The sequence below is a fragment of the Periplaneta americana genome, chromosome 15 (assembly GCF_040183065.1).
Source record: "Periplaneta americana isolate PAMFEO1 chromosome 15, P.americana_PAMFEO1_priV1, whole genome shotgun sequence".
NCBI classification, from domain to species: Eukaryota; Metazoa; Arthropoda; class Insecta; order Blattodea; family Blattidae; genus Periplaneta; species Periplaneta americana.
In genome coordinates, this window is record NC_091131.1 from 176,072,484 (window position 1) to 176,360,841 (window position 288,358).

At 35.5% G+C, this 288,358-nt stretch overlaps 1 protein-coding gene and 4 long non-coding RNA genes across 8 annotated transcripts; 1 reads left to right on the plus strand and 4 right to left on the minus strand.

Annotated features, from left to right (window-relative positions):
- Nucleotides 1-94,164: 94,164 nt before the first annotated feature.
- LOC138715556 (uncharacterized) lies at nucleotides 94,165-98,596 on the minus strand. Its single transcript, XR_011336444.1, has 3 exons — nucleotides 98,476-98,596; nucleotides 97,692-98,233; nucleotides 94,165-94,292 (listed from the first exon to the last, which is right to left on the minus strand). It is a non-coding gene; the product is annotated as an uncharacterized lncRNA (long non-coding RNA).
- A 3,343-nt stretch (nucleotides 98,597-101,939) lies between these two features.
- On the plus strand, nucleotides 101,940-195,170 carry LOC138715554 (uncharacterized). Of its 3 annotated transcripts, none has more exons than XR_011336441.1 (6): nucleotides 101,940-102,050; nucleotides 104,402-104,656; nucleotides 119,516-119,693; nucleotides 131,899-132,031; nucleotides 136,451-136,618; nucleotides 150,869-152,181. It is a non-coding gene; the product is annotated as an uncharacterized lncRNA (long non-coding RNA). The 3 variants fall into 3 exon arrangements; XR_011336440.1 differs by lacking the exon at nucleotides 150,869-152,181 and adding an exon at nucleotides 194,564-195,170 and having other exon boundaries at nucleotides 101,941-102,050; XR_011336442.1 differs by lacking the exons at nucleotides 119,516-119,693; nucleotides 150,869-152,181 and adding an exon at nucleotides 194,564-195,170 and having other exon boundaries at nucleotides 101,942-102,050.
- LOC138715553 (uncharacterized) lies at nucleotides 144,183-194,566 on the minus strand. Of its 2 annotated transcripts, XM_069848620.1 has the most exons (6): nucleotides 194,209-194,566; nucleotides 193,946-194,104; nucleotides 193,644-193,813; nucleotides 191,981-192,182; nucleotides 181,015-181,283; nucleotides 144,183-144,775 (listed from the first exon to the last, which is right to left on the minus strand). In XM_069848620.1, the coding sequence occupies exons 3-5, from the start codon at nucleotides 193,705-193,707 to the stop codon at nucleotides 181,262-181,264; spliced, it is 288 nt and encodes a 95-aa protein (XP_069704721.1). In that variant the 5' UTR covers nucleotides 193,708-193,813; nucleotides 193,946-194,104; nucleotides 194,209-194,566; the 3' UTR covers nucleotides 144,183-144,775; nucleotides 181,015-181,261. The 2 variants fall into 2 exon arrangements, with proteins under 2 accessions (XP_069704721.1, XP_069704720.1); XM_069848619.1 differs by lacking the exons at nucleotides 144,183-144,775; nucleotides 181,015-181,283; nucleotides 194,209-194,566 and having other exon boundaries at nucleotides 189,069-192,182.
- On the minus strand, nucleotides 173,475-178,300 carry LOC138715552 (uncharacterized). Its single transcript, XR_011336439.1, has 4 exons — nucleotides 178,057-178,300; nucleotides 177,511-177,612; nucleotides 176,925-177,054; nucleotides 173,475-175,827 (listed from the first exon to the last, which is right to left on the minus strand). It is a non-coding gene; the product is annotated as an uncharacterized lncRNA (long non-coding RNA).
- Nucleotides 195,171-200,840: 5,670 nt separating the features above from the next.
- On the minus strand, nucleotides 200,841-207,852 carry LOC138715555 (uncharacterized). The gene is made up of 2 exons (XR_011336443.1): nucleotides 206,852-207,852; nucleotides 200,841-204,966 (listed from the first exon to the last, which is right to left on the minus strand). It is a non-coding gene; the product is annotated as an uncharacterized lncRNA (long non-coding RNA).
- Nucleotides 207,853-288,358: the final 80,506 nt, after the last annotated feature.

The following is a 288,358-nucleotide window of genomic DNA, read 5'->3' on the forward strand; positions in this document are numbered from 1 at the left end:
TGCAGTTGCTTGAGAAAAGGAAGGAATATAATGTGCCAATTTTTATAGCATTTATAGATTATGTTAAAGCCTTCGATAAAGTAAAAAGAAATATAATATGGGATATAATGAACCTACGAGGCTTTCCAAGTCACATAATAAGAGCAATTCAAAGCTTGTACGCTGGAACAGTGATAAAAATAAAAAAATGGAAACAGTCAACTAACAATATAGAGATAAATCAAGGTGTGAGACAAGGATGCCCTTTAGCACCCGCTCTGTTTAACCTTTATATTGACGATGTCATGAGGAAATGGCAATATATTTTACCAGAAAAGTTTAGAGTAGATAATAGAAAATTACATACACTCCTCTTTGCAGATGATCAGGCAGAGATAGCAACTGACGAGGACAGCTTGCAGAGAGCCATTTTTCAATTAGAAAGAGTTGCTGCTGAATATATCCTACAGATATCGCCAAGTAAAACCAAAGTAATGGCGTTCCATGGGAAGAATATAGTAAGAGCCAAAATAGTAGTGAATAATATTTTAATATAACAGGTAACTGATTTTAACTATTTAGGGGTCTTCCTAGGAAATGATAGGACAAAGGATATTAACAGAAAATTAAATCTGTTCCGACATATTTGTGGTACAATTAAGAGAACACTAGGAAGGAAAACCAGAAGAGAAACTCTACTAAAGTTTTATATCGTTTTAGCTTTGCCTGTATTGATGTATGGCTCGGAATGCTAGGCCCTTAATAAAAGAATGATAAGAAGAGTGGAAGCAGCAGAAATGAGATTTCTTCGATATGTAGCAGGATATACTGTTTTAGACAAGAAAAGGAATGAAGACATCCGCAAAGAACTACAAATAGTCAGCATAGTAACAAAAATAGAAGAATATAGAAATAAATGGTTTGAACACGTCAGCAGAATGAATGAAGAAAGACTGATCCTAAATTATAAGCTCAAGGTCACAGAAGTCGAGGACGACCAACCAAAAGATGGAGTGATCAACTATACTTTGGAGCCGGAACAAATCAATAATGATCTAATCCATGAAGGAGATGATGATGAATATTTCATTTAGCTATACCATAAGTTTCAAATAAGTAAAATGTGTTAATTGAATTTCAAGGAGATGCACTATAACCTTTACTTTTTAACTTTGCTCTAGAGCAAAACACTGCACGCTCGGGCTAGCGTCGCTTACCCGCGGACAAGACACAGCCCTAGCTTGCAATCGTCTCTGCTGGCGGGTATGCTGTCTCTCTATCCCTTCTGCATGACGGAGCAGAGTTCCTTACCCTCCATGCACTCTACCCACTTCAGCGAGTGCTAACGACCATTGCTCTAGAGTATGCCATTAGGAAAGTCCAGGATAACAGAGAGGGTTTGGAATTGAACGAGTTACATCAGCTGCTTGTCTATGCGGATGACATGAATATGTTAGGGGAAATACGGAATTTTACTTCAAGCAAGTAAAGAGATAGGTTTGCAAGTAAATTCCGAAAAGACAAAGTAGGCTATACGGTGATGTCTCGTGACGAGAATATTGTACGAAATGGAAATATAAAAATTGGAAATTTATCCTTTGAATAGGTGGAAAATTCAAATTCCTGGGAGCAACAGTAACAAATATAAATTATACTCGGGAAGAAATTAAACACAGAATAAATATGGGAAATGCCTGTTATTATTCGGTTGAGAAGCTTTTATCATCTAGTCTGCTGTCAAAAATCTGAAAGTTAGTATTTATAAAACAGTTATATTACCGGTTGTTCTTTATGGTTGTGAAACTTGGACTCTCACTTTGAGAGAGGAACATAGGTTAAGGGTGTTTGAGAATAAGGTTCTTAGGAAAATATTTGGGGCTAAGAGGGATGAAGTTACAGGAGAATGGAGAAAGTTACACAACACAGAACTGCACGCATTGTATTCTTCACCTGACATAATTAGGAACATTAAATCCAGACGTTTGAGATGGGCAGGGCATGTAGACATATGAGGGAATCCAGAAATGCATATAGAGTGTTAGTTGGGAGGCCGGAGGGAAAAAGACCTTTGAGGAGGCCGAGACGTAGATGGGAGGATAATATTAAAAGGATTTGAAGGAGATGGGATATTATGATAGAGACTGGATTAATCTTGCTCAGGATAGGGACCGATGGCGGGCTTATGTGAGGACGGCAATAAACCTGCGGGTTACTTAAAATCCAGTAAGTAAGTAAGTAAGTAAGTAAGTAAAATCATTGTATTTAGATACTGCTTCCCTACTTTGAAATATTACTACGCGGCACTGATATGAACAATAGACTAACTTAACTTACCTTTAGGAGCAGTAGTTGGTATTGTCTGCGTCCCGGGTTTGGTTGTCATCATCACTTCGGGCACCTGTGTTGATGCGTCCCTTTTCTCCTTCTTCTTCACTGCTGTTTCTATCAAAAAAAGTAACAGGCCCTTGATTATTCTAATTTCCAGATACAATAAACTGCGCATGCTCAGAGACATAGAGCATAGATACACAAGCTATCGCTAAGGGACTTATTGAAATTCGTTCTGTTTCGAGTGTTGTCATTACTGTTCTGAAATGCACTAGAGAAAATACAAACAAAGTGGATTTGTTGTATAAATGATATAAACGACCTATTTGAGAAAGAAACGACTGAAAATTTAAAGTTTTCAGGAAACTACATTTTAAAGCAATATGTTGCTGTGAGACACCAAAGGATCGTTGAAATTACTCCAGAATTCTGTTAATAATGTACAATGGATGAAATACTCAAACAAATAGAAGCTGAAGCAATCAAAGCCGGTCTGGAAATTAACAATGATAAAACTAAATACATGTATAATATGAATAATGACAATACTAATAAGATTAATTTAAATGATACTAATTTTGATAGAGTTTCCTGTTTTAAGTATCTGGGTTCCGCGGTGAAAGACAATAATGATGTTATGACTGATATAAAAGAGAAGATTGCAGCTGGGAATCGAGGTCTTTGGGCATTGAATAAAACTATGAAGTCCAAGTGTATCTCAAGAAAAGCTAAAATAAGAATATATAAAAGTATTATTGAACAAATAGTAGTTTATGGAAGTGAACTCTATCTGAAAGGGCAATAAAGATCTTAAATGCCTGGGAAAGGAAAGTATTACGGAAAATCTTTGGGCCTACTTATGAGCAAGGGTTTTGGCGAATCAGAACAAATGCTGAGTTATATGAATTATATAAAGATATTAACATTGTTGTTGGCATAAAACTCAGAGTGGCTGGGACACATAGCCAGGATGGAGAACAATCGCACACCCAAAGCTCTACTAGATGCATTGCCAGTAGGAAGAAGGAAAGTCGGACGACCTAAATTGAGATGGCTGGATGATGTTCAGACTGACCTAACAAAAGTTGGAATTAGAAGATGGAGAACACGAGCATTAGACAGGAGTGATTGGTCGGATGTTCTGAGGGAGGCTAAGGTTAAACTACAAGGGTCGTAATGCCAATGATGATGAGGAGGAGGAATGTTTCATTTAGTTATATTATATGTTTCAATTAAGTAAAATGTGTTAATTGGATTTTTCACAGCAACATGAAGCTTAAAATTTCAGGTTTATCATAAGTAAAAACGAACCATTACTTGGGAGATATTTTGTCTTCTTTAAACAAAATAAAAAATGATGCAAAAGACGGTTATGAAAAAAAAATGTTCTCTAAAACATAATCTTAATGTTATTATGCTCGTAAACTAATATGACCAGCGTACTTGCTAATAACATTTCCTGAAAAATGTCCATTAAATAATACAAGACAAAAAATGCAAATAAATGCAAAATAAAAGTAGACGTAGACTATAATGGTTTGTATCAAAATGAAACGAGTTTATATTGCGTATTCTGCATTGTCTGTGATCTCAGAAAAAATTATATTTTATCAACTTCCAGTCCTATTCATCACTCATCAACTCTCCGCTATTTCCTACGTCCCTTCTGATATTCCCATCACATCCACTCTGTTTCTCATTGCTTCAAGTTTTCCATCTTACCTCGTAGCCCAGAAGTACTGGGATTCGTCGTCGATCTTCTTTCTTGCTGGTCTTTGTTGTACGTCATGACGTGTTCTTCCTCAGTATCCTCCACCCGGACATCCGATTGGGGGGATAGTTTACGTCCGGAATTCTTTACTGAAGAAAGACTCATCATGCAATTTTGTACGATACATTCTTCTTGGGATAGATGGATGAATGCGGAAGCCTCCCATTGCTTTCCGCACACCACTCTCTCTTTCGCATCTTAAAAGATCCCAGGGGGCCCCGGCGTGGAGGTGAGGAGAGTGGATTTGACTAATTAGACCCTCCGGACTTCACCGAAATTCACCGCAAGGGTTAAATATCAGTTCCATTAGGGTTTTTGACCCGATCAGAGACCGGGAAATCCCAATTAGCCTTTGCCCCCCTAAGTCTAAAGCACTACAAAGATGTTAAATGTTATGTTTTATTTAACGACGCTCGCAAATGCAGAGGTTATATCAGCGTCGCCGGATGTACCGGAATTTTGTCTCGCAGGAGTTCTTTTACATGCCAGTAAATCTACTGACATGAGCCTGTCGCATTTAGGCACACTTAAATGCCATCGACCTGGCTCGCGATCGAACCCGCAGCCTTGGGCATAGAAGGCCAGCGCTATACCAACTCGCCAACCAGGTCGACCATTGCATTGTTAAAATGACCAACTAAGATCCTTATCGAAGATGACACCAAGAAAGTTAGTCTTCAAGGATGATTTAAGGTTAAAGTTAATGTCATTGAAATACTTATTTACTTACAAATGACTTTTAAGGAACCCGAAGATTCATTGCCGCCGTCACATAAGCCCGCCATTGGTCCCTATCCTGTGCAAGATTAATCCACTCTCAATCATGTCATTGAAATACTCGACATTTAAAATTAACATTATTACTAAGAAATAAACATGAAGCTTTGTCTACATTAATAATAAAGTTATTAGAACGATACCATTTTTAAATAAAAAATATCATTAATTAATTTTCAGTTTGCTGAATACATAGATGCTATACAGGAAAAAGCTGAAGTGATTTTTTTTTTTTTTTTTTTTGCGTTTCTGTATATACTTGTAGATCTGTGGTTGATACTTTTGTACGCAGTATGGAACTGCTATGTTGCCTAAACCCCAAAAGACGCAAAACCCTACATACTGTTTTATCGTCGTTAAAATCTACATATTTTCACACATTGGACCACACAAGCTGTAAGAAAATCGATACAAACTAAATTCAAGAATTAAGGAGAATTGCCATTATATCCCGAAATAAAATATTTTTGAATTTTTGTACTAAATTTGAGTTCTAGTATGCCCTTAGATCACTTATCACATATAATGGTTTTATTTTGAGAATAATGTAAGTTACATGTCTTTTTAAGCCGTATGAAAAATCATACGCTGGGCATTGGTGTGTAGTACAAATAAATTTTCTGTTCATATGAGTAAACATTTGCTGCACGTGATGTTTTATGTGTTTTACACTACATATGCACTAATAACAATATAAGTCGATACATTTTGTAAACAATGGCACTGTTTCGTGTCAGCAAATATATTGTTATCGCAAATGGCATTGCAAGGAACTGTTCCTTGGATGTAAACCAACATTACATCTCACACATCGAAACTTAGAACACTTTCCACACTTCTTTTGATTTTTACTCCCTCGAGAACATTTTCCTAGTCCTAGGACATTGTCATTGCATATGTTGGTAGCTACAGTAACTACACTGTTGCCATGCCACTTGATAAGTGTTATCCAATTTCTGTCATCTTGTAGTGCGTGGTATGAACCTCTGGGATCTCTCTTCATATCGTGTAATGGAACTTTCTCCAATCTATCATTACGTGTAGTTCCTATGCAGTTGATACCATTTTCTGACAAGGTTTTGAGAAGAGGAAGAGAATTGAAGTAATTTCAATATAAACTGTACATTTCTGAGGAAGGAATTCAATATATAGTCTTTCGGTAATAGCAGTTCCAAGTTTTTGCCTTCTTCTCTATCACTTGCACCAGTATAAGGTTGAAAACTAACGAGGTAACCCGTGGATAAACAAGATACCAACTTGTATCCATACCGAATGGACTTTCCACGAATAAATTGTTTCATGGAGTGATGCCCATAGTATGGTTCCATTGGTCCGTCCGGAGAGAATTTATTTCCTAGTGGGACAATGAGGCTTCCAAATTTATCATTGAAATGTGTAATAAGTGGCCGGATCTTCTTATATATTTTGTCTTCTGGTATTGTTATCGTTCAAGTGAAAAAAATCTATATATCTGATCGAAGGAATTTCTATACATTGCGTTGCTCGCAAGAGCATTGTTGGTGTCAGGTCGTCTCTACCAGTAGATACATACGACGATGCATAATTTTCAGTATCCAGATAAAAGTAAAATCGCTTTATATTTGTATACATCTTCTGAGGGCAATTGGATCATGAAACTCTTTTTTGATGCATATTTTACACTTTCTCTAACAATGTGTTCAACAATTGCATCAATTATATGTCTGAATATATCAATAGATGCGGCCTTATTGTGTAAACTACTTATATACAGTATGTAGGAATGGAATCAGGTATTTTTGCAATACTATTATCAGAATCCAAATTTTTTTTCAGTATATTTTCTCTCAACTTCATCTATTTTTACTTTCTTAGGTCTTTTGTGTACACTACTCTTGCTTTTTGTTCCTTATGTTTCGTTATGACCTGAAAGTGAATCTTCTTTATCTGTACAAAATTTCAGTACCTTGGAAAAATTATCAAATACAGATTGCACTTCCATTTCCTGACTCAGATCACCTCTCCATAAATCTATAAAATGTGCTTCCTCCCCTCCTGGTCATTTCCAGCATCATCTTGGTCGCTATCTATACAATCTCATGGTGGTACAAGAACCAATTACTCTGATTTTACTTTTTTTATGTCTTGCGCTACTTCATCATTCCCATCCAAATTCTTCTAATACACTAAATATCTCTTCACTGGTGTCCACACCTGTGGAGTAACCGTTAGAGCGTCTAGCCGTGAAACCAGGTGACCCGGGTTCGATTCCCGGTCGGGGAAAGTTACCTGGTTGAGGTATTGTCCGGGGTTTTCCCTCAATCCATATGAGCAAATGCTGGATAACTTTCGGTGCTGGATCCCGGACTCATTTCACTGGCATTATCACCTTCATCTCATTCAGACGCTAAATAACCAGAGATGTTGATAAAGCGTCTTAAAATAACCTACTAAAATTTAAAAAAAATCTTCACTGGTTTCCAGAACCCTAAATCAATACGAAACTCGTTACTTTCCAACGTATGATTTATCATACACAACAATTCAACTTGTCCTACTACAATAATGTAATGGAGCTATCTGTCAATAATGGAATTATAGAAGCAATAAGGATTATTCTTTATATTATTACATACGAAAGCAAGAAAATTGTAGTATTATATAAAATAAAGCCAAAATTGTTACCTTGGTGCAATTTTGCTTCCATTGATAGACATCTTGATGTTGGCTACTGTACTAAAGAACAAAAGATAGTTTCACAAACGGTGAAACTTTCTGTGTGGTAAATTCAAACATCCTTGTATAGGCCTAATAACAACAGACAAAACCCTCATAACAAACAATATTTACAATGTTAATTGAATAAAGAAAATTACGTATTTCTCGTATGATATTTCATACGCTGGGATATACTGGGTTAAGACTTTATGAAAATACAATATTTAACATGAATATTCTCAAAGCAAAAGTCTTATATTTCTAGGTAAATGATCTCAAACCCTCAGTTTCTTACTACTGCAATGCGGACTAGGAATACTGCTGGAGTAATAGTTCATGCTAACCTAAAAAAAGAAAATGAAGCCGCAAGATCTTACCTTGTTGGCGAAACGTTTAACACACCACCATTAAATTCCGTTGGGTATCCGATTCGTTTGTCTGGTATCCTGATATAGCCAGATGTTCGGCTGGGTTAGTTGCAGGGTCCCACTCGATGGGCTGCATGAAACATTTTAGAGTTCTTTCTTTGAAAATTCTCTCTGTCGCAGGTGCAGGAGATGTCTCTGTAGACCTACAATAATGCAAGAAACTTCGATGATCCAATCAATGAATTACATGTAGATTCCTGGAATTGTTTCGGAAGTTCTGAAAGAATTACAAAGCCGCGTAAAATTTGCAGAACCCTTGGAATGTAATTTAACGCAGCTAGTGATAACCGGCGTAGATAGAGTAGGGAAAGGGACTAGTGTGCTGTGGATGTGAGTTTGATTACACTCCGGCTGTAATTATATAAAATCCAGTACTTAATTATTCTGCTCGGTGGGATGAATATGTTCCTTTTTAATTGCTACAAATTTTTTATAATCATCTGGTTTTAGAACGGAATTCCGTAGCCTCTTTTCTGCTTCTGCATTTAGCCTATTTCGATAATTTATGGATAAATACGCAGATAATTCAGATATGAAAGTGATTAAGATTATGAAATAGAATAGAATGTTTTATTTTCGCTGGCAGAGTTAAGGCAATAAGGCATTCTCTTCCACTCAACCAGCTTTAATCAATACAATACATATTTAAATTACGAATATTTACACTACACTTAAAATATTCTCCAGCAATATTCTTCAGTTAAGTTTTAACGACTAGTACACGTTTATTTAAATGTAGATGAACCTATAAGATAAAGTAGTACCGGTAACTTAATTTATGAGCTAATTTAATTCAATCAATTATAATTAATTTGAGATAGCTAATAAAATGGTGAGAATTAATTTAACATAAGTTTACTAGAAGTATGTTATAGGGAGAAAAAAATATATGTAAAATATATTTATATAATGAGAATATTAATGTAATGAAATTTTGCCATTAGATGTGTTGTAATTTATTTAGATAAATTAATGATAGTAATAATAAGAATGGACAGATGTTAGTTTCATTATAACTAACAAATATTAATCAGTCATTAATCTGTTAAGTAAGAATTTGTGTAATTTTGACCCAAATGAAGTTATTGTCCAACAATCCCTTATATCACTCGGAAACGAGTTCCAATGTCTAGCAACTGAAACTGTATAAGATGAAGAATATAAAGATGTCTTGTGGTAAGGTATAATGAGTAAATTGTTATGTTGAGACCTGGAATTTAGCTGATGATATGCGGATAAATATATATTATATTCTTTTCTAGATCTTTAATAGTATTAATAATAATGAAATATGATTTTTAATATTCATTTTATAATATTATGATTACATTATAATAATTATTATTTGTGATGTTTCATATTTTTAGTGATTCGTATTTTCATGACTTTGTATACATTTTTCAATAGGCCTAATCTCCAAATTTAAAATAATATTTAAATATAATTTACGATTCACCGAATTCCACACTTTCACAAGCCCTGCATTATACGACTTATTTTGTTCGTATTTATTGATAAGGAAGAATGGTCATAAAACAATGTAATGTATTAAAAACATAAAACCTCATTGTCCTCAGTAATTTTTAAATAGTGTCGCGATTTCGGTAGTTTTTTAAACGTGCTTGTCCAATCGAGGCTTAATTATCAGTCTCCAATATACATATATTTTATTTCTAAAATCGCTATTGACGCTACAAAACGTAAATGCTTTTATTCCCTACTTATTGTTGCAGTTTTCAAACAGGAATTGTAATATAACTTAGAAAACTTACCTCAATGGGAAGAAGTTCATCCTGGTTGTCCCGTGGAAATCGAACCCAGCTCCTCAATTCACATTACGCTCCATAAAACGTCATCTTTGCTTGCTTTAATTGAAATCAAAACTCAAAATGGCGATTCAATATGTCATTTGCATTGTTGAAGATGACATTGTTCCGCGTTCACAGATGAACGCCAATTCCATAGAGAATGAAAAAATGGAACTAGTGTCAGCGAGTAGGAGATATCGACAAGAAAATCGATAGTAGGCTACCTGTGTTGTAAGAGTAGTCATACGGCCGCAAAGGAGTTTAAATAGTCTCGTTTTCATATTTTATGTTTAAAACGTATTTTTAAGTTTTCTAATGTAATTGATATAACAACGTAGCTACAGTATTTATGATACAGTTACGTATTGTATTAATGTTACTTGATTTTTATCAACAGTAATCTCACGAGAGGTTTTGATTTATCTAGAGAAAATCAAAACTCGAGTGGGATTTAATTGACTATTACACGATTAGAAGAAAGTATATAAAGATTATAAGTAACAAAGTACTCCAATACAATAAAATATTAATTGACTTACGAAAATAAACCTATCTTCAAATGTGTTATTGCACCATTACGCTAGATGGCAGTTGTGCCAACTATGAAATCTTCATTGAACTCTGTAGACGGTTACTAGTCAAGAAAGCTTTGTTGATTCAGTTTCATTTTTATTAAGACAGTTGCATTCCACTTCAATTATCCGAATCCCAGTAATCGTCACTTGACAGATGATTTTCAATAAATCTTAATATTAAACAATCTCTGATACGTGACTATCCATAATATCATATAGCAGAAGCTATAACATAACCTAACTAATATACTGTACACAAGTGTTAGAAAAGTTTTAATTAACGACGACGACATAAAAAATAACATGAATAATTTTAAAAGGAATAATTATTGAATGTACAATTTTCAAATTTGAATGTGGTTGGTGGTTCAATTGATATTATATTGGACGTGTGCGTAATAGAAGTGGAACTCGTTGATTTAGGCCTACATGGTGTATTCAACTTATTCAGGATTTCAGAATGAATAATTTTAAAAGGAATAATTAAATGTACAATTTTCAAATTTGAATGTGGTTGGTGGTTCAATTGATGTTATATTGGACGTGTGCGTAATAGAAGTGGAACTCGTTGATTTAGGCCTACATGGTGAATTCAACCTATTCAGGATTTCCGAATGGTGCTCTTCATTTATTTGTAAATCGGATTTCAGAAGATGGATAGGTATGATCAGTGATTTTTATTAATTCTTGTTCTTGAATGCCAATGCGAGTCATATTTGAAACTGCTGTGCATCGACTGGAGTGGTTTGTAATTGTATATATATTTTTGACGTCCAGACCAGCGCAGTTTCAAATGTTGTCAAACAAAGAAACAAATGCTAGGGACGCGATAAAATTAAACAAATGCTAGGGACGCGATAAAATTGTGCGATAAGCAGCCATGATTGGTCGAAATACGTCCTTTCGTACCGTTTTATTGGTCAAAAGTAGTATGACGTAGTAAGAGTGTAATAGTCAGTATAAAAATCACAAATCTTTACTTTTTGCGAGAATATTAATTTCAGAACTCTGTGGCTTAGAGATCTTCTTCCTCTTCTTTTATTAATTCTGTAGCTGAAACTTCATTCTATACCTGCTATGTTGGCTGCGTTTGGAATAGGATTTGAACTTCAATGTTGCGACTGTGTTCTTCCCACGTGTTCGTCTGTGAATTCGGTTTTCAAAAAATTAAATTTCTTTGCTTGTTTTCCCATTTTCTCAGGAACAATTGAAAGTAGACAGTTTAAATTTCACAGTTTTTTATTATGCTACTTGATATCAGTAATGTGGTAATTAACGTACTGATAGAAAATATAGATCAGTAACTTCTGTAGGAGTCAAAAGTTTTTCAAATACAAGGGAAATAGGTTAATTCGATATTTGATAATTGAATAAATGTCTATTTCCCTAGTAATTACTTTTGAAACTAATGTTGATAATTGGCATTGCACTCCAATTTACGAATCTTAGGCCTACATTTTTGGAAAACTCAATAAATCCTTCGTAAATGTCGGTCAAAGCGTGTAGATTTGTACAAAAAAAAAATACATACACAAATTCTCTGTATTAAGATTTTTTGTATTACTTCCATTTTTGTCTAACAATTTTTTTTAGGGATGGGAAGGTAGTTAGAAATCACTCTCTCCATTTCGTATTGATTTTTATATCATTTTGTTGTAAAGTTTCGTTTTATTTTTCGACAATCTTATACAAATATCATAATAATTGCTCCTTTCCAGTGCTTAATATTTTCATTACTCATGACACTAACCTTCCTTTGTTGGTTATAGTGATCACATAAGTTAACTAAAAATATGGTAAGGGAAGATTTTACATGGAAATAGAGTTGAATGCGACCTATTACTATTTTTCAGCTCTCGGCCCACAAGCGCGTAAGAAGTCCGCTACTTAAAATTTATTTGCGTGGGGGACGGCAAGAAACAAAAAAAGTAATGAGTAATAATTTAAATATATATATATCTTTATCATATCGAATCAAAATTATCTATAATAAAAATCTGAATAATAGAAATTTTTATGTATTACATATTGTGTGGTAATAATAGTTATGTTGTACATGCTTTTATCCAGTGCAGTTGCATTCAAAAGTAAACAATTATTGAAGCCATCAATGACGTTATGTTTTATCAAACTCTGAACTGTACCATTCTACAGTTTAAGATAGTCCTAAAGTGGGATTTATTTTTCTTCATGCGTGCCATGACCACCACGTCCCATAAGAAGAAATAGAAACTGGTATAATACGTTTTGTTATTTTCGTTGTTTAAACATCATGTTATTCTGTGTTGCAATACATCCATATTAAATTTGTATTAATTGAGAATCTTTTTAATACGAGAAAACAGAAAAAAGGGAGTAATATTAATTTCTTTTAAGAACCATCCCCTCTGGTGTTTATTATTTGCCCATATACAGTCCCTTGTTTTGATTTATTAACTTTATTTACAATTTAGGGAATTTTAAAGTAAATGTAAGATATTTTTGGTCTTTTTCTCAGTCATTTCTAGGTCGTCAACATCCGTCCCTTCCTTATTACTAGGGTTCGGGTTTCTATGACGTGTCACATTTTATTCTGATCTCTTTTTACAAACCCAAGTTACATTAAACACATTTCTAGCATTTCTGAACAGGGTTATTATTGGTTATATAAATGTATTTTTTACCATTTTATCATTGTCATAAATGTCCGCCATTTTAGCTCTGTGGTCGCGTGTCTGCCTTCAGACTATCCGGCCTGGGTTTGATTCCCGGCGAGATCAGAAATTTTCATGTAAAATTTCTATCTCGGGACTAGAAGAAATGGTGGTGCACAACTTCCAATCACTAAATTGTGCGCCAATATGCCTGGCTTGCATCCCAAATCTCTCCGCAGTGTATTTGAAGAGAAGGCATATGTCACTGATGATAGTGATTCGTCCGTCGGATGGGAACGTTAAGCCTGGCGGCCCCCTTGGTGCTATTCGACAGGAATACGCTACGTGCCGGCAAGGGGTTTCCCCTTCTCCCTTCCTCACCCATTCCCTACACTACACTTACACATACACTCACTCTAGTACACCACGTAACTCTTCACAAATACTTATCATGAACACTGTGGCCCGCCGAAGTGGCGTGCAAATTGAACATGGGTCATAGTGCTGCCATCTATCCGCAACATGCGGATCCCGAACCACGTAAGTGAAGTCGATAGGTATTAGACACACACACGCATCATTGTCATGATTAATCAAAAATGGTAGACAAGAATGTGTTTGGTCGTATTACGATAATTCGAATAACTCTTCCAAGATTATTAACATGTTTTGAGGCAATAATCGCAAAAAGTTTTGTTTTCGTTTTGTTATTTATTTTTTAGCCGATCGTGTTTTTAACAACCTTATGATGTTGTTGGTAGGCCTTGTAAGTTAAACTTACAACCAACGAGTTAGAGATTAGGCTATAGCATAGACTTACTAATTAACCGCTAGACCGCTCACTGGTGCTAGTGTTATGCTCCCAAATTGAATAGCCGACGGGCGGCTATTTGTTTGGTTAAGCTGAAAAAGTATGGTTCGTTTATGTGCTGTTTTTAATTGCAGCAATGCATACGGATGTAAAGATAAAGAAGAAAGGAATGTTACATTTAATTTATTAGTTAATCTTTAATTTCTGTAATGATTTTTGCTCCGTATTATGTTACAGAAGACAAACTATTGCACAAACTGTTTATGCTTCAGGTTCCCTCTGAGTAAAGATTCCCATAACTGAAAATGGATAGGTGCAATCCGCAGAGAGAATTTCTACCCTACAATGAATCATTCAGTGTGTTCAACTCATTTCGAAGATAGTTATTATCAAAGCTCGGAACTTGGGGACTTGTGTCCTCGCACGCGGCTAAACGACCGGACTTCAATGTCAACAAACTCCCGCTTCTCGCACGGAGGTACTGTCAGGTCTGCTAGAAAAGTGGTTACTGGCTGGAACAATATATTGATAGTATTATGGTAGGTCGAAACACGTAATTTTATAGCATGTATAATAAAAATAAACATCAGCAATATATCAAATTTACTGTTCTGCTCTGTATATTTTATTACAGTGTATGGCTACGGACATTCGAAGATTTTCGAACCCATAACTTCTTCGCCTTTTAGTTAAACATGATTTGAAACGAGAAAAACTTATTTCCACGTCACATGAAATGATGGGAGCAAACTTAAAATAAATGTTTTAACTGTCACTGTTTCTTGTTCGATTTTCAGCAGTTGCTAGCTGATCTCATATCTGAGAAAGATAAGTATATCCTAAATTTTTCTCGAAAATAGTTTTCAATTTGTGTGTCACTACTAAGGCAGGTCCCTCGATGATTTGATCCATGGCTATGGACAAATTTTCCACCAATTTAAGGGACTGCAATGTCTTTCAATGAATGCCGTTTCCAGCCTTTAGTTTGTGTGTGGCACAACTTACAAGATATAAGCTCTCCATTCGAAGAAAATAATGTATCTCCTCCGAATTCCTCCACGAAATTCAGTACCTAAAATTTAAAAAATATATTTTCAAACTTCTATAATACCCATTCGAATAACACGTATTTTCTAATTCCTCTAACAGACCATTTATTTGTAATTCTCTGATTGTCATTGGCTTCAACATGACACAGTTTCCTCGTCCGTATATGTGACCACTTTCTTAGTACATAGACTGTCCTTGAGCGCTTGCAGCGTGAGCTTTGTGTACGTGGTACCTGTAACCTTACCATGTACACGACACACAAGTCCCCAAGTTCCGAGCTTTGGTTATTACCTTTCAAACTGCGTTATTATCAGGCTTCGAGACTTTGGACCCGATACAATAAGTTTACTGTGCATGCACTATAGGTTGTTGACTCGCTGCAGGTAGATAGAGATGTGTTGAGGAAACAACGTTGCTATTTAGAGCAGAGTACAGTAGTATGGGGAAACACACATATGTACATTCTGAAAGTAAATATACATAACACAATGATAATGTCAAAAGAATGTGAAAAGCATTTATTCTCCTGTCTTTTATAAGCATTTGTGTTTAATTATACACAGTGTTAACGGTGGAAATAAGCATGTAGCAATTTTAATTTCTTCATTTATCCTATTGGTCGTCTTTAGAAAGTGCAGTTACAGTACCGAATTGCAATGCACCTACTACATGATACATTCCCAGTGACTCAAACGTAAATAATTTTCGGTTATCTGCCAAATTTTATACTGTAGAAAGCTGCGCTCTACGTTGCATGACGTGATAGAAGCAAAACGAAAAAACCTAACATCATTGCAGTCTCTAAGGGCCGTATTCATAGACATTCTTAGCGCGGGCTTCCGGTGGATGATCAGAGAACTAACGGTTTTTTCGTATTCATAAACCAGTGTTATCGATAAGATATGATATGAATCCTGTACAAGTAACCAGTCGATAGCCCGGGCTAGTTTAGCGCCCTCGTAGAGCGGGCTAGCGAAATGTCTATGAATAGACAGTACTTTATTCTCGGGTGACTCTATGTCCACTAATTTGCTATTTATAACACACAATGTTCCAAATCCGTTATGTTTACATAAAATTGATTTCCACTTCTGTTTTACACTTTCAGTAACCGTGTGCTTGATGTCTAATTAATTCTCTGCATCATTTTCTAAATTAATTTGAGGGCTTCCGGCATCTCTTGCTCTGACTTTTCTAACCGTGTAATACTTTCAGACACAGTTTGTATGAAAACCAAATTATTCGTCAGAACCTTCAAATCCAGAGCGTTTTCCTTTGCGTATTTGTTGGTATTCATTCTACAGTACCCACACCCACTGTACGCTTCACCACTATACTCAGTACGCCGTTATGCGGATTTCCCACTGAACTGCTCTATTGGGTCCGAAGTCTCGAAGCCTATTTATTATACATTGTTATTGTTCTTCATCCACTCCATATCCCTAATTTTTTTCAAACAGCTGTTGTTTCAATGCACACATGAATAATTATTCGCCGAATTTGAAGATACAAAAACTGTATAAATTATAAAATGTCAATTCTTTAATATGACTGGTTGGAAGTAACTCTTGTCTTAGTTACGGATTAATGAAACAGGAGGCGAATATTACATTAAAAGCACGCGAACACTACTTTGCAGAAAACAAATATAAATCTTAATCTATCATGCATCACTGATGATGATAAAGACAACAAAATCTCAAAATTTCTAAAAATTGCTGGAACCGTCAACAGTGTATTCAAACCTTCCCAAGTACAAAGACATACGAGGTTGAAAATCTATCAAACTCTAGCACGACCAGTTTCGGTTTATGGCAGTGAAGCATGGACACTAAGAAAATGCGACGAAAGACGTCTAACAACTGCCGAAATGAGATTCATACGGAAAACTGCTGGATACTCCCTTCTCGACCATCATCGGAACGTAGATATTCTGAAGGAATTAAAAATTGACTCTGTTGTCCATTACCTGCAGCAATACAGGCTTCAGTGGCAGACACATGTCAAACTAAGTTCAGCTTGTTTTGCCATTGGCTCTATGCAAAAGATAGTAAATACCAATACCTTGAAAACCATATACTTTGCATACTTTCACTCAGTAATGAGTTTTGGAATAATATTCTGGGAAAATTCCACAGATAGTAACAGTATATTCCTATTACAAAAAAGAGTAATTAGAATAATAGTAGGTGCCAAATCTAGGGAATCTTGTAGGACTATTTTAAAAAAACTACAAATATGCCCATGTCTTGTCAGTATATTTTTTCATTAATAATCTTCCTCTTATGTAATCGTGAAAACTTTGTAACTAATTCAACAGTTCATAGCATAAATACAGTCAAAAAATGACTTTCATACTCCATTGGCAAGCCTATCATGCTATCAAAAAGGAGTGCGTTATATGGCAGTCAAATTTTTAATAGCCTCCCTATCGATATAAAAAATGAAACTCAAAACATAAGATTATTTAGGGCCAAATTAAAGAAATACCTAATTTATCACGCCTTCTGTTCTGTAGGTGAATTCATGACATTCAATAACGCTTCATGAAATTGATGCTGAAACTTTGTGTTGTACTAGTAGACTATATTGTAAATCCCTTCTGTATATATTTCATCTAGACTGTGACTATAAATTAAGACTTTATAATAGTATTAAGTTTTTTGACTTGTTCCATATTCTAGCTGTGAAGCAATGTATGAATACCATGGAATGTTAATAAATACAATACAATACAATACAATACAATATAAGAGGATGCATTGCTTTCGATGGCCCAGGCAGATTTTGTCGTATGTCCCAAAAGGTCGAAGAAATTTAGGAAGACCTAGGAAACGCTGGCAAGAGACCGTAACAGATCCACTGGGGTCTAACACTTGAAGGCTGATGATGATGATGATGATGATGATGATGATGATGATGATGATGATGATGATGATGATGAAATATAAATCTTATGATAAAGTGTTGATAAGTCTAATGTCTTAATTAGCTTCTGATATCGCGATTTCCCTCGCAGAAAACCTAGCAATTCTGCTGACAGCAGAAACACGTTATTAAAGGTATATTACTAGTATTGTTCCTTCAAATAAAAACATTTAGCTTTCGGATACGCAGTACAACGAGTATTCAAATAGCGGTTTCGAAATCACCTGAAAGCAGTGCTGTAGTTGGGCCGGTACGGGACGGTACGCCGTACCGTTTAAAACAAAAACTCGCTGTTACAGTACCGGAAAAAATATAGACTCTAAATTTATATTAATTACGTTTAAATGGTCTTTCAATATAGTTTGAAATGGAAGATATTAGCTGTTTGAAAAACATCTTGATTTTCATATCTGGCATAAAAGTAGCGGCTGACATCTCATATCCTTTGCTTAAACGCTTGTTCATTCGTTGTTTTATCCAAAACACTTCAGGAGTAGGCTAGTTGTGATTTGTTAATTTCAAACTTGCATGCCGCCGTCTATTTCTATAGGTAATTAACACTAACTTTATGGCATGGAGCCTCAAGAAATCTGCTATACTTATTCGCTAATTTCAAAACTTGCGTAGATGCCTTCGCATAACACTAATTTTATTATGTGGCGCCTCAAGAATTCTGCTGCACTGATTCGCTAATTTTAAAACTCGCTCAGATGTAATGCTAGCACTTTGCTAGAGGAGGGAAATATTGTTACTTCTCGTGTGTTCATGAATCTTGAGTCCAGTTACATGTTATAGATTATATTCCAATTTCAACTGAAGAATGTGAATGAGCATTACTGTAATGAACGATATCTGCACTAAGAAAAGGAATAATCTTCTAGTAAAAGATTTCCTAGACTTTTGTTCCTAAAAAGTGTTGGCCACCAGAGTCAGCGTTTAATTTCTTGCCTCATGTACAAATGTGGCTGCGATCTGAAAGGAGGTCTGCATGATGAAGAAGTAACCTTGGAAAAGAAGTGCAGTACGAGTCCATACAGAGTCTAATTTGACCAAGGAGATTTCATCAGTACCCTCTAAAATTTGTTTCCAACTACAGCACTGCCTGAAAGAGTTTCAGTGCTGTCTGTAGTAACATCTCCCGGAGGTGCTTTATGTAGCTCATTGCTCCCAGTGCGGCATTCACTCTATCTTCAATATGTGTTGTGAATGTCATCCCTGACGTCTGCAGCGTTACTCCTAGCTATTTGAACTGCTTTATTGATGTCAAGTTTTTTTCCTTTGTATGCTAGATGTGCCTCTCTTCCACAGGAATTAATGTAGATAAGACATAAGCGTCTGACGACTTCCGGTTGTTGCTCTGAGCGCCACTCGTGGGGTCGTGGCTAAATGCGAAAACATCCATGGAGTAAAATCAACCCTGGGCCATAAGCTTGAATCGGTGGAACCAAAAAGGTGTACTAGTATGGTCGTCAAATTACCCATAGTTCATCTCTTTTTCCGGTGTGTTTATCAACTGTTTGGTCGTATTATTACGATTACAAATTGTTTCGTGTTGTTGTGAATATTTCAAAAGAGTGGTCGAGTTCAGCAGGTGTTATTTTTTTTTATAAATAAGCTAATATTCTGTTCGGCTCAACTGTAGAATATGTCCGTTGATATGTCCCCCTATGCTTTAACATATGAAGGAATGCCAACATCCTTCTTGATAAGAGAAAGAATGTGGAAATGAAGTGTTCAGTCCATGTCACAACCATACCACTTTTAATAAATATATAGTGAAACATACATTGATATAAGCTTAATAATCTGCTAGTAGTCCTGTTACCTCCAGATTCATTCTAATCCGTTTACATATGACCAAAACCAATAGTAGCAATTTAATATTTGGCAATTGACGGTGTCTACCATAGACTTCAAACAAGCCTACGACAGCATAAATCGGAAGCAAATTTACAGGATTATGCAAGAATTTGATATTCCATGTAAACTTATAAAAGTAGTACAAACAGCGATGAAAGGAACAATAGTTCAGGTCAAAATTCAAACTCAATTAACAGACCCCTTTAACATAGAGCAGGGACTCAAACAAGGTGATGGGCTGGCCCCATGCCTGTTCAACTTAGTACTGGAATATGCAATAAGAAAGCTGTCTATCGATATGAAAAGTACTCTGGACTACCAGACCACTCAAGTAATCGGCTATGCGGATGAGGGTATATGCATATTAAGTAGAAATATCAAGGCAATAAACGAAACCTACAGTGAATTGAAAGAGGCCACTAAGGACATAGGTCTTAATATTAATCTGACTAAAACACAGGCAATGATTCAAGTAAGTTCTAAAATTACAAATAGCCGGCAACTTATGATCGGCGAACCAGAGACAACCGTGGTTGATAGTTTTGAACACTTAGGCTCAAAGATCACCAATAATAATGTCCTTTTTAATGAGATCCAAAAGCGCATAAGATCGGCCAATAAAACTTATTATTCCCTACACCAGGTTATGAGTAATCGGGACGTCCACACGACAACTAAAGTAAGACTTTACAAAGCACTTATAAGAACTGTTCTCATGTATGGCTGCGAAACATGGTGCCTTACCAGAAGGGCTGAGAAAGCTATTGGTAGCTTTGAAAGGGAAATACTTAGGAAAATATTTGGACCTGTAAACATAAATCAGGAATACAGGATACGAAATAATAAAGAACTGTATGAATTATATAGAGAAGCGATATAATCACCTATATAAAAATTAAAAAACGCCAATGGGCATATCACGTACAAAGATTACCTCTGGATCGTCTACCAAAAAAAGCCCTTAGAACTAGTTTTCATGGAACTCGCCGTCCTGGAAGACCCATGAAGAGATGGGGAGATAATATCAGGGAGGATGCGGCTAGTCTACTACATTGCAGAGATTGGAAACTGGCAGCGCAAAATAGAGATTTATGGAGGCAAAAATTCGGCAGGTCAAGGCTCAAACATGAGCTGTAGAACCATTGGATGGATGGAATTGGCGGTATTTTGCGGTGGATTATGAGGCGTAAAAGGTATAGTTTGACGTCATATCCGTCGCACTAATTTCAAGCATATTTGGCTTGAAGTACTCCCTCCTTTCTTTTTATCCTCTCAGAGTAAAATACATATTCAAGCATTAACCTATACCAATATGCAATTTATTTACACTGCTGTACAATTAATGTCTCACCTACAATCATTTTCTATATGCTATTTATTAATACTGATGTATGATTAATGTGTCACCTATCTACTTCTTTGAAGACAAAATTAAACTGTCTATAATTTATTTTATTACAGTATTTTCTTAATCATCGAATAATAACAAATGAATGTCACCTATAATAAATCAATGAAACCCATTGGCGGCTGATTGACTGAGAAAGGTGAGGCCAGATCTCAGTCACTTGCCTTAATTGAAATCAAGTTTTGTGTTTTGATCTAATATATTAGTCATTTGTATCGCTGTAGAAGTATTTGAAAACTTTGTGATGAATATAGACCTGTTTTGCAGTAAAATTTGTTCCTGAGGGCAGGATCGCTCGTGTCGGGTCTGATTTCTGCATTTCGTATGTTTTCGCGGGCTTTGAGGTTGTACTTGAAACGGTGTAGACACAATTCGTCTGGCCTCGTGGCCTGGTCAGCTTTCACTCCTCCCTTTCAAGGACCGGCCTCAAGGGTAGAATAAGGAGGGTATAGCAGTGGTGACTTGTCTTCCTAAATAGGCCATAAATAACATAAAAATTCCCGCTCTTTAGCAGGCAGACACCACACTGTTCTCTCCCCTTATGTCTTAGTTTATGACTTAAGCGAGGGTGTGTGGTGTAAGGTAGAGTTGACCACACTTCGTAAAGTTACAGGAATTGAGTATAGGGTTCTTGAGAATAAGAAGTCGTCAAACTGTGGTATAACTGTTATATTGGAGAATAGGTAGTAATACAGTTGAATGTGTTGTAGACTACATGACAACTAACGAGTAAAAGTCCTGAAGTTAGTGGTGACTCGTATTATATAGTCCAGGTTTGGGGCGTTGTCAGGACGCGAATCCATGTCTAAACATGACCATACATGGTAATGTTTAGGGGTTGTAATCACGTGCACTACGATAGATGTTATAGTTTCACATGATCATATTTTAGGGAGCGCAGTCCTACAGAGTCCAAAATTAACTCAAAGGGGTGAGAGGGTAACGCGTGGGTGAAAGGGAGATAGCTTTCTATGCAGTCACCAACATCCTTAGGAGTAACTTATACATTTTCAATGATGCAATTACACAGAATATAGTAACATATAGAGTGGACTCTCCTAAGTTCGACAAAACAGAATTGAAAGTTCAGTCCAATAAGGATAGTGGGAGTGGTAGGTGAAATGAATACAAATTCTTATTGGTTATCCATCAGTACTGTACTTGCATTTCCTGCCTGCCCCCAGACTTGTGTATGCGCTTCTAGTACTACAGTGGGTTTCGACAGTTCCGTCTCACAAACGGCACAATTCTCAAATAGAGAAAGAAGAGTTCATTAATTTAAAAACAGTGATCAATATGGATGTCCTAATCAATAAAATATTCTGTTTTCCTTTCACAAAAGTATCACTACAAGACACAGAACCAATTCCCATTCAAATGGCAAACCCAATTCTTAGTGTCCGTATAGGGGCGTATCTAATTCTCCTACGTAAGCAGTCGAACTATAGGATGTCGAACTTGATTTCTGTCGAACTTAAGAGCTTCCATTGTAATTTACATACATGGTTCATAATTATTAATTCACACTACAAGGGTTACAATATTATTCCACACTTCCCTTCCTATTAAAAGGTTGACCAACTTCTAATGCTAGCTCCACACTCTCGCCGAGTCAACCCGAGCCGAGGCGAGCGCGAGAGTGCGGACGGTGAGCTCGCCTCGCCATGCCTCGCACTCGCCTGCGCTCCGCTCCGCTCCGTGTCGGTTTTTGGTGTCCGAGTCAAAGGAAGCGAATGGTGAACCCGAGCCTCACCCCAGATACAATAACAGAAAGTGTAGACCAGTGGTTCTCCCTACGCGGCCCGCGGACCGCATGCGGCTCTTAAAGTGATTTATTGCGGCTATTGAATTAATATTAGGCCTGCTATTACTATTTTTTTTACCTTTTCTTTTTAATTTCTGTAATAATGTGCAACTGGGGAAATCTTTGGTTACTCTGCATCCTTACTGCCAGTGAAGGCGTTCAACAACGACGCGCATTTGTTTTCATTTTTAAAAAGGTACAGCAGTGTCATGTCTCATGTCTTATTACGTCTTGATATAATACTGGATTATAAATGTTTTTATCTTAATAGACATAGCGTGCATTCAAATTTTTGTAACAGGTACTCAGAAGATTCTCAAGCAAAGATAAACTGAAAATGTTAAAAATTCCGTAATATCTGCACAGGAAGTAATGTATTCCCTGTACATAAAAATGAATTAACGACAAAAGCATCGTGCCACGTAGCAGACATTAAGCTATTTATAGATTCGGAGATTGTTAAGGAGTGTCTTCTAGCTGTATCTGACACTTTATTTTCTAAATTTCCAAACTCATTCAAAACAGATTACAGGTGAAATAAAACAACAAATCAACCTGCTCGTATCGTATGAGTTGCATAAGGATAGCAGAGTCTGCCCTTTAACTTCAAAATACTAGTAATATATACATATTAGATAATGATCACGATGCTGATGATAATAATAACAATAACAATAATACACCAAATTATATAATAATTAAAAATCCGCGCATTTTGTTGAGCTTCAATACTGTAAAATGCAATGTGGCTCTCGGCAAGTTCCTATTTTCCACTTTCGGCTCTCCTTTAATTTCTAGTGAATACCACTGGTGTAGACTCTTGTACTCACTTAATTACTTACTTACAAATGACTTTTAGGGAATCCGGAAGTTCATTTCCGCCCTCACGTAAGCCCGCCATCGGTCCCTATCCTGAACAAAATTAATCCAGTCCTTAGCGTAATATTCTACCTGCCTCAAATCCATTTTAATATTATCCTCCCATCTACACCTTGGACTCCCCAAAGATCTTTTCCCTTCAGGTCTTCCAACTAACACTCTATATGCTTTTCTGGATTCATCCATACGTGCTACATGTCCTGCCCATCTCAAACGTCTGGATTTAGTATTCCTAATTATGTTAGGTGAAGAATACAATGCGTGCAATTCTGCGTTGTTTAACTTTCTCCATTCTCCTGTAACTTCATCCCTCTTAGCCCCAAATATTTTACTAAGCATCTTATTCTCGAAGACCCTTAACCTCTGTTCCTCTCTCAAAGTGAGAGTCCAAGTTTCACAACCATACAGAACAACCGGTAATATAGTACCGGTAACAGTTTTTTTAATTCTAACTTTCAGCATTTTCGGGAGCAGACTGGATGACAAAAGCTTCTCACCTATTAATAATAACAGGCATTTCCCATATTTATTCTGCGTTTAATTTCTCCTCGAATGTCATTTATATTTGATACTGTTGCTCCAACGTACTTGAATTTTTCCACTTTTTCAAAAGATAAATTTTATATTGAGGTTTCGCAACAAGCTCTTTTTTACGGTGATGGGTTGTTAGTCCTTCGCCCAAACCCCAAGCTGGAGGATCACCACTTATCAAATTTCCTCGACTGTCTGTTCAATATATTTCAGTTATTCTAGATGCCAATATGGCGAGCCGCAATTTGTCTGGTATCGCTTTTCTCAGTTGTGTCTTTCTTTGAAATAATTGGCGATACAGAAGTTATCAAATTCTCCTGATGGTTCACAAAAATTGCTCGTTAAAGATATTTTCTATCACGTCCCTGCAATATAAATTAATATGTCGTTTTAAATGGATTTAATTATCTTGGCACACAAATGAATAATAACATTTTTATTAATCATTTATAAATTCCTATTAAGATATTGTGATAACATTAGAGTCGATATATTGTGTAATAATAAAATCGTTGCCACGTTGGAGACAAGTTACATTATACTAAATGAGAAATAATGTAATATCGGCAAATTCATCTCGTCCGATTTTTGTGTATAGCTTCATCCACCATCTTTTTTTTTCGAGGCTTCCGACTTTTTTGGTGTGATATGTTACCAATAGTTGTAATAACTAAGAGCACACAGAGCTGATGCAGCTGCAATTTCGGTAGCTTCCATCGTGTACACGTCACAACTGAACGCCGCCTCGCCTCGGCGAGAGTGTGGACGGGTACATCGCTCGCAACAACACGGTTTGTGCTCGCCGAGTGGCACTCGGGTCGACTCGGCGAGAGTGTGGAGGTAGCATAAGAGGTCAAATTTTCACTTTATCCCATTCCTTCTGTCTTCTGGATGATAAGGGAGATTTTGAGACGACTGCAGGGATGGATTTATGGGATTTTGCCTTTATTTGTTGAAGGGCTTGGGAGACATCAGCTATTGTGACATTAGGATCAGGTTGGTACCTACTAGGATTCATAGAAAATATTTGCATTTCATTGTCACTATCTGAGTCTTCTCCCTCCCTTGCTCTTTCCTTTGATCTCTGATTGTATTGGCTATTCTTAATAACAGGCGCGGCCCTTTAAGGTTGTAGCAAGTTTGTGCTACACCTAAAAATATTTACGGATATATTGGTTTAAAATACAAGTTAAATATTTACTATATGTCATGGGTTAAGACGCAACTTCACCTTAACCCATTACATATAGTAAATATTGTAACCATGCTGTTGTAAAATTGAAAATTAATATGTAATGTATTTATTATTATTATTATTATTATTATTATTATTATTATTATTATTATTATTATTATTATTATTGTCAGTTATCAATATCATCATTGCTATCTCTGTTTTCTTTCTTTTCGTTGTATTAGCTCGATGAGAGCACTATAATGTACTTTTGACTCTGTTGACGCTCTATAGGGCTTTAACTTAATTTGTACCATTTTCATCAGTGTTTGTATTTCTTTTTTGTATTTATATGTGCTATCTGGTAGGATGGAAGAGAAGGCCTTATGGCCTTAATCCTCTCAGATTAAATAAATTATTATTATTATTATTATTATTATTATTATTATTATTATTATTATTATTATTATTATTATTATTATTATTATTAAATTATTGTGGTCTATGTACACGATTGGTATGATCAACTGTAGTAAGTTTCTCATCCAACTATAATCGTTTGTAGGAGCCTCATCGTTGACTTGCCAAAGTAAACGACCGTACTTCTTATGGAGACTGGCTTGATCTATGGTATCTCTTCGGGGCGAGGGGATGAGAGGGGTGTTGTCCAGCATGGATTTTAAGTTGTTGATAAACGAACAGGGAGGTAGACGAGCTTCGAAAATGGAAACAGATGGCAGCAGCTCATGAGTGACAATGAATGAGTCGGACAGAACATGCCCGCCCTGCGACTGCAGTTAGGCGCGAAAACAAGTTTTTTTTAGGGTAGAGAGTGAGAGGGTGTTTTCGCTTTCCGTTTCACTGCAGTTACTTGAGTCGAGTTGGTTGAGAGCACGTGGTGGCGCGAAAGAAGCTGTTTTAATAAATTGTGTTGTTTGTGTTATTCTACTATATTAAATAGACTCGTTAAGATGAATACAATTCAGTCTTTAATAGAACATCCATTTTCATCGCGCAGCTTAGAAGAGAAGTGTGAGATTAAGCGTCTTGGTAGATCGACCCCGAACCTTGAAATTACGCAGTGCGTTAAAACCAAAACCAGGTCGTTTAACAGAAAATTCAATTCTGACGCATACGAGAAGTTTCAGTGGTTATGTGGTTGTGAAGTAAGAAAATCGTTGTTCTGTTTTCCTTGTGTGTTGTTCGGAGGAGAAGAGGCATATTCAGGCATTTGAAAGAGAAGTTAGAAAAATTCGAGAGAATATCTGTACAGAAAGTTACGGTGAAGAGATGACAAAAAGAAGAAGAGTCGAGTCTCTTGTTGAGAGAGAGAGAAACATATGAAATTTGTGATGTAATCCTCAGGGAAATAAAGGACAGGTTTAGTTTCAAAGGGCATCTAGGAGCATCAACTTTGTTTAGGCCAGATAAATTTGAAGATTTCCACAATGTTTTCCCAGAAGAGTCTCTTCGTAGTGTCATTAGAGCGTATGCGTTCATAAATGAAAGGAATATTCGCACTGAACTTTCAGTTATTTATGGCACTGACGAGTTCAGAAACATTTCAGGCTGTGTGTCTCTAATGGAATTTTTCAGAGACAACAATTTATGTTCAACTTTCGGAGAGTGTACAAAATTACTAGAAATCCTATTAACAATCCCTATGACGACTTCAGAGGCTGAAAGGTGTTTTTCTACTCTCAAAAGAGTAAAAACATTTTTGAGGAGCACAATGTCTGAAAATCGATTGTCGGCCCTTGCAATGCTGTCAATAGAATGTCACTTCATCTTGAGCATTGTTGACTTCAATCAGCGGGTCATCGAGAAGTTCGCAAGGAATAAGGAGAGACGAGCCAGTTTTCTATATAAATAGGTGAGTTTTTGCAAATTTTTACGACTGTAGCATGGTAGGCCTAATATTTTGTAGTGAGAAAGTAAACGAACAAAATTTTGAAGCACCAGCCGCCACTGCTTAATAATATTATTATTGAATTTCCAAGGTTATAGAACCGTATTTTACCCGAAGGTATTAGGGCTGTAGTTAAATCGTACATATTATAGCCCTGTACAAATACATAAAATATATACATAATTATGACATAAAATACACATATTACATTAAATGTGTATGACATAATAAAAATCATAGTTATATTATATACAAATACGTAGATATAAGATAAAATAGATACATAGAAATAGATACACAAAATATGAAACACAGACATATTACATACAATACTTTCCCAGGACACATCACACACAAACTTGTTACATAAAAAAGTAAGCATTTCGTAGAAACGTACATATTACTTTTAAGGACGTATATGACATAAAAATGACATGAAATAGACACATGACATACAAATGCATATACAACACATAAGGCAAAAACATAGTATATAAAATACACAGACAAGACTTAAAAAAATACATGAAAACTTATATATGATATGAAAGAGTGATATTATAGCTATTATTATTGTGATTCTTAGTATTATTATTAATAGTAGTAGTGTCTCCTTTTATTGCAGCCTGTTTTACCCTGTGGCATGTTAGATTAATGATAAAAACCTAAAAATATATCACCATGTGAATGCAAGAACTAGGAACTAGGTAACTCGAAGTTTGCGTTTTTTAGTTATCTCTGTTAGAACAAAGCAAAAATCGCACAGAATGTAATCCAAGAACTAGGTAACTGATCTAACGATACCAGCGACATCTGTTTTCCAATGTAACAAATAGGTAAAAGAAAACAAGACATATTCCTTAGTGCAATAAATAAGTAAATAGGCAATATCGCAAAATAAGAAAAAGTGAGTTACCTAGTTCTTCCATTCAGGTGACGATATATACACAAAAAATTAACACAGTCATATAGCCTTACTAATTACATTAACTACAACTTCTCTTACTATGGCAGAAACACAAACTAGCTATTTATAGTGAACTGTGAATCTGTGATATGAATTTCTGAAATGCTCTTGAACAGCATTTCTTTTTAAACATAAAACACAGGGGTTTTTCAAATTGCCCAAACATGAGATGACATGCGACAGTAATAACAGGCGAGCTCTTTCGAAAAGTGGGCAATCAAATGAGTAGCTTAATATCAAAGACGGACATCTGTCTTCTCCATAGTTTTGATCTAGAGGCAATTTTTTAATTCACAGTGTTCTTTGTAATATTTAAGGCAATTTATTTTATAAATATAATGCTAGAGTTTGCATATGGTTTCACTATAACTGGCAACAGCATGAAAATTTGTATAAAAAACCACAGCTATCTAAATTTCGATTGAAGTCAGATGTCCGTCTTTGATATTAAGCTACTCAAATAGCAGGTTATGAACAGTCTTGGCGCTTTCCTCGCATTTACATGGATTCATTTACATTATTGATTTTGAACCGTTTAAAATATGTTTTAAATTTTTCGTGGCCTGAAATGAATTGCGTACAGTTTAACTTAGAGGTTATTGTAGGAAAGAATAAGTCTCTAGTTAGAGAGCCGTTATTACTTCCTTGCCATCGTACATCCCAGCGTGCTAACATATGTTCCCTTAACTTATGTTTTATGAAACTGACAGGAATTTTAAGGTAATTATCAACGACATTCATGGAACAAGCAAGCTTGGCTAGCTGGTCTGTCCTTTCATTCCCTAGAGCCGACGGCAATTCGGAAGGCTGTAGTCTGCTAGCGTTTGCGTCGAGAGAGACAGATAGAGAGAGCAAGGCAGCGTACAACATTGCCACATCGTACTTCACGAGCACGTGCAATACAAATAGCGCAGGAAAGAACTTAAATTATCAAAAGACAATAATGACCTTAGCCGTTGGTTACTATAAACATGACATCAAACATAAACTCTTTCCTTCACTAACAAAATTCTTTGCACGGTTCTCAATCCCACACCACATGCTTCTGCAGTCGTTTCTTGCACGTTGGCAACGTTGCAGCCAGCATCAAGATGGCCGGCAGCGTTCTGCTCGTCAACGTTTTTAAAATAATTATACACCTCAAACAATGTTTTCCGCGCCTGCCTGTGATATACTTGTATTTTTACAGTCTCTTCTTCCATTTATTTATCTTGCATACACACAGTAAATGTTAGTTTTACTTATTCAATGTATTGAAACACTCACACGTGAACAAACGAACTCGGGAAGTACTTGTTACAGACTGATTCTGATTGGTTCTACTGTACAAGCTTGTGACGTCACATACTAGAAATGCAACGCGCGCATATAGCAGCCGACCGCCTTCCGAACTGCCGTCTAATCTAATATAACCGAGTGCCCTCGAACCCAGTTTAAACAAATATGTTGGCTGGAGTTAGCAATATTACGTCTGACATTTACGCCATTCATATGCATATTATATTATTGTCCTTAATACAGTTCAAATTTGCCTTATTCTTAATAATAATAGAACGACAACAAGCACTACATCCCTTCCTGTAATCTGAACACGTCTCTCTCTAGTTACATTGTTTCAACATCCACAGTCGACACTTTCTACAACTGCTACAGCAACAGTAACAAAAGAGCAACATTACTCCGATTACTGAACTAATACTGTACTCCAACCAGGAGAATGAGATGCAGCGGGTTAATGCTGTGAATGAATGTTGATGTCATAAGGTCCCACACGTGGGTACACGCATCTCCATTGGCTAACTCTCAAAGCACAACCGATAACACAGATACACACATACACTATCATAGTTACAAAATTAGATCACGGTTAATCTCCTGGGGCCATATTCATAGACATTCTTAGCGTGGGCTTCCGGTGGATGATCAGCGAACTAACGTTTTTCGTATTCATAAACCAGTGTTAGCGATATGATATGATATGATATGAATCCTGTACAAGTAACCAGTCGACAGCCGGGGCTAGTTTAGCACGCTCGTAGCGTGGGCTAGCGAAATGTCTACGCATAGCACCCCTGGTCTTTTAATCCCTCCATACAGGAAATAACATATGCAGGAGAGCGCATGTTTTTAAACTGACGTTATAACGGTAATATTATCTATCTACTTCACTCCTATAGATGACGCAATACTAGGCACATTCCTTTCACTGTTAATCTCCTGGTTGGAGAAGTACAGATCCAAGCAGAATAGTGACGCCAATCTTTCATATTGAATTTTGGATTGTTCTTCTGATATCTGTCTTTGAAGATCATCAATTCTTACTCCCATTTATTTAAAATCATGAGTCGTAGATAGAATATTTGTAAATGGCAATTGCATATTAGTTTTTGTCATTATTTCTTCCTGTCCCTGTGAAACACAACAGTCAATATGCATGGGAGCTATAGGATGATATCGGTAGTAGTTTGATTAATTTCAGTATGCTGTAGTGGATATAACCCTAGATCATATATAAAACAGATTGATCAAGCTTATATTAAATTCAGACGCAACTGGAAAATAACGGACACTATGCGTCGCTAGTGTCGAGAAATGAGCTTGCAATAACAAACACTAGATGGCAGAGTACCTGAACAGTACATAGAGTAATACGACTGTGGGATGACTTTTTTACGTCATGCCACCTCCAAATTTCTTTCTCATTGTAATGTGAGGTTATGTTACAATAAGACTTTGATGTGTCGCTAAATTGTAGTATACAGAAGCTTGTTTTACCCAAATTCATCAACACACATAGATGACATTTTGGTACATGGCTGATATAATGTTATTTGCGTTCAATATATAATCTGTCATCATTTGATGTACGAAATCTAATTGTTTTTAATTTTCAGTATACAATACCTCCCTAGCAACAATTATCACAAAATACTAAAAAGATCAGATTTGTCTGCGTTTGTTGAATGCACATCATGATGCTCACGAAAAGGCACTAATTTATTTTGTGTGAACAAGATTACAATTTTTGAATATGAAGGAAAAGCAGGCATCCCTCTTCTGAAATTTATCCGAAAGTGGAAGAATTACAACTCCCTCCCCCCAAACTTGTTTCCTCTTTTTCTAGGCCTATATGTTTTCATTTTACAGGTGTATTATATGATGCGATATGGAAGCAGATAAATAATAACTGTACGTTTCTCGTCCACATTAAATTCAACGTGTTCATAACGTAGACCTGATATATTGCTTCATGTAGGCTACACAGCTGGCAGTGTTCTTTTTACGAATAAGCGGTCGTACTAATCATTTTCTTTTCAGCTGAACTATTGCTAGAATATGCGTTTGTGTTTTTATTTGCTCTTTATGTTGTTAAATAACTACTGAACATCGTCTTTGGTTAACAAATTGTTCTAGTATTCGTTTCATATCAGTCTTACGGTATTGAATTATGTCCATAACGTGGGCGAGATATTATCAGGCTGGAAAATTCGCTCTGAATGCATTTTTTACACAATTTTCTAATTTTCAGCAGATTTACGATACCCTGTGCGGTTTCTCTGCCAATGCAGAGTTAATTGCAATATACGGTAATTCTATTATTTTCCTGACACTTTTATATCCGTTCTCAAACGTACTGATTTAGATTCTTTACCCTACTGTAGGTATTTTGCTCTCTACAAATCATCGTTAGTCAAATGAAATAGACTATAATAGTTGTTTGCAACGAATTAGTAGACAATCTCAATCCCTCCTGACCGCCTCCCTTACGAATTTCTTTCTCACTTTAATTAAATTTACTTTACACTGGTCCTTAAATTACTGAAACTAGTGCTGAGGTAGTTACGGTGATTTCTGAAGTGAAAATCGTTCAATTTATAAGGGTGAAATCAAAAATAACTTTTGTAGCCTTTCCTTGTCCTTAATTGGAAATTTGAGTAACTTCATATGACGACAATATTTCTTCCTTCTTCTACAGTTAACATAATCGCAGATGGGCATTTCTAAATGAAGTTTGTTACACAGAAACCTTTGAGACAATATTGACATTTGAAGTTCTTTATATAGTTCATCTATAAGAGTTAAATTAGCGCTGAGGTAGTTTCCTTCATACTCAGCTTATTCACCTTACATACATGAGTCTGTAACAGGTTAGGTTTGGTCAGTGGTCATGGTAATTTTTTTCTTGGCCATACACCCCACCCCTTGTTTTCTCCCTTGAAATATATTTTACTCTCCTCTCTCTATTTCTCCAATTGTCATTTAATTTTTTTTTTAATACTAAAGAAGAAGTAAAGAAATTGTTTTGCTTTACAATTTAATTGTACAAGTTTGATTTAAAGAATACACCATGTAGCACCACCATAGATGCACACTTGTCTCGATGAATCTTGGAGTGTACATTTGCAGCACTTCTTGTTTTTCAACCATTATTTTATATAATTCTGGATTCCAGTGCTGAAGAGGTGGATAATTTTTGTTTATGAACATCAAACAAAATAGGCGGTAGGTAGAGTAGGAACAGGAAGAGATGATCTAAGATCTGTATAGATCTGCACGTACAAAACTTAGGCACCCATATGCCGTATGGCTCCTTACAGACAAAATTTTCATTTCCCCATACGATTAATTAAAAAAAATTGTAGGTTCCATACGATATATGGCCTCGTGTGGCCTCCATGACAGCACTGGGGTCAGTTAGTTTAGGCACTTTTACACCTTGCATGTACAATCAAATGCATCTCCACAAAAAGATTCCTTATAAATTGAACGGTTTTCACTTCAGAAATCACAGGAACCGCTTCACCCAGGTAAGTAGTTAGCAGTTAATCATTTCAAAGCTCTTGTTATATTATGAAATAGCATCACACAATGCTGCCAAAATAAATGTTCCCAGTGTTAAAATTACAGAGTGTAAATTTCGCTTAGGACAGTTTTTGCTCTGGAAAATTAAAGGAAACAAACAGTATATCAAACCAGCAGCTGAGACACAAAGCACCTGAAATTCGAAAGTGGTTAAAAATTTTTATATTTCGTTGTTTCTTATTTACCAGCAACAGAAGTACCGATATCAGATTTTTTGCAGAGCTAATATCAGAGGCCCCTCCTATTAGAGAATGTTTTGAATATTATTATATTCTGGAAAACTACATTGGCACATCAACCTCCCCTCCCCCGCCTGAATTCTGGGCTGAAGCACGAAAATTTCGAAATGTACAAACTACAGATGCGGCAGAATATTACCACAATGGTCTTCAGCAAGAATTTTGTAAGACATATCCAAATATTGAAATAAAACATATACTACATGTGAAGTACCTACTAAAAATGAGAGAAATAGAAATGGGAAGGACAATAAAAAAAGTGGAATGGACAAACACTAAGAAACTATTCATCTTGAATCAGTATGAACAATAGGACACTTTTTTTTGGTGTTAGTGGTATAGAATATGAAATTAAGTTGCATCAATAAATTTTTCGAGTTTAGCATTACTTTAAGTATTTATTGTCCCCCTGTTGGAAAGATGGAATTACTTTGTTTGAAACTTGATGAAATTTTATTGTGCCTTAACTCAATTTATTAAGGGACAATAAAATTCAAAATAATAACTGCAGGCCATTTTAAAATAAATCTGTTGGATGTAAATTATTTCTTAATTTATTAGGACCATAAAGGTATTGTTACAAGCGATAGATTGAATCATTTTTATCTTAATAATTTAATGTAGGATGATTATTTCGGGAATTGTTATGCTCTAAATTGTGAGGATATTTTAATACTTTTTTAAAATATAAATTTTGAATATGTTTCCAGTTAGTAAAGAGTAATTCAGAGAGACAGAGGTCTCAAGCATATTTATTGACACATGCCAGAATTATTAAATATGAAAAAAAGAATTCTTGCACTAACATACTGTTTATAAAGTAACCAAATCTTAAGAAATACAGTATATGTACTGGTATTCTATATAAAGGCATAGGAGTGAATATAACTCTGTTTTAAGGAATTCCTATTTAATATTCCTGCTATAGGAACATGACAAAATAAATACAACGCAGCATGGAAGCTAATTCAACTCTTATCGAGTATTGTTGATGAGATGTGTTATGAAGGTAGACCGAATCATTCAATATAAATGTATAAATAGGACGAATAATAATAGATTAATTTCAGTGTGTGTAGTATCAAAACTGAAAGCGGTAACTAGTCTATGAATGATGTCTTAACAAGTATAAATAAAATGGACTCTTGACAAGAGACACACATTTGGCTTCAGTAATAACTAGGACTTCAAGGAATTTATGGTAGCTCACCTGTCAGGCAAAACTTTGAATAGTCAGCATTGTCGAACTATAGAAGCGCGATTAAAAAGTATTTTTTTCCCCACCCATTACATATGATTGCTTTTTTCAAGTCCCGGTAATAACATTATTAAATTAATTATCCCACATATTTGGGTGGTGCCTTTCTTTGTTTCTGACATAATTTATGAGAGTTTCTCTTTTACACTTCAATAGAGAAATACAACTTTCAGTGGACAATGATCGTGTAACTCTAATGGAACTCTAAGAACCACAGCATTAATGTTTTCTTCTTTTCTTTCATGCCTTTTAGTTTTTGTTGCAGATAATATCATGCTATTGGATAATTATACATGCACCTTTCTAATAAAATTGGCATATATTTCACTGGTCTCAGAAGTAAAATTAAATGTATAATAGCTTCTCGGTGCAAAATATTTACTGAAAATTATTGTAGGATTTGACTAGAAATGTCACTTCTCAGGCAAGGTTATTCGTGGATGACTGTATAATATACAGAAAAAATTAGTGATAAATCTTATATCACCGCCTTGCAAAACTAGCTTGACGTTATTGAAAACTGGACTACAACAAATAAAATTAAAATCAATGTGAGCAAAAGTAAATCAATATGTATCCTTCTGTAAAACACAAAATTAAATTCGTCTCATATTCCAATTAAATGGATCACCAGTGTCACAAGTAAACACTTAGGTACTGTATATATTTTAGTAATAAACTGGTTGAAATAAGTGACTAATATTACAAGGATAGCCTGGAAAACACTACATTACTCTACGGCTAAGGTTTCCAGTTTCAAGGAGTGAATTTAATTTACTTTTACGGAAGAGTTCCGAGAGATAATCTATGTTTATGTCACTACAGATCACAAATTCCATATGAGATTTCTAAAGTCTTTTCTTCACAAATTAAATGTTGGCTATAAATATTAATAAGTAATCTAAGAAATATGAATGATTGTAGTTAGAAGTCTGATTTACATTATAAAAAACAAAAAGTTACATTCCTCCGCAAACTCGAACTTTCGGTGATGGTTTTGTCGTCCAACGCACAACCACGGACCTATTCGATGCTTATGTTAATAACCTACAATTTAGCTGTAGCAATGTGATGTCATAACTTGGGGTTTGTTTACTTAATGTAATTAGATTTAATTTGATTATTTTCGCAACAATTGGACTTCCTATTATTTAGTTATTTAATTTAGGGTTGATTTATTAACTCTTACTATGCAAGATGCCTGTTATTTCAATAATTCTATATCACGTTAAATAGTCATTGTCTACACTAAAGTATTATCGTCATCTCTCATTTCTCATCGTAATGGCGAACCGACGTGACGTGAGACAGCGAGTTATAGCTCTAGTTGAGGCTGGATATGGGGCTAGATCTGCTGGCCGCTTGGTCGGTATTCCTGGAAGTACAGCCGCGAGGTGGGTTCATCGTTACCAAAATTTAGGGGAGGTCGAAAATCGCCCTATTCCTGGGCGTTCGCGGATTTCTTCATTGGAAGAGGATGCTCTCTTATTCGAGACAGTTCGACAGGACCCCTTTCTGACTGCTAACGAAATAAGAGCAGCATCTAACTTTCCCGGCTCTTCACAGACTGTGATCAGCAGGTTGAGGAACAGCAGTATTAGGAGCCGGAGGGCTGCGCAAATGGAAATATTGGGGGAAGCACAAGCTGTCGACCATCTTGCCTTCGCTACCAATCGAGTGGATTTCGATTGGAGAAATGTAATTTTCTCCGACGAAACAACCATCTCGAGTGATTACGAAGGTTCTGTCCGTGTCTATTGTGAGGATGGTCTCCGACATGATCAGCGCTATGTGCACCGACGTGAAAGATCGGGGCGCTTTAGCATATCGTGTTGGGGGTGGATGTCTTACGATGGACCTGGCGTTATAGAACGCATCGGTGGCCGGTTTAATGCGGAAACTTACGAGCACATTCTGGAAAATATATTCCTTCCCTCCGCCCGAGAACGTTTTCCCGAAGGAACATTGCTGTTCCAGCAGGATAACCATCCCGTGCACTATGCTGCAAGCATTCAAAGATGGTTTCAAAGGAGACCCGAGATCGAAATCATTAATTGGCCTCCGAAGTCACCTGATTTGAATGTCATCGAAAATTTATGGGCGGAATTGCAAAAGAGAAGGATAGCCACCTATGCCCACCGACACCCTCGAAATCGAGACGAATTGTGGGATCAAGTTGTTGACACCTGGGAAGATCTCGCCGGGGATCAGAACTTATTCCACAATCTCGTGACATCCATGCCGGATCGACTTAGAGCTGTAATAGAAGCTGATGGCATGTGGACAAGATTTTAAGTTAACAGGTCTCTTTTTGTTTCTTATGATTTTTGTTTGAGGAAGAATACTCTTAACTTCCAAGTAAGATTTTTTTTTTTGACGAGGTTCAGCCCACTTGTAAGACCCAGAAATTGGGCATAAATTATTCCATATTTTTCGACAAATTAGACAGTCGAGGAATTCTGAACAAATTAATTATACCTCAATAAAAAAAAAAGTTTTACCCGGGATCGAACACGAGACGTTTCTGTTATATAGTGTAACCGACACGCTACTATGTGAGCTAACGAGACAAGACAGTGACAGCAGCAGTCCAGAATGTAGATCCCTTAGCAGGCATTTGCCATTCGGTACAGTGAAGCAATGATATTTTGTGACTCGAGCTATGTTGTGAAATCCTGGCCTTAAATGGCAGTCTTCTTCGTGGTCCTTATTCTGGTCCTTGTCCTTGTTGTGGTCCTTGTAACAATTCTTGTACTATTTGTCATGTTATGTATCGTTACGTCGATATCGAGTGAACCGCGCTGTAGAACTTCAACTTCCGACGACCAAGAATCGTCTCATTCTTTTTCAGGGTAACTGTACATAACCCATGTTCGGTCCACTGCTGTGGAGTAATGGTAGGCACATCTGACCATGAAATGAGTGGGCCTGGGTTCAAATCCTGATTGGGGCAAGTTACCTGGTTGAGGTTTTTCCGAGGTTTTCCCCAATTGTAAGGCGAATGTCATGTAATCTATGGCGAATCCTCAACCTCATCTCGCCAAATATCATTTCACTATCATCAATTCCATCGAGGCTAAATAACCTAGTAGTTGATACAACATCGTTAAATAATCAATTTAAAAAAAGACGTCAGATAAGCAGAGGAAGTTACAAAAGCTTGTAGTGGCGAAGAATTTAAAGCGTCTGTGTTGTTAAAAAAAGGGAAGTACTACAAATGGCAGAAAAAGTGGATAGCTTATATTGATGTATTTGTTACGTGACATTACACGGGAGATATCACCACATATAGTTGTAAACAACCGTGGATATTTTAAATCTGAAAGTGTACTTTAGTGTAATTTTTTTTATTGGGTTATTTTACGACGCTGTATCAACATCTAAATTATTTAGCGTCTGAATGATATGAAGGTGATAATGCCGGTGAAATGAGTCCGGGGTCCAGCACCGAAAGTTACCCAGCATTTGCTCGTATTGGGTTGAGGGAAAACCCCGGAAAAAACCTCAACCAGGTAACTTGCCCTGATTGGGATTCGAACCCGGGCCACCTGGTTTCGCAGTCAGGTGTGGACACTTTAGTGTAATCAAGTGTTGCTTTGTATAATAAGAACTGTAGGCACAGTGTATACGGTAAATCTCTATATGCATTTGAAAAGATTAGTAATCAACTTGACAGAAATGTTCGTGTGTCACAATATAATTTGTAATATTTTATTTGTTAATGGCACTGTTATTTTTATTAAAGTATGCGATTTAGCAGTTACATGTACTTCACAAATGTCTTAATTGTTTCAAAAACAACTAAATGCATTTATGACATTTGGCACAGTAATATGAACATTTTCCATTTTGGTAATAAATTAAGTGGCAAGAAAATGTTCATGTGTCACACCATATACTATTTAATATTTTTTACATTATTAATTATTCCTTTTCATTATGATTTTCTATTTATATTTTGGAATGCTTACGTTAAAAAACAGTGATGTGTCTTTCATGAACTCCTAAGTATTTGATTAAGTATCCTGTGAAGATCATAGTTACTTCGAAAATGTTACGTGTGTGACTATGGAATGACCCATCAGTATTGTTAGTATTGTTACAAATTACAAAACCTGAAACTGTTAGAATGGGATCAGGAGTAGTGACAAAAAATGTAATGTTGTAGGCCTACATCAACATGACTATTTTAATCCAGTTTCTAATAGTTTTTAAGGTTTGAAAGCCTTTTGAGGTAAACAGTATTGAACATGTGAGGGAAGGGCTATTTCTTGGTAATGGATTAGGCCTGTATATTTTATAATATTATTAACTATATATTGTTAAAGTACCTAGTAAATATCGTAATATGTATATTATATAATACTGTAAACGAGACAATATCACAGGCTGCAAACTAGATTATTCTTGTTTTTGTATAATTATACGAACATGTCTGAAATAAACAAGACTACCATTGGTTAGGTTAGGATAGGATTAGTTATATATTGTAATCAGGCTATATGCACAAATTTTCCAATATACTACTATCATAACTAAATAGGTAATGTTAACATTAATTTTCATAAGTTTTTGTGGTGCAAATTAAAATAATTCAAAGTAAAGTATAACAAAACCCCGACAACATTATAATTATGAACGTCAAATTCTCTTATTTTATTTATTTTTCAGTGTTTAGTCCCTTATTTCCCATTGTTCTTTGGATTTATCATTAGTGAAATATCAATTAACGGATAAATTATGTTATACACTCAGTTGATAATATAAATAATATTCACGACAAATATATAAAAACAGAAGAGATAACGAATCATAATTTAGCCCACCGATAACTTTATAACATGGTCTAAAAATTCTAGGTAGATTGGCTTTGCGCGAGACTCTGCATTGTATTCTATTCAATACAAAGGCGTGCTTTATCTTATCTCTCCGCTTCGCCCACGTGACAACTGTAATTAGAACTCCCTCGTTCCGAACTTGCCTAGGTCATATAGGCCAGTAATATTTATCCATGATCATCAATTGTCGACAGTACCGTTGCTTACGAGAATATCTCGTAAGCAAGAAATAATCGATTTAGACCGACCAGACCGGTTCAGAGTTCGTGTCTCGTGATGGTGTTGGTCATTGTGCCATCTGTTGACGATTATTGAACTACATCAAGCCGGCCTCGACTGCAAACCCTAAAGCCTATATAAAAGAGCTATCTGTTAGTATATATGATCTAGGATATAACACATCTACTGAGGTCAACCCTTTACAATTAACAGCTAACACAAGTTTCCCTCTATTGAATAATTTTACTTTTTCCTTTATTTCATTCTCACATACTACAGTTATTTCATCCTTTTAATGATTTATATACAGCCATTCATTACTATGTGTTAACGGTATCCACATGGTATCTATTATCGGTTTTACTAATAAAAACTCTATATACAGACGTTTAACTGTCTTATGCAATGAGTAGCTCGTTTATACGTCTTGCGTAAATTCCTTACCAATAATCACTACATACGTCGTGTATAACAGTATAACTGTTACACAGCTACGTCATAGTTTCGTCATTACTTCGTTACGAAAGGTAATAGAATATCTGAGGTTCACTATTGCATCCGATAGAGTGGTCTAGTGTGGCGTGTTAAGTATCGATAGTACAACTGACGCTAATCGATTACCGCACTACTGGGTGTTCATTTCAAAGTGTGTCATGACGTCACTGTTGTTGGGTCACCGATTTGAAGCGAGTTTCAGCTTATATGTTAGAGAAGTTGCCTATTATTTAAGGCGTTCTTCAATCTGAACTTGAGAACGTGTACGGTATAACTTGAACGTCGTAGCAACAGATGGCGGTCTGTACGGTCTGTGTGCTACCATAACCTCTTTCAAAATGTGTTTTGATCCGGCAAGTCGTACGCAGGGTATTTGTTATCATCGGTTGCGTAGGTAACATTCCACAACACAAATCAAATGCTCCGTGTCGATGTTGCCCGTCGAAGTTAATGTCAACAAATATGTAAGTAATCGTCTTAACCCTCTCCCCATATCCCGACAGTACGTATTTCCAAACAGTTCACATTCCTGCCAGTACCGGCGTTACAGTACGTATCGGTACGTACTCTTCAGAATGAACGCCGTACTTGCTAGGCAACTTCTCTACCTCATAGGTTATACATCTCTGCGGAAGTGTAGGAAGATTGAATTCTCTAGGCCAGTATTGTCAGAGTTGTAAGCTCCGAAACCGGTTGTGGAGCTAGTGACGTCCAGTCGGAGCGTGAACTTGCTTATGTCTGTGGAAGCACCGGAGCACGCAACGAGTTATAGTGGAGCGCTCCGCTCCGTTTAGGCTCTGTCTGACAACGCTGCTCTAGGCTCATCGGCTAGCCACATGACGGCATACAGCGAGCCATGACACACTTTGAACTGAACACCCAGTATATTTCGGTCAAAGCGTAAAAGATACAGCAATATTATTCTAATAATTCTATGCTCTTTGGTTTGTTCTTCTGTGGTTACAAGGCAACCAAGATTATTACATTCAGGTTGTCCACATTAAGGAGTTTTGTATTCGGCAGTTTCCGGCTACATTCGGATTATGACGTCACAGGGATACCGCGTTTGGTCAGTCGTCTGCTACTCTGCTATACAAACAATAAGAATACTGCAAATCTAGTCTTTCAGGTGAAGCTCCCTGTAAAGCAGATTTGAATAATTTCAAGGGAAAAATTGTTCCAAGGCCGGGTATCGATCCCGGGACCTCTGGTTGAACGTACCAGCGCTCTCCCAACTGAGCTACCCGGGAACTCCACCCGACCCCGTCTCAACTTTTCCCTTTATATCCACACAACTCGCGTGGGCTGACGAAACGCCAGAGACTCACATCGAGTGCACACAAACTCTGTGTGACTTGGAATTGCGGTTTTCTGTTAACGTACACAGTGACGTATATATTATGCAAATCTAATCTTTCAGGTGAAGCTCCCTGTAAAGCAGATTTGAATAATTTCAAGTCACACAGAGTTTGTGTGCACTCGATGTGGGTGTCTGGCGTTTCGTCAGCCCACGCGAGTTGTGTGGATATAAAGGGAAAAGTTGAGACGGGGTCGGGTGGAGTTCCCGGGTAGCTCAGTTGGGAGAGCGCTGGTACGTTCAACCAGAGGTCCCGGGATCGATACCCGGCCCCGGAACAATTTTTCCCTTGAAATTATTCAATAAGAATACTATTAAGTTTAAAGTGGTTGTATTAATTTTAATAGGCATATACTGTTTTATTAGTGAGTGTGTTGTATTAGTCAGTGAATAGTTACTTCGTTATTATTCTGCTTAAGTTGTGTGAACTATCGTAGCTGCTGACAAGGGAAGTATCACACCCCACATGCCGAAACTTACCTCGAAACTTTGGTGACATAACCGATGTACTATGAGAAGGCCACGTGAAAAATATTAGTTGCCTGTTTCCACTGCAAGGCCCCGGAATTTTGCATGTAAGTAATAGGGAAGTGGATACTATTCACTACTAGTTGGAATGGACAGCCTTTCCTGTGTGCAAGCCAGCGGAGCAATCAGCAGCGAACAGACGTACGTGAGTCAAGGTCAGTAATACAAGCGGACGACTACAGGGTTATAGGTCTCGCAAGTATGGAATACCGACGGAAGGAATGCGAATCAAACACTGCGATAAGGAAGAGCGGGCGACAGGAAAGGTCACGAGATAACTTTAATGATATTAAAGATCAGTGTGACAATGAAATGTTCATTCGTTGTGCATGGTGCTGAAAAGAATTGTGTTTTAAACATTCAATCGTTGCCAGTCACTTCTGTCTCTTGTTTGTACTTCATTGAGAAGATGGGACGCGACAGAGTTTACTCCATTTCACACACACACGCACTCCACTCTGCTCGCCAGTGAGGCAGGGATGTCCAGCTGCGCCGCGTTATCGTCTGGCCACAGAAGGATTCCAGCTTCGATTTCGGGGCCTTGCAGTGGAAACAGGCAGCTAATGTTTTGCACGTGATCTTCTCGTAGCACATCGGTTATGTCACCAAAGTTTCGAGGTAAGTTTCGGCATGTCGGGTGTGATACTTCCCTGTGAGTTACTGTCATGTTTCGCGTGTTTGTGTAGGCCTATAACGCAATACACTACAGCGAGTAACCATGCCGGGTATGAGGTGTACTGTTGCAGTGTGCAATAACAGCTGGGCGAAAACAAAGGAAGACAATTCCAGAAGTCACATAAAATACTTCACTTTTCCGAAAAATGAGGAATTAAGAAAAAAGTGGATTCAGAGATGTAGGCGTGACGGAAAATGGAATCCGGATTCGTGTAGAGTGTGTTCCGAACATTTTCATGCCAGCGATTTTGATCGAGACCTAAAGAGCGAATTATTAGGACTTCCTACCACACGCATACTTAAGAAAGATGCCATCCCTTCTCTAAATTTGGGTGTTGATCGCGACACATATAAAGAAGAATTATCGTATGATCGAGAAATTAGGAAGGAAAAGAAGATCATAAGAAAGTTGTTACAGAAATGTTGCAAGATTCGGATATTTGTATGTCTAATTCTACATTAAGTTCACCATCTCCTTCAGTCACTCCACCTCCCCAGACCTGTGATGAGAATGCAGTGGCTCTGATCGAAGAAATTGAAAGATTGAAAAAGGAGTTGGATGAAGAGAGAAAAACTACTCTTGTTCTGAATTTCAAATTGGAGGCAGCTGAAAGGAAGTTACAGCAACACCGTACAAAAATAAATAATTTATGGAAGGAACTAATAGCATGTAACAAGAAAGAACGTTGTGCTCATAATATTCATAACAAATTGGTCGATGGTCTTTCGGACATTTTTACTAAAACTCAGATAAAAGTACTGACAAACAAACAAAAACGTGTGAATTGGACTGACAAAGACATATCTGCAGCTTTTACTCTAAGATATCTGGGGAAGAAAATGTACATTTATATGAGGCAAAAATTGCATTACCCACTACCTGCACTTTCGACGTTGGAAAAATGAGCTTCGAAAATTGACATGCGAAACGGAACTCGTATCCTCGAAGATATGTTGGGAATGATGAAGATAGCTGCTATCACATATGGACAATCAGATAAAATTGCAGTCCTTCAGTTTGACGAAGTGCATGTCAAACGTGCATACGAGTACGACTCTCTAAAGGATGAAATCGTGGGTCCCCATTCAAGATTGCAGGCAGTGATGGTGAGAGGTCTCTTCAAGAACTGGAAACAATTTATGTTGATTTTGATAAAAATATGACAAAAATTATATTAGATAATCTAGTATCACGTCTTGCAGAGACAGGATGCAGAGTAGCAGCTTGTGTTTGTGATATGGGTGCAGCGAATCAAGGTTTGTGGAAAGGATATGAAGTTAATCCAACAAAAACATGGTTCTATAACCCAAGAACATCAGAAAGAATATATTTCTTTGCTGATGCCCCTCACCTTTTGAAATTAGTCAGAAACTGGCTCCTCGATACAGACTTAATATTTTCTAATGGAAAAATTGTCTCGAAAGAACCTTTGGAATCTCTCATTAAGGATGACAACCATGAAATTAAAGCATGCCATAAAATCGATTCCAGTCACTTGAATTGCAGAGGAACTGAAAGAATGAACGTAAGGAAGGCAGCAGAATTAATGTCACATAGTGTTGCAACTGCTTTACGTCATTTTAAACTTGGTGGCGATTCATCTATCACAGAAAACACGAGTGAGTTCATTGAAATTGTAAATAATTGATTTGATCTCATGAATTCTTATAGTCCAGCTCATTCTAAAGTTCCTAGCAAAAATGCATATGGACTTAAATTAGAAGAACAAGATAAAATTTTGAAGAATATGTGTGACACTATTAACAGCATGACATGCAGGGGTAAACGAGTAAAACAGATATTTCAGACAGCCATTCTTGTATCTATATCTTCCTTGAAATATCTTCTTCTCGATGTACAAAAGCTAGGAATGACATATATTTTAACACATCGTCTGAACCAAGATTCACTTGAGAATTTATTTTCCGAGATCCGTTCTCGAGGTGGTTTATACGACCACCCTACCCCATTAAACTCTCTATACCGCCTGCGAATGATAATTCTTGGCAATAATGCCGGAAATATAGAAAAACACAAGAATACACATACTGAATCTAGTGAGGAATACCTTTCATCCCAATTACTTCATACATGTGGTGTAAAGTGTACAGAGTTAGTACAAAATTCTATTCCTAATATCTTCATTCAAGAAGAAGACGACACATCTGGTTCAGGTTCAACAATTGTAGGTGAAAAGGAAACTGAAATGGAGGTTGAAGGTTTGAGATACATTGCTGGTTGGATAGCAAACAAACATAGTGAAACTCATCCCAACTTAGGTCACCGAACAGATACAGAAGAAACAGATCATAGTTCTTACTGTCTAGTCTCCTGGATTCGTAGTTTGTCATATGGTGGACTTACAGAGCCGACATCCAAATGGTTAGATATCGCTTTTGTTCTTGTCATGGACCTGAGGTTCGAAGAGGAGTCGGAGTTATGAAGAACTTGGTTTCTTTAATATGTTCAAGTGATCCTAGTGTGAGTAGTGACTTGGTGAAAACTTTCGTCAAAGTAAGGACATTTGCTCGTATAAAGTTTTTAAATAAATATGGCGAAAAAATAATCAGTGGCCAGAAAAGAATTAAAAGATCGGATTCTACAGTGAAGAAGAAAATGAAGAAGTTTACAAATTAAGGTGAAATTTATTCCTTCATATATTAACTCATGGCTTGCTTAATTCTAGGTGACTACTGGGTATATCGATTAATTATTTGTTGCAGTTGTTTTAAGTATTAGGCTACATCAGCAAATGCAACGTAGGCCTATATCATAAGCTAAAAGTTAGAAAGAAAGTAGTAGCATATAGTAGGAATCCGTCCTGGTATGTGAAGCAGACGACATAGGGGGTATCTGTGCGACGTCACCCATCCTGAGCCAATACTAGTGACTCGTGCATTGTGGATAACCTGAATGTAATAATCTTGCAAGGCAACCATCATCATAAAATTGATCTAATATGGGAAAAATTATCAAAGACGGATCTGCAAAGGATAGAAAAAGTGAAGGCGAAATTTCTCAAAAGAGTGCTAGGAGTCGGAACAACAGCTCCAAGTCGACTGGTATACGTCCTAGCGAGAGAGAACTACTGCGTCGAAGACTTGAGAGTGACACTACCAAACACCAAAGCTTGCGGAAGGAGCTAGAAAGGAAACGAGCCAAGATAGACCTGGAATTCTATGGAGTCGACGCAATGATAGAAAGAAACTGGACCAAAGAAAACCAACAGCAGAGACATACAATCACCAGATACGCGATCCATGGATTCCACCACAAGATCTGTGCAACGACAAGATTCCACAGCCCAGAGGAGAACTGTGTATTTAGTTTGTGCAACGACAAATGTGGCAGATTTCATCTCCTGAAGTGCAAGAACAGGGAAAAAACACTATCTGAATACAGCAAAGAGTGAACAATTTGAAACACAAATACTCAATCGAGTGAACCTTATTATTATTATTATAAAATGACAGTCGATACAAACAGGTGTTAGAGGGGCGGCCATTTTTTCTCTATATGCAACGCTTAAACAAGGAGTTTCGTGTATGTAGTTACTGCAAAGCAATTCCCATTGTATAGTTACAGCCTGTTTATACATCCATTGCTTATGCATGGTTTATTAGTAAAGTTTTCTGTCTCAACTCTGCAAAAGTCTCGTATAAAAACTATACACGGTTTATTAGTAAGACTGTATATGTATACAGAATGTCCCATTTATCTTGTGCACTTATTATAACCTTTTTTTTTTTTTTGGATAGGAATTGGAATTTTTGTTTTTGAGCGTTATGTTAGAACGAGGGGCTAACATGAGTGCATGTAACTACATTATGGTACAAGATACACGTGACGTCATCAATTTTTCAAATAGCACTGCATACTTTAATCATGTTACATTGATTACACATATTAAGACCAGTTAAAAAATGTATCACAATGTCACTTTCCTAATCAATAACGACAACAAAACGAAACAAAAACGTACTTTCAATGTTATAATGTTATGCTTTGAGAGTCACAGAAGATGTTCCAAATGGTGACCATTCACATTAATGCACATTCGAAGGCGTTCCCCGATAGACCGCATGACTGACCGGCATGTTGCTGGCTGAATGAACACACAAGCTTGTCGAATGCGTTACTGCATGTCATCTGGTGTTGTCAGAATGTTCTGGTACACACTGTCCTTTACAGTTCCTCACAGGAAGAAATCAAGTGGCGACAGGTCCGGAGAACGTGCAGGCCACTGTACGTGGATTGTAGCGTGGACAGTTATTGTGGTTTGTTTACATGCTAAATAGCCAACACACAATACACGACGTGTACGGACGTCAGTCGTCTTTCATTTTGTGTAGGCCTAAGTTAATGCACCACAACAAATGACACATTCTGATGGCATTCATTTTGCATTTTGTTGTTGTTTTGATTGGGAAAGTGACATTGTGATACATTTTTTAATTCGTCTTAATGTGTGCATTCAATGTAACATGATTAAAGTATGTAGTGCTATTTGAAAAATTGATGGCATCACGTGTATCTTGTACCATAATGTAGTTACATGCACCAAATCTCTACACTCATGTTAGCACCTCGTTCTAACATAACTCTCAAAAACAAAAATTCCAATACCTGTCCAAACAAAAAAGTTATAATAGGTACACAAGATAAATGGGACATCTTGTATATTGTTCAAATGCTTTACATACTTCTGAATATTCAGTCGTAGTAGGATGTATCAGATAGGTGAGGCAATCCTCTTTCACTATATGATTTATTGGTACATTCTCCATACAAATCACATTAGCAATTATCTTTTTGTATTGTCTCACATGCTGTTGAGATAAAAATGCTGTTTTCGTTCTCAACGTATTGGTTGCTATGTGAGGGTATTGGGGTTGTATAAATTTAGCAGCTCTATTATTATTCATAATTACCGGAAAAGGAACAATTTCATATAAATTGAATTTTTCGCGTGCCAGTAAAGGTACTCTCGCAATATATATCAACGTAGATGACGTTTTATAAATAGTTGCGGTTATCACCTGGTCCACTTGGTGTGATGGAAAAGATGGTAATTGCAGATCGATAGGAATTGTTTCACATAACACACAGTCTAGTATATACAGTCACGAAATTTGAGTTGTGAGGGTGCTAGGAACAATAGACTGTGCAGGTACTATTTCGCATTGTATGTAATGAGGCGATATAGCGATCCTAGTGGTTAGCATATCCTATGGATGCATAATTACCTCGTATTGAGCTTCGTGACTGTATATACTAGACTGTGGTAACACTTTCTTAATTTTTTCGTAAGTTATAACCTAAGGTTAAATAATTCCAATTCGCGCATTTGTTGTCATTGTGATCAACAAATCGTAATATTCATAACAGTCTTGGTATCCTAACTCAACATGTTGAATCTTTAGATTTGCTGTAATCATATTGTCTTCATGCGCCTTACCTTCCCACTGATTTTGGTAATGTGAAAGAGAAGTATTGAAACTTTCTTTTATTGCTTTTTGATTTAACAATAATTCCGTAATTGTTTCATTGACTGTTACCAAACTTGACTTTAAATGTGTTAACTATTCCGAACTAATATGCAAGAAGTTAAGTTATTCTTGCTGAATTTTATCCATTCTTTCCTTATACATTTCTATCTCAGCTTCAGTTGCAGTGCCGAATAGAATTTTAGAAATTTCGCCTACAAAACATGTTGTTGTTATTATTATTGACCATTGGTCCAATAATTTCTTCAAGAGTTTCTCTTAGCCTTTGTACACTAGTTCTTTCAGCCAGGATGTCAGCTAATCCTTGCTCACAAACCGTTTTGTGATACCATGCGTATACTAACAAATTTTTACATTCATTCTGTATAGTTGCAATCCCTTGTTTGAGCGTATCATACAGGTGTTGTACCAGTCCTATGTCTACGTAAGTAATGACATCCCAGAGATGCGGAGTGAACCACACGTTTGCTACAAAATCAAAATATATATGCCTGCCTGTCCTTTGATTTCTTCATTTTGAGTTGCTGAAAAGCATTCAACCTTAACAGTAGTCATACCAATGAGTAGTGCTAACCACTTACATAAAATCATCTTGGTTTGCTTCTGAAAAGAAAAGAAACACAATTATTCTTTGTATTCCTTTACTCTATTAATGTGTACAGTGAATCTCTTATTTCCCGTAGGGTAAAGTTGTCTATTTCCGTGATACTATTTTAAAATTGAATGTCAGTCAAAGCTTTGTTGTTCGAACATAGTGCCAGACATCTTTCTCAAAAGATTGCACCTTTCGCCTACTTTTGAGACATTGGTGAACTTCCTAGCAAGATACCCAATCCCATGACATTCAGTGAAAAAAAGTATCACGGAATTAGGAGTATGACGGAATTAGGCAACTTTACCCTACCCTCAATTCTGCACAACTCGAAGTTAACTTTATTAACCCGAGTAACCTCAAATGGACCTTCTCACAGAAGGTCCAACTTTTTCCAATTCTCCTTTCGAAACAAGACCTTGGCTCCCAGAGCTATGTCATAGTTCCCTAATTTTCTTTCTGTGCTACCCGAGCTACGTCATTAGTGATCTCATGCTGACCTACCCACAATAGGTCAAGCTTTTCCTTTTTTTCCTTTCTTTGCTCCCCGAGCTTCGTCATTAGGCCTATGACTTTTCTTATCTTTATTCCTATTATCATCAAATACTCGCTTTTCCTTACTTTGTTTGAGGAACTCCCTCGCTTCCTGCCAAGTGAGCCTCATCCTTTTCTTAACTGTGCCACATAATCATCATAGGTATATATTACCTTCACTTCCTGCCTTAAAGTTCCACGAATATTTGCTATTCGACCAAACATAAGTTCATAAGGTGTGAATTTCATACTACAGTGAGGAGTTGTGTTATAAGTAAAGATACCAAAGGGTAACCATCTATCCCATTCATCCTGTTTAGTGGAACTGAAACATCTTAAATATCACTGGACAACAGTCATTTTGCGGCAGACATGAAACTAACAAATTCTTACCAATTTCGATTTATTAAAAAAAATCACCGTATTTCGTCTGTAATTATTTTGTTTTACAAATGTGACGACCCATTATGTGAAAACAATATTAGTGTAAGTAGGCCACCTTGCTAGAAGCACTTGTAGAAACGGAAATTATTTTATTGCCCTTTTATGAGTCTATTAGGAGGGAGTGAAACAGGTTCGCGATATGAATTCACTTGAGTTTACCCGATTTTACTTGAGACGTGTATTTCTTTCATGTGATCTTTAATTACATTACTGTAGTTTATATTTTGCAATAGACCACCCTGTTAAAATCACTTCTAGATGCGGAAATTGTTTTATTGTCCTTTTCGGTTCCATTTGGAGAGAGAGAAACAGGTTCGCCAAATGAAATCACTTCAGTTTACCAGGAGATTTCTGTGGTGTTAGTATTCTGTGTCAGACGTGTATTTCTTTAAAGTGTGCTTTAATGATAATATTTAAAGCACGAAAGGTTTATTATCTGCGGATTTGAAGGTTGTAGCATTGCTTCTTGGAATGCAATTACGCTACACAAAATTTTGCTGCTTTATGTGCGAATGGGACAGTCGTGCTCGAGCATTATAAAACAAAACGAAAATCACTAGAGCCAGGGAAAAAAAGTATTATACATCAATCCTTTGTACCTGAAAGTAAAGTAATTTTACCCCCTTTACACATTAAGTTAGAGTTAATGAAGATTTTTGTTGAAGAGATGAATCATAAAATTGAAGCATTTAAACATATCCAGGAAAAATTTCCTGCAAAAATAAAAGAGGGAGTTTTCAGTGGACCACAAATCATAAAAAATAATGAAGGACAATCACTTCGAATCTTTGTTGAGAGGAAAAAAGAGAGCCACCTGAATTGCATTCAAAGAGGTTGTATTAAATTTTCTGGGTAACCGTAGAAGTGAGAACTATGAAGAACTAGTACAAAATTTACTGTTGGCGTATGAAACTATGGGTTGTAACATGCCCTTGAAAATTCACTTCCTTCACTCCTATCTTGACTTTTTTCCCCGAGAAATGTGAAGATTTTAGTGATGAGCATGGTGAGTGCTTCCATCAAGAAATTTCAACTATGGAAAAAAGATACCACGGACAGTGGAGTACCAATTTGCCAGCAGACTATTGTTGGACTTTAGCTCGTGATGTACCAGAAGCCCAGTATAAAAGAGAATGCAGAAAAGAAAGCTGTAATCTTCTGAACAGTGAATATTTAACTTTATTGTCATTATATAAAGAAACATTTTGAATGGATATAAATTCGAAAATTTCTCAAAAAACGTAACCAACAACGGTTTTTATTGTCATATTCGTATTCAGATGGCTAAAATGATATAGAAAACATGTATCACATGCCCAGCGCAAAAAGAAAGTTACAATTTGTGAATACTGCAGTGTATTCCACTATAACTTTGTGGGACCTTTCTAAGCTACCATTAGACTCTGGGTGGTATGCACGGGTATGAATGTTATTTATTTTGAGTAACTTACAAATTTCTTGAAAGAGTTTACTCATAAATTGACTACCTTGATCTGTAAGAATTACATCACATATTCCATAAGTTAAAATAATATATTCTACAAAACATCTGGCTACAATCTCTGTAGTCATTTCTGGCATTGGAACAGGTATTAGATATTTACTTAAGAGATCCTGACATCTCAAAATATATTTATTTCCTTCCAATGATAAGGTAAGAGGGCCTACAATATGAAGTGATAACTTTTCCCATATAGTCTGGGGTGTGTCTGTTATTTGTAACGGTGCTTTTGGAATAGCCTGTTGACTTTTATTAATTTGGAAAATTTTACATTTCCTAATGTACTGTGTAATGTCTTCCAACATATTGGGCCATTTGCAATGCAATTTAATCCTTTCATAGGTTCTTTGTATTCCTTGGTGACCTCCAATAGGACAATCGTACGATTCTTTCAATAATCAGATTTTCTCTGTTCTGAAATTTCATGAGTTCCGTCTTTCACAAAGAGGGTGATTCTACTTAAGCAATCGGCATTCACGTTTCTTTTTCCCGCCTTATGGGCAACGTCAAAATCGTATTCTTTAACAGCAACCTCCATCTCAGTTTTGTGAACCGGGGTCTTTTACATTCATCATCCATTTCAGGGACTGATGATCAGTTACAATGGTAAATTTTGTACCTAGTAAATATGGATGGAAATGCTTACATGCCCAGATAATGGCCAAGAGTTCCTTTCAGTCGTGCCATAATTTAATTCTTCTCCATTAAGAGTACGTGAAGCGTACGCTATGGGCTTATCTTCTCCTATTTTACCTCGACTAAGGATGGTTCCTATCGCAAGATTACTAGCATCGGTTATCAAAATAAAAGCATTCGTAAAATCAGGAAATTGCAATATACTGGGTATTCCATTAATTTCTGCTTTAAAGTCTGAAAACTTTCTTTTTGTTTTTCTGACCATTTCCATTGCATTTCTTTCTTTAATAAATCATTTAGTGGCTTTGCTATTTGACTGAATTTATTAATAAATTTTCGGTAATACCCTGCAAGTCCTAGGAATGATTTTACATCTTTAGCATTTTGCAGAGTTGGAAATTGTTTAACAGCACGAATTTTCTCTTCGTCAGGGATAATACCACATTCTAGTATAGTCACGAAGCTCAGTACGTAGTAAATATGCATCCATTGATAGTTGCTAACCACTAGGATCACTAATATCGCCTCATTACAGACAATGCGAAATAGTATCTGCACAGTGTATTGTTTCTAGCACCCTCACAACTCAAGCTTCGTGAATGTATATACTAGACTGTGGTAATACCTGTTGTGTGTCCTAAGTATTTTAACTCTTTCTTAAAAAAAAACTCGCACTTATCCGATTCAATTTCAACTTGCTTTTGTCGAAATGTTTCAAATACATATCTTAATTTCTCGTTATGTTCTTTCGATTTTCCTGAAATATAAGCAAATCATCTAAATAAACACGAGAGCGAATTCCTATCAATGAAAATAAGATAGTATTCATAAATCTTTGGAAAGTTGCCTGAGCTGACTTTAATTCAAATCGCATTCGTTTGAATTCAAAATGACCTAACTGCGTACTAAATGCGGTCTTACACCTATCTTCAGGACTAAGCTGTATCTGCTAACACAATCTAGGGCTGAGAAATAATGAGCTCCACCAAATTTATCCAAAATGTCCTGAATATTTGGCAAAGGGAAATTGTCTCCTACTGTTTCTGCATTCAACTGACGGAAATCTATACAGATTCGCCACTTCTTTTTCCCAGAGGCATTCGTCTTTTTAGGAACTACAATTAGAGGAAAATTCCATGGGCTACTACTTGGTTGAATTATATCTTCTTCAAGCATTGCTTTCACCTATTTTTCTACTTCCTCCTAATGTTGTTTAGGTAATCTGTAAATTTTTTAAGTTATGGGTTTATAGGCATCTATTCTCGGTGTTGGGATTGAATGGACTACATCTTTAACTTCAGTTAACTGATCTCCTGGTAAAAGAAAAATATCATTGTACTCACAGCACAACTGAACAATTTCATCTCTGCCTTCATTAATATGACTTAGTCGTAATGACTACAACAATTTCCACAATTTGGGACATCTGGCCGAAATCTACGGCTGACCACTAGGATCCAGAATACAAGCAAAGGTTAAATGAAAAATACAATATGATTGCGGAGAGAATACGGAACAATGATAAATTTAAAAATAAAGTACAATTTGAGTTCGGAGAGACATGAGATGAAAAGACATTGAAGAGTAATGAGATGAAGCGATTATTTATTCTTTCTGTTCCTTCCAATTTTTTAATTGATTATTACTCATGAGTTTATCCAAAAGAGGAATTTCATGTATAGTTGCATCACTCTTAGAGATATTTATTTTATTTATTTATTTAACCTGGTAGAGATAAGGCCATCAGGCCTTCTCTTCCCCTCTACCAGGGGATTACAACTATGGCACATATGTAAAATTTATTATCAACACAGTTTACTATACATTCAGCTATATAATAATTTGGTGCTACTTCTTGTTTAGGACAATACCTTGGTCCAATTTCATTAGTAGGAAAACAACAAATACTTTCACTTAATTTAGGGATCATTAACGAGGATTGTAATCATAAGCATGATGACTGTGTTATCCAGTCCCTCCCCAATATCATATACAAATTAGAATTGGGTAGTTGAGCCATGGCATACACTTTTAACGCAGTACCTGCTATATTCAATTCTATCCATCCCTCGATATGCAATTTTCCTGCTATACCAGAAATCTGTATCTTTTCCTTTTGGATAGGTATATTTGATCGTATTCTATCTTTAATAATTAGAGATACACTTGATCCTGTATCTATTAATGCAGTTCATATCCCCTGAATCTTAAGCTTTCTCAATATGTATTAAGAATTTTTTATTTTTTCACAGCAGTCCGTGTTAGTGCAGCAACGCAGCCTCGACTGCGTAGGTGTGTCCTGCTCTAGTTTTCCTGCGTGGTTGCTGTCTGAAAGCCACCACCTCGAACTCCTCTACCTGCAGATTTATCTCTTACACTACTCCTCTCTCCCTACTATTATGGCCTATTCTTTTACATTTATCACACTCAGGCACTTGGCAATCTCTTACAAAGAGACCTGTCTGATTGCATCTGTAACATTTGATGGGTTCTATTACGTGCACGTTTTCTCTTTTTACTTTTACTTGGTTTTGTAGGAACCTTTTGGGTACCGTTGTACTGCTTACTTCCTTACTACATCTTACGCTAGACCTTCTGCCAGAACCTTATATTACTGCTCTGCCTGTCACTTCTTTTAAGGGAACCAGGTAGTGATTAGAGGTCAAAAGTCCGATTTTATAGTTTGTGTTTTAAAAATTAAGTACAAAACTTACTCTTTAAAACAATATAAATATTGTGTGTGGGGGGGGGGGGGTATTTCTGCAGATAAGCCCCCTAAATAACCTCTTTAAATTTGGTGGTGCATGTAATTCATACATCCTTTTTTTTTTCTTAATGCAGTTTTCCGTAAGTTGGCATTTTTCATACTTAAGTGCATTTTTTCTGAAAATACTGAATAAATTTACCTCAAATTTTTACAGTGTTTTCTGCAGCCTGTGTTCTACATAGTAAACCTGCGGGTTTAAGAATATCACACACATAACAAGAGAAAGAAATATATATACAGTATATATATATATATAGATTGAAAAAATTTCAAGAAATGTTAAACAAAGTTCATTGTTTTTTTCTGTTTCACTGGGGGTGAAATATTTAACTAAACTTTGCTTTAGAATTTACAATATACATTACTAGATAACTTAAAAAATTCAAGATAGGGTAGTTCACCCTATTGTCAGCCATCTCCCAGTAGTCAGCCATCTTGGTATAATTATGAAAAAAATAAGTACATCAAAGAATATGTACATATTCTGTTGGCTCACCAGTACTCTGTCATTCTTTGTCCTGCCCTCGAACCTCTAGTAACCTCTGATGTGAGAAATATAAAGCAATAGTTAGCCTCTAAACATGTTGTGGAGAGCACCATGTTGTTGTTGTGTGATACTCTTGTGCGTTGAACAACGTGCAGTGTCATTTTTATAAGGTCAGGTGGCTGACTACTGGAACTATGGCTCACACTGAGTTTAAAGACCATTTTCTGTCATCTGTAAGCTTAAAGCCTGGCCTTTAATGTCAGACCATGGTATTTTAGTTTAAATGCATAAAACCCAGTAGTCAGCCTAGTAAGACACATAGGCTGACTATTGGTATCTTGATTAACCTACAGTCAGCCACCATCTCAAATATTAAAATCTAAATAAAATAATGTAATAATAATAGTGTAGAACTCATGAGAAGTTCCCTACAACTTGCTTCCTAAATATATATTTTACAGATAGGCCTATAAATAAAAATTTTTTCGACTAAAAAGGTGAAATGACCGATTCACCAATATGAAGAGAGGGCGTTAGTGGAAGCTTTGCTTGAGATTCAGCAATAGTAATATACGTTACAAGAGCGGTATGTTGACGTTTTCATGTTCGAGGAAAAGATTGAAAAAGCGAAACGTAGTTGAGCTTTTTTAATTTCCGAGAACATGAAATCAAACATACCGCTCGTGTATCGTAAATTATTTTGTGCGAAGATCATTTATTACATACGTGAAAGACGAATTTCTAATTAGTTGCAATGAAATCTCCATCTTGGTTTCTGTTTAATGACGGCAACTTTAGAAAACAAAAATATCTATACTCCAGCAGGCCGTGATATACATCTGTCTTTTTTTTCCCCCAGTCTATAAATGCGAACTTAAAACAAACGGTAAGGTTATGTAAAAAGGTAAAGGTATCCCCGTAACTTGCCATGAAGGCACTTGGGGGGCATGGAGGTAGAGCCCCATGCTTTCCATGACCTCGGCACTAGAATGAGGTGGTGTGGTCGGCACCACGCTCTGACCGCCTTTTACCTCCGGGAAAGACCCGGTACTCAATTTTATAGGAGGCTGAGTGAACCTCGGGGCCGTTCTGAAAGTTTGGCAACGAGAAAAAATCCTGTCACCATCTGGGATCGAACCCCGGACCTTCCAGTCCGTAGCCAGCTGCTCTACCAACTGAGCGGTAAGGTTATGTAATGATTTATTTTTCATTTTAATATTTTAACAATATTATTTATATAACATATTGCAGTAATAACATCGGCATCTGGAGTCTTGTTGATTTTTTCATGGCTTCCGTAATGTTACTTGTATCAGGAATACAATAGCTTTCGTGGAGTAGTAGACTTTACCTAATTTTTGCAAATATTTAAAAGCAATAATTAACAGTGCAATTTAGGTGAAATTGCAGTGGTAAGTTTCCAATTTATAATTATTACTATGTTAAACGTCTCTAAAAATAATATGTTAAAAGCCTAAAGCAGCAAAATGAATGTCGCGCTTAAGCGGTAAGAAGAGGGAAATTGTTATGTGTGTTACGTTGGGAATACTGAATGTGGTATTTCACACTTACCGCGTATTGGTTCTGTGCGGAAAACAAGTAAATACGCACGATCTCGCACAAAATAATTTAAACATTAGTATGGGACATTGCAAGAGGGACAAAATTTTGAAGAGCATCTGTTCTGGCCAGGTCCCTTATCAAATACAAAAAAAGGAAAGACATGTTAAAGAGAGAGTTCCATGTACTATTTCATCAGCAATATGACATGAGTTCTTCCATAAAAAGAACTTGACCAAAATCGAGGAAACAAAATTAAAACAACAGAGAAAAGGGGAGAGGGAGAATCGAAAATCTCTTATGAAAAATAGCAAAGACAAAGAAAGGAAATCTACATTCATATCAGATGCAAATGCTGATCCAGATGATGAATCTCAGGAAGAGGACAATTATTTAAGACAACTGTGTACTGCTTGTAATGATGAACTTATTAGTGACGTTGAAGATGAAGATTTGAAAAATATTGGGTGTGATAATTGTTCAAACTGGTTTCATTTGAAATGTACTGAGCTTAATGCATTGCCATATGATATTGTAGAGTGTAAATAATTTCACTGTCAACTGGGCCTAACACACAGCATTGTGAAGGAAATAGCCATTAGTGTCCTCAAAGGATCGGTTCAGACATTGAGAAATCATTTGTATGGGAGTGATAATGGAAATTTCAAGTTATCTTAACCGATGGCTGTTCATTGGTTTAGATATCAATGCCAATAAATCCGTACTATTATTTTTCTCGTGGTATATGGCATTCCAATCATTCTAACCTATCTGATGTTTCCCCCCCCCCCCCTTTCTTAACTGTAAATGAGCACAAACGCTACTTAGGTGTAAATTTTTCTGACATTTTGTATATTCGATTCCCTAAGCGTTTCAAATGTATATCATGTTACCTTTTAGGTGTGTTTCCAAATTATATGTAATACACTTTGTCAAATCTGGAAACCTTTTCTTAAGGGGAGCTAAATTTATATTACATTTTGCTGATTTTTTTTTTTAAAGGAATATTGTTTCAACAGTGTCTACCTCAGAAATGCCTTCTGTCATTCCTTCTAAATTTTTTTTTTGTAATACTGTATAATGAAAGTACATGTATAATGTTTATTTTATCATATTCTAACAGTAAAATTGAATTTAAACTAAATTTGGTTTAGAGGCTGAGTACTGGTTTCAAACTGGCTGGACACTGGATTTATGTGGCCGAATACTGGAGAATTTGTTACTACTAGGAAAATGTATTATTTTTAGTCCAAAAAGTGTAGTTATAATGTTATGTCATGTGAAATTTCAAAACTAGACTATTTGTTTGTAATGGTGATTAATAAAGGAAATAATGTTAAATGGTTTTCTTATCAGAAACTACTCTAGTGTATTACAGTACTGTTAACAGGCTGACTAATGGTGCAGTCACCCTATATGAGTGCAGCATGTAGCAAGTAATGTGCACCAGAAGAATGAGATACACTTAGCAAAGCGGGAAAACAGGTTATCATTTAGAACCTTTCTTTTACACCTGGATACGAAACTGATTAGTTGTCTTTTATACCATTGAATTCAGAATGACTGATTGTATGATCATGAAAATTCTTATACAAATCTGAGCAATAAAAGCCTATAAATATTGAACTAAACTTTTGTACTGAAATTTTTTTAATCACACAGGCATCACTGCCCAGTCCCTTTAAGAATTTCTAATCCGCAACTGCTTCTCTCACAGAATCAACGAAAATTCCATTTAGAAAAACTTTTTTTCCTAATTTAATTATTACCTTTTGTCCACCCTTTTTCTCGTCCTCTGACCAAGAGTTAGTGAAGCGATTAGTACTGTCTAAAGTAGATTGAATCAATTGTTCGACTCTTGCCTCCCCCCCCCCCCCCAATGAGTAATACTTTCGTTGGGTTTCTGTTTTACCTGACAGACTTGGATCTATTGTACATAAATGTTCGTCGTACAGCAAAATGTGTCTCTAGTTTTTCCTTTATATCCCCCCATTTTGTTTCACCTGTTGGATGGATGTTTAAAGTTCTCCTAGCATTACCTGTAATCTTCGCTAAAATATGTTTGATCAATATATTCTCCTGATTTGAGTTTATTAATGACCTAGCTGACTCAACATTAAAAATAAATTCATTTAGCGTGGATGGTTCGCCTGAAAAACCATTTTCAAACAATTTAGCAGCAGGTGTAACGGATAATTCAGCACTTATTCTTTGTTGTCTTAGAAAAGTGTTCAGTTGGTCTTCTAGAATTGAATTCGTTGATCTTGATCTGCTTGTGCCATGGTCTAACGGGCTTTCACTCTAATTATTAACATTCACAAATATTTTAGGAAATTATAACAAGGATTATAGCTATCCTACAAGCAAAACTCAGCTCGAACACCTCGCGGTGTGCATGCTATACCCCTCTTACCCCCCTGCAGTAGACGTGAGAGCATGCTGGGAACGGGAGCATACGTCATCTGCGTGAGACAGTCATGCCCGCTGGTCTCTGCGCACTGAGTTTTCCTTGTTGGATGCCTGTAACAAAGTCTCTCGAGACTAGTAATACACTCACCCAGATGAAGGATCTCTTGACTAGTTGGCCGTCGATCCTCGGACCTCATCACCAGCAACTGGTCAGTGAGCTTCTACGTGAGTTGCTAACAGCTGGAGATACCAGAGACCTTCAGGTAACGGGCACCCCGAAGAGGAAGAGCCACGCTGGAACAACCAGGCAACTAGGGTCGATGTTGATTCCACCTCATGAAACAATCATGGCAGTAGATGACGACTGTGGATACACTGGCCCCTTCTCATCTGTCTTCAACCTCTAAGACACCAGAATCTGCAGTAGAAAGTGTTGCTGTCAGTAAACATCATAAATATAAACATTTTACAGATAATTATATTTTTATCCTTAAAGTATTGGAATTGGTATGGTGAGATTTGCCTAAAGATGTCCCCACCCGGAGATCCGATTGGGGGACAGTTTTAACTCCGGAATATTTATCTTTAGGACTCATACTCATGTATGTTGTGGCTTTCATGTAACTGTTTTCTTAACGGTCACCAGTTTGTACAATGTGGCAGCTACTTAAACCCCCATTATGCACCTGCCGTTGGTCAACGGGTCCTTCGGACCTAGCCGGGAGGACTAAATAGATGTTATTTAGATCCACCGACCTTTCCCTCATGTGCCGCTGAGGGATGCTGTTGTGCTGTGATAGGCCAGCACATATGTTAATGGCATTTCCTCCATTTTAGATGAAACAGTTATACCGCTGTGACTCGGTCCCCAGATCCTCATCTGTTAAAAGCAGGGTGTACCACGGGCAGGTTGAGGTTGGGAATTGGGTAGGAGAGGCTATAGGAGGCGCATCACTACCTTACATCAGTTTGGAATTAACAGCGGAAATAAGTAAATCAGACACACCAAAAGAAATACAAAAACTTCTAGCACTGGAAACGATCAATATTAGATACCCTACAGAAGAATGGCTACACATATATACCGATGGATCCACCACAGAAAACCTTACTGGAGCTGGAGTTACATGTACACATTTTTCCTTTTATCATTCTGTTGGCAGAGACACAACAAATTATGATGGTGAAATAGAGGCTATACACATTGCTCTCCGACAATTATTAAATCTTCCCTTAAATAAATATAACAAGACAGTAATTCTTTCAGATTCTAAAGCTGCAATTCGGGGAATATGTTCCAATACTACAAAGAAGTCAACAAAAATAAGAGAATGCTACAAAATGTTAACACAACTTCAAAAAGTTAATAAGATTGTCCATCTCCAATGGATTCCAGCACACTGTGGAGTCATGGGGAATGAAACCGCAGACACACTTGCAAAGAAAGGCACAACAATAAAACAAAAGCCTAAATTTAATTTCTCATATTCCTCAATAAAACGCTTGATCACTACAAAATTTTCTCATTCATACCTACAAGAAATAGAATCAACTGCTAAAGACAAAAAATGGATTACACTACTTTCCAATCCAGATATAATCCCCCAGAGACCAAGGAAAACAGCAGTTGCAGCCTTCAGACTATTGACAAATCATGACTGTCTAGCAAGTCATCTCTACAGAATAGGTATCTCAGCTTCACCCATATGTGTCCTGTGTAATGATCCAGCAGAAATGAATGAAGACCACTTGAAGACCTGTGAAGCATTAAGATCAGAAGAAACTACAGTTCAAAAGTATTGGAAAGCACGACTGCTAATGGCTTCATTGCCAGATGCAAGGCACTAGACAACAACAACAACAACAATATATTTTTATCCTTTTGCGGTTGAAACGTTTGGATCATGGTGTAGTGAAGCTCTTATCTCCACCATAGGCAGACGTTTAGTGCAGCTTTCTGGGGACCCTCAAAGCAGTCAATATCTACGTCAGCGCATTGGTACCGCCATTCAGCACAGTAATGCAAGTAGAGTAAAGTTGCCTAATTCCGTGACATTTTTAATAAAGTTTATATTTGTGCCAAAATTGTAATAAAAATTTCAAATACCACCTAAACGACGTTATTTGGACCTTTAGCTACAGTTTTTACAACATTCAGTGTCAACAGTTTCACAAGTTTGGTATATAATATATGATTCTTCATTGTTGTACAGTGGCTCCTAAATCCGTGACAGGGATCCAAATTCTGTGATAGTGGTTTCCTAATTCCTGGTACTAAAATAATCCTCATTAACTGCTCAGAAAACAAACAAGTATTTGGAAAAACACATTAAAGTCATGGTATATTGTTTTAATATGGATTAAGCAAGAAATTACAACATAGAAGAAGGGCCTAAGTAACCAGTTTCATAGAAAATACTTGTGTAACTACAGGAATACATATTACATATTAATATATGTATTATAAACAAAATAAACTGAAAGTTAAATTCAATACAAAATTAAATTGGAATAAATTGAATTATAACACAATTATTTCTCATTATTTATATTCCTAACAACAACAGTAACTGCTAATGGCTTCATTGCCAGATGCAAGGCACTAGACAACAACAACAACAACAGTAATTAAGTTAAATATATGCCCTATTATTATATTATAATTATAATTGGTTTTCTATAACTTATTTCTATTATTATTTCCAAGAACTATTTTCTTTCGTAGACATTAATTTTCACAATTTAGCGTTGGCATCACTGGTCGAGTGAGCCAGGAAGAAGAAATATGAAAATAAATCCGAAAATGAGAAAGCTCCTGTAGCATTGTTATTGTCTCATAATGTTTAAATAATCATACACATTGATTCAACTGACTATAATCTACAATAATATATCATTTTTATAATGCTGCACTAATTCTTAGCTCAAATATAAAATGTTTCTTCAGAAGCGGTCACAAGAGAAAGATAAACTTACTGGTCAACCACCTTTCACTAAACAAAAGCTTCTGCAGTCGACTGCTTCTATTCAAAAGGCGGGTAGCCAATAGAATTGAAAAGAAGTCATCTCCTGCATCTGTTGGTATTTAAAAAACTTAAAAGTCAGAGACCACAACTCCATGGCAGTCAACTGAAATTTTATCATGGAATTAGGCATCTTTACCCTATTCTTGCATCCTTCCCTGAGTCCTCTTATTTAGATGAAATTTTCTTTCTTTAATTAATCAATTTATATCAATACACCATATTGTATTTTATCATACTTTGATTCTGTATATAGAAAATTTATGTAATCAGTTAATTAATATGATTTACACTAGTATTAGGCAATATGTTGATTGTACATACCTGAGTATGTTGTAATCTGTTTAATAACAGCCACTGTAGAATATGATAGAATAGCTCCCCACAGCTGTTGTTTCCGACGTCCGCTCGTGATGTTTGTCTTCTTTTTATACCACTGTCGCTGCCACCAGAAAGGTGTGGTGTAAGGACTGTAAGATAGAATTGACCACACTTTGTAATGTTATAGGAATTGAGTAGGGTTCGCCCAAGACCTAAGTCTTGAGAATAAAAAGTCGTCGAACTGTGATATAACTATTACGTTGGAGAATAGGTAGTAATACAGTTGAATGTGTTGTAGACTACATGACAACTAACGAGTAAAAGCCCTGAGGTTAGTGGTGGCTCGTATTCAGTGGCGGCTCGTGGATGGGTGTTCACAAAAAAAAAACATATGAGTAATGAACACACTGATATATTCTCGTATAGCTGAGTCACACGTCAGAGATAAACGAGCTCTAATATGCATGTACCAAATCTACGCATATAAACCAAAATTAAAACCATTAAACAACAGTAGAGTAAAATTAATTCCTAGGATTCACCTTCACTGCTGTTGTAGATGGTGTTGAAGATCTGGATTTATTTGTAGAGAAACTCCATGCGCCTAATTTTGAGAGATGCAAACTTATCAATAACTTTATTATTGAAGTCTCTAATGTTGTTAACAAGTTCTTTTTTCCACTGCCAACTTAGCCAATGTACTTAATTGGTCTTCTGTCATGGTGTTACGGAGGAATGTTTTAATCCTCTTTTAATTTAACACACAATTTCACACACGTCCGTCTCCAACTTCAAGTGCTAGTGTTTCAACTTTCAATACGCACCAATGCAGCTTGTATCTTCCTTACTTTGCTGAACAAAAGACAACAGAATCAGCCCCCGCACATAACGGTATTTTGAAAGAGTAAAGAGAGAAAACGAGGAAAGAGGGAGAAAGGAACACGATGCCAGTCCCAAGAGAGATGGAGCATCTCTCTTTCTCTGTCATTAGCACGTTAAGGCCTGTGCGAGCCAGAGCTATTGTAACCATTGAAACATGCCAGAAAATATTCTCGCCTCAAGCTATTTCACCCTGCTAGAGAAAAATTGTGCGAGCTGCTGGCAATCTGTCCAATGGAGATTTAAAGACACACGACACAAGGACGGGACATTTTCTCGAGACGAAAAATGTAGGAACGTCATTGCACATTTGAAAGTAATCTATCTAATATATTAATCAGGGGCAGCTCTACAATAAGAACTGCAGAGCTACAGAACCGCCATTTAAATGGACCTGAAAAAATTAGAAATGTAAAACGTGCTTTCATGTAATCTAGTTCATTGTTTCGTTTATTTTTCCAATTCATTCTCCTTCGATTCGAGATTTTACTGTCTGTAGGAGCCTTGAACTGCTCGAGAATTTTAGCTGTAGTGTACTTTTCGGATCTGTGATCGGCAGTTCCTGAAGCTCAACGTAGGGTAGTCGGCAGCAGAAAACTGGTTTCCTTCACCGTCCCATAAGACTGCATTAGAACTGCAACCGAAGCAGCTCTCTCCAAATATACAAAAGAACCGTCAACACCCTCATCTCTTTATGACCTGCGTTAGAACACAGGCTTCTGGACTACTGTATATCATTACAGTTCCAGTGTGTTATAGTACTGTGGGTGGTGTGATTTGATTAGTCAGTGTGTCTAAGGAAATATTTTATATTAAAAATGAATGAAATGAAATCTAATCGACCAACCCTTTTCGAAATTAAAAGAGAAATTGCATGTTAACTTAAGAAATTAGAACGTCCTACACAAAATTTAAATGTTGAAATTTCTGGAAAAAGTCGAGGAAATCATGTAGCGTAATAGTCATTTTAATACCAAAATTGTAATGGAAACAATTGGTTTTTGCTGCACTCATGAAAACCCTTTCTCCCCCACCCGTGTATACTGTTTAGAGGAGAAAATACATGGACAAACACAGGAGTGAAGGATTTAGTTAATTTGACTTACAAAAGTAGAAAAGCACGTGGGGCACATCTCCACTACGTGACTAGTTGTACCAGGTGGGAGAGGTGTAGCGCACGGATGGTTGGAGTACAATTTCGGGTGCACAGTCAACTTCGAGAAGGGGCTGTAATTATTTTTTATACACGCGTTATCCGATTTAGATGCAATAAATAGCATGCGTTTGCTAAATACACTATTTTTCATGGAGAACTGCCAACCTTTGTAACCACGGGCCGCTACTGATATTAATACAGTAATATGTATGATTATTGTTGATTTTTAAGGTGTTCACGTGCTCCTGTGCTCATATAGAGGAACTGCCGCTGCTCGTATTATATAAGAGACCGTGATGGGTAAGAGACCAAGTTTGGGGCGTTGTCAGGACGCAAGTCATGTCTAAACATGACCATACATGGTAATGTTTAGGGATTGTATTCACGTGCACTACGATAGACTTTATAGTTCCACATGACCATATATAGTAATATTTTAGGGAATGCAGCCGTACAGAATCCAAAAATAACTCAAAGGTGTGAGAGGGTAACGCGTGGGTGAAAGGGAGATAGCTTTCTATGCAGTCACCAACTTCCTTAAGAGTAACTTATACATTTGCATTGATGCAATTACACAGAATACAGTAACATATAATTTACAGTAGAACCCCGATTATCCGTCTCCCTATTAACCGATTTGTGGATTATTCGTCTGTCAGAATATATGAAGTACTACTGTACGTTATATTAGTACATTTTTTTTCTACAGTGTTATTACAAATCTTTACACTTACACAGTATGGTCTACTGTTCAAGTTGCCGTACTGTACAACTTAAAGACAAAATATATTTCATAAGTGTCAAAAAAAAAAAGCGTGTTCATACTAAGTGTCGAAGAAAGTGCAAATACCGGTACTTCAGTGGTTTTGGGAAAGAGAAAACTGGCTCATCTTGCATCAGAATACGAAACCGATGTTACAACTGTGCTCGATTTAATAAGAATCAAGGATAAAATGTGTATAAAGTATGTAAATCTATGACATGAGACCTCTACTATTCCAATCTTTCCGCTGAAAGCCATTACAAGGAGTTTCCTTGGCTCTTCAAGACACGTCGTTGACAACCGAACTTAAATTAGTGAACTTCTGATTCACTATCTAGCGTGTTAAAGAGAAGACCACGGAGGAAATTCCTAAAGTTCAATTATTATTAATTTAATTTACGAAAATCTTTCATGGTACGGATTATTCCATGTTTTTGATTAACCGTTCATTCTATCCCTTTGATTAACTTATCATGGATAATAGAGGTTCTACTGTACATGATTCATAATTATTAATTCACACTACAGTCTACAAGGCCACAGGTGTTGTACTATTGTAATGTACTTCGTAGTACAGTAGTGAGTGTGATACAATATTGTTATGTGTTTCGGGAAAATATAAACACAAATGTGAGAAATAATGATGATGTAGGCCTAGTTAATCCATTGTTAGTGTCCTTCTTCGAGAAGAAATGATATTGAAAGAATGGAAGTTTTAAATAAAGATATAGCCTACCGAGATGGCTATGCCATCGCTGACAATTTTTCTGACAGATGATCCTAAAACGTGAGTTTCTATTGCATCCTGATACAGGCAACCTAAATGGTTAAGTAGTAATGTGGTGCAAAACAATCTTAAATAAAAATAAACCTTGTTTGTTGCTGTCAAAGGAAAAAAATAAAAAGGAAAGAAAGAAAGGAAGAATAATGTGTACTGAGAGCTTCAGCAATCTGAAAAATGTTTCCAGGGGAATTTCAACATATACTTTTTCAGTTGAGCATAATATGGGTTGCTTCATAACACACAATCACTGAAACAAACTCACAGCATAACAACTTATTTGGTGAGTGACAGTATTATTTTTAATTAATAGTACAGTAATAATAATAATAATAATAATAATAATAATAATAACAGGCATAATAATACAGTAATAATTATATTAATTAGTAGCTTATGCAGCAAATGCTGCAAACTAAGTTCACTACAAGTTCAAATAAAATTTTTTCAGATTAATTTTCAATGAAGAATAAGCCTATCAGTCATTTTAAAGTTATTTACTTCCATAACAATGAAACATACTCTCTCTGAATGGTTTTTTTTATGCCAAATACTTTTTTTTTAACCTATCCACCTTCAGTTTTTGAGTTTAAAAGCGAAAACGCAACTAACATTGTTAGGACGATCAGTGGATTTTTCATGTGGGAGTAAAGCAGTAATTGCTATTTCAGGTCATTGTTTTGGAACAGTAGACTTAGCATCTTGGTATAGCTGCTGCATTTTTCGTGAACTACCTTGAAATGTAGAGGATAGAATAATTTTATCCTAGGTCTTGTTGAAATGATCGGGAGACTACAAAATCTTGTAGGCCTCTTATTTTATCAGCAAGTAATACCTTTTGGTCTTTCCTTAGGAACTGTAATTTTTGCGTTCTCTCCAGACATTACTGGAGAGAATCACGCATATAATTAATATCAACATCACACCGCCATTAAATCTATGAAAAAGATTCACACCACTTGATTAATAACTATAAAAATATTTCATTTTTAATAATAATTTTAACTTATATACTGTATATATTATACAGCCGTCACTCAGTAAATTATAGAAATGAAGATCTAATTTAAGATATTCTCTACGTCTACTTATATAACTCCAAAAGATTTGAGCTTCTTATCATCAATAGGCTATATCATTAATATGTATATTAGTGACAGATACTCACATCATGCCATTAACTATAATAATATTTCACTTTTAATGGTGATAATGTCATCAAACGACCTCAGTTTTTGCAGTTAATATCCAATACACAGCTGTACTCAGAAAATTACACACCACAGAATCAGACCTGTAAATTATTTTTAGTAAGTCTTGAAAATTTTTAATAACGAGTTATAGAGACATTATAAAATTACACAAATGAAGATCGACACATTATTGTCATTATGATGTCACAGAATTTGCTCTGATTCGCTCTAAATATGTTGATAATCCTGTAGATCATGGCCTTCGTGTAATATTGCTTATTGTAGTGTGTGTGTGTGTTTTATTTTTATTTTCAAAACTGACGACAGATGGATTTTGTGAAATAGGAAAATTATGTAGGAAAATTGACATTTCACTGAAAACTACTATTTTTCTGCAAATCTTTGGGTTCCTAACTTCAAAATGAGGAGTCATTCATTAAAATCCGTTCAGCCATTTTCCTGCAATTTCCATTACCAGTTCAAATTATACTACTAAGATTTATTACAAATCATCCATCCTCAACTGAGTTTGATCACTGGGATCCGGAATTAACAAACAGAAAAGATAAAGGGAAATGAAACGAGCAAAATAATGATTCGACTTGTATATTAAAACAAAAATTTACGTGTTAACATATAGATGATAGTGTAGAATTTGAAGAGAGGCCTTCAGAATTTCCATTACAATCTTCTGAACTTCATAAAAGGGAATTTGAAAAGATTTAAGGATATTAGATGTAAATTTTGGTCAACAACCCCTCGCTCCAAATAGTAAGCCTGTAACATCCCAGTTGTAAAGCGAAATACCATATTTTTCACTAAAGTATGGAAGACAAGGTACATATTTAGCTCCCTTGTCATCATTTATCTGCAGTGCTTGATTTGTGTCTCGTTCAAAGCAAATCGTAGGGTCTAAGACCATCGCTTTCTGGGTTCTTCTATTGATGGCAATTATATCGACTCTTCTATGAGAATCATCTTCAGACACACAATGAATCTCCTCATGTACTTCCCATTCTCTGTTTCTTAGCAGGTTGGCAATTGCTGTACAGGAACGATGGTGTCTGTTGTTATGCAGTAGCTCTCCCTTCTTACAGACCCCAGTATGTGGCCAAGTGTTTCAGTCTCGCTGCAGCTGGGATGGCTACAATGGGTAGTACTGAAGGTTCTGCCAGGGACAGATCTCACTGCGGTGACGTTGCAAGACATCTTGATGGCATTGATGTATTCCGAGGACGAAAGACACTTTTTAGAGGAGATCCAGGAGTTGGCTTTTGGGCTAATATCTTGAATAAACATTTTCTATCGGAGGCACTTAGACTAGTTGCATTTGGCCTCACCGAGGATTTTGGTCTCCGGCCGCTAATAATGACATCTATCGACAAATTTAATAACAAACAACGGCGATCACACATGTAAATGTTAGATTGGCAATGTATGCTGATGACACTCTCATCTTCAGCCGAAAAATAAACATATTATCTGCCTATAGAGCTGTACAGAAACATCTTCAGTTAATAGATAAGTGGGCAAAAACCTGGAAGATTAAAATAAACAACAAGAAATCAAATGCTATTATCTTTACTAAATGTCGACCAGTCCCACCACCACAGCTAATGCTCCATAAATTTAGAATAGCATATGTACAAAAAACTAAATATTTCTACTTCACCCACGTCTAAATTGGAAAGATCATATATTAAAAAATAAGTATACAGCACTGAATCGCCTGAAACAACTTAAACCACTTCTATTAAGTGTAAATTTATCCTTGAAATGTAAAATGACATTATACAAAGTGTACATATGCAGCCAGATGACATATGCAGCTCCTGCATGGGGGTTTGCTCCCCGAACTATTATGCATCACTTGCAGATTGTTCAAAATAAGGCATTACGAATTATCGGTGGATATGATTTTTACACAACTCAAGTTCAAATGCATAATGACCTTGAAATAGCAACTATACCTGAATATATCAAAATAGTTTCAAAAAAATTTTACCATACTGCTAAGGAAAATGAAAACAAATATATTTCAAATCTTGGAAATTATAATTCAGCAATGTACCACAAACACAGGACTCCAAAACATATTTTAATGTAAAATAGTACAACAGTAACTTATATTTGAGTTGCTGTTCATGATGAATGACTATATATTCTTGAAAAAAGAAGAATTGTCAAGGCTTATATGAAGCCGGAACAATAACAATACTACAAATGAAGAAGGTCGTCGTCGTAAATGTTAGTGTCCAAACTATTTATTAAAATTAAAAAATGATTAATAATAATTAATTTTTTTATTAAGATCAGCAAAAAAATAGTATGCAATACATGTGTTAAGTGCATAACAGAATCTCGTCTCGTCTTCTCTTACCTCGATTCTGTTATAATGCACTTATCACGCTTGTATCGCATGGATATCCATTCCTTAGAAATATATATTGTGGTTAAATAAAATTTGAAGGTATCTGGTTTCGCCAGCAGCAAGTTGTGAAGACTCAAAGTACAAAATAATGTTAGAAATATGGCCAGATTTTTGTTACTCGGTCTCATCTTCAACCTCTTCACCCCTACCAAACATGTGACACTTAACAGTTTGCAACTTCGCTGTTTTTTTAGTTGGTTATTTAACGACGCTGTATCAACTACAACTTACACTGGTTTATGTCGATTTGATTTTTTTCTGTATGAATTATTGTAATGGGAGAAATACTTTTGTCTCTTTCTCCAAGCAAGCTGATGTTCCGTAAGTTGTCAATAAATTAACAAAAAAGGTTTGTGAAAACTGACTTATGTCACTTTTCCCAGGCACTGCAGATATATAGATACTCCCTCTGTCCCATAATAATTGTCCGGTTCGCCAAAATTGTATTACAGTAATTACAGACGACGGGGCAAACGAGAAGTGCACGCATGAGGAGAAGTGCAGTAGATCAGTGCACAAGGTTATGCAGAGCAATAACGTGACCTTATTGAGACAAGCAACACACACCACCCAGAAGATTACCGAAAGTGGGTATTGGTTTTTAAGTCACCGGTATGGCACTATATACAAACCAGTGTAGCAAAGCAAGCTGGAAATCGTTAGTAGAGCATACTCCTGCAGTGAGTACGTGCATTTGAACAGACTTGGACATCCTGGGAACACAACTGGCGGTAATGAGTGACAGGGGTAGCAAGAACCTTACAGACAGTAAACGGCAGGCGGTATAGGAGTCTTTGTTGAAAAACACTATGGCTGACGTAGTGAAGAAAGGTGCCATAACAGGTGTGGCCGAGAAATTTCATATCAGTAAAAGAACAGCACGCTGCATTTGGCAATGGGGGCGGCAATCTTTGGAAAGTGGATCCATGCTCATCACCAAATTAATCCCAGCAATAAATGCAAAATGGCCTCCTGATCCGCGCACAGGGAGAATTCAGGTGTCAGTTCAGCAGGACAATGCGCGTCCGCATATCGCTCCCAATGACTGCACCTGGCTGGACACTGCAGCAGCCAGTGGAATCACTTTGGAACTCGTGTGCCAACCGCCAAACAGTCTGGATATGAATGTTTTAGATCTGGGTTACTTCCAGGAATTCAGTCTCTCCAGCATCAGTCAGCTCCAGAAACTATTGATGAGTTGATCGCTGCCATTGGAACAGCTTTCTCTCAGCAGACACGCGACAAGCTCAAGAATGTCTTCCTCACTTTGCAGTCCCTTCTCATTGAAATAATGAAAGTCAATGACGACAACAACAACAAGATTCCCCATAAGCAAAAGGTGCACCTGGACCACATCAATATCCTGCCATCTCGCTTGGAGTGTCCTCGGAACATTTACGAGGCTACAGTAGCACTGCAGCAGTAGATCTGTGGTTCTAGGCAAACTGTTGGAATGACAACCTTCCCGGTCTAACAGGCAGTTTTTTCGTCTTTACTCGTAGGAGAATGTCTTTCTTTCTTTCTTTCTTTCTTTCACTTCTTGGTCAATTTGTACTACTCCTGCAGTTAATAAAGTTGCACTCCTAGGAGTATTTATTTTCGGCTCAATGACTAGGAAATTTGTACTGATCCTGGAGTCATAAAGTTGTGAAAGTGGTATTCATGTTCTTTTTTTGGCTCTATGATTGGCCAATTTATACAAATCTCGGATTAATAATTTTTTCTTTTGCTAATTGAGTGACAATTTTGTACTGATTCTGCAGTAATACAGTTGTATTACTCATTCATGTGTTTCATTTTGCTCCTATGTAAACGCCAGTGTAAAATTATGGACATCGGACAATTATTATGGGACAAGAAATAAAAGCATACCGGACAATTATTATGGGAGAGAGGGAGTACTATTTTAATGTTCGTTTTATCTTATTTTAACCAATGACATTTACATGCACCATTGTTTTCCACTATATTCTCCTTTTCACTTTATATCGCACATGACATAGAAAAGGACACAACTTAAAAAAAAAATGGCGATTTTGAGTTAACACTGTAGAAAGATGCAGAAGATTATGACCACAACCGGAAAAAAACGACACATTTCTACTTCCAATATTAACAGACAGAGAACATTTGTGTCACTTTTCTTTTGGGCAGGATTTGCACACCCTGAGTATGAAAAAGTGACATTTCTGAGTTCGATAGAAAATGATGGTAATTTTTGTGCCGAATAAACGACACTTTTTAAATTGTAAGATTCTTTTCTGTGGAAGTGAGTAACTTTTTACATTCTTAATAGTCATAAGTAAAAAAAAGTGTCGGTTTTAATTGTTCAGAGTAAACATAATTTCCTTCTGTTCTTACAAGGGAAGGGTTTCGGCTCGAACAGGAATTTCATATCCAAAATTTGTACACAGACCCATCTTTACATCTCTGTAAAGCTCTCAAAAGCATTCGTTTGTGTAATGTCTAGTTTGTTAGAGCACTGTACAAGTTGAGGGGTGGGAAGAGCACTGCACAAATTAAGGGGATGGGACACCTTACCCGTAAGCCTAGCCTAGCCTAGAAGCTAGTGCGAGTGGTAAAATGTCTAAAGCCCATTTAAGAACATTTTTCTCCAACGTTCTGTCTGAAAATATTGCAGCTAATCAAAAGTATATACTGTTGTGTGAGTCATTAAATGCGCACAAGGACGCAACCTTAATAGACTAAATGATTTCAATCATTTCAAGGCTAGGAAATAGAATGTATGATCATTCCACCTAAGAAAACTAAATATATCCAGCCTCTGAATATCTGTTTCCTTAGACAATACAAAATATATGCTCGGAGGATAACAGATTGCATAAGGACTCTTGCTGAGAATCCAGAACTTAACTTGGGAAATCGAGTGTTTATAATGAAAATGCACTCTCTTATTCATAACCAGTTGTCTGCTCCAGTATACCGCCCTATGCTTCAGTATTCCTGACAGTCAGCTGGTTACGTGAATCCTGAACAAGTCTCGGACATCAAAAATGTAATTCAGGTAGCATTTGATTGTTCAGCACTGGAGTGTGGTTCAGAAGATTGTTCAGGTGTTGCTTCTGCGTGTTGTGCTTATTGCTCTGCTCCATGCTGTTTCATGCATTTTATAGAGAATCCTCACGTACATTTTTAAAGAAGTGTGTTGACCAATACTAATCAAACGGAGAGTTACACAAATGAATGCTTTTACGGTATTTATCACCATTGTGAAGTAAGTCTCTGTACAAATTTTTAACCAAAAATTCCTGTTCGAGCCGAAACCCTTCCCTTGTTAGTACTATTTTTAGTTATGTCACTCTTCTTTAAATAAATTCGCCACAGATGTGCATTTTTGATAGTCACGTTTTGTGTTCTGACACTATTCCGTAATGAAGTTATAGCATAAGTAAATTTTCAGGACTGTATTTTAAGTTGGGACAATTTTGTGAACAGTGATGAAGAATTAATTTTCTGTTATCGCTTTCCTTGAATGAGGTCACGTTATACGTAAAGTTGATAGCAAGTTGTTCTCAATTTATTTATGAATATGGATATTATTTCAGAGTTAACAATGAGGCCTACAGAAATACTTATGGTACAAGCAGCTCTGTCTGGAATTATCTTAAGAACGGGAATAGGAACAAACTGTATAGAGGAACTGGAAATTAAGAAAAGCAAAGCAACAAATGATAACTTCTGTGAGGATAGGAGAGTAGAAGAGGAAGTAAAAGGAGACAAGACTGAAAGAAATTTATTTACTGAAGGAAGACAATTAGAAATCTGAGAATATCATACGTGCTAATCTTGATAATGAGAGCAGTCTAGATAGAAGGGATAAACGTAGAGGTGTAGTGATGCAAAGAAAAGAAAAGTGATGATAAAGCGTGGAAAACAGTCGGAATGCAAACCGAAGCTAACTTCGGAATTACATTAACTTGTGTTAAGCAGGGTTGTAGTCCCAAACTGTACAGTGCCGGAGCTCTTTATGTTTTTTAACCTTTGGGGAAGGGGGAAGGTTTAGATGCAAACAAAATAAGACAGACAGAAATGCCATAAAGTAAGACTGTAAGGAGAATGCAAGGCAACACCAATCAATACCTACTCCATTTAGCTTCTGAAGCTGAAGTAAACCGAAATGGTCACTGTAAGGGTGGTCATTCTGCGCAGTGTAACAAGCTGATCTGAATTTCACTTTTGTTGCTTCATGGTGGGTTGCACTCATTTATTCGCCAACATTTTCAATTGATTGCTTTTCAGACGTATCAATAATTTTTTGTGCTTTATTATGAGCATTGGATTTCTTGTGTTCAGTGATATTTTTTCGTAGTGGCTTTAAGCTGATCTGATCTGATCTGTTCGATCAGCAGTAATTTACTGAATATGAGCGCCATTCATTAGATACAGAAATACACTCTTCTTTTAATGCACCTAATGCAGTTACTTCATGACACACTTTACAGCCTAGCTTACATTGCTTACAATCAATCCAAGGATAAGCTTCTTTTTTTCTTGATCACATATTTTCTTCATTCCATACATTCGGCCATTCACTTCGCAGGCCGACTTTTTGGCTTTCACTATTTTGAAAATCATGATGTTGAATATTCTTCGCAGTCTATAAACACACACCTTCATCTCAAACAGCAGAAATAACTAAAATGCTCTCTCAATTCATATCACTCAATAAAATAATTGTATTCCAATGGATACCATCCCATTGTGGAATTCTGGGAAACGAGAATGCGGATGCTTTAGCAAAGAAGGGCAGCACTGCTACTTACAGACCTGTTACTAAATCTACGTATTACTCTGTGAAGAGATTTATTAAATCTACATACTTAGACTTCAACAAACAAAATTTGATAACTCAATCCCAAGGGAAAAAATGGAACTCTCTGCATCAAAATCCACAGTTAATTCCCGATTTACCACGAAAATCGTCTGTATCTGCATTTAGATTGGCAACAGGCCATGATTGTTTGGCCAAACACCTGCATAGAATTGGAATATATCAGTCCCCTAACTGCCCATTGTGCAACTCAAACCAAGAAATGGATTCGGAACACCTCAAAATCTGTGCTTCAGTGGCTAGTCATGATAATATCTTTGAAAAATATTGGAGTGCAAGAGGTCAATTGACTTTATTGTCAAACTCCTGGCATTAGAAAACAACAACAACAACAACAACATATTCTTCGCAGTCATACTGTAACTGTATCTTCTGTAACAGTATCTCTGGTTGAATTACTAGGTTCATCAAATAGAAGCGATGGACTTGATATATCAAGAATATCAGTAGAGGAAGCTTTTGTAACTCCACTAGTAACAGCAAAGGCACGAGAAAATAAAGAAGTTAATGTTTTTTGTATATGTTTATTTTGTTCCATATTTACTGAAGGGCAATAGATAAAAATAGAAGTTTCAAGCAGTCTTTTAGTCACGTTATAGGCAGCAAATTAACTGTTTAAAATTCACTTCGTAAAATAACTGGGAAACAAACACAGCACATTTCGGTAAGTAACACCAGAGACAATCTCTTGTATCGTACAAAGACGCGAAAACTAACGAAATACGATAAGAAACGAAAGTGAATTAGGAATGTGATCGTTTCGCGCAGGCGCACTAAAGTTTAGTTTGGTGGTTGTCCTGTCACTGATTCTTCCCCAATTTCTCACCACACACCCATTCTACGCTCCTAGTGGTCTCGCGACCCTCTAGGCCTACTTCCGAACTTGTTCCGATTTTCTAAAGGAAGCACAGAAAATATAATCACTAAATATTCTGAGATTAACTAAGATATTGTTAGCTGGAAAAGTATTGTGATATCAAAACAGATTTTAAAATTCCAAATTAGTGTCGGAGCTCTGCTCCACCTTCGAGCACAGTGCCAGAGCGTTGCTCCACTTCACTCCACCTCCACTGCATCCCTGGTGTTAAGGTCAAAAAAGTAGAACGTTATGAATTTTTGGTTAAGAGTTCGTTTGATGGAGATATAGATTATTCAAATGCTGATTCTGATTTCGACTGTTCTTTGCAAACTACTTCATATTCTGTATCATCTGAATCATCAAGTGAGTCAAATTATTCCCACTACACCTAGAGGAGATGGACAGGATTCTGAATGTAACAATGGAAGGGGTCAGTAGTGAAAAATGAAAAATGTGGAGTGTCGTTTCAAATCGTATTAAATACATCCTCGGTCGAAATTTAGTTTGAAGCAATTTCGCATAGCTGAGACGGTATTCTTTAAGACCCTGGTCTCATATTGGAGCAATTCGTATTCTTTCCCGCCTTTTTTCTATGATGAAAATTATGTGTTGGATCAAATCGTATTATGTACAATTCCCATGATGTGTCGGATCAAATCGTATTATGTACAACTTCCATTAGTTAAAATCTTAAATGGACAGCGTTGGCCAGCGTGCTGTACCTTCCCACCATTATTGAGTTTCCCGCGGTTTTATAACATTGTGATTATCAAGGTATGTACAATAGCAAAATCTATTAAGAGCAGTAAGGGAATCAGAGAGAGGAGAGGTGGTGCCCGAAAGAGAGCACTATATGTAGCTAAGAAGAGGGAAGTAGTGTAATTTATCTCTAAATTAAGAGCAAGTGGTCCACACCTGTGGAGTAACGGTGAGCACATCTGACCGTGAAACCAGGTGGCCCGGGCTTGATTCCCATTCGGGGCAAGTTACCTAGTTGAGGTTTTTTCCGGGGTTTTCCCTCAACCCTATATGAGCAAATGCTGGATAACTATTGGTGCTGGACCCCGGACTCATTTCACCGGCATTATCACCTTTACTTCATTCAGACGCTAAATAACCTCAGATGTTGATAGAGCGTCGTAAAATAACCTACTATAAGAAAGAGCAAGGGAATCACATTACAATAGAAGTAAAAGTCAGAGACTTCATTTGGCTTCCGACTTAAATACAGTGTGAGCATAAATGATTGCCCTAGTTACGAAAATTATTTGTGGACTAACGATTTAACATAGAAAATATTTAGATATACAAGTAGATAGAGAAACTCTCCAAGTTTTTTTAACATACCTTATAGGTGCTCGATGTGTGCTCTCCTTGTAACCCTGCAGCCTCAAGCCGGTAGTCCAATTCACGATGAAGTGTATCCATGTCAATTGCAGCGATGGCGTTCATGATGTGGCACGTAGTTCTGGCAGATTTTCCGATAATGGAAGTGCAAAAACAGAGTCTTTAACATACCCCCACAGGCAGAAGTCATATGGTGTTGGGGAACGTGGAGGCCAGGACAAGATCTGCATGTCGACTCTCCCTGCGTGACCAATCCATCTGTTTGGCAATCGGTCGTTTAGAAATGTCCGGACTTCGTTATGGAAGTGAGGTGGAGCGCCATCTTATTGATACATGAAATGAGCACTATCACTCTCCAGCTGTGGCATCAGCCACTGTTCTAACATATCCAGGTAAGAATGTCTTGACACAGTGGGTTCGAGAAAAAAGAAGGGGCCGTACACCTTGGAGCTGGAAAGAGTGCAGAAGACATTAAGTTTCGGGGAATTACGAATGTGCTCCACGTAAGCCCGACCAGGAGATTTTCTTTTACAAAGGCATTTGTGGTCACTAATTGATTGTACCATCGCCTAATGGTCTTGGCGTCTCGTGGATCATTATCGTATTTCGCTCAAAAATGTCGCTGCACAGTTATGACGGAGTTTGTGGAATGAAATTCCAACACTACAAATGCACGCTCAACACCAGTCGCCATTTCTGTAAACTCTGTAAACTCAGGTCCTCTACTGGTAAGAAGTGGAATTACGCCGCGCGGATAATTTCAAATAAAACTTTGAGAGATACCTTATTTGGTAATATTAGTACCATTGTTGTATCATTCACGGTTTGTCTATAAAAAAATCCCCAAAATAGGGCAATCATTTATGCTCACCGTGTATTACGAAGCTCTTCAAAATGTACAATTAAAATGTTAATACCCGACTTAAGAGTAAAAAGATTTTTTTTCCCCCAAATATTTCTCGGACAGAATTCAATAGGCTATAGGATTTTGTACACCGGCCAATGATGAATGCAGTTATTGCGCACACATACTGTTCCCAATAAGAAACTGCGATGATACACTGAAAAAGACTAGGCTCTTAGTCGATTTAGGCGCACATAAGCTTCGTGCTAATACTTTCCATAAAATTATGAGAACAGAACCTAATGAGACACAGTCATTTTGTTTCGACTTACAGCAACTGCAACCGCTCTCGAAACTCAGCATAGATGAAGTATATTATTCAAGACAATTAGCTTTCTATACCCTCTTAAACTGATAAAGCTTCACAGAAGCCAAATTTCTTTACGTGAAATGAAGCACAGGCTGGGCGGGCGCTATTGAAGTGGCATCTTGTGTCACTACATTTATCAGTGAATTTAATTTCGACAGTTCACCAAATGTATTAGGCTGTTGCCGATGAATGTGGTGGACAAAATAGCATGCATTTTGTACATGCTATTGGTCTTTGGCTCCAAAGAAAAGCACGTCCTCAGGTTTCTGAAAATCTGTTAGTTTTTCTGGTAAGAGACCATTCTTTTCTACCAGCTGACAGAGCCTTTGGGCTACTAGAAAAGGTTTTGCGTAAGAATGAAATTCTTACTCCTGAGGAGTATAAGGCGATATATGAAACAGTGGGGACAGTAAAATATTTAGGCACAGATTGGCATGTCAGGGATTTCAAGCTCTTGGCTAATGAATTTCATAACCTCAGTGGCATAAAAGAAATGACAAGAATAATGCTAAAGAAATGCAAGAAGAATGGGAAAGTGAATGTCACTTTCAAAATGGAACCTACATACCGATGTGACGATCCATCTAAATCATGATCTAGTCTGATGAAATGTGGTATGTTCTTGGATCATGTCAAAGTACCTCCGAAAGTCACCACCTTGAGATCAATCAGTAATGCCAAAAAATCTGATTTGCGAAACCTACTCAATAGTACCATTCAGAGAAAATTGGAAAGAGGTTGATTCAGTGAAATTGTATGATTTTGTTATTAATACAAATCAGATTAATGAAAGTTAAAACAATGAGAATGAAGAATCTGATTGCTTGCATGAAAAATCACGTATAGGTAGAATTTAAAATGTTAATGAAATTGTGTGTGCAATCTAAAGCAATGATTAATACATTTTCCAGTGTTCGTGCCACATTTCATAAATGTGTTACAAAGCTTACTTACTTAAATATTGTAATACTGTAGTTTAATACAAATCTTTACAACATATTTTTTTATAATTTTATTATAAAGCTTACAAAAATATGTAATATTATAATACAAGTGTTCACACATTTCGTAATTTTGTTATTAAAGCTTACTTAGATATTGCAGTAATTAATACAAGTGTTCATACCATATTTCATAATTTTGTTATAGAGCTTAATAAAATACTGATATATAAGGATTAAAGAATAAAGTATACAGGATGGGAAAAAGTCCCATTACTCCATATTATTTTGTGTCGTGAGAATAATGGGGAACTCTTTAGATACTTTGGTATACACAGTTAATGTACAGTGGTTATTTTGTTTGTATGTTTGAATTATGACCAGAATTACATCAATAGTGTGCATATTTGAGATATTTCAGATATTTAAGGGGTAACAGAACTTTGTGCTCACCCTGTAGATGCCATAATTATTTAAAATTTATATTCAATGTGAGTTAGAGATCGACCCTGGTGGCCGCACGATCCAAAGTATGTCTCTTTAGGCAGCTCCGTTCAAAGGGTTGCAGGTAAGAAACTCGCTGTTCCTTATCATTATTTTCCAGCAGAAAGCTATAAAAACTATTGATGTATCGTCCTACGTAGTATGCTGCTGTAATAACCACAGAAAAAACTGACAAATGACAGGGCACAATTCAGCGTGGTTTATAGATGCAAATCGTATTATGTGACAAAATCGCTTCAAAATGTATTAAATACACAGTGTCGGTGCAAAATGTATTAAGTGCAAACTTCAATTGACAATATCATGCATTAGATTAAACAATCAGTGTCAGTGTTTATTACATTTGGTGTCATTTCACAATGCCTAAAAAGTGACATTAAGATATTTAAAATTTTTCCATTACCTTAGCCGTAAAACGTTTTTTACGTTTCCTGTAAAATTAGTTTTTCTGCATTTAATACGATTTGAAACGACACTCCACAAATAATGACCTGCAAAATGAAGTAAATGATAAAAAAAGCATCCAGTCTGTAAAATCGTGGAAAACATACCTTCATCGTTTTCAAGCCAAGAGAATTTTCCAAAACGAAAGATGCGTATGGTAAATCTTGTGGGGAGAAAAATGTAGACTGCAATGTTCTAAAAAAAATTCGATGACCAGAGTAAAGTTATATTTGAAAAATACTGTGGACTTCAATCAATCCAATAGTGTGTTCGTTTGTCAAAAATCTTACAAACAAGAGTGGGCCAAATAGTAAATAAGAAAGTAATAGTAAACAAACAGAAATATCATCTGAGCAACAAAAATGTTCATGCAGATTGAATCACATATTTATTAATCTGACATTATGACTCTCATAGACTCTAATCATATCCCCCAAGGCATAAAAAGACTTTTACATTTCAGTGTTAAATTATAAAAATGATAAAATTGATTAACAAATGTTTAAAAAAGTGATTTCTTTTATCATTTCTCAATTATTTTTTGCCCAAATTTGATAACTTATGTCTAAGTACCGGTACTTCCATTCGAGTAAAATGAAATAATTAATAAATTCGTTTCTTATTCCTGTAACCAACATAAGTAACAATGACAATAACAAAATTAATAATAAAGATTATTATATCAATAATTTTTATAATTATTTGGCACTGTTATTACCATTATTACTATAATAATGACCAGCCATTCCAAGATAAATGAGCCTAAGTGGTAAAAATTAAATTTATGATAATAAAATTTATTTTGACAAAGAGAACTTCTGAATATTGTAAATTGCCCGATTCCAAAAAAAAAATATTTTTATTTGTATTTTTACTCTCATTCCTTAAGGTCTCAAAACAATCTTGTTCTTGAAGGCAAATTTGTATCCCTATGTTCTCACTACTGATATAGCCAAATCAGTTTCCTTAAGGTGGTATGCTTGCTACTTCTTATTGATAGAACCTATTTCAATTCAATTCAATTCAATTCAATTTATTTATTTGGCCATTAGACATACAGTTTTAGGCTTCGTCAGAATACATTGAAAAAACATATAAATACATTTAAAAAACACTAATAATAGAAACAGTAAAATTTAAATAATACAATGAAAACATGAAATTATTTGAAACGTTTAAATTGAAAAAAACTAACTAAATTGCAATTAAACTTATTTATTAAAATATAATTTCAACTTATTTATTAAAATATAATTTCATACACATTTGTGTTGAAAAACTCAGCAACAGAACAATGATTGTAACTAATCTAAATAACTTTATTTATTAAAAAACAATTTCGTGTGAATTTATGTTAAGAAACTCATCTACAGACTAGAAAGGATTAATTTAAAGCCAATTATAAAATCTAGCTTTGAAACTATTGGTTGGTAACTTATAATATTGACTGGGAAGCTTATTATATAATTTCATCTTCATGACAGAAAAATTTGTACTAGTTTTATGTAATCTACAGTATGGAATATTAATTTGTTCACTATTTCTAATTTCATGATCATGTGTATTGGCTATTAATGAGTAATTGTCTATATTTTGTCGAGTGTAAAGGACTAGGTCGTATATATATAAATTTATGACAGTTAATATCTGTGATTGTTTGAAAAGAGGTCGACAATGTTCAAGATAGTTTGATTGACATAGAATTCTAACGGCTTTCTTTTGCAAAATCAAGACGCTCCCAATTTTGCTACCATTTCCCCAGAAAATTAAGGCACACCTAATTATCGACTGAAAGAACGAAAAGTAGGCACATCTTAAATTAGGCACATTGTGGAGCGTGTGGTTTTATGTTTTGTTATTTCCTGCAATTATTGTGACAGTGTATAAAGATAGCCATCTTCTTGTCCCGTACGGAACTAGAAAAGATATAAAAGTTTGTTTTCCATGTTAATGAAAGAAGATAGGTGCACAATATTTTATAGGAGTTAAGTAAGTACCGCTCTCATAACGTCACTAATTTTAATTAGGTTTTTAATAAGGTATTTTTAAAGGAAATAAGGTTCCGTATGGGACAGTTCCTTACAGGACAATTTCAAACAGAACTCGAGGTTGCTGTATTGTTGATTATTGGTGTTTTATGTAGAACATTTGAATTTGTCTCATAGTCTATATGAAGAGCTCAAGAACAAACAATGGGAAAAAGTAGAAGCAATTTCCAAAATTCAGCGAAGTCACTTTTTTTACAATGATTGTGAAAGCATTCTTGTTGCCACAACAGCCCGCTCAGAAATGTGTAGACACAGCATATTTAAAGAATCAACCACATTAACCACTCTAAGAAGCCTATATTACGAGATTTACTCTGACTCGTCATTTACAGCAAATGACTCAGAATCAGACGCTGTAGCTAGAGATATAAGTCTTCAGATGAATGTGAAAATATGTCTCCTCTAGAACAAAGCCATCACAACCTAAAACATCCCATGGATCTGGAAGATTTAAATCCTAGAAAGTTCATTGAAGTTGAATAGACAAGTGATAAGGGACTAAAGCATAAATATCATACTATATGCAGTGGTGTCATGGTGGAGGTCATACAGGGTCATACATCATATGAGAACCTACAATTTTTTTTTTTTAATTAATTGTATGGGAAAAAGAAAATTTTGTCTGTATGGAGGCATACAGCATATGGGTGCCTAAGTTTGTATGCGGAGATCTGTACATGTACAGATCTTTGATCATCTCTTGCTGTTCCTAATGTATTTTGTTTGATGTTCATAAACAAAAATTGTCCACCTCTGCAGCACAGGAATCCAGAATTATATAAAATAATGGTCGAAAAACAAGAAGTATTGCAAATAGGGCCTACACACTCCAAGATTCATCAAGACAAGTGTGCATCTACAGTGGTGCTACAGGGTGTATTCTTTAAATCAAGATTGTTGTACAATTAAAATGTAAAGCAAAACAATTTCTTTACTTCTTCTTTAATACTAATAAAATCATTAAATGACAGTCGGAAAGATAATGAGAGGAGAGTAAAATATATTTCAAGGAAAAAAAATACAAGGGATGGGGCATATGGCCAAGGAAAAAATTACCATGACAGCACTGACTAGCTATATATAATAGCAAAGTTGAAAACAAAGATATTAAAGTACTTTTTATTTAAAACCAGACGGCCAAAAATGACAAACATTTTAAGCTATATGAGGAATCCTCTTCATTTCAAAGCATTGTCAAAGTGTCTCAGATTAGAAGAATCTAAATGATTCTGGTATTGTTAGAAAAGGAGCTGACATATTGTATTATAAATTTAATTAAAGGTTCTTAAATTGAAATAAACTTGCAGTTTAATGTACAGTATATACATAATCATTAACATACAACTTCTTATGGTTAAATTCAGCAGATCAATCTGACCGTTTCTTGGCAAAATTTCCTCTAATTGCGCATTGCTGTCCCATAAAATGCATGTAAAATTGATAAAAATAAATATTTGTTATATAAAATTACATTATTACCTCCAAAAAACAAAAAACCTCTCAAAGAAGACTCCTAATTCACAAGTGTCCCGTACGGAACTATATGTCTGTCCCATACGGAACCAAGTATTTTTGGTTATTTCGTAGCATTTATATGTTTTTTTAACTAGTAACTACTTTTCTAAAATGTTTCAGTGCCTACAAGTTTATGGAAAAATTTCAGTTACTTAAGGGGTCAGAGATCACAATTTTTGCCATCAAAGTGCTTTTTGACTATTGAGGTGTCTAAAAACGATCTGTGCCAATTTTCAGCTCAATTGGACAACTGCAAAGTGACCCTCATCGACCATGAAGTTTTGAAATTTTAGCCCGGAAAATATTTTCTTCTAATATTATTAGATAAAGCTATATTATTATTATTATTATTATTATTATTATTATTATTATTATTATTATTATTATTATTATTATTATTATTATTATTATTATTATTACTGTATTTGCTTTATTCACTTATTTTGTAACTAAACATGATCTTGTCTTTGATGAATAATTGTTCACTTACTGATTCAGAACTGTCTGTGCTGACCTGCTAACTGCTCGTGTAAAGTGACTTTCAAGACGTTTTTTTCTTAGAGTTGTAAAATGGCATCAACCTCTTCAGGTGTTCGTCACACAAGTTAAGACAATACTTTTATATCTCTCGTGTTGGCTACATCTTCATTCAAATCATTGGAGCCAAACTACGTTCAAACCGGCAAGTTTTAAGCATTTTCTTCTACAATGTACAAGTTGTAAATCTTACAACAAAGGAATGTGTAGCATTGGTGATTCAAGAAGTTTTCATTTTTTGGCAAAAAGCACGAATCCCTACTAGAAAAAGTGACCACTGTGTTCATAAGTTATTCAAACTCTATGATGAATTGAAGGGTTTATAGAAATATTTGAATAGAACTGCAGGCAAGGAAAAAGAAAAAAAGAGATATTTTTGTGCAAATTATGGACGATCTCTATAACATAGCTCATTCAGATGCTTTGGAACAGATGAAAAATGAAGAGGATACGAATTTTTAACAATGATTTTTCTTGGCAGCATTCCAAAGAATGGGATATCGTTTCATATACTAGGAGCTGGAAGTCATGCTAGGTGAATGGCAAAAGCAATTTTTGCATTCAAGATATACTTGTTTCAAGATCAATTTCAGTTACCCCATTAAGGAGAAGAACTCTTTTAAGAAGAATATGAGTCGACCTAGTTGGTGAGTTGGTATAACACTGGGCTTCTATGCCCAAGGTTGTGGATTCGATCCCGGGCCAGGTCGATGGCATTTAAGTGTGCTTAAATGCAACAGGCTCATGTCAGAAGATTTACTGGCATGTAAAACTCCTGCTGGACAAAATTCCGGCACATCCGGCGATGCTGATATAACCTCTGCAGTTCCGAGTGTCGTTAAATAAAACATAACAAGAAGAATATGTATTTTTCTTGCTCGTGTGTAGGCTATGTTCGAGCCTGATTTCTGTCAGAAGCAATTAAAGTACCTTATCATGATTTCTTATTCATGCGTGAACTGATAAATTATCAGGATATTGATCCAGAAATCAGTAAGGCTGCTGCAAATAAATTTTCCAACCATCTCTGGTACTTAGTTCCCGAAACTGTGGCTTTATCCTTTTTGATGACTATGTTCCAACAGCGGTTAAAGCAAATATGGCTCAAGTTATACTGGAAGCAGATGAAGGTGAAGAAGAGAAAGAAGAAGAAAATAAACTGAAGAGCTACATTCTGCAACAAAATGATTTTTCTTCCTTTACAAATATCGAGTTATCATCTTTTGTAACTCCTAGTACTACAATTTTCTTCACGAGATTTTCTACCAGCACCGATTTCCTCGACAAAGACCCTTCAACTTGGAAGGATGATCCTGTTTACAAAAGTGGAATTGAAAAACTTTAGAAGACAGTTGTTGTGAATGACGTTGCAGAAAGAGAAGTCAAACTCATTCAGGATTACAATAATATTGTCACAAAAGATGAAACTGAGAAACAATTTGCTCAGAGACTGTAAAAAATACCAAACTGCTACTAAATCCTCCCTTAGGAAAAAGTAATGTTCAATGTTCGTTAGTTTACATGATGTTTTGATTCTGTAGAAATTATTGTTGTCCAACTCAATGTGTGTGTAATACGGGGTTTCGTAATAAGTGTTTATTTACGAATGGCCCAATGTCCTGGAGTAAAGACCTTTCATAAATAAACTTGGGTTGGTAATGGTTCGTGAACGGAAATTCGAAGTATGTAGGAAAGCATTCATGAGTTTGTTAGCTGTTGGTGAGAAGATGGTAAGGAGGTTACAAAAACTCATTTTATTGGATAAATCCCCAGAAGACAACAGAGGCAAACAACAGAACCAGAAGATTATTCCAATCACAACAGCGATGCAAGTAAAAGATCACATTGCAAGTTTTCCCTTCAAAACAAGTCATTACTCTTCCAAGGAAGTACACTACCTTGATGCAAAGTTAGACATTAAAAAATGCATACCCTTTTTAAGGAGAAATATCCAGATTGTTCTGTAAAATATGACTTTTACTATAACATTTTTAAAGAGCATTTTGACTATAGGTTTGGTAAACCGCAGATAGATACATGTTGTGAATTCTAGGAGCTTTAGGTCCGTGTTAAAAGTCCTACTCTTAATGAAACTGTTAAGAGAGTGGGAGAAGCTGAACTAATTGTTCACAAAAGGAGGAGCAATAAATTTTATGCATCACTGAAGCAAATGAAGGAATATTGCAAAGATAAAGACTACGTTCTATGTTTAACCATTGATTATATGCAGAGTATATCTCTGGCTCATATTCCAATCCAGCAGGTGTTTTACTTAGCCGTTGACACTGCATGTATTTTCTATTCACAATGTTAACTCTGGTGATGCCTACTTCTTTGTATATCATGAAGGCATTGCAAGGAAAGGGAGTAGTGAAATGTGCTCTTTCTAGCTCACATATATGAGGAAAGAGGTGTCAAGCAACATCAATGAGCTGTATATTTACAGTGATAATGCAGCAGGACAAAACAAAAATGATGCCATGTTTTGCGGATATGGGTCACTTTTCAATAGTTGTGTACAGACCATCAATACGTGGGCATTCATACCAGCCAAATGACAGGGATTTTGGTACGGTGAAGCGCAGCCTAAACAAAGTGGATAGACATTATACAGTCAGAGATGTGACAGAAATTATTGCAAATGCAAGTCACAAATTTCGTGTTAGGTTTGTTAGAACTGAAGACATCTTGGATTTTCAAAGCTGTTGCTCCACTATGTATAATTGATCTCCCGTATCGGAAGAAAGTCAAGTTCACAGATTGAAGAATTCTAAGAAAGGGAATAGAGAAGTCTTTGCAATAGCAACATACCACGAGTTCATCTGGACAAAAGGAAGAAAGGGATACGTAGAGGCATTACCTTACATCGGAGGACAAAAAACCAAGCGCTTTCTATATGCATTTGGAGCAGAAATAGTTTTGCCAAACCAAAAGGCTTACTCTAATTGTCAACCAAATTACAAAGGACAAGGTTTGTGATATGAAATAGCTTTTGTCATACATTCCCGGAGAATTGTTTCGCATTCTCACATCTTCATACCCAAGAAAGCAAAGTAAAAGGCAAGGGAAAGAACACAGAAGGGAAAGGGGGAAAAAGCAAAGGAAACACAGGCCTACATCTCATGTTTACTCTTATTTTTGTAATAAATGTTTCATTGAAGAATGGAGGAAATGTGTTTATTTAAGAAAGGCCCTTTGTCCAGCCTTTTCAAAAAGCTGTATGCTTGACAATTTTGATGATAGTAAACTGAAAATTTTCTTAACATGTTCCCTTTACCTTGTAGTATAACATATCATGTTTTGAGATTTCAAAAATATTTAGTATTTTCAATAAACAGTTTTCTTTATTTTCCCATAAAAACATGTTTTTGGACAACTGGCCTTTCATAAATAACTGATTCAAAATATGTATATAAACACAGTCTTAATGAAATCATGGTTTCTTTTTCTTAGTTTCATAATAACCTATGCTCTGCTCAGCTGCAATTTTGATATTATCTTGGATATTCTCCCATATGCTAGTAACATCTAACTCTTCCTCAACTTCGTAGGAAGTTGCTTAAGCAGCAAATCTATTTGAAATTTCGACGTGATAACGTTGCTTAGTTTGCTCGTACTTTAATTTCAGAATATTGAATCTACTAATATTAGCTTGTTGCTCTACTAGCTTGGCTACTGATAGTCTTTCTCTTAATTCTCCAATTACCAAATAATGGTCAGAATTACAGTCTGCCCCCCTGAAAGTTCGAATGTCTACTATACTAGTATGTCTTCGTTTATCTATCAAGATGTATACGTCTTGATTACACAACTTTTAACACTGTATCACTTCGGAATATGTATTATATGACTTTCTTGTGTTAAATTCTATCGTACCTGGTTTACATGTTTCGACCTATTATGAGTCATCCTCAGAACTGGTCGTTGTTGGTCTTGGCGCCTCTTGTTTTGTTTCATGTGAGGTGTGTTTGTGTGGTGTAATGTGGAGTCAAAGCAAGGACCGTGGACAGTCTGTCGCTATCGCTCTCACAGGTTCCTTCATAACAGCCTTTAAAGAGAAAGTGAAGGCGCTGTAAATCTGTGACGTCACCATGGGAACACACTCCACTCTCATCCCCTTGGATTGTGCTGCCTTTATTAGTATTTACTGGAATTTAGAAAACGTGGAGTGTGTTTGTGATTTTGGTATAGACCTTGCTAGTGTGATGTTTATAATAGGCCTATATTGTTACTATCATAGCATGAAAAATGCCAAATTGTGTGGTAAGCGAGTGTCAGGAAAATTAAAGGCTCGAGTTATTTATCATACGTTTCCCTCTGATCCAAAGCTGCGAAATATTTGGAGATTAAGTGTTACCGAAAGGATACATTTAATCTTGAAACTGTGCGTAGTTGTTCCGAACATTTCACATCTGATTTCTATGAGCGTGATTTGAATGCCGAGCTTTTGAACATACCAGCAAAGAAAACAATGAAATTAAATGCCCAACCATCGCTGATTTTACGAATGTGCTATGTGAAAAACAGTGCTGGAAGTAAACGTGTAGAAGAGAGAGCTTGCAGAAAAAGGTTTTGTCTGAGACAAGTGAACAATAATTAGATGCAAAGACAATAGTGCGTCGGGACGATCCATTGGGTGTGTTATATTTCGTCTGTTCATTAGAAAATGAAGAGCTAAATCTCAAAAAAAGAAAATGAAAAACTTAAATTAGACATTGAAAAGTTAGAGTCTAAATTAGAAACATAATTTGACAAAGAAAGTGTTTAAATCACTTAGTAAATGGAAAAGTAAAACATTTATTAGTTAAAGTGTTCACTCCAGGGCAAATAAAAATGCTTATTAGCGGGAAAAGGAAGCAAAGATGGGAAGAACAAGACATGATCCCTGCATTAGCCTTACAATCATTTGAGATCACAGGTGGGAATTGCTCTACCAAGGGTTGCTACCCTGCAGCGTTGGACAAAAAAATTGCCCTTTTCTCCTCGTATTCTTACACCGTTACTAAAAATTTAAAAGAACAGGGGTTGTCTTTGAGTGAAATTGATAAGTTATCAATGTTACTGTTTGATGAGATGAATGTTAATGGTGTCATTTGTTAGGATCGTGAGGGTCCTCACAGAAATGCTTAAAATTGTAATGATCCAAGGATTGACAGGTGAGTGGAAGCAGCCCATCTATTATGATTTCGATAAAACAATGAACAGAGAGCTACTGTTCGAAATTATATCAGAAATTGAAGCGGCTTGTTTCAGAGCAATTGCAATTGTTTCTGATCTGGATGGCGGCAATGGAAGACTGTGGAATAAGTTACAAATAAATGTAAATCAAACCTGCTTTTCAAATCCTACTTGAGACAAAAATATTTGGGTTTTTTGCAGATTTGCTCCACCTGATTAAGTTGTTAAGGAACAATTTTATTAACAGTGGGTTTCAATTGAATGACAAATGGCAATGTAGTAGAAAAAAATGTAATTGGACGGATTATTAAATCCAATTCTTCGGAGTTGCAACTTTTCCCGAAATTACATTGGGGTCACATTACTGTGCAAGAGAATGATAGCCAAAGAGTTGCACCTGCCATGGAATTTTTTTCACATTACACTGCTGCTCTGATTAAATATTTTATACCCGAATGTGAAGAAGTAGATGAATTTTTTCAACTCATAAATGACTTTACAGATGTAATGAACTCGGGAATTCCGAAAGATCCTATACACAATAAACTGAAATGTGTCTTCGGGATTAACCACAAGGAACAAGTAGAGATATTAGATAGAATGGAGGAAACAATAAAAGAACTGAGAGTCAGAAGCAAAAATACTCTTCTACCTTTTCAGAATGGCTTCCTTACCTCTAGTAAGAGCTTGAAAGTGTTATAGGTCTATAGAGATTTAAAAGAAAAAGGAATTATTATATAATGACTAGGAAACTCAATCAGGATGCCCTGGAAAACCTGTTTTTCCAAATTCGTGGGATAGGACTCTTTATAATAACCCTCTGCCCGTCGAAGTGAAAAATCGCTTGCGCCTATTAATATTACGATGTCGCCTTCCCCACCCTACAAGTGCCCCAGTAGAAGATTCAGGTGGAATAATAATAACAAAGCAAGTTTTTCAGGATCTCGTGGACATTTCTCATGAAAGCGTGAACGAAATCCCTGAGGAAATAAACCTATTAGAGGTAGATAATGATAATAGAATTGACATTACAGATCTAATGAAAAGGAAAGAAATAGAAACACTCAGATATGTTGCTGGTTATATTCCTAGAAAATATAACAACAAAAGTGCAGTTTCGGATGGTAATTCCAGTCAACGAACTCCAGGATGGATAGAGATCGTTACATGTGGTGGGCTGGTTTATCCCTCTTCTCAGTGGATGGCAACAATTTTATTGAAGAGTGTAAAATTATGTTTAGAAAATTTCATAAAAAATCAGTCAAAAGAAAAAAGAATATAATAGGCTGTTTATTTAGACTTTTGAGGAAAAAGCTTCTAAATGAAGATCCGGAATTATTGAAGTTATTTAGTAGAGCACGGACATCTTTTAGAATTCGTTTCCTAAATAGAAGGAAACAGGACATCGCGTTCTTCACAAGACTAGGTGAGTCGGTTTAAATTTTGTGAAACATTCTTAAAATAAATTATTCTATTTGTAAAATCAGTGTTAAAATTGGGATATTTTCATTCCCCGTTGGTATTGAAATCCCTCCTCAATCACTTCACTGAAATGGGTTAATTGACAAAATATTTATTTAGCGATCCTGTATAAAATTAATTATTATTGATTAGTTTTAGTGCACACTCTACTCCAGTGTTATTAAGGGAAATGTAATATGTTTTGCATGCGTAATGTAAATTCTGTCGTTCACATGAGTAGTTTTTATTTACTGAATACTACTTTAATACAGGCCTAACTAATATTTTGAGGCTCGGAAACAGAAATTGAAGTGTAAAATAAACTATTGTACAATGCGTATTCGTTAATAACTTTCTTTTAAATTGGACTGAAATATTCTACAAAGGTTAGAGATATAAAAGCAAGTACAGTTAAGCATTCATAATAGTTTTTATATTGCTAAGAATTTGGAAAGTAAACCATCACTGAATTAAAAAAAAAAGAGATACTGTAGTGGGAGTTATATCCCTAAGCCTTTACTCCTCCAGTGTGTATGTGGCCCTAACAGATATGTAAATATAGATGTTTAAATCACTTGGTTATCGCTAGAAAGTGCAAGCCGAGGATTGAAAATGAATATAGTGTTCCCGTGGTGACGTCACAGATTTACAACCCTCTTGACTGTCCCTTGAAACGCTGTTATGAAGGGATCTGTGAGAGCGACAGCGACTGACTGTCCACGGACCTTGGAGTCAAAGAGTGTGTGTGTTCTGAAATTGAGTTGTGTGTTGATTATTTCATTGGGGTGTGTGTTTGTGTGTCTGTATATTTCATATATTTGGTATCTGTCGGATACAGGGGGGAGAGCCATTAATCCTTCCCATTGAAGGCTTTAAGGAACCAACCTGGACAAATACCCAATGTCCCATCCCTACCTTCCCGTGGTGCAGCTGTTAGTAAGCATAATTTTACAAGCTGTACTAAAGGGAGGGGCTACTCATCAATTAGCACTGGTCAGCTTGATGAGTTAATGACTGAATTTGGTATAATTTTCCTCTATTCAATACCTAATTCCCTCTTTACCCTTTCCTATCCAGCCCTCTGACTGAACTCTTACTTTCTTTGACCCCGACAGCATTAGAGCATTCGAGGCCTAGGGGTTCATTTCCCTTTCCTTCCTCCTCTTTCTACTTTGCTGTTCCTAGTGCTGACCTGCTATGGCACTAAAATCGTCCTTCAGTGGCTTAAGGAGGGAAAGCTGGTGATCAACAAGATCTCCCAGCTAGGTCCAGTGGACCCGTCGACCAACAGCATCCTCCAGACATTCTGGGGGTTGTGTGTGAATGAAGTAGCCACCAAAACGTTAAAATATGGTGTTCACTTAAATCGGCTACAACTTGCCATTCCCACTCCAATACATACAAATATACATACATACATAGCCACATCGAATTTTATATATAAGATTTCTTAGAAAATAAAGTTCAATAAACTATTCTGTTTTCAGGGAGAGGATCCTTCACACTTTAACAAAATTATTCATGTATCACTGAGCATATTTTACCAAAGACATAAATTTTATAGACAATTTATATTTTCAAAGTTTTAACTCCGGAATATTTATCTTTAGGACTCATACTCATGTATGTTGTAGCTTTCATGTAACAGAGGAAATAAGTAAATCAGACACACCAAAAGAAATACAAAAACTTCTAGTACTGGAAACGATCAATACTAGATACCCTACAGAAGAATGGCTACACATATATACTGATGGATCAACCACAGAAAACCTTACTGGAGCTGGGGTTACATGTACACATTTTTCCTTTTATCATTCTGTTGGCAGAGACACAACAAATTATGATGGTGAAATAGAGGCTATACACATTGCTCTCCGACAATTATTAAATCTTCCCTTAAATAAATATAACAAGACAGTAATTCTTTCAGATTCTAAAGCTGCAATTCAGGGAATATGTTCAAATGCTACAAAGAAGTCAACAAAAATAAGAGAATGCTACAAAATGTTAACACAACTTCAAAAAGTTAATAAGATTGTCCATCTCCAATGGATTCCAGCACACTGTGGAGTCATGGGGAATGAAACCGCAGACACACTTGCAAAGAAAGGCACAACAATAAAACAAAAGCCTAAATTTAATTTCTCATATTCCTCAATAAAACGCTTGATCACTACAAAATTTTCTCATTCATACCTACAAGAAGTAGAATCAAATGCTAAAGACAAAAAATGGATTACAGTACTTTCCAACCCAGATATAATCCCCAGAGACCAAGGAAAACAGCAGTTGCAGCCTTCAGACTATTGACAAATCATGACTGTCTAGCAAGTCATCTCTACAGAATAGGTATCTCAGCTTCACCCATATGTGTCCTGTGTAATGATCCAGCAGAAATGAATGAAGACCACTTGAAGACCTGTGAAGCATTAAGATCAGAAGAAACTACAGTTCAAAAGTATTGGAAAGCACGACTGCTAATAATAATAATAATAATAATAATAATAATAATAATAATAATAATAATAATAATAATAATAATGATTTAATGGCTTCATTGCCAAATGCAAGGCACTAGACAACAACAACATATTTTCAAAGTTGCTATCTAAAGTGTCCCGTACGGAACCTGGAATAGCTGAAGGGGAATACAATGAGAACAAGGACAATGCAACGAGAAGAAGGAGAATATAAGAAGAACAATTGGAATACAAGGAAAATCATGAGAATGAAAGGAGAACAAGGTGAATATAAGCAGAACGAACGAGGAGAATACAAGGAGGACGAGGTAAATACAAGAAGAACAAGAAGAATGCAGGGAGAAAACGGAATAAATGGAGAGCAACCTGGATACAAGGGCAACATGGGTAATCCAAGGAGAACAAGGGAAATACAAGGAGAACATGGGAATTTAAGGAGAGGAAGAGGAATACGAAGTTAACAAGGGGATTACGGGAAGAACAGAAGAAAAATTAGGAGAATACGAGGATATGCGGAGAACAGAGGGGACACGAGAACACGTGAGATACAAGGAGAGTAGTGGGGATGCAAAGGAGAATAAGGGGAATACAAAAAGAACAAGGGAATACGGGGAGAATACGGGGGATATGCGAAGAACAGGGGGGACACGAGAACACGTGAGGTAGAAGGGTAATAGGGGGAATGCAAGGAGAATACAGAAAGAAAAACGTACAGTATAATGTCGCGAGAAGTCATTGTTTAACATAAAGAATAATGTTATGAGCAGTGGCGTCTGATTGAGGCAAGTGAGCCAAGCCTCAGTCACTTGACTTAACTGAAATCAAATTTTGTGTTTTTGTATAATATATCAGTTATTTGAATGAAGCATATATCGCATTAGAAGTATTTGAATACTTTGTGATGTATATAGACCTGTCTTGCAGTAAGATTTGTTCCTGAAGCCAGGATCGCTAGTGCCGGGTCTGGCTTCTGGCTGGCTTCGTATGTTTTCTTGGGTTTTCAGGTTGCACTTGAAACGTTGTAGCTGAGGCACAATTCGTCTGGGATCGTGGCCTGGTCAGCTTTCACTCCTCCCATCCATGGACCAGTCTCAAGGTTGGAATAGGGTGGGTATAGCAGTGGTGACTTGTCTTCCTAAATAGACAATAAAAAACATAAAAATTCCCACTGTTTAACAGGCAAGTACTATTGTACTTCGAGGAGCCAAGATGGCAGACAGAAACTTGCTAATAAGTGAACATAAAGTGATATTACGTGTGTGTATAAGCAGTGCATGTTAAACAGTGATGTTTATGGACGTTGTAAAAATAGTGTTGTTGAATGTATGTCACAGTTTATGACTTAAGTGAGGGTGTTGTATTATTGTACTTCGTAATACAGTAGAGAATGTGGTCTAATGTTGTTATGTGTTTCGTGAAAATATAAAGAGAAACAGATGCGAGAAATAATTATGATGTAGTTAATTCATTGTTAGAGTGATCTTTTTCGAGAAGAAATGATATTGAAAGAAAGGAAGTTTTAAATAAAGATGTAGCCTACAGAGATATCTAGGCCATACAAGGTAATGCAATTCCGAAGTTAGCTTCGGTTTGCATTCCGACTATTTTCCACGGTTTATCATCACCTTTTCTTTCCATCACAACATACACACATGCATGAATGCATGCATACATACATACATCTCTGGAAGTGATTCACTGGCCACACCCAGCTGAAGAACCACTCATAAGAGCGCCTATGGAGGATACAGCAAACAAAATAGATATATACACGGATGGAAGTAAAACCGGAGGAAAAGTTGGAGCTGCTGCAGTCATAATCCAAAACGACATGATCATCCACCGATCCAAATACAAACTGCATGAAAAATGTTCTAACAATCAGGCAGAACAAATAGCAATCTTGAAGGCACTACAACATATTGAGAATGTAGAAATAACAGAAGAAGTAGAGAAAATTGCAATAGTTAACACAGACAGCAAAGTGACACTGGACACTTTACAGAACAAAAATAAACATAATCCAATAATTGAAAATATAAAGAAAGAATTGAAAAAATTGGAGAGACAGCAATGGACAGTGCTCTTTACGTGGGTGAAGGCCCATGTTGGAATATTAGGGAATGAGATAGCTGACCGTCTTGCCAAACAAGCCACCATAGAAGATGAAGGGGAAATAGCTTATAACAAAATACCGAGAGAGACCATATTAACAGAAGAAAGAGGAAAAGAGCTTAAGAAAATAGCAAGAGCAGTGGACTATCTCAACCAAAGGAGCAATAACGAAATCATTCTTCCCATCAATTAAAGACAGATTGAAGATAAATTTACCTGTCGGGGCAGAATTTACTTCTATTGTGACAGGTCATGGCTTCACAAGATTGTACCTTCACAGATTCAAGATTATTCCAACTCCAACGTTCCCTTGCAGACTAAAAGAAGAACAGACAGTCAACCATATAATATTAAGATGTGCCACACTGATAAAAGAAAGAAGAATTCTACGAGATAATATAATGCGCACAGGTCAAACCTGGCCTCCACCTTTTGATCAGTTCACAACAACATACCTTAAAAGCTTCAGAAAATTTATAAAATCCATAGAATTTGGCAAAATGTAACAGTAATTGAAATTAGAAATAATATTAACAATGATGGTAACCTAAAATAGAAGAAGTACAATTAGGCAACACTTGTATCTATAAGAATTTCAAGATCTCAATCAAAATTGTAAATATCTTGTTTTCATGTCATAAATTATGTAACTAATTATTGTAATATTTTATGTAAAGCATGTAGTATTACTCCAATGTAATGGAGCATGCTGATATACAAAAATACATACATACATACATAACATAACATACATACATACATACATACATACAAAGACGAAGAATTGTACGCACATCAAAAATCAATTCAGTAAGGACCGCGTTTATGTACCTCCACTGCCACAAACACTGGTACAGCTGAGGGAGCGCATCAATAATGTAGCACACATAGAACATTTATAGAGTGTGGGAATAAATGTGTTGCGTGTACGGTTCTGTTGATGTATCACTTCTGGTTGTACAGGTATTAGTTTGGAAAATATAGCAGTTTGATTCTTTTGTAGTAGCCCTGTATTTTCTGAGGAAAATATTTATTTTAGGTACACATTTCTGCAGCTCACCCAAATATGTAATTAGGTGATAAAATATGTGTACCTTACCCTGTAATTAATATGTACCACCTAGATATTTCAATCGCACATTTTACAAAGGAACTAATTCAAAATTTGCATTTTTTGTGATGAAATGATTAATACTTCCATGAAATATTGATTTGCAAAGAAAGGAACTTAGTCAAACCTTCCTCTGTATCTCTAACATCAAGTTAATATTCATAGTACTGGACTGGTACACTCGTATTTAACCTATTCATGAAAATAAGTTTCTTTGCTCTCCTAGAATGTAGCAAATTTTGACTTACTTTCTTTCTAAAAAGTGATATCCTTTGTAATATTAATACATTTCTCGCTTTCACTTGACCATGAATTAACGCAACACAAATCAGATAACGGTCCTATGCATGGTATGAGAGGATTTCGAAGTTTCATTACTGTTAGAATTAGTTGATAAGCACAGGAACGCCATTTCGTAGTGCTTTAGCAATAACATCTTTAGCAAGACTTCTAGTTTCTGTTGCATTCAAACAATTTTATTATAAAATACGATAATTTGGTCCAGGGAGTATCCGTTTTGGTACAAAGATAACTCGTTTGGCTTGTTTCTCAAATGAAATTACGAAATGGTGTTCGTGTGCTTAACACTTAATAATCTTAATTATTCTGTTCGGTGGGATGAATATGTTCCTTTAAAGGCTACAATTTTTTTATAATTACCTGGTTTTACGACTGAACGCTGTAGCCTCATTTCTGCTTCTGCATTTAGCCTATTTCAGTAATTTGTTTTCTTAGATAAATACGCAGAGAATCCAGATATGAAACTGATTAATATTATATTTCTTTCTAGATCTTTAATAGTATTAATAATATTAATAAAATGAAATATAATAATTATTAATATTTATTTTGTAATTTTACGATTATATTATAAGTGTTATTATTGATTATGTTTCATGTCTTTACTGATCGTATTTTCGTGACTTAGTATACACTTTGCTGTAGGCCTGTTCTCCAAATTTAAAATAGTACCGTATTTAAATAAAATTTATTATTCACCGAATTCCACACATTCAGAAGCACTGCATTATACGATTTATTTTGTTCGTATTTATTGATAAGGATGGTCATAAAACAATGTAATGTATTAAATCCATAAAACCTCATTGTCCTCAGTAATTTCTAAATTGCGTCACGATTTCGGTAGTGTTTTAAATGTGCCTGTCCAATCGAGGCTTAATTATGTCTCCAATATACACATATTTTATTTTTGAATCGTCATTGACGCTACAAAACGTAAATGCTTTTATTCCCTACTTATTGTTGCAGTTTTCAAACAGGAATTGTAATATAACTTAGAAAACTTACCTCAGTGGGAAGAAGTTCATCCTGGTTGTCCCATGGGAATCGAACAGAGCTCCTTAATTCACTTACTCTTCATAAAACGGCATCTTTGCTTACTTTCATTGAAATCAAAACTCATAATGGCTGTCCAATATGTTATTTACATTGTTGAAGACGGTATTGTTAAACGTTGAGCGATGAATGCGAATTACATAGAGAATGAAAATATGGAACTGACGTCAGTGGGTAGAAGCTGTAGACAAGAAAATGGATAGTACTTAGGTTGAGAACTTTCGACCTGATTTTAAATATAGTCAACTGGCCGCAAGGGAATTTAAATATTGTCGTTTTCATATTTTATATTTAAAACGTATTTTTAAGTTTTCTAAATAAATTGATATAACTTATATTATTTTATGATGCAGTTATGTATTGCATTCATGTTACTTGATATTATTTTATGAGTATAGAAATCACAAATCTTTACTTTTTGCGAGAATATTAATTTCAAAACTTATTGGCTTAGAGATCTTCTTCCTCTTCTTTTATTAATTTTGTAGCTCAAACTTCATTCTATAGTCGACTTGGTTGGCAAGTTGGTATAGCGCTGGCCTTCTATGCCCAAGGTTGCGGGTTCGATCCCGGGCCAGGTCAATGGCATTTAAGTGTGCTTAAATGCGACAGGCTCATGTCAGTAGATTTACTGGCATGTAAAAGAACTCCTGCGGGACAAAATTCCGGCACATCCGGCGATGCTGATATAACCTCTGCAGTTGCGAGCGTCGTTAAATAAAACATAACATTTAACATTCATTCTATACTATGTTGGCTGCATTTTCACAATAGTCAGAAGATGAATCTTAATGTTGCTGGCTGTGCAGCTTAGAAATCATAGTTCTTCCTACGTGTTCATCTCTGTATTTGGTTTAAAAAACAGTTATTTATGGTACTTGTAAGGTAAGTGTATCTTTATTGCGCGAGTGGAAAGATTTAATCACGAGGCAATGAAGATCATGCTCACAAGTATCATACGTAATTTTATCCATGACCATAACAAAAAATTTTGTTTTATGAAAGAAAATATGTTGAAAATAAGTCCTCAGTCAGATATCATGGCATGCATTTTAAAATCGATACGTATACTAGTCATGATGTAGGACGCCATGAATAGTGAAGAATGGTATCTAAGGCGTTTGGATAAATAACAAATTATAATTTTATTATATAATTTTAGTTTTTTTTTTTTCATTTTAAACGTGTATTTTAATCTTTTTCAAGTTTCAGGGATTATTTGGAAGCATTCACGGGACTAATGTGATTAAAATAATTTCACATTTTACTTCTGTAAACTTAAGAGAAATATTAAAACGTAATTAATCATTGTGTCTGTTTAGCTTAGTTGACTAAGGCGTGTCGTTATTAAAACGTAATTAATCATCGTGTCTGTTTAGCTCAGTTGACTAAGGCGTGTTGTTATTAAAACGTAATTAATCATCATGTCTGTTTAGCTCAGTTGACTAAGGTGTGTTGTTATTAAATTCTATAAAAATTCTATAATTCTATAAACCCAACTTCGCAGGTTCAATTCTCCTCGCATCCCAAAAAGTAATTTTTTTTACAAAATTAAAAAAAAATACGTTTTATTTTTATATGCCCCCATTTTCTCTGGAACAAGTGAAAGTAGGCAATTGAAATTTCACGTTCTTTTATCATACTACATTATTTCAGTCGTGTAGTAATTACGGTAATGTACTGATAGAAAATATAAACTACAAACCTCTGTAGCAGTCGAAACTTTTTCAAATAGGCCTAATAACACAATAGAAGTAGGTTAATTCGACATTTGTTAATTGGAATAAAGTCTAGTTCCCTAGTAGGCCTAATTACTTTTAAAACTAATGTTCATAATTAGTATTGCATTCCAATTTTCGAACCTTACATTTGGAAAATTCATTGATATCAACGAAAATAGTGTCCATTCTGGAATCCTAGAGGATGTTGATGAAATGCCATTACTTTTTCTTTTATCTATAAAATGTCGCTCTTTAATATAGTAATTCATTTTATTTTATAAAACAAAGTAATGTGATTTTTATGCTGTACTAGCTGAAAGCACCAAGCATTGTCCGGGTTTTCCTTTTTGCTTCTATTTTAATTAAACTGGTTGTTATAGAAATCTCGGAAACTCAACTATAGACAACCAAAACGAATTGCCTTTACTAAGTTTTCTCGACCATAAAGTTGAATCTTTACTTCTTTGCCAAATGTCTGCCAGGGTCAACTCAATATAATACAGGTGCAGATCAGACACCGAAAAGAAAACATTTCATCATGTGCCTTACGATAAACTGTTTTTAATTAATTTATATATATATATATATATATATATATATATATATATATATATATATTTGTTTATTTATTTATTTATTCTGACGTACTTAGTTAAGGCCATTAGATCTTCTCTTCCACACCACCAGAAATACAAATAAAATAATAGAAAAAGCCAAACTATAAACAAAGTAAGACCAAACGAACATATATATATAGGTTAGAGTCACACAAGATTTGTCTTCAAGTCCTATCTATACGCCCACTAAGGGTTGGCTCAATGTTCTACAGGTCTTACATTTAATATCTGCCTGTCGGGGACCATTACATTTCAAGTGACTTATCTTATTCATCGGCGTCAGCCTATTAATAAGTATTACAGCCTTTCTGCCGTCTCCTTTCTCCCCATCGCAAATGTGACGTTGTACAGAGACAGAGATAAAGTAATTATAAGATCTGTACATAGATCTGAAGCTCTGCTGACGTAAATGTCACGTAATTTCGTGTCTATGTGTGCTTTCACTTGAAATTCAGAGACAACTGACGATAAATAAGGAATTATCTTCTTCCCAGACTGAACCCATTGGGGTGTCATCGTGAGCCATAATTTATCTCTCTATCGGTCGCACCAAGAATCGGTATATATGTATGTAATTTAAATAAATAAATAATAAATATATGTAATTTAATTTATATTGAAAGACTTTTTTATCCCTTGACCACTGTATGCCCGCTTATGTCATACCCGGTTTTTAAAATATGACTTGAGAATTTTGAATATCTCGCAAATTAAGATCATATTAATTATAATATTTTTTTATTTTATAAAGAGAAATAAAAACGTAAAATATAATTTCGCGAGAAGTCATTGTTTGACATAAAGAATAATGTTATGAGTGACATATATTTGACAAATTAAGATATTGTTCTTTCTATATATATGAAATTACAGGAAAATGGCTGGACGGATTTTAATGAATGACTCCACATTTTAAAGCTTATAATCCAAAGATTTGTGGAAAATAGTTTTCAGTGAAACGTCAATTTTCCTACATAATTTTCCTATTTTCCAAAATCCATCTGACGTCAGTTTTGAGTACTAATAGTTATTCAGCATAAGACAAATACTCTCGCGATATGACCAGAGATGTTAAAGCGAGTATAAATAACAGCAAAAAAAAAAAAAAAAGACAAACACTAAAATAAACAATATCATGAAGACCACGACTCCAGAATCGCCAACAGATTCTCTCACATATAGGTCGATCTTCATTTGCAAATCAAACTTTCAGGAATAACTCCCTGTAAAGTTAATTTGAATAATTTCGAGAGAAAAAGTGTTCCAGGGCCGGGTATCGAACCCGGGACCTTTGGTTAAACATACCAACGCTCTCCCAACTGAGCTACCCGGGAACTCTACCCGACACCGATCCAATTTTTCTCTCTATATCCACAGACCTCAAAGTGGGCTGACAACCGTCAAGCAACCAACATTGAGTGCACACTAACTCTGTGTGACTTAAATTGTGGTTTTCTATTACGTACAGTGACGTGTATTATGCAAATCAAGCTTTCAGGAATAACTCCCTGTAAATTGGATCGGTATCGGGTAGAGTTCCCGGGTAGCTCAGTTGGGAGAGCTTTGGTACGTTTAACCAAAGGTCCCGGGTTCGATACCCGGCCCCGGAACAATTTTTCCCTCGAAATTATTCGATCTTCATTTGTCTCTATATTGGTTACTAAAAACCAGTGTTGCTAATTCAGCGGTTTTTCCCCTAGATCTAACATTTTTCGGCGCTAATTTAGCAGGTAAATTTTATGAAATTTGTATTGCTGATATATGGATATAGCGGGTATTTTTAGCGCTCACAGCAGCAAAATAATATAATTTTACGTTGACAATGTACCAATTTAGCGGTTTGTGCACGACTTCACAGCGGATTTTTAAGAATCGTGTTGGCCACACTGCTAGAAACTTCAGAAACTTAATACGAATGTTTATCATGGATAAAATTTACAGATCTGATTCTCTGTTGTGTAAAACTGAAGAAGGTTTGTTGACATTATTTTCATTAAAAATGAAATATTACAGGTAATTGTGTATATTTGTCACTAATGATACACATTGATTATTGATGATATGAAAATGAAACCCTTTGAGGTTATGTAAATGAACTATGTACCCGGTACTCGTTGTTATGTTTACACCGTTGCTTACGGGATTACACAAGCTGGCGCATAGCACGATCGAGAGTAGGTCTCTGTGAGTCATGACAATTTCTGCCGCTAGGTTCGCCTCTCTGCCCTATGAAATGATGAATAGTACCATTACAAAGCATTGTGCATCGTGAAAATAGTTCGATTAATTGTGCATTACTGATTGAGTACGAATATTATAAATATGCCAAGCATATTACAGTGTTATTTGAAGTTTGTTCAGCTAAGTTATATTCGAAAATTGTCTGTGTTTTGCTATGTGAAGAACTCTGTACCAACAGGTCGTATCTTTATAGGTTAAGGTAAATGTCAAAGTTCTCTCATATAACAAGCAATGCTATGTTAAAAGTGGCGAATTGCATTTTCCGACTCTCGAATGATGTGACCCGAAATGTAAAATAATTTCATGCATTGTTTCACTTACCAAGCATTACTGAAATAGGCCTAATGAAAATTTGAACGACGTGATGTAAACATTGAAGATAATGTTGTTACTGTTTTCCCTTTCTCTTTTAGAAAATACCGACAAAAGTAATGAATCATCTTCATGCTGTACTTATTAGGTAATTAATGTGTATTTGTCTGTATTTTAGACCTGTGTATTGTTACGTAATTATCAGTGAATTAGGTTAGAGAACTTAACAAGGTTAGTATGAGATTAGGTAATGCACCTCAAACTGTAACTAATAATGGCTGCTTCCGAAATAGGCTGAGGTGATTATCGTGTGAAACAAATTATATCTGGAATATCTAGTTTTATTATATACGGATACGTAAAGGTTTTTTTTTTTTTTTTTTTTTTAGCATGTGTTTGTAATTTTGTGAGATTATGTCTAGCCTAATTTCTTTTTATTCTTGTATCATTACCAATACATTACGCGTACACGCACTAAAATACTACAGCGTTTACTATTACTATGCTCAATAGATTAATCAGTAGGCCTATAGAAATATTTTCACCACTGCAAGAAAAAATCGCGCAATAATTATACTTCTCAGTTATTGTGACGTCCGTATTTTTTTTTTTTTAAAGAGAGGGAAAAGTTAGGCCTTCTTGCAAATGCGTAATTATGAATTCAAGGAAATTAAAGATAATGCAGTACCTTAATTAGTTGCAATATCTTATTTAATAACAATATTAATAATATTAGGTGAAAAGGGTAGGCTATAGTGCGTATATGTAAGATGTCAAGTTAATTTATTTCCGGAAATGTTTGGTGTATGAACTGAGGTACAGAGCAGACAGTCCCTCAGTTTATATGTAATATGTTTTAATGTCAAGAATGACAGCCTTTTATTGTAATATAATTGAGGAGTAGAAGTTTGGAAATTACGTCTATTGTCCATAAAATATTGTACGAAGCATTTAATAAGCAATGGTGAGTCCTTTAAATGTCCCAAATGTCAATGTCATTTAAGTGTTCTGCTATGAATATATAGGGCAGAACAGCGCTCCGAGCGGCGGAATTGGCATTACGAGGGAACCACTTCAGACTCGTTTTTCAAGCTCTATGCGCCAGCTTGTATAATCTCGTAAGCAACGGTTTACACAGTGGCTTCCTTCTGAAAAGAATTTTAATAGTTTGTTACTAGATGTGATTCTAGTCAGTTTGTAATATATTTTTGGTCCAGGGAAAATATACATCTTTTATGATTATACAACAATGGCTGACTTCACAGCTTATGTGACGAGTACCGGGCGCTAGGAAACTTCCAGACGTAGAGAATAACTTACATTAAATCTCCATTTCTTTAATTTTCTGAGTAACGGCTACACATATACCTATGCTACTAAAAGCTACAAATCTTACGTTTGTTATTAAAAATTAAATACTTTTATAGTTATAAATCAAGTGATATGAGTCTTTTTCAGATATTAATGGCGGTGCGATGTTGATATTTATGTGTGATTCGCGAACTATCCTAGGTAGAGGCATTATTAATTAAATGAGTCATGCTTCCTATTCTGCGTCTTTAAACTGCAGTATATCAAATTTATATTCCTTTGGTTTAATCAATCAGATTCGTGAACGCTACCAAGTATATCATTTTACTGTACGAAAAATAGCAGGCAATTTCATTTCTTTCTGACATGACGAGTTACGGTAGTTTATTTCCCACAACAAGCAACGAATAAAATGCTGAAACAATGATTTTAGTTGAATAATTTTATTTACAATTTACAGATTATACGATTCTACAATTCCGCTACAGCATTCGCCTCATTTCCAGCATCTCAACAATGGATTCCTCACAACAGCCTCTACTGTTGAAAATACGTGAGAAAATATTACTCTACTGAAGCGAGTGGAGACGCGGGCGTAATGTGAACTATCGCGACGACGCTATACGAACGCAGAAGTACAAGTGACGTTCTGGGCTGCAGGACTCCACTGGTCTTGGTCGAATAATACATACATAACTTACATCTCTGATATTCAGTGAGTATTCATTACGAGCTTATGACCAATAAATAAGTCATTCATTGACTATTATTATGCTAGCGTTTTAACGTGGCCAAAATCATGTCCAGCATTTACTGGTATCTAATACACTTCAAAATGTCATATTGTTGTCAACAGGCTTATAAAAATATTCCATAAACTAATCGAACTCCACCGGAACTATACAAATATTCACAATGAAAACAGCAGCTCCTATGCAATACCTGAACTCAGCTGCTGAAGAAGCAGGTAGTTGCCAATGTCTCCCGGTCACAGAGTGGAACATCGCGCATACTTGCCCCAGGATTATGCACACACATTTTATTCCTGCCTATCGCCTTGCACATATCTGCCTAACAGGCAATTCTTGTTTCCCTCTCATTCTTCCTGCCAGTTGCAAAAGTCTAAACGACATTTTAACTGGCAACTGTTGTTTGCCTCTCATCATTCCTCACAGTTGCAAAAGTGGAAACAAGCTTAAGAGCTTTCTTTTGTAATTAAAACATTTCATCACAGTATGAACTATTGTTGCATAATGGGATACATAACAAATTAAAATCTGTAACTGTGCATAGTGTACTCGAAGTAAACATTTCATTAAGAAATTAATTTAAATCAACATTTTCTTTCTTTTATATTACCTATCAACTTTCTTTGCCAATACAAAAAATATTATACAGAGACATTATAACATGAACCGAGAAAATGGCAGGTTACTGACAGTCTGCAATGCACAGGCTGTTAGAGGTGCGGGTAGATCCTCAGTCACCATATGGCATTTACTGTAGTCACAAGTCGAGTTACAAAAGTCTTCATCCCTAAAGTGTAGTGATTATTATGTATTTTAATGCCCACCAAGAAAACTAGACGTAAACTCCGAATAAAGTTTCCATACGCACCTGTCCCTCCTGTCCAAATAATTTCAAAACTCGCTGAAAGAAACAGCCTCAGTGAACAATCCAAAATCAAACAGAAAACGTAGTATTTTTAAACTATAAAAATTAGATGAGACTTGTGAAAGATTAGAACTTCAGAGTGTTGTTGATCAGAAGATGTCAGGTGTGTGTGTGTGTGTGTGTGTGTGTGTGTGTGTGTGTGTGTGTGTGTGTGTGTTGTGTGTTGTGTGTGTGTGTGTGTGTGTGTGTGCGCGCGCGCGCATGCGTGCGTGTGTGTGTGTGTTTTTTTTTCCATTTCCAACAGTGGCTGAGCATGAGAAATCCAAATCATTGAACACATATTGTTAGTACTGTTATGTATTATACACAGTTTAGTATATACAGTTGCGAAGCTTGGGATGATTTTTTGCATTTCTCGCGATAGTTGCTAGCCACTTGGAGCACTGTGAGTACTAGGAACAATAGACTGTGTCACTGCCATCGTGATTTAATATAGGCAGACCATGTGACTTGCTTAACCTGATCACGGAGGGTGGCGTTTCAACCATATAAATTAGTTGCAATGCATAAAGAGTAACATATATTTCTATAAAATGTAGTGTAATTGCATTAATAAATTTAAAACAATGATTATGAGACACTTCAGATATAATTCACTTGCGAGTTAAGGTGTAATATTATTTTTGGTGTGAAAATTACGTTGTTCGTATGTGTAATACCTGACTTTATTTGGATTAAATATTGCAAATTCTTGTGCATTCATTTATGCACGATTCAATGATTTTCAGTTGCACCGCATGGATATTTAGATATGTTGAAATTATAGGTTATGTTTACTGTACCAATACTTCAATATTCGCATTTATACATTATAATTAAGCATAAAGTGATAACTTGTAAATGCAATTTGTCTCTATTTCAGTTGTATTTATTCGTTTCTTATGGTACTCCAATCTGAGGTCTGATTAATGTACTATGCTAATAGGCTAAACTAAACTAGCGCAGAGGTAGTTCCTTTGTACTCATATTCCTTGCATATATGGATCTGTGACAGGTTAGGTTTGGTTAGTTTTGGCTTTTATTATGTCTTGCTTATACGATTACCTGCACCTCCACAAAAAATCTCTTATAAATTCAACGATTTTCACTTCAGAAATTGCAGTAACTACCTCAGCGCTAGTTCCACCACTTTATGAGTGCTGCCTTATTGGCCTTCGGACACTTGACTATATTAAAATACAGTAACCTCACAGCGCTATTACTAGAGCAACTAGATTTACAAAGTTTCCAATGCTCTGCCATTACCCATATGTAGGCCTATGTTATGTCATATGGAAATTATAGGTTATTATTTATATTCCTATATTCGCAATTATACATTATAATTAAGCATAATGTCATGTATGATACGACACACATTCAATTTGTCTGTATTTTAATACTACAGTCGAGTACGTTCTGAATTATTGTATTAATCTATTTCCTAAGAGACGGAAGTAACAATCGTACATACACTAATTTCATAGGAGTGGTATGGTAAATTTTCTATCTACAATTCTTCCATTTTAAACTTAAAATGTTGATGCGAATAGATTATGTTAACATGTAACATTCTCTTCACATTAAAATAACACAGTTTTGTAATTATTTCTGCGACAGATTATGCAATAAGATGTAAACGGAACTTATGGACACATTACACTAAATAAAATTTAGCAATGGTACACAATAAAGTTATAATATTTCACTGAGCTCCATACACTGAAATAGAAAACCCGAACATACATTATCATCTGCTCAGGAAAGGGTCTGTGCTGAGGCGATAGTAGCGATCCTGGTGGTCAGCAACTATCTGTGTATGCATATTTATTAAGTATTGAGCTTCGCAACTAACTGTGGTATTATAGAAGTGCCGCTGAAATGATTAGGCAGACTGGAATGAGTTACCCATTATTTTCTCGCATCACATCATAATATTGCTGTAGAATGCATATATTGCATTTTGATTACTTTTAGTTCATTGCAATATTGTTGCTAGTCTTGCACATAAATGTCCGTGCAATGTAACGAGCACCATATGCCTGTGTTTTGTTTTCTCTCATAATACTCACTTCAACTCCATGGTCTTGAAAAAGCAGGCATACTCACAGTGCTGCAAACAGCTTTTATAGCACTATAGCCGAACATGTTTCAATTTGTAAACACGAGTCTGGTCCTAAAATGACACCTTATTCTAATTCCATGTCATTTACACAACAGGGAACTCTTCATACCACTCAACAAATTTCCTCCACTATGGCTGCTGACACTTTGTAACAAAGAAAATAAATCAACTATGTTTTCCAAAAAAGTATCTACAATTTAAAATGTGTCCCAAAACTGACTGTCGTGTGTTCCATCACTCGTCACTTGTAAACGTAAATCCTAATCCTGATGTTGTCTGGTAATGATTTTCTTCCCAAATAAATATATCCTTCGGAATATATATATGATAAGACTTTCTTGTGTTAAATTCTAACGTACCTTGTTTACATGTTTCGACCTATTTATGGGTCATCCTCAGAACTGGTCGTTGTTTTCTTTCCTGTGAGGATTACAGCCACACAAACATATACAAACTCAAATGTAACACCTGCAACAACTTCTACATAGGACAGACAGGCAGATCATTTCAAACACGTTACAAAGAACACATCACAGCCATAACAATATTACAAAACACCTCCACATATGCAGAACACATCACAAATGCTAACCACATCAACACAGACATGGAAATACTACACATCCAACCAAAAAGCCAGAAACTAAACACACTAGAACAATATGAAATATACAGACATACGGAAACACATCCCAACGAAATTCTCAACACACAACTCAATTTCAGAACACACACACTCTTTGACTCTGCATTATACCACATGAACACACCCTCACAGGAAACAAAACAAGAGGTGCCAAGACCAACAACGACCAGTTCTGAGGATGACCCATAAATAGGTCGAAACATGTAAACAAGGTAGGTTAGAATTTAACACAAGAAAGTCTTATCATACATATTTCGAAGTGATAGTGTTAAAAGTTGTGTAATCAAGATGTAAAATATATCCTGTTCCTACATTCCTTAATAAACTTATAACACCACTCATGTAATGTTATAGTCTCTATACTGAAAGTTATTCATTACACATTGCATCTCCATCAACTATTCCTGCAACACCTTCTCCTTACAAAATACTGGGCCTAATGACGTCAAACATTTAATACTATGAGCCTGCTATTAACACTTGTAACATATTGGATACCGTACTGAAAATCACTGACAATGAAATTAGCTTTTATACAGTTTACAGTATGTCTCTTATTGTTAAGAATTATTTCTCCTTTATTCCTTTAGACACACACACACTGCCTTCTGATTGAACTGTGTGCCTCTGACAAAATGGAACTGTGAAGGAAAATATTAGTCTCTAAGAATGACTGAACGGATAGCAAACTGAAGACAAGTGTTGTAAATAGAAATGAGACCTATGTCAATAAATATTGCCATCCAGGAGTATACATTTGAAGGTGTATCCCAATTCAGATACCTTGGACTTATTATTAATAATAACTGTGATGTGAGTGGTTTTGTCAACGACAGAATACAGGCTGGAAATTGGGCTTATTACGCTAATCTTCCACTGTTTAAAAATCAGTTGTTATCGAGGATGACAAAGATTAAAGTTTATAAAACATTAGTTCGTCCTGTAGTTACCTTTGGTTCAGAGACATGGACATTTACAAAGAAAGAAGAGAACTCCTTAAGAAGTTTTGAACAGAAGATTCTGCGTAGAATCTTTGGCCCAGTCAGTGATCATCAAGGATGGAGGATATGCTCCAACAATGAACTTCTTAACCTGGTAGGAGGTCAAGATGTTGTAAAATTTATGAAAGCTCAAACACTGAGATGGCTAGGACATGTAAACAGGATGCCTGAAACACGCACTCCTATTAAAATGTTGAAGGGTAGACTATATAACAGGAGGAGAAAGGGTAGACCAAAGTTAAGGTGGATGGATGGGGTATCCAAAGATCTTAAAATTATGGGAGTGAGAGGATGGACTAACATGGTAAAGGACAGAGTAAGATGGAAGGCTGTTGTTAAGGAGGCCAAAACCCACCCCGGGTTGTAGCGCTAACTGATGATGATGACCTATGTAAATAATAGATTCTAGGAAGAAGGACATTGCTATTAAATTCATAAAATAAGAATTTATAATAGAAATAGGACGAAGTATAGTAAATAATGGATCAAGGGAAAGTTAATCATAAGTAGGTAATAGCAAAACAACAAAGGTATCAGCAATAGGAATGTAGTGCTTCAATAGAATTTAGAAATGAGTGCATCATTAGTATGAAGTAATAAAGCTAATCTGTATTAATAATGGAACTATAGTGCTAGATATAAGAAACTTGGTAAAATTACAACGGAGATATAGTACAACATTGCACAGATACATATTAGAACGAAGGAACAGAACACGACAAAGCACATTAAACCTAAAGCCTGTTGACCATAAGTAAGAAAATTCACTATAAATCGAAAGATAATACGTAAATTAAGAGACAAATTCTAAGTATAATAAGAATATAATGCATGTAATATTACTTTGTAATGGGGCATGCTGTATAAGAAATTAAAAAAAAAAAACACACACACACGTAGGCTATTTACAGTGCAATTAAAAAGTTTAATACATTTCATGCAATAAACTTGTATTTAAATAATTGATTAAATGGCGATCTTACTTGTGTTAATTATGTAAGCATGTGTGGCTTACAGCTGTTTCGGTGCTACTTGACACCATCCTCAGAGCCTACTGGATCTTGGCGCTATCTCAACTTCGCTGCCTATTGTGTGGGTGCGTTCGTGTGATGAAGAGTTGTATCAAATAGTGTGTGTGTTCTGAAATTGATCTGTGTGTTGAGAATTTGATTAGGGTGTGTTTTAGTGTGTCTGTATATTTCATATTGTTCTAGTGTGTTGAGTTTTTGGTTTTTGGGTTGTATGTGTAGGATTTCCATGTCTGTATTTATGTTATTGTATGTGTGGTTAGCATTAGTTATATGTTCGGCATATGTAGATGTATTGTGTCCTCTGGTTATTGCTTTAATGTGTTCTTTGTATCGAGTTTGGAATGATCTGCCTGTCTGTCCAATGTAGTAACTGTCGTAACTATTGCATGTGAGTTTGTATACACCTGTGTGGTTGTATTTATTTGTTTGTGTTGTTTGTGTGTTGAGATGTCTTTGTAGTGTGTTTTCTGTTCTGTATGCTATGTTGTATTTCTGTTTTCTGAATGAGGATGCGATCTTGTTTGTGTTTTTGTTTTCATATGTTAGTGTGATATCTTTCTTGTGTTCTTATGTTTGTGTCGTGTTTTGTGTGTTTTTGTGTTTGTTGAGTTTTTGTTTTGTCTTCCTTATGATGTTGTCTATTATGTTTTGGTTCTAACCATTTTCTTGTGCTATGTATTTGATTGTGTTCACTTCTTCATTGTAGTGTTGTTGGCTCATGGGTATGTTGAATAATCTGTGTACCATTGTCCTGAATGCAGCATGTTTGTGTTTTGTGGGATGATTAGATGTATTGTGTATGTGTGTGGTGGTGGTGGTGGTGGTTGGTCTTCTGTATATTTTGAAGGTGTGTTTGTTGTCAACTTTTGTTATTTGAGATAGCGCCGAAATCCAGTAGGCTCTGAGGATGGTGTCAAGTAGCACCAAAACAGCTGTAAGCCACACATGCTTACGTAATTAACACGAGTAAGATCGCCATTTAATCAATTATTTATATTCAAGTGTTAAAAGTTCTGTACGAAAGATTCAACATGGATTATCAAAACTTGTATTATTTAACTAAACCACTCACCCTTTCAACCTTGTCTTCTCCTCACATTGCAACTCTTTACGTGTCCAGCTGTATCATGCAACCAGGACACTGCTGCAGATATGATCACACCAATCTGCGACATGAAGGAAACATCACTGCCAGGCAATCAAGCAACGTAATACCATCTACCCAAGGAATCAGCCTGCAAACATAAGCAATGTTATAGCTCCAATATCTGTATGTTTCAAATCAACAATGCAACAAAGATATCAAGAAATACATAACAAGACAAAGCAAATGAAGAATGCCAAAGGAAAAATATTCATAACTAGAAAATCAAACATTACAAAATGAAGAAAAGATGAACAACAGCCAAAGAGAAACATACATGGACAAGGACTGGGAAAAGTGAAATACAAGAAGGTGAAATAATAAAAAAAAAAAAATTACGGTACTGAAATGGAGTCTATCATCTTCTATAATTTCATCTTACTATATGCAGGGCTGGGCAGTATTTGAAATACATGTATTTGAAATACATTTGTATTTTGTAATTTGTAAGGATTTTCGAAAGTATTTTGTATTTTGTACTTAAATACATAAAATTGATATATTTTGTATTTCAAATACTCAAAATACTTTCTTCTTCTTCTTGTCCTTCAAGTTTTGGATTTGGATTTGAAGAATGAACTTTTGTCTTATTTTTCTACCCATTTCAGATGTGCTACCCATACACTTAGTTTTCTTGCCACAACTGATTACCTTAATGCCATAAAGAAATCTCCAGCAGCATCAAGGATCCATCACCCAACACTTGCTAAATGTTCATCATTATGGAATGCGTCTAGGAGACTCAAATCCTCAGAAATTATATCAGATGTCTTGAAATATTCATTAAAGTTTCCTTGCCCAACTCGATGGAATTCTCTTCATGACTCAATCTCTCAAATATTGCAATTCAAACATGATATAAACAGTATATGTGAAAAACTGGGATTGCCAACCTTCAAAGATGTTGAGTTTCAGTACCTTGAAGAACATTGTGCAGTTCTGAAACCCATTGCCGTAGCCCTTGATTTAATGCAAAATGAGAAGACATGCTATTACGGCCAACTTTTGTCCACATTAATTTCCCTCAAAAATAGATTACATATTCTGTTACCTAGTAATTTATGCCATCTATTCCAAGTAACTCCAATCCTTATAAGTTCACTTTCATCAAGATTTAAAGCGATGCTTGATCTGATCCCAGAAGCTAATTGAGCTATTTTGGCAGCTTGCTTCCACCCATCATTTAAGATGAGATGGCTACCTGACACTGCCTCACCAAATGATAAGAAGAGGATACAGAATATGTGTGTGAAATCAGCTGAGCAGTTCTCTGCTACGCCTTTGGTCAGTTCAGACGATGAAGACGATGAAAACAATTTTTATGTTTTCAATTCAAGTACAACAGACTTTGAAAAGCAAAAAGAAAAGAACTTGTCTACTGTGGAATATGATCATCATCATCATCATCGACGCTACAGCCCAGTTTGAGCCTCGGCCTCCCTTAGAACTCTCTTCCATGCATCTCTGTCCCTGGCAACCAACCACCATCCTTTAATTCCCACTTTCTTTAAATCCTCTAACACTCCATCCATCCATCGCAGTCTTGATCGTCCTACACTCCTTTTTCCTTCAAATTTATTCTCCATAACTTTCTTGGGTATCTCATGATCTGCCATCCTTTGCACATGTCCTGCCCATCTTAATCTTGATATTTTAATGACTGTAACCACATCAGGGGACTTACATAGTTGGTAAAGTTCAAAGTTGTATCTTATTCGCCATTCTCCATTATCACATATTGGGCCATATATCTTCCTTAGAATTTTGGTTTCAAAGGATCTCAATCTTGACATATGAGTCTTTGAGAGGGTCCACGTTTCACTGCCATATGTTAATACAGGTTTTACCAGAACATTATAAATATTGCATTTTGTTTCCCCTGTAAGAAGTCTTGACTTAAAGTGCCTCAATAACCCAAAATATGCTTTATTGGCATTTTGAATTCTTCTATCAATTTCTTCACTAATATCATTAGTGTCATTGATTAAGGAGCCCAGATATACAAAACTAGAGATCCTCTGAAATTTATATTGATTAATTTTTAAATGGGTTGTTGTTGTCAAGTCCCTTTTTTGTTTTTTACATCCAACAATCATGTACTTAGTCTTCTGTTCGTTAATTTTCAGCCCCATTTTTTGGGCTGCTGTTTCTAAAGCAGTAAATGTTCTCTTAACATTCTCCACAGATCGACCAATGATATATCATCAGCATAGGCCAGTATTTGGGATGATTTGTAGAGTATTGTACTTCTAGTTTGTATATCTGCATCCCTTATCACTTTTTCAAGGGCAATATTAAATAAAAGACACGCTAATGAGTCACCCTGTCTTAGACCCTTAGTTGTTTGAAATAAATCTGATAGTTCAGATTGGATCTTTATTTGACACTGACTGTCATCCGTGCATGTTTTAACTAGTCTCACCAGCTTCTTCGGAATGTTCAGCTCTACCATCGCCTTATAAAGCTCAGCTCTATTGATGCTGTCATATGCCGTTGAAAAATCAACAAACAAGTGATGAGTTTTAATATTTTGTTCATATGTTTTCTCAATAATTTGTCTTAAAGTAAAAATTTGATCAATTGTCGACTTTCCGCTTCTGAAGCCAGCTTGATATTTTCCTATGGCCCTTTCTGTGTATGGTAATAGCCTGTTGTGCAAGATTCTGGAGAATATCTTATAAGTGGTATTTAATAACGTTATTCCTCTATAATTAGAGCAAATCATCTGGTCACCCTTCTTGTGTAATGGGCATATAACTCCAATTCTCCAATCATCAGGAATCATTTCTTGTGTCCATATGTCCTTAATTAATTTCTGTATGTCTTGTATTAATTCATTACTGCTATTCTGAAGGAGTTCTGATTGGATACTATCCATTCCTGGTGCTTTGTTTTTCTTTAATCCAATTATTACATCTCTTATCTCTTCTTCGGTAGGTTCATCAATATCATCATGATCATCATTCCTATAATCGTTATTATTTATAATACATTGTAGATCATTATGTTCCTTGTTTAAAAGTTCCTTAAAATGTTCGGTCCATCGTTTTAGAATTTCATTCCTTTTTGTTAAAATCATACCTTCATTATCCTTACACATAGTGATTCTAGGTTTAAAGTTTTTCCTATCGGAGTTGACAATTTTATAAAAGTGCTTACTATTGTTTGTCCTTCTGAAGTCTTCTAAGTTTTCCATACGCTGGTTCTCATATATCCTCTTCTTTATCCTATGAACTCTTTTCTCCTCTCTCCTTTTAATTCTATATTCTTCTTTAGATTGTCTTGTGCATCCTCTTTGTAGCATTACGGTATAAGCTAAATTCTTCTCTTGTGTAGCCAATTCACATTCCTCATCAAACCAGTGATTTCTTTCTGGTTTATCAATTTCTCCTAATACACTTACAGCTGTTCTAGTAATTATATTCTTTATTCCATTCCATTGTTCATTTATTATCACATTATTTGCTGTCGTGTCATTCTTCCTATTTCTTAGTTGCTCCTCCATTTGCTGCTTGTATAACGTTTCAGTTTTCTCATTTTTTAGCTCTTCAATGTTGAATTTTACGATTTTCCTGCTGTTAACTTGGTGTGTATTTACATTTTTATGATTTGATATTCTTTGTCGAAATTTGGATATAACCATAAAATGATCTGAATCCATATTAACTCCTCTGTAAGATCTAACATCCATCAAGCTGGATATATGTCTCTTATCTATTAGAATGTGGTCAATCTGGTTCACAGTTACTCCGTCAGGGTGTTTCCAGGTACCTTTGTGGATCTTCTTATGACAAAATATTGTACTTCCTATGACCATTCCTCTAGAGGCTGCAAAATTTATTAGCCTACATCCATTGTCATTACTGACATTGTGGAGGCTATGTTTCCCAATGATGGTTTGGTATACACTTTCTTTACCAACTTGTGCGTTCAGATCACCTAGTATAATTTTAATGTCGTTCTTGGGACAGGAGTCGTAAGCTTTATCTAATTGATAATAAAAACTTTCTTTTTCATTATCTTGCTTGTCTTCTGTCGGAGCGTGGACATTAATTAGGCTACAATTGAAGAATTTACCTCTAGTTCTAAGGATGCATATTCTATCACTTAAGGGTTTAAAGTCCATGATAATATGCTTGACTCTATTATTTACTACAAATCCTGTACCAAATTGATGTTTATGCTTGTTACAACTATAGAAGACCGTACATTCTTTCTTCTCAATGACTCCTTCACCTAACCATCTCACTTCCTGTATTGCTATTATGTCCGCAGTACATATTTTCAGTTGTTCAATCAGCGTTTTCAATGCTCTTGGTTTGTATAATGTTAGGACGTTCCAAGTACCAATCCGTAGCTCATTTACCTTTTTCAAGACAGGTTGCCAATGATTAATCCGTCCGTTTACTAATTCTTTGGGTTTCATAGCAATAGTTTTTTACAGGGTAGAGTCGCCAACCCTACGCCTAACCTCCCAGCAATCCTGAGGGGACGATGATTTTCTGTCAGGGTTTACTCCCTTAGCTGATAAGTCTCAATTATAGCGTCAAGGACTCGCTTTGCGCCCTCACATGGCTTAGCGTTACCCAGGGACCATGACGTGGACATGCATGTGTAGGACTTGGTAGGATTAAATGGCGTTTCTCGAGTTTTAATAGTTCACAACCATCAGCAAATTGTGAACCCTCGAGGCCACATACTACCCCTTTTGTCCCCACTGTGGAGTATGAGTCATACAATTATTCAATGGCAAAGGGACAACCCTGTGCACTCTAGAGAATTACCCAACAGTGAAACAAGCTTTTATAAAGTATAATACCTGTAGAAAGACTGTTCTGTTTTGCAGGATTTATTCATTTATCAGCAAGGGGATCCTTACTGGTATTTGATGAACATTTTAAGAAACTGTTTTTTTTTAAGGGAGCAGTAATTATTCAGATGTAGCATAATTTCGTTGCTGCCTGGGAAAAGGAAGAATGTTCAGTTACAGAGTTTATATGAAACTTCGAGATAAAAATACTTTTAATGTTAATATAATATTTTAGATTTTCAGTAATATTCTTACTTCTTTATATATTGCATCGAGTATTTGAAATACAAATGTATTTTGAGTATTTGAAATACAAATGTATTTTGGTTAATTTTTTAAAAGTGTTTTGTATTTGTAATTCAAATACTATTCTTTGAAGTATTTTGTATTTGTATTTGAAATACTTTGATGTCAGTATTTTGCCCAACCCTGGCTATATGAATATCTAGTATTCGTGGAACTGACAGTGAAGTTTCAACATTCCTTATAATTGGGAAATAGGTAATCAGCTTCAGAGCTACAATTCAACCAGATACTGCTGTCATGTGCTTCTGACTCCTTGAGAGGTTACCAGACATAAAGTCCTGGATTATAATGTCCACGTTGAAAACGTCCATGTTAAATCGTCCAGAGTCAAAATGTCCACAGTTCTATAATGTCCACTTCACTCTGATGTCCAGAACCATAATGTCCATAGCTCTATAATATACACTATATCCATTGTTCAAGGTAGTTATAATAATCTATGTAAAAATTTTCAAGTACAGTACAAACTGAAATGTTTGAAGATGGAACGAAATCGTCAGTTAGTGCCATCACAGAAGGGTAAGCCGCCACTTTCTTTTCGTGGGTACCTGTACCAACGTTATGACTTTAATAGAGATAGGACAAAAATATATTGGCGATGCAGAGAAAGAAAATTTGTAATGCTGCAATGATAACTAACAGCAACCTGCATAACATTTGGGTTTTGTGGGATGCCACAGATAAGCATTTACATAGTGCCGATTTATACAGTGTATAAAGCGTGAAGGAAATGAAATTTGGAGACAAATATTGCAAGAAAGAGGGGGGCATACACAAATTAAAGAGCCGGTGAATAAAATGTATATGACGAATCAAAGACAAATTCTCCAGATTGTGAGAAACTACAACAGGCACAAATAAAATGGAGAAATTCTCATATAGCTACCTTAAAAGTATTGGTTACCATCTTAAAAGTGGGGCTCTAGTTCCCGATGAATAATAATACTTATTTGTACGTGTTATGGAATAAAATTTATTGTGTTCTATTCAAGCAGAATTAGCCTTTGAACTTGGACATTATGGACGTTTGACCTGGACATTTTCACCATATGGACATTTTGACCTTATGGAGATTTTATCATATGGACGTTCTGTAGTATGGACTATATACGGTGGAAGCCCTTGAGAAATGAGTGGCAATGCAAGCTAATAAGGTAAACTGATATGTCTCTCATAAATAATTACCATTCACTTCCTGCTATTCAACAAAATTCTGCAATATCTCTGTACAATTTATCACTATCCATTCATTTAGGAGGAAAGACCTCCACCAAACTTTCCAAGATTCGTCCATTTTATTATTCATTGCACTTGTTCCCAATTCTTTCTTATTAACTATCAAGACTATCAACACGAAACCACAGTCTAGTATACACAGTCACGTAGTAAATATGCATCCATAGATAGTTGCTAACCACTAGGATTGCTACTATCACCTCATTACAGACAATGCGAAATAGTACCGGCACAGTCTATTGTTCCTAGCACCCTCACAACTCAAGCTTCGTGACTGTATATACTAGACTGTGGTACTATGGACTGTGACGAAACTCTGTCAACAAGCCCTCATTACTGCATAACCTGCAATGTCAGTGGCATACATTAATATCAACCACTCCTGGTAAACAAAGGTTAACAGTACATTGCAATGATTCCAAATGGAACAGAAAGTACGTTACATGTGATTCAGACTCTGCAGTTGCAGTGAAAACTACCTATCATAACGAACTCATTCACTATAGACATATGGATGACAGAGCTTATGGCACGAAGAATTTGAAAGCACAAACATTTCTTTTTTTTTTTTTTTTTTATGAATAACATTTTGTGTAGACTCCATTCCATTAGAAATTGACCTACTCAAAACTCGACTGATTTGGAGAAAAAAAAAAAAAAAAAAAAAAAAAAAGGAAGAGAGTCCATACTTTTTGCTCAATGTCTTTATAACTTTGCTGACATGATTCTTTGGAGTAAACTAAGCAATTTTTATTATTCAAATTTGAAAGTAGAATTTGCAACCACAAACATAATTTTTTTTATGAATAACATTTTGAACAGACTTCATTCCATTACTAATTGACCTACTGGAAAACTTCTGTTGAGAAAATCATCCTCTACATACGGACAATTTTACATATAATTATTTATCTTCAAAGATTCAAAACATATCCCACATTAGAATATATCTGCATATTCATGGAATTATATAATTATAATCAATTCAAAATAATAATTTTAGTTTGCAACATAGCCACAGTTTTGAGCTTGGTATCTCAATGAAGTCTTTTGCCCAATTTGAAGTCTACATTTTGTCCGTTGGAAGAATAATAAATGTCAGAAAATGTGAAATAGAAAACAGATAGGGTAAAGTCGGATGAATCGGGTCAGTAACCAAATCGGTCATTTTTAGAAATTTCCTCCTTATCACCAAATAACAAGTACGGTACATAAGGAAGTTCTACCATTTAGCGTCAACCATGAGAACTTCATCTACAAGTTGAAAACAGCAAGGCATCGGAAGTCATGTTCGTTGTTGTGTTATTATTAGTTGAAGATTGTGCTTTTTGAGATAAGGCATGAAAATATTTTACTTTTAAAATACTATTGAAATGATATTCAAGTAAGTGATGCAATTCGTTTTGTAATTTATTGCGCATTTGTAACATAATACATGCATGTGTTTGAAGTAAGGCTATGGCATTGCCAGCGCTGTATTGTCCTCTTGCATTAGAACCAACCCTCTAAAATGAAATGTTGCGTTTTGGGCGAATAGGGTCACTAAAAACAGTGAAACGGGTCAAAATTTTCTGTACTCATTTTTTTTACATTTTAGTTTATGGATTGTGTTATGATTACAGATGGGGAGGTGTGAAAGAAAAACGACTACTTTGTGGACAGAGGACGATATGAAGAAAGTGATTAAAGCTTTCCAGGAAGGTAGAAGTCAGCGCCATGCAGAGGAATTATTTGGAGTTCCTCATTTCTGCCATCAGAGAAGACTCTAAAGTGGGAAAGATCTTTCAGAAAAATTGAAGGGTGGGCAAACTGTATTTAATAAAGCCAGGAAAAAGAATTTGTTTCTAGAATATTGAGACTCTCTGCTTGTTTTTTTCCATTGGACTCAAACGATGTGCGTAAAGCTGCCTATGAATCCAATAAAGTAAAGCATAACTTCACTGAAGCAAAGCAAATGGCTGGTAAAGCATGGCTAATAAAATTCATGGAAAGAAATTTCTTTGAGAAAAGCGGAAGGACTTTCTTCAGCTTGTTGCAGTGATCTTAATAAAGAAGATGTGATGGACTATTTTTCATTTTTGAGGAAGACCAATGAAGAATTTGACTTGATGGACAAACTGCAGATGATTAGAATGCGGATGAATCTGGTTTCCCATTAAACAACAAATCAACAAGGAAGGTATTCACCGAGAAAGGAAGCAGAACGTATATGCCCAGACATGTGTAGAAAAATAAGGGCTTGTCACCATCTTAGCTTGCACTAATGCCATAGGAAACTTTATTCCTCCTATGGTCATTTTTAAAGTAAGAAGCATCTACCTGAATTCGGAGATGTTTGTCGACTGGGTCTCTAGCAACAATGACAATATCAGGGTGGATCAACGAGGAAAAGTTCCTGATGTGAACCAGAGTTTTGCAAAAGGAAACACCAACAACAGAATCCAGAATTAACCACATCATTGTCATCACCATGTGAGTAATCAGAATCCAGCGAAGAAGAAGATAATAATAGATCATGTGGACTATGCAAGATCAAATACAGTGATGCTTTATCTGTTCGTCTTGGTGACTGGATTCAGTGCCAAGGAAAAGGAAGGGAATGGTATCAAGAGAAATGTGTTGGGGCAGAGGGAAGGAAGAAATTTGTTCATTGAAGATGCGTTGTTCTTAAGTGATATGTGTACTTTTCAACTGACCCTATCCAACCACTACTTTGACCCGATTCATCCAACTAGAGAAAGGCGAATAGGGTCATGCAGAGCTTTACTAAAATGCAGTTTAAAAGACTCTAAATAGTATTTGTGCAATCTTAACTAGTGATACGTACAGGTTAAAGTGCATAGTTTGTAACTGCGTACAATAAACAACGTTGGTATGAACATGTGTTTTATAATTAAGAGATTTCTCTTTTCTGACCCAATTCATCCGACTTTACCCTACTGAAGATGGTGTAAGGTGTACAAAGTATAGTGCGCTTATTACTATTATATGTGTCCAAATAATTATAAAATTATTTAGATAATGAGTAAAAATTATATATTTTTAAAAAACTACAACAAAGGAGATTCCAGATGACACAAAAACAACATTATTTGCTAAAATTTTGAAGAAATCTGACATTTCTAAAATCGATATGTAGCTTACATCAAATAACATTCAGAGCCAAGAGGAATTCTCACACTTAGCTGAAGTGAACAAGTCTACAAACAAGTGCACTGGATTTGCTCGACTTTATTGGTGATTATTAGTAAACATGCAGGAATGCTACAGTGAAAAGGGGGGTCTCTGAGCCCCTTCGTTCTGCTTGTGTAGAGAAAACTATGTTTTGGAAAGTCAAAATGACCAATTTTTTAATTTTTTCCGGCCTCTACCATCCATATGCCAGGGGACAGAGGGTTCTCCTTTACTCTACAGATAGAGTTCAGGGAGCTCTATTTGCCACACTTATCGCCTTTGTTGTCATTACACATACAGCAGAGTTATGGCAGTGAGAATGTTGGCGGCATGGAATAGCCTTGGTATTCTTTTTTAATCATGACTTGAATCAAGTTTCTTCATGGGCAAATGAGTTCGGACTTAGGTTAAATGCTAGTAAGTCACAAGCTGTAATAATTGGACATAAGAGACTACTGGACACAATGAACAACAGACATATCCCAATTATTACGGTAAATAACGCCACTAGTCCGTGCCATTCTGTCGTCAGAAACCTTGGCATTTTCTTGGACGAAAATTAAAATTGGGAATCCCAAATAAAGGAAATATCCAAGAGAGTGTGCTATACCATGCATTCTCTTAACCCATTCAGAAACTTCCTCCCACCAGAATTAAAACAGACTTTAATGCAAACCCTTGTGCTACCACTGTTTGACTATTGCGACATAATACTTACAGACTTGACAACTGACCTTTCGAACAAGCTGCAGCGTGTGCACAATATGTGTGTTAGATTCATCAGCAATGCTCACAAATTTGACCATATTACACCCTCGTTCAAATCTTTATCCTGGCTGCAACCCTAGATCATATATGTAACAGATATGTCGGGGTTATAGGCTTTGAGGTTAACAACTTTTGTCAGGTTTACTACGCTGCCATCTAGTTGTTACATAAGGAGTCACGTCTTAATACTCACTTGAATTGCATTAGCGACTGTGCTGCCATCTCGTGTTCGTTTACGGCGGACGGGTGGCGATCCTGGCGGTTGTTCTCTTCAAAGTGCTGCCGATTTTAACGTAGCGAGGAGTTATCTGTTACATATATGATCTAGGCTGCAACTTAGTAACCATAGAACACTTCATTCGCTGTCTCTTCTGTTTCGAGTTCTCCACACTTCTATTCAAAATTATCTTTGTTCCCGGTTTAACTACTTATCCTCCAATCACAATCTAAACACCAGGTCACAGGAGAGCCAAATCCTATAGAACATCCCACTATTAATCCTCTTTTACTGTTTCAGTCCCCTGTGAATGGAATTTTCTACCTCAGAAGATTAGGGGCTGCCAGACAATAACCACTTTCAAGAAAAGGCTAAATGATTTCTTATGGGCGCATTCAAATTTAAGTTATAATTGAATCAGTCATTTCAAAAAGGTCATGAGTCAAGAAACTGAAATTTTACAGGAGAAAGAAAAAACTACCTACAGCGTAAACTACCTAATTTTTAATTCTCATACGACTGTCTATGATTAAAACATTTTCGAGGAAAATATTGCATTATATATTTTTCATTTAACATTTTTTGTTTGGCATAAAACACATTTTCAAAATCAATGACTCATGACCTTTTTGCAATGAACGTTCACATTTTACCAATAAATAAAATATATTTTTAATAAATAATGTTCTAATCACATAAATTGTTTAATGCACTAATTGCAATGAATGAGAACACTTATGTGTACTATTTTCATATTATACAGGGTGATTCACAAGGATTTACTGTCCTTTACAGAGGTTATTTCTGAAGACATTTTGAACAAAAAAAAATGTAATATAATCATAGTTCCTATTCTCAATATTTTCAGAGTTACACTAATTTAAATTTGTTTGTAAAATATGTTTTTTCTTTAGTTTGAAGGTAAAAGAATAATACAAATAGAGAATGAACCATTCAGAAGTAGCAGTTCTTTAATTGGCAAGTTTTATGATTTTTTTTTTTTTTTTTTTTTAATGTACCGAAGTACATATGATATTTCCATGCAAATATTAAATATTAAAATATATATGATATGCGTAAATCACTTCGTGATTTAAGACGGCACTTATTCCGTCGGATCCCGGCCAACTAGTCACTCATAACGAGTACACCTCAGCACATGTGTGGACTTCAGTCCTATGTTCATAGACATCTATGACGTAGTGCAGAGGGCGGCCACTAGAGGGAACCCAAGAGTTGGAACTTAATCTGAGACGATTCTGTCCGACGCCGGGATGGATATCCGGTGTGGCTTAGTGGATAAAGCATCAGCACGTAGAGCTGAAAACCCGGGTTCAAATCCCGGCGCCGGAGAGAATTTTTCTCCGTTCCATTACTCTTTCATCGTAAGTTTTATGAAGCTAAAAATGTGCTGTGAAGTCCTTAGTTGCTTCGTACAGACATCTTTTTCTATTTTAAACTAAAAAATTACATAATTCTAACGCACTTATCACAGCAGTTATTACAAATCACACCATTTCCACCGACTTAATTATTTGCAATTCAATTTTGCATCCTAATTTACAGTCTTGAAGAGTTTGCAGCACATTTTAAAAAATGTCGCCGCACACTTGTAAACGGCACTCGTCATGCTATGTAACTGCATACGGCTATCTTTGATTTCCGTAGCGCTCGCGCTGGCTGCTGACTGCATGCTGACCAAGATCACTCCTTCACAGAAATGCGTTCCAATAACGAAATGTAAATCTGTAAATATTGAGAATAGGACCCATGTTTATATGATATTTTTTGCTTAGAATGTCTTCGGAAATAAGCTCCGTAAAGGACGGTAAATTCTCGTGAATCACCCTGTATAGCTGTATTTTATTTAGAACAAGAATGAACTCTAATGAAAATCTACACACTTTGGATAGAAGATAGATTGAGAAAGTAGTTGTTTGTTTGTTTGTTTGTTTGTTTGTTTGTTTGTTTGTTTTTAGTCCTTCTGATCATTTTCAACTTCTTTTCCTCCTTGTCTTCGCCTTTTCTGAAGTTGATCGTAAAACTCCGTATACTCAGTTGGAATATATGTACTTCTTCACGTTAAGAATGTTCCCATTTTTTTTTTCATTGATAGGCATCTGTTTTAATGGGTAAGCCAACTCTGTAGGAAGTACAGGATTCTTGTTGTAACTGTGAAAGAGATTGAATTTCTCTTTGCCGGCACCATCGATGAACTGTTAACTTTTTACTTGACCAGGGCAGCTTGAGTTGTATTCAAACGCCATCCACTTAGAAGGAGAAAAATACATTTTATGTATCTTGGGAATTTTTCCCATACTTGATCAGAGAGAAAAGTCTTCTTGTAATAAATAGACCAACATAGCTTAAGTCCAGTACAGGCACAGCATCAGTGGTTTCTCCTGAGAACTTACAGACACCTTTTTAATCATAACATATAACTTTTTATCAGTTTCTTTACAGTCCCAGAATCCCTGTCGTTTGGTAGGAAGCTGTGACCTCTTATTGGAAAGAGTAACGTTATATAATTTGTAATCACTTTGTTGTTACAGTGGATAAACAAAAGCGGATCATTGTGTTTTTATTTTGACCGGTGCACCTGTCAGACGATAATAGATGCAGCTCAGTTATATTCTGTGGAATATGTTGTTGTTGTTTTCTAATGCCAGGCGTTTGACAATAAAGTCATTTGACCTCTTGCACTCCAATATTTTATTCTGTGGAATATGCTTCTGGATGTAATGAAACAAAAATGAACATACGTCATTTTCACCTTTGTGTGCTTCTTCTTCATGATATACATAAAAATGTTCTATGTAGGAATATCTGGCAGCGGCAAATTTTGCATAAAATCAAAGGTCAATCCACAAACATTATTCCCTTTTAGAATAAGTTCAGAAATTTTATTAATATTGGCATACAATTTTTCTGACTTTCTACGGTGAACCCTCAATTCTGCTATTGCAGCTTGCTTGACAGACTGCAAGATGGGAACTGCGTATTTTAGCTGGTAAAACTTGAAGAATCGGATTCTGACATCTATCCATAACAAAATCTTACCTTCAGATATGAGTATTAAAGTTGAAATTAAAAGGATACAGGAAACACTATTAACCCATTATATCCCAACGTATGAAATATCATACGAGAAATACGTAATTTTGTTTATTCAATTAACAATGTAAATATTGTTTGTTATGAGGGTTTTATCTGTTATTATTATACAAAAATGTTTGAATTTACCACACAGAAAGTTTCACCTTTTGTGAAACTGTCTTTTGTCCTTTAGTACAGTAGACAATATCAAGATGTCAATCAATGGAAGCAAAAACGCACCAAGGTAAACAATTTTGGCTTTATTTTATATAATACTACAATTTTCTTGCTTTCTTATGTAATAATATAAAGAATGATCTTTATTGCTTCTATAATCCCTATTGACAGATAGCTCCATTACATTATTGTAGTAGGACAAGTTGAATTGTTGTGTATGATAAATCATACGTTGGGAAGTAACGAGTTTCGTATTGTTTTAGGGTTCTGGAAACCAGTGAAGATATTATTTTAATTTTATTGGGTTATTTTACGACGCTTTATCAACATCTCCGGTTATTTAGCGTCTGAATGAGATGAAGGTGATAATGCCAGTGAAATGAGTCCGGGATCCAGCACCGAAAGTTACCCAGCATTTGCTCATATTGGGTTGAGGGAAAACCCCGGACAAATCCTCAACCAGGTAACTTGCCCTGACTGGGAATCGAACCCAGGTCACCTGGTTTCACTGCTAGACGTGCTAACCGCTATTCCACAGGTGTGGACACCAGTGAAGAGATATTTAGTGTATTAGAAGAATTTGGATGGGAATGATGAAGTAGCGCAAGACATAAGAAAAGTACCTCAGAGTAATTGGTTCTTGTACCACCATGTGATTGTATAGATAGCGACCAAGATGAATCTAGAAATGACCAGGAGGGGAGGAAGCACATTTTCTAGATTTATGGGGAGGTGTTCTGAGTCAGGAAATGGAGGTGCAATCTGTATTTGATAATTTTTCCAAGGTACTGAAACTTTGTACAGATAAAGAAGATTCACTTTCAGGTCATAACGAAACATAAGGAACAAAAACCAAAAGTAGTGTACACAAAAGACCTAAGAAAGTAAAAATAGATGAAGTTCAGAGAAAATATACTGAAAAAAATTTGGATTCTAATAATAGTATTGCAAAAATACCTGATTCCATTCCTACATACTGTATATAAGTAGTTTACACAATAAGGCCGCATCTATTGATATAATCAGACATATAATTGATGCAATTGTTGAACACATTGTTAGAGAAAGTGTAAAATATGCATGAAGAAAGAGTTTCATGATCCAGTTGCCCTCAGAAGATGTATACAAATACAAAGCAATTTTGCTTTTATCTGGATACTGAAAATTATGCATCGTCGTATGTACCTACTGGTAGAGACGACCTGACACCAACAATGCTCTTGCGAGCAACGCAATGTAAAGAAATTCCTTCAATCAGATACATAGATGTTTTCACTTGAATGGTAACAATACCAGAAGACGAAATATATAAGATCCGGCCACTTATTTACACATCTCAATGATAAATTTGGAAGCTTCATTGTCTCACTAGGGATTAAATTCTCTCTGGACGGACCTATGGAACCATACTATGGGCATCACTCCATGAAACAATTTATTCGTGGAAAGTCCATTCGGTATGGATACAAGTTGGTATCTTGTTCATCTACGGGTTACCTCGTTAGTTTTCAACCCTATACTGGTGCAAGTGATAGAGAAGAAGGCAAAACACTTGGAACTGCTATTACCGAAAGACTATAATATATTGAATTCCTTCCTCAGAAATGTACAGTTTATATTGACAGGTACTTCAATTCTCTTCCTCTTCTCAAAACCTTGTCAGAAAATGGTATCAACTGCATAGGAACTACACGTAATGATCGAGCGGAGAAAGCTCCATTACACGATATGAAGAGAGATCCCAGAGGTTCATACCACGCACTGCAAGATGACAGAAATTGGATAACACTTATCAAGTGGCATGGCAACAGTGTGGTTACTGTAGCTACCAACATAGGCAATGACAATGTCCTGGGACTAGGAAAATGTTCTCGAGGGAGTAAAAATCAAAAGAAGTGTGGAAAGTGTTCTAAGTTTCGATTTGTGAGATGTAATGTTGGTTTACATGCAAAGAACAGTTTCCTGCAATACCATTTGCGATAACAATATATTTGCTAACACGAAAAAGTGCCATTGTTTACAAAATGTATCACTTATTATTGTTATTAGTACATATGTAGTGTAAAACACATAAAACATCACGTGTAGCAATGTTTACTCATATGAACAGAAAATTTATTTGTACTACACACCAATGCCCAGCGTATGATTTTTCATACGGCTCAAAAAAACACATGTAACATACATTATTCTCAAAATAAAAACATTATATGTGATAAGTGATCTAAAGGCATACTAGAACTCAAATTTAGTACAAAAATTCATAAATATTTTATTTCGGGATATAATGGGTTAATTCCCGCGAATGAACATTTTGAATATAGACTACAGATTTAAAGTCAGTCATTGCAAAAAGGTCACAAGTCAAAGACTCGTGACCTTTCTGCAAGAAGTGGAAATTTCAAGCATCGATTTCAGCACTGTTTGAAAGTATATTCATGATCTTCTTACATAGACTGGTCAGGCTACCCCTACATCTCAATGTTCAATGCATAACTCATTTTCGTAAAAAAGTTGACTCATGACCTTTTTGCAATGACCGAATCAATTGCGATCGAGTTTAATAATTTAATTTAATTTAGGTATGACTATTATTATTATTATTATTATTATTATTATTATTATTATTATTATTATTACATAATTATTTTATTGGTGTTGTGAAGATAAAAAGAATTGCCATTGTATTATATTAATTATGTATATTGTCTTGTTTAAATTACATAAGTTAGGTGTTCATGAGTGAGATAGTTATATACAACAGAAGTAATTTAATACAGTTATATGAACACTTTTTAATGACTGAATAAAATTAATAAAATTGGTTAAAACCAGACATGTTTCGGAGGAATGCTCCTCCATCTTCAGTGGTGGTACCACGACGCTGACTGAGTCTTCCTTAAGCTACGTTACGCGGTCGAACATCTGTACCAGCGTCGTGTATTAAATTACTTCTATTGTATATAACTATATTGTCTTGTATTGTAGTATTGTATTGCTTTGAATTGTATTGTATTGTACTGTATTGAATTGTATTGTAGTAATTATGGGTATATTCATAGCAATGTAGTAGTTTTCTTGGTTGAGTGGAAGGCCTTAACTCTGCCAGTTAAAATAAACCATTATTATTATTATTATTATTATTATTATTATTATTGCTATTATTATTATTATTATTATTGTTATTGTTATTATTATTATTATTATTATTATTATTATTATTATTATTATTATTATTATTATTATTATTATTTTCATCAGCTTGTGGTCGAGATTCATATTTTCATGCTATCGTAACCGAAGCAAGTCAAGTGGGAATACAAGACCGCATCCTGTTCCTCGATATGGCCATTATTTCCAGAGATTAGAGACTGAAATATTTTAGGTACTAAAAAACTAAGTCTATAAAAAAGTGCAATGGATTTGCTCCATTCTCGCCACCATAACTCTGCCATATATATAGTGAGAACAAAGCTGATAAGTTCAGTGAATAGAGCTCTTCGAACTCTGTCTGCAGCGTAAAGGGAAACTCTCTGTCCCCAGGCATATGGACGATAGAGGCCGGCAAAATTTGTGCTATTCTGTGTCTTGGTCAATCTATAATTGGGAGTTTATAAATTCGTTCTCGTTCCAATATAACCATGAACATCATGAACACTCATATAACTAGGTTCTTTAGATGAACATTCTAGTTCAATATTTATTTTTTATGAGGATATTTAAAATAATGCAGTATTAATGAGCTTGTAGACAAGTGAGTGATTCGTAATTGAATGCATGTTATCATTGTTCTGAATAAAAATTACCTTTAGTAATGTTAACGGTATAAATTATTACCATGTAGTGGCAAATACTTTGTCTACATGTTTTATTCTTTTTTTTTTTTTGCAAGAATATTGTTTAAAAATAAAATAAAGCAGATTAAATAAGTTGTTGTTTTCTAATGCCAGGTGTTTTGACAATAAAGTCATTTGACCTCTTGCACTCCAATATTTTTCAAAGATATTATCATGAAGCACAGATTTTGAGGTGTTCCGAATCCATTTCTTGGTTTGAGTTGCACAATGGGCAGTTAGGGGACTGATATATTTCAATTCTATGCAGGTGTTTGGCCAAACAATCATAGCCTGTTGCCAATCTAAATGCAGCTACAGACGAGTTTCGTGGTAAATCGGGAATTAACAGAGAGAAGGAAGGGGCTACTCATGAATTAGCACTGATCAGCTTGATGAGTTAATGACTGATTTTGGTATAATTTTCCTCTATTCAATACCTAATTCCCTCTTTACCCTTTCCTATCCAGTCCTCTGACTGAACTCTTACTTTCTTTGACCGTGACGGCATTAGAGCATTCGAGGCCTAGGGGTTCATTTCCCTTTCCTTCCTCCTCTTTCTACTTTGCTGTTCCTAGTGCTGACCTGCTATGGCACTAAAATCGTCCTCCAGTGGCTTAAGAAGGGAAAGCTGGTGATGAACAAGATCTCCCAGCTAGGTCCAATGGACCCGTCGACCAACAACAGGTGTGGTCCTTCAGATATTCTGGGGGTTGTGTGTGAATGAAGTAGCCACCAAAACGTTAAAATATGGCGTTCACTTAAATCGGCTACAACTTGCCATTTTCACTCCTATATGAAATGAGTACCATTAAGGTAAAATTATCCGGAGGTAAAATAGTCCTCCATTATCGGATCTCCAGGCGGGGACTACTTTAATGGTAGGTACAGAATCAACTAAACATCTTACAATGGAATGCTGGTGGTATAACATCAGCCAAGAAGACTGAACTAGACTAAATAAGCTAAAAAGAATGATTAGTCTGTTTATGTTCTAAAATTATATACTGCCAGATAAGAGACAACGAATTAGAGTTGAAATGTCTGTAATAGTTATGTTTGACATTTTTTTTTTTTTTTGAGGAAATCTCGTGCAGTAAAGAATGTAGAAAATTTCATATATACAATTGACAAATTATTAAGTTCACTTACTAGAACAACAACATTATTCTGTACTTGAGCAATCAGGCTTTCATAAAAAGTATTTTGGGACAGATTTTGCCTCGCATAATGGTTTTTTTAATAAATGGTAAAATATGTGACTCACAGATATAATAATTTATTATAATTATAATAATTTATTTAATCTGACAGGATTAAGGCCATAAGGCCTTCTCTTCCATCCTACCAGATAGCACATATAAATACAAAAAAGAAATACAAACACTGATGAAAATGATACAACTTAAGTTAAAGCCCTATAGAGGGTCAACAGAGTCAAAAGTACATTATAGTGCTCTCATCGAGCTAATACAACGAAAAGAAAGAAAACAGAGATAGCAATGATGATATTGATAACTGACAATAATAATAATAATAATAATAATAATAATAATAATAATAATAATAATAAATACATTACATATTAATTTTCAATTTTACAACAGCATAGTTACAATATTTACTATATGTCATGGGTTAAGGTGAAGTTGCGCAACCTGACATGTGTTCAACAAACAATTCCACGAACTAGAATATGATTTTTTAATTTAAATTTGAATTTTGATATTGTCCGACAGTCTCTGACGTGGACAGGGAGAGAATTCCAGAGGCGTGGAATAGATATGCTGAAAGATGATGAGTAGAAGGATGTTCTGTGCAGAGGAATAGAGAGAAGGTAGATGTTCCGGGTTCGAGGTAGTGAAAGGTAAACAAAACGAGATGCTAGGTAAGAGGGTGTGGAGGTGTGGATGATTTTAAATAGTAATAAGAGAGAGTTGAAGAATCTTCTTTCTTTAAGTGGACTCCAAGACAACAATTCTAGTGACGGTGTTACATGATCGAATTTTCTAATGTTACAAACGAAACGAACGCAGATATTGTGAACACGCTGTAGTCTATGGGCAAGATCAGTATTTAGGTTCGTGAATAAAGAATCGCAATAATCGAAGTGGGGCATCACTAAAGTTTGGATCAGGTTCTTTTTAAGGCTGAGAGGTAAAACATTGGTTAAGTGTTTGAGGGAATGAATTATGGAAAAATTTTTCTTACATATGTAGGTCACTTGACTTTGAAAATTTAAATTTGAATCTAAATATACCCCTAAATTTTTTACTGTCTTACTATATGTAATTGTAGTATTATTTATTTTTGTATTTGATACAGTGGCTAGATCTATTTTGTTTAATGCTCGTTGGTGGCCCATTATTATAGCTTGTGATTTGTCTGGGTTTAGTCTAAGTCCAAATTTTTGCGCCCATTGAGCTACAGATGCTAGATCTTCATTAATTCTGATCAAAGAGTCATTGATTGTACAAATTCGGGAATGAATGTAAAGTTGTAAGTCGTCAGACAGATATAAAAATAATTCTTAATATGATAGTTGTAGAAACAAATATTTCTGTACAAATCAGGACAGCAAGGCACATCCAAGACCAATTTGTTATAGAAATGCTTTTTTCATGACACTCCTATTTCCCCTGGCATAATAGCAATACATCTTCGTAAATGAAGTACAGTCACAAAGTCGTAGGCCTGCTACACTATGGTATGTTATTTTTGGCTTTGTCTATCGTTGCAGGTGGTGAAGCTGAAGGAGATCACTGTCATAATCACAGGTTTTGTTGGCATCTCCATCTTCCTGCAGTGGATGTCTTGTGGACACTTCCTGGTAGGGAATCTAGGCTAGTTCACTGGAGAAGAGACAGTGAAAGGTATGTTATTTTTAAGGAGCGGATATTTATGAAATGGCATTATTTTTCTTTTAACTTCTTCTTATCTTCAAGTATTTATGCTTATTGCCTGTTACACCCCTATTTGCTGGTCTATCCAGCGTTTCCTTGGACGGCCTAAACTTCTTCTTCCCTTTGGCTTGTATTCCATTATTTGTTTCGGAATACGGTCACAGTCTACTATATGCAGTCACGAAGCTTGGGGTGATTTTTTGCATTTCTCACGATAGTTGCTAGCCGCTTGGAGTGCTGTGAGTACTAGGAGCAATAGACTGTGTCACTGCCATCGTGATCTAATGCAGGCCGTAAGGCAGACCATGTGACTTGCTTAACCCAATCACGAAGGGCGGCGTTTCAACCATATAAATTAGTTGGAATGCATAAAGAGTAACATATATTTCCCTAAAATGTAGTGTAATTGCATTAATAAAATTTAAAACAATGATTAGGAGACACTTCAGACATAATTCCTTGTGAGTTAAGGTGTAATATTATTTTTGGTGTGAAAATTACGTTGTTCGTATGTGTAATACCTGCCTTTATTTCGATTAAATATTGCGAAATTCTTGTGCATTCATTTATGCACGATTCAATAATTTTGAGTTGCACTGCACGAATTTAGATATGTTGAAATTATAGGTTATGTTTACTGTACCAATTGCCCATTTCTGTCTAATTTTAGCGGTCTCCAATGCCCTGCCACTACATATGTATGTTATATCACATGGAAAGTATAGGTTATGTTTACTATATTTAACTTATATTCCTATATTCGCAATTATTCATTATAATTAAACATAATGTCATGTATGACACCCATCACATTCTATTTGCCTGTATTTTAATACTACAATTGAGTACTGAATTATTGTATTTATCTACTACCTAAGAGACGAAGTAACACAATCGTACGTACACTAATTTCATAGGAGTGATATAGTAAATTTTCTGTCTACAATTAAGGAAATGTGCTAAATTAAAATCACAATATAAATTCGTTTTTATTGAACCTCAAAATAGCTTCCATTCTAAACTTAAAATGTTGATGCGAACAGATTATGTTAACGCGTAAAATTCTCTTCACATTAAAATAACACAGTTTTGTAATTATTTCTGCAACATATTATGCAACAAGAAGTAAACGGAACTTATGGACACATTACACTAAATAAAACTTAGCAATGATACGCAATAAAGTTATAATATAATATTTCACTGAGCTACATACACTGAAATAGAATACCCGAACATACATTACGGCCTGGTCTAGATCGAAAAGGCATTGACTGTGCCGTATTTCGCTTTGTTGTGAAAAGTTGTGTAAACTGTAAATGGCTAAAATACAATAATAAATGTAACACAAGAAAGTTCTTATCTTACATATTCCGAAGTGATACAGTGTTAAAAATTGTGTAATCAAGATGTACAATAATTTGAATAATAATATGGGACAAGGAGACGTTTGTGGTACTATAAATATTGTAAGAAAAAGAGGTCAGATTTATCCTTCTTCTGAAAAATCCAGGAAGGTGAGTTTATAAAATATAATATATACTTTATGAAAATAATATATAAATCTTATGTATTTCACATTTCAATAGTGGAAGGAAGGTGTTAATTTTTTCAAAAGAATACGATATCGAAAGTACAATACATTTTATTGTCTGCTGGGGAAAGGGTCTGTGATGAGGCGATAGTAGCGATCCTGGTGATTAGCAACTATCTATGGATGCATTTTTCAACTGTCTATGTTTGCATATTTAGTAAGTATGGAGCTTCGTGACTGTATATACTAGACTGTGATACGGTCATTATTCATTCTTTGAACATGCTGTGACCAAGAATTTCTATATTCTTCTACTTTCTTTATTAAGTTTTCAGCATTCAGTTCCTTTCTAATATCTGTATTCCTTTTCCTATCCGTTAAACTATATTCAACCGTTGCTCTTAGGAATCTCATTTCTGCTGCCTGCAATCTAGCTATACCTCTCTTCGTCATGGTCCATGTCTCGCTGCCGTATGAGCATGTTGGTATCGCTATCACTGTATAAAACTTCATTATAGTTTCCTCCTTACTTTTCGTTTAAGTGTTGTGCCGTTCATTTTATTAAATTTTGCAATTTTTCCGTTAATGTCAATTTCACCATGGTAAGATATATCACATCCCAAGAAAGTGAAGCGGTGAATCTGTTCAATAGGAGTGTTATTAATGACTATCTTGGATCTTACAGGATTTATACCTTTGAATCCCATTACTTTAGTTTTTGATGTCGATATTTTAAAATTATATGTTTCAACTATTTTTTTAAATTCATGTACCGCTTTCTGTAAATTATTCTCATTATTGGCGATGATTACTTGGTCATCCGCATATAATATAAACATTATACTTTTTCTCGTTATGTCAAAATTCTTTTAACTTTTATGCAATAATTCATTTTATGTTGAAACAAAACGAAATATGTAACATTTGTGTTTAATTTTATTTATTTATTTATTAACAGAGAGGGTTTGGAATTGAACGGGTTACATCAGCGTCTTGTCTATGCGGTTGACGTGAATATGTTAGGAGAAAATCCACAAACGATTAGGGAAAACACGGAATTTTACTTGAAGCAAGTAAAGAGATAGGTTTAGAAGTAAATCCCGAAAATCTCGTGACGGGAATATTGTACGAAATGGAAATATAAAAATTGAAAATTTATCTTTTGAAGAGGTGGAAAAATTCAAATATCTGGGAGCATCAATAACAAATATAAATGATACTCGGGAGGAAATTAAACATAGAATAAATATGGGAAATGCCTGTTATTATTCGGTTGAGAAGCTTTTATCATCCAGTCTGCTGTCAAAAAATTTGAAAGTTAGAATTTATAAAACAGTTATATTACTGGTTGTTCTCTATAGTTGTGAAACTTGGACTCTCACTTTGAGAGAGGAACATAGGTTAAGGGTGTTTGAGAATAAGGTGCTTCAGAAAATATTTGGGGCTAAGAGGGATGAAGTTACAGGAGAATGGAGAAAGTTACACAACTTAGAACTGCATGCATTGTATTCTTCACCTGACATAATTAGGAACATTAAATCCAGACGTTTGAGGGGCAGGGCATGTAGCACGTATGGGCGAATCTAGAAATGCATATAGAGTGTTAGTTGGGAGGCTGGAGGGAAAAAGACCTTTGGGGAGGCCGAGACGTAGATGGGAAGATAATATTAAAATGGATTTGAGGGAGGTGGGATATGATGATAGAGACTGGATTAATGTTGCTCAGGATAGGGACCTATGGCGGGCTTATGTGAGGGCGGCAATGAACTTCCGGGTTCCTTAAAAGCCAGTAAGTAAGTATTTATTTGTTTTTTAAATTTTCCAATAGGTAATTTTTTCATTCTATGGTCCATTAAAAATATTTTTCTTCAGTTCTTATAGATTTTTTATAGAATTTTTTCAAATTTCATTTAATTTTCTTGCAGTCTTACGTACAAATCATAGTTGCTGCTTTTATACTGCAAAAATATTTTATTTGCTAAGGAAACTGACCTTGAGTAGGTGGTGATAATGCTGTGATAAGCTGACAAAGAATGTGGCGGTGGTAGATTTTATATGTTAATTTGTTTTTATCAGTAATTTAAAATGGCTCATAATTAAAATTTATATAATAGAAACATCAATACTGTATACATAACGTGTAGTAATAATATTGTTGGCAAAAGTAGAAAACCTCTGAAATCATAAGAATGTTCTCAGGACTTACAATGTTTTCCACTTTGCCAACAATTATGTTGTACATGCATTGATCCAATACAGTTTATATTCAAATGAAATAAATATTGAAACCATCGATGAAGTTATATTTTATGCCAATGCAAGTAATGAGAAATAATGATTTAAAATCGTATTAAAGCAGGATTTTATCCTTTTTATATATCACCATTTTCACACATACATACCTCAGCCTAAAGAAGAAATAAAAACTTCTGTAGAACGTTTTGTGATTTTCGTTACTAGAATAAATACTAGTTTAAAAATGAGGTGCTATTCTATGTTGCAGTATAGATTACAATCATGATCATCTATAAATTTGTAATAATACAATAAAAACAGACACAAGGTCTTATTTTGATTTCTTTTGTAAACCATATGCTTTTGTTTGTGTTCATTATCACTCCATATATAGTCACTTGCCTGTATTTTATTAACTTTTATGATAATTTTATTATAAGTTTGGCATTTTAATGTAAATGTAATAACGTTTTTTTGTAATTATTAATGTAATTTTAAGGCACAGACATCCAACTTCTACTTATTTTGTATTTATACACAAGTGTGTAGGATCTTTATTTTGCAATTAATTTCTTTCCTTCATTTGATTGTTTCTCATACTTTTCTGCTGTGCCTTCCAGTGTCTCAGTTCCTGGATGAGGAGGTACAAATTGACAAAACCAGTCTGAATTATAAGTGTGGACCATCTCTGACGCTGGGTACGGCACTCTGAACCTTCAAGCTGGAGGACTTAATCTGCACCACATTTGCTCTCATCTGTGGAACAACATATGAAATCTTCCTCATTAGTAAGTGTATAGAGATCTTAAGTACTCTTAGGAAGCCTCCTTTTTAGTTGCTTGGTAAGAAGTATTGCTGAACTTGGTACACTTGAGATTTTCCAATTAACTGTTCTCAGATTGCTTATCTCATGTGGACAGCATAAGCCAAGGCTTCTATACATTCAATAGGTTATCTCAGTTTTCATTAGCCAATCAAATAACTAGTTGGCTGGTGATGCGCGAAGAGTCCATGCTGATTGGTCCTTTATTTTCAAATTGATCAGCGTACATTTTAAACATAATCACCTCAAATAAAAACATTACAAGGGGTATAAACCAAGTGTGTATGTGTCATGAAACAAAATAAATACGTTGAAAGTGTTTATACCGTGTATATAAGCTGTACTTACACTTGTCACTGCATTATTTTTCTGTATTTCTTAACAATTCGTCTGCTCTCAGTGTCTGTCGTCCATTTTCGTCTGCTAGTTTCCAGTCTTGTGTTTACATACTTGAGTCATATAAAGAACCTAGTTTTGACTGTACAATCAACAATAAAATTTCACGTGGAACGTTATGTACGAACATTGCCACATATTCTTTGGTTCTTTTTATAATATTCCGCCCCTTTTTAATCGTGTTCTTGCCATGATACTCATTGTAGAATTTTTCAGTATTATTGAAACAACTTACCCATGCTGGTGATGGCATGGTTAAACCTTCAAAAGAAAGAATAATATACTAAAATTAAAGAGGGCCGAGATGGTGGTGTTTTTGTTTTAAATGGATATTTATAAAAAATCTAACATTGATTGATGTTAATACCTCATTCTAAAGTTTGGGAAAAGGCGCATGTACCGGTAGGCCTAATGAAATGTCAACAACACGTTCATTTACAAAAATTATTATAACTCAACAATGAACTGTCACTGGAGGCTATTATGATTAACCCACTGATTATGGCATAATGACAAAATGTCATAAATCGTTAATATAAAATCAATATAATGAGAATTATAGTGAAAAAACATCACTGGTATCAGTCGTTAACCCTCCACCCCTTTGGTATGCAACTGTTAGTATTAGTAGTAGTATTAGTAGTTAGTATTTTTTATATAAGTAGGTTAACATAGATGAACCATTATATAAAGCTGGTATTAACATAGGCTACTTATATAGACCTATGTGAGATATTTAAACTTACCTGTAAGCTTTAACATTGTCGGTCGTTTCGGCTTTATTTTCATTAAAGCTGCTCGAAAATCAGGAAAAAATCGTCATCTTTAAAATGATCAGAGCATAATCTGCTTGCATCAGGATTGAATTTATCCTGTATTTTGCACGCAATTACCCACTTTTTTTTTTTTTTTTTTTTTCAAATTTCTAAATCTTTAGGAATGGTAAAGAGAAACTCTTTATTTTTATCGTTAGAATTGTTGCATACAGCAACAGCACATCTTTGACCTGGCATAATGCATTCAAAACAACATAAACAAGAAAAAACACGAGATACTGCTTTGAATCATTTGAGCTTTGGCGCGCTTAGCTATCTTGTGACGTCAGAAGCGCCCTCCTTTCCCCGTCGATCCCTCGCCAACAAGCTCAATAATAATGCAACCTATGATAAGTTTAGAAGCCTTGATTTGCATTGTTCAAGACGGTATTGTGACGTGTTGAGCGATGAATGCGAATTCCATAGAGAATGAAAAAATGGAATAGCGTCAGTGAGTAGAAGCTGTAGACAAGAAAATTGATAGTACTTGTGTTGTAAGTATCTTCGATCTGACTTTAAATGTACAAATAGTCAACGGCCGCAAGGGAGTTTAAATATTCATATTTTATGTTTAAAACGTACTTTCAAGTTTTCTAAAGTAATTGATAAAACTACATAGCTACATTTTTATGATGCAGTTACGTATTGTATTAATGTTACTTGATTTTTATCAACAGTAATCTCACTAGAGGTTTGATTTATCTAGAGAAAATCAAAACTCGAGTGGGATTTAATTGACTATTACACGATTAGAAGAAATTATATAAAGATTAGAAGTAACGAAGTACTCTAATACAATAAAATATTGACTTACGAAAATACTGAACTGTCTTCAAATGTATTACTGTACCATTGTATTCCGCTAGATGGTTATAGTGTGTTATGATTAGCTCCAACGAGTTAGAAAGAGAAGACTATAGAGTGGCCATGTTGTCCTGTACAGCGCTCTTTGCGGTGCCGCCGCGAAACACGGCAGATCTGAGCTAAGTGCCCACCTTTGTAAAAATTCGTCTGCTTACAATGTTGTATAACGGAGGTAAGAAGTACAAAAAAACGAAGAAAAAACATGCCTGTTGTGTGTGCTGCATATAACTGCAATGTCAAAAGGAAAAAGACAACTGATATATCATATTTCATGTAAATTTTATGAAGTTAAGTCCATAGTTTTGTTATAAATGGTTCACTGGTAATGTACTTAAACTAAATACGGATAAAACCAATACAATTCCGTTTCAGACCCAGTGAAAAACAAATAGCAATACAATATTAAAACTGTATTTCGACACCGGCATCCTTTATCTCTGCTCCTTCTGCCCTTACTGCTTATACAAGAAGACGATGAGCTGTAGCTTATAAGAAGTAGGCCTATTTCGAAGACAAACGATTAATAAAATAAATGGTTCACTAGTAATAAAGTTAAACTAAATACGGATAAAACCGCTACAATTCCGTTTCAAACCTAGTAATAGCAATCAAATATTAAAATTGTATTTCGACACTCGCATCCAAAATAACGCAAAACTCTGGGGTATGTCGTTTTGTTGTTAGTATTTTGACTGGAAGGATATGAAAGAACATAATTGAGCACCCACGTGCAATAATGGGGTAAGTATGAATATATTTAGTAACTACTTACCCCATTATCGTACGTGGGTGCTCAATTATACACTAATAATTATCTGTGGTGCCACAGCCCTTGAAAGGCTCAGACAGACCAGCCGGCTGTTGGCCTCACTTTCACATTTCGATAATAATTATACTTTACTGTAACAAAAAAACTGAAAGCGTGTTTTGTCATGTTTCACCCACGTTATAAGCTTGGAGGTAAAGGTTGTTTACTACAGATAGGGCCTACTTTCATTCTATATCTTATGGTATAGTAAATAGTTTTGCAACGTGTAGAGATTGGGAAAACAATTTAATAAAATCATCCGAATCATACTCGTATATTTTATAGGCAATCTTGCAGGTCGCATTTAAAAGAACCTAGGAATATTAACATTTTCTTCAGTATATTTGCTAGGACTTCTTGTCATACTACATGACAATTTCGCTCAGGTTATTCTTTTAAGCCTTCCTTCTAGGAATAGCTCAAGTGTTTTAAATTTAGCGTACATAAGTTTAGATTAAGTTCCTATCACGTATTTGACGAAATACTAGGTTTTTCCACTTCAGTTTAATTGATTTATGCAAACGAAATTAAGACAGCTGACGATTCTAATGTCAGTTATCACCACGCCCACTTTGTTTTGGGCGCATAAGTTCATTACCGACGGTCGTTCAATTTTCTTCAAACATGGCGGCGCAATGACCACTCTATGTCTTTCTCTTTCTAACTCGTTGATTAGCTCACTGCCATCTGGATAGCTGTTTTCTTGTTATCAGCCTAGATCTAGGTTATCAGTCATGCCAACTCAAGAGGCCTATACATATAAGAGGAGTTCATAAGCCGGATTAAGTATAATCTGTCAAGAAGCTTCTCTCAACTGCCAGAGGGGCGCCACAAGCAAGCAAAAAATTGCGAGAATTTCAAAAGACTTCTCTACACCTCCCCACTGTAGTAGTATTAGTATTACTATTTACAATTTCAATTTCAAGACTTTCGCCGATAATTACTTAGAAATTCTCTGCACCTTGACGTAAATTATTTACAAGTTCTCTCCGTTACATTACTATTTATATCAATGTTTGAAATGTAACCATCCCTACTAAAATTATTATTATTTTCTTTTTTTTTCTTTTTTTTGTGGGAATAAAGATCTTGAGTCAACATCAACAGCATTTTCAGAACGTGATATGCCAGGAAGTGACGGTAGGAAAAGGGCTGTGAAATATGAAATGAATTAGACATGACCAACCAAATCTGTTGTGGTTAGAATGCATTAAATTTATTTAGGTAACAATATGTTTTTTATAAACATACAAGATATTTTGTTACAATTAACTTCCACTGTTTTATTGCAATACACAAAAGATTTCATGATCCTAAGTTCACTATTAGTACAATAATATAATTAATATAATATAATTAACATCACAGGAAAATCTACAAAAAAAATCATATGTATACTTAAGTCTGTTGGAAATCAGAGATTATTTCATGAAAAAAAATTTAATGTCAGTTTATTTCATTTTCTTAAATGTCTACAATGTGTTATGAAGAAAATAATTTGAAATCATCCTCAGTAGAAATCGGTGTCTGCAATGCTGTACTCTTATTGTCTTGTGCAAATGAATATTGATGTTTCAAATAAGCGGTTACAATGTGTTAAGTCTTGTGATAACATTGAAGGCACATACATTATGCCAGTTTGTTCGTAATTTTCTACATTAAAGTCTAGACTGTGTATGGGAACATTGGAGAGCAAGAGAGTTGATGGGTTTATTGAAAAAACTCAGCATTAGTTAACATTAAATTTTATATGTTACTGAACACTTTTAATAAGCTGCACTGATTAAAGAATTCATCCCAACCTATATCTAGCATCTACAATTGAATTTACTTCCTTTATGGTATGATTTGTCGTTTACCTTTGAAATATTCTACCTGCTAGTGTAACCGTCCTTGTGTTTAAATTATATGAAATGTTAGCTAGGATAATATAGTATCTTTCAAAGGCTTTGTTTAATGTGTCGAGAAGATGGCTCCTGTGTTTGACACACAACCTTGGCCACAATCAGTATCACACAATGGCAACTGTATATGAGCATAGGCTTAATAATCAAAAAGCTTACATCTTGCTTGGGGTAAAGCCAGATCAACCATTTTATTCAGCAAATGGTCAGATAATTGTGGATTTCTTTTACGCAAACCATCTCTTAAAATGTACACGAAATATGTCGAAAAAGTATAACGTAATAGTTTACGACTAAAATAGCAAAATGGAAACATACAGGTCTATAGTATTCAAATTTGATAAAGATAACCAGTTTTAGTTAACAAGAATTAATGATAAACATGTGTATGCAAGTGTATTGAGACTGATGACAGTAAGGACCACAGCATGCAGTAGCTGCAGACATTTCTTGCTAGCCAAGACTGACAGTACATGCAGGAGATGCAACACAAAGAGCAGAATTTGTAGGCAACATGGACAAGACATTTGATTCACTGAATGGAAGTACAGTTTTCGAGAATAGGAAGACAGTATGTGTGGCTGTGGAAGAAAAGTCTATGCATGTATCCATCTGGAATGAAATGGTGAATTTTTAGTAGTGTCAATTTTATAAATAGTGAAAAACTATGCATGTGCCATCCACATCTGGTTGGATTTATGACTTAAATGGATCAAAATTACTGTAGGAAGTTGTTAAAAATGTACACTGATATGCATTTGCTCTTAATTTGGAGTATTAATCAAGATTACTAGAAATTTACTTTTGCATAATTAGAAATAAGGATGGTAGAACAAGCCAGATAACTCTTCCTGCAATGATATTTAGTACAGTAATCGGGCATTGCTGCTCAAAATAATGTTATTTTCTAGTAACAAATGAAATTGTGAAAGAGGTTAATACTTGTGAGGGAATCTTTTAATTTCTCTGATGATGATAATGAGCTCGTGAATGCAAATGCATTGTAATGTGTTGCTGGTTATATTGCTAAGAAGGCACGTGATGCTAAACAGTGTGTTAATTGTCATGCAGCTCTTGCAGACAATGAAAAATACAAGAGGGCATAACATGTATGTTCAAGGAATATGAAAAAGTTACCGAAGATCCTCAGTTGCCATTGACGTATTTATTAGAATGTAACATTGATGACCAAGATGTTTCATAATGGCTTAGAAAATCCGCTGTCACAGAATGATGTAATAAAGCAATTTAATGAGCTTGATTCATAATAGTGTTAATTTTGATTTTCTTTCATACTGTAACTATGACTGCAAAGATTATTTTTTTCTCACTATAATGTTAAATCAATGCAAGACTCAGAAAACTGAATGAAGAATGTCTTCTGATGTAACAAAAATAAGAAAACAAAAACCATCTGCACCAATAGATAAAATAGCATAAATATAATATGAAATTATATTATATGAGACTCCAGTTTATTGATGCAGAACTTTTTTCATTTTCTTTTCTTTCTTTTTTTTGTCATCACTTGGCAGTTTTTCATTCATTTTCCATAATCTTGCATGAATCAGCACTCATGTAAACAATGAAATCAAATATCTTTTACAATCAGAATTAGAAGTAGGTGCAAGAAAATCAGAACAAACTTCATCCTGAATAAGGCTAGTAAATCTCTGTACTACATCAGGCTTGAAAATCAGGTTTCCAAAGTTATTATCAAACTCATATGTCATATATTCAACACATTTAAGTAAATTCGCAGAATACTTTTTGAACATGTTTCGTGTACTTTTAATCAAGTGTGGAGTGTAAAGTGTGGAATGTAAAAAAAAAATGCCACAATTTTCCTGTCATTTACTGTAAAGGAGGGCTCATCTGTAGTAACCCCCAATAAATGATACGCTTTTTGATTGTTAGAGCCCTGATCACAAACAGTAGCTACTACTTTTAAACCAATACTACTCAGCTTCTCTATTGCTTTGCCAATGAGTTCAACTAATGTATTGCCAGGGGTGCTTGAATGTGCTAAGAAAGAGCCCGAATCTTGTTTGTAATTACTGCAAATTAACCATAAACAAAAGACCTTGGTTGGCAATTCTATCTGATGAATAATTGCTAGAATACCTCTCGAAGCCATTTACGATGTCTTCATTACTATTGTAGCACAAGTTTGCTTTTAAAGACATTTCATCCCACATAAGGCAACATACTTTGTCAGTCTCAGTCATCTTACTACAGGCATTCCTTAGTATGTCAAATAGTTTATCACTAAAACCAACATCAGTGATATACTTTTGCAATACTCTAAGCAATGTAGGCTTTGAAGGGAAATTTAATAACTTCCTAATCATCCTATAGGAACTTGGGCTCTGTAAATAAATGTTAAGAGCCTTTGTTTGCATTTCCGGTGACCACCGATTTCCTGTGTACACACCGTGCATCTGAAGAGATGCAATTTCTTACCAGTTCACATAATGGTCCAGGAACCTTACTCTTTATACATGCAAGGGCAGTGTGTATCTTCGGTTCTTTCTGTGAAGTCTTGAGAACTCTTCCTCTCAGATGATGCAATTGTACTTGAAGGCTGCGAATCTTTCTCCTCTTCGGCATTACTGTCAATCCCCCCATAGTCTCCGCAGCTCTTGAGCAGCCTCTTCCCACTCCACGTGACTTGGCCATGCAGAATCTGTATAAAACAAAACAACAGAAAATATATAATTATAAACTAACAGTAAGAGTAAGCAGGCCTATAACATCACGAATAGAGGGTGCAGTTATGGGGTCTGCTGAGCCCAATATGGGACTACTTATCTTTCCCTATAAATAACATTTATAGAATCTCCAATTATGATAGAAGTTAGTTCTGAAGTATTGAAATTGCATATCATTGGGTAACTTTAAAAATCTTGTAACTGCATTTCAGGAAATTGCACAAAAGAACAAAAGAAGTTATTATTTTTATATCCCTGCTAACAATTGTTATGCATTTGTTACATACAAACTGTACAAGAATTTTCATACTAACGAGGTGTTATCAGCAGACGCATTTTAAAAATAGTTATACACAGATTTCAACATTCTGGAAAATTTGAACTTTGTTTTAGAAGTAAGCCAATGATACCTAAAAAGTATACGATTAAATAAGTTACTTTGACTTGATGGAGATAGCCTGAACTTTGCAAGGTATGACTTCTCTATTCAGATGTGTGCGGAGGGTACTTGTGAAATACTTATCTTCAAAATGGTCCGCGCACACCCGAAAGTTGTTGTACAATTTCTTGGGCACTTTCACCATTAGGTCTTCTCTGCCAATTGCTTCTAGCCATGTCTTGCATCTGAAATCAAAAACGAGAATAAAATATAAATATAAATGATGAGCACAGCGACACCATTTCGTGGTATTTTGTAAAATCACTCAGATAAGCTAGAAAATGAAAAAAACCTGCTCCAATGACCTTAAAGGTAAAACACTAATTATTACTCCATTTGTAACGTATTTTTGGAGAAAAACACTCATCATTTACGATAACATTTTAATAGCAAAGCGGAAAAACTTGCAAGCTCCAAATTATAATTTAGAGGAACAGAAATAATGTCATTTTCAACGTTTTCCCGCTTAGCTATTCATTTGTAAAAATACGATGTGAATCAAAGAAATTTAAATGTAGGCCTAATAAAAAATTAATATTGTTAGCCTTTTCATATGACGAAAATTTGTAGTAAAACGGTGTACTACCGTGGCTTACTGCATCTGTTCTCTTCGATTTTCTACTTATCTGAGTGATTTTATAAAGTGATACGAAATGACGTGCATGTGATCATGGTGTATGTGATGTGTCATTCGTACTTTGCCGCATCACAGACGACAGAAAAAAAAAAATTACTTCAGTAAATAACCTCTAAAATTGTAGCAAACCAAGTAAATCAAACTTCAGTGTCATGTATGGCAAAGTACCGGAGTTTCAGTAAAAACAATAAACCGATAGATCCTTCTCTTGAAAAATATCTCCCACGTGTTATCGGGTACCTACTGTTAATTAGACCAATACATATACATAAATTAAATATATATAATACATTTAAATAATAAAGTGGGGAGTGTAAGGATATGTATAACTTTAATATTAGTATCTGGCAATTCATGCATTATGATGCACGTGGCTAGAAAAATCTACAATACATCAATTTAGTTTAAATGATAATATTAATACTGTGAATTTTATTAGTAACAACAATGTAATTTATTCGTCACAACAGTAATTCCTTTCTACAATTCACCTTAAACGCTCTCGTCAACAATTGGATCTTCACTCAACAAAGTATTCGTTATAGCACTCCACCGACGACAATGACAGTTTACTTGGATTATTACGCACAACAATGAACTGTTAATCTTAACTAATATTTACAAAGCACTATTTACAAATCAGAACTACCAGTTCTCAGTTCACAGTTCTTCTATCTCAGTCACTCGAGTTCACAGTATCTCGAACCACAGACCTTCAGAGACAGTTCACTGTACTCGAACTCGGGTCCCTCCAACTGCGGTCCACTGCACTCGAACTCAGGTCCCTCCAACTGCGGTCCACTGCACTCGAACTCAGGCCTTCGGATGCTGACGCAGATGCGGACGCACACTCGAGTCGAACTCTGGCTTGCTTGCTCTGGCTTACTCACTGACGGAATAACTGAAAACTCTGCTCTAGTTCGCTGGCGCTTCTTCTTTTATAGCAAAATCATAGTTGCGAGAACCTTCTACAGGTGTGTAGAGAATTATCTGGATATCTCCACTTCGACGCATTTTCTGGAAGGGTCGAGAAGGTCCATTCCCCCTTACTCCGCATGCAGCAGTTGCGCGTGCACTCTCCCCTCGTCGCGTGGGCCTTTCCCTTTCCCCTCGTCGCGCCGTCCCTCATGCTTCATGAAGCCCGCGCGATATGCTCTCTCTCGCGGGACGCTGGTCGTGAGTTCGAATCTCACGTCGCTGTCACAATACATTGTAAATGAAAACTCACCTTTCACTATCTCCCGATATTTTGAAGAAACATTGGCAAATTCTTCGGGTGGCTGTCCTTCCAATTCTTGCACTCGAAATATTTGCATTTAACATGTGATGGCATTTTGAGTAACTTCACAACACACCAAACAAATTCAAAATGTCTTCCTTCTTCCCTCTTGTGTTTTCCTTCACCTTCCTTATTCAGGACTGACAACTTAAACCAAAAGCACGCATGCTCATTTTCCATTTCCTGGAGTTTGAATTCAGTGATGCAATGTTGGTAACAAACAATGGTAGCGTTCGTAGTGCTGGTTGAATGAGTTAGCAGCGGTTAACAAGGAAAAGGATAGGACTGAATCCCTCTGTTATATTATTAGTCCTCTTGTGCCAACTATAGAATCTTCATTGAACTCTATGGAGATTACTAGTCAAGAATGCTTTGTTGATTCAATTTCACTTTTATTAAAACAGTTAATTCCACTTCAATTATCCGGATCCCAATAATCAACGTCACTTGACAAATGATTTTCAATAAATCTTAGTATTAAACAATCTTTGATAGGTGACTATCCATAATGTCACACAGCAGAAGCTATAACATAACCTAAATATAATAAACAAGTGTTTGAAAAGTTACAATTAGGAATGATGGAATAAGAAAAGTTTTAATAAAGGATTATGAAATAAAAAATAAACATGAATAATTTTAAAAGGAACAATTATTGAAAGTACAGTTTTCAAATTTGAATGTTTTAGTGGTTGGTGGTTCAGTTGATGTTACAGTGGACGTGTGCGTAAAAGTGGAACTGGTTGATGTACAACTGTCAAAAAAAAAAGTGACCGCACTCGTGAACAGCGAATATTTTCAAAGTCCACTTCGGGTCGCGGCGATGTTACACGATGCATGTGCTTGTACAAGCAGTTCCCGAACTATGAAAGTGTTCCATGTCTGCGCCTCGTAGGCCAGCGGTAGAGTGCTTGTTTAGTGATTCAAAGGTTGTGGGTTCGGGCCTTCTTCAAGTTTTCATTTTATTTTTTAATCGTTCTTTAGCGATGTAAATGCTATTCAAATTATCATTTATATTCAGTTATCGTTCTTTATGGATATCACGTTATTTATATTTTGTTATCGTTCTTTAGAGATATGAATAAAATTCAAGTCATCATTTGTATTCTGTTATCGTTTTATAACGATATGAATAACAATTTTTATTATTGTATCTCCAATGGTGGTTAGCCCTATTTTACACATGTATGTTAGGGCTATAGTTTCATACACAAAAAAGATAAGCATAAAGAGAAATAGAAAAGAAAATTAAATTAGCTTACGCGATGTAAACAAAACATAAACAAACCGTAAATTAGGCATTGCGATTGCAAAATAAATATCAGGTATCAATTTGAAACATACAAAAACATTAACAACACACATACGTAACACTTCTATAACACAAATACGCAGCCTTCCGTACCATACATCATAAATTAATACACAATAGTCATACAAACACAATCAAACTATAATTACGACATTGCGACGACATCAAGCATCACATAACTAACTCACATACATAACAAATCAAGCATCCGTTACAACACATACACTTCAACATAGTAACCACACTTTTAAAAGTTACAAATTTGGCTCCAAGAAGAATAAATAGGACACTGTTACTAATTACTATTCTTCTACAATTTCTTAAATACATCTGAAATAAATCTGTGAAATTCCGATATGAATAATATTCACGTTTTTATATTGTTATCGTTCTTTAGCGATATAGATAATATTCAAGTTATCATTTATATTCTGTTTTCCTTCATTAGCATTATAAAATAATATTCAAGTTATTTATATTGTTATTGTTCTTTCGCAATATAAATAATCTGTATTTTATGTAAGTAATTATTATAACACAAATAACCATCCTTCTTTGTAAAATAGGTTATTTTATTTAGATAATTAAATAAGTATTATATAATATCTTATTCGCGGGCTCAGAATGACAAGGTTCTATCTGACATTTTTAGCAAAACTGAGATTTTTGTTGCATAGAATTCTGCTACTTCGCAGCTATCTACCATATAAATTATATGTTGATATCTCAATTATTGTTCGTGATAAAGTTAGTTTGAAAAGGTTCTTATCTGCATTGATTTTATTAACAACCAAACTTTTAAAATGCTTTCCTGTAAAATTTACTAAACACTAGATAGAACCTTGTCATTCTGAACCCTCGTTATATTAATTAAACAAACCGATATTTATCATTTATATTCTGTTATCGTTCTTTAGTGATACTGTATAAATAATATTCTAGTTATTTATATTGTAATCGTTCTTTAGCGATATAAATAACATAAATTTAATATTAGGTTTGGAAAAATCCAGTTGCATAATACTGGTATTAGTTTTTCTTTTTGTATTATTACATTATACTATCTTGAACCACAATAAAATGAAAAGGAGTAACGAGGAATTGAACCTGAGACGTTGACATCTAAATTCCGACGTTCGTCCGCTGAGCTACGAGGGCAAAAGTGTGGAAACATTTTCGGAAAAATTGGCCCAATCACATTCTAAGATTTTCTGATGATTCGTAGAAGCTAGTCCAGGATGCGGGGGGCAAAGGCTAATTGAGATTTCCCGGTCTCTGATCGGGTCAAACATCCTGATAGAATTAATATTTAACCCTTGCCGTGACTTTCGGTGAAGTCCGGAGGGCCCAATTAGTCAAATCCACTCTCCTCATCTCCAAGATTGGGTCCCCTGGAATTTAATAAGATGCGAAAGAGATAGTGGTGTGCGGAAAGCAACGGAATGTTACCGCATTTAGGCCTATCCTTCCCAAGAAAAACTGCAAACATGAAGAAAGTAAGCTTTTAATAGAAGAAGAAGGATATTCTGCGGACCTCTGGAAAAAGAACTAAGGAAGAGACTAGTGAAGTGCTTTGTGTGGAGTGTGGCACTGTATGGGGAAGGAACATGGACATTACGACGAAATCAAGAGAAACGAATTGAAGCATTTGAAATGTGGATGTGGTGAAAAACGGTGCGTGTGAAGTGGACAGACAGAATAAGAAATAAAATTTTGTTTGAAAAAGTGAGTGAAGAAAGAATGATGCTGAAACTGATTAGAAAGAGAAAAAGGAATTGGTTGGGTCTCTGGTTGAAAAGAATAATAGAAGACATTAGGATATGTGGATCATATGCGGAGACTAAGAGGAAGGCAGAAAATAGGAAAGATTGGAGATTGCTGGGTTTGCAATGAAAGATCTGCCCATGGACAGAACACTTATGTATGTGGGTATGTTCAGAATGCCTGGAATATCGTGTCTAAGAACAGTCGCTATTTGCAAAGACTAGTCGATTCCATGCCCACTCGACTGCAAGATGATCGAGATAAGAGGAAGATAGACTAAATATTGAATTGTGGCTTTTTGTTTTCTTTTCTGAACGCTTAATTGTTTGAATGTTTTAAGGCCGACGCCAGTAAATTTGTTTTGTTTATGCCACGAAAGATATTTTTATTGAGAATAAAATCTTTTTTCTTTCCATTTGCAGCCACAATATCATAATGATAAAGTCATGGCATAATATATTAATGAACCTGATGTTAATTACTAAAATAATCGTAAAAGAGAAAGGAGCCATTATGTATAGTTTGTCTCTCTCAAAAACATAACAAAAAAGAACATAAAAAGCACGAGGTTGTAATCGAACGCAGGACCTCATGAATAAGAGGCCTGAACGCTACCATTACGCTATCGAATCACAGAGAGAATACTTCAATTATAACTGTAGATATCAGGCAACATGGTCCAACAACATGTAACATCGCCTGTCTCCGAATTATAGCGAAGATACCAGAAGGGAACTTTGTTCCAGGAGAGCGGCCACTTTTTCTTTTGACAGCTGTACATGGTGTATTCCTCAACTTATGCAGGATTTCCGAATGGTGCTTTTCATTTATTTGTAAGTAGGGTTTCAGGGAAGATGCATTGCTATGACCAGTGATCTGTATTAATTCTTGTTCTTGAATGCCAATGCGAGCCATATTTGAAACTGCTGTGCATCGACTGGAGTGGTTTGTAATTTTGTGTTTTTTGATGTCCAGACCAGCTTTTTGTGCAGATAACTTAGTCCATTTTGGAATTTCATTTTCCCAATAGGACAGTTTTTATACCAAACCCCAGAAATGTTATATGTAGGATTGGGAGTAAGGAAAAAACGGTCAGTTTTTAATATTGCACTGGACTTACGTTTCTCTGTTAATAATTTATAAAGTCTTACAGGACATCTGTCTGTGTTTTCCTTATTGGGAATAAGCCACTTCGTGTCTGCTAACTTGTGGTCACCACCTTGACAAGTTTTTGAAAATATACAGTTGTAAGCGATTCTTCCTGATGGAGTGCCATCGTTTTTCAGTTCTTCCTGGAAATGATGTGTAAGACACTTCACCGCTTCTCCTCCACGCCAAGCCAATTCCAGTGACGCAAGGTGAAAAAATTTCATTTCCAAACCCAGTGGAGTATTTTCGACACAAGTTTCTACAATAGAATTATATTCATCACTTTTTAGTGCTACAGCACTTTTCTTTCTTTTTTCTGGTAGGTTCTGAAGCTCTTTTCTTTTGGTATTTCTGGCATCTCTGGCACGCTTAAATTCTATGTCAGAAAATGGGTTGAACTTACGTTTATATCGTTCATAGTAATTTTCTTGCAGAATTTTTGCTGTAACATTCCATATGGTTTTTACAGAGTATTCTTTATACTCTTGTCCGTCTCCCTTTCGCATATTGATGGCCCAGTCTTTCATAATTGTAGTGATCTGTTCAACTGGAGTGTCACCTAACAGTTTATGTCCCCGCTCAATACAAAATTGATTAAACTGGCTCCAAATACTGTTTCTGTTTCTCTTTGTGTTGTTTGGTATCATTCTGTCTATTATTTGATCTATTTCACTAAAGTTAGCTTCACCAAAATGTTTGAACGGAGCCGCCATTTTCAGTTGACTGTCGATGCTATAAACAAATGGCTATCACAAAGCATGTTTCATAGTACCGTAGAGAATTTGCAGTTTGAAATGTTGGCAAATAAAGAAACAAATGCTAGGGACGCGATAAAATTAAACAAATGCTAGGGACGCGATAAAATTGTGCGATAAGCAGCCATGATTGGTTGAAAGACGTCCTTTTGTACCGTTTCATTGGTCAACAGTAGTATGACGTAGTAAGAGTGTAATAGTCAGTATAAAAATCACAAATCTTTACTTTTTCCGAGAATATTAATTTCAAAACTCTTTCACTTAAACATCATCTTCCTCTTGTTTTTATTAATTCTGTAGCTGAAACTTCATTCTATACCTGCTATGTTGGCTGCGTTTGTAATAGGATTTGAACTTTAATGTTGCGACTGTGTTCTTCCCACGTGTTCGTCTGTGTATTCGGTTTTCAAAAAATTAAATTTCTTTGCTTGTGTTCCCATTTTCTCAGGAACAATTGAAAGTAGGCAGTTTAAAGTTCACTGTTTTTTATCATACTACTTGATGTCAGTAATGTAGTAATTAACGTACTAATAGAAAATATAGATCAGAAACTTCTGTATGAGTCAAAAGTTTTTCAAATAGTAATACAAGGGAAATAGGTTAATTCGACATTTGATAATATTCTATGCCACATCAATAAATTTAAGAATGCAGTTATATTGTCAGACTCCAAAGCAGCTATTCTATCAATAGTCTCTAACACACACTTTCATCTCAAGCAGCAGAAATAACTAAAATGCTCTCTCAATTAATATCACTCAATAAAAGAATTGTATTCCAATGGATACTATCCCATTGTGGAATCCTGGGAAACGAGAATGCGGATGCTTTAGCAAAGAAGGGCAGCACTGCTTACAGACCTGTTACTAAATCTACGTATTACTCTGTGAAAAGATTTATTAAATCTACATACTTAGACTTCAACAAACAAAATTTGATAACACAATCTCAAGGGAAAAAATGGAACTCTCTGCATCATAATCCACAGTTAATTCCCGATTTACCACGCAAATCGTCTGTAGCTGCATTTAGATTGGCAACAGGCCATGATTGTTTGGCTAAACACCTGCATAGAATTGGAATATATCAGTCCCCTAACTGCCCATTGTGCAACTCAAACCAAGAAATGGATTCGGAACACCTCGAAATCTGTGTTTCATTGGCTGGCCATGATAATATCTTTGAAAAATACTGGAGTGCAAGAGGTCAAAAGTATTTATTGTCAACTGCCTGGCATTAGAAAACAAAAACATCATTTGATAATTGGAATAAATGTCTATTTCCCTAGTAATTACTTTTGAAACTAATGTTGATAATTGACATTGCTTTCCAATTTACGAATCTTAGGCCTACATTTTTGGAAAACTCAATAATACTTTCGTAATTGTCGGTCAAAGCATGTAGATTTTTATAGAGAAAAAACACGCACGCACACACATACAAATGTTCAGTATTAAAGGAAGGCATAGGTGAAATTACTAAATCTTATAGTTTTCAATCTGTTGAGCTGAAATTTTATCACATGCTACTTTTATATGTCAGTTACATTGTGCAAAATCTCTTTTATCTAGCTTTGATGGTTTTGGAGATATTGTAATTGTAATCAATTTAATTAATTAATGTATAAATGGTTCCACACGTCAAAAATTAAAGAAAATCACGTTGAAAAAAATTCCTGCCATTTATTTCATGTTAATAAGGAAACGTGTCATGTGTCATTCCATAATGACACACGTAACATTTTTTAAGTACCTAACTATGATCTTCAAAGGATATTTAATTAAATACTTAGTAATTCATGAAAAAGACATTACTGTCTTTTAACATAAGTATTCGTAAATGTAAACAAAAATTCTTAATGAAAAGGAATAATTAATAATTCAAAAAATATTAAATATTGTATAGTGTGACACACGAACATTTTCTTGCCACTAGATTTATTACCAATATGGAAAATGTTCATATTATTGTGCCAAATGACGTAAATGCATTCTGTTGATTTCCAAACAATTAAGACACTTGTGTAGTACATGTAACTGCTAAATCACGAACTTTAATAGTACATTATGCAACGAGCCTATAATGAAGGTAATTAAGAAGTGAGTATGGATATTTATGAAACCAGTGCAAGCGAGTTTCATAATTTTCATACGAGCTTCTTAATTACCATTATAGGCGAGTTTCATACAACTCGACCATATTTCTAACTTGATTTTATTAATTTTTTAGCAATGTCCCGTATGTTGTGAGATGTGCGCAGACGCGAAAGTATTGATTTTTTTCCGAGGAACAGATGTCCACATTGACCTTGCTAGGCCATAAGAACCTACAGAGATAACACTGAAATTAAATTAGACATTGAAAAACGAGATGACAAATTGAATTTATTTGAATATTATTTACAATTAACGCTAATTATTATAGTAACGGAACATAACCTTCTGCGACAGTATTGTATTTCCAGCCTCCGTGACTTTTCGCTAATTCTCTTTCGATTGTATATCCGAGAATAATCGATACTTGCGGTTTTATAACGGTAGAAAGCTGACCTGTCATTGGCTGAACAGTTGTAACCTGAGTCATTGGCTGAAAGACCTGACCTTTATTGAGTAGGTGTACTTTAATGACATGCATTAAAGGTCTGCTACCAGGTGTATAATTACTACATTTCGGCATGGTCGAGCATAAAAAAAAATTAACAGTGCCATTAAGAAACAAAATATTGCAAATGTGTTGTGACATACGAACATTTCTGTCATGTTGGTTACTAATTGTTTTAAATGCACTATAAATACATCACTTCTTGTGGAAGACTTATACACTATGCCTACAGTTCTTATTATACAAAACAACACTAGATTACACTAAAATACACTTTTAAATTGAAATATCCACGGTTGTTTACAACCATATGTGGTGATATTTCCTGTGTAATGTCATGTGACGAATATACCAATATGTCAACCATTTGTAGTACTTCCCTTCCTTGGACATCACAGACACTTTCAATTCTTCGCCACCACAAGATTTTGTAACTTCTTATGTAGCCTATATTTGACGGCTATTTTTACTTGGTCATTTAATGACACTGTATCAATCACTAGGTTATTTAGTGTCAATGGGATTGGTGATAGCAAAATGCTATTTGGCGAGATGAGGCCGAGAATTCGCCATTAGATTACCTGACATTCGCATTATGGTTGGAGAAAACCTCGGAAAAACCCAACCAAGTAATCAGCCCAACTTTAATTCTTGAAAATACTATCAAAAAATGTTCAAAATGTATTAATATTTATATCAATAGAAAAACTAATATAGATTTAAAATGGCCTAACTTTTAGAATTGCTAAATGATACCTACGGTAAATTAATTAATGTTATTAAATAAAACGATTTTAAATTAATATCAGAAATTTAGTACCATTTACCTAATGTGCAAATAATTACACCAATTTATTTATACACAGGCCTAGTATGGTGGCTACCTGTTTACGATATAAATGTACTGCTTAAGCTTGTTTTTAATATGAAATAAATTAACATAAACCAATTTTTTAAGTTTTTAATTCAAGGAATTAAAAAAATAATAAATATTTTATTCGAACTTTAGGCATAAATTGTCTTATGCTAATTTTAGGCCTACACACTATATTTTTACAACAGTTGTTGTTTAGTCTGTCCAAAGACAGGTGTGAACCTCACAAGTGATACCAAGAAGGCATCACTTATGAGGCAACTAGGCCAGGAGATAATGGGATAGCCAGTTCCTTTCCCCCTTATAACAGTGTTATGGAACACATATTTTCAAGAGTGTTTAACTTACAGTTTATGTACATTGAAAAAAACGCACACACAATTATCTAAATCAACAATAAGTATTTGAAATTCCACTACTAATTATGTTTAGACGTAAAGACTTCCAATAACAACAAAATTTGTAACTGGATTTTAGGATAAACTTTAGTGACACACGAACATAACATTTTTGTCATTGTGTTCCGTGTGTCACGTGTTTTTCTTGTAGAATACGTATATACAGTAAATCAAAATGTTGTCCATATAAGAAGTTGATTGTTATGTGATGTTTCTCACTTTTACATTTATAAAACATGAAAAAATGAAATGGTTTTGAAGAAATATAAACAAATGTCCATTTGAGCGTGACACACAAACTCTCAACCTTTCCTTGTAATAATTGCAATCAAGCACGAAATAATCATTGTATTACGGAACTATGCATTGTAATTATTAACAAAGGTCCTCACTTCATTATTAATTGCATTTAACATACAGAAGTAATGTTTTATTTGCCTTAAATATGCATTCAAATATGTGATTTCTAGTAGATAATTTCGCGCTCTTAAACCACAGGCTTCTTGGCGCTTTTTCTCCCACATACGTGTTGTTACACAGTGAGTGTTATCAGATTCAAACAAATCGGATCATAACGAAAAAAAATGACATTTAACAAGCAGAGATTCGTGAGATTTTTATTTTTCGTGAAAATATCGCATTTTTGTGGAATGACACTCAAACATAATTTTATTCTGGTGTCCTTGGTCTTTGAGAATCGCTTTTTTGTCACATTTTTGCCAAAATTTCACCTATGCCTTCCCTTAAGATTTATCATATTACTTCCATTTTTGTCCATGGATGGGGAGGTAATTACAAATAATTCTCTCCATTTCGTATTGATTTTTATACCATTTTGTAAAGTTTCGTTTTATTTTCCGACAATCTTATACAAATATAATTATTGCTCCTTTCCAGTGCATAATATTTTCATTACTCACGACACTAACCTTTCTTTGTTGATTATAGTGATCGCATAAGTTGACTAAAAATTTCATAAGGGTAGATTTTACATGGAAATAGAGTTGAATGCAACCTATTACTATTTTTCAACCCTCGGCCCACAAGCGCGTAAGAACTCTGCTACTTAAAACTTATTTGCGTGGGAGACAGCAAGAAACAAAATAATAATGAGTAATAATTTAAAAGTATATATCTTTATCTCATCGATTCAAAATTATATATCATAAAAATTTCAGTAATAGAAATATTTATGTACTACATATTATGTGATAAAAATGAAGTTATGTTGTATATATTCAGTGCAGTTGTATTCAAAAGAAAGCATTATTGAAACCATCAATGACGTTATGTTTTATCAAACTCTCAACTGTAACATTCTACAGTTTAAGATAGCCCTAAAGTAGGATTTATTTTTTCATATCTTTAAACTTCATGCATGCAGTGACCGCCACGTCCCAAAAGAAGAAATAAAAATTGGTATAATACGTTTTGTTATTTTCGTTGCTTTGAATATATGTTAGTTTTATAGTTTAAACATCATGTTATTCTGTGTTGCAATACAGCTATGATCATCCATGAATTAAATTTATATTAATTGAAAATCTTTGTAATACGAGAAAACAGAAACAAGTGAGTAACATTCCTTTCTTTTAAGAACCATCCCCTCTGGTGTTTATTACTCGTATTTGCCCATATGCAGTCTTTTGCCTTTAATTTATTAACTTTAATTACAATTTAGGGAATTTTAAAGTAAATGTAAGATATTTTTGGTCATTTTTCTCAGTCATTTCTAGGTCGTCAACATCCGTCCCTTCCCTATTACTAGGGCTCGGGTTTCTTTGACGTGTCATATTTTATCCTGATCTATTTTTACAAACCTAAGTTACATTAAACACATTTCTAGCATTTCTGAACAGTTTTATTATTGGTTATATAAATGCATTTTTTTCCATTTTATCATTGTCATAAATATCCGCCATGTTAGCTCTGTGGTCACGTGTCTGCCTTCAGACTATCCGACCTGGGTTCGATTCCCAGTGAGATCAGAAATTTTCATGTAAAATTTCTACCTCGGGTCTAGAAGAGATGGTGGTGCACAACGTCCAATCACTAAATTGTCCACCAATATGCCTTGGTTAAATCTCAAATCTCTCCACAGTGCATATGAAGAGAAAGCATGTGTCACTGTTGATAGTGATTCGTCCGTCGGACGGGAAAGTTTAGCCTGGCGGCTCCCTTGGTGCTATTCGACAGGAATACGCTACGTGCTGGCAAGGGATTTCCCCTTCTCCCTTCCTCACCCATTCCCTACATTACACTTACACATACACTCACTCTAGTACACCACATAACTCCTCAGAAATACTCATCATGTACAGTATGTCCCGCCGAAGTGGTGTGCAAATTGAAAATGGGTCACAGTGCAACCATCTGTCCGCAGTGTGTGGAACCCGAATCACGTAAGTGAAAGGATAGGCATTAGACACATACACACCCGCCCACTTCTATACTAGTTCCACAGCTTAAAGCTTCAATGTTAATGTGAGACGTGGGTTTCCTTCCCACTGGTAAGAATGGGAAATATGAGTTGTTGCAATATAAAATAAAATTCACGAGAACAACACGTTATATACAATCCTTTCAGCCTCATCCTATAGGAACCATGCCCACTTGTATCCACATCTTTAAGCTTCGATGTTAACGTAAGATGTATGGAATGAATTTTTGCTGCGTGGTTTCCTGACAGCTGCTAAAATAAAGAAATGTTAGTAAATTGGACTATATAGGTTAATGCGATATAAAATAAGATTTACAAAATGCAAGATATTCTATACCAGTGGTCGTCAGCACTCGCTGAAATGTGCAATGAGTACGCGGTGCCGTCCTGTGCGCACTGTCGTGCAACAGGGAGAGATAGAGAGCATACCCCTAGCAGCTATGAGAGCACTATAGTGCACTGCGTTTTCCACGGGTAAGAGAGGCTAGCCCCAGAGTGCTCTGTGCTGACGACCCTTGTTCTATACAGTCACTTTCCATATTATCCTATAGAAACCACGCCCACTTGTTGACCACTTAATACATGGCGGATATAGGTTCAAATGTTTCAAAGATGGTGGCGCGATCGCCAATCTATATTCTTACTTCTAACTCGTTGGACGCGACATAATACAATATAGTCATGTGGGTTTTCGGCTTTGCGGGCGCTGTTAATCTCGCTTTCTCGATTATTGTTCATCTCTACTAGAAATGTATGTTTTCCGCCGACTATTTCCAGATAATTAGGCAACAATATAATTTCTTGGCATATATGAATACCTTCTAATAAGTATGGTAGAGTAGAAACATCTTTCAAGTTGACAAAAAAAAAAGACTCTTCTTCAATTGATAGGGCCTATTTGCACATCATGTTTTAGAAATCAAGTTAATTCTGCCTCTAATACATTCAATTAAATACCTGCTGGATTTTATAAGTTTGTACGATAATATGCAGAACGGAATGGAAGTAAAACAATAGAAGTTACGGGTGAATTCAGATAAAATCATTTCGTAGTATTCTAAGACGATATGCTGTTTTTTGTTCTGTGTGTTAGCAGCTATCTGATTGCGTAACTATCAGAGAGCGAAGTGAGTTTTTTAATTTTAATTTCAGATTATAGAGTAGACGTCAGTGGCAGATCGTACCTGAAAATAATAGAATGCTACAAAATATTGGGAAAACTTTAGTATACGGATACCTCAGTAACAATTATCTTGAAATACTAAAAAGAGCAGATTTGTCTGTGTTTGTCGAATTAACATCATCATATTTCCGAAAAGGCATTTTTCAGTGCCAATAGCTAATTTATTTTGTGTGCACAAGATTGGAATTTTGGAGTAAGAGGGAAAGGAAGGCATCCGTGTTCTGAAATGTATCCTCTTTTATCTTTGACACCTGTCGTAGAGCATGAATTACCGCTACTGAATAATGGGTAAGGGAAGCAGAACATATTATCCTGTCACTGTTCTCATGAATTTTCCAGTGTACATATAGTTTTTATCATTCTTTGCTTTCTGCACAATATTGAGATCTGGTATTGGCTGCCCTGGATATTTAATTATAATTGTATCTTCTAATCATAGGCGGAGAGAGAATCGTTTCCTTGGGGGGGGGGGGAAATCAAAGCCATAGAATCCCCATATAACGGGGTTATGGGGGACATCATTTACCTCCTCCCCCCTATCATAGCTTGACCGTGGTACAGTATAATATATCGGAATATGATCATTTAATAAAGGTATTTTCGGGGGGCATGTTTCTTACAGTGTTACAATAATACTGGAAAGCTTGCCTATTTAGTATTGCAACAGGCGGCGAAAAGTGGCTTGTGCTGCTATCTAGCAGCTTGGATTGTTTATACACTTCTTGCGGAGTGCTAGGTTACGTGAGGAAAAAACGGAGAGTTGTTCATTTGATGTCAATAAAAAATGCAAATCAATAGTTTTATTTAGTCACCAGGTTCATAACATTTTAAATTAATAAGACGTTACAAAGTTATTGGAACAGAAATGAAATGAAACAATTCTCGTATTTTCAAATGTAAGTATGATTTAGTTGTGCATGAATTTAGAAACTTTCATAGATTGTGTATTTCATTTCTTAGCTAATGGTTATCCATTTTATTTTTGATGTAACAATTTATTTTCACACTGAAATATTTGTCAGTAAAGATACCGGCACAGTCGCTGCTTTAGGGATGAAGCCTGTATCTTGTAAGTTATCTTTTACATCAAGCAGATGCGATTTTAAAATTTCTGCAGGCATTGCATCTTTTGATAAAAAAATAACATACGTAGTTTCCTTTAAAATTTTGCACATTCCTCGAATAATGAAAACCAGTGCTTGGTTTGCAAATGGCACTTCTAAAATGTTTACGTCAGTTGAAGTTTGTTGATTATGCCTATCTATACCTAATTCAATGAATCCCTCAAAGTGTCTGCTTTAGCATTGTAAGTTATATTTTCCTTCAAATACATTTTATCGTCAACAATAATAGTTACAATCTTTTCATTCAGTGGTACAATATCGTATTTTATTTTTAATAATTGATTGTAAAATGGCGCGACTTATACCGGGCCTATACCAAAGTCATAGTCAATTTTTGAGAGATCTAACTGTTGGTAAACATAAGTTTCTTCTTAGAAATCTTTCGCCTTGAGGTGAACATTAATGGAATGTTGCGGCAAAACTTTTATTGCAACTGGAATATCGTTTCCCCATTTCCTTCTTTTTATGCACACTTGTGACTAATGAATTCATCATCTTGAACAATTTTAATTAAATCGACATTTGGACTTGCTGTGTTTAGAGCTGTCATTTCCGCTTGAGCCAGTTTTTATCTTTTAGGATTTCTTGCATCGTAAAAAAATGATCTTAATTTAGTGAAATATTAATGCCTTTAAAATATAGGACTAGGCAAATTATTTGTCCGAATAACTACCTGAATCACCTATTATGAAAAAAACATGAGTCCCTTTCTTCACAAAATCAACAATTCACATTTCGTATGTTACGTATCCCATGACACACTATTTGAATAAAAAAGTAAAGACCTTCAATTTTTTTATACGGAGAAACTATAAAGAAATTGTGTTTTATATGAACGATGTAAAGTAGATTTATACAGTTTAGTAACTGTTTCAGTTAACATAGAGAATATGTCATTGCTAATGCACTATCTAATTACACGATGGAGGAGTATCGTCTGTCATTTCTGTCTAATATCAGAAAACCCGCAGCTTCCTCGATGCAAGATCTAATATGTTTATTTGGGACCTTCGCGATTCTTTTATTGTGCTTTGATTTTGACTCATATTTTCGGAAGAAGGAGCTGTTAAATTCAGTGAAGGAATAACTATTATCTTCAGTCTGTTATTAAAAACAGAGTATTAAAAATTAACAGTCCTATAACTGATTTGAAACTTCGGTATACTTTTCCAATTTATTACACTCTGTTTTTGCTTATCCCTAATGTTTCGAATTATGGTTATTGAAATCCGATAATCAAAAGTGATCTGAATATATTTTGTGATTTTTGTACATAATAGGCTATGCTCCATCCCTCAAATTTTAAACGTTTCGTCTAGAACTGTTGACAATGTTTTTAGTTAGTACTCGCATTTTGCTTATGATATTGTTTGTGTTTTGTTTTTTAAAGAAGTTTAGATAATGACGCAAATAGCGATAGTAGCTGACACGCCCTATTAAATCTCATTAACTAATGTGTCTGCGTTTATTTACCTGTATGAAAATGGCACACCTAAAAAACAAAAGCAAATAACTGTAGTAGCCTACTGGTAGTAGAAGCAGTAGTAATAATAAAATATAATAATAATAGTAATAATAATAATCATCATCATCATCATCATCTTGTAATAGAAAAGTAATATTCTACTGGTGTTTACATGACTACTCCCAATCTCTATCTTTTGGAAATCTGAAGAAAGGTCTAGCATAATTTGCTAGGCATAGTTTTTAAAAAACATAGAACAAACATTTCCATATTTAACTGATATTGTGTAGGCTACAACTATAATGAGAATAATCCTTAGGACATCATGAGTTTGTTGAAGAACAAAGCTCATATCACAGTTCAACGCGCTATTCGTCACGTCATCCTCGCTGCCTACAATCCCTGCCGCTAGATAGCACTGGCGAGTCATTCACCACTTTTACCGTGAACTTTCCAGTATTTTACACCCATATTCGCGATGTTTCGGACCGAGTTGTATAGGGTTTGAACTGTAGATCTACTACAAATTATAATAGGGCATAATTTAATCAATATTCCGAAATTAAAGGACGAGGAAACTAAGCAACATTATCAGGTCGAAATTTCAAATAGGTTTGCCGTATTAGCAAGTTGCGACGATGTTGAGGAAGAGTTAAATGTGAATAGCATGTGGGAAAATATCCGAGATAATATCAAAATTGCAGCTGAACAAATCATAGGTTATTATGAAACTAAGAAAAAGAAACCGTGGTTTGATGAAGATTGTTGCATGGTAGTAGAAAGAAGGAAACAGGCAAAATTGAAATTCTTACAGGACCCAGTTGAGGTGAATAGAGATAATTATTTGAATATGAGACGGGAAGCAAAACGTACACTTAGGAATAAAAAGAGAGAATACTTGAAGTAAAATTGAATGAGGTAGAAACCAATAGTAAAAATAAAAACATTAGAGATTTATATAAGGGCATAAAGGAATTCAAGAATGGATATCAGGCAAGGGTAAACGTGATCAAGGATGAGAATGGTGACTTGCTTGCAGACGCTCATTCAATCCTGAACAGATGGAAAAACTATTTTGGACAACTACAATATACATAGGCCAAATAGAAATGATCGGGACGAAATTGAAATACAAACTGCTGAGCCATTTATACCCGAACCCACACTTTCTGAAGTCGAAATTGCGATAGAAAATCTGAAAAATTATAAGTCTCCAGGTATCGATCAAATTCCGGCAGAATTAATACAAGAGGGTGGAAGCGCATTATCTAATGAAATTTATAAGCTTGTACTTGCTATAAGGGAAAAGGAAATTGTTCATTATTGTACCTATCTTTAAGAAGAGGGACAAGACTAACTGTAGTAACTTTCGAGGAATATCACTTTTGTTGACGTACAAAATTTTGTCCAATATTCTTTTGAGAAGATTAACTCCGTACGTAGATGAAATTATTGGGGATCATCAGTGCGGTTTTCGGTGTAATAGATCGACTATTGATCAGATTTTTTGTATTCGACAGATATTGGAGAAAAAATGGGAATATAAGGGTACAGTACATCAGTTATTCATAGATTTCAAAAAGGCATATGACTCGGTTAAGAGGGAAGTATTATATTATATTTTTATTGAATTTGGTATTCCCAAGAAACTAGTTCGATTAATTAAAATGTGTCTCAGTGAAACATACAGCAGAGTCCGTATAGGTCAGTTTTTATCTGATACTTTTCCAATTCACTGCGGGCTAAAGCAAGGAGATGCATTATCACCTTTACTTTTTAACTTTGCTCTAGAGTATGCCATTAGGAAAGTCCAGGATAACAGAGAGGGTTTGGAATTGAACGGGTTACATCAGCTGCTTGTCTATGCAGATGACGTGAATATGTTAGGAGAAAATCACAAACGATTAGGGAAAACACGGGAATTTTACTGGAAGCAAGTAAAGAGATAGGTTTGGAAGTAAATCCCGAAAAGACAAAGTATATGATTATGTCTCGTGACCAGAATATTGTACGAAATGGAAATATAAAAACTGGAAATTTATCTTTTGAAGAGGTGGAGAAATTGAAATATCTTGGAGCAACAGTAACAAATATAAATGATACTCGGGAGGAAATTAAACACAGAATAAATATGGCAAATGTCTGTTATTATTCGGTTGAGAAACTTTTATCATACAGACTGCTCTCGAAAAATCTGAAAGTTAGAATTTATAAAACAGTTATATTACCGGTTGTTCTGAATGGTTGTGAAACTTGGACTCTCACTTTGAGAGAGGAACAGAGACTACTGGCGTTTGAGAATAGGATTCTTAGGAAAATATTTGGGGCTAAGAGGGATGAAGTTACAGGAGAATGGAGAAAGTTACACAACACAGAACTGCACGCATTGTATTCTTCACCTGACATAATTAGGAACATTAAATCCAGACGTTTGAGATGGGCAGGGCATGTAGCACGTATAGGCGAATCCAGAAATGCATATAGAGTGTTAGTTGGGAGGCCGGAGGGAAAAAGACCTTTAGGGAGGCCGAGACGTAGATGGAAAGATAATATTAAAATGGATTTAAGGGAGGTGGGATATGATAGAGAATGGATTAATTTTGCTCAGGATAGGGACCAATGGCGGGCTTATGTGAGGGCGGCAATGAGCCTCTGGGTTCCTTAAAAGCCAGTAAGTAAGTAAGCCTATAAGTTGGTACCTATATTTTTTAACTTATAAATAGAAATTATCTATTCTAAAACAGTTCAGGTAAAATTGGACCCTAAAGTCACTTGTAGTATTTTTCCACGGAATTATTTTTTCTGGAGAAGTAATACAAGTGCAAGGGTTTTCAGTATTTGTATATTATTTAAGAGAAGAACAAGAACATTGCTTAGAACATTAAAACATTCTTGTCTTAACAGCATTTGAGCTTTCTTATTATCATATTACGACACAAAATGTGTCTATATAACCGAAAGAAGTGGTTTAATGATATTTTTAATTTTCAATGAAATTCAGCCTTAGTCGCTGTCCATTACGTCACTAGCCTCATCTGAATACGTCACATCTCTGTCTGCTGCAACATCTGTGTTTCTGTCATGAAGTGCACTTGTAGGCCTCCTACTGCGATTGAACTTCCTCTTCCACGTCCACGTCCTGCAGTCCTTATTATAAGCCCCTCCTCATGCTTCAGGTCATCAAAGAAAGAGTGGTTATGGGTGGGATGAATTTCTTCAGCTCTTGCAAGTTGCTCCACTTAGCAACTGTATAGTTGGTCCAGTTCAATGTGTGCAGGCCTTCCACGAAGATGTTTCGAGAAGTCAGCGCTGTAATATATTACCTCTCTCCATTATAGCAAATCAATTAGAAACGCAACAACACTATGTAAACAACGCACTTGTATTAGTTTGCCTCTCAGTCAGAACTCTGTAAGCATGGTAATACAAGAGTTAGGCCAACATGGAACAGCACTGACTGCAACTGCACTTATATTACTTTTTCTCTGAATATAGGAAGTATAAAACTGTTAAGATTTGTCCGGTAATAATATAAGGGTCTTCTACTGGACGTGCTCCAATTCATGTTAATAGAATTACAATATTTGTTATTAACCAGAATATAATTTGGTTAATAAAAATTACTAATTTTATCATAATTACAAATAAATAATAATTTAATAAAAAATTCCAATAAAATAATTAAATATTAATAAATCAAAACCAAAAAAGATTTAGAATATACACTTATCTCACTTTTTTTTTTTTAGGAAAATGTCACTTGTATTGCTTTCCTTCTGAGTGCCTCAATTGTTAATATGATTTGTACGGAGAAAGTACCAATAAATCATATAGTGAAAGAGAATTGTCTCATCTACCTAACACATCCTACTACTACTGAATATCCAAAATATGTAAAGCATTTGAACAATATGTAACTTACATATAATAGATACCATGTAGATACCGTTAACACATAGTAATGAATGGCTGTATGTAAATCATCAAAAGGATGAAATAACTGTAGTATGTGAGAATGAAGTAAAGGAAAAAGTAAAATTATTCAATAGAGGGAAACTTGTGTTAGCCGTTAATTGTAAAGGGTTGACCTCAGTAGGTGTGTTATATCCACTACAGCAGGAGTTTCCAACCAGTGTGTCGCAAAATTTTAGATTTTAAAAATAAATTTTATGCCATCCACAAAGTCTCTTTACAACGCATTTTTTTTATTTGCAACGAAGTCTTTGATATGGTACATTTTATTTTGAGACAGACTTTACCAATGAAACGTGAACATCTGCAACAATGTTCAGTTCAGTTTTTCAGCCATAAAGCCACGTACTGTATAAAGAAACTCTGTGCAACCCACCAACCGCAGATTTCACATTAATTTAAATAGGCGAGTTTTCAAGAACAATAATCTTTGATAGGACATCTTTTATCGGATATCCAGCATAGATAGATTGGGATTTTTGACACATATCTTTGTTTTTTTTTTCTAATGCCACTCAAGTTGCTGCTTGTTATTTTAGAATTTTCAATTGCATGTTAACATCGACCTATCTACAACACTACATAGAAGTTGATATCAATGCTTTTTTCTGGCGGAACACGCTGGAACGGCGTTGCGGCACATTTTTGTTGCAGTTTTAATCATGGAACCGAAATATCTGTGAATAACTATGTTCTTAATATAATTTTTCTTTGAATTCCGATTAGACCTTGAAAGTCTTAGTTGGACGAAAGGGAGGTTAAAAACGACAAAATTCCCGTGTAGTGAACAGTAAGCATCTCCCCGTCCGCTCTACAATATTCTGCACAGAGTTACACCACCTTTTCCTCCAGAATAAATGTACTAGTTATCATTATTATTACTACTAATAAAATCAAATAAGTGTGTCGCGATATCGTGGGCGTTCAGTAAAGTGTGTCGTCAGTCAAAAAAGGTTGGGAACCACTGCACTACAGCATACTAAAATTAATCAAATTACTACTGATATCATCCCTATAGCTCCCATGCATATTGACTGTTGTATTTCACAGAAACAAGAAGAAATAACGACAAAAACTAAGATGCAATTGCCATTTCCAAATATTCTATCTACGACTCATGATTTTAAATACATGGGAGTAAGAATTGATGATCTTCAAAAACAAATATCAAAAGAACAATCCAAAATTCAATATGAAAGTTTTTGGCGTCACTATTCTTCTTGGTTCTATATTAGTTCAGTAATTGGAGTAATGTTGCTCTTTTGTTACTGTTGCTGTAGCAGTTGTAGAAAGTGTGGACCGTGGATGTTGAAATAATGTAACTAGAGAGAGACGTGTTCAGATTACAGGAAGGGATGTAGTGCTTGTTGTCGTTCTATTATTATTAAGAATAAGGCAACTTTGAACTGTATTAGGGACAAATATAATATGCATATGATTGGCGTAAATGTCAGACGTAATATTGCTAACTCCAGCAAACATATTTGTTTAAACTGGGTTCGAGGGCACTCGGGTATATTAGGGAATGAAAGGGCAGACCAGCTAGCCAAGCTTGCTTGTTCCATGAATGTCGTTGATAATTACCATAAAATTCCTGTCAGTTTCATAAAACATAAATTACGGAACACATGTTAGCACGCTGGGATGTTCAATGCCAAGGAAGTGATAAGGCTCTCTAACTAGAGACTTAGGCCCGGTTTCTTCAATCTTTGTTAAAATGCACTAACATAGTGTTAATTATCTGTAAGCTAAAAGTCTGAATTGCTGTTAAAAATATTGCTTTTCTTCAACTTTACATTTCACATTTTAACATTCTGTTTAACTCTCTGTTAGGATCAGAGATTCTAGAGTTCAACCATAACCTATAACCAAGTGTAGGCTCAGTTCTGTTTTCTGAACTCTGACAATTGCGATTCTCGGTTGTTTCCGTTGTTTGACTCAGGGCCGGTTTCACCTGAGAGGATAAAAAGAATGATCTCAATGTTCTCTCAGTATGAACTATTTTATACAAAATTAATATGTAATATATTCACGCATGTACTTTTGATTAAACTAACACTCAACAATGCAGCACATTCACAGAACACCAATATGGCATAATGTATTATTGTGACAGAGAGGCTAACACAAGCTATAACAAATCAATATCCCCTCCATGGTCCCCCCTCAAGCAGTTTCACCAACACTTTAGTCTCGATTAAAGTTCGATTTAATCTCGAGTAAGACCTCGTAGCGTTTCACCCACTGCCATCGTGATCTAATACAGGCCGTAAGGCAGATCACGTGACTCGCTTAACAGCCGATCGCGAAGGGCGGTCTTTCAACCATATCAATTAGTTGCAGTACATGAAAAATAACATATATTTCTCTGAAATGCAGTGTAATTGCGTCAGTAAAATTTTAAACTGTGATTGTGAGACACTTGAGACACAATTCACTTGCAACGTAAGGTATAATATTATTTTTGGTGTAAAAATTACGTTGTTGCAGGCAAAGTTCGTATGTGTAATACCTGCCTTTATTTCGATTAAACATTGCACCCGTTGTGGTTAAGTGAATTTTTGGTATTATAAACAGTAAATATGTGTAATAATATACACGTGAAAGTGAAACATTGACTGGGATGTAAAGTAAATTATGATTAGGCCTAAGTGCAGCGTTACTGATGTTACTCTTGTCTAATCCATTATTGTTAGTTTACCGTATTTGTTTTATTAAATTTAAATTATTGCGCCCTTCTTATGTGTACATAATCTACACTATAAATAATACGACGTTTGATAATATACACAATTTGAACTAAAAGCGGGATACATATAGTACCGTAATATGGGCTAATACCGATCACTTTTAATACATTTTCGTACGTAGTTCATTAGCATTTTCTTTAATATGTGCTTAATAAAGCAATTAATTATCTCCCAATCTTTAAGTACCTGTAGATACATTATTTATAATTTGACTAATTTTAATTATCATTTTATTTTTTAAAAAATCAGTGATCGGTGTTACCTTATACGATGGGGTAATACCGATCACCTGTTTAATTTCCCTCATGATCGCTGTCAAACTGTTGAAGGGGTTTTATCGATCAATAATTTATATTTTGAAAAAGATTTAAAGAAAAATCAATGATCAGTGTTAACTGATAGAATGGGGTAATACCGATCACCTATTAAATTTTCCTTATGATCACTATTAGAGTATGAAGGTGTTATACTGATCAGTATTTTAAGTTTAAAAAATGTTTAAAAATCATTTTAAACTTAGGGCTTACAAAGAACAATGTACCATGCTATATTTCATCATTTTTTAAGAATACAAATTACAGAATTCATGTAAATCCGATTTTGGGATTACTCCCATATTTGTTTTCTTCCACTGCTCCATGCTGCCTTCAGTGGATGAGAGAATGCCACATCAAGTGGCTGATATAAGTGAATTGTATTAGGTGGCAAGAACACATGCCGTATCTTATATTGTTTTCTTCACATAGCTTTATTATATTTATGGACAGATAACTAGATAAATTAACGCCGATTGTTACTTTAGGTCCTTGTAATTTCTTTGCATAGGGGAGAAGCATCTTACAAAACCATTTCTCAGAAGTTCCTAGGTCAAACCAGCCGCTTTTATTGCGACCATATTCTGCACCATTAATTCCACCTTCTGTCCAGGTATCATAGGGACGTGTGCTTCTGTACACGGTGAGGTACAGGGCCACCTGCAGCTGCTGCCACCATAACACTAATACTTGTTTTAGACCTGTCCAAAATTTTTACTGGATGTTTCGAACCTCGTTTAACTATGATCTTACTCTGCCCAAGGTCATCGAAAAAATTAGTTTGTTCGTAGTTTATCAAATTTGAAGGCTGAACTCCATTCAAGGCCTCTTCTAAATTAGGAAAGAATTGATTCATTGTGTTTCTCGTTATGAATGCTTTGGATCGCTTCTGTTTTCACTCATTCTGCTTGAGAGCTCCTTATTCCTAGTTAGGAATCCAAGAAACCACTCATTTCCAGGACGATTATTCGTAAATCTTTTCTCCTCTTTTCATTTCCAGCTGAAGTGGTCCTGAACAACATCTCTTACATCCACTTCCTTCAAGGCAAATCTCCGAATGGACAATTTTCCACTCCTTACTGCCCAAACAGCATTATCCAAGTGAACTGGATTGTATCTACCACATCTCCATGATGGTCCCGATTTTTTCTGTATAGGTCCACCCATGATCGGTGTTACCCTGGAACTTTTCGATTTCCCATATTAAGTGTTTTAATTTCAAGTAGGTATGGCCTAATAATTATCCAACTTACGAATAATATAAGTAACTAATTATACAACACATTTTAACTCTCTTCTACGTCACAAACCCTTCCAGTGAAGCAGTAGAACTGAAGTTACACAATGATATTATAGCAAGCAGAAAACGACTTGGCATCAACAATGGAAAATGAAACTTAATTAATACAGCTGCAAACAATCACGCAGCTGGTTCATATCAGCCACATTATTAGCTTCGTAGATAACGTATTGTCCGACATACCTCACGCTATAATACAAGAGCTACAATCTTTTAATGAAAAAGCAAAATGATCGGTATTATAATACTATATCGGAATTACCCCAACTTACGGTATATTGTGAAAAATTATACCTAATAGTTTTCACTACTGTTACAGTATCTAGTATTGGGTCAATGTTACTTATGTCCCTCCCACTATAGAGACACAGGCCAATTTTACACATATTTAGTATAACTTGTTGCTTCTTTCACAGGTTAGGTTTGGTTAGTTTAGGTTTTTGTTATAGCCTACCTTGCATATACGATTATAGCGCAACATTGGCAGTTATAAAAGTGAAATATTCGTTCAGTGGGCATTAGATACTCTACATTCACCGCCTTATTTCTATATTCGCAATTATGCATCATAATTAAGCATAACGCTACATATAACTTGTAAATGCAATTTGTCTACACTTCAATTGTATTTATTCGTTTCATACGGTACTCCAGTCTGATTAGTTTAATATGTTACCAGGCCTAAACTAGCGCTGAGGTAGTTCCCTTCGTATTCATACACCTTGCATATACTAATTAGTTCGGTTAGTTCAGGCTTTTATTACGCCTCGCTTAGAGGATTAAATGCATCCCCACAAAAAATAAATTCAACTGTTTTCAGTTCAGAAATTACTGGAACTATACCTCAGCGCTAGTAAGTAATATAACCGTATGTACATTTCATAGGAGGAAGTGTGGTGAATTTTCTACCTTTAAGTAAGGAAGATAACCGTATTCTGAAGTTTATCCTAAATATATTCTTCTTTATTAAATCTCAAAATAGCTTTCGTTCTCAACTTAAAATGTTGACGCAAATAGGTTATGTTAACATGCTGAATTCTCTTCACATAAAAATAACACAGTTTTATAATCCTGCCACATTATACAACAAATAAATGGAACTTATGCACACATTACTTTGAATAACAATTTAATTGTTTTATTTATTTGTTCCCTACTATACTGGGTCGTATTTAATTCTATTTATCTAACCTGCCAGATGAAGTAACCCACACCCGTACGTACCTATCTATACTAATTTCATAGGAGGGACTGTGGTAAATTTTCTACCTACAAGTAAGGAAGATAGATGTGCTAAATTAAAATCACAATATAAATAATTCTCCTTTATTAAATCTCAAAATAGCTTCCATTCCAAACTTAAAATGTTGATGCAAACAGGTTATGTTAACATGTAAAACTCCGTTCACATTAAAATAACACAGTTTTGTAATTATTTCTGCAACATATTATGCAGTAAGAAGTGAACATATCTTATACACACATTACACTAAATAAAATTGAGCACCGACACGCATTACAGTAATATATTTAACTCAGCTCCGTACACTCAAATAGAAAAGCCCGACCCATCGAGTGACGTCACACATCCTGCATTACGGCCTGGTCTAGATCACGATGGCAGTGGTTTCACCACTCACTTTACACCCGTATAACTACCTTAATCGAGAGTAAAGGCTGGTTCACAATAAACTGGAAACGAGAATCGGAACGAAAACGAAAATGGTAAAATTGTTAAAATGTATACATTTAAATGTGAGCATTCACAATTAACGAAATGCTTGCAGGAGCCCGAGATCGGGAACGGAGAGTTGGCCAAGTTTCAACTTTGGCATTCACGTTTCCGATCACAGCCCCCTAGATTCATTCTATTGCCATCTAAAAGCTATTTTGTCGTCGTATATTTTATAGCAAGAAGACCGTGACATAACCTATGCATTATTTTGTTCTGTGCTGTGCATCATGGAGCAAGTTTTATTTGATGAGATTCTAATATTGAAATCCTCATATTTATGATAAGCGGCACGCCTCGTATAAAGATGAGAAAATGAAGGACAATACGTGGCTTTCAATAGCTGCATCTCTGAACACCGATCGGAAACGAATCATATTTTATTACTGTATTGGTTGCATTACACACCACATATTCACGCTTCAATTCAATAACTACTGTTGTGTTCATTTTTGTTCTATTACAAATGTTTCTTCTCTAATTATTTTACGTTATAGTAGACAGAGAGGATAGAAGTCTTTCTATTCTCTCAGGTTTTATTTCTGCTTCTTTCTGTCATCTGTATCACAGTGGTGTGGAGCGGTGTATTGGTATTTCTGTTGTGAAATGGAAAACACTGGAACAATAAGAAATCGTGGGACTAATTTATTTTCGTTTGAGAGAAGCCTTCTGTTGAAATAATTTCGCAGTATAAACCAATTATTGAGAATAAACAAACAAACGGATCTACGTTGAAAGCGTTGGTCCCTATCCTGAGCAAGATTAATCCATTCCCTACCATCATATCCCACCTCCCTCAAATCCATTTTAATATTATCTTCCCATCTACGTCTCGGCCTTCCCAAAGGTCTTTTCCCCTCTGGCCTCCCAACTAACACTCTATATGCATTTCTGGATTCGCCCATACGTGCTACATGCCCTACCCATCTCAAACGTCTGGATTTAATGTTCCTAATTATGTCAGGTGAAGAATACAATGCGTGCAGCTCTGCGTTGTGTAACTTTCTCCATTCTCCTGTAACTTCATCCCTTTTAGCCCCAAATATTTTCCTAAAAACCTTATTCTCAAAAACCCTCAATCTCTGTTCCTCTCTCAAAGTGAGAGTCCAAGTTTCACAGCCATACAGAACCATAGACAAATAAATAGAAAGACCCGCAACTCAATGCATTACCTTCGACACACTATTGACGCGACGTCGAGACACTTGGCGGCAAAACATCGGAACTAAATCTCGTTACACATAGCGGCAGAATGCGGAACTACATCCCTTGTTACACGGCCCGTTCGGTATTACAGGTATCCGTTATGCCAACATTAGAGCACAATCGGTACTGCAGATACCTATTATACCAACACATACTGGTATTTTTCATATCGCCAAAGGAGTGTGTAATGGTTTATCAGTTTAAATAACATGTTTAACCACAATATTTATATCACATTTTTGTTTTAACATGTGAATATAAATATAATGGTTGAACATGAAACTGAAAACCATTAACACACACCGTCATTTAACCCTTTTATTAAATTAATTTATCAAATTTGACTAATAAAAGTTTTTGCATCTTCTAGATCAAATATGTAATTGAGATACAGGATGCGAATAGGATAGGATACTTCTCTCCAAAACACCTTAAGCACTATTTTTAAATAATGTTATGTATCATGTATTGGAAGATAAAAACAAAGATTGACTTTGGAATACTGATTTCGAAGTTATTATTGGTCAGTTATATAATTATAATTCGCTCTTAATTTTTTTTTTGTCAAACATTAGCTTGAAAATAGTCATAAGATGTTTTGCTGTGACATAGTACAACGCACGTTCATAAACATTTATAAAACACCACTTTATTTGTTTTACACCGTCAGAGCTGAACATCTATTTTTAAAAGTAACTGCCATTAGTTTAATATATGGATATTAAAAATCTAAGTAATCAATAATCACCACTGATAAAGAATACAAAGAAAACTATTTGTCTACAACAGACATAAAATTAACTTAGACTTTTAATAAAAACACCATTAAGAAATACAAGTAAAAAAATTATTTTTCATTCTCTGATGTATAGTTGATTCAAAACACTGAACATATTAGAAAAAGTGCAATACAATTTATTAGAGATAAGTCTATACTTCGCAACATTTCCTAATTTTGAGCTTTGATACTGAGTGTTTGATTTGATTGTGGCCCCATTGCTCAAAATATGTTGTTGTTGTATTCTAATGCCAGGGGTTTGACAAAGTCATTTGACCTCTTGCACTCCAATATTTTTCGAAGATATTATCATGGCCAGCCACTGAAGCATAGATTTTGAGGTGTTCCGAATCCATTTCTTGGTTTGAGTTGCACAGTGGGTAGTTAGGGGACTGATATATTCCAATTCTATGGAGGTGTTTGTTTGGCCAGACAGTCATGGCCTGTTGCCAATCTAAATGCAGCTACAGACGATTTTAGTGGTAAATCGGGAATTAACAGTGGATTATGATGCAGAGAGTTCCATTTTTTCCCTTGAGATTTGTGTTATCAAATTTTGTTTGTTGAAGTCTAAGTATGTAGATTTAATAAATCTTTTCACAGAGTAATACTTAGATTTAGTAACAGGTCTGTAAGTAGCAGTGCTGCCCTTCTTTGCTAAAGCATCAGCATTCTCGTTTCCCAGGATTCCACAATGGGATGGTATCCACTGGAATACAATTCTTTTATTGAGTGATATTAATTGAGAGAGCATTTTAGTTATTTCTGCTGTTTGAGATGAAAGTATGTATTTAGAGACTATTGATAGAATAGCTGCTTTGGAGTCTGACAATATAACTGCATTCTTAAATTTATTGATGTGGCATAGAAGATTCCTGAGACTTTTACTTATTACAATGATTTCTCCGTCAAAACTTGTTGTTCCACATCCAAGAGATCTATAAAGTGAGAAGAGACAAAATATTGTACCATATTTACTCTCTTCTTAGCTGATGTTATACGACAAGCATTCCATTATAAAAAATTTAGTTGCTTCTGTACCATTAAAGTAGTCCCGCCCAGAAATCCGATTGGGGGACTATTTTGCTGCATAGAATTGGAATATATCAGTCTCCTAACTGTCCATTGTGCTACTCAAACCAAGAAATGGATTCGGAACACCTCAAAATCTGTGCTTCAGTGGCTGACCATGACAATAATTTTGAAAAATACTGGAGTGCAAGAGGTCAAATGACTTTATTGTCAAATGCCTGGCATTAGAAAACATCAACATATTTACTCTGGTGATGATAATATCTTTGAAAAATATTGGAGTGCAAGAGGTCAAATGACTTTATTGTCAAACGCCTGACATTAGAAAACAACAACATATTTACTCTCTAAAAATTCTAAATAATGCACCCAAATCTCACCAGTTGCAGAAGCTGCAGATTCGTATCACTGCCACTGGACTCCCTCCTATGCCCTATAGATGACACAACTGAAATGCTCAATGTACTAGTAATTATTATTTGTATTTATATTACTATGTAATGTTAACTTAGGGTCTTAAAGATCGTTAGATTTATCACTGCCCTATATATTACAAAAATTATATTGCTCATAATGTAGAAGTCAAGTACTCTACTTTTTTTTTTTCAGATGAATGAATGAATTCCCCTTATTTTCCTTCAATTAACTGAAGAAATCAACACATTAAACGAAATGAGATAACAATGATAATAATAATAATAATTCATTCTAGTACCGAGGTCAAGGAAAGCATGGGGCTCTACCTCCATGCCCCCCAAATGCCTTCTTGGCATGTTACTGGGATACCTTTACCTTTTACCTTTAATAATAATAATAATAATAATAATAATAATAATAATAATAATAATAATAATAATAATAATAATAATGATGATGAATGAAGTCCATTACCATACACTTGTCAACAAAATTAAACACAATTTTGTTAAAAGATAAAGACAATGAATGAAGCAATTATGTTAGGTGGTGAAAAAGGTTAATGTAAGTAGGCTGGTGATGAAGTGGGTCGTAGTTCTTGAGTGGGATACCAAGCATCCCTTGATGGAATGGCCCCTCTCAGTAAGTTATATCTGAAGTCACTGTTATACTGATTACTGCGAAAATGGCTTGCACACATATAGGCCCTTCTGTAAGGATGAGTATTTTCTGCCACAGCTGCCCACATGTGGTACCTGTTACAACCAAAATTCTATTATTTTCTTAAAAAAAAATACACAAACCAGGGTTGGTATTAATTTAAATTAATGATTTAATCATGATGTAAATAAAATAATTTTCATTTTATTTACATCAAATAATTGTTACTACTTAAATCACAGATTAAAATTATATGCACCTAACATGATTAAGATGAGAAATTAACTTCCTGAAAAAAAAAAATATAAACGTTTTTACATATGACTGTTCTGCTGCTTCTTAAAACTATTAGCAATATATATGAGTAGCAAACTTGCATCTCTGCAATGAACAAAATATTTTCTATGGTGAAATATATTTTTCTTCCTATGAATTCATATAAAATTTCACTACAGAAAAATCTTTGTTTATTACAGACATATAATTCTAGCATTTTCTGAAGAAATGGACAGGTTTTGAATGTTTGCTTCTCATATGTCTTTTCCCAACTCCTAATTAAGGAGCAACAGAACACATGGTACAGGTAGTCAAGTAGAGCCTACTTTCCTACTTTCGGAATCACCACCTAATTAAAGCACAGTATGATGCTGACGATTGAAATGAATAGTTGTAGCTCATAACAATATTCAAAGTAAAAGTTGCACAATGCCAAATGGACTAGGTATTTATTCTGAAAACACACAATGCTAAGCTCTTCTGATAAATTTATTTGTAAATATTAATCTCCCTAAATAGTTGAATTCTTTTCTAATGAATAACAAACTGAGCATAATATCTTGCCTAAGTCTAAGCTAATTATCATTATCATTAAGTGCAGGTTATTAGTGCTGTAACTCTTCATGTATTAATAATGAGGCTTATGTGTAAACATAGTAAATTATTTTTGAAGAGATGTTGTTAATTACTTAAAATAACACATTAACAAATTACACAATTATGTAGGAACTAATGCACAAATTAAGTTTAAATGCATTACAAAAGAAGGCAAAAACTCATTTTAATAAACAAATATGAATTTGACAAATAATTCTCACTTAAATTTAAAAATCACTACAGTTTACCAACCCTGACTATTTACTGATGATATATAAGGATATCTTTGCAGTGAGCTTATGCCAATGCCATTGCTTACCTTTTAAGCTGTGCTGCATTACTTGGCGCAGGAAACAGGAATAACCAGGTCTTCTCATTACTAACCCATTTCTGACAGTACACTGCAGCACATTCACAGTGTAAAACTCCGCCATTTGTCTTTCTATTAACTGAAACAAACCAGCAGTAGCCTAGTATCATATAGTGCATTAATAACACTACATTTCATAGAACAATTGAAGGATTGCAGTATAATCAACGTTTGTGAAATATTCCTGGAAGAATTCTATCCACGAGTCTATAAAAATAATAAATATCTCCGGCAATTTAACTCTTTTTATTTTATCAAAATTATTCCAGTAAAGGTACTACTGTTAACTGTAAAGTCAAATTTCTAAAATATAGCTTTTCGGGAACAACACTTCTTTACTATTGCGTTACCAAGCTAAGGTACCCCCGCCATCCTTTGGTAACGCAACTGTAAAGAATTACACCGAGAACAACATATTTAGTCATATCAGATTCTGTCCCACGAATTTTAAGATGTCTGACCAACTTAACTTAGCTATATACAAAAATAAGATGTTCGTTCATACCCAAAGTGTATATTAACTCTGTTAGCTTACCTTTAAAGCTCTTGGCGTAATTGTAGTTAGGCCTAATACACAGAAATCATTTCATCATGTGGTAGTGGTAGAAGGAAGGTAATCGCGTTCTGAAGTTTATCCCTGAAAACAATTACAGATCTCAGTTTAATAAACGTTTAAGATATGATGGAAGAATTCAGTTTAAATTAGAAAACATGACGGTGCAGTTAAGCTGCATCTACACGGTTCAGTTTTTCATGCTCGTACGCACGCAGTCTGGGAAGAATATTGAAAGAATCAAGTTTAAAGCGCATGTTGAATTAAGATACATTAAGATTTTCTATCTACAAGGTACGCCATATTAATATTAAAATACCAAAATACCATGTGATGGAGTGTAAACACCGATTATAGTTTCACTGACCAAGTTCTGCAGCAGCGAAAGCTAAAATAATATATTATCCTGCACATTGTGTGCACTTCCGTTATTATTAAATACCAATCTTGCAGGCATTGCTTGAATGTGTGAAGTTGAAAGAAAAGTTGAACCGTGTAGATGTAATCTCAAACATATTTCTTTCTTACCTTTAACGTTGCGAATTATTTCTTGTTGCAGGAAAGCACTAGTAACTTCTCAATTAACTCGATCTGTTCAAATTTCTTCCTTAAGCAGCCATGTTCGTCCATTCCATAATTTATACAAGATTTAAACAGAATAGGAATGCCAACATCCAACAATTGATCAACTGAACAAATGAGGTTAATAGGTCATACACAGTACACTAATATGGCTACTTTGTCCTCGAATGAAAATGCAAAATAACTATATAGTAATAGTAATAATAATCCAAATATTATAAAACTGACACATTCTGTAAATAATGGATATTAATAATATCTGTTTATAACTGTCATATTGGCAAAACTTATAACCAAAGAACTTTCGAAACCAAAGAGTTTTGTACTGCTAATTTTACAAACTCTGTGAACGAAATACAGCCAGCGCTGTCCTGACCACATGCGGCAAACTATGGAACATCTATGAGCATCCAACATCTATCATTTGAGTTAAACCCCCCTGTACAGAACAACCGGTAATATAATTGTTTTATAAATTCTAACTTTCAGATTTTTTGACAGCAGACTATGACAAAAGCTTCTCAACAGAATAATAACAGGCATTTGCCATATTCAACTTATAGGTTACAACTGAAAATTTACAGCAACATATTCCTGTAAAAGATTTTTAAATTTTCTTTCAACTTCATAGTCATTTGTCTCAAAACTTATTAAACGCCACTTGTATCACTTTGCCTCTGAGTGCCTCAATTATCTTTTTGCATTCTCTAACATGCTGTTGAGATAAAAATGCCGTTTTTGTTCTCAACGTATTGGTTGGTATGTAAAGGTATTGGGGTTGTATAAATTTTGCGGTTCTATTATTATTCATAACTACCAGAAAAGGAAAAATTTCATATAAATTTAATTTTTCGCGTGACAGTAAAGGTACTCTCGCAATGTATAGCACTGTAGGTGATGTTTTATAAATAGTTGCCGTCATCACCTGGTCCACTTGGTGTGATGGAAAATCGATAGGAATTGTTTCACGTAACACTTTCTTAATTTTCTCGTAAGTTATAACCTAAGGTTGAATAATTCCAAGTCGCGCATTTGTTGTCATTGTGATCAACAAATCGTAATATTCATAACAATCTTAGTATCCTGACTCAACATGTTTAATCTTTAGATTAATTGCTGTAATCTCATTGTCTTCAAGGGTCTTACCTTCCCATTATTTTGGTAATGTGAAAGGAAAGTATTGAAACTTTCTTTTATTGCTTTTTGATTTAACAATAATTCCGTAGTTGTTTCATTGACTGTTATCAAACTTGACTTATGTTCTGAACTAATATGCAAGAAGTTAAGTTGTTCTTGCTGCATTTTATCTATTTTTTCCTTATACATTTCTATCTCAGCTTCAGTTGCAGTGCCGAATAGAATTTTAGAAATTTCGCCTACAAAACATGTTGTTGTTATTACTATTGACCATTGGTCCAATAATTTCTTCAAGAGTTTCTCTTAGCCTTTGTACACTAGTTCTTTTAGCCAGGATGTGAGCTAATCCTTGCTCACAAACCGTTTTGTGATACCATGTGTATACTAACAAATTTTTACATTTATTCTGTATAGTTGCAGTCCCTTGTTTGAGCGTATCATACAGGTGTTTTACCGGTCCTATGTCTACGTAAGTAATGACATCCCAGAGATGCGGAGTGAACCACATGTTTGCTACAAAATCAAAATATATATGCCTGCCTGTCCTTTGATTTCTTCATTTTGAGTTGCTGAAAAGCATTCAACCTTAACAGTAGCCATACCAATGAGTAGTGATAACCACTTACATAAAATCATCTTGGTATGATTCTGAAAAAAAAAAAAGAAACACAATTATTCTTTGTATTCCTTTACTTTATTGATGTGTACAATGAATCTCTTTTTTTCCCGTACTGCCAATTCTGCACAATTCGAGGTTAACTTTATTAACCCGAATAACCTTCCCACAGAGGGTCCAACTTTTTCCTATTCTCCTTTCGTAACAAGACCTTGCCTCCCAGAGCTATGTCATAGGTACATCTTACGCTAGACCTTCTGTCACAATCTTCTATTATCCCTCTGTCTATCACTTCTTTTAACGATTTCTCATCCGCAACTGCTTTCACTGCTTCTCTCACAGAATCAAAGAAAATTCCATTTACAAAAACATTTTTTCCTAATTTAATTATTACCTTTTGTCCAATTGAAGCGATTAGTACTGTCTAAAGTAGACTGAATCAACTGTTCGACTCTTGCCCCCCACAGAGTAATACTTTCGTTGGGTTTCTGATTTACCTGACAGAATTGTGTCGTATTGTACATAAAAATGTTCGTTGTACAGCAAAATAAGTATGCCTCTAGTTTTTCCTTTGTATCCTCCCATTTTGTTTCGTATGTTGGATGGATGTTTAAAGTTCTCCTAGTATTACCTGTAATCTTTGATAAAATATATTTGATTAATATATTCTCCTGATTTGCGTTTATTAATGACCTAGCTGACTTATCATTATCAATAAATTCATTTAGCGTAGATGGTTTGCCTGAAAAAAACATTTTTCAAACAATTTAGCAGCAGCTGTAATTGATAATTCAGCACTTATTCTTTGTTGTCTTAGAAGAGTGTTCAATTGGTCTTCTACAATTGAATTCGTTGATCTTGATCTGCTTGTGCCATGGTCTAAAGGGCTTTCACTCGGAGTACTAACTTTCACCAATATTTTAAGAAATTATCACAAGGGTTATAGGTATCCCACAAGCAAACCTCAGCTCGAACTCCTCGCGGTGCGCACGCTATACCCCTCTTACCCCCCTTCAGTAGGCGTGAGAGCATGCTGGGAACGGGAGCATACGTCATCTGCGCGAGACAGTCACGCCTGCTGGTTTCTGCGCACTGAGTTTTCCTTGTTGGATGCCTCTAACAACGTCTCTTGAGACTAGTAATACACTCACCCAGATAAAGGATCTCTTGACTAGTTGGCCGTCGATCCTCAGACCTCGTCACCAGCAACTGGTCAGTGAGCTTCTACGGGGGTTGCTAACAGCTGGAGATACCAGAGACCTTCAGGTAACGGGCACCCCGAAGAGAAAGAGCCACGCTGGAACAACCAGGCAACTAGGGTCGACGTTGATTCCACTCGTGAAACAATCAAGGCAGTAGATGACGACTGTGGATACACTGGCCCCTTCTCATCTGTCTTCAACCTCTAAGACACCAGAATCTGCAGCAGAAAGTGTTGCTGTCAGTAAACATCATAAATATAAACATCTTACAGATAATTATATTTTTATTCCTTTTGCGGTTGAAACGTTTGGATCATGGTGTAGTGAAGCCAAAGCTCTTATCTCCACCATAGGCAGACATTTAGAGCAGCTTTCTGGGGACACTCGAAGCAGTCAATATCTACGTCAGCGCATTGGTATCGCCATTCAGCGCTGTAATGCAACAAGTAGGATAAAGTTGCCTAATTCCGTGACATATTTAATAAAGTCTATATTTATGCCAAAATTGTATTAAAAATTTTCAAATAACGTCATAGCTACACTTTTTACAACATTCAGTGTCAACAGTTTCACAAGTTTGGTATATAATATATGATTCTTCATTGTTATACAGTGGCTCCTAAATCCGTGATAGGGATCCGTGATAGTGTTTTCCTAATTCTGTGATACTAAAATAATCCTCATTAACTGCTCAGAAAACAAACGCGTATTTGGAAAAACACATTAAAATCATGGTATATTGTTTTAATAGGGATTAAGCAAGAAATTACAACATAAAAGAAGAGCCTAAGTGACAAATTTCATAGAAAATACTAGTGTAGCTACAGGAATACATATTACATATTAATATATTATAAACAAAATAAACTGAAAGTTAAAATCAATACACAATTAAATTTGGATAAATTGAATTATAACACAATTATTTCTCATTATTTATATTCCTAACAACAGCAGTAATTAAGTTAAATGTATGCCCTATTATTTTATTATAATTATTATAATTGATGTTTTCTATAATTTATTTCTATTATTATTTCCACGAACTATTTTCTTTCATAGACATTAAATTTCACAACATAACATTTTCTATTCACGCCTAAACACCAATTCAGAATCATACTTGTTATCTATGACCTTCATTGATTTGCAAATATTTTCATGTTATTCTCTGTTAAAATACATTTATGGGTCCTATTGTCAAATAAGTGTCCACCTATAAGTCTTCACACACATAATAGTAACAATACAGCTTATCGATCCTACATAATAGCCCGTTTGCGATCTCTATCTGTCAGGACGATCAGAGTATGATATTAATTAATATGCATATTTATTATACAACTTATTGATTAATCTTGTTGCTGTACTTTTAGTTAGATTTTTAAAAGTGTTTTAATAGCCTTTTAAAACTTCAAGTTATTGTTTGTATAATTGGTCACATGTATTATGTAATTTTGATATACACTATGTACAGATATCTATATTGTCTGAAGATACCCACACAGGGCGAAAACGTTCACAAAAATAATTAAAATGTGTTAGCAAAAATATTTTTTTTGGGTCGACATTATAAATAAGTCAAGACGGAAACATTGAAACCATATTACTTTTTCATCATAATATGACTTATTGGATAATCTACAAAGATGAATTTAAAATTCAAATTTATGTACCTAAGTTTTTTAGTTTTCAGCAACATATACTATTATACAGCCGTCACTCAGTAAATTATAGAAATGGAGATCTAATTTAAGATATTCTCGACATCTACTTATATAACTCCAAAAGTTTGAGCTTCATATCATCAGTAGGCTATATCATTAATATATATATTAGTGACAAATACTCACATCATGGCATTAACTATAATAATATTTCACTTTCATTGGTGATAATGTCATCAAACCACCTCAAGTTTCGTAGTTTTTAATATCCAAAACACAGCTGTACTCAGAAAATTACACACCACAAAATCAGATCTGTAAATTATTTGTAGCAAGTCTTGAAAAATTTTAATAACAGATCACAGAGACATTATAAAATTACACAAATGAAGATCGACACATTATTGTCATTATGATGTCACAGAATTTGCTCTGATTTGCTCTAAATATGTTGGCAATCCTGTAGGTCATGGCCTTCGTATAATATTGCTTATTGTAGTGTGTGTGTTTTATTTTCATTCTCAAAACTGACGACAAATGGATTTTGGAAAATTATGTAGGAAAATTGACATTTCACTGAAAACTACTATTTTTCTGCAAATCTTTGTGTTCCGAACTTCAAAATGAGGAGTTATTCATTAAAATCCGTTCAGTCATTTTCCCGTAATTTCCATTACCAATTCAAATTATATGAACGTGCCGATATTAAAAGGGCATATTTCCATGAAACCACATTTGTGGGAAAACACAAAAAACATATTCACATCTAAACCAAGAGACAGACTTATTAGGTCTCAGGTGGGCTACATAGAACTGTTTAAGAGACATGGACTTCAACAAATAATCTTTCATTAACCTTAGAAAGCTAACGCTTCGTCAAAATGATGACGCGTAAATGTAAAATCTCTCCCCCAACCACTTCTCAACATCTGAGGCGCTTGGGGGCTTGTGTACCTTCAGTTGGTCTTGAGCTACGGTGAGAGTGATATCAGTTGTGTTTAATTGTTGTGTTGTTAGTTGGTTATTGGTTCTGCGTAGTCATTCTGACGAAGCATTAGCTTTATCGTAAGTATATTGGACTGCTCGGGGAAAGTTATATATTTTGTTTTATTGTCTGTTATCTGGAAATTTTACAAATATTCCTTATATCTCTCTATGTAGGTACTGAAAATAGTACGTCTTAATATTCTGAAGTGTAATTTGTCATAGAATGGCATCTACGGAAGAAAATTCTACACAAAAGAAAATCATAAAATGGCTAGAGGAAGAGAAAGAAATTGGTGAGAATGGCAATAGCTGTAGTGAAAGTGATGATATACAGAAAATGATGATATTATGTTGACAGACGACAACTCCGATATTGAACCAACTTTTGACCCTCATAGCGAAAAGTCAGTACATCATTCTCTAGACTCCAGCTCTGATGAAGTGGAATCGTCTGCTGAAGAAATAGACCATGCAGTTAAAACATCTGATTCCGATAATTCACAATTGCAAGCAGGAATCCACAGTCGTGCAGCTCACCCATACATCATTGTATGCGGTAAAACTGGACTGGTTGGGAAAAATGGGCATCGTTGGTCTGCAATTTCTTGGAAGCCACCAAATACTCGTTCAGTAGCTAGAAATATTATATATGTTCGACAAGGACCAAAAGCTGCCGTTAGAAATGTGGACTCGCCAAAAGATGCATTTTCCTTATTTTTTACTCAGATAATGCGTCAGAAAATAATTCAACACACAAATGAAAAAACTGCAACTAAACGTACGAATTGTAGTGTTCAAAACGCAACTGTATCTGAGCTCAGTGTAGAAGAATTTTATGCATTTCTAAGAATTCTGATATTGTCTGCAGTTCAGAAGAATAACCACTTACCATCAAAGGAATTGTTTGATTCAGAATACTGTGGGATGAGATATAAAGCGATAATGAGTTGTGATAGGTTCGACTTCCTTTGTGAATGTTTGAATCGTACAATTGATGAACAACTTCTAGCCTTCAGGGGGTGATGTCCTTTTAAAATGTACATCCCTAATAAGCCATCAAAGTATGGCATCAAAATTGTTATGGTATGTGACAATGGTACTAAGTACATGTTCGATGCAATGCTTTACCTAGGCAAGAACAGTGCTCCTGCAAATCAACCATTGGCGGATTTCTTTGTAAAGGCCCTCACCAAGAGTGTTTATGGAACCAACCGCAACATAACAATGGACAACTGGCTCACGTCGATTCCACTAGCATCTGAGCTCCTGAAAACTCCTTATAATTTGACAATAGTGGGCACTCTACGCAAAAATAAGCGGGAAATTCCACCCGAGTTACTCAACCATAACACTAGGAAAGTGGGAACGTCAATGTTCTGTTTCGATCAAGAAAAAACTCTTGTGTCCTACAAAACAAAACCAAACAATGTAGTGTTGCTACTTTCGACAACTCACGACACAACATCCATTAACCCAACTTCCAAAAAATCGGACATCATCGAGTTTTACAACTCAACAAAAGGCGCAGTGGACACATTGGACCAAATATGCAATCAGATGACCTGCAGCAGAAAGGTGGCCGCTTTGCGTCTTTTATGGAATGGTCAATATCGCTCTAGTGAACAGTTATGTGATTTACACACACAACAATATCAGCAATAAAGAAAAACCATTGACTAGGCGTCAGTTTGGAAAGGAACTTCACCCTTCACTTATGAATTCATGGGTGACACATCGCCTTGGAAAGCGCAACTTACCACGCTTGCTACGTTTGTCCATGGCAGAAATACTTCATGTGACCATGCCTGTGGATGAACCAGAAGACCAGGAATCAAGAAAACGCAAGATCTGCGTCTTCCGTCCAAGCAAGAGCCGGATAATGGTGAAAATATTTTGCTGCAAGTGTTCCAGAGCAGTATCTGGTGAACACCAAACAATATGCTGTTTTGAATGTAAAGATGGATGTTAAGAGTGGTCAGGAATATTTAGTACGTTTATAAAACTATAAGGAACAAACGTATTACATTAGCAATTATAAAATACAAATAAACCTCTTCCTTCAATGCAAGAAAAAATTGTCGTCAAAATGACTACGCGTCAGCTTTAATGCTCCTGATACAGCATGTTAGCTTTCTAGGGTTAAATCTACCGTATTAAGAGTAATCATATTCCAAAATCTACTAAATTATACCCTTTTAACAAAAAATTAAAGAAAAAAACTTAAAACAATTATAATTTGTGTTTCAAACTCAACTAACTTACATATTTATTAATAATAATGTTTATATGATTTCTTCTAGCTCTTCTTCCTAGTTTACTGTCTCTCCTGGTTCCACATCAATGTTCCTGCGGACACAGATCATTCCCTAAACTCTTCATAGAAAGCCTTATATTCGTCTGGAACATACTGTATAGCCTTGGAAATGTCCTCAAGCTTTGCCTTAGTTATTAATATTCTGTTTTTATATGGAAGATTAAGAAAGGGTACGGCTTCAACGAACTGTCTTGATCATGGATGTCCAAACGCCTATAGAACCAGGAGATATTGCACATCAAGTATGCTGTGCTAAAGTCAATAACTTTTCATATAAAATAGGAAAAACGACCTTAAAGAATATGCACTGCTAATTGCTTACGCCAGGGGTTACCTCGTACTACAGTGGCTGTATATAGACAGTGGCGATAAGACAGCTTAAGCTCCGCCCATCCCCCATGTTGTTGCATAGTCAAGCAGAGGCTATATCGATATAACTTTTAATATATCTGGAAATTGAGTCCCTATCCTTTAATTTAATCTAATTGGAGCTTCTAGTATTAATATTTCGTACCTGAGAAAGTTTCTTGAGAGGTCTCCCATTTCCAATGTCTAAATATAAACTGAGCTGGAAAAATGACATAAAATCAACATATCACTTTTACACATGAGGAAGGGAAAAGTATGTTGGTACGGATACACTTTTAATATCTGTATTTCCCAGTACATTTAATTAATTTTTTTTTTATTTCAATACATTTTCGGAAATACAAAACAATAACAGAAGTTATAATGAATCAAAGTAAACAGTATACATGTCAACTCTCATAGCATTTTAAATATTGTGAATGGTACCTGGAAAATTATGCTGACAATACATTACACAGTAAACTTATTGTATTTATTAACATTCCATGGTATTCATACATTGCTTCACAGCTAGAATATGGAACAAGTCAAAGAAACTTAATACTACTGTAAACTCTTAATTTAGTCTAGTTGAAATACAAACAGAAGAAGTTTACAATATAGTTTACTTGTACAACACATAGTTTTAATATCAATTTCATGAAGTGTTGTTGAATGTCATGAATTCACCTACAGAATAGAAGGCGTGAGGAATTAATAATTATACAAACAGGCCTATGCAAGTTCTTCTGGTAACATTATAGTTACATAACATCTCCTATAAGAATACTATTATTGTATTTGCTTGTTACATTTAATCTTTTTTTCACTACAATATGCAAGTTTTCAGTTAGGCATACATACCAAGGAAATGGCATACTGCAGTGGAAAAAAAAAAGACCATGTGAAAGCTGCAAATATAATGACGACGAGGAAAGGTTTTATTTAACCTGGTACAGTTAAGACCATAAGGTTTTCTCTTACACTGAATAGGGTAAAACTTACTTCATAGCCAAACATAAAAAACATATTAGATATAAGTAATTACATATTAATAGTGTTAAGTTACAAACGAATATGATTTACATAATAAAATCAGAAACAAAGAATTTAATAAAATATCATTCTAACAGGCCATAGTGCTATAACAACGATCTACAAAATTATATTTGTAGACTTGTAAACATAATGATTTCCTACAACTAGTTGCAAGGAAGGAGGAGGCAAGTCCTATGGTAGGGCTATCACTTTACAGCTTCTGACAAACTGGTGTATACTGCATTTCCTCAGTATAAGATGAAATGGTTATACCGCCATGACTCGGTCCCCAGAGCCTCATTTCTTAGAACAGGGTGCATCACGAGAAGGTGAGGATGGGAATTGAGTAGGAGAGGTTATAGAATGCACATCACTACCCTTTGCAACCCTTGAATGAAATATACACAATAAAAATAAAAATGCACACTGTGGAATACATGTTAATGTTAAATTACTATCAAATACATTGAAATCAGAAACAGACAATTGAAAAATTGTACACAATAGAAATAAAAGTAAACACGCTGCAATACATAATCTATTAGTGTTAAGTTACAAGAATATATGATTTAAGCTACATAATAAAATCAGAAACAGAGAATTCAATAAAATGTACACAATAAAAATAAACACATTTGAATACAATACCAGAATTATTAGTGTTAAATTATACTACAGTGAATGTCCAGCAATGGATTTACTTGCATAGGTATTAGTAGCTGGTTTGCAGATTTTAGAATTAATTTTCAGTCTGTATACAATGTATCTGCTAATAATTTTAGTTTTCAGTTCATGACAGTCAGGCATGTTCAGCTCTAATTTGCTCTCTCCTTGAAGTAGAATTGTTTCAAATTTACATCTTGTACAGAAACACTTGGAAGGAACATTACAAAAATATTTTCCATTTCAACAAAGAATTGAAATGTTTCCTCTGAACAGAAAAATAGTGTGTCTTCCCTGAAGCATTGAAAGTTTGTGAACCTGGTAAATGTTTCATACATAGGCGTTTTAGAACCCACAGCAGATATGCATGTTGAACATGTTTTTGATGTTTTCTGGATACTCTGAACGATATAACCAGATACATTATATAAGGAATTCAGTTCACTAGAATTGAGACTTGCCATAGGATGACTCACTTCTGCAGAAATTTCTACTTCTTCAGACTTAGGCTTTACCTCATGTAATGTGTCCAAGAATCCAGAAAGAAATTCCCTGTCATCTTCTTCGTAGCTACTACAAGATGCATTTCGTAAGTATTGTGACACACAGATCAACTTGAGGTTATTTTTAACCTGGACTGCATTTGCAACACACTGTTTACTTTTAGCACACTGAAAAGATTTTCCAAACAGTCCTGAGGAAACCTGCTAGTTAAAAGAAACTTGTACTGTCTGTCTTCCAATAAATTAGCCTGCAGTTCTAACATGGCCTGCGTTGAAATTAGGACACCAGTTTGAGATGGTTTCCAAATTTTTTTCTGACCAACTTCCATATTACAAAAAAGATCCCTAAAATCTTTTAAGAATGCTATGGAATCTCTGTAAACATTTAAATTAAATTTACTTAAAGCACATGATGGATCTCTAGAGGTCCTTAAATGAAACCATCTTTCTACTTGCTCCAAAAAACCATGCAGTAGTTAAGTAAGCAGGTTTATCAAGTTCTTCAGCAAGAAATTTCAGAGGACTGCTTACAGTGTGGTTTACCACATGTGCTGATGTGCACACTTCCATCTTGCCGAAGTGACTAGGGAACAGGTCTCGTTCTGATAGTTTTGGTGCCAGCTTAACCCATTTATGCCCGTAACTTTATTTTTGTCCAAATGTTGTGAATGTCACACAGCTTTTGTTTTTATACATTTTTAATTGTAAATGAGCGAACACAGATGAATCTTTACATTTAGGCCCTTTTTCAGGGTGGGTCGTTAACGACCCAGTGGGAAAATCTGATATGCATTTTTTCTTTCTTTTTATTTATATCTAAATTACTACATGTAACGACAGTAATTGTGAATATTATTTCTTTGTGTTATTGAATCAACAGTGCATAAGTAAACATTCACATAATGTTTAGTCATAAAAATACGTATAGTAAAATATAAATGACTCAATATTATCCAAACACATAATTACCATGTTATGTATGAAACTCTCTGATGCACTTGTCATGAAGCAGAGCCGGGCATGAAGGTTTGGAACAGCCTTTAGTAGTCTTGTTTTTGCAGACAGCGCATCGGCGACGTGGCTGACCAACCGCCAGCAAGTGTCCAGCATTGCGACGTGCTGGACCTGTGACCATATTTCCCACATTTGGATGCTTTCTGAGCCCCGGTGAAAATACTGGTGTTCCATATTTCTGCATCATAGCAATTACAGTTGTCCGTCTGAATGACAAATTATCCAAGGAAATTCTTGTTGATCTTGCTGTTAACATGCATTATTCATGGCGACATCAAACATCCACAAAAGAATTGGAACATACCATTTTTTCCCTCTTATTCCAATTCTGTATGCTGCTATGTTTTGATCCATCTGATCAACACCTCCCATAAAACTATTGTATTTCTTGATGACGTGGATTCTGTAATGGATATCCTCTTCTTTGCTTTGGCTGAGTACCGATCTGCTGTTTCTATAGGGTGCACGCCAAACTCATTTGAAACAACTGTCAAAATATTCAGCTGGATGACTGTCTTTAGAAAGTGATAATGGATGACTCGACTGGACAGGATTATAAACTGGTGGAAAATTAGGGAGGGTCTGACCCTTCTTCCACTGCGGAATATATTTTGTATTCAGTACAGATCTTGGATTATAGTTTTTATCTCCTCTTGTTTTAGTTGTAGTCTTTACCTCAGCTTCTACTTCCAACAATACCGTAGCCTCCAATGTAGACTCAGGGGAATCATTTTCAACATCACTTGTTTCATTTGAAAACCTTACCTCAGCTTCTGCTTCCAACAATGTCCTCGTCAAGCAGTCTGGATTACTACACTCCTCATCTCCAGAATCCCCATCGCTTTCTCCATGTACAGGTGGTGCAATATAAACATCAATTTCTCCAGATATGCTCCTCGTGTCTGTTGCTTCAAGTTCAGATATTATTTCATGAGTTTTCAGTCCCTTCCTAGTATATCAAAACAAAAATAAACTATAACTAACGAAAAAGAATCATATAAACAGAAATATTACTAAGCGACCAAATGGTACCTCTCATTTTCCCACTGGGTCGTTAACGACCCACTCTAAAAAACTATTGTCATTGTTGCTATATTACTATAACTGTTACAATGCTATCAGGATATACTGTATTACTTACATTTTGATGTTTTAGATCCGTATTCAGAAGCTCGGCAATGAGCCACACTCCATGCCAACAAATAGAAATTATTAGCTATGTGCTGCAGAATTCTAGTCAATTACGCAAGCTGAGAGATAGATTCAAATAAAATGTGAATGGTGCAGCACTAATCAAACACAGATGTTTATAACTCAAGACAACACTCTCAGTTACCAACCTAATTTATAGAAGTCACAATATAACACTACCGGGATATTTTATACAAATTACAATCACTGGGTCGTTAACAACCCAGTGGGCATCAATGGGTTAAAAGAATGCTCTTTTTCATGTGCAATTATTTCATAAATATGGCTTGCCAGAACTTCATTTGTGGGTAGCTTTTGTTTCTCTTTAATATCATTGGGTATTCTAATCACCTTATTCGATATAAACATTGATTTAATGTTTTTAAATAAATGTGGTACATCAGCAAAGACAAATACAACTTTATCCGAGTGCAGTGGATTGGCAACTGTGCACTTGATCTGCCTGCTGTTACACCCCAAGCCCTCCATAGTGCTTGGTTACAAGAACCCATATCAAAAAGTTCAATTGCAACTCTTCAGCTTTCTGAAAGATACATTCGATGATGTCATGAAAAACAGCACCATTTACTGAATCACTGGTGTAATAATAGGCAACTACTTGTGTCCACCGTGTAATTACACCACCTAACATAAAAACTAAAACATGAGTTGCCATGCCTGAGTGTTCGGGCAGTGTTACATTCCCAAAGTATTTGCTTAAGGAGCAGTCATATACATTCCCTGAAGTGATAGCCATTTCATCTAATATTAAAACACAGTCCTTTTCATGAGATTCGAAGGATTCCACTTTTAGTCTAAAAAATTCAAAAACTTCATGTAAAATCCCACTATCAAATTTGAGATTCTGTAATCTTCTCTGCAAAGTACGTACAGAAGGCAATGGATAGCCTTGCTTGAGCAGTTCCTCATATCCGCTTCCACCAAAACTAAATTTCAGCTTTAGGGCTTTGGTAATAGTCACATTTGACCATTTCACAAACATGTTCGTCTTTCCTTGTTGCTTTCTTTGTAATGAAATAATCTGATCATTATTAAAAATCTTATTTACAAAAGAAAGATCATTTTCAACACTACACTTTTTCATGTTTTTTAATCTTTTGGTTGAATTCCTTAAAAGTTTCTTGTAGTTTTCAGCCTTCCTTTTTTCTTTTAAATATAGTTTCTCATACCTTGCCAGTTTTGTAGTTGATTCTTCATGTATGGCTTGTTCAGTCTCACAGCAGTTGTCACTGTCCTCACTTGATGCAGAAGACTCAGGAGTTGAAATTTCACAAGATGATGCTGCATGTGATGAAGACGGTTGTAATTCAGCACCACTGCCAATAGAAACTGCCATATTTTGTGGAACCACTTGAGAATCTAGAACTGGACCTAAACAGGCAAAACAAGTTTTGATTTTGAATTATACAATAGAACGCATTAAAATAGGTAATCAAAGTTTAAGATAAAATCTGCAGCCTTCTTCCTTCTATGCATTTGTGTATCTGTCAGATGAAGGGGAAATTTATTGCTACCGAATACAATGTAGAGGTAAATTGAGAAAGGGAGTCATACCTCTTCATGGCAAACATATACTGACTACATAATTATTCTGTAAGCTCACTTCATATGACATCATTTTTTGTTCTCCCTTAATGAGGAAAGACTCTAAGCCAACAGTGTTGCTTGAAATTTATGTAATTTCCTAGTACCAGTCGATGTTCCTATGTCATTTTCGCACTTACCTTGCTATGTCTGTAACAAATTGTATAATTTTGTATTGTTTCTTTTTTCATCTATCTTTTTCTTTCTCTCTTCCTCTCCTTTTTCTTATTCCTTTATCTATTTTTTATCCTGCTTACACCACTCCTTACTTATATTTTTCATCTCATATTTAATCTTAATACATTTCAATTTACCTTATGTGCAGTCACTGGGAATCGACCCAAAAACCTTTCGATTTATAGGCAGATTCTCTACCAATATGTTATGAAGGGATTTGGTAGACTAATTTGAAAAAATTCACTTAATATTTTGTGTTCTTTGTAAATGCACATCAATAGAAGGCACCACATCAGAGGCCACTTGTAGAAGCAGCGAAGTCAGTGGAAAATTCTTCATATTGCCTATGTCTTAGCCTAATTTAGAATGTAATTTTCTGTTTGTTGGATGAAGGAGGCTTTCACACCCACTGATTGGGACTATAAACACAAATAAATAAATGACGTCAGCTGAAACCACTAAGGTCAGTGGAAAATGCTTCGTGTTAACTATATCTCAGCCTAATTCAGAATATAATTTTGTGTCTGTTGTGTGGCGTTTAACATTAAAACCAATTAAATACACAGTAATACAAATAGTACTTCAGGGAGGTTAAGTTAATGTAAAGCAACTTATGTGTTCATACATGAGGGACAACATGTATTAAGAAATTGGGTACTGAAATTTATATAAGATTATTATTATTATTAATTATTTATGTGTAGGCCTATATTATATTTCTGCCAAATAACGTAACATTAGTATTTAATGTTTAATTAACAAACGTTTTCGCCATTTACATTGCTAGGTGTCATCAGTTTAAATCTAAGTTTTATATTAAAATTTTAAGGTACCGGTATACTAGAAGATAATTTAAATTTTAAAATATCCTTTTAAAATACACAAAAATATAATAATGTATTGTAATGTGTATAGAATAACATTAGATTTATGTATTTTTTAATGAAATATAATTTACACATAGATGATTAATAGTAGTAATTAGGCCTATAACTTATCAGATTAACAATATGAATATTAAAATGAAAATGACCTTTTTAAAATATTTTTAATGGAAAGCAATTTACTTACTTGACGAAGATTTGGTGGCTTTTGGAGCTGAAGCTTTTCTCTTGATTGGAGGTGTTCGTTTCATTGCTGATGGTGGTGAGAAAAAGAAGATTGTTGGTACAGCATTCGATTTTAGTTTTCGTGTGCCATCAACACGAGTTTTTTCCTCACATATCAGGAGCGAAGTGAACCTAAATAAATAAAAAATATATTGGAATTAACATAATAGCTCTATACAATGAATATTTTGATATCATACTTAGACCTAACATCTGTTGGCTGTTTGTATTATTATTTTCCACAAATTATATTTTAATACATACCTCACATAAATATGAATAATCAGTTGGCTTCCACTTATCCCTTTTCATTTTAATATGCCATTCCTTTCTTCTTGCTGGATCTTTTGGGAAGCGCTTCATTAACATGCCCTTCTTGGCTGAATTACTGCATCCTACGGCAGCACAGCCAGGCATATTTATCTAAAAACATAAATATATGAGCATATTTCACTACATCAGTATGAATTATATCAAGAATAAACCTGTAAGTTAAACAAGCATAAAGCACAATATGAGATACTTACCTTTTATATTGCAAATCAGTCGCAAAAATAACGCAGAAAACGTATCTAGTACCATGTAGCCAGGACCTCCTAGGTCCTGATGTAGCACACAATTTTTGCTGCATAATGGCCGCTGGTACCACGTGATCTACTCGACCAATGAAAATTAACACACACTCTTGTCGCCACTGTCTCCTCGTACGAGTTACAATTGGGCATCTATGGTCTTGATGTTTGTCTCAGGATGAACATATGTTGCATCATTCCGTTCATATATGTGGAACCTATGCATACTCCATCGTTATCTGAATTATAATGAAAATGGTACCGGCTGCTTATCCAAAAAACAACCTTTCTCTCTTTGATTTGTTTGCAGTTTCTTGGGATACGGGGCACTTCTTGTAAAGTGGAGGCCACCAATTTTTGAAATCTAACACAATCTCAGGTGTTCCAGTTCAACACAGGTGAACTTCTGTTGTGAGCTGCTTGTGATGATCAATTCAGTTAACAGGTGAATAGTGTAAATTAGAGCTGGGGACGGAGCGAGTAGAACTGTTGAGTTACTCGGTTCTATCGGTTTAAGTGCTTGGCAGCAGAGCACCGAAGTTACTCGGTTAACCATAGCCGTTACCGGTCAGTTCAAACGTTGAAACAGAATTCAAGTGTTTTACTTAATTCTAACAGGCAACAACGTAGGTACTGTTTATATTTAAATATTTTCTGCTGCAGGACAAATTATTTCCTTGTTCCCAAAGCGGGCTAAAAGGCCTCTAGTATTGAAAGGAGTTCATCCTATTATATGACCTGTCAAGTGAGCCTAATGAACACTGACAGTCTGAACATATTACTGTAAATAATAATAATAATAATAATAATAATAATTATTATTATTATTATTATTATTATTACTATTATTATTATTATTATTATCATAGTAGAGAGTTTGATTAATATTAAAATACCGGTATGTTAAAAAAGGAAGTGAATTATATTTTCTTCTATTTGTGTTTATTGGATTTGTGTTACCTCATCAGTCATAATGTTATTTGTATTTATTTCTACGAATTATGTTACCTAATTACTTTAATTTATCAATAATATTACTCTTCACGAAAGAGAACATGATTGTATTGAAGGGTAGTAATGTTATAAAAGAAATAAACATTATGTTCTTCAGTTTAAGATTCCACGTTTTATTGATTATTTTATCCACTCTCCGTAGGCCTAATAGTAAATAATTCTGTGTGTTATTTTTAAGTGTTTTAGGCAGCGCTTCATGGAGCCTGTTTCTTTCTTTTTTTTTTACTGCAGCGTTTAACGTTTACCTCACTTGTTAATTTATTAGCTGTTAGTATTAGGCCTATAAATTATTTTATGCTCACCCATGCCGAAATGTAGTAATTATACACCTGGTAGCAGTCCTTTAATGCATGTCATTAAAGTACAGGTGTTCAGCCAATGACAACTCAGCTTACAGGTGTTCAGCCAATGACAAGTCAGCTTTGTACCGTTATAAAACCGGAAGTATCGATTATTCTCGGATATGCAATCGAAAGAGAATTAGCGAAAAGTCACGGAGGCTGGAAATCCAATACTGTCGCAGAAGGTTATGTTCTGTTACTATAATAATTAGCGTTAATCGTAAATAATATTCAAATAAATTCAATTTGTCATCTCGTTTTTCAATGTCGAATTCAATAATCAAGGTTGTACCAAGTTTAACGGGATTACATCAAGGTCAATGACATTATTGTACCTCGGAAAAAATCAATACTTTCGCGTCTGCGCACATCTCACAATTCACGACCTAGAACAAGATCACTTTCGATCTTGTCAGATACAAATAAAATGTATACATCTGAATAATTTCAAGTTAGAAATATGGTCGAGCATAAAAAGTCATATGAAACTCGCTCTATAATGGTAATTAAGCTCGTATGAAAATTATGAAACGAGCTTGCGCTCGTTTCATAAACATCCATACTCGCTTCTTAATTACTAATCATTATAGACTCGTTGCCTAATGTACTATTATCAATTTTATTTCGTCTGTCATATATAACAACAATTAAAGTTAAACAGGCCTTTCATACAAAATAACTCCGCAAATAGTTGTAATCACGCAAATGAAATTTGCAACCGCCATTTTTCAATGAAGAGAAGAACTTTTATCTCGTCAATTGGCAAAGCGAAAGCGCTTTACTACAACGCTTTTAAAACACGCTTGGTTCCACCACAGTCTACTATATACAGTCGCGAAGCTCAATATGTAGTAAATATGCAAACATGGGTAGTTGCCCACCACTAGGATCGCTACTATCGCCTCATCATCGCAGATCTCTCTCCTAGCAGCCGACAAAATATGTTACACTTTCGTTGTCGTGTTCTTTTGGAAAAATTAACACCTTCCTTCCATTATTGAAATATTAAATGCATAAAGTTAATTTATTATTTTAATGAAGTATATTAAATTCCACCATAAACTCTAAGATACCTGCAAGAAATGAGTTAATATAATTTTTGTTTGTGCAAAACGAACTGAAATTTACTATAATAGCTTCGCTCATTCAAGATTATAGCGATAATTAACTATGAATTGAAACCAACAATAATAATGGAAATATGAATTAATGGAGTAACTTAAGTGTACCGGTACTTGTAGTGTAGGCTTACGAAGTTAACAAAGTGGGATGAGGTTAAGCAATAATAATCACACCAGAATTGGAAATAAAACGTGATCAATAAATTTTATTGTAACAGACTTTTTCTACGTCTCTAGTAAAGTAACAAATAAAAATAACAACAAAATTAACAGCTATAATTAAAAACATATCCTTTGAAAAAAAAAGTGGGCCTGAGCAATAATAATCCCATCAGAATTGAAAATAAAACGTGATCAATAAATTTCATTAAGACAAACTTAATTTTTCTACGTCTCTAGTAAAATATTATTATTCCAATTATTGTATTTTAGCCATTAACATTTTCATTACAACCAATAACGAACATTTCACAAGCATCATTGTGAAATACGCAACAAGCTAGCACTCGATGGAAATACGACACAGTCCAAAGTCGACCGTGGACAGTCTATTGTTTCTAGTTGCTAACCGCTTGGAGCGCTTTATCACGAGATTTGCAAAAAATCACCTCAAGCTTCGCGACTGTATATAGTAGACTGTGATTCCACTTTCAAAGTACGTTCTAAAATCTACTCAGTCTATCTAAATTTTAAATCTACCGCCACAAATTTGTACTCGGTACTGTATTCGGTTCAACTGAGTAATGACGTCACAGTAACTGCTCCGAACCGAACCGCTCCGTCCCCAGCCCTAGTGTAAATCCTATCATGCCTCCGCAGGTTCCTTTTGATCATTGCAAAATCCATATCGCATGGTATAATACAGTGTCCACGAACAGGAAGCTGTGTTATATTAAGCAGCTTATTGTAAAAACTTGAGAGAGTAGTTTTGCTGAATAAAATTTACTTAGAAACAAGTACAAATAAATTAAAATGGCAAAAAAAAAAAAAACTTACTTGCAGGACTTTCCAAGTCTTTTAGCCTCAAGTATTACCCTTTGTAGCTTGTGTATGAACTTCCATTAAATCTGGCTTTCTGTATCATATTTCTTTCATAGTTTTCTGGCTATCTTCTACAGACGAATCTTCGTCTCTGGACAACTCGTTCTCCATGTTCTATCTTTCAATAGTTATCTCGAATTACAGATAATGTAAGATATAGCATATAGAAGCAATCACCAAATTAACGAAAGTTATGTAGCTGACATCCAAAGAAATTAAAATGTTGGAATCAAACATTCGCCAGTCACCAAATAACTGACATGCAAAGAGATTACGATATCGGAACTAGCTTATAGCATCCACAACAGCACTGGGTTTGTTGTTAAAAGGGCAGAAACGCCAGTCTTATGCCCATTTAACGTGAAACCTAGAAATTAATGTCTCTCTAACCGCGTATTGGGTACTGATACATATGCCCCTTTAACATAGATTGATAGACCTATCTTCAAAGATTCAAAGGCAGTGAAAAAACGAAAATGACTTATAGTGGTGGTTATGCCCTTTTAACATTGACGCGTTCATATAATAACAATAATAATTAATATCAGTCCATATCTGTGGAGCAACGGTTAGCGAGTCTGGCCGCGAAACCAGGTGGCCCGGGTTCGATTCCCGATCGGAGCAAGTTACCTGGTTGAGGTTTTTTTCCGGGGTTTTCCCTCAACCCAATATGAGCAAATGCTGGGTAACTTTCGGTGCTGGACTCCGGACTCATTTCACCGGCATTATCACCTCCATCTCATTCAGACGCTAAATAACCTAAGCTGTTGATAAAGCGTCGTAAAATAACCTATTAAAAATAATTAATATCATGAATAAACATTTCCTATCGGAGGCACTTAGGCTAGTTGCATTTGGCCTCACCGAGGATTTCGGTCACCGGCCGCTACTGATGACACCTATCGACAAATTTAATAACAAACAAACAGCGATCACACATGTAAATGTTAAGGTACGGTCACACATCGCTACTTTTGCAGTGCTGCAGTACAAAAAACTGCGCAACTCTTGTACTGCGACGTGTGAACAACGGTGCAACCCGAAAAGTAGCGGCTGCCGAACCTGCTGCCCGCTACTTTTCCATGCTGCGCGCAACTTAAAAGTCGCGACGTGTGAACAGGGTTCTCAGAGTTGCAGCCGCAGCATTTTTGATATCGGTTTTGTTGAAACTTTTGCTGCGGTTGCAACCAGTGTTACCACCCAAATGTGCCAATGATACTTTGATTGTTTGGATATATTTTAATGTTAGATGTGATGAAAATAAATTATTTGTAACAGTTATTAAATACACAACACAGTCTGAGCATAATTGCTGACGATATAATTCATTCTTTTTAATTTTCCGTAGCGTAATTCCAAACAGGAGGGTTGCCAACATTGATTACGTGAATATACTGTTGGTTATCATTTAAGTATATAGGCGTTTTTAAAAGCTTTATAGTAAAAACAATGTCAATTTCTGAATACTAGATATGACAGAAAAGCAAATAATAGATAAGGAAGCTTTCGCATGAGTTTCTTAATAATGCGAACATAACCACAAAATGTATATTGAGAAGTCAACACGGAGATGGAAACCTGCAGCATGACTGCGGCTGCAAAAGTAGCACATTGCGTGTGAACAGACTCGCAACCTCCAGTTGCAACTTTTGCAGCACTTGGGTTGCGTAGCACGAAATGTAGCGTGCAACGCACTACTTTTGGCTTACGTAAGATAGACAAAAAATAGTATGCAATACAGGTGTTAAGTGCATAACAGAATCTCGGAAATAGAGAAGGCTCGACTTCGTCTCGTCTTCTCTAACTTATCTCGATTTTGTTATAAGGCACTTATCACGCTTGTATCGCGTGGATATGCATTCCTTAGAAATATATATTGTGGTTAAATGAAATTTGAAGGTATCTGGTTTCGTCAGCAGCAAGTTGTGAAGACATAAAGGACAAAATAATGTTAGAAATATGACCAGATTTTTGTTAGTCGGTCTCATCTTCAACCTCTTCACCCCTCCCAAACATGTGACACTTAAAGTTTGCAACTCCGCTGTTGCCAAGAAGTAATTCATAAGTCAGTGACCCTGTTAACATAGCTGAAAAAGAACTTATCACGCAGAATGCAGACTTCTGACATTTTTCATTCCCCTTTCACTCCTTCTATTTCAATAGGCTGAACAGTCTACCACGGCCAACGCAAGTAGTTAATGCAACAATTCTCTGGAATGACGAATAAAAAGTTTTATAAGTGGTTTTGGGCAATATTTAATTTCTTTTGCGTCATGTTTCCAAGTTTTATGTCATATTTTGGTATTTAGAGGATAATTCCAAACTTCCACAGTTCTTTGGTCAAATAAATCCTAACCCAACTCATTAATGAATACGAGTATATGATTTATTTGGTTTATAAAGTGCCGGTCTGTGGCTGCCTAAATGTGTTTCTGGTGATGTTCGGAGAACAAGAGGATATTCTCTATTTCATCTTATGTATTCTCTCTTTCATTCAGTTCCATGCCATCAATATTTATGTGTACATATTGACGTACTAGCTTCGATTACGCCGGCTGAAGATGTTGAGGTAGATTAGCTACTTCTCTCCATAAAACACTCCTGACCATGGCTTAGAGCAACACCACCTAGATACAGGCCTGACCATTGAAACAAGATGGCCGCCAAAGTAGGCAGCACCATATCTATGAAAGTATTCACATTTTTAATGCAACGAAGTAATAGAAGCAATATAATTGTGAAAACAGGAATTAATCCTTCATGTTTATAGAAATTAATGAAGCTATAAAAACAATTTGCTACTTTGAATACGTTTATGCTGTAAAATATATAAATAATGAGAAATACTGCACAGCAGTAAAATAAAACATTATCTCAAGATTGTAAACATTACCATCTGTTCAATTTCAATTAGTATTTATGCACAGAAGTAGGTCTAAGTAGTTTTAATCGGCCACTGTACGAAAATAGTCTTTATTAAACTCATCAGTGTAATTATTATGACATTGAACAGGAACAAACTAATGCATTCTTAATTTTCCAAGTATGTCTAAATTAAGTGTACAACAAATACGGTATTCAAGAAATTTTATTGAATTTAAAACAGAAACTAAGAGGTGACGTATTTATAAAATATAAAACACAATTTCTGATAGTGAAATTAAAAATACATATCATTATAAATACCTTTATTTGGTCAACTTTATGAAAAGATCACACACGATATCTTGCTGAAGTTCCTTTCTAAATTCATACAAACTTTTTACTTACATTTTTAGCTGTATGATCAATTTTATGCACACAGTGGGTTCCCATAGAAGTACATGGTCTTCAATTAACTTCATAAGAAATCTTGAGGACATACACTTCAATAATCTATGGAAGTCAGCTTAGGCCTGTAGTTTTTAAGTGACAAAAGTGAATAAAAATATGTAACAAACAACTGTGGGTTCAAAGGGCTTTTATCACATCGCAATCATTATTACCCTTGTGCCTAGGCCTATGATATCTTGTAGATGATAAATCCATACACACTTTCTACATAATGTATTTTTAGCTTTATAACAACTGCTGCAGACAGAAAGTTCTCACATAATTCACAGTCCACAATTAACTTTAACATCACATTAAGAGGCAGTAACTGTCCTTTTATTAACAACTCTAAGGGAATCTTCCTTCCCAAGTACGACAAAAGTCTTGAAATAACAAATTAAAAAATCATAAATCACCACGTAATTAGATTTGTAAAATTAAGAATGAAGTTTACAAAAAAAAAAAAAAAAAAGACAAGTAAATTCAATATTGACAAGGCAGAAAGTAAGTGATGATATATTTACAGAATATAAATTAGTAATAATAATAATCCGTGGCACTACAGCCCATGAAGGGCCAAGACCTACCAGCCGGCTGCTGGCCTCACGGCCACATGCCGAAGCAGAGGTGGACGATCATCCAACCAGAATGGAGGTATCATGTGGTTAGCACGATGAGCCCCCCAGCCGTTATAGCTGGTTTGCGTAACCGGATTTCGCTACCTATCGTAGCTCCCCAAGTGCATCACGATGCTGGGTGGGCACCGGTCCCATACACTGGCCGAAATTTCATGAGAAAATTTCTTCCCCCATGAGGACTCGAACCAGTGCGCATTCCATAACGCGAGTCCTAGGCGGGATGCCTTAGACCGCGACGCCACGGCGCAGGACATATAAATTAGTAGTATCTACAAAGATATGTAGAACTATAAGTACAGAGTCGTCTAATTTACTTTTTTGGGACACATTATTTATGAGTAAAGATGGTACGCTTTCTGACACTTGTTGATTTTGAAATATCATTTTTCATTTTGCAATAATTGTTCAGAAAGATGTTAGTTGAAATCCATACAAACTTTTTACATATACTTTCAGCTGTATGCCCACTGCTGCACACAGAGGGTTCCCACAAAAGCTCATAGTCTTCAGTTAGTTTTAATATGATACCATGAGCAAGTACCCTTTGATTTTCAGATTTAAGAAAATCTGATTCTAACATGCCACACAGTTTAGAAATTACAACATAGGAGTGAATTACAATATTTATCATGAACAATTGTGGGTACAAAAGTTTACCCCTACTCTTATCTTTTATCAGCTTGTAAGCATCATCTGCAGTACACATTGATTCATCAATCACAATCATTTCTTTGCAAGCCACACATTCTGACTGCTTCAATATAGCATGACAACAGTATCCTGCTAGGTATACCAGAATTGGAAGGTCCTCATTACAATTGTCAATATCCTCATCATTTATTTCTAAGGCGGTTTGAAATTTGTTCTCATATTCTTCAGTTACCATATCCGAGGGCTCTGATGGAGCTTCAGAAAACTCATCAACTATGATATCACCATATGTTTTGGACCTAATCTTCAGTGCTGCTGAGGACTGTAATCTAATCTTCTGTTCAACTTCAAAAAGTTGTCTTAATGAAATGTTATATTGTTCACCAGCCATTTGTCTATATTGACCAAACCTGCTTTCTAGATTGTCAGTCTGAAATTTTCCTGGCAACAAATAGGAAAATTTTAGTTGAGAAAAGCAATACTGCTGCAATTTCAGAAAGCCCTGAGTTGTTAGTATCATGGCACACATGGTTTCATTAGATAAATACCCTTTACTTTTCATTTCTTTCCACTTAACTAGCCACTCAAGGATCTTCTTCAAATACAACATACGTTCATCATTTTCGGACTTAATAGGCATCATTAGAGCATTATTTAGCCTAATTCCTTTCCCTGGTGTCTTTACATTAACTACATTCCACAGTCCAATATTATCTTAATATAATTGGCTGTGGCTTCATAATGAACTAGGTTATAACTTTGACCCATTATTTTAAGACCATGAATAACATTTTCATTGAAGACCTGGAGAGCTAATTTCACATTCTGTCTTTCAAGAGAAGATGGGCATAGTGCTTTTAAAGTAAGACCGTAAGCAAATTTTAATAGTTTGTCATGCTGCAATTCATGCAGTTTTCTAATTGTTACAAAAGAAGCAACCTCAAGAGAATTATCGACATGTGACTCAGTATGTGGATAATGCATACACATGTCTTTTTGATTCAACCAATTGTTCCTTATGCACTTCAAGAAATGAACTGAATCAACAACATAGAACAAAGGCCTACTTTCATCAACCGGATGAGGGTACTGGCATGTTAATTCTTTTTCCGAAGAAAACAACTGCATACATTTCCTATTTATACTGTTGTTGTCACTTACAACACAACTTACAAAAAATCCCATTGCCTCTAAACCTATTATAATTTTTTTTTCACAATTTGATGCAAACTTTCAGCACACATTGTCTTCACAAGTAAAATATGAACTAGTTCCTTAAAATCTGACAGCAGGCTTGAAATCCTAAAACAATGTGCGCTTGTAGCAAGCTGGACATTATTAAAGGCTCCTCCAATAACAGCACCTCCTGTAGTCCATACATGGATTTATATGTATTTCGTGCATCATAAGAATCAAATAGGCTATTTATCAGAAAACTTACTCTTCACATATGACAGGAAATGATTATCATGTTTTTTTTTATTGGGTTATTTTACAACGCTGTATCAACATTTAGGTTATTTAGTGTCTGAATGAAATGAAGGTGATAATGCCGATGAAATGAGTCCGCGATCCAGCACCGAAAGTTACCCAGCATTTGCTCGTATTGGGTTGAGGGAAAACCCCGGAAAAAACTTCAACCCGGTAACTTGTCCTGACTGGGATTCGAACCCGGGCCACCTGCTTTCGCGGCCAGATGCGCTGACCGTTACTCCACAGGTGTGGACGATTATCATGTTGTTCTAGATGTGGGCCAAGTGAAAATGTTGAGACAAGTCTCTTGATTGTTGATGGGTGAGGTAAAACTATTGACTGTAGACTTCTGATATATTTATAACAATGAGGGGATATGGAATGTACAATACAAGAAAATATGAGAAGGGAAGAACTGTATGACTTCTTTTTTGTAGAAATAAGCTGAATCTGTTCTGCAATGAACCTAATGACCTCAGTGAATTTTGATTGAGGAGAAACACAACACATTAAAAGAGCTGATACAAAGGTCAGAATTTTGTTCACATCCTTTTTCTTTCTGCCTTGGGTATTAAATAACTCTTTTAACATACTCCAGAGCATTGCTAATTTCATCCAAATTGCTAACAGTTTTAGGAATATTATTATCTGCATCACTCTCCACTTCTACATCGTAACTGTACAACTTAACTTCTAAATTTTCATTAATTACTTTTGGGTATGTTATAACAGGTGCCGGAGAGAATTCAATATTTGCAAATGTGATACTGTTATGCTTCTGTATTACAGTCCAGAACTCTGGAATATTCAACAATTCTATTTTAGTTTTTAGTGAGTGAAATCTACAAATGATACTTGTTCCTGATGGGATATAAATTCTGCTGTAGAAGTTCCAATTGCTGTCAGAAGATTTGCATTGTCTATCTTCAACCGCTTTTCATCCGGGCCTCCTCTATGTGAACTTGTAGAACTTAGATATGTAGGACAATTTGGCAAAATTGATGGCACACTTCCTGGTACTAATCTTGGTGTTTTCAATGGTACAGTTATTTCTTGGCCATTTGCACAGTTAAACATTGTACTATTCCTGATGTGTTTATCGTGAAAGTGCAATTCACAAACCTGCAATTTAAAAGTAATATTTAGGCCTATATTAATTTTCTGATCACATTTCATAGGCCTGTACTTATAAGAAACTTCACTGGTTATTACAATGAAACAACAGGTTATTATAAGACACTTCTTGTATTTTTCCTAATCACGGATTGGTAATTCTCTACAAAAGCTACATCACCAAGGATGGAAAATTTATTTTTGTTCCACTGGCCTCTATAAGATATAGGACATAATGAAAAACACATAGTTTTAGTTTGCAACCACAAATACTTTCAGCATAAAAATAGTTTGATACTTACTGGTATTGGTAATGTACTATATTCTAATATAGGCCTACAATGTTGTAAGCCATCACCGCTTGTTGCTGATTAGAAATTACCAACATAGGCCTACTTAGAATGGAAGAGCTCCAGAGCGAATTATTAGGGGAATGGTTAGTTTCCCTAGTATTGCATCCTGGACCTCTCGAGTGTTGTATTTGTTACAAGTGGGGGAGGTCAACAACAGTGCATTACAGTATACAAGTAAGTAGGCCTACCTAACGATCTCTATGTTGAAATTAATTGTGGTTGCAAACTAAAATCATGCGTTTTTCGATACATGTCCCAGAAACCAGTGAAACAAAACAAAACTATGCCGTCGTTGGTGTAGCTTTTCTGGAAAAATACCATCAGGGATAAAATAACGAGAGTTATAGGCCTATAACAAATAATCAGAGTGAACTCCTGGTCAAAAATGCTGGGTAATTGATACTAAAATTATATGATATTTATAGAATTTAAAATCTACAATTTCCTACAGATAAGGGATTTTTTAATGCATTTCAGATTTGAGAAATGTACCTAGTGATGCATAACTTAATTAGGCGTAATATAACTTTGAAACAGTCTTAGGTTAGGGTACCGGTACCGGTATTAAGCTTATTTATTTATGTATGTAGTTTAATGACAAGTAGCTATAGTGAATATAATAACAGACTTTGTAATAACCCTCAAGATTCCAATTAGCCTACCTTGTGGTTTCAGTTGTTTTGGAGCGTGATGTACAAGTTTAGGATTTTATACTATTTATAGACTAGGTTAGGCCCATCGTAGGCCTATTCCCTATATTTGGTCAGATCATTATGAGAATACATTTTTACGATAATCATCAGGTTTCTGGCATAATACAAGTTAGTGCTTCATTTAGTACTTTTATGGATGATTTTCATTACATTCCACTATATTAATGAACCCAAGATTCCATTCCCGCTGACTTAGACCTAATTGTAATCAAGTCATTGTATACAAAATAAAATACCTTAGTTTGTCGTTTTCACTGCAATTTCAACATTTCTAATTGATTCTTGTGTTAGGCCCTAATTATTTACTCTAAATATATGTTTCCGTTACATTTAGTCTTTCTATTTTACCCATTACATGGTTTTCACATCAGCTGTTTAGGTTAGGTCTATCTCATACCGGTACCCTTCTGTACTTTGATTATTTTTCAATAATTCTACCTCAACGTATGTATTATCCCTCTAAACTTTTACTGTCTCTAAACTGTGAAAGTACATCCCATCCCCAAATAAAATTAAACAAAACCCCTGTGATACTAAAAATTTCAATTCAGTATCAACAACACCTCAGTAAATTCTTGCCGGTAATTAACAGGCTATGTTGTGTGTGTATAAATATATATAATTTTAGCACAACCCACGTACATAGTTGAGTATTGTGATTGATTTACAGAATTAACTGACTGCAATAAAATGAATCTATCTTCTACGACACACTTTCACCTAACCTATACAGTCAACAATTCCAACATTAATGATATCAGGTGCTTTAACAGGAAGTTACACTACATTTATGTCATAAAATATATTACTAAACTATAATATACATACCACAGAATGTTTTGTTGGAGTAAAATTATCCCGTTTTATTGCTCGAAGCCATTTGTTCTTTAGAATTTCGTCAGATGGAAACTTGAACACTTGTACTTTATTTGCAGAATCGTAATTTCCTTTGCAGTTTGGAACACAGCACTTATAAACCATACTGAAATTACTTTCAATTCACACTAGTTGCAAAACATATCATATCAACATATCAACAAAACAAATTAATTCATACAGGATAACTAAACAAGATCGAAAGCTACACAACAAACACATTGCCTTCTCTGTCCGCCATGTTGACTATCTCAAGAGCAATGCTTAGGCCTGTATGTAGGTGGTGTTGCTTAGAGGCGGCTTTTCAGGTGAACCAAGTGAAGCACAACTTCACCATATAATTTTAAAAAATAAAAAAAATCCACTTTACTTTTAGTATACATCACAATGCGACTGATTTTATGATATTTATATTTAATGTACGTTCAAAAATCGCGCCGCGCTGAAGAATTAACGAACATAGCGCCGGTTAATCCACTTCTTGCGTTGCGACTTTCTATTTCGCTTGCTATGGTCACCGTAGCAACAAGACGTTAAAGTCCTGCGCTGGTGAAGTGAGCATGATTTTTCTCTTGTTAGTCTTTCACTCAGCTATGGTTACCATGGCAACAAGGTACCACAAAACAGAAGACCGATCAGTTTGCTCAGCACACTTGGAAAAATCTATGAAAGAGTGATATATAACAGACTATAGCCACATCTACAGAGACATATACCGGATGAACAATTTGCATTTATGTCAGGACGAAGCACAACAACGCAACTTCTCCGTTTAACTGAAACAATCACCACTGCTTTCAACAACAAACAGTATGCTGCGATGATGTTACTTGATGTTAACAAAGCTTATGACACTGTATGGCATACAGGTCTATACTACAAATTGATTCAAGTTGGAACAAACCCAAAATTAATACGCCTTATTAAGTCATACCTTTCCAACAGAAAATTCCAAGTTTTACATCAAGGTGCCTCATCAACAAAGTATAACATATACGCAGGTTTGCCACAAGGATCCAAGCTATCACCTATACTTTATAACTTCTACTCCGCAGATATCCCTACACAACCATATATTCACACGTTTCAATATGCCGACGACACCGCATTTTTATCAACCGCAGAAAACCTACCATTTGCAATCAATAGACTACAAAACTTCTTAAATAATTAAGAAACATGGACCTACAGATGGAAAATTAAAATAAATCTTCTTAAAAGCTCTGCAATCATTTTTCAAAAACGACAAGCCCAACCCAGGATCCGACTCAAATTACTCAATACATACATCAACTGGAGTCCTAAAATCAGGTATCTGGGAATAACTATGGATAAAACACTAATCTGGAACCAACATGTCACTCAAGTAACAGGAAAAGCCATGGGTAGATTTCTTCAATTATATCCACTATTTAAAACTCCAGCATTAAAACATAAAACTAAATTATATGTCTATAAGGCCTTAATTAGAAGTATGGTAACATGCGCAGCACCAGCTTGGGCATATGCTAGCAAATCCGTTATGAACAAGATACAAGTTATCCAAAACAAAATACTGAGAACCATTCACGGCAGTGGATGGGGAACAGGTACACAACTTCATGATGACCTCCAAATAGAATATCTTCCCGAATATATACAAAAAATCACAAACTCTATCACAAGGCAGCACTCAACAGCAACAAACTAATAAATTCTCTTGGCAGATATGATATAAACAGGAAATACAAAAATCGCCGACCCAAACAACTACTTTCATAAACTCAATCCATCAAAATGACATCCACAATATTTATACTATACTCATTCATAGGCATCTACCACAGCTGAAACAAATTTATATTCCGTTGGACGCATTCGTGTCGACGGAATTTAGATACCATGCGGATACCAAAGATTATAATATTCTACATAATTGAAGAGGAAAGGTTGATATCAACTGAAACTCTAACCAAAAAACAAGATAGACGACTTGTGTGAAATAGAGTAAACACCGAGCCCCTACCACGCCGTAGCGGAGAAGTGAGAAACATGTTCCCAAATTGAAGCAGCTGAAAGCCGCCATTTGTTGGTAGAAAACGCGCGGGATTTCGAAACCGCTATTTGAATACGCGTTGTATTGCGTATCCGAAAGCTAAATGGTTTTATTTACAAGAACAAAACTTCCTTTGCGATTTACCTTTAATACCGTGTTTCTGCTATCAGCAGAGTTGCTACGTTTTCTGCGAGAGAAATCGGGATATCAGAAGCTGACTTAAGACATTAGACTGATCATCACTTTATAGTTGTTTTCTGCAAAGTAGTGTTCGCGTGCTTATAATGTAATACTCGCCTCCTTGAGAAACGCTAAAATACGAAGGACACAATAGAGTGAATACTACAGGCTAATCGTTTTCTCTTTTATTAACCACGCGTATGTTTTAACCTTTCGCTACTAAATTAACTTTTCTTTATCGGAACCGGTATTGCAACAGTATATCTGACGATGAATCCATGTTTAAACATAGTTCACTAAACTATACAACGCAGGAATTGTATGTGTCTGTTATTAGTTTAAAATACCATATCAAAACGCTATCTTTTTTGCCACTCAACGCACCTAAAATATACAATGGTGATTAATTGCGAGAGCAGTAACTAAATGTAACTATAAGTACCGAAAAGGATTAATCAACAAAGAGGTAGAACTAGCGGAACTATTATCTTGCGAGTAGAGTTGCCTTATGGCAATCAGCTGGGTTACCTCACAGGCTTACTAAATTTCCGCGGGTTACCTCTATGCTTACAATGCTAAATTTGAATAAATAAAAATATGGGATAATAGAAAATGCAGACTAACTTGTTTAAATAACGTTGTAGGCTGTTATCGCTCAAATCGGGATTTTTTTTATCAATCTCGACTCGCTTTATCGGGATTCAATTAGGCTGTCAGGCTTTCATCATTTTCGTAGGAACTCTGAATGTGAATATTCATAACCACGGTTAATACAAGAATTAATGTTTACTTTTTGCCGTAGGTTAAACTGCTGTATGAAATTAAAAGAAGCAGCAGCAGCAGTAGTAGTGGTAGTGGTGGTGGTAGTAGTGGCAGTAGTAGTAGTAGCAGTAGCAGGAGCAGCAGCTGTATAAGAAACTGTTTCATTAATCCGTAACTAAGTCACTTTCAATCACTCAAATTAAATAATTAAAGTTTTCTCAAGGTAACAACTATCTTCGAAATGAGTTGAACAAACTGAGTGACTCATTGTAGGGTAGAAATTTTCTCTTCGGATTGCACCTATCCACTTTCGGTTAAGGGTATCTCTACTCAGAGGAAACCTGAAGCACAAACAGTCATATAAGTATAATAGTTTGTCTTCTGTAACATAATTCGGGGCAAAAATCGTAGTAGAAATTAAAGATTAACTAATAAGTGAAATGTAACATTCCTTCCTTCTTTATCTTTACATCCTTGTTCATTGCTGCAATTAAAAACAGCACATGAACGAACCTGTACTTATTCATCTCAACCAAAACAAATGGCCGCCCGTCGGCTGTTCAATTTGGGAGCATAACACTAGCGCCAGTGAGCGGTCTAGCGGTTATTTAGTAAGTCTATGATAAACACGGAATATCGTGTCACTGGGTTCGCGCGTCGCCATGTGGGTGAGAGAATATCTCTCTCTCTCTCTCTTTCTAACATAGTTGCTGCACGATGTTAACGCCAAATTCGTGTATGCATATTGAAATTATTTATATTGTGGGCTATCATATGGGCTATGAATTCTCTAAACTTGGACATAAACATCATAAATGAAATTAAGTATATATAAAGTGCTCTACATTGTAACTAAAAAAAATAATATACAGGTGATTCAGACCACCCGTAACAGTAATTTATTTCAGAAACTAGTGCATTAAAACTTTCGAGACAAAAATATTTAAACTAAAGCACGTGTGAACTTTCACTTGAGCCTGATTTCATTAATCAGCCTTAACAGGAAGTAGGGTCAGTGGCGTATTACTTTAAAATTTCAAATGGGAGTCGTGGTCAAATATGGCACCATTTGATAGAGCTCTTCAAAACAAACAACGTTCACAGGAAACGTTTTTATTAACTCCTACTCTTTTAATGAGAAAACGTACGAAAAGACAATGGGTGATTCAGACCACTCGTAAGTCATTTATTTCGGAAACTAGTGCATTAAAATTTTCGAGACAAAATATTTGTAACTAAAGCATATGTGAACTTTCACTTGGGCTTGATTTCGTCAATCAAGCTTAACAGAAAGTAGGGTCAGTGGCGTATCACTATAAAATTTCAAATGGGAGTCGGGGTCAAATAGGGTACCATTTGATAGAGCTCTTCAAAACAAACAACTTTCATACGAAATGTCTTTAACAATTCCTACTCTTTCAATGAGAAAACGTACGAAAAGACAATGCCGTCAATATTGAGGAATGTTGCAATACGAAAATGTAAACAAGACAATTATGTTAACAGATGTTACTGAAAGACTGGACAATGCCATTAATGTTTACAAATGTTCAAACTGTCTGCCGTTCTGAGCAGCACACACCCGTACTCTTCTTCTAACACTGTCATTGACTCGTAACACTTCGGCGTGACTGGAACAAAGACGTTATAATAGTATACTAGACTCACACAGAGCGCTGGTGTGCTGTCCAAAATTGAAACCAGTCTGCGCATGTTTACGCCGCCATGCTACTGGTAGAAATAGAGCGGTAAACACGATTGTCATACTTGTCTCGGGTGTTTTTAGTGAATAGTGTTAAAGTAATGGCAATATAATTTTGAAAGATGATATATTATCGCCGCGGACACATGCTTAACATGTCGGCATCATACAATAACGTGCGGTGTGGTTTAAAAAAATAATTTTGCCGACCGATTGTTGCTCTGTAGGTTTCACCCTAAGCGTCACGTTGTCACGTCTACTTTCTCGATAGTTTGTTATATTGTTAAATGGCTATTATTATTATTATTATTATTATTATTATTATTATTATTATTATTATTATTATTATTATTTCATATACGAGTACATTGGCTTTCTTAACTCTTAATAATAACTCTTTAATAATAATTTTTAATCACATACCTTAATGTTCGTCCTCAGCACAAGACATTGCAACCTCGGGTTAAGTCTACGTGGATTAGACAAGTAAGTGTCATTTAATAATAATTGAAGCAGCTTATTGGTTGCATTATTGAAATTGAGGGGAGTGATTGGAGCGGCGACACAAGAAATTGAAAACAATAATACAATTAAATTTCAAAGACCTGCCGAACGCATGAGGCCGCTCAAAGACCTGCCGAATGTTAACCATGAGAGCGCGGCGATAATACCATCCCTGTTTAATTTTCCAAGCTATTTGCAAAAGGTACGATATAATATTATCTCTGTTGTTACAATATCAATATCATTAAAAATCAATCAGTAGTTTACGACAATAAAGAATACTTAATTGTTAGTACAGGTATATCAGATTGTAGAGAAATCCCACTGAGTGAATTATTTAGACTTACAAATCAGATGTTAAAACATTAGTGGAACGATAACTTTTTGTTTTTATTATGTAAATGAATTTATCTGCAAGATGATAAACTTTCATTCAAGATCCATATATGGATAAATAAATATACAGATAATAAATAAATAAATAGCTATAATAGTTAAGCCTCCTTTGTGAATTTATGATTCAGAGTTCACCTATAAATAACTCTTTTACATTTTGCCGGATATATTTTATTAACAAAAGCAAGGAATGACATCTTATTGATATTGTATATGTGCATAAAAATTATGTACCATCACTCCACAAGCAATGATATTATATCTATTTTATTTATTTAAAATAAAAATACAATATGTAAAAAATCCACACATAAAAAGTATGTGGTTTTTTTATCTTGCATAAAGTGATTGTTTAGTTTTTAGGTCTTCACGTTACCTATTGTTTGCAATGTATTAGGTACCGATACTTTTTATAATTGATAGCATTCCCTTTATTAATTGAAGAATGAATTCAATGTAATTTGGCTACCTTCGCACATTATATTTTGCGTGGTTACTTACGTCCTGTGGTCTAAAAGTACCGGCAATATAATTTATTTTTGATTCTCTAAAACTTAACAACAAGTCTATACTGATTATCGCATATTTATTTCACTTAGGAATTTGATTATAACAAGAACTTGTGTAATCAAGGTGCATATATTTATGTCTTGTGATCTAAGAGTTAATATGTTAATATAATTTTAGATTCTCTGAAACCTAACAATTTGCTTATTATCGTAAAATTATACAATCTATAATGTGTATTGTGTAGGCCTATTTATGGATGTATCAGTATGTTTTCTATAAATTGCTGCATACGTATCTTCTTTTCTTTAATGTTCTAACACATATCAATGAAACTTTGAATATGTTTATTTCGTCCTAATTTTACGTTAAACGTCGAAAATGGCCATAAAATGTCAATTTTAGATCATCACAGCGTTAAATTGCGTGACTTACGCACTGCTATTATTTGCCTGCTCTCCAACAATATGGCGGCAAGCGCAGCGTTCAATTTGCCCCGGTTTCCTCGTTTCGCGCAGCCGAGACTGTAGGGGCTTGGACTGGAAGAGAGATACGCTCCAGGTGTGCCAATAGTACAGAAGTTAACACGTCACGGTTTTTTCAGCAGTTGTCTACAGGAGTTGTGTATCCAGTTTATAATGTTGAGATGACTGCTTTGGTCAGACGTGAAATACCAAAGGAGACGAGTTCACAACGTTCCGCCAATAAACGAGAAAAGGACTAATCAGGGTAACCAACTCTAACAATGAAAATTATAGCAATTTAAAAGCGTAAAATTAATTTCGCCTATAGGAAAGTTACACTAAATGAATATATTTGTAATTTGTTTGACTGTTTTGCTAAAGAAGCAAGTACGAGTCTTGACAAAAGTGGAAATATAATGTACCGGTAAGAGCAATTGAAAAAAAAAACAAAAAAACATAGTTATGGTGTTAGCGTTGTAGATACTACTGTAGCCTATATACAAAGTTAAATTTTTGCTCGGTTTCGTGAGCGAGTGTGCATAAAGATCGCGTTGTGTGCATTAATTATTTTCTCTACTGTTCTTATTACATTAATTACTAGCCGTACCCGTGCGCTTCGCTGCACTTGTTATAAATAAGTATCATTCACTTAAATCTGTTATATTGACAAATACAGCTTTGTTATAGTTAGTGAATAATTAATTTATTATCAATTATAAATCGTTTGCTCCTGAATTACTTTCAAAGTTGTATTTAGAACTATGAATGTAACTGTCATTACCATACAATAGATTCAGGAGTTGTTCGATTAATCCTACTTTTAAGCTTGGTATTATCACAGTCTAATACATACAGTCGCGCAACTTCAACACTTTTTTTGCCAACATTCACGACACTAGCGCTCAAGCGGCAGGCAAGGCACTGGTCATAGGGTTGATACAGCCAGCACGTGCTTTAAAGGTATGCGAGATGTTATAATAACGTTTTAATCATGCGTCGGAACAAAGGCAATGTGTGCAATGACGAAAATTTCAGTAACAAGTTTAAATCTCCGAATTTGTCGTTCTTCGGATTCCCTAAAGACCAAGAAAAATCATAACTCAGCCGTAACCTATAATCCACGCTGTAGGTAGCCTACGTATTGTGTTCTATAAAACATTTATTAGTTATCAGTTACCTATTTGTATGTCAGGAAGGAGAGTTTAAATAAAAACAAAGTAAATACCTGTTACAGTATATTATTGTTTTGCAGAGATCATGTGTAAATGTGTAACCATTCCGATTTTGGATAATGTATCTACAGTTTTTAATGCAAGTAATTCCATAACTTTTGTATTCGCGTTTTTTCCTTTTCATTTTTCAAAAGTTGAATGTTATATTGCATTCAAGTAGGATTATGGTGTTAATTTTTTCAAGAATTCATGGCGTATTATAATTCTTTTGCAAAATATTCACTTCTTGAATAAATCCAGACTGTGTCGATAAATTTCTGATGTGTTGGTGTAGATTCATGTGGCAGACGTATTAAGTTCTCAAGAAATAAAAGAGCCTTTTTAAAGTTAATATAAAAAGGAATCTTTTCTGTAATAATTTGCATGACTGTTATTGGTGTTAATTTTACATTGCCAGTGATTATTTGAGCCGTTCAGAGCTGAAGTGGTATAAGTCAAAATTAGGTAATGAGGTTTAAAGTAAAAATTCTGTAAAATACAGCGCAAAGTAGCAATTAATATATCCTTCGTGCTATTCACTGACTACTAATAGTTTAAATAAATTCAATATTAACTGCTACTTAGCGCTGTATTTTACAGAATGTTTACTTTAACCCTCACTACCCATTTTTGACTTACACCACTTCTGCTCTGAAAATAAAATTAGGCCTACATTTTCTGAGTTAATTGAAGTTACAATTTTTTCAACAAAGTTGTGTATTCATTTGTTCTCACTTACGTCATAATAACAGTAAGTGCATGTAAATTACGTATTATATAGGTGGGGTAAATTAAAATTAAGCTTATGCGTGAAAACTGGAAATTAATGTAAAATGCGGTAAACTTTCTATAAAAATTTAAACCATAATATCAGCACTATTAGCGACTCAAAATAATAATAAAAAAATTGAAAAATAATGAACTTCATAAATCAATGTCTGTCAAATTAAGGTTTAAATCTTCCCCTTTTTCAGTTTTAAGTTTACCTCAGCGGCCGAGTTTACCCCAATTTGCGGTATGGAAAATAGTTAATTTCTCAGGTAATAGGGAGAGGAGTTCAGCACGCGATGTACCCTACGAGATATGCCCTACAATTTTGACTCTTCTCACAGGAAATATAGAGTTCCAATGGTTTATAAATATATTTAGGAATGAATTAATTAACCATCCACGTACAAACAATTATATTATTTCAAACCATGATACGTGATCAGGGCCATGATTCAGTTGTAAGGAGCAGAAAGAATTACGTTTATTCCCAGCTTCTGAAACTTGTAGATTAACTGCGTGTGAAATTCTTCCAGGATTCTAAAGTAGAATTAGTAAGAACCATATACACTTATTGTATAGCATAAAAATATAAAATAAATTACGCAAAACCCGTTTTCTGATGTGTTATCATATGTCGTGTGCACACTTTTAACTTGCCTGCCGCTAGAGGGCTACTGTCGCGCCAGCTGTCAAATGTTGGCATATTTTATACGTATGAGTTGCGTGACTGTATCTATTAGACTGTGGTATTATGTTAGACCTAACAGCGTCTGAAATAGAATATATTTGTAAGAAACTGAAGGTTGTTACTCTCAGCTGGAAGAAGGCTTTGTCACCAAACGATAGCATTTGAAATAAGGTGTTGTACTGCCCTATATTATTTAAAACGTGTGTTGATAACGGATGTACTATTATAAGTATTGGTTGTGGGGGATCTAGAATCTCAGGAAGAAAAACTTTTCCAGTAGCGCAACGTATTCAAGACTAATTTACAAACATGTTAAACGAATTATTCTTGCAACGAAAACGGATGCTCCCTAGACCAAATAGTATTTCAATTATGTAATTACTTCATAGTTTCATCTGGTATTGTATGACGTTATGACTAAAATATATATGTTGTTAATTGTTTTTATTCTAACATTCGACCATAACTGACAGAGTATATAAGATCTCGCGCTCAGAGGGGTGGAGTTTGGGGTTTGAGATGGCCTACAAACCACACGTCATGCTGAAGATGTTGGTTTGTTGATTAGTCAATATGGAGTATTGTGCACTACATAGAACTGCTACTTATTAAGTATACATAACCGTAGCTCACCCAAATATGTAATTAAGCAATAAAAATATGTAGTTATGGTACTGAATGATTAATACTTAATATGGGCCACGTGTAGGCCTATATTCGTAAAATTATTCCATCTCTGGCTTTCATTCTTTCATACAAAAACGCAACGCAAATCAGACATAAAATTTCAGTACGGTACCTCCAAATAGCATTAAATTTGACTGCAGTACACATAGCTAATTATTAGTTTCGATATTATATAAAGTTTTCTGTGCTTAAGGCTCTGTTTAGTCCTATTTTATGTATATGCATTTGCGCCCAGACCTTGATTCACTCATGAGCTTCTGTAATGACATAAAGCCTACGTCCATCTAAAGGAACTACACTTTCTAATGATGAAATAATTATTTAAATCTATTAAATAGTTTCTTGAGATTGCCTCATTCAGACTCACAAACATTCTCTCTTTATAATATAATCCGTATATTAATCCGATTGTTGTTCAAGGACTCCAAGGCCGCCTTAAATAAATGCAGAGTCATTTGTTTTATCTTTATTACTCGTGTATTAATGTGACGTGGCCATGATATAAAAAAACATTGTTATTTTAAAACAGATATATCTCGCCATATGGTAATGCAGAATTCCTACACGAAACTATTATGTACTTCGGTTCATAATAGTAATATCAGTCCTATCAAAATTTTGCATAGAATAAAACTTATCGGAAATCGATTATAAAGAAACTTTTGTTATGTAATATTTTTCATAAAAATCAATAATAAGCGAGGTAGGGGGGAAGGTACAATTATTGGCAGGGTTAAGGATGATTTTTTAGTCAATTAAAAATTGCGTAGGTATTTTAAGTTCAATCGTAAAAATGAAACTTCTATGGGACAAAGGGATATTTTTTTACATATATTCAGATATATCAAGTTACATTTAAAATTCAAATAATAATATTTTTTCATGTGAAAAGAATAAGTTCTGAAAAATACAATTCTTGGCAGGGTTGTTACAATATTTGGCAGGTATTGATACAGTTCTTGGCATACTCGTTTTATCAACAGTTTATAACAAAATTGAAATCAACACACGTCCCACTTATTCATTATCACTTTCAGTATTTAAAAATAAGTCTTCACTATCACTTTCATCAAGATTATAGCACAGATGACAAAGGAAATCATCGCAGTCTGTATTGTCGGGAATATGTTGTTGATGATTTTTAGGTACACATTTCCCGTGGAATAACTTATTGCACAGTGAACATTGCAGGCTTCCATTTTCAGTTTTAATATTACGAACACAAACATAACACATGCCTTGTTTGAAAGATGACATTTCAGTTACTTCAGTACCCTTACCCACGTTAGTAATTCGCTCTTTCTTTTTCTTAGGCATCTGTTTTGTATTTAGAGTTCTTTCTTCTCTCTTTCTCTTCCTTTGTTCTTTCTTCTCTTGTTATACCTGTTTTTTGTGTTCTTTATCTGCCTGAATCTTTTTCCAAATTTTGCTTGTTATCTATCGTTTTATAGTCTGAAATGATTGGCTTAATTATAGAATTAAAACAGTGCTTTGTCTTTTCATTATCTTTGGTTGTACACCTTTACGAAACACTTCGTTCCACATCCTGAAGAGAATATACAATTCATTATTGTGATCTACTTCAGTCTCACTCTTAATGTCTTTGAACTTTTCTATTAATTCTTCAGCCACCACTAATTTGAAATGTTCATAATCTAATTTTGGCAATAGTTCACTGTATGACTGAGCTGATGTCTCATTTATTACTTTGCTTCCAAGATATTTTGAGTAATCAATGGAATCAGGATTCCAAGGAAATAGCTCATTTGCTCAGAAACCACTTCGGAGCATTTTAACTTTAGCGTACTTCTCTAGGGCTGCTTCTAAGACTAGACAGAAATGTTCCTTTTTCAGGTCTTCATGAGGGTGATCTTTATGCGAAAATTAAGTACTCCTTTCCTCCGGCCTTCTTTTATGGGTCTAAATGCTGCTACGTCAGCTGGTTGAAGAATTCGCGTTGCGTTGGAATACTACAACGCAATTAATACAATGCCAAGTTCTGTGCAGAGTTGAATAATATGGCATAATATGTGGTTTTTATGCTCATCTTCAAATAGAATTACGGGTGTTTAGATGTTTTTCTCTTTTAGAAATGACACAAAAACATTTCCAACATACTCATAGAAGACTTCAGTTTTCATCCAGCCTCTATCGCTGCGACCAATTCCCCAGGAATCTGGAACTGAGCTCCCAATGTCTGCTGGAATCCTCTTGTACGGAAAAACTACCATCGATGGTACCACCAAGCCACTAGCTAAAAAGATGAACATTATAGTTATGGAGACTTTGGCATTTCCTTGATCCACCTCATAAATATTTCTAGCTGCTTTTGGGCCTAAAACTTTTCAATTTACAGGATTCAACATGAAACTTGTCTCGTCAGCATTGAATATCCTGTCAGGTTGATTAAGAACATCAATGTTCTGTTCTTCCGTTAGACTTCAGATATTTTGACAAACTAGTTTCGAATGTCTTTTTCGCTGACGCAGCTGTTTGCTGAAGTGACAGCTCCACTAGTCCGAGTCGCAGTATCTGGATGTCTTTTCAGAAAAGTCTTATACCAACCTATACCTGCTGTATTGTCTATGAATTGATTTGGCCGTTTGTGGAGAAATTCTTTGACACTTGCAGTCACATCTGCCTTACGACGAGGGAATCCTTTTCTACAACTATCAATGATCCATTTTTTCATCAGTCAAAATTGTGTTGGAGTCAGGGCGACTTTTAACAAAATCTTGCTTTAAATGTAAACTGAATTGCTGCCCAAGGAACGTTATGTTTCTTCGCAACTGCATTTTTTGGAAGTCCACTTTTGATATCAATAATAGTAGCTTCTAAATCCTCAGATGTGTATCTTTACTTTTTGACGACATTTCTGACACTCTGTGTAGGGGGGGGGGAAGTTTTCTATAATGTCGCAATACTGCCAACAACTATCACGCTTTTTCGTTTCAAAATTACAGTTTATTGGCACCCCTGCCAAGAACTGTAACCAAGTATCAGAAGTGAGTCGAAAATATACCTAATTGAACTACATTAGAAGGCGATTCAAAATCTGTACTTATATCACTAATACACAATAATATAGTTGTTGGCAGGGGGTGCCAATAATTATAATATGTAGAAAAGAATGATACAGATGTTGGCACCCAAATTATTTTAAGTAAAATTAGGTTATGAGATTGAATGAATTTAATTACATGACCAGCAGAACATACAGATCAAGTATAACTGTATTTTAAATATGTAATATACAATAAATACAAGTACTCACAGAATATGTCACTCCTGTGTTCTTATTTTTTTCTTTATAATTCAACACTAGATATGCAGTTCAGAACATTTACACACAGCATGAAGACTCAAAGAAAAATGGAGAGAAAACATTCACATAATAATGTGAGCAACATTATGAGCTATGTTTTTCCCTAAGTAGATTTGTCTGTGGGAAAAAATTAAACTTATTGATATTAACTATGTTCAACACCTGCCAAGAACTGTCACACTGCCAACAATTGTACCGTACACCCTATTTCGATTTATTTAATTCAGGCCCCCTTATAACCCCTCTTTTAAATAGAGTATTTTGAATGACATATAGCCTAAAATTTAAGTTACAACGAACTTAATTGATATTCCAATTTTCATGTAAATTGGTTCAGCCATTATCGCGTGAAAAGGTAACAAACATCCAGACAGACAGACAGACATACAAACAAAAATTTCAAAAAAGCGATTTTCGGTTTCAGGATGGTTAATTATACATGTTAACACCAATTATTTTTGGAAAATCGAAAATCACCAGAAAAATTTTAGCTACAGATTTATTATTATAGTCCCGTCGCTCTAATTTCCGGCAGCCAATCGGGTTGCAGGTCGGCTACATTTAATCGTGTGCGTCTTGTGATTCGCCGATTCATTTCTTAATGCTCGATAAATACTTAATATAATCGCCCGCCATTTTAGCTCTTCAGTTGGCGTTCGCAGAAAGCACACGAAGACGTTATTTGCCGCTCAATTATTTGCTGAATTACATTGCGTTTGATTTATTATCATAGAAGTTACGACATGATAATGTTTAACGGTGTTGCAAATAGATTCCTCGTATGGTAGCTCGGCAACGTAAGAACAAAAATGGCGAATGATACTACCTACCTAGACTTTATAAAGCCTTCACTTTCTAAGACGTAAGCAAAGAGGCGGAGTCACGCCGGAAATAACAGCGTCGGGACTATGGTATAGATTAGGACTATTTTAAATAATTAAGAGTAATATTTGTTCATAAAATCAGTGTGCTTTAGGTATTTGGGCTGTTTATTAACAAATTGAAAGAAAAATGAAGATATCCTTCAAGAACTTAATGTGTCATCAGTACTGGACTATGTCTCCAGACATCAGTTAAACTGGAAGGAACACGTCTCAAGAATGGTTTCAACCAGGATCCCTAAGGCAATAATGAAGTATCGTCCAAATGGGAAACGGTCACTTGGTCGACCTATGAAAAGATGGCAAGAAAATCGCTTTTTCAGGCCGTAACAGTTCTTTTGGGACTAGTACTTGACAGGATGATGATGATGATGATGATGATGATGATGATGATGGTGATGATTATTAACAAATTTGTCCGCGGAAAGAAGTTTTTCTTAAATGAATAGCATTAAAAACTATTTGCGTAGTTGCATGTCACATGTCGAAATAGGTCTACTTTTAATAAGCTACAGCTCATCGTCTTCTTCTATAAGTAGGAAGAACACAAGGAGCAGAAGTGAAGGATATTACACAATTTTGTTCGTTAAGAAAGCTCTCAAAACTTAAAGATTTTTTCTTTAGAAAATTTAAGATATTAATTACATATTAAATGAAAGGAAAAGCACTTTTCAATAATTATAAATATAATAATAATAATAATAATAATAATAATAATAATAATAATAATACACTGCAAATTACTTATGTATTAGGTACTGGTATATAGAACAGACAAATCTACACAATTATCCATGGAGTAAAATAGAGTAGGTAACGGAAGAAAAAGACCAATTATTGTGAAATTGAACAGTTACTTTATCAAAGAGCACATCATTGCCAATACGCGTCAACTCAAAGGCACAAATATATTCATACAAAATGACTTTGCAAAAGAAATTGGAGCGAAAAGAAAGAAATTGATTCCAATATTAAAAGAAGCTCGACGTAAAGGATTGAGGGCAACTTTAGTAAAAGATAAAATGAAGATAAACGGAAACATAGTTAACGTAGAGGCCTTAAATAACACTAGTCAACAAATTTTAACTTTTTGTCTGTCACAGAGATGAAATCAGCTGATTTTTTACTAAATCGACCCTGCTGATTACGAAAATCGCACTGCAAAATCTGTAACACGTAACATTTTTGTGTGACAGAAGGGGAAGTATTTTGATTTAAAAAAGCGTTTTCGTGCATTTAAAAATACGTAATTACAACAGTGATAATAAATAAATTCCTAAGATACAAAATTTACATAAAAAATACACTGACGTTTCACAGAAAAATAATAACGCTGCATAAATAATAATTACAATAAGAAAAAGTAGCATTATATTCCTTTTTTCCCTTCAAAATAAGGTTTTACTTTATTAATTTAAAACTGAATCAAATGAACTATAATTTTTTAAGATTTATAAATTAAATTGATTAAAATATCAAATCAAATAACTTAGGAGCCCTACACTGAAGTAAACAACCATATACAGACTTCAAGCTAGATTTTTTAAAAATATATTTAGTTATTTAGAGTTAGTTTTTCCTCTTGTAGTTTGAGTCACCTTCTCTGAACAAAAACCAACAGTAGTCCCCCATAATACTAGAATCCCACCTTCCTTGATGTCGTTGTTCCATCCTGTGTATATCTTGATGGAATCTTTCTCCTTGTTCATCGCTTACAGCTCTTAAGTTCTTTGGGAAAAAGTCGAGATGGGAATGTAGGAAATGTATTTTCAATGACATTTGACAACGAAGCTTCTGGTAACTATGCAGGAGTTCTTGCACAAGATGTTGGTAATTGTCAACTTTATTATTACCTAAAATCCCAGTAAAACACTTCAAAAGGCATTCCAAGCTTCTAGTTCCTCAATACTTAATTTTTTTTTCGAAGCTCTTATGTTCCAAAAGTTTCCTAATTTGAGGGCCAACAAAAATTCCCTCTTTCACTTTAGCTTCACTGAGTTTCGGAAACATATCCCTTACATATGCAAAATCTTCTCCATTTTTATCCATAGTTTTAACGAAATTCTTCATTAAACCAAGCTTGATATGTAAAGGAGGAAGCAGTTTTTACTACCGGTTTTACTAAAGAGACATACTTGATATTTTGTTCTCCTGGGACATAGCTTTCTCTGAGAGGCCAGTCTTTCACTATATAGTGTTTTTCAGTCGCTCTACTATCCTATAAACAGAGAAAGCAACAGTATTTTATGAATCCACCTTGAAGTCCGAGCAATAAGGCGACAATTTTCAAATCTCAGCAGAGTTTCCAGCAGTATGTTTTATATTGGATTGGATCTAGTAACACTGACAAATTTGTATAAGTTTCCTTCATATCTACTGAATACACCACTGGAATTGATGGTTTAGCGTTTCCATTGTGCATTAACACTGCTTTTAAACTTATTTTGGAAGAATCTATGAATAACCTCCATTCTTCTGGGATGTGTTGAAATCCTAGTTCTTCCATTAAGCCGTCTATATTTACATACGCGCACATAGAATTTTTCATTATAAAATACTTCGAAAACTGTTCATGTCTCTTCCTGTACAATGAAATTCTAGTATCTGGTGCTAGCAGGTTCCATTGTTGCAGTCTAGACCCTAAAATCTCAGCTTGTTGTTTAGTGAGACTAAGATTTCTTATTAAGTCGTTCATTTCACATTGTTGGATTAAATGGGGTTCTTTATGATGTTCTGGACTATAGGACGGATCAGATCCTGTTGATGGTTGAGCCAAGTCATCTGTTTGTTCTATTAGAAGAACCTATTCCTCCAATTGCGAAAGTGGATTAGGAATAGAGAGTTTTGGTCTATGTGGTACAGTCTTATTGCAGATTGAACATTAGGATATTCAATTTTAGATCTTGTTTTCTTTGAAAATTCCGTAATTCTTGTTAAACAGAAATAACAGTCTTCTGCATGGCTTGTCGTTCACGCCAGATCATTGGAACTGCAAACGGCATACTTCGATTCTTCTCTCCATTCATCCATTTTATCAATTTTGAGTAACATGTTGTGCAGCACACATGGGGAGCCCACGATTTGTCCTCATCACACACATTACATTCAAAATAGCAATGATATGCTTGTTTCAACTTATCTGATAAAGGCCGACGCTGCGATTTTGCCATAAATTTTCCACATGCGTAACAAAAGCTGTTCGGCGAATTTACAAACGCACGACGAGATTTTTTTCATTCTCAGAAAGCGTAAATGAACGCGAAGATAAACACTTAAAACCAGCGATACAACTTGTCACAAGCTCAAACAATTTACAACTAATCCTAAAATGCAGTCTATGTCGCTCTAAAAGCCCGCCTTCTCAGTCCTATCTCTTGGTCTAGCGCCATAAAGCAATAACGTTATACAGATATTATATATATATATATATATCGCCCACTACGCGCCTTACTAACGCAGACTCACATATTTGGAAGAACCTATTCCTTAAAATACACTTCTAGTATATTCTGAGCAACATTAAGTTATGAAACGTATGAATATACTGTGTAACCGTCTAAATAAAGTCAATAGTTCGATACCCGAGTTCTTTAGTAAATTCATTCATTCTTTTTTTACAATTTCCAATTTTCCTCTTAAATGGTGCGTGATGGAAAATTTTCAAGTTTAGGTCCACTATCAGCACACAAAAATTGATCTAAAATGACCATTTTCACCCTTGTGACAAAAACCTTGTTGACTAGTGTAATCAATTCACTGAGGATTTATTCAGTTGCTGCAACAAGAACAGAAATAAGGAAATAGAGACTTGTGGAAATAGAGCAACATCGACACCACACGTAAACACAAGAAGTGCATCACGAAACAGGAAGTCTAGAAGCGTAGAGAGGACTGATATGAAAAGTAACTCATCAAGTGGGCAGAAGGAATCAGAAATAACAAATAGAAGAATTGATGAGCTTACGGGAGAGAATAATATTAGAGCATACCTAAGTAAACTAGACAGCACTGTTTTCACAGATCCCTTTAGAAGAAAGAAGAGTGAAGAAGGAAAACCTAGAATGGAAGAAGATGCTGGAATCATTGAAGATGCTGTTTGAGGAGCTGGGGCACAGACTGAGAGAACGACCAGTGAGGGTATACTAAAAGCCAGGTTATGAACCGACGAAACAGGAAGTAGTTGGATGGGCGAGAGGAAAGTGCTGGTTAGAGGGGTAGCCTGTGCAGTGATGACACGTTGAGTGTGGGGAATGGAGGGGAGAACGAGAACGGAGCTTTTCATTGGACCTCGCGTAAAAATGTCGTCTGCTAACTAAAATCTGGCAACGGAATCACGGAGACAGTGTAGCCAGTTCATTTGCAGTACCACGTGCATTACGAGTCGCATTTCGTACCAGCGTCATTAGCTCGTGCTTTCTTAAAACAGTAATTTTAATTACTAATATTGTGGATAGTGTTATCGAGAACTATATAAAGTAGTTATTTTAAACATATCGGTGACAAACGCTGAACACGCTTTGAATCTCGCGCCACTATGTGGCAACAGAGCTCAGAAAGAGACCAACAGAACGTTGCTTCCGGTTTAGTCTGTTCATAACCTGGCTTTTAGTATAGTCCGAGGCGCGCAAGTGAAAATACAAGGAGAAGTGATTGTGGATCAACCGGCAAAGTCAGCGCAAGTGAAGATCAATTAATAAGAATGCCACATGCCGTTGGTAGTCCGGGGTGCGCGAGAGGAAGTGCTACAATATGGAGGAGCTGTGCGATACCGACCGATGAAGTAGAAGCAGGTGACGAACAGTTAATAAGAGGTAGAATGACGAATAGAAACTCTAACAGAAATAAAGTAGATTCAATCAAAACTATAGATACTGAACGAAACTACCTACTAAGAGATAGGCATCAACAAAGATTAAATTTTCCTAAAATCAGAAAAACTTATAAGATAAGAAGACAGGTTTTGAAAATAAGATAGAATTAAGTCAAGGTTTTTAAAATGATAATAAAAAATTGAAAATAGAGAATTAAGGTAGTTATTAATGTATTCCGATAGCTATATTAATTAGTAAAAGTTCAGAAGAAAATTTGACTTTATAAATTGGTTAACTAATGTATTTTTATTTCAATAAGAATGCATTTATAACAAATTTATTAGTCATCATAATAGCAATGAATCGATAATGAGTACATGCGACACAATGATGAAACTAAATTGATGTTGATTATGTAAGCAACTTGTCAAGTTTGTTTTTAAGCAGGTATGCGGTAGTCTTCATAGAAGTTACGCAAACGTTTCTGTTGGCAAGAAAATATTGCAAGAAAGAAAGATTAACCTACATATGGAATGTACCGATTCAGCTATTTCAGGTTCATGACTTACGGTATGTCGACATCTGATCACCTACTTGCATAATAAATTATTATGTAAAATAAGACCTAAAAATTACAAATAAATTTTGAAAAGGAGCAGATAAATAAGGTTTAAAGTCTTAATGGTTATCACAATTGGTTTAAATATGCACTAAAACAAGACGTAAGTGCAAGTTTGAACCAATAAATTATTGACATTTGCGATAGATTACTTAGTTTAGGAAATTATATACTTAGGCTATTATGTAGAACTACATTTGTATATAGATATTTTGTTAAATATATTAAGTTTTGTACTTTTGTGAACTATATCAATAAATCTATCTAAAATCTATCTATCTGATTGCGTAACTATCAGAGAGCGAAGTGAGTTTTAATTTTTATTTCAGATTATAGAGTAGACGTCAGTGGCGGATCGTACCTGAAAATAATAGAATGCTACAAAATATTGGGAAAACTTTAGTATACGGATACCTCAGTAACAATTATCTTGAAATACTAAAAAGAGCAGATTTGTCTGTGTTTGTCGAATTAGCATCATCATATTTCCGAAAAGGCATTTTTCAGTGTCAATAGCTAATTTATTTTGTGTGCACAAGATTGGATTTTGGAGTAAGAGGGAAAGGAAGGCATCGGTGTCCTGAAATTTATCCTCTTTTTTTTTCTTTGACACCTGTCGTAGATCGTGAATTACCGCTACTGAATAATGGGTAAGGGAAGCAGATCATATTATCCTGTCACTGCGGCAAAACTTTTATCGCAACTGGAATATCGTTTCCCCATTTCCTTCTTTTTATGCACTGTTGTGACCAATGAATTCTTCATCTTGAACAATTTTAATTAAATGGACATTTGGACTTGCTGTGTTTAGAGCTGTCATTTCCGCTTGAGCCAGTTTTTATCTTTTAGGATTTCTTGCATCTTAAAAAAATGATCTTAATTTAGTGAAATATTAATGCCTTTAAAATATAGAACTAGGCAAATTTGTCCGAATAACTACCTGAATTACCTATTATGAAAAAAAAAAACATGATTCTTCACAAAATCAACAATTCACATTTTTATGTTACGTATCCCATGACACACTATTTGGATAAAAAAGTAAAGACTTTCAATTTTTTATACGGAGAAACTATAAAGAAATTGTGTTTTATATGAACAATGTAAAGTAGATTTATACAGTTTAGTAACTGTTTCAGTTAACATAGAGAATATGTCATTGCTAATGCACTATCTAATTACACGATGGAGGAGTATCGTCTGTCATTTCTGTTTAATATCAGAAAACCCGCAGCTTCTTCGATGCAAGATCTAATATGTTTATTTGGGGCCTTCGCGATTCTTTTATTGTGCTTTGATTTTGACTCATATTTTCGGAAGAAGGAGCTGTTAAATTCAGTGAAGGAATAACTATTATCTTCATTCTGTTATTAAAAACAGAGTATTAAAAATTAACAGTCCTATGACGGATTTGAAACTTCGGTATACTTTTCCAATTTATTACATTCTATTTTTACTTATCCCTAATGTTTCGAATTATGGTTATTGAAATCCGATAATCAAAAGTGATCTATATTGTAATTTTTGTACATAATAGGCTTTATTCTATCCCTCTAATTTTAAACGTTTCGTCCAGAACTGTTGACAGTGTTTTTAGTTAGTACTCGCATTTTGCTTATGATATTGTTTGTGTTTTGTTTTTTAAAGAAGTTTAGATAATGACGCAAATAGCGATAGTAGCTGACACGCCCTATTAAACCTAATTAACTAATGTGTCTGCGTTTATTTACCTGTATGAGCATGGCACACCTAAAAAACAAAAGCAAATAACTGTAGTAGCTTACCGGTAGTAGAAGCAGTAATAATAATAAAATATAATAATAATAGTAATAATAATAATAATCATCATCATCATCTTGTAACAGAAAAATAATATTCTACTGGTGTTTACATGACTACTCCCAATCTCTATCTTTTGGAAATCTGAAGAAAGGTCTAGCATAATTTGCTAGGCATAATTTAAAAAAAACATAGAACAAACATTTCCATATTTAACTCACATTGTGTAGGCTACATCTATAATGAGAATAATCCTTAGGACACCATGAGTTTGTTGAAGAACAAAGCTCATATCACAGTTTTACGCGCTATTCGTCACGTCATTCTCGCTGCCTACAATCCCTGCCGCTAGATAGCACTGGCGAGTCATTCGCCACTTTTACCGTGAACTTTCCGGTATTTTACACCCATATTCGCGATGTTTCGGACCGAGTTGTATAGAGTTTTAACTGTAGATCTACTACAAATTATAATAGGGCATAATTTAAAACAATCCCTCTCTTTTTTTCTCTCGTACAAAATAGTTTAATAGTTTATATTACATGTCTGAGAACGATATGTGTAGACAAGGTCAGATAAGCCAAGAACAATTACAAAGAGACTATACGAACAAAAAATTCGTCATCGCATATACTGTACATCAGCATTTCTCAAACGTTTTTGAAGTGGGGACCACTTTATTAAGTCAGAACAGTTCCACGGACCACCTTACTCTTGTTCCCTTCGAAAGCAAATTTATCATTCTTGTAGCATATTTTAATACCGATATACTTATATTTTAAGACGGAATTAATTAATTATAATACTTTTCTAATTATATTTTTTGTAGCCAATCACAAGTAACTTATAACAAATTCTGTGCATTGTTGATTCATTGCTTGCCTGTTAGCTGTTTGAAATCCTTCCTATGTGGTACACAGAGCAGTTGTCCATGTCTCTGTTAAATACTGCCTATTATAAATACTGGAAAACTGGCTTCGATCCGGATCTTTGAAAAGAAAGGAACATGACGATACTATTCATTTAGGCAGTGCTAATAGTTCAGAAGCTGACTGTGAATAAATATAGTATTATCAGTTAGAGTGCCATTAAAGAAATATCTAGTCCTAGTGGTAGCTATTCAAAGAAAAAATAATTTCGTAAATATGACTTGGTACTTGAATTTACTTGGTGTGGCAATGAGAGTGAACTAAAACCTCGGTGCGTTGTTTGTTACGAAGTGCTTTCGAACGAGTGTATGAAATTCGAGAAATTGAAACGGCACTTAGAGACGAAACATGCAAGTGTAAAAAGTAAACCTGTCGGATTTTAAAATAGGCATAGTCTAAAATTTCTTATATCATCATCTGGAAGAACAAATAAAAAAATTAATGCAGAAACATGCTCGATTTTCAACTAGTAAAGATGTAATTTGGCACGTTCTGTTATTAGTGTACGACGTACTGTACGTTCCCCATTTCAATGTGCATAATGGCTGTCGGCAAAACTATTAAGAAAGGCAATACATGAAAAGGTTCGGTACTTTGGTCCTCTGTTATGAATTCGGGTGGTCTCTGGCTGGGATACAGGCGTGGCGCCAGAAATTTCATGAAATATCAGTACTGGAAGGAAAAGTGAAAGGCGATTACCATGTGTCATTTCCAAACTCTGAGATTTTCAGCTATAGTGTGATACGCAATTCCTTTGAATTTTATTTTTTCTTCCGTCTTTTTTGAAGGACCACAAGGGCAGAACTCGAAGACCACAGGTGGTCCGCGGTCCATAGTTTGAGAAACGCTGGCTTAAGGGAATCTTTACTCAGAGGAAATCTGAAGCATAAAACAGTCGTATAAGTACAATTGTTTATCTTCTGTAACATAATACGGAATAGAAATTAAAAATTAACTAATCAGTGAAATGTAACATTCCTTCCTTCTTTATCTTTACATCCGTGTGCAATTAAGAGCAGCACTCGAACAGACTTATTCAGCTCAACCAAACAAATGGCCGCCCGTCGGCTGTTCAAATTCGGAGCATAACATATCGCCAATGAGCGGTGTAGCGGTTATTTAGTAAGTCTATGCACAAAAAATGAGCACGGTGTTGTGTGGAAAAGCATGACAAAATATTACGGTTGGGCAAGGTAAAGTGCTGTTCTGCGCATGAGCAGACACTACTAGCCGTGCTGAATTGGGAATCAGCACGTTGGAAACGTTTGAGAGTAGGCTAAGGATGGATTCCATTGAGTCTATAACACTAAATTATCAAAAATAGTGAACTATTATAGGTCTAAGTAGAATTTGTATTGTGTGTGAGTTGTTTTAAATACCATTTCGACGATAATTTTATGGCGTGCTGCAGCACGTTAGCACATAGGGAGCGCCGTCACAGGTAGACGTAGATTTCCATGTTGGCGGCCATTCAAGTTGTATTCAGCCTCACCGCCTGCGAAGGTAGACTGCCAGCAGTACTTGTACAGACCTCAATGAGCGATGGTTCTGAGCTCGTTTCCTGGAAATACAGTCGAAGGTGAAAGAACCATTAAAAACTATTGTAATTAGCTAGGATTTTGAAGACAAAACATTTCTAAAAAATAATTACTTTTTAGACAGTCATTTCATAATGACAACTTTTCGATCCCCATTTTAGTATCGAAAGTCACTGATTTCCGCATCCATAAATTAGCGTGCTTAAAAGTAAATTTCCGTGCCTGAAAGTACTTTTAAACACGCTAATTAGAAATACTGAAAACATAAATTCCTACTATTTATTTATTATAAAAATATCCACAACACAATTATTTAAATTGGTAATTACAACATTTGGAGATTTGATACCTACATTATTCTCTTACGAATCACTCATTTTCGTTCTATATTAAGTATTAAATTACATAATTCTGATTGTTGTCTTATACAGTGTAATTGTCCGGTCCGATTATTAAAGAGTCCTCTGAAGTTAAGTATTTAGGCATAATTTTCGATAATCATTTAAAATTGAACCAACACATTAATTACCTTTGTAATAAATTACGCAAAATAATATATTATTTTGTTTTATTGAGGAATTACTTGTCAATAAGTTTATTACGCACAATATATTTAATTTTATTTCAATCGGTAATTATGTATGGAATTATAGGATGGGGTAGCTCATTTAAATCCAATTTTAATCCACTTTATTTATTACAGAAGAAGATAATTAAAATATGTCTTCATAAACCTATTGATTTTCCATCTCAAAATTTGTTTTTAAACTTTAATGTACTTAACGTAAGACAAATGTATTATATTGTATTAATAAAATTCATATATAAAATCGAAATAATTTTGAATTGTATTCTCATAGTTACGAAACAAAAGGTATGAATTCTTTAAGATTGTTTGAACCAAAATGCAACACTGTTACAGTATTTAATCATAGTAGTAATTTAGGCCCAAGAATATATAACAAATTTATATTTAAAATATCCTAATCTGGCCAATTCTAATAGTTCTAGTATTAAATTAAATAAGTTATGTATGGATTTTATAAAAATTTAAAACTTGTAAATTTAAATTTATATAATTTATTGCATAGTAGACATACGACAAATTGTATTGTATACTTATTAATTTTAATTCAGGAATCCGACCCTGAGCACGAGTTCTCCTCTTTCAGGGGCGAGCTAAAGTTTTTATCTGTATATATTATATATTATGTTATAATTATTAGCAAAATAATAAATAAATGAATAAAATAAATAAGTAAATAAATAAGTAAATAAATAAATATATATTACAAATTACGTGACAAGCAGAAAACAACATCCTAATAACCAGCAAAACAATCACGATGGTCTGCTACGAATACAAACCCGAAGACCGTGAAATCTCTCTCTTTCCATGCGAATGTAATACTCTTTCGTTTTTAACATCAGAAGTTCGCCATTGCGAGAGAACCAATCAATAATTTTATTCTCTTTCAAATATAAATACATCAGGGATTCTCGAGCGACTATGTATAAAATCTTGTATGAAACACATGCAAAACTAGAGTTGTAAGCACTTGCCGTGTTGTCCACCTTCCCTTCGTGCAGGTGAACAATCTTTATTTCTAGTGCTTAAAACGTTCTTATTTCGCAACATGTTGCATAAATAGCTATTTTAATGTACCGAAGTACATGTGATATTTCCATGCAGATATTCTGCGTCATCATACGATGAAAGAGTAATGGAACGGAGAAAAATTCTCTCCGGCGCCGGGATTTCAACCCGGGTTTTCAGCTCTGCGTGCTACGTGATTTAAGACGGCGCTTATTCCGTCGGATCCCGGCCAACAAGTCAATCATAACGAGTGCACCTCAGCACATGTGTGGACTTCAGTCCTGCGTTCATAGACATCTATGACTTAGTGCAGAGGGCGGCCACTGGAGGGAACCCAAGAGTTGGAACTTAAACTGAGACGATTCTGTCCGGCGCCGGGGTGGGTATCCGGTGTGGCTTAGTGGATAAAGCATCAGCACGTAGAGTTGAAAATCCGGGTTCAAATCCCGGCACCGGAGAGAATTTTTCTCCGTTCCATTACTCTTTCATCGTATGATATTATTATTATTATTATTATTATTATTATTATTATTATTATTATTATTATTATTTCTGATACCATTACCTTTTAAACACATTCACAAATATACATTTTGTAAACATGTCTACATTACACTTTTCATTGGCAATAAATAATTTTGCATAGCCTAATGTTGTTACATTTACGGTATAAGAGTAACTATTTTAACACTTTTGTTAATAGTAAATCAGTTTAAGTACTGGCTATTTTGCAACGCTGTTACAAGATGCGTACTCACCTTAGAGCTGAGCACTTCGGGGACAGGGTGTAAGGGCAGTCTCCTCGTGACTGCCATAAGTGCAGCAGAGAAGAGTGTTTCCGTCTGTTGGCTAGTGCGACTGAATTTACTGCGATGTAGCATTTTTTTCTGGAAATAAAATAGATTTCTTATTAAATAAAGAAACAAATGACGAAGGAATATCCTGTTCCTTTTACCTTAAGGATTTAGTGTGTGAAGTTACAGTTATTGAACACTACACATTTTCTTACCACCTTTTACAGTTGAGATGCAGCTCTTTGCTTGTTTCATTTTCTATGAACTGAAACAACCCAGAACTCACCACGTGGAGGTGGCTGCATGTCGAGTTCCGCCCTGCCCAACTCAACCTCCCTTCCATATATGGGCATTCTGTTATTATTTGTCAATTTCAAATAATCTTCATTCTCTTCCACTTGAATCAACATTTAGGTTTCCAATTCATATCTTTTCTCAACTTATAAAAGTTAGATTATTCCAGTACAATATAATCAATCAATGCATGTCAGTGCAACGAAATATGTGAAGAAATGCTTGATGTCATTCTTTTTGTCTGTCGTAGACTATACATTTTTTTTTCTTTTGTAGGACGCTGCATATAGGTCTAGATGTATATACGATAGCAAAAATGTAAGACAACTTTCGGTACGATGGATGAATCGCTCATAGATAAGTTATAATAAATAAATATATTTGTATTTTTTAAACTGTTTTGCTAAAGAAGCAAGCACGAGTCTTGAGAAAAGTGGAAATATAATGTAAGAGGAATTGAAAAAAAAAAAAAAAAAGGTTATGGTGTTAGCGATGTGGGTACTACTGTAGCCTATATACAAAGTTAAATTTTCCGCGGTTTCGTGAGCGAGTGTGCATAAAGATCGCGTTGTGTGCATTAATTATTTTCTCTACTGTTCTTAGTTATTGCTTTAATTATTAGGACTATTTTAAATAATTAAGATTAATATTTGTTCATAAAATCAGTGTGCTTTAGGGATTTCGGCTCTTTATAAACAAATTTGTCCACGTAAAGAGGTTTTTCTTACATGATTCGCATTAAGAACTATTTGCGTAGTTGCATGTCACAACAAAGACTCTCGTCAATCGCAAATATTTCCCTGCAGAAACAAAATGTGCAAAAAATTATTAAAAAAATCAGCCTTTCCACAACGATGTTACTGATATATTCGATGCCATGAACAGAAGGATTCAACTCGTCTTCAAAATATTGGTACCGGTATGATCATTTATTACCATTAATTTATATTATTATTATTATTATTATTATTATTATTATTATTATTGTCATCACCATCAATGTCACGTATTTTAAATATACCGCTATTTAATATACATAAGCCTATACATGTTTTTTGTTATAAAATTAGAAGTCGACCTAACACTGCTTCACGCTCCTTCTACGTAACGAGCAGCCACTTTGCGCTACGTAGATGATGCAAAGGCCTGAATATCTTTATTTGCTCTGAATGCCAGGCTACACAGGGTGTGCTAAGTGCGCGTCTGAATGAGAAGAACGTGATAATGCCGGTGAAATGAGTCCGGAGTCCAGCATTGAAAATTACCCAGCATTTGCTCATATTAGCTTGAAGGAAAACCCCGGAAAAAACACATCAGGTAACTTTCCCCTACCGGCAATCGAACCCGTTTTCACGACCTGATGCACTAACCGTTACTCCACCGGTGTGGACGCTTTCCCTCATAAGCTGGCAATTATTACATTTACATAATATATAATTTTACAGATTTGTTCCGTCTACCCTGAAGGTGTACATTTTTACTACCGTAATCATTTCTCCTACATCCAAACATGATATTTTCGTTTCCTTTTAAAGTATGCTTCATGTTCTGTGGCATTTCCTATTACATTCTGGTGTCACTTTTCACCATTGTTCTTGTTACTGATTCAGATCATCGCACAATACAATGTCGTCCTCATCATAATAATATCAGGAGTTATTTTCACAGTCTGTCATATTGAGGCGATGGAGATCTCTTTCCATGCAGTTCTCGCTATTTGGCAATATGAATAGCCTAAGGCGACTGCTTCCCTTCTTTTTTACGACTATCTTCCATCCAGAAGTCACTTGTCCTCTATTTTAAGTCACTTTCTCGTTGCATATCATTGCAGTTTAGTCCCACTTCGGTTTTGTTGCAGGTTTGATAAAGTCTTGTGAGTTTTCTGTTACAGCAGAAGAATCGTAGTTTTTGATTGCAAACACAAAAATTCGAACGATTTTCTAGTGTTAGATGTTGTAACTTTCTTAAATAACTGAAATGATGCAAATTTTCAAAAACGAATATTCTGAAGTCTGTTTTTGTATCTAAAATTCCTACTTTGTTGTAGCGTAACAGTTGTTGGATATGCAGACAATAGTAAAATTTATTGTTATTTTAGAAATTACGATTCAATCCTTCATTCTGGTGTTGCAATATCAAAGTATGAAGTTTCTTTAGCTACGGTGTAAGTAAAGAAATTATCAACTGTTTAATATTTCACCGTTGTATATATTGTGAAGTCTATGTCTCTGTTGAGTACAATTTCAATTCTGTTCCCTATTTTAATTCCCGTTATTATGTTCATATATTTCTTCAGTACGTGTTCACAAATAATGTAGTGTGAAAGCAGGCAATCTTGGTAATAAATGATATAGGCATCATTCCAAGGAACACGATGGGAACATTAAAATTATTTTAAATAAATTCACCATTTTCTGTTTGTTTACAAATGAACTGATCCGAATGCAAACTACCGGTATTGGAACACAGTTCTCATGTTCGACATTTGATAACACATAATCTGATATCAAGCAAAGAGTCTTGAAAAATAATTGCATACTTATTAGTAGTGAAAACGATAGAGACAGCAAAAATTTGTGAAGTGAGTGCACATATATTCAATAGTTGATCACACATTCAATGAATTGGAAAAAAAAAAAAAAATTTTTTTTTTTTTTTTTTAACTTCACATATTCAATACTTGCAGACTAATAACACTGTACAACATGAAAAATTCCCTTTACATGAAAACATGTGTTTCTTGTATATTTATGGCTGGAAATTACGAATCTGTACTCGGTTTTTGCCTAAGATGAACCATTTTCCAAAAAATCCACAATTTAGTATTTTATATATTTCCTGGATGATATTGCTATGTTTCCTTAATTTAAATTATTTTTCGAATATCCTGCTTCTTCTATCAAACATTTTCAGTGCAGGGATAGATTTAGACACATTTAGAAATATACATCTACATCAATCATTCACTGCCAGGTTGATCATACCTTAATTCCAGCATTTTAAATGTAATTTTTTGTTTACTTTCAAATGTTTCCATTCACCACTTGATACTGCTCATTGAAAGTGCTGTTTGTGGAGTACTGTTACGTGTGAAGTACTAATGTTTTAAGGCCTAAGGACACAGTGAACTACATTCAATGCATTATGTCTCGTCAATGTAAAAATAAGCCTGACTTATTTTGTTATGTGTGTGGCGAAGTTACATTCAAGACTCAACAATGTAGCTTGTCGCCATTGGTTAGAAAGGCATATGACTTGTACTTTGGATGCAGAGTTGGAGATCAGGATAAGTCTTGGGCTCCACATATATGCTGCAATTCATGCTCCAGGAACCTGAGAAAGTGGTTACAAGGAAAACTTAGCGCAATGAAATTTGGTGTACCTATGGTTTGGCGCGAACCAAAAGACCATATAACGGATTGTTACTTTTGTTTGACAGATGTTAAGGGGTTCACGCCCAAATCCAAACACTCTATGCGGTATCCAAACATACCCTCCGCTATGCGACCAGTTTCTCATTCTGAAGACCTTCCTGTACCTACAGCTCCAGATAAATATACTCTTGATTCAGAGGAAGACACTTCAGATGCCCGATGCGGTCAAGATCCAGATTTTCAACCCTCTCCATCTATGACATGTGTACATCATGAAATAAAACAGGGAGAGCTTAACGATCTTGTGCGGGACTTAAAACTCTCTCAAACATATGCAGAATTACTGGGTTCTAGGCTACAAGGTTGGAAAGATGTAAAAATGACTTCATTTAGAAGACGACAAAGCAATTTTGGGCACTATTTTGCGGAGAAAGAAGGCATTATTTATTGCTGTGATGTGAATGGGTTATTTCAGGCATTGGGACATGAACACATTGTAGGAGACTGGCGCCTGTTTATTGACTCTTCCAAACGTAGTCTAAAGGCAGTACTCCTCCATATAGGCAATGTTTTCCCCTCTGTTCCTATAGCATATAATGCTGTAAATACCAAGGAAACATATGAGGTAATGAGTGCTATATTGAAATTAATTGACTACTCTACATTCAAATGGCACATTTGCGGAGACTTAAAAGTTATTGGGATATTAACAGGCATGCAACAATGATACACTAAATTCTGCTGCTTCCTATGTGAATGGAATATTCGTGACAGAAAAAGTCACTACATCCGTAAACAGTGGCCTCCACGATAAAACTACATTCCTGGCACCAAAAACATATCTCATGAAGCACTTGTGAATCCGCAAAATGTCTTTCTTCCACCATTGCACATTAAACTTGGTTTAATGAACATAGCCGCCTGAAAAGTTGAGTTTTTGAAAAAAAAAAATGTTACTACTCTACTGTATTTTGATAAATTCCGTAAAAGTGATGATCAAACTGAAAATCGTAATATCGTATTTCCCTACAACATAAATGGATACACTACTTTTCTCTCCTCCTATAGCTAGTAAAATGATTTGTTTACATATTGCACTAGTAACATCAAACTCCTATAATGGAAGGGGGCAACAGTGTTTCCGAGTATAGCCAGGTTAATGTTAAAAATGTTGGTTAAAATAGTGATGTCCCTGTACTTGTTGATAATTACTGCATTAGGCCCTATATTGTAATTATTTTCTTTTGCAATATCAACTCATGTTTTTTATTGCTTGAATATTTTACATAATGCAGTACTGTTATTATTGCATATATAACTACTGTATGAATAATAATAATAATAATAATAATAATAATAATAATAATAATAATAATAATAATAATAATGTGATTGTAAATATATTTTTGTGGGTTATTTTACGACGCTGTATCAACACCTCAAGTTATTTAGCGTCTGAATGAAATGAAAGTGATAATGCCAGTGGAATCAGTCCTTGTTCCAGCAACGATAGTTACCCAAAATTTGTTCATAATAGGTTGAGGGAAAACCTAGAGAAAAACCTCAACCAGGTAATGTTCCCCGAACAGAATTCCAAACCGGGCCACCTGATTTCGTAATCAGACGCACTAACCGTTATTTGAAAGGTGTGGACGATTGTAAGTAGTATTCTATTTCACCTGTCGGTGGTCGATATGAGAATTGTGACGTCGCTGGTCGATATGAGAGCGTCGCGCTCGCTTCAGTTCTTTTGTTGACGTAAAGTCTTTTCACTGTTTATTGTTTGTTTACATATTTATTTATAATTTATATGTTGTTTTATTATAATTTTTATACCAATTTTACATAATATTTTATATATTTACAACAGAATCTAATGAAGTCACAAATGACTATTACAATTTTACTACGTCATACTACTTTTGACCAATAAAACGGTACGAAAGACGTCTTTCAACCAATCATGGCAACTTATCGCACAATTTTATAGTTTCTCTAGCTTTGTTTAATTTTATCGCTTCCCTAGCATTTGTTTGTTTGTTTTTATCACATCCCTAGCATTTGTTTCTTTATTTGCCAACATTTCAAATTGCAAATTCTTTACGTACTATGCTTTTCGATCGTCATTTGTTTACAGCATAGACAATCAACTGAAAATGGCGTCTCCGTTCAAACGTTTTGGTGAAGCTAACATTAGTCAAATAGAATTTCAGTAAGTCAATTAATATTTTATTGTATTAGAGTACTTTATTTCTTCTAATCTTTATATACTTTCTTCTAAATGTGTAATAGTCAATTAAATCCCACTCGAATTTGATTTTCTCTAGATAAATCAAAACTTCTAGTGAGATTACTGTTGATAAAACAATACCAATAAATTAATTAACATGCTAGAATATATGATAAAAATAGTCCCGTGGATAGTCTGTCCTTATTCACTGTTCTCATTGTCGTCGGAATTAATTCTACGACATTTCTTACGCACTGTTATTGTGTGCTCACCACAAGTAAGAACCACATATTCACACCTGGATGTTGTAAAAATCCAGTCGGGCAATAGCCACATTTGACTTTATCTGTATTTGAACACGTATTTCTTAACAAGTCGAAAATATTCTGGAGCAGTTCCATCACTCTACCAGACATCTTCAATATTTTGATGAGGTATTTTCAACACACCCGCTAAACACCTGGTAGAGGGGAATAGCAGGCTTGGTGGCCTTCTCTTTACCAGGATAAATAAGTAAATAAATAACTAAATAAATACTGAATGAATAAATAAATAAATAAATAAGCAAATAAGTAAGTAAGTAAATAAGTAAAGAAGTAAGTGAATAAGTAAGTAAGTAAATAAATAAACACAATAGATCTGAAAGGGCTTTCATTTCAAGGACATTTGTGTCCAAAACATCGCTTTCAATATTTGTATAGTGTACAATCTCTTCAATCACAGGTACAGGAAAAAAAGTGGTGTGGGCATTTTGAGCGACTCCTTTCACACCCGGTGCATCAATTACTACTATGTTTCCCTTTTTTGTGCGTCTGCTACGTGGAGGTGGATGGATGTTCCGTGAAGTTATATTATCACGATCTACATAATGCGGTTCATGATAGTCAACATTATCAGAGCCAGAGTCATCTGCAGAAATCACACTCGCAGTATCATGCACATTGTGATCAAAAGTTTCTATATCAGAATGTTCAGAATCATTAGCCGGATGAATGATCATTCTTCTTGTTATCGTCCTCGTCTTCTGATTCCAATAGCCATCTTCCAGTTTGTGACTCTGTGCCGTATCCATTACGGGTTTAGGTAATATTAATAACAATAACTAACGTGCTTGGTCGATCCGTCAGTGCAGTGCTCAGTTCCTCGACAATACGTACCAGTGTTGCCACTGGCTGAAAATAAAATGTTCCAGTTTTTTCTGAAAATTGTAAACTGACGTTCAAGGATATCTGACCCTACTAGTCGATAGTGATCGATAATTTGTTCATGTATGTGTGGATTCTTTAGTTATTACTTCTATGAATAGATGGCGAAGGTAATAGTCATCTTGAATGAATTTAAATACTATTATAGTCACAATCATGCCATGGTATGAAAGAAAAATTTCACAACCTCGAGCGGGAATCGAACCTGCGACTTCCTGTTCTCCGGTCAGGCGCTCTACCACTGAGCTATCGAGTTCGTCTCACGCTAAAGGCTTGGAATTGTCCTTTCATACTGGCGACTCTGTTATAGAGTACTGTCCATAGCGTCTGATCTAGTCAGCACTGCTTATGGGTTGAAAGAAATTTTACAAATGTAATCTTCATCTTACGATGTTTGGTGACGTATACACGTCCGTTGATGTGACATACACATACACGTGTATACGTCACCAAACATCGTAAGATGAAGATTACAATAGTCATCTGTTGCCAATCGTAGACAAATATACCCGTGTTATAACATTCATATTTTTCATCCCATTCTACTGATTGTAAAACAACACTGAGTTTGGGTGGAGACAGCTGATATTGCCTATTAGAAGAATAATTTATGCTTAATCTACATAAACATGTTCCCTGACACTTTTTAACGATTCCCAATAATGGTGTCACCTATTGAGAACTAGCGGAACTCTCTCAAAATTTGTAAATTTTTCAAATTTTTGGTTCTGACTTATCCCGTGGCTGGAAATTTCGCTTACACGATCATAAAATCGGATATCTTTGAACATCAGTGTATCAGATTGTACAGATCTTTCTTTCTATAACGTATCTGCTTTGTACCAGCCCAATTTTCTCGTGAAGATACCTGTACAATACAGAAAAAAGAGCATGAATACATTTACATAGGCAAGGAAGACTACGAAAATAAGGAATACATGTATCTGCAAACATGTTCCATTTTAACAAACAAAATCACAAACATTTAAAAAAAACTAAAAAAAATTTTTGATCTTATAATATTGTTGAAAACCATTGCTGAAAAATACACCATTAGAATAGATTGGTAATCATACCAACGTTGCCAAAGATGGTAAAATATTTAGGACCCTAGAATAACAAACTCATAAATAGTGTTTACGCCTATACATTGCGACAAATATATTGCGAATTGCAGCAAAAAGAAAACAAAAACAACTAGTAACTAGCTATAGTGAACAATTTAATACAACACACATAATTACGGAAAAATAACATCATAATACTGTAATGAATCCAGTTCTGCTTTGTGCAGCAGTGGAAGTTATCGTAATAATCTATGTCACAGTGGCGTAACTTTTTATACCTGGGCCCTCCAACAAAAATATCTGGTTACTTTCTTTCCTGCCATTTTTTTCATATTGTGATAGTTTTATTTTTATATCTAATTTGAATAAAATAATTTAGCATAGCAAAATACTCTATTTTTAAACAAAATTAAGTTAACAGAACTAAAAAAAAATTAAATGTTATAACTTCTATTTTACTAAGGCTATAATTACACAATAATACCCAAGATAAATTTAATGTGAAACTTAGTTCAACAATCGCTTTTCCCTTCTGCCTTTTGAGAAGGAAATGATTCAATCAAATCATGCAGATCAAGTCTTTGGGGCTTTTCACATTCAATACTTTACTCAATATACTTAGAGCACTAAATCTTTCTTGAGTCATGGAACTGGGAGTTCTTTACACCACAGGTACTTTGTGTTTGACTGCTTGGTCGAAATACTGAGTCTATTTTAGTCAATTTCGAAACAGATTTTTAAAGTTCTGTTTTCCTCTTGCGTTTTTCTGCATCATTCAAATGTTCATAATTACTTTTAAAAGGTTTCAATGTCACAAAACACGAGAAAAATGATGATTTAAATCTAGTAACAAGCAGACATGTTTCTATACTAAATGTTTTTATTTCAATGTGCGTTTATTGTATATATGCTGCGACTACGGCTGGCAACCTGATGACATGAAAATACATCACTACATACTTACTTTTGAGGGCCTCTCCACTTTTCAGTGGTTACCCTTTATTCCCATTTTCCATCTGCGTCTGTCATTCCAATCCTGCTCATTTAGTCCCTTATCATTCATCATCCTCAATATTCCAGCCCTCCATGAATTTCTAGGCCTTCCTCGTTTCTTTCTACCAGCTGGAGACCACTGAGGTAGCACGTTTGGCCACCTCCCCTCATCCATCCTCCTTACATGACCATACCACTGAAGTTGTCTACTCTCAATTCTTGCAATCACCGATTCTTCCATGTTCATTATCCTTCTAACTTCCTCGTTTCTTCTCTTTTCCAGCCTGGATATTCTAGCACCTCTCCTTATGCCGTCCATTTCAACTGCCTGTATCTTACTTTTTTGGCCTTCCGATAGACTCCAGCCTTCAGCCCCATATGCCAATATACTTTCCACTATAACCTCAAGAATTCTCTTTTTTGTTTGCATTGTTATTGTCCTGCTCCATAGCACTCCATTCAACATCTTTATTGCTCCTCTACCCTGCATTATCCTATAATCTATATCCGCTTTACAATTTACAGTCTCATGCAAAACCGACCCCAAATATTTAAACTCCTTCACTATTTTAATTATTCCTTGGGGCAACTTTATATTTCGTCCATCTCCACCTATCACCAGGTATTCGGTTTTACTCATATTAACTTTCAGTCCCCCTGCTTCAAATGCTTCAAGGAGTTTCCTTACCATAAATTTTGCATCTTCTCGACATTGCGCAATTATCACCTGATCGTCTGGAAATAGCAGCGAGTGCACTGTCTCATTTTCAACTGGAATTCCCATTCCTCGACATGAATTATTCCACTACTTCAGTATCTGCTGGATATATATTTTAAACAAGGTAGGGGATATGCTGCAGCCTTGTCTCAAGCCTTTGGTTGTATAGAAGGCAGCTGATAACCTTTTTCCTAACTTAACAGCAGCTTGACAGTCTTTATATAGCCCCTGAATTAACGCTATACATCACGAGAAACAATATCTCCGTCCATAAAACTCACTGTCATATTTTCAAAGTTGCCATCACTGCAATATGGTTGTGGGCAAGTCTATTGTAGCAATCGACGGGGGTGTCTGATGCAAAGTACTGTCAGTTGAGTGATCCTATGCGCATCCTCGGGTCCAGTGATGGTGGTCATTACCACAGGTTTCCATATACCAGAGAGTAAAAAGAGTGGCTATGCGTTACGGAAAATACATAATGTGGACCTTGAACTGTAATTCGAACTCATTTCCAAATATGCTTCAGTTACCACTGAACGTTTTCAGGCCTTCCTGTCCTCGGGTCCCTCAACAAAGCGGGGTCTGCGGTAGTGTAAGTTACGCCACTGTGTCAACAATGGCCAATGGGTCAAGAGGCGAATGAAAGAAAATGAAACAAGTCCAATACCAATCTCTAAATTCTCTGTTAATGTGTTGACCTTAACGTGAGTCATAAATCTGATTGTCGGCTGCTGATAATAAACACAGCGTTGGCAGCAATCATAATTTTTTCAACTGTATTAAACCCAGTTATAATAATGTCTGTTTTCATACTAAGCAAATTGAAGAAAGTGTAGGTTGTATCAAATAATTGAAAATTATACCAAAAAACTAGTACGTAGGCCTACCAGGGTAGGCAGATCACATAAAATTGTACCAGATCCGTACAATTGTACCAAAAGTGGCAACACTGATGCGTACGTTATGGGAGTCTGGCGGAAACTGAAAGCAGCGTTATCACTTCAAATTTCACCAACGACTTATGAGACTGTCATGGAAAGGTACACTGAATTTCAAACGTTTGTCATCTATTGTTGCATTGTTATTACAATTTGAATCTAAAATTGAGCTCAAAGCTCATACGTCGACCAATGGCGGATTAATTATATTTTCAACTGCAGCATTGAAATTCAACCCAAGCGAGGAATTTCCAACAAATTTAGTCTGGAACCCTCCATTATGTATAGTTTGTTCGAATTCCAGATTAACATCTAAAATAAAAGGCAAGACCGCATTGAAGCCAAATGTTAATTCAAGGCGGTAAGATGGAAAGGACAGCTCCGATTTCATTGAATTCGACAATGGGAGCGCGTATTGCTTTAGCTATTCTAATAGAACACGCGAAGTAGATGTTGCCAGAATGTATGTATTGTATGTAAAGAATGTCCCATAAACAACGCAATTTTTAATTTAGTAATAAAGTACATCATTTATTTGAAAGGTGCTAATATTACGAAGTCACTACGAAGCACAAAGACTACGATTAAACATCGAAAAGTCTTGTCTTCAAAAACGTTTGGCCCAAGTAGTCCTCCAGCCCACAATCCGCACCAAACAGTGACTCTTTCTGGATACAGCGACTAATTGTTTCGCAGGGATAAGGATGTGGGGTGGAGGGCCATCTTGCATGAAGATTATGTTTTCCATATCGTGATTCCGCAATATAGGGATGACGAAGTTCTGTAACAAGCTGTAGTAGCGCTCCCTGTTTACTGTAACAGTCTGCCTTAATAATAATAATAATAATAATAATAATAATAATAATAATAATAATAATAAAAGGTAAAGGTATCCCCGTAACATGCCATGAAGGCATTTGGGGGGCATGGAGGTAGAGCCCCATGCTTTCCATGACCTCGGCACTAGAATGAGGTGGTGTGGTCGGCACCACGCTCTGACCGCCTTTTACCCCCGGGAAAGACCCGGTACTCAATTTTATAGGAGGCTGAGTGAACCTCGGGGCCGAATAATAATAATAATAATAATAATAATGATTATGATTATTATGATGATGATTATGATTATGATGATGATAATAATAATAATATTATTATTATTATTGTCCAAAACTGTGGAGTAACGGTTAGCGCGTCTGGCCGGGAAACCACGTGGTTCGATTCCCAGTCGGGACAAGTTACCTGGTTGAGGATTTTTCCGGGTTTTTCCCTCAACCCAATATGAGTAAATACTGGTAATTTTCGGTGCTGGACCCCTGACTAATTTCACCGGCATTATCACCTTCATCTCATTCAGACGCTAAATAAACTAAAATATTGATAAAGCATAGTAAAATAACCTACTAAAAATTAATGGTGGAGTTAAAACGCGTAATTGAGGTTCGTTTTCAGACCAAGGTTATCAGTAGGCACTTTCCAACAATGTGACCTCCGCGATCTCCAGTTTTCAATCCGGTCGACTTTTGGTTGTGTAGTTACTTTCAAGAACGAGTTTTCCTGACACATCCAATAACTCTACTGCAACTGAAATATGTCATCTTGCAAGAAATTGCCAATATTCCAAGACTTCTGCGAAATGCTGTGTATGGTGTCGCAGACAGAATGCTGTACGTTGAACAAGAGAATGGCGAACATCTTCTCAATGTTTTGTAAATCCCGTTGTTTTCCCAACAGTGTGATGTTTTTATTTCTTTTCGATCTCAAATATTATAACATATATAAAGGTTTATTGTTTGAATTGACTTTAGAAATATCCTATATATTAAGAGATGCTTAATCGGAGACAATGATTGACGATGGAGGTACTTATGGTAAGGTGGATGCATATTCTATAATTCTACGACCATACTACGAAATGTCAAGAACGGAGCAAACAAAATTCGTGTTAAGTTATTCCAAAATTAAAAGAATGGATGGAAAAATTGCCATTTGGTTTTAAAATTAATAATTTTAGTTCAATCCCATCTAGAATTTCCTCCTTGGTTTCTTTAACGTAATTGCGGCGCTAGCCGGTAAAAGGGCCCATAAGCAAAAGTCATGTTTCGAGAAATCAATGAATGAAAGATTTATTTTATGTAATTGCGATTTGAATGCACTTTCATCAAAGAAGAATTCGCGTAGCGCTATAATAATATTTGTCTACTAGTTTTGTTAAATACTGCATTCAGTCTTTAATAGTGTTAATAACAAATATATTTTATTGAATCATTTTATGGGCCCTTTTTCGGAAGAAGAAGTTTATTTCGTCAAAAAACTTTCAATATGATTATCATTTAGCTGTAATGAAACATCAGCATTGAACAGCGCGCACATTACAAAGGTTTATAAGTTCATAATCATTTTAATAAAATTATATTCCTTACATATAACTCATACTGGAAGGTCCGGGGTTCGATCCCAGGTGGTGATAGGATTTTTTTTCTCGTTTCAAAACTTTCAGAACGGCCCCGAGGTTCACTCAGCCTCCTATAAAATTGAGTACCGGATCTTTCCCGGGGGTAAAAGGCGGTCAGAGCGTGGTGCCGACCACACCACCTCATTCTAGTGCCGAGGTCATGGAAAGCATGGGGCTCTACCTCCATGCTTGCCCCAAGTGCCTTCATTGCATATTACGGGGATACCTTTACCTTTTTTTTTTACATGTAACTCACAGTTACGTCATATATTGTACCTGTATCTGTTGGGTACGGAATATACTTTACAGTTTATTTAGTATCAATCTAGAAAGAACTCACACTTACTTCAAAGTTTACTGTTCAGAGTGCAGTTTACATTTTAGTGCACAACCTGGATGAACTCTAACTTTGAGGATCATTTCCAATGATGTTTCCTTAACTACGGAAGGGTGTATGGATTCATTCCATTATATATCCTGCTGTCTGCTTACAATATATTGAAACGAAACTACGTTAGCATATATATTTTAAAACGGAGAATCGAAATAAACATTCTCCCGAAAAAGGGCCTACAAACATATGAGCTCATTTTCCAGCTACCGTCTCAATTACTTTTGTCCTGTGCTATTACGAATACGACACTGTTGCAAAATAGTAGAGGTTAACTGTTCCGTTCTACTAGAAGATAGAAACTAACACTTTTTTAAATCTTTTTTTAATGTTGCTTATATGTGTACTTTATATTTGTACTTTCGTAGATAACACAGTTGGTTTGGTAAGACTTTATTTTATTTTATTTCATTAATTTATTATTATTGTTTAAGAATGTATTGTAATTTTTATTCAATCTGGTGATCTGTATACCTATTACGTTCACTAATCAGGTGATAGCGCATCAGGCAGTTTAACATGTCCATAGCGCTTACTGTAAACACATTCATCGAAGACAGTTTTCAGTCTGTGAAACCCTTCAAGCGACCAAAACGATCGGTCGTCCGTGATGCTTCATTGTGTTTCGCTTTCTGTGGAGTCAGAACACGCGGCAGCTAGCCTGCTTGTACAGTACAGAGCGAGCGAGCGACCGCGCGTTTATCACGACTCTCGGTCGGTCGTTCTTAATGAAATGCAAAGTTCTAATTATAGAGCACAGAAATTTCAAAATAACGCAAGATTTGGCAGCCATAAAAAGCGCCAAAAATTATGTCTGTAATGGAGGAAGCATCTGGCAGGGTGACAACTCACTCACAAGGGAACTGTCCTAGGTCGCATAGCTTGAATTTAATGAAAATGCATATTTAAGCTAGTTTTCGTTCTTCAAAAAACGTGGTGATAGTCGTTCGTTTCGCTTTTTCCTCGTTTACGAAATATGTTGACTTGAAAATCATTGCTGCTTATACCGCTTCTTGCGAGCACATGGATCCTCATAGCTCCACGATACCGTATCACAGCTCTCGCATTAATGCTCTAGTCAATTTTTTTTTCTCTTAGCTAACATTAATAAGGCAGTAGTGCAATCCATGGCATCTTTCACTCATTCGTACACCGTCCAAACCCATAGGTAAGCAGCTGGAATTCTAGGAACACGAATATACATACTATGCTTTCAAGAACCGAAAGGGTAATTTGGACTGAAAGTAAAACAACGTGTAGACAATAAGCCATTTAATGCCGTGATCAATGCAAGTAGTTCCCCTAAACTGACAAAAAAATCACGTGAAAGGATGGTTAAGAGATGTATTTCTCCCGGATGTTAAGAAAGACATATTACTATTTCTTGATTCCTGGAGTGGTCAGATAGATAACACTATATTTATTTTTGAAGAAGTAAACAATAATTTACATGGTAAGACAATTAAAACACAAATTATCCCTCCAAAAACTATAAGATTTTTGCAACCCTTGAATGTGTATCCTTTTTAGACAATAGAAAATTGTAATTCAAAAGCTATAATAGTATTTCAGACATAAAATTATCTACATTCCAGACATATTGCACGATAGGGGCTTCATAATGGCATTACATTTTGTTGTGTATCAACAGTTTCATTCATCTGTCCTCAAATACATGTTAAAATACGCGTGGCAGAGATGTGGATATGAGACTGCAAAACGTATGGGAAAGTTTGATAACGTTCTTGCAACAATGTTGCATTTGGAAACAGTGTGTGTGTTACAGAAGAGTGTGAAAAACCAGCCTATACAAAACGTTTGTATTGTTCAATGGCGCTTTGTTCCGACAACTTCATTTAGAACCCACACTATTACCATAATTAAGGTGAGTCACAAAATTAACATATATATTTTAAATTCAAACTGAATTTGTATTTCAGCAAGAATTCTCTATTAATGTGAGTTAAGAGAAAAAGAAAGTAGACTAGAGCATTACTGCGAGAGCTGTGATGCGGTGTAGCGGAACTGTGAGGATCCGAGTGCGCGCAAGAAGCGGCATAAGTACAATCAATTTCCAAGTCAATATATTTCGTAAACGAGGGAAAAGCGAAAGGAATGACTATCACCATGTTTCTTAATGAACGAAAATTAGCTTAAATATGCATTTTCATTAAATTCAAGCATCATGACCTGGGACTGTTCCTTTGTCAGTCTGGCATCAGCTGTCATAATGATCACAATGATGAGATTGTGTCTACCAATGTACCTAACGATATCAATATGCACTTTTCCACTTTGAATGAAATCAGTGAAGACCATTGCGGTATAGAGGGGAGTAAACCAGCATTAAAATAATAATGTATTTAACAAAACATGACGTGGTTGTTTCATATGTCTATGTATCAGTCAACAAATCAGCCGTGGCGAGAACGTGACTCGCGAGACATTGTGGCTCGCAGTGATAGCTGTGCATTTCGCTTGCTTCTAACCTCCGCCAACCCCCACCCTCTCACTCACTGGAGTCAAACTCCGTTCCATTTGTATTTGTCTTTGACCTGCGAGTGGCATATGTCTCTCTCGAAACCATGTACGAAAGTTCCAAGTAGGATGGGAGGACGCATTTTTTTGCGTCAATATGATGAGAATATTAAATGTATGATTTGTTCACAAGTATTACGAGGAAAACGGTTGTATAACATAGAACGGCATTATACTACATGTTACTGATGAAACATTAAAAGGTTAACTGTTATAATAATAATAATAATAATAATAATAATAATAATAATAATAATAATAATAATAATCATCATCGTCATCATCATCATCTCTGTACGTCGACTCTTTTTCAGCAGATGTGCGATAATGCGGTTAGCTCTTCAATTTGAACTCACTGATTTACAATGTGATGTCAAATGAAAGCCAGATGTGAGGACTTGACAAATGTTGAACTTCCAAATCTTTGCCAAAAAATAAATATCCGAAGCTTCGTTCTTTCTCTTGCTCTGTTGAAGCCATGTTCGCTACAACTTACGTTTGTGAAAAATTATTTTCAACAATGAAAATAGTAAAAACCAAATGTAGATCACGACTGACAGACAAATACCTTCGTGATCAACTACGACTGGCAGTGAGTGACATAATTCCTGATTTTGAAACTCTGTCGCAGAGACATTCTGAAGACAGTTAATTTTAGGTTGTGATATTCATTTCTTTCTTCGTTACATGTACTAAACATTAGTTTGTAGCCTTGTACTGTATAAAATTATATTTAAGTACTTGACGTAAGGAAAATGAAAATCCGTTCATAAGTCAGACATTTACTTCACTTCCCCTTCGGATGTCCGTCTCCCTCCATAGGTGCTATGCACGTTGCAGGTTACACAGTGGCTCAGCGCACGACTACATTTTCGCCACGGCTCGTCAACATCACGCAACCGACTATGAAGCATCAGTTTCTTCCAGGGGATCAAATTTTGTAAGTCTTCCCAACTTATTGGATTACATTTCTTTTTTGCTACGTATATCTTGCATTCTGTTTCACTTACTAAAACGTTTTTATTGATTCTTATAGATTTTTAATACGCTACTCATTTTTTGCGTAGTGAGGAATGCTGCAAAACATTACCCGATCTAACTGTTATTTGATGTATCCACGCTGCACACGAGTCTTCCTTTCAATGTATGATCTACGGCAGTCATGTCAACTGATGCCCATAGGCTCAAGCGCGCGCTTTAGAGATCAGGAGAGCCTGAGCGCTTTACAGCGGAAAGAAAAGAGACAGACGAGTGAGGTGGTATATGCTGCTTGGTCGAGCTATATACAGGGATGCCAGCACTGGTTCAATGGATAAAGGGAAGAGAACTTATTAAAACTGTATCCATGTTAATTTTTAGATTTGTCTGAGAAGTATAAGTGCATTATAAGAATGTAAGTTTCAATTTTAATGCTGATTTTTCATAAGTTTGTTTTTTTTTATTCAAAAGAAATATTTTTTCAGATACTTACCTATTTATTTAGCAGCTTTACAGGTACTGAAACAATGTTTTCGTAAATCTAATAAAGGCCTACCGTAAATGTACATATTACTGAAGATAGTGTATTACAAATTTTGAAAATATTCGCATGGAAAATTAATGTTTGTAAGGAAACTCATTAACAAAGCAACTACTGTTACATCATAAACAAAAGATATGTGCCCATGTGTTGTAAAAATGTCAGCTCTATAGCTTCAGCAGGTTTCGAGAAAATAATTTAATACTTAATGATAGAAAGTTGCTCACCATATCACCTTAAAATGATAATGCGATAAGAGTTTTGTTATGGAACATTAGTTACACTTAAAAGGAACATTAGTTACACTCAAAACATATACAGTACCTAGGTAACTTTGCTTTGTACTATAATATTGTTTTGATTAGTTCATTGATTACTTTTATAAGGCTAAAGATACCACCAAGATCAATTCCAACTTATCATGTCATAGTCAATCTCTTTTTTTTTGGGATATCACTTTCTTTATGAATGATGTGTTTCATTCACTTAGTACAGTATAGTTGTAGGTACTATGGAATTTGTGTGAATATACCTTCTTAACTCTTTATTATGTTATTAACGTTTAAAACACAACTGCAATATTAAGAAATTGGTATTAGTACTTTCGTTTTACAGACAATATAGATATTATCAAACAGAAAGAAGCCATATTTAAAAAACGACATAAAATTTCACGTTCCGTTTGAAGTTTGTGCACCACTGTTTTCTTAATCCAACAGGCTGCTTATTCCTCCTAGAATACCCAGCGCTTGATGCCCGCGCACGACGTCATGGTCAGGAAAATGCGCTTGCTTTAACATTACTGATTTACGGCATTTAATATTTGGAATTTGTATGATTATTAATCACTTACAATCAATATTGACCCACAATTTTTGCACGCTTTCAAGTGATTATTTATTCCAATATTTTGTGTTTGTACAGTTATTTCATGTAATACTGTTTTTAACTCATCATCTTCACATTCACATTTACTATGAATTTTATCAAATCTTATTGTTTTTCCACACTATTCTTCTCTTTATGCTCACAATATCACTATATGTTTTTTGACCTGATGATGTCACTTTTTAGCGAAAGCGCTTGTCATGTTTTAATTGCATAGATGACCTAATGTAATTTATTTGTATCATTCTTTAGATTGAATAAGACAGTTATTTGAAGGATCTTTACACTTATTTTATTTATATCCTAACTTGTCGGACCAATATGTCTTTTAAATCTTTGAAATTTTTTGCATTTCAATATAATCTGTACGATCCTGAAGACAATTCAATAAAGGTATAAGACCGCGGCCCCTCGGTTGGGAAACACTGCTTTAAAGTCCAGGCATACTTCGGATTCATCGATTAGTGTGGTAAAAATGAGACCACTTTGTACGAGGAAGCTGAGTGTTTTAGCTGTACCGGCAAAACCAAAGAGTAGACACGCTTTAAAACTGTTTAAATCTGAAGTATTTACGCCACTCTTACATTAAACTAAAGTTATGAATAAAGCAACGCTTGACGCAGAATATGCAATTTCACCCCGTGCCGCCGCGGTGAGTAGCTAGTCTTAATGGCATTCAACTCAGCTCCATATCTGACAAATTAAATAGCAGAACGCCTTTGGCAAGTAGCTGAGCTTTCGGCGAGCATTCAAATACAATATGAAGACGAAGGCGTTTCGTCGTAGCCACTTATGTTCTTAGAAGCTACGTGCGATCCGAAAATACGTTTAACTACAGCAGCCTTTCGTAGTTTGTTAAATGATAAGACCATAATAACTTAGATGTGATGAGAGTGACAGAGAAAACAGAGGTGGAACACAAGTCTTATAGAAGCCGTCTAACATCGAACTAAGAAATTAGTAAAATATTATTATTATTATTATCATCATCATCATTATTATTATTATTATTATTATTATTATTATTATTATTATTATTATTATTATTATTATTATTCTAGAATATGCCATTAGGAAAGTTCAGGATAACACAGAGGGTTTGGAATTGAACGGGTTACATCAGCTTCTTGTCTATGCGGATGACGTGAATATGTTAGGAGAAAATCCACAAACGATGAGGGAAAACGCGGAAATTTTAGTTGAAGCAAGTAAAGCGATAGGATTGGAAGTAAATCCCGAAAAGACTAAGTATATGAATATGTCTCGTGACGAGAATATTGTACGAAATGGAAATATAAAAATTGGAAATTTATCTTTTGAAGGGGTGGATAAGTTCAAATATCTTGGAGCAACAGTAACAAATAGAAATGATACTCGGGAGGAAATTAAACACAGAATAAATATGGGAAATGCCTGTTATTATTCGGTTGAGAAGCTTTTATCATCCAGTCTGCTGTCAAAAAATGTGAAAGTTAGAATTTATAAAACAGTTATATTACCAGTTGTTCTTTATGGTTCTGAAAATTGAACTCTCACTTTGAGAGAGGAACATAGGTTAAGGGTGTTTGAGAATAAGGTGCTTAGGAAAATATTTGGGGCTAAGAGAGATGAAGTTACAGGAGAATGGAGAAAGTTACACAACACAGAACTGCACGCATTGTATTCTTCACCTGACATAATTAGGAACATTAAATCCAGACGTTTGAGATGGGCAGGGGATGTAGCACGTATGGGCGAATCCAGAAATGCATATAGAGTGTTACTTGGCAGGCCGGAGGGAAAAAGACCTTTGGGGAGGCCGAGACGTAGATGGGAAGATAATATTAAAATGGATTTGAGGGAGGTGGGATATGATGATAGAGACTGGATTAATCTTGCTCAGGATAGGGACCAATGGCGGGCTTATGTGAGGGCGGCAATGAACCTTCGGGTTCCTTAAAAGCCAGTAAGTAAGTATTATTATTGTTATTTGACAAAAATTGAAGCAACAAAATGAAATATTTTCCTACAAATTCATTACAGAGAACATTTCTAATATTAATTGGAGGAAAACAGATGAAATATGAAATTTGAAAAAAAAAAAAAATCTTTTAATTCAGTACAAGACAAGTTTTGGTCGAGACTTTCCATTAAAGATGGAAAAACGCAGGGATAAGAAACTTGTTGCTCAGAATTTTATAGAAGGTTCATGAAAGTTTTGCATTAAATGTAATAATGGATTAGACGATTAATGCATTTAATAACGATATAAGAGATTTAATTAAACTGTAAAATAGGCAAGTTTTGATGTGGAAACGAATTCCATAAAGTAGTGAAAAATGTAAAGTATGCGATGCAGTGCCTAACTCATCTTTTTTTATTTTGGATAAGATGAGTTTTGCATCTAATAGCCTCAAATGCAGATTCATTATTAGCAGGGTTTCCAGATTAATGAATCTGGAAAATCGTACAGCCTCTAACAGATAGTCGTACATTAAAGAGTACTGTCGTATTCTCTTCTATCTTAAAATATAAAATGTTAATAATGACATTGTTTCTGACATTTTGTGTATTCGATTCCCTAACCGTTTCAAATGTATATCATTTTACCTTTTAGGTGTGTTTCCAAATTATATGTAATACGCTTTGTCAAATCTGGCAAACTTTTCATAAGGGAATCTAAATTTATTATTATTATTATTATTATTATTATTAATATTATTATTATTACTATTATTATTATTACTATTACTATTATTATTATTATTAGTATTAGTATTATTATTATTATTATTATTATTATTATCTACACAAGTTTCAATTTCGTGCAAAATTACTGTGATTTCTTATTACCAAATTCGATGTTAGAAAAAATAAATTAATATTCACATTTGTTAAATATAAATATCCCAAATTAAAGAAAGAAGAGAAAAGAAATTTCAATGAATACATATGAAGAGTCCACTGCAAGAATGATGGATGTCACTTTCTTGTCAATGCATAGCTTAAGACATATAGAATGTACAAAGAGAGTTATAGGGCATTAACACTGATAGTCATTGTCCAGTAATGGTCGGAAAATCTCAGTTAAGCTTTGAGCGCTAAGCATTTCAAACTTTCAATTGCTTCTCCTGCAAAATGTATTCCAAATGACATCCATCATTCTTGCAGTGGACTCTTCATATACATGTTTCAGGTCCTTATGGCAGCCTGGATGAATATAGGTCCAAACATAGACCTATGCCGTATATGAATCGATAAAATAATTTTATGTATAAAAATGTATACATATCTCAATTGTAATCATAGTCCCAATACTAATTAATATTATGAATTTAAAAACGCAGCACATTAACAGCAATAGTTATAAATTATTAGGAAAGTTAATCTTTTAACGAGGGAGAGTCAAAAGTAACGTTAATAACTGTCTTATTAATTGAATGCCTACAATAAGACTACAAACACTTAACACAGCGTAGCAGCAACACTTGCATTGAACGCAGTGGGACTATGTTGAAAAGTGATGAAGTATTTGTAGTCTTATTGTACACGTTTGTTTCCCGTGAAGGACCCAGACCGACTAGTCGACTGCTGATATCACGCCCACATGCCGAAGCAGAGGTGGACGATCATCCAACCAGAATAGAGATATCGTATGGTTAGAACAGCCGTTATAGCTGGCTTTCGTAACCTGATTTCACTACCTATCGTAGCTCCCCAAGTGCATCACGATGCTGGGTAGGCACCGTTCCCATACACTGGCCTAAATTTCATGAGAAATTTCTTCCCCCTTGAGGACTCGAACCAGCACGCATCCTGTAACGCGAGACCACGACGCCGCGGCGCGGGACCTTCTTGTACATATTCAATTAATAAAACAATTATTAAGGTTACTTTTTGACTCTCCTCGTATTTAGTTTCTCCTATTTCTTTATTACACCTGAGAATTTTTAAGGATTGGGCGACGCTAGTGAGCCCGTTATTGCTGTTTCTGTCCGTTAGCTTGTTAATTCTGTGATCAGCTGAAGTGATAGCCGAACGGAGACAAAGTCGAAACCAGTTCCTCTGGTTTGCTTTAAGCCAGGGCTGGGCACATTACGTGATTCTGAGAAATGAGCGCTGTGTGCTTTAAAGAGCGGTTCTTGCGAGCGTGGTGAAGTATCCATACTGTACGTCATTCAGTGTCGGTGCAGTGGTGACTCTGCAATATGATGGCGAGCTTTGAAGACGGAGCTTCCGCTCATACATTAAAGCGGCTGATGAACATGATAATGATGATGATAAGTACTGTATCACAGAATATTCCGAAATGACATTAGTAATGCAGTATTTTTTTTAAATATAACCGATTAAGAAGTTCAATATCAAACGGCATTATTCTTTACAACATGCTACTGAATATGACAAATATGTTGGTAATGAACGCCATAAATTAATACAACAACTTAAAGAAAATGTTTCTCAGGTACTTTATATCAGAGTATCTATTGATATTTATATTGCATTATAAGTTATTATACATTTAGTAATATATAATTTTAAATTATACAAGTATTATGTTATATCACAGTATAGTATGTTACAGTTTGATATATCATATCATATCATATCATATCATATCATATCATATCATATCATATCATATCATATATATATCATATCATATCATATCATATCATATCATATCATATCATATCATATCATATCATATCATATCATATCATATATCATATCATATCATATATCATATCATATATCATATATTATGTTATGTATTAACAGGATGACTATACTGCACTTAGTGAATCGGCTATGAGAATTAGCTACAAAATTTGCCACGAAATTGCAAGGGAATTGAAAACATTCAACGAAGGTAAATTCAGCAAGCGATGTTTAATTATATTGGCAGGTGAACTCTGTCCACAGCAAGTAGGGGAAGTGGAAGTCATACGCCTGTCTCGTAGAACCGTGGTGAGGAGATTGCAGTATGTGCGTATGGGTTATGTAAATAAGCCTAATGATTTGTGTGTGTGCATAGAGCGAAATTTATTTCATTAAATTAATAAGAGTGTTATAAATTCTGTACTGTACAATGGATTGATGTAGTATCCTTATAAACTATTATGTACTGACAGACTGAATGACTAGAACAACCGTGGCTCTTGTTACATTAATGCAGGGAAGGTAGCTGTAATGCGAGTCCGCCACTGCGTGAGCGTTCTGCTCCGGCTTGGAATTGAAGTGCCTTGCGGAGCGAGAGCGGCTCTGGCCGGATATATGGAGCCGCTGTCATGCCCGGCCCTGCTTTAAGCACAGCCATGGCAGAAAATGCACTTTCACAAAGATATGTTGTGGATAAACAAAGAAGAAATCTGACTGCTATGTCATGTAAGTTTGGATAGAGATGATCTATATCTGCGCGTTTCGAAACAATAACGAAATTATTCTTCTAACAATATTTCCGCTATAAAATATTTATTCGTGAAAAATGCTTAGAAAATTGAAATGACAAATTCCAGGAGAATATTTCGCGACCCAGTATAATTATTGATGCCAGGCCTTGTACCAGGCCGCGGATCGACGGCTGAGAAACACTGACCTATAAAGTATACTAAATCCTAGTGGTATAGGACGCGTCACCGTTTTTGGCATGTGAAATAAGTAATGGGAACCTTAAGCGCGAGTGTCTTACCTTTGTAGTAGTCTATGGGCGATAAAGCTGACAATTCTGATTGGGAAATTGTTGATGTGACGTGTATTTAGGAGGAGGTACCGTTCTCAGCTGCAGTGACAACAGAAACTCACTGACTCGACACTGTATTCGAGAACACACCGCACGAACGCGTTAAGTGCAAGTATCTCACTTTCGCCGCAGTCTGGGTAATAAGACCGATAGCTGCGGTTGGCGGATTGTATGTAGGAGGCGGTACCTTCTCAGCTACACCATCAACAAATGCTCGCAGACAGTAAATTGTATTCAATGACACGCGCCAGAAACGTCAAAACCCAGCCAGGTAATCAGCCTAAGCGGGGATCGAACCCGCGCCCGAGCACAACTTCAGACCGGCAGGCAAACGCCTTAACCGACTGAGCCACGCCGGTGGCTATTAAAGAAAGTAAATTGAATTTACAAAAGTAAGGTCAAATTCAACAGTGTTCATAAATGAGATATTAAGCATACAGAGAAATAATTTATTACAGTTGTATGTAATAAATTATTTCTCTGTATGCTTAAAAAAGGTAAACTTGTGAATTCTAAATGAGGCAGTAGAGCAAGTGGACAGCTTCAAATACTTGGAGTGTACTATAAGCAGTAACATGCGCTGCAGGCCAGGAATTCAAAAGGAGGATAGCAATGACAAGGGAAGCTTTTAATAGAAAAAGGAGCTCTTCTGCGGACCCCTGGAAAAACAACTGACGAAGTGACTAGTAAAATGCATTGTGTGGAGTGTGACATTTTATGGGTCAGAAACATGGACATTACGACAAAGTGAAGGGAAACGAATAAAAGCATTTGAAATGTGGATATGGAGAAGATTGGAACGTGTGAGGTGGACAGAATAAGAAATGAAGCTGTGTTGAAAAGAGTTGGTGAAGAAAGAATGATGCTGAAATTGGTCAGGAGGAGAAAAAGGAATTGGTTGGCTAAGAAGAAACTGCCTACTAAAGGATGCACTGAAAGGAATGGTGGACGGGAAAATAGTTCGGGGCAGAAGAAGATATCAGTTGATAGACGACATTAAGATACATGGATCATATGAGGAGACAAAGAGAAAGGCAGAAAATAGGAAGGACTGGAGAATGCTGAGTTTTCAGTAAAAGACCTGCCCTTGGGTAGAACACTATGGATGAGTGACTAGTTTAAAAGGCTATGCTCAGATTCATTCTCAATCATAATGCATTATTTATTAACTTTTCACCATCACTTCTCACGTTATCCTATCATCTACCCCGATAGGCCTGTCACTTATTCGTCGAAGTATCGCACCTGGAAAAATGTGACGTCAATGGGTATGGCAGTGAACCAATTCAATGAGAAAGCCAGAAACAACAAAAATGCACACATAGAGAGCCGATTTTTTTTGCAGTAGTTAAACCTATAGCCTAATCACGAAATTTATATATGTGACAACTAAATATTTAATATCTTCGTGGGCATTTAAAATGAAATTATTTTGACATAATATTGACTGGGAAGAACTTAAGTCCTTCTCGCACTAAAACTGCGGACTTTGGTGTCGATACTGCGGTCTGTGGGGCTGTTGGACAGACCGGCGAAGCCCCCAAGCAAATCCAACTTGGATCGGTTGGGTCTCAAACCATAGCCGCAAATACCACACTTCGACCCCTGAGGGGGCACAAGAGAACTCCGCAAAACATATTATTTACTACTAATATTAGTATTTCCGTTGTCGCTATTATTAAATTCTATGAATTATATACAGCTCTAAAAATATTGGTTTTACAGAGGTGTACAAAAAGCACCCCCAATCAATGGAATGTTAAATGTTATGTTTTATTTAACGACGCTCGCAACTGCAGAGGTTATATCAGCGTCGCCGGATGTGCCGGAATTTTGTCCCGCAGGAGTTCTTTTACATGCCAGTAAATGTACTGACATGAGCCTGTCGCATTTAAGCACTCTTAAATGTCATCGACCTGGCCCGGGATCGAATCCGCAACCTTGGGAGTTAAGATTAGAACTTAAAATGACTGATTGCATTGTAAGGAATGAAAATGATCTCATGATATTACAATAAAACCCAAGAAACCATTAAGTGAAGAATTAAAATAAAACCAGTTAAAGGAAATTATATATACCTAGTTGTCAAACACAGATAAATAAAATATTAATATTAGTATCATTGTATGCTTATTTTTATATGTTGTTACAATAAATGACTTGCAGAAGAAATTTAAATTCAGGATTCAATGAACCAGTAAACTATAGCAGAACACACACTAATCCACCTGTCTTAAATTCAATACTGAACATAATAGTGGATGAGCAAATTATCTACCGACCGGAAAGCGACAACTTGGAGGAGACGGCGTAGAGCCGGTAATTCTAAAAACCAGGAATTGGTTTGTATTAATATAAAGTGATTACATATAAGCAAAAGTCGCATTTTCGTTTTCTTGCAAAGAAAATGAATAAGCAATGTCTTAAACATATATTGAGCAAGTTTTAATACTCTTCGGCGCTCGGAAGCATAAAAATTACGCAATATACAGGGTGATTCACGAGGAAAGGTAAAAAATTTAGGATGTGAATTCTGAAGTCATTCTGAGTGAAAAAAGTTCATATGAATATAGGTCCGTTTTCGAACGGTTACGGAGATATGGCGCTTTGCTTTCTCAAATCTGAGATTCCATTGTACGAACTCGCATTTAGAGACAGATAACGGACAAATTTAAAGTTTATATTCACGAATGCATACATACCTAATGTTCTAGAAGTCGGGGTCAATGTTTTCGCACATTTTCAAAGGTACCTCCTTCTGTTTCAATGCACTGTTGCGCTTGGGCGTGAATCGCGCTCATCGCTCGAGAGAGTTGCACGTGGTTGTCTTTATGCCGCATCCAAAATACGGTCGATTAGCGCCTCTCTCGTTTTCACCTTCCTTTGCTTTCATCCAACCCCATAGACAGTAAATACTCTTCGATATGGTACCCTTCTGTTCGGAAAGCGTCGTTCATATTCAGCGACGGCACGCAAGGAACTTCCATCGCACAAACCATACATATACACAATATCGGCGTATTCTGCAGTCGAAAACTTATAAGGCATCTTGAAAAACACAACTTAACACTTCCGATAACTGTACCTATATAACTACTGTACTGTAGGTAGCTGACTGAACTGCTGTGAACTGCTAAGTGATAGCGTTTTTGTTGTGACATTTGTAATACCCCACCATCCGGTTTGTTTCTCTTCTCTTATCTCTTATCACAATGCAGATTCCAATGTTACGTCATTAATCGGTGACCTTGTCTCACTTCAGCAGCATATGGTAACGTCTGATTCACATTGGGGCGAGACGTTTTACCAAAACAATGTAGGCCTATCTAGCTCCGTCATCGTTCGAAAACAGACCTATGTTCATATGAACGTTTTCACTCAAAATGGCCTAAGATATCGTATCCTAAATTTTTTACCGTGAATCACCCTGTATAAATGTCTGCTGCACCCTTGAACTTCAGTTCCGTGAAAATTTTGCAAGCAGTTTTCTCACACTTTATCATTCAATATACTCGTATTTCATTCGGTTCGAAATGTAAAGGCGCTTACAATTTTGATGAAAGGAACATGAAAATTTTATTGGGTCTTCAATTTTCTTTTTTGATAGTATTGTTGCTATTACTAAAATAATTGTTGATAATAATATAATTATGATAATAGAATATCTTGTTAATATGGTTTAATTATGAACTGTTTTTTAGAATAGTTTTTTGAACTTTTTCTGTTTGTGAAGGTGCTTTGGGTTTATGTATTTTGGTTTCTATAATTCGTAGATTGGATGTTCTATACACTGCGGTTAACAAAATAGCTTAAAGGTTTTATGATTAAATTAATATTTTTTGGAATAAAAAAATTAAATATTTACAGTGGCAATGGAAAATTTCTATTTTTAGGTATGCATATAAAATCTGGTCCTCCTTTTGTAGTAAACATATAGAAAAACTAATGCATGATTTTTTTCTGAATATGTCACTGGTCTTAAAAAAATTTCAAACATTTTACTGAAAAATTAAGCGACACATTTAATTTTGAAATATGCAAATTTTTTAAAAATATTTTTGTTAATAAAATAGAAACTATTTTACTCACAGAAATGAAAGTTCATTACGTAATTATCTATCACACCGTGATTATGTGTGCAGAAAATGAAGGACGTAGCTTGAAATATGTAGAAATTAGAAATTTCACCCACCAGCCCCCTTAAAAGATGAATTAGAACATAAGCCAAAAACGGTTACTTCAAATCTACAGAGGGGGGCCAGCTGTCGTAATTAACATGTTAGTGAAGCAACTTACAATGCCCCCTCCTTTCTCTCCCCCTCATATAAGATTGATGGACACCCATATGTGATGCATGGCGACTCCACTTTTTGTCTACCATCCACATTTCTTCAGTTCATTTCAAATATATCGACTACTGCGATCGAACATTGATGGTCTTAAGTATTACCCTTGACCATATAACAGACAGTTCAACTCTATGTTTTTTATTTTTTATTTCAGTAGGTTATTTTACGACCTTTATCAACATCTTAGGTTATTTAACGTCTGAATGAGATGAAGGTGATAATGCTGGTGAAATGAGTCCGGAGTCCAGCACCGAAAGTTACCCAGCATTTGCTCATATTGGATTGTGGGAAAACCCCGGAAAAAACCCCAACCAGGTAACTTGCCCCGACCGGGAATCGAACCCGGTCCACCTGGTTTCGCGGCCAGACGCGCTGACCGTTACTCCATAGGTGTGGTCTCTATGTTAAAGTCGGTTGCACTTTGAAGAGAACGACCGCCAGGATCGCCACCCGTCCGTCGTAATCGAACACGAGATGGCAGTACAGTCGCTAATACAATTGAGATCCGGAATCCAAGAGGGGCCCAAGTCCATTACATCAAACTTTTAGGAAATTGGAAAAAATGTTTGCTGTTGCTACAAAATACCTCTAACTAATTATTTTTTGCAAATCAAGATTTCAGGTATAACTCCCTGTAAAGTTGATTTGAATAATTTCGAGGGACAAATTATTCATTTTAATTATTTTTTGTTTCATAAGTACATCTCCATTACATCTTTTCATATAACCATGGCAACGTGCTTCTACTAATTATTTTGCATGAGAAATAAATTTTGAAAGTGATTAAATATTGGGCCCATCTTGGATTCCAAGTCTCAATTGAAATGGGAGTTATGACGTGACTCCTTATGTAACAACTAGATGGCAACATAGTCAACCTTACAAAAGTTGTTACTGTCAAAGACTATAAGGCTGAGTAATCACTCAGTGTATTCGATTGTAGTTTTGCCTGATATCACTTAAACTATTATAAATGTTCAACAGTTAAATTTGTTACGACATTTTTTAAAATAACCTTTATCAACATTCAGTTTCAGAGATGGTTTTTTGTGATGATCGTTGTCGTCGCGGGTTTACGCTTCTTAAGTTAAGGCTGGTTCACAATAAACCGAGAACGGAAACGACAACGAGAACGAAAATATTGTTAAAATGTATTTAAATGTGAACATTCAGAATTAACTATTGTGAATGCTCACATTTAAATACATCTATTTTAACATTATTTTCGTTCTCGTTGTAGTTTCCGTTTCCGGTTTATTGTGAACCATCCTTTATCAAAGATTGCGATGTAGCCATTGATAATGGATAAATTCTTAATAATAACGGAAATTGTTCAAAATAAAATTGCATGGAACTGAAACAGAATGACAAATTATGCTGTAGAACTAATAGCTCATATTAATCATGGCAGCAAGGATCGACTGAGGGTAAGCAAATCAGTGAAAAGAGAAAGGCAGTGCATAAGGGCCTTAGATTCCAATCATCTTAGATTAAACATTTTCCATGGGTATTATAATATACTAGTGGCTTGTGCAGCAAGTGCTGCGAACTAAGTTCATTAGACGTTCAAATAAAAATTTTTCAGTTTTATTTTATGAATACCAGACATTTTGAAAGTTATTTGTTTCCATAATAATGATGTAGGCCTATATTACCTCTGAATGTTTTTTTATGTCAAATGCTTTTTCTTGAAACTATTCACCTTCAGTTTTTGAGTTTCAACGCGAAAACGCAAGTACCAATGTCGGGACGATCAGTGGGTTTTTCAAGTGGAAGTAAAGCAATAGACATTTCAGGTCATTGTGAATAAACTGTAATAATAATAATAATAATAATAATAATAATAATAATAATAATAACAATAATAACAATAATAATAATTTATTTCTTGAATCTGGCAGAGCTAAGGCCAGTAGGCCTTCTCTTCCGCCCAGCCAGACTCTAATTGTAGGTCAAAGTTAAAAAAATAGTCAGGTTTGCTATGCTTTCGAACAATACACATAGCATCTTGGTATAGCTGCTGGAAGTAGAGCTTGAAATGGAGAGGGTAAAATCATTTTATCGTGCTAAGAGATCTTGCAGAAATGATCGGAAGACTACAAAATTTTGTAGGCCTCTTATTTTATCAGTAAATAATACCTTTTGATCTTTCCTTAGAAACTGTATTTTTGCGCTCTCTCGAGCCAATACTGAAGAAAATGATACATATAAATATCTACACCAGAACATCATTAAGTATATGAAAAAGACCTAACCCCACTTGATTAATAGCTATAAAAATATTTGATTTTCAATAACAATATTATTATCTTACGTAAGTTTTGTAGTTTTATTTAATAGCCGCCACTCAGTAAATTATAGAAATGAAGATCTAATTTAAGATATCCTCTACAGCTACTTATACAACCTCAAAACATTTCACTTCCATATCATTAATATGCATAATTAATGAAAAATAGTCGCATAATGGCATTAACTATAATAATATTTCATTTCTAATAGTAATAATGTCATCAAACCACCTCAAGTTTTGTAGATTTTAATATCCAGTACACAGCTATACCCAGAAAATTACACACCGCAGAATCAGACTAGTAAATTATTATTTAGTAAGTCTTGAAGTTTTTAATAACCAATTGAATTTGAACTCTAAATATGTCAGCAATCCTGCAGATCACGGCCTTCGTCTAATAGTCTATTGTTTATTGTAGTGTGTGTTTTGTTGTATTCTGAAATGCAATTAATTAATTCTCAAAACTGACGAAAAATGGATTTTGGAAAATAGGAAAATGATGTAGGAAAATTCACATTACATTGAAAACTACTATTTTTCTGAAAAACTTTAGGTTCCAAGCTTCAAAATGAGGGTTCATTCATTAAAATCCGTTCAGCCATTTTCCCGTAATTTCCATTACCAGTTAAAATTATATAGAGATGTGAAATGAGGCGATGTTATTCTCTTTAAAATATGTGAGGACATTTTCGAGAAACAGCCAATTAAAGTTGTATCGCAGTTTTGTGCAGAATCCTGTCCCACCCCCAGTATTACAACGAGTCGCCTCCTATGATTAGATTGGCAGATTCTGAAGACGGCGCCAACGTTCTCGTTTTTAATTATAACTCGTTTCTGAGAAATGGGGGATGGAAATTACAGTTTATAAAACTAAAGTAATGGGCGTCATAGGAAAAAAAATCAAGTCCACAGGAAAATTTACCTTTATAATAAACCTGTAGAATAGCTCTCATGCTTTAAATATTTAGGTTATCATATTATATAAAAAACGATCTGAAACTGATCACGAAGAGAAAACGAAATTGGTTGGGTCACTGGCTGAGAAGAAACGGCACTGGAAGGAATGGTGAACCGCCGAAAAATTCGGGACAGAAAAAGATACCAAACGATAGACAATATATATATATATCTATGCGGAGATTAAAAAGAAAGCGGAAAATATGAAAGATTGGAGAATGCTGGGTTTGCAGTGAAGTATCTTCCCTTGAGCAGAACAATATAAATGAATGACTAGCCTATAACCTACGAAATGGAAGAAGGTGCTTCTACGAAACTGAATTATTTTAATTTACTATGCACTGATCATTATCGCTTTTCTTGTTCAAAAACATGTAAGAATGAAAGAACGGCGATATCTGTTCTCTGTACGGAAGTCAAGCTTGGACAATAAATTCATAAATTGTGATGAATACGGAATGACTGACATTGATATTAAGTTTGTAAGAAGGACTGTAGGCTATACTAAGACATAAAACTCCCTGACTAAAGATCAACTTTGATCAAAGATAGGAAAGTGAACCGAGTTCAGACACTTCTTCTATTGTATAAAGCTTTTCTGCGATCAAATTACCTTGGTTCAAATGCAATCTAAGTTCAGGTGAATAGATTTGGCAACATCGCATAAACAAGTGAAGTATGTGATGCGCGGGCCATGTTGTACAGGTTTGTTCAGTGTTGCCAATGTAGCGACTTTAACTCTTTTTCAACGACAATTTCTCTTAACTTTTATATTGCTTAAATAGGGATTTAGCGACCTTATTAGGACCCCACAGTGACAAAATTTAATCTTTCTTCGTTGATAATGAGAAATCTAGCGACTTTCGAACTCCTTTTTGGAGAATTTCCGTACACTCTATTGGAGACACTGGTTTGTTTTGTGCATTGCAAATAATGGCGGAGAATAAGAAGGTTGACCGTTCTCCAAGTTGTTATCATGTTATGGTGTTTGATACTTCTGAACATAATAAAGCTTTATAAAACGACAATTTTCGTTTAGTAATACAGTTAACTGAAAATTTATTTTATGAATGTACCTATCATATCGATTAATAATTAATGATTGTTATAAACATAATATAATTATAGGTTATGTTATTTGATACTGCTGAACACGATAGAGCCTTATAAAATATAAGAATGTTTGTGTATTAAGGCAAGAAATTGAAAAAGAAAAAATATATATAAGTGTACCTAACAATCTATTAATATTAATAATAATGGTTATTCTTTTTGCACAATCTGCCACTCGTGTATTTCAAACAGTATAACTGAACTTGGATCATCTAACTTAATCGGAGAAATTTCTTCAGTCAAAGTTGACTTTAGTTTAAGACAAATTAATCTCAGATTAGACTTTATACAACACAAAATTCCAAGTTCAGCTAGAACGAGGATCAATTTCACCTCTGATCTAAGATTAAATGGTTTATACAATCGACCCTAAATCACACAAGAAAAATTAGAAATTTTGAAAGAATTAAAAATTGATCATATTTTAGACAAAACTCAAAACTAGAGAGAAAGATAGAAATTTCATGAACTCAATAACCTACTGTCCTTTAGGGAAAAGATCTTTAGGCAGTCCGCTGAAACGATGGAGTGAAACCGTAACAGGTTGCTGAGCCTAAGACACGATAAGAATAAGACTCGACGTTAAATAACCGAGTAGTTGATACAGCGTCGTTAAATAACCAATTAAAAAAGGGAACTTTAGGAAGAACATGTTTCTTAGCTTCCGCAGATGTAATTATTATTTGAATTGCAAATCGTCGCCTGTGCGAAGCCGACTGCTTTAATGTGCAAGTTGTGCAAACACTCAATTAATTTAGTGAATTAAACTGCTTTATTTTGTGTCAAGTGGTGTTTAAGCGACAATGCACTTCAATTACGATGTGGTATACGGAAACTGTATGGAAGTACGCCGTTTATACCAGAAAAGGTATGCTGCACTTCAGTTCCAGGTTTGTGAAGTCAGAAATTTTGGAACTCTTCCTGGCGGCAGTGGTAGAACAAGAGATATAACTCTTGACAAAGAGCAAACGATTCTAAATTTTACGAGTTAGAATAAGTTAAAGTCGCAAAGGTGTCTTTCTAAACTATAGTGAGAACAACTGCTTCTCTAGCACCTGTACAGCCTACAAACATCTGCGTGATTGAAGATGTTTTATTAGGATCCAACGTACAGGGAGTTCCGTTAGAAACTCGACTGGATCCCGCAGCTCGCACGGCCTTTGCAGATTATATTGTGACTCCCATTCACCGTAACTCGAGTCTAGTAGCGTTACAAACGGAAAACCATATACTTCCTCCTGAGATTTGAGAACAAAGCTACAAACGTCTATGAAAAACGGTTTAGTTTTCTTGACTTGGCTTTTCTAGGGCCGGATCCGGGGCGGATCAATGCACTTGAGATTACATCAGCCCAATGTGCGCCCTTTACTATACAGGGTGGAAGTGAAATAACTCAGGAAATTTTCAGAGCGAATAGCTCATGTTGCTTGCAGCAAGAAAGTGTAATACCATATTGGTGGAAAGTTCATACTTTTCTCAGAAAAAGATGTTTTTCGCAAATGTTTAAAATTCTCTTGTTGGGTAACTGTTGAGAGTTTTGTCCATATCGATAGAAAACCTAATAAGAAAACATTTCGTCGCCGTTCCTGCAATAATTATTATGTGCAAAATATAAAATTTTTCAGTAGGAAGAGAAAACACATTTATTCATCCTATGGCAGCCGTATAAAGGAGAATGAGAATTATATTTTCGAAACAAAGAAATATAAGTACATATAGGAGATTTTATTATATGCTGTATCTTTTTTATTGGGTTATTTTACGACGCTGTATCAACATCTAGGTTATTTAGCGTCTGAATGAAATGAAGGTGATAATGCCGGTGAAATGAGTCCGGGATCCAGCACCGAAAGTTACCCAGCATTATTTGTTGTATCACTATTTAAGTTATTTAATAGAGAAAAATCTGAACATCGATAAGTATGTTACGTAGGAGTTATTGCAGGAACAACGACGATTTATCACTCTGGCGTATTATAATTGCGTGGACAATTTACGTACAATTTAATTTAAAGGTCGAATGTAAGTTTCTACACGTTTAAAGGCTAAACTAACTTGAATATCTAAATTCCTACATAGGTCAAAGTCCTATAAAAGGTAATGTGTAAGTTCCTACAGAGCCAGAAGAAAGTAGAACCTGTACGGTAAATTTTCATTGAACAATTTGCTAACATGGTTCCCCGTTGATCTGAGAGAACAGATTTCAACAACAAACAAACAACATGACGGTTAGTCTTAGACAATAATTTTCCACAACAACAAACATTTATCTGACCATCAGAATCTAGCAAGGTAACACAGCGCTCACCATAGATATACAATTTAGAAGTGGAAAAGTAAAGTTACTTTTAGTGAACAATTTTCAATTATATCGACATCATAATATCCAAGCCTAATATATTTATACGTGGTGATGTGTATATGAAAAATGTCGAGCTAGAGTTTATACAGAAGGTGAACATTCCAAATATGTGATTGAACAAGTGTGACTTTAACCATAACCACAATGAAGAAAACACAATCATCTGACAAATAGTAAGTGATGCATGCAAACGAAAAGTTGTGGAAAATTTATGCGAATGACCTTCAAAGGTCTTACGTTTAGAGGTTAGCAAATACGAAAATGAAAATGAAATTACAACGGTGAACATTGCACGCATTGAACGAAGTGCATAAATTGGAATAAGTGCAGAAAAGACAAATGCTTATAAAATAAACTGAAATATATCCAAAACGTATATAAAGCCTACACAGAGGGCCGAATATCCCTATTTTATTATGTAAAAGAAGTTTCATACATGAACAGAATTCCTCATTGAAAGGCGACGTTGACAGAAGTAGACGAATGCAAATGCATGAAATCGCCTCACATTAAAATTCGTAGCCACACCGAGCAGATTATTGTGTTGGCATTGCCCAGTCTCCATAAAGTGGGAGGAACAATTTTATCTGCTAATTTTTTTTGTCGTGAAGGAATATTACACATCACATTTTAGGTCAATCCTGTCCGGTGTAGGAATTTACACACCCAAGCATAGGCGGAGTTATGGGGGGTATGGGGGGCATGCCCCCCCCCCAAACGTATCTGAACTATGTTTCTTTTACCAACGTTACAAAATATTGAATTCAGAAGATCTTTTTTGCTTTTGTTAATGATTAAGTTTCTGTGGTTAATTTGACGAATTAATGTCTTCGGACCATGTGTCTGGACTATAATATTTATTTTAAATTTCGGAATGTATAAGAACTTCTATACCTCATGAGGAATGGAGGCACTGTAATGTTTCTTTTGTAACAGCCTGTACATCATCAGGCAAGCTTGATATGAAAAAGTTTCTGTTAGCATTGTTACGTAATTTTATAGATGTATATGTATTTCTGTACAGAGAAAATAAAAAGAGAGATTTTTTTGCTATTATAATTTGTAGTAGAGCTATAGTTCAAGCCCTATACAATTCGGTCCGAAACATCACGGATACAGTTGTAACACTGTAAGAAACATGCCCCCCCCCGAAAATATTTCATTAAATGATATTCCGATATACTGTACTGTACCACGGTCAAGCTATAACGGGGGGAAGGAGGTAAATGATGTCCCCCATAACCCCGTTATATGGGGATGCTATGGTTTGCTTTGCCCCCCCCCCAAGGAAACGGTTCTCTCTCCGCCTATGCATCCAGGAAGTGTTATACACTGAACGTGTAGGAACTTACAAACTCCGAATTTAAAAAAACACTAATTTCAAGCCACTGAACAATCCGACCAGAATGCAACGTTGTACACAGAAAGGGGGAAGGAAGGTAATTCACCTAGGGAGACAGACCTGATTTCGTTGACCTCTTACGTCTGTATTACGAGAAGAAAGCGGTGTGTTAGCGGCGATGTTGCCAGAGTGCTGAAGCTATCAACTCAATTTTCTAATTAACCGTGCATTTAATCACAAAATGTAATACAGGTTTTCTATTCATTTAAGTGCACCCTAACGCTCCTTTCAATCTCGAGTATTATTTCACTACCACCCTGTATGCTATGACTGTTCAAGTCCGACAGATGGCCTCTGTGGCATTCGTTAATCCAACGCTGACTGCGTCAGCCCTAATAAATCCACATTTAATCCGCATAGAAATATGCCTACTTGGTAAGACCAAAAGACAGGAGCCCCAAGCCCTTCCTATATCAGCATCGGAAACCCGTACTACTCACAGGACATCGCCCGAGCCAATTTTACTATTGCGGATAATAGATGAAATGAGGAAAAGTTGAAGAATGTTTATGAAACGATGGAAGAAAGCGGAAGCATCCTGAGGAAAACCCTGTGCACTCTCTTCTTTGTTCACAATAAATTCCATCATGACCTGATCTGGAATCGAACGCGGAGCATCTGCATGGAAGATCAGCGTTCTAGCGTGGTGTCGACCACATCACCACATCCTAATGCTGAGGTCAAGAAAGCATGGCACTATACCTTCATAACACTCCAAAGAACTGGAATGCTTTACTTGAAGACTTACTAAAGACATTACCAATAACCAAAAATGTATTTAAAAATAGGCTTAAGGACTTTAGTAATAGACGGTAGTATATTATGCACACTATTTAAAAGGTGTAAATGATATTTCGTTATTTCAAGTGTTGTACCAGTGAAGTGTGTTGTGTCAGTGAAGTGTGTTTGTGTCAGTGAAGTTGTATAGTTTATAGTGGTAGTGCAAAGTATTTGAACATTGAAATGTTTTTGAAGTGTTAGTGAAATCAGGATAGTATCAGTGAACTGTGTCGTACCAGTGCAGTGAGTGAGTTGACAGCGAAATGAGTGTAGTGCTGAAAGGTACTTGTGCATGTATGAACATATCATACTCGTGGGTTTTAGTTCGAACTTAGGGTTAAGATACAAATTAGCTTTACTTCAAGCGTTACTTTAAGTGATCGTGCTTCATTTAATTGAGGATGCTCCTTGTTAATATTATTAGACTATTATTATTACTTATTACTATTATTATTAATTGTATTTATTATTAATTGTCATTATTGAGTGTAATTAGTTACCATTGTAACCGGGCATTTACCAATTTATGGTGTGAATAAATGCATACACGTAAAAAGTGTCTCCATGGCATGTGAAGGGGATAACTTTACTTAGATCGCTTCCTACATTTTAGTCTCGTTGCTCAAACGTGCCTAAAAATATCTTATTTTGGTCCTGAAGTAGTGGCAGATAAATTCCTTGTCTTCACGCTCACCTAATTTAATTCCACTTGATTTTTTGCTTTGTGGTCTTCGAGAACTATGTTTTATTCGTCTGAGGTGAAAAATGTAGATAATCTCCATGAGCGGACTGTGGTAGCTTGTGGAATACGCACTATGCTGCCATATGTATTCCTATATGTTCGTAGTCAATGAGGACACCCACAGTCCTGCCTCAAGGCTTAAAGTGAACATTTTTAACATTTAATGTAACATGCTATTAATTGCCTTAAGGAAGAAGGTACATCATTGGCCTGCAAAAATTCAGTGTAATTCATTTTTTTATATATCAGCTACTATAAAAGCTAAATGAACAAAACTTTTCATGTTTAACATACATACATTACACTTTATAAAACACTATTCACAGACAGTTCACTGTACTCGAACTCGGGTCCCTCCAACTCCGGCCACTGCACTCGAACTCAGGTCCCTCCAACTGCGGTCCACTGCACTCGAACTCAGGCCTTCGGATGCTGACGCAGATGCGGACGCACACTCGAGTCGAACTCCGGCTGGCTTGCTTGCTCTGGCTTTCTCACTGACTGAATAACTGAAAACTCTGAAAACTGCCGTCGTTCCTTCGCGACCGTAATTTATAACCACAGCGACGTAACATCGAAGGTTCCACCCGTCTCTAGAGATGGCATTCCAGAGAAATCCAGGGCCCTCTCCTCTCTACCAGCACCAGATGCGCGCGCAAACTCGTCGCGTGACGTAATACACCCTCTCTCTTCTCTCCACCGCGCGACGTCACTCAATGTTCCGTGGAGCCTGTGCGATCTGCTTTCATGCGGGACGCTGGTCGTGAGTTCGATTCTCACGTCGCTGTCACATTGCCCCCTCCTTAGGTCTGCTCGTCCCGGGCAGTCCCTTGGTAGGATGCTAATCGGTCCAGATGCACCACCATCATCTTCCCTCGAGGTTGTCGCTGGATGCGGTACACCACGTCGTTGATCCGGGTCACCACGCGGTATGGTCCATCCCAGGCACGCTGCAGCTTTGGTGATTTCCCTTTGGTCCTGGTAGGTCGATACAGCCACACCAGGTCGCCCTCCTGGAATCCTGCAGCGTTGGCTAATCTGTCGTAGCGCACCTTCATCCTGTCGCTGGCCATCTTGAGGTGCTCTCTGGCCAGTTGGTGAACTCCATTCAACTTCTTGGTGAGTTCTGCCACATAGTCAGTCGCTGGCTGGTCGGCACTGGGTGGCGTGCCAAACAGCAGATCACAGGGCAGGCGCAGCTCTCTCCCGAAGACCATGTTTGCCGGTGTCATCCCTGTTGTATCGTGGACCGAAGCTCTGTAGGCCAAGAGGAACAGTGGAACTCTGGCATCCCAGTCTCGCTGATGGTTGGACACCACCTTCCGCAGGTGCTCCTCCACGGTTTTGATGTATCGTTCCACCATGCCGTCGGACTGTGGGTGGAGGGGAGTGGTCCTGGTTTTATGCACCCCCAGACGCTCGAACAATTCTCCCATCAGGTTGGATTCGAAGTTGCGCCCCTGATCGCTATGCAATTCTCGGGGCAGCCCGAATCGGCAGATGAAGTTGTCAAGCAGCGCGTCGGCCACCGTCGAAGCCTCTTGGTTGGGAATCGCGTACACCTCTGGCCATTTTGTGAAGTAATCCATGGCGACTAGCAGGTAGCGGTTCCCGCGATCCGTGACCGGGAACGGTCCAGCAACATCAATGGCGATCCTCTCAAAAGGAGCTCCCACGTTGTACTGCTGCATGGCTCCCCTGCTGCGGGTCCTTGGTCCGCGACTGGCTGCACAGGTGTCGCATCTTCGGCACCATTGTTCCGTGTCGGTTCTCTGATGCAACCAATAGAACCTCTGCCTTAACTTGTCCAGCGTCCTGTTGGCTCCCAGGTGGCCTCCAGTCACTCCAGCATGAGTCTCCTCCAGCACTTCCTTCACCTTGCTCCTGGGCAGGACAAGTTGTTCTATGCGGGTCCTTCCATCGGCCGACTCCCAAATCCTCTTCAGGATACCGTCCTTGACAGTGAAGGATTCCCACTGGGCCCAGTAGCTCTTGTAAGTGGTGCTACGGTTGGCGATAACGGCCCATACTGGTCTCTGGCCGGACTCCACATCACGCAGTAGCTGTCCAATGTTTGGGTCCTCCAGCTGCTCCCTCCTTATGGCGGCGTTATCCCATCCTGGGCTGGGATGGGCGGCAATTGCTCGGACTTTGTGGGCGCCATCCCGCTCTTCCACTTTCAGGCAGTGTTTGCAGCCATCCGGGCACGGACGTCGTGATAAGGCATCAGCGTTGGAATGTTTCTTCCCTTGGCGGTGTTCGGAGGTGAAGTTGTACTCCTGCAGTCGCTGAACCCAACGGGCGGTCTGCCCCTCCAGATTCTTGAAGCCCAATAGCCAGGTGAGTGCAGAATGGTCTGTCCTCAGATGGAACTCCTGGCCATACAAATATTTGTGGAAATGCTTCAGGGCTTCAACAATGGCAAGAAGTTCTCTACGGGTCACGCAGTAGTTTCTCTCAGCCTTGGACAATGTTCGGCTGAAGTAGGCAATCACCCTCTCTTGCCCGTCCTGTTCCTGAGAGAGTACTCCGCCGATGCCTACGTTGCTAGCGTCCGTGTCGAGCGTGAACTTCCTTCCAGGGATGGGATATCCCAGTACAGGAGCAGTGCAGAGCGCCTCTTTCAGCGACTGGAAGGATGACTCCGCCTCGTCTGTCCACTGGAATTGTCGTTTCTCCTCGGTCAGCTGGGTAGTCTTCTCCGCTGGGGTCCACCCATTATGTGCTGCGGTGGCCTCGAACTGGCGACGGAATATCGCCCAAGACGTCGTACCGTCGAACTTCGGCGTCTTGACGTTGTGATGTCTGGCTGAAGGCGATGATTCCGCAGGGCCACTATATGGAGTCCTCAACTCTGTGGCCGCTTCTTGCATGGCACGTCGAACCTCCTCGGCAACTATCTGTTTATGTTCTCTAGCCTGGCGATCCACCAACGCGAGAATGTGCTTGTTTTCCTCGGCGTGTTTGTCCATCACCTCACTCGTCTTGTCCAGCAACTCGCTTGTCTGCTCTTGACGACGCTCGAGATCGCGGATTTTGCCGTCGAAATGGTCTACCTCCTGTCTCAACTCGGCTACTGTCTCGTTTATAGTTGTAAAATTCTGGTTTAGTTTATCCAAATCGGCCTTAAGTTCGTCTTTTACGATGGCGACAATTCCATCTACGTGGGCCGAAACGCTTTCAATTTGCGTAGTGACGTCATCTTTCACTCCGCTTATGTCGCCTTTCACTTCACTTATGTCGTTATTAATCTCACTGATGTGCTTGTTCATGTCGTCTTTCATTTCTGCTTTCACGTCACTTATATCACTTTTCACCTCACTGATGTGTTTGTTCATTTCTGCTTTCATTTCCGTGATGGCTTGCAGGATCTGCTGTAGGTTCTCCATTGTCGATAATATCCCACTTCTGACACCAATGTGAATTTTATTAGTAACAACAATGTAATTTATTCGTCACAACAATAATTCCTTTCTACAATTCACCTTAACGCTCTCGTCAACAATTGGATCTTCACTCAACACAGTATTCGTTATAGTACTCCACCGACGACAATGACAATTTACTTGGACTATTACGCACAACAGTGAACTGTTAATCTTAACTAATATTTACACAGTACTATTTACAAATCAGAACTACCAGTTCTCAGTTCACAGTTCTTCTATCTCAGTCACTCGAGTTCACAGTATCTCGAACCACAGACCTCCAGAGACAGTTCACTGTACTCGAACTCGGGTCCCTCCAACTCCGGCCACTGCACTCGAACTCAGGTCCCTCCAACTGCGGTCCACTGCACTCGAACTCAGGCCTTCGGATGCTGACGCAGATGCGGACGCACACTCGAGTCGAACTCCGGCTGGCTTGCTTGCTCTGGCTTTCTCACTGACTGAATAACTGAAAACTCTGAAAACTGCCGTCGTTCCTTCGCGACCGTAATTTATAACCACAGCGACGTAACATCGAAGGTTCCACCCGTCTCTAGAGATGGCATTCCAGAGAAATCCAGGGCCCTCTCCTCTCTACCAGCACCAGATGCGCGCGCAAACTCGTCGCGTGACGTAATACACCCTCTCTCTTCTCTCCACCGCGCGACGTCACTCAATGTTCCGTGGAGCCTGTGCGATCTGCTTTCATGCGGGACGCTGGTCGTGAGTTCGATTCTCACGTCGCTGTCACAATATAATATTGAATATAACGATTAAGGACAAAAAATATTTCCTGAAGGAATAGGTAAAACATCCTGAACTATGTTGTTGACATAGGTCTTTAAAGCATTGCAGTAAAAGAATCATGCGGCTACTTAATTAATTTTGGATTTCATTATGTGAATGCTTCACGGTTGTAAAATAAATATGTAAATTTGATATTATATTTACAGGTAATTATTATCTATTTTAATGTTCTGAATAGTGTTTTATAAAGTGTAATGTATGTATATTAAGCATTAAAAGTTTTGTTCATTTAGCTTTATAGTAGCTGAGATGTAAAAAAAATGAATTTAAGTAAATTTTTGTAGACCAATGGTGTACCTCCCACCTTGAAAGTAAACCTTGATAACTAGAATTCCAAAAATTTCGGATCGGTGTTAATATAATGATTTTTATTAATAATTTCCTTAACTGCAACACACTCCTACAGACTTTCTCAACAATTTCAGAGCACGCTGTACATTGCTATATCTACCAGAAACTTATGTGAATCTAGTCTATTACATCCTTACACTACACACATTATCATTATTTTTAAATATTTTTTTTCAGTGATAGCCAGGAATAAAGTACATTAGGTTATATCAGGATTTTTTTTCGACCTAACACTACACTAATCCCTTGACAGGATTCAAACAAAGAAATGTTAGAAGTACAATTTTCTAGGCAATCATCAGTGAATTCTTGTTCTTTCATAGCTGTTAATAGCTAGTCAGCATCTACAGAGTTCGCCAAAAAAAAAGTATACACACTTTAAGGAACGAAAACTATTTATTGTGTGTTTGTTTTACATTTAAATACTGATAACACATGTAGTACTGTCTTCAGTTAAGCACATGGTTACTTTAGATGTTGAAAATGTTAGTCGTTGGCGGCCAGACATAACGCAACGCACATGCCACTGTAATCTGTGGCGAAAGTCCTCCAACGTGCGCGGTTTACGTCGGTATACTTGATCTTTCACAGTTCCCCCACAAGTAAAAATCCATAGGTGTTAGATCTGACGACCGTGACGGAACTCATCCAAGCCAATGTCCCTGCAGATTGTCACCCAGGAAAGCTCGTACGGCTAGGTGGTAGTGTGGTGGCGCCCCGTCCTGTTGGTAGAAGACCTCATCATCAGCTCCATAAAGCGCACATACACCTGGTAAAATTGATATGGGTAACATTTCGAGGTACACTTCTCCAGTGGCAGTACCGTGAAAGAAAAAGAGTCCCATTAAAAAAAATCGTTCAATGTGACTCAAACTTGTTATTAATGCGTTTAATTGTTAGGCGGGTTGGGGTTCTGTTTCGTACGGCCGCCTCCACTGACGCTGCACTTCAACGGCATTATCAAACCTCATAAACCACTTCAGAATGCATTTTCGCTGGTCGAACGTCAAGCGTGCTCCAGCCATTTTGTTTTCTCATTATCGTGATGAAAGTACCGACATCTGTTGAGCGAAAGACCATACTACAACATACTCGTAATTCAAATCAATTGACAATATCAATATCCCGATACAGTCTGACAAAGAGTGTATACATTTTTTTAGCGGACGCTGTATATGCTTCCAATCTTCACCTCTACTACATTCGTAGCATCAACAAAATAAATTACGTCATTATGTTGCAAGTATACATTCTCTGTTATAATGCAAATACAAATGTTTCAATCCATACATAATGTCAAAAAAGGCTAGAAAATTTAAGTTCTCATTGAAATATATCATTGTGTATAAATTTTAAACACGAACCACTAGTCTCTATGCCATAGAAATCAAGTAAAGTGAGAAGTTGTGCTGGAAGTTATGAGTCATTTGTGCAAGAATAATGTGGCTTTAAACATCGATTTTAATCCAGGTTGATGCAGAAATAATACGAAAGTTCTGATATGTTTAATAAAGCCTGTTACAAATAAATTATACTAGTGGCTTGTGCAGCAAATGCTGCTGCAAACTAAGTTCGTTAGACGTTCAAATAAAAATTTTTCAGATTTATTTTCAATGAAGAATACTTGTCTTTTTGATAGTTATATGCTTCCATAATAATGAAACATACTCCCTCTGAATGGATTTTTTTGCCCAAATACTTTTTCTTGAACCTATCCAACTTCAGGTTTTGAGTTTAAACGCGAAAACTCAAGTATCAATGTCAGGACGATAGCAGTAGCTATTTCAGGTCATTGTGGATTGTAGGCAAAAGTTAAAAAAATGTCAGGTTTGCTAAGCATTTTTGTATAGCAGCTGCATGTAGAACTTGAAATGTAGAGCGTAAAATCATTTTATCCTACTAAGAGATCTTGCTGAAATGATCTGGAGACTACAAAATTTTCTAGGCCTCTTATTTTATCAGTAAGTAATACCTTTTTATCTTTCCTTATGAACTGTAATTTTTGCGCTCTCTGAAGACAATGACACCTATCAATATCTACACTACACCGCCATTAAGTCATTATTAAGGCCGTATGGCCTTAACTCTGCCAGGTTAAATAAATTATTATTATTATTATTATTATTATTATTATTATTATTATTATTATTATTATTATTATTATTAATTATATGAAAAAGACCCAACCCCACTGGTTTAATATGTATAAAAATATTTGATTTTTAATAACAATATTATTATCTTACTTAAGTTTTGTAGTTATATATAGCAGTCACTCAATAAATTATAGAAATGAAGACCTAAATTAAGATATTCTCTACATTTACTTACATAACCTCAAAACGTTTCACTTTCATGTCATCAATATAGCATCAATATTATGTACAATTAATGAAAAATAGACGCATCATGATATTAACTATAATAATATTTAATTTCTAATGGTAACAATGTCATCAAACCACCTCAAGTTTCGTAGATTTGAATATCCAATACACAGCTGTACTCAGAAAATTATACACTGCAGAATCAGTTTTTAATAACAAATTGAATTGAGCTCTAAATATGTCGAAAATCCTGCAGGTCATGGCCTTTGTGTAATAGCCTATTGTTTATTGTAGTGTGTGTTTTGTTCTGAAATTCAATCAAGTCGGCCGTGATTCAGTAAAATTAGTTCTCAAATCTGACAACAGATGGATTTTGGAAAATAGGAAAATTATGTAGGAAAATTGACATTTCAGTGAAAACTACTACCTTTCCGAAAAACTTTGGATGCCAGGCATGAAAATGAGGGGTCACTCATTAAAATCCGTTCAGCCGTTTTCCCGTAATTTCCATTACCAGTTCAAATTATATATATATATATATATATATATATATATATATATATATATATATATATATATATATAATGAAATGTAACCAGTCACTTAAAGTTAATGTTTGATTGCTTTTGAATTAGCCTATTAACACAAATTTCTCTTTTCGTATTATTTATTCTACTATTGTTATTGGAATTCAAAAGATATCACGAACATTGAGGTAGATTTATCAAGGTACTTCGCCAGCTTCGAAAAGAGGAAATGAAATTAAATGTTTCCATAGAAACGAACATGTATGACATTTTGCTTTCACGCACATTTGTAACTTGATCAATAGCCTTTAGATCTAACAACGGTTTATTCATACGTGGTACAGTCATTAAGTTCTGACACTGACGCCTGAAGGGTAGGCACCCACAAGAATCTGGATGTCTCAGAAGATGCTGCGTGATACGGAGTACACTTAAGTCTTAAACAGATCGACATCCTCCCTCAATATAGTCGCCGTTGGCCGTTATGCACGTCTGCCAACGTTGGTGTAGCTGCTGGAAGCACTGCTGAAAGATGTTGGCAGGAAGATGCCGTATGGCTTCTCTTGTGGCAGTCATGACCTTTTCGGCCGCATAAAAGTTACGCCCACGTAGGATTGATTTCATGAGGGGAAAGAGAAAAATATCGCATGGTGCGAGATCAGGTGAGTACGGAGGGTGTGGCAAAACAGCGACCTGTTGCCTTGCAAGTTCCTTTTGGACAAGGATGGAGCGATGTGCAGGGGCGTTGTCGTGTAGCAACAGCCAATTCTTCCTATGCCAAAGCTCAGGACGCTTACGACGAATTGAATTGCGTAAACGGCCAAGAATCTCTTTGTAGAGGAAACTGAACTGAAATAGGGTACAGTTGCACCTTGTGGTATGAATTCTAGTGAACAATTCCATTTGAATAAAAAAACTGTTAAAGCATCTCCTTGCCTTTTGACCTGTCTTGTTGCGGATTTTTCTGTCGTGGAAATAATGGCGTTTTCCAGGTGGCGGATTGTCGCTTCAGTTGCGGATCGTAAAGGAAACACCATGTTTCGTCTTCATTTATGATCGGTTATAGCAGTTTCACCTAATTTCTGACAGAATGTGACGTTTGCCCGTTGCTCAAACTGCAACATACTCGAGTTCCGACGCGCGCATTCAAATCACCGTCACAACAATGACCTATATGCACGTAACTATATGATGCTGGGACGAGAGACTAACTGACAAGGTACCATATCACGGCGCCACCTATCCGTTCTAGTGCACCACACCGCCACTACGCCCTCAGTCTCAGAACTTAATGAATATACCACGTATATAGAGGGGTTCGATCCCACGTGGTGACAGGATTTTTTCTCGTTGCCAAACTTTCAGAACGGCCCCAAGGCTCACTCAGCCTTCTATAAAATTGAGTACCGGGTCTTTCCCGGGGGTAAAAGGCGGTCAGAGCGTGGTGCCGACCACACCACCTCATTCTAGTGCCGAGGTCATGGAAAGCATGGGGCTCTACCTCCATGCCCCCCAAGTGCCTCCATGGCATGTTACGGGGATACCTTTACCTTTTTACCACGTATATAGAATTGAATTAAAATGCAAAATTAAGTTAGCGTACGTCAATACTGAACAAGCTTTCAAGGTATTACTTGAATTTCAATAGAAGATTTAAGTAAACAAGTCACATAATTTTAGCGAGGATTTGAAAAGTAAAAGGGACATTGCAGGAAAACAGAGAGAAGTTACAAATTTTAGTGCTTGGAGATCTGAATAAAGATATACTGTAATAATTACATAGTTTGCGTTCTGAGAATTATTAAGATCGGATATTCACAAGAATATCACTTCTTCAGTTTGTGGCCAACAGGATGCATTTCAGAACTTAAAATAGAAAACAAAAAAAGACACATCCATATTTCATGAGCAGAAATTAAGTTCCCATTTTCGTTAACGAAATCAGAATCATTATCCCTCGGAGACATTTGCTACGTTATTATTATTATTATTATTATTATTATTATTATTATTATTATTATTATTATTATTATTATTATCAGTCCTCGTTGAAACAGGAAATTCGCAAAATAAATAACATGATATTCAGTGTTAGAGCTATTTTATGAAATAAAAAACATAAGCAAATTCTCCCATTACAGGCCAATATAATTTATTTTATAAACTGAGTAACATTACGTATAGGATTTCGCATTGTATTGCCTTCATTCTTCAATACACTTTCTAACACCTATGTAATCAATGATTAAATATTAAGTTATTTAAGTCGTGGCGTCTTTTCGATACCAACATGTACATCAGTAGAGAGTTGTAAGCTCCGAAACCGGTTGTGGTGCTAGAGACGTCCAGTCGGAGCGTGAACTTGCTTATGTCTGTGGAAGCACCGGAGCATGCAACGAGTTATAGTGGAGCGCTCCGCTCCGTTTAGGCTCTGTCTGACAACGCTGATATACATACTCCGCCATAACAGGACACCGGAAGATAGAGGTGGAACTAATTAGAATTCAGAAGATGATACAAACAACATCGAAACTAGTAAATCAGACAAAACAACACCATGATTTGAAATGTTAAGACACTGAAGTCGTTATTATTTAATTAAATAACTTAATAATTCACCAATGTTCGTATTGTACATATTTTAATTCTAAGTATAGGGACATCATTTTATTTTTACTTCAATTTTTATTCTACCTGGGTTTTTGAATGTACTTCACTCCCACCCCTTCTACTAATGAAGTTCCAACTGTCCTCTACACACAGATCCAAGATCGCATATAGTAAACAGCACTGAGTTAGTGAGTATAGTACGTTCCAGAAATATGTTCGCTTTTTTCAGTGACGAAAGAGCTTTCAATATTGAATCATATTTTCGCACAGGTACTGTCCGTTTGCCTACGTCGCATCCCCATTTCCTCCACCTGCTTCTCTTCGTCCCTATGTAAAAGCAGGGCTGTGTTATCTCTTTTCTGAAAATATTAATTTATGTTAGGAATTGGACGTTTACGTAATATTATACAACTGTTTAAAATAACTGAAATAAAAGGGCCTCGTTAAGTAATCAACTGTCACGTGATTTCCCTCCTTTCTACGATCCTGCGGCATAACCACTTGGACGGACAGTAGATAGTATGTCTGAGTAATTTTATCTGTGCGGGTCAGGCAGAAGTGAAGGTTGAATTTACAGTACATAAGGTACTCTTTTATAGAATAGGTACAAAATTATTTCATCATGAGTTACTAGTACGAAGGACGAAACTGGCAATTGGAAATAGATGCAATAGCCTATAGTGCGATAATATCCACAAAAGAACTAAAGCCTTTATCGAAATGAACGGCCACCATTTTCAAAAATGTATTTAAATATCCATATTATGATTATTTTTCAATTTAACTTCATTCTCTATATTGTACGCTAATGTGCTGTAGACAGGATAATATACACTGCATAATAAATACGTTCGCATGGCTAACTCAGTTCGTGAGTAAAGACATTTATTCTTAATACTGTACTGTATTAAGATTGAACAAAAACCTAATGAAAATTATCGAACTCAAAATCGCGATATTTCCTAGTTTACGTAAATGGGTGAACTACTTTTCTTCCCTCCTATATCTAGTAGAGTGATTTGTTTGTGTTTTACGCCAGTATCATCGAACTACAGTCGTGGAAGGGGGTAGCAATCTGTGTTTCCGGTTCTCTAAAGGTATAGCCAGGTTAATATAAAAAATGTTAGTAAAAATAAAATGATGTCCCTGTATATTCTGCATTGCAGAGAAACTTTTAAACGTAATATTAAGATGGGCATACATCGTTCGTGCACAGTCATTTAAAGCTTTTATTTTTACATTGTCCTCTGACGTGAGAAAAATAAACACACTGGCATATTGAATACATTACCTCTTAAGTCCACAATATAGAGACAGTTCCTTACATTACCGGCAGTTTATTGTTTTTAGTCCTTACGTTCCACAAGTTCTATTTCCCTAACTCAGAGTGTACTTCAGAGTACACAATATTCGAAGTGAAAATTCCTTTGTGTTCAACCTTCACATTTATGTCAGTCAATTGTCTAAAGCAGGGGTCATCAGCACAGAGCACGCTGGGGCTAGCCTCTCTTACCCTCGGAAAACGCAGTGCACTATAGTGCTCTCGTAGCTGCTAACGTGTATGCTCTCTATCTCTCCCTGTTGCACGACGGTGCACACGGGACGGCACCGCGTACCCATTACACATTTCAGCGAGTGCTGACGACCACTGTCTAAAGGTAGGTAGGTAGGTAGGTAGGTAGGTAGATAGGTAGGTAGGTAGATAGACAGACAGACAGACAGACAGACAGACAGACAGACAGACAGACAGACAGACAGACAGACAGACAGACAGACAGACAGACAGACAGACAGACAGACAGACAGACAGACAGACAGACAGATAGATAGATAGATAGATAGATAGATAGATAGATAGATAGATAGATAGATAGATAGATAGATAGATAGATAGATAGATAGATAGATAAGTGCATTTATTGATGCATGATAAATTATACAAACTCATGTACACAAGATCCTTCGCACGAGCCCGTACGGCCATTCGTGCTGTAACTATGCATAGTTTGAATCTTCAAAGAAAACAAAAATAATACTACTAATAATAAAATAGTAAAACAACAGTTATTATTATTATTACTACCGTTGTCATTAATTAACACAATTACAACTAATCTAAGTTCAAACCAAATTTCACAAAAATAATAAAAAAATAAAATAAATGTAAGATATGAAAAGACTGTCTAAAGGTAGGAAATGTGCAACATACAGCTGACTATGGGTGAACAGATTGAGGTAAGTGCAATCTAATTTGTCTTACAGTCTGAGATTCAAATACAACGAGGACGTGAGATCGAACTCGGAACGTCTGGTTAGAAGTCCAGCATGCTAGCGCTCAGCTATAGACACAGGTACGGTCGAGACGTGCTGCCGACCACAACACATCATGCTAGTGCCGACGTCAAGAAAACTCCTCCAAGCACCTTCATGGAGTCAAAATGGGATGCCTTAACTGATATATCTTCTCTTTGAAGCCTGTTCTCTCATTGAGTCATGGCCATTCTGAGGATTATTAACTTCAGTTGTTCGTAAACATGCAGCTTCCTATCTCAGACGACACATTTACAAGCCGTAAGACAATACAGAACAGTGAGAAGACGAAAGGACACTCATATAGCCCGTAGTTGAACCATCATTCATGAAGGAAATCGAACGCTGGACTAATGGGAAGGCATGAAAAGACACAATTTTGTAAAAGAGAAATCCTGAATCTTTTCCCCTCATTTTCAGATACATAAAAATGTCAGCTCGTACAGCACCGGTGACCAAAGCGGATGTCGTGATCACATCGTGTAATCACAGACATTGAAACGGGTACGAGGAGTTTCCTGTGCGTTGCTGTGTGTTTCATTCACCTACTAAAGGCAAGCAGTGGCGGTATCATGTCGCTCTACAAACTCTGTCTCTACAAGCAAAAAGAAGTGGTTTCGTAAAGAACGAGGAGAACGTTTTAGTTGTTCTGTCGGACAAAATGTAATACGTTTACATTGCTCAATGGTTCAATTATAAGTATATAGAAACATAAATTGCCACGCTGAATAATGTATTATTATTATTATTATTATTATTATTATCATCATTATCATTATCATTATCACTGACCACTAAAAAATGTGTTTCTATAATTCTTCTGTAAGTGCATTAATATTGTTATTTTTAAATCTTCTCCCTAGAAGGATAAAATTATTAGGTTTTATCTCAATTTTGATCTTCTTAATCTTTAGATGGGGGTAACTATTTATTAGTTATTCATTAAATAATAATAATAATAACAATAACAATAACAATAATAATAATAATAATGTAGAAAAACTGATTCAATATTTTGTGTCAACGAACGCCAGAAATTGACATGTCTTAAATCATAGCCAGGAAGAGAAAGATGACATAAATAAATATAAGTCAGCAACCTGATGGGGTTTGAAATATCTCGTGCTCTAGTTCCTTTTAATAGAACAGAATTTCTCAAAAGACTAATGATTAAAATGGCTTAAATAACTTGTCCATAAGAAGTTTTTAATTTTGAAAAACTACGAATTTCTCGACCAAGTATCGAGAGAAGAATTTAGAAAATTCCTGATTATATTCAAGAGGAAATTTAAAAAAGAAGCAAGAAAAATCGTATATTATTCACTGGCTCTAGATGACAGCAGTGTCATTAGTGATAAAGGAAAGCTTGAGATTTTTAACCGCGGGATTGATCGATATGTTAGTACAGGAACCACCACTGGTTGTAGTTTTCATGCCAAGTACCTTTCCTCCGTCTCCTTACTTCATAGACTGTCTGTCGCATGTAATCACTGCAGCTCGAGTTTTGGTCACCGCTGTCGTACAACAATAAATTTGATCCCCATTTTATATTAAATATAATTATTATTGTCATAATTGTAAAATAGCTATGACAAATATTATTACTAGCATTGTAATTAATATTGTTGTATTGCTGTCGTCACCCTTGGCTAGAGGTTGTTGATTAATTGTAATAAAAGTGTATATAATTATAATATATTAGTATTTTTCTTAGTTGGTTATTAACGAAGATGTTATTTAGCGTCGATGGAAGTGGTGATAGAGAAACGGTATTGGATGAGATGAGGTAAAATAGGTAAAGGTATCCCCGTAACATGCCATGAAGGCACTTGGGGGGCATGGAGGTAGAGCCCCATGCTTTCCATGACCTCGGCACTAGAATGAGGTGGTGTGGTCGGCACCACGCTCTGACCGCCTTTTACCCCCGGGAAAGACCCGGTACTCAATTTTATAGGAGGCTGAGTGAACCTCGGGGCCGTTCTGAAAGTTTGGCAACGAGAAAAATTGGATGAGATGAGGCCTATGTTAAAATGTTATGTTTTATTTAACGACGCTCGCAACTGCAGAGCTTATATCAGCGTCGCCGGATGTGCCGGAATGTTGTCCCGCAGGAGTTCTTTTACATGCCAGTAAATCTACTGACATGAGCCTGTCGCATTTAAGCACACTTAAATGCCATCGACCTGGTCCGGGATCGAAGCAGCAACCTTGGACATAGAAGGCCAGCGCTATACCAACTCGCCAACTAGGTCGACGATGAGGCTGAGGATATGCTTTTGATTACCTGACATTCACCTTACTGTTGAGGAAAAGCTAGGAAAAATCCAAACAAGTTAATCAGCCGAAGCGGAATTCAAACTCGCGCCCGAGAGCAACTTCGGATCGGCAGACAGGCGCCTTAGTCGACTGAGCTACGCCGGTGGCTATTATTAGTATTAGTTTTATAAACCTTAAATTTTACTGCTTCTTTTCTGGGTTTACATTTCTACCCAAATATCATTTACAACTTTACTAAATCCCTCTAAACATTTGTTGAACGTAATCAAAGTTACAGTAGAGGCACAGTCTAGTATATACAGTCACGAAGCTTGAGTTGTGAGGGTGCTAGGAACAATAGGCTGTGTCTGTACTATTTTACATGGACTATTTTAATGAAGCGATATTAGCGATCCTAGTGGTTAGCAAATATCTATGGATGCATATTTACTACGTATAGAGCTTCGTGACTGTATATACTAGACTGAGGTATATGAGGTAAGAACTGTCCTGTGACCATATCACAAATGGATATGGGGGGGGGGAAGGTAGGTTTTAGTCTAAAATGAACTTCCGTGTCGGTAGATTCGTATAATATTAACCATCATGAATCAAACTCTCTGATAGCTCATTCTTCCCCTTCTCGCACAGCTCACATGCCAGGTCTCGCCTCCTCATCTGTAGGCCTAGTCTTAAAACACATGGAAAGCACAAAACACGGAAATACACACCGTTGTTTAAGAAAGACGATAACATGTGTCTTCCCTTGGAATCAGTTACATGTCCCACTTTCTAGTTAACAACCCGTCATTTAACAGCGTAGACCAGGGATCGGCAGAAATGTCATCGTAATCACTAGCTAGTGACGTCGCATGTACAGCGTAGTAAACTATCTTTGCTTCACCCCTCCCTTCCGTCCAACTCCCCTATAACTCCACTACACAGGCATCTATCAGTGGCGGGTTACCTGATTAGATTTAGTTTGCTTCTTTCTCGAAATCTTCAACGCCTGTTCGGAAACATGTGTTTAAGTAAGAATTGGAGGATCAGTATTAGCTGTGTACATGGTGAAAATGTAGACGCCTCTTGTGTTCTAAAATTCTAATAGGCACTCGTAAATAAAACATTTAGCGGCATTACGACACATCATAAGATTATCACGAAATCATAGATATGCATCAACATATCCAATGTAATTGTAAACGGAATTATATACAGTAGAAAATAAGTATAAACATAATTCTCTTTTCTTAGGGCTGGACGGAGCGAAGCAATTAAAACATAAAATAAATTAAATTAAAATAACAGTTCCCATACCAAAATATGATGAAACAGGAAATGAATAAAAAGAAACTCCTTGCAAGTTATGTAACTGTTTTGGAAATAGCACAATCATTGAAGTGCTATAATGAATGACAGTTCATTGAAACATGTGTAAATAAAATTGCTAACAATATTTGACCCAAATAATCTGATGTTTTTAACAGTATGACATTATCCACACGAACAATGGAAACGAGGATAAGGGATATTGAAACACTAGCTGAACGAGGAATAAAATCAAAGACGCATCAAATTGTGGTCTAATCTCTCGCTTTAGGTGGGAACACAGATATTGATAATGTTCACTCGCGGAGTTACGAAGGATCTCTCTGTATAAGAATATTTGCTCGATGTCACTGCACTTAAAGGAAATACAACAGGAGAGGAGTTATTCCAAGCATGAAAAAAAATATATACAAGAAATGAATCTGAACATAAACATCTCCTATCTGTAGTAAAATACGGACTCGAAATACAGCTTTAAAAAGTCTACTAGGTGGAGTAACTTGTTATTAAGAGAGCTGGAAATAAGTGAGGACGTAAAACGTTGTCATTGTACAGGGACATCATTTTATTTTTACGAACATTTCTAATATTAACCTGGCTATACCTTTGGATTAAAGATCGAGAACCGGAAACGACGTTTGCTACCCCCTTCCACGACCGGAGTTCGATGATACTGGCGTAAAATACAAACAAATCACTTTACTAGGTATAAGAGGGAAGAAAAGTAGTTCATCCATTTACGTAAACTAGGAAATATTGGGATTTTCAGTTTGATAATTTTTATTAGGTTTTTCTTTAATAAAAATACAGTATTGTATTAGCAATAAGGTTTTTACTCACGAATTGAGCTATCCATTCGGACGTATTCATTATGCAGTGTATATTATCCTGTCTACAGCACGTTAGCGTACAATATGGAGAAGGAAGTTAAATTGAAAAATAATCATAATATGGATATTTAAACACATTTTTGAAAATGGTGGCCGTTTATTTCGATACAGACT

Coding starts and splice junctions, on each gene's coding strand:
- LOC138715553 (XM_069848619.1), bottom strand. CDS start 193,707: ATGAAACGAACACCTCCAATCAAGAGAAAAGCTTCAGCTCCAAAAGCC. Junction 192,183..193,643: donor AGCCACCAAATCTTCGTCAA/GTAAGTAAATTG, acceptor TTGCCTGTTTAG/GTCCAGTTCTAGATTCTCAA.